This window comes from Accipiter gentilis, chromosome 6 (assembly GCF_929443795.1).
Source record: "Accipiter gentilis chromosome 6, bAccGen1.1, whole genome shotgun sequence".
Lineage (NCBI taxonomy): Eukaryota > Metazoa > Chordata > Aves > Accipitriformes > Accipitridae > Astur > Astur gentilis.
The window spans coordinates 39,424,306-39,660,125 of record NC_064885.1 but is presented as its reverse complement, the minus strand read 5'-3'; the positions used below and the strand labels follow the sequence as shown (position 1 = coordinate 39,660,125).

General features: G+C 43.3%; 1 protein-coding gene and 1 long non-coding RNA gene across 11 annotated transcripts; one reads left to right on the top strand and one right to left on the bottom strand.

Moving 5' to 3' along the window:
* Window positions 1–8,058: 8,058 nt before the first annotated feature.
* Window positions 8,059–38,857, top strand: LOC126039582 (uncharacterized). 4 transcript variants are annotated; one of them, XR_007506351.1, is made up of 12 exons: window positions 8,059–8,133; window positions 11,358–11,459; window positions 13,340–13,442; window positions 24,520–24,647; window positions 25,178–25,215; window positions 28,068–28,231; window positions 28,668–28,907; window positions 31,260–31,407; window positions 32,493–32,630; window positions 33,385–33,543; window positions 34,980–35,191; window positions 36,729–38,857. It is a non-coding gene; the product is annotated as an uncharacterized LOC126039582 (long non-coding RNA). The 4 variants fall into 4 exon arrangements; XR_007506350.1 differs by having other exon boundaries at window positions 28,068–28,907; window positions 34,980–35,090; XR_007506348.1 differs by having other exon boundaries at window positions 28,068–28,907.
* Window positions 38,858–38,982: 125 nt separating this feature from the next.
* On the bottom strand, window positions 38,983–229,019 carry MECOM (MDS1 and EVI1 complex locus). Of its 7 annotated transcripts, none has more exons than XM_049802916.1 (16): window positions 228,946–229,019; window positions 86,193–86,327; window positions 75,541–75,643; window positions 73,089–73,305; window positions 69,756–69,903; window positions 68,554–68,710; window positions 61,339–62,701; window positions 59,273–59,360; window positions 56,430–56,456; window positions 48,993–49,159; window positions 47,546–47,623; window positions 45,645–45,814; window positions 44,394–44,538; window positions 41,412–41,648; window positions 40,668–40,854; window positions 38,983–39,727 (listed from the first exon to the last, which is right to left on the bottom strand). In XM_049802916.1, the coding sequence occupies exons 3-16, from the start codon at window positions 75,587–75,589 to the stop codon at window positions 39,593–39,595; spliced, it is 3,168 nt and encodes a 1,055-aa protein (XP_049658873.1). In that variant the 5' UTR covers window positions 75,590–75,643; window positions 86,193–86,327; window positions 228,946–229,019; the 3' UTR covers window positions 38,983–39,592. The 7 variants fall into 7 exon arrangements, with proteins under 7 accessions (XP_049658873.1, XP_049658874.1, XP_049658879.1 ...); XM_049802917.1 differs by having other exon boundaries at window positions 68,554–68,707; XM_049802922.1 differs by lacking the exon at window positions 228,946–229,019 and adding an exon at window positions 88,096–88,174.
* Between the last annotated feature and the right edge of the window lie 6,801 nt (window positions 229,020–235,820).

Below are 235,820 nucleotides of genomic sequence, written 5' to 3'. Positions count from 1 at the left end.
TGACCGCAGAGCCAAACTACAGGAGTAATCCAAGGGTCACATTATATTCAAGATTTTTCATAGAATCATGGAGTAAGTTAAGTCGTAAGAGACCTCTCAAAGTCCAGGCTTCTCTTCAAAGCCTGGTCAACTTCAAAGTTAAATGGCGTTGCTCAGAGATTCTTCCAGTTGAGTTCTGAATATCTCCAAGGATGGAGATCCCACCACCTCTTTGAGCTCTTGTCCCAGTGAAAATGTCATGCTCGCTTTTTTTTTTTCCTGGTTTCTAATCAGAATTTCCTAAGTTTCAACTTTGGTCCGCTGCTTCTCATCCTTTCAGTGTGCATCTCTGAGAAGTGTTTGGCTTCATCTCATCTACAGCCCCCATGGGGTAGTTGAAGACAGCAGCAATACCTCCCCTCGGTCTTCTCTTCTGAAGACTGAGCAAACCCTGCTCCCTCAGCCCCAACTGTGTCAGCCCCCACTATCTCGGTGACCCTCCACTCTCCCTGTTCCAGTACATCGGACATTTCAGTTTAGGGAAAGACGCCCGATGACTGGTATGGTTACTCAGCAGCTAATACATAAAACCCAAGAACTTATATTTTGCTGTTTGACAGCACTTTATAAAATGTACTGGTTTTTTCTTATCTCTGTATACTGATAGGTGATTAGAGCAGCTAATCAAAGGGGAAGCCTTTCTCAAGCCATATTATTTACACCTATGTATACTTGTTTACATTTTCCACAGTACCTTGGTAATAGAATTGTAAATATGTAGTATAAAGGAAATAAAAGATTTTTGTATTAAGTAATTTTAAAGAATGTCACAATTTTAGGTACATGATGAAACACATATTTTAAGTGACTGATACTGAGCCTGTGCCAATGAATTAGAGGCCCAAGTAGATCTGCCTGGGAAATATTTCAGCAAACTTTTTTTTTTAAATCCAAAAATGCCACTTCATACAAAACCGTTCACATGCAATAGTCTTTTTTATGCATTCCTCCTTCAGAATACTTCTTAGCTTCTTTAGGCTATTGCCTTGGGGAAAGAAGTTCACTTCAGTGCCACTAAACAGATCATATGACCTTGTTCCAAAACAAAGTACCATCATATAAAGGTAAAAAGTGAAATATTTCATATTAAAAGATTACTTTAGATGGGGTGGTTTTGAGTGTCTTTTCTTGATTCTCTACTTGTGAAGGTTTTCACTTTTTTCACAAGGCAGGGAAAATGTTTACAGGATGTTGTTTTCTAGAAGAAGGGCCAAAACTTTATGTCATTAGCTATTAATTAAGGAAGTTTACTTGCTTGTGATGCCATTAATATGTTTTGATGCTGCTCCTTACTGCAGATTAACAAATTTACCTAATTCTGTGCCTACAAAATGGTCTTTATTAGACAGCATGTACTTTTTAATGGAAAAGCTACTAACTTAGTTTTCCCGGAGACTGATTTTGTGGCAAGTGAGTTTAATTACTACTAAAATAATATAACTCTGCTTACTTGCTTTGTCTGATTCCAGTGAAAAACTGTCAGTCCTGAACATAGCACTGGAGCTTGTTGAAAATGAAAGTGAAAACTTCAGTGAAAATGGCTTTTATATTTAAATTTATGTCCATCTTCCACTTGGTAAATGCCTCTCTTGGCTCTCCATTTCCCAGAAGACTGAAGTTAATTATGCTTTCTTGAAAAGAGTGCTCTGTGTATTCCACTGCAACACACTTGCGTGCACAGATAACTCCTTTCAGAAAGACATTTAAATTACTTTGGCCATGCAGTTTCTGTGCCAAATCCCACTCTCTTACCTTGTTGTATATTCCAGATAACTTCAGTTTGAGAAGAGTGGAAATGAGTTGAGTGTAACTCAGTGGGTCCAGCAGAATCTTACTCAATGTGAGTTCACGAAACCAGAACATGTTTTAAGTTAGACTTCAGTATTTATAACACTATCCTCATAGGAAAACAATCAGAATTTTAAAAATTCCCTGCTTTCCCTGCCAAAAATTATTATTCTACTTTTATCCTTTTTATGTTGAAGAACTATAGCTATTAAAGTTTGCCCAGATTTCTTGCCAACCATATTATTTTGATTGGCTGCAGGTTTCTGTTTGTGTAAGTAATAACCATCATAGTATTAGGAGCTGCCAACGGGACAAACATGGAAATTATACCTTTATGTCCTTCCCAGAAGAGCCAAAGACACTTTTTGGAGCCATGGTGGCTTCATACTGTTGATCTAACAGTGACAAATGACATTTCTGTTAGAATTTAGCTTCTTATCAGAGCAAAGAAAAGCTTAGGAAGAGTCCTTGAGAGAACTGGTGAACGAAGAAACCTCCATCCTCCCATCCTTGTGTTAATTTTTTTTCTAGTTAGGCTAGAAACCTTCTCAGTCCCCGGTTCTTGAAGGACTTTTCCTGCACGTCAACCTGTGGCTGACTGCAGCAGCTCTGTGCATGAGCTGCGACTGCCCAATAATTCTTTTGTGGAGTCAAAGCTTTAAATTCTAACACTGTGTAAAGCAATTTCTAGGAGTAAACACCATATCTCAGACTTGTAGAGCATAAATTGTTTATTCTGTTCTTTTTATTGCTTTTAATAAGCACTTGCATAGCAATATTATGTCTTTGTGAATTTGTAATCCCTCTTCAAAGAATATGTGGGATGTATCTCAAAACTGTACTGTACTTTCTGTTGTACACGTATCATAGCAAAAGGATGCTGACTTTTTTATATAAACATATTATTAAAACTTGTTCTTGTTTTCTCCTCATTGATAGCCTTGAAGCAGTAGGCTCGTGTTGCGGATGAAACTTTATTCTGTTGAACTAATTCGCATTCAGAGCAAACACGTGAGTTCACACCTGCTTTTAGTAGTTTGTATAGAATAAATAATGGCCTATACGTAAATGGGTTTATATACAATCCCTGACCAGAGCAACTTGTCCAGTGACCAAGCCTGATAAATAGAGGTTTCTGGCACTCAGACTCCAGAGTATTAGAAATATTCAAAACACAGCATAAATCTTGCTGGAAGAGGATGGTTATGAAGTGTAACGTTTCTGGAAGACTTGGGCATGAAGCACTTTGAAAGCATTCGAAACTGCACACCTGCGGGCTTCCATCAGCCTTCTTGGATGCTTCCCAGAGCCTAATACTTGCCGAATAAATAGCTCGGTTCACCTTAAGGGTATTGTCTTCTCACATTGGCAGGAGCTAAAGGAACACGTGTGCCTGTTTAATGCCAAATAATGCAATAAGTGTGTGCTGGTTAATTGGAAGTAGCATGCTAAATTGAATTCAAAATGTGTAACAAAGGGGGGATAGTATATCAAGCTGTCAGAGAAAAAGAAGACAGATATGGCTAGCTAGCTTCTGGGAGAACAGCTCTACAGGCTTGGACTTATTTTTAAGTTTTAGAGCAAACATTTTAAATTAAGCTCTGTAGTACTGCAGGATTTTGTCGTGTGTGATTTACTTCACTTTTCATAGAGTTTTCAACAAGGAGTAGAATAATTAAGTTCATTTGGTTTGTCATCTTTTTAACATATGTTATAAAGATAGTTCTATAATCATTGCAACCTATTCAATAATTTCTTTGTTAGAAGCAATATTTAAACTATTCAAAGAAATTGTTGATGTTATTGCACTAACCTTTCAGTCCCTATGATTGCTATTAATAGCTGATCAAAAGGTAGACATGGGAATATTAAACCATAATATTCTCTATTTACGCAGAGTTAGCGTTGATCTATGTCTTAAACCTGTAAAACAGCCACATCTCTGCACCACTCGAAATGTTCATGTATGCCTGCAATAGATATATGGCACCAGAAAAAGCGTGATCTTGTGACTGTGATCCAGAAAGCACTGCTCCATGGTATGGTGCCCTCAGCATCCTCAGACGCTGTTAAACCAGGCTGAGGCCAGCACTGCTTATCTCTTCTTTTAGTCAGCACTAAAAGTTCACAGGGTGCTAATATTCTGTATACACACAGTAAAAGAACCAAACCTGTCCAAAGCCCATGAATGGTTTAAAAATGACCTAAAAATTCTATATGATAAGCTGCTGTTTTGTTGATTCCTTCAAGCATGGTGGTTAAAAAAAATACAACTCAGTCGTGTTGTTTTATATATGAATAAAGATGTCAGCAACTAGTCATCTAACTGTCCATGCCATTTGGCAGTATCTAGCTTCCTTTTCAGTAATAGCTCAATAAATCTTTATCTTTTAGTAAGCTGATGACAGCAAAACGTCTTGAGAAGCTGCATGTGGTGTAGATATTATAGTTAATGTTTAAAATGCTTCGTGCCATCATCTACTGGGTGTTTTTTCCAGTCCAGATGTAACATCTTGGCTTAAGGCATGTGCTCACATCTCCCTCTAGTGACTCCAAGACCCTAGTGATAATTAAACTAATTAATTAATTATTTTAGGGGCTGTGATTTCTTGGTGTAAGTGATCAAAGAGTTAGGCTTGCTGCTCCTCAGATGTCAAATCTTGGCTAATTAATTAATATGGTAAAGTGTGACCTACTAGCATCAGTCGTAGACCGTGGTCCACCTGAGCAAAGGCTGCACAAATGTAGCGAGGTGACGGTCCTGCCCTGAGACCACCATGTTTGTCCACAGCAACGGAGATCCATCTCTCTCAGGTGGTCTTAGCGCTCACACTGACCTCTTACCAAAAATAATACAAAATTCACAGTTTTCCATTTTGCAGAAGTTTCTGTACTTTGCATCGACTTCTTTTTTATTATTATTTTTTTCCTACCTACAAGTGTTTCTTAGTTCATCCAGAAAGATGAAGGAAACCTCTTGTGAAATTCAAGGGTTGTCTCATCTCTGTCCCCTGCTTGGAATTTGGCGTGGAGGTTTTCCAGCGTGGGAGCACCGGAGTTAACTGAGCGCACATTGCTTGGTTAAGTGGAGCCATATTTGGGGTGGAAATGCGCCATGTTCCCACTGACTCTGCCCTGTTGTTCCAGTTCTCATTAACAAGAAGCTGGCCTGTCATTTCTTTGTTATTTTGTAAGTCTTAGCATGCTATAAATTACTTACAAAGTGACTTAATGAAATTTCTCTGGTTTTCACAGCTGGAGGGTTTTTTTTCAACCAGAAATCCACTTTTAAATGATTTATATATCCTGTAAGATACACGGTAGGATTCCTTGCTGTATGTCATCAGCAAAGAATAAGATCGGTGCGCGCGGAGGCTATTGGGGGTAATTCCTGCCTGTCTGTTTGCTTTTTTCCCTTTTTCTATTTGACATTTATGTTGCGGTAGCCATTGTGGATCTTGGCCTTGCACTGCCAGGGACATGAAAAGGCTGCTTTTAATTATTCCTTTAACCTTTAGGGTGTATAAGAAGTATAGAATAGCAAGTGTAATAGCATCACGTTAAATACGGGCCGTATTCCTGGGTTATGAGGGACGGGAGTGCTGCAGGAACGGCCTCACAGCGAACTGCTCTGGCCAGGGCACTGCCCTGCTCGAGCCTTTTGCGGAACCCTCCTCCACCCTCTCAAAAGCAAGAGGCTTGAACAGACACCTTGAAGGAGTATTCAAACTGTTCACAGTCTTATATAGCATGTTCAAATTTTTTACAAGCACTAGCGAATTTGATCAGAAAATAGTTATTTTTGGCTGCCAATGTGGCAAAACCACTTAAAATACAAACTCAAGAATGTGTTGAAAGGAGACGGTTTGCCAGCACGGCTATTGTTGCAGCAAAGTCTCCCCTCGGATCCAATGGGAATGCTCTCTCCCAGATATATTACTTAAAAAGTTAAGGTGGGTGTCAAACACCTGGAAAATCTTTACATTTTTGAAAAGCGTGTTGGCGGGGTTGTTTTGGTTTGGTTTCTTGTTGCAAAGCCTTTTGCTGTGGCGTGGTAGCTGGAGTTTTTCCTTCCCTTGGAAGCTTTACAGATTAATTCAGTAGTCCGGTGTCACTGGTTTGATAATGTGCTACCTAAGAAGGGTAACAGAGGTGTGTGACTTGGGGAAGTGCAACCAGCCCTTTAAGTCCCATTTTTTTACTCTAAAAAAGTAAGTATAGTGTCATGATGAACTTGCAGTGAATTTTCTCTCGTTTCTGATTTCTAGCTCAAAAAAAACGCCTTTTAGCTGATTTTTTTTTTTCTTTTTTTTTTAATATATAAAATAACAGTGCCACTCCCAGGAGTGCAGTCCCCCCTGACTACCCCACAGGGCCCTCTGGAGAGCCAGGGCTGCCTCCCCTGGGAAAAATCAAAAAAGGTCTCTAAGGGTTTGGGATAGAATGATTTTCACGTAAGCACAGCAGCAGTAAAAATCCATTTTAATGCATATCTCGGTGAGTGCTTGTGCAAGCAGAAAACAGCCCCTGAACACTTCAGGAACTGAAAAAGGGACGAATCCACCGCGCCTGTTATCTTGAGTACATAAATGGTGCTTCAGTGCCCTGCGCTACAGCTATCACATCATAAGCGTGTGCCAAGTCACGGGAGAGGTGAAAAACATTACGGCCGATAAATGAATGTTTTGAGTAGGCATGAAGGAGGATGTTGAAAACCAGGTTTCTTCCTGACTGCTGCCAGGAGTAGAAAGCACCACACAAGAGACTTTGAAGGTCCCTCTGGGAAAAATGCCATTACCAGCTCAACTGTGGTGCGTTGTCCAAGTTGCCCTGAAGGAATCTCTGCCAGAAACACCTGTTAACAATAAGGACTTGTTAATGTTTCACAATTATTTTCCCAAGCATGTTATTGCTACACCGGTCCCCGACACAAGAAATTTTGGCAAACATTGAATACACATGATACCTGTGAAACCTCTGGTCTGTCTGCATCTGCAAAGACCAAGATAAAGCTGCATCTGCAGGTCTGGTGGGGACTCCGTGGAGCTATGCTTACACTTAGCAGGGAGGGATTAATGGGGTGTGTTGGGCACACACTTGGGATCCTTTGGGAACCAGCACTAGGGAAGAGAAAACAGTCCATAAATGAAAACTGACCTATTCCAGTGCCTCCTTACCATAGTGTTAGAAGTCATATTTGTCATTAGTTGTTTGCCCAAGCCTTGTGATTCTTCATTTTTAATCTATCCTTTTCTAGTCCCAAAGCTGACTTATTTCATTAGAGATGAAAAAATCTCAGACTTGTGCTTTTCATGCCATTCCCCTGACATGAGGCACATCTGCCATCATGTAGCTTCTCCCCCCTGTGCTGTATGCAATCAGGAAGAATAAAAAGCTGTGGCTCTATAGTCATGACTAAAGCTTTCTCAAAAAAAATCAACATGAGTATGTCATCTTTTGTGGAAGAAAGTTAAGCAACAAACTATTCATGGCACATCCTAACTTTTCAGTAGAGGCTGCAAGAGGGAATGGAGGAGAGCTTGCACCGGTGGGCAGTCAGGAGGGATTTCTTGTATTTTCCCCATTCCTCCAATGATGTTGGTTCATCACCGGCGTCAGTTCAGACCAGATACAAACTCTTGATTTATCAGAGATGTAAGCCTCCTGCTTCAAGGTGTATTTACAGTGCTCTTGATAGGCATGGGAGACTTCCCCTTGTGGAAGTCAGGGCTGACCAGGCTGTGTACCTCAACTAAAGAACCACAAATGGTGGCTTCTGTGCCTGATATCAAGGCGACATTGAGGTTTATTTTGATAGTTTATGCTCCCCCAGTGAGGAAACTGCAGCACTAGCACAACACTTTCAATATACCCACCTCACACTGCTGGACCTTAAAAGTAGGGCTGTATGTACCTTGATGGATGTCGAAAAGGGACGTTGGCTTTTGAAATTGTGCTGAGAGCCTTTCTTGAGCCCTGATACAACTTTTCAGTGGGTTTGTAAATTTAGATAGCAGCTTAAATCTCATCTGCTTGATATGGTTTATGTGCGAGCTATTTGACAGCATACATTTCCAATTAGTGACAGATTGCTAAATGACGTGGGTCCCGAGGAACGGTTCGTGTCGATGGTGCAATGCATCTAGATTCTCATGTGTTGAGTGTCACATCCATTGCTTGCAAAAGATATTTTTGGACTGTAATGACAGAGACTGATTCATTTTGCTTGGCTTTTCCAGAGGAATAGGTGGATTCAACGCTGCTGAGATACAAGAGGGAGCTGGAGCTGGGGTCTCCTACACCCTGGTAAGTGCTCTGGTCACCGAGTGGTTTGATAAGGAAAACACGATCTATGGCTATCTTTCCACAGGTTTATAAATACAGCTTTAAGATTTGTTTATTTTTAACTGGAACGAGCACATTGGTAATTTGCACGATTTTTCGGCCTCCAAAAATGTCCGAGTGACTCAGTAGGTGGCACCCTTTCTATTCCTTTATTTTCCACCAAATGTCAAAAAAAAAGTTGGAGCTGGAGCTTGTGTGTGTGTGAAACAAGTTCAGCAAAAATGTAAATGCATATTTGTCTCCTTAATTGAATATAGTATATTGTGAAATCATTACTGTCAGGGCACACTTAGGTTTATACAAACGCTTAAGTAAAGAAAATATATAAACCTAGATTGACTTGAACAATTTGAATGTGATAGCGGACATCTGTGTTCAATAACGTTACTTTGGTAAGCAGTGTTTAATATTTCATGTCAAAGCAAGGAGAGTAATAGAACAGGGTATTTTCTGAATTCTTAGATTGCTGAAGTTTATGGCACGGCGTAATATATAATCTGTCCTTTGTCAAGCTCACCAGAAAGAGCCCTATTGCAGCTGAAGATGTAAAGTGCTCTAATATATATGTTTCTAGACCTCTCCCTGCTTGAGGAATTAATCTTGGGAGGTGCTGAGTGCCCTGAAGTGCCAGTGAAGTCAGCGGGATCTGAAGTTTCTTGCAGTTCGGTGGACGGGGATCCTTACAGGGGCTAATTACCCTCCTCCAGTCCCCAGCCCGGAAAGCCCTTAAGCACTGCTTAATTTTATTATGTGAGGAGTCCTCCCGAAACTGGCTTTAGTAACGCTGCTGAGATAGTGTCCAGAGGTCCAGCTCATGCCTCCATCCTCTTATTATTTCCCTGACCTCGGGAAGTTGAAATCTGAATGTGAAGAGGTGAAAAAGAGGGAGAAAGCTCCTCGCCCAGGGGTAGATCTGCCACCAAGGGCTGAGCCCAGAGTGCCCCAAAATGGGCCAGGGTCTTACCTGCTGGGCTGCGGGTGGTGGAGGAGGAGGGAAAGGGCACGTCTTTGCTCCAAGTGAAGTCTATGCACAAGCACATCGCCAGCTCGAGGACTCTGTTCGCCTTCAGAAAGTTCAAAGGAAGAGAAATATTTCTAAGTATCTTCCAAGTCTATTATTAATGAACAATTACATTGATGTTTTTGGATGGATTTGCACAGAGTAATTCATCTACAAACAGAGCTTTCTTTTGTATTTCCCCGCCTCCAACCCCAATCTTTTGTATTTCATTTTTAGGTGAAATTCTGTAGTGGAAGTAGCCAAAAGAAACATGCTTTCCCGAGCTTCATGCTGAATGTCTGTCTGGATATTTTCATTTTAACTGCAGCTTGGGAAAAAAAAATGTAAACATGGTGCTAGTGTCATTTTTAAGCTGAAACTGTTCTTCCCCTATGTTCAAATAGCATTATAAATGTTTGCTCAAAAGAAGCATATTTATTCATCTAGCCTCTGAGAGAACACTGTGTGCATAGGTAGTAATAAAAATGTATTAAGGAGTGAGAGAGATTCCCCTGGTAAATGGCTTTTCTCTTGACCTCCTCTTAAGCATCTTAGCGGGGCTCTGCTGCTGCCTCTCTAAGGAAGTATGTTTGCACTGGGGAGGAAGAATTTTTAAAGTTGCAGAGTGTTACAAACAGTGAGCAAATAAGTGTGGGTTTGTCTTTTCTTTTTTATAAAATGCTGGGAAAAAAACTCTTATGAAAAAGACATGGCAAGCAAAGCAGTCACACACAATAAACGTTGTTCCCAACATGCTAAATAATTTCTTACAATGTAGATGATCTATTTAATTGTTATTCCATAACATTTTTTTTTTCTCACTAATTTCTCAGCAAATCGTTTTTTGGTGTGACTATTCGCTAGTCCTGCGTTTGATACATAGATGTTGATCAGATACCCAACATCTGACCACGTGGCATATCCGGCACAGGACATTATTGTCCCCTGATTACCAGCACAAGTGCAAAAATGATTTCCAGTAACTCTTTTGCATGAGACCATGGAATTGCTTTTCCATTAATTTGATTCATTCAAATGTTTGTGGAAAGGAAACACAAAACAGGAGGGACTGTAGCAGGAAGAAATTCAGCAGGCTATTTGTATGACTAAGGGCAGGACTTCCCTGCTTTGCTCACCCAACTATCTCTCCTATCCAATTAAACATGCGCTAGGCAGTCATCAAACCGAGTGTCTCGGTTCACCGTAGAAGCTGGAGATGGAAAACACCTGCTCAGCCCATCTTCCATCCAGTGCAGAGCCATTTCCCTGCAGGACATAGGTCATCCCTAAATTCTGCAGCTGACATGCTATATACAGCCTCAACTGGCAACATCCTGTCCAGCGCTGCACTTCATAAATCAGGGTTAGGCCCAGTAAATCGCCAAGGAAGAGCAGTTACCAACGGCGTATCTCCCTTCCCAATGGCTTTCTTATGTTTGAAGGAATCAGTGGCATGTCAGAAATGATACTCTTACTCAAACACTAAATAGTATCTTGATAGTGCCATATCTTGCCAAGCAAGAACATAAGCAAACACTCAGGTCTTCACTGGGGACTTGAGCAATCGCCCTCTGTGGCCAACATTCCTCCCAGCTGTTTACGCGTCTGTCATAGGGTCGTTGCTGTTCTTATCAATAGATGATGTTATTACTGCTATATTACTATGTCATTTTATCATTCCTGGGTGGGAGGATGAGTTAAATGATGAATCTGCACATATTTGTCACGATGGGAGCCTCCGGATCTCCATGTTTCTGTGGAAACCTGGCCCTGGTTTAGCTGAACTGGCTTTAAAATCTGGCCCCATTGTGGGTGCTGAGCACTCAGAAAAGGAAAAAAAGCTGGCGTTAAGCTCCGCTTGGATATCTGCTCCCAGATGTATGGATGTTTGTTTATTTTTACATTTAAGAGATCTAGAAAGCTGCACCAAGATGCAAAACAGCACAACAAAAATAGTCTTTGCAAATACTAATCTTCACCGATTGGCTTAAAGCAGATATGTATTCTTTCCATAAATTTTTGGGTAAGCTTAAGTTACAGAAGGCCAAAAAGGAAAGATCAAAAAAGCCTATCTCGGCCAAGATCATTAGTTTAGAATATATGTAGTGCCAAAACAACACAAGTTGCACAATTTCACCACACATACCCATTTCTTAACTCATTCTGGCTTGATCAAACTCAACAGAAGTCAATGACTCCAGTAGACCGCGAAGGACTTTACACCGGGCTGTGGCAGCTGATATCCTACTCCTGGTTATGGTCCAGTGGCCTGTTGACATCAATGCAGGTAATATTGGACAATGTAGTGTTATTTCTGCCTTACCTGGTGAAGCAGTGAGTATTTTGAGCAGAAGTCCCTTGAGTACTAATCAGAAATGGTGCACCCTCTGTTCCGTTAGAGACAGGTTGGAAGCAAGCTTTGATGAAGGGCTGCTGCTTCACTTTCTGAAAAAGACCACAGTGCTATATTATTGTGTGTGTCTTCCTGGGCCTCGAGATGAAGTTTTTCAAAGTGGTCTTGAGATACCTGTAACATATGGTGACATTTTCAAATATTTGCCATGCTGGAGAGTCTGTGCTGTAATGTAGGCAACTGCCACGCTGCAGTGACGCTGGGGAAATAGCAGAAGTCTGGCTTACAGAGCAAAGATTAAATAACATTGTCCAAATTTTAACAAGGTTATCACAGTGGGCCTGGGAAAAAATCAGCCATGTGGTTCTCTAAAGACTTTGAGGTATTGTTAATTAAATGACTGCTGTGTTTTTACCTCCCATAAAATACTTTACCTCCCATAAAAGCTTTTTAGCTTGACAATGCATTAGGCAGAAATCCTGCCCAGTGTCTGCCTGCTCTTGAGCAAATGCCTCATGTTGCTCTCGGGGCTGCGCGAGCAGACGCAGCTCCGGTGCCAGCACCCCAACCCAACCTGCGTCTGCCTGGAAGGGCCCCGAAACACCCACCACCACCCCCCCACCACGTTTGGGCACGAATGAGACAATGGCAATAACCTCCTGGCTGATGAACTCCGCCAGGCAAGATGGGAAGGGCATGAAAACGTTCAGATTGCCATGAGTGAGAAGCAACACAACATCCGTATTGCCTCTCTTGTTCTTGGCATTGCAACAATGCATAGTTTTCTGTTGTCTCTGGAACCACTCAGGCCTGTAATGAATGGAGTACCAGTGATTGGAAACGTTCCTTTTAAGCGGATGTTTCCATTACTTTGTTTTCCTCCTTAAGCCTTGTAATGGTTTTTTCAAGTGTCAGCAGAAGGGCTGAAGCATCTCTTGATCTTGCAGTTTGCATGTCCATGTGGACCAGTCCAGGCACTGTGTGGAATTTTCAACACAATATTCACTTGTTCTCCAAACTGTCAATGTTTTGATTATTTCATGTCACTGGTGCTAAGATGGAAGGACTTCCGAGGTCTATATTTTTAAAAGTGATTGCAGACAGTAATTCTGTTTGCAAACATGATACGTAAAGCTGATTTTCAGAAAAGCTGAGGTCACCTTCTTCTCCATGACTCTAGGCAAAATTATGGGAGTTTGATGTCTCTGAAGAACTGAAAAAAAGAGTGGCCACCCTTTAAAACATCAGTTGAACGTTTAGAGTTGGTTGGGACGCTTCAATTAAAATAAAATTTTAGAAAATAATTTGTCAACACCAAAGCTCTGTGGAGGATCAGATGAACTTAGAGTGTACCTTCCACTGTCTCTGCTTCTTAGTCTGTGATTTACCCAAATCACAAGAATGCTGCTGCTTTAAATAACCCAGTGGTCAGGATAGCTCACATGTGTGAGAACTGGGATTACAACCCTCAGCTGAATGCATCTGAGCAGAGATTTGGTCTTGAATTTCCCACACCCAAAGACCTAAATTCCAGGATATTAGCAAGATAGAAACAGTTGTCAGGCGTCTATCTTGTTCTGTTGGAGAAATGAAAAAAAAAAAAAAAGAGAGAAAGAGAAAGGGAGAGAAAAAAACCTTGGCTTCATCCCAGTGTGGAAACCTTTTCCCATCTCAATTTAGCTGAAAAAAGAGCCAAGACTAGCAGCCAATGCCTTAGTAACTTAGGGACCCTATTCAGCAAACTGCTTAATCCCATACTTAAGCGTACCTATGGATATGGTTTATGTTCAAACTTGCATGTTTTGCTGGATTAGGTTGGCTTTAGATGGAAACTTGAAGATCTGGAGAAGCAAGTCTATATTTCTGATCCTTCGGTCTTTACTCAAGCGGATTGCTTACTGGTCAATAAAAACTCAGGTAAGTACTGTAAGCGGAGACCAGCTCCCCCCCCAGCAGTGATAACTGGGAGACGTTTGGGCTCAGTATCTGCTTACCCATGTTTTTTTCTTATGTCTGTAAGATGTGCTACAGATTGGATCACAAGTACTCCAGTTTCTGAACACCTCACACCAACCCCAAAAAGAGTGGCCGTGCTCTGAAAAAGCCCCTAATACCACACCTAGTGTCAGCAGCAAACGCGGATGCTCAGTATACGTGTCACCTCATGTTGAACCTGTTCCACTTCAGCAGAAGTGTGTGGACCAAAGTAAATTAGGAAGTCCAGAAAAGGGACCATGGAAGTTTGCGTGTTGGTTAGGTTGGTAGCCTGGAGAAGAGGGGTATAAAAGAGGGATATCCTGAATCTGCGTCGATGCAGTAGAAAAGCCCCATGCTCCTGTGCTTCCAGACGTGCTAGATGCGTTTTCATGAGCTCACAGAAATGTGGGGTTGGCTGGGACCTTGGGAGGTCACATAGTCAAGCTGCTGCACTGATGCCAAGACCATCCCTGACATGTGTTTGCCTGTGCAGTTATTGAAAACCTCTTCTTCAGGGACTCGCTAACTTCATTCTTTTCATTAAGTGCTTCACGACCTTTGCAGTTGGGAAGCTTCGCCTAACATCCGAGCGCACCACCTCTGCTGCAAACACAGGCAATTTCTTTCCCCACAGGATACAGAGTTGTTCATTGCCCTTTTCATAACCACACTTTGTGCACTGGGAGATAGCCAGCACATCTCCTATATGAAAACAAGCACTGTTTCAATTCTTCTCCAGCTTACATATATGTGTGCGTGTATATATATATTTTTTTTTTTTTAAATATAGATATATATAAAGGCACTTCAGTCCCATTGCTCTCCTGAGCGTGGCTGTTCCTGAGGGTGCAGCACACTCATTTCTCTCCAGTGATGCCCTCCCTGGAGCTGTGTCCCTCTTCCAGACCTCTGTCCCACCCACTGCTCAGCTCCTGTCCATCATCCTCATGGCTACGCGTCAAATGGCCCTGAGCTCCTTCCCTCAGGTCATTTTTCTAGGCTTTGTCAGGCAACGTTGAACGGGGGCTCTCAAAGTCCTCCCCGAATCCCCCGGGTCCAATGTTGGGAGGTGCTGGAGGACCCACAAATCCTGGTGGCCACGCGAGGTGACCCATTATCTGGCGGCTCCCGCGCTGATATAACGACAGTGTTGTTCGTAAAAGAAATGTGTTGGCATTCAGGCATGACTCTGCCCCACAGGATCATAGAAGTGATTTAATATTTTAAACTATGAAACATGGCTTTTAACAGTTTCTGCAGGGTGCAAGTGCACTTACAAGATAGCACTGTATTAGTCACTACCATGGGCCACCTTCTGAATATTATAAACCTTAATTTACTTTTTTTATAATCTGAATGGACTTTTTAAGTATATCTAAGGGAATTGGAGTGAGGAGAAACATTGCTTAATTCAGCCATTGCATCCTTAAAGCCAGATTGGAAACATGGAAACCATATGTGAGCTTTTAGCTAATAAAATAAAATGCCAAAATGTGGCGGCTGAAGCTATTGCACCCAAAATATAATTGCACATATGCTCATTTACTCACTTATAATCAAAACATTAAAAAATAAAAAAAAAAATCTTTGATACTCAGACTAGGTGTAACTGTTGGACTAAGTTATTTTACAAAATTATTTTACATGGAAAGAATGTGCATGGGTTTTTCTAATGGCAATATGAAAAGCAAACTGTATAAATACAGCCACACACAGCACCAATTGATAATGTTTCACCTGAACACAAAAAAGTCCTCAAAATCCTTTAGCGGGCCAGATTTATATTCCTTTTACTATAAAGTAATCTTACTTTTAGATGTCTCTAGACTACATATTAATGGTAAATACGTTTTTTATGCTGAGCATTGGTTTTCTTAGCAGTAGATTCATTTTTTTCATTATTAAGAGTCCTAAAGAGATATTTACCACTGCCAAAGGTGCCAGAACTGAAATCCTCTCTTTACTTGAACACTTCATCCCTCATGTCCTGACTGTCTCTAAAACATTAGTTTTAGCTGGTTTTAGTCTCTCTTCAATCCAAGCCTTACCGTTCCAGAACTGATGGGAAGCTTCATGGGGATGTTGAAAATGAGCTGCTTAAAAATCAGTCAGAGAAGATCCCGCTCCTTATTCAGAGGTTAAGGACCATACAGTCCTCTTTCTCCTCCTATTTTTCCCTGTGATATCGGTTGCATGAATTCAAGGAATCTCGGCTTGGCTTGGGCAGCTGAAAAGGATTTTGCAGCATGCGGTCCCTCGGGCGACGTTTGCCGAAAGCCACGCAGGTTTGGAGCAAAGAACATTTATCACATCAATCTTGAGCGCCAAGGTCTAGTGCAAGGCTGAACCACCGATAGAGCCACAATAAATTCACTTTTTTCTGTGGATTAGCTGTCAAGAGTGGGAAGCGAGAGGAGCAGCATTGCTCTCACTGGCCAATAGGCTACACTAAAATTTACGTGAGCGTAAACCTCAACCTAGTGTGCAATGAGAAGCCATTGCCTGGCTGGAAATAATGGGACCAACTCTTTTAGTTTGGAGGCATTGACATTCCTGGTACTGCCCCAGAGTGCCCTTCCCATGGGCAGCCCCTGTGTCTGCCCCAAAGCCTCGCTCCCAAAGCCAACGCAAAGTTCCTTGAAATTAGCCAAGAAGTGACTGAAAGACTTGTGGCATGCCTGAAGAATTAGATTTTTCAGTCACCAGCGCTTTATCTTTTTAGAAACATGAGAGGAAGGGGTAAAGATTATAATGTGTCTTCTAAAAGGATGAGAGAGGAAAGTTAATTAATAGGGAAGCAATTGGATGGGAACGTGGGTTAAGTGCCTGGCTCTGCCACTGGCTTCTTTCGCAACCACGGCCAACATCCATATTTCTTCCTCTCGCCAACCTTTGCGTCTCTCTTGCCCCCATACGCCATCTGTAAAACAGCTCCCATCTGTAAAGTATTTCCATTGTTTGTCTCGAGAGCTTGATGGCTTTTGACTATATGCAGCGCATTGCACAATGGCCTCTGGATGCTATTTTATAAACAGCAAATAGAAATAGAAGCCTTTTAAGGAGACTAATAAAAAAAACTTTAGGAATAATCTGTTTAAAGTGAATTTGAAAGTGAAAAGCTGATGTGCAGATGCAGTGCCGGGATATCTTTGAGGCGGGCTAGCCAAGAAATCGGCCCTTGTTTATTTTCTTATGTGATAAGTTAGATAGGGAAAATGTTTTTATAATTTTTTTTTTTTTAAATTAAAAAATCAGATGGAGCAGCCAAAGGAACGAGTGAAGTCAGATCAAAGATGATAAATTGAGTCTGATGAGATGAAGAGTTTACCTATTTCAAATACTCAACTGAAAAGTCCAATTTTATAGAAAATTCTTTCTTTTTAAAAAAAAAGAGAGAGAGAGAGGAAGAAAAAAAAAACACATAAGAGAAATGAAAAGAAAAACATGCCATAGCCAATAAGTTGTGAAAAACTGTGGAGACTGGCACTTTCAAATGCTTGGCAGGTTATTAAGCCAATTTTTATTTAGTCCACTATAACTGTTGGAGGGTCTGTGATTCCCAACTGTTTCACATCAGAGAATGAAAACAACTATAGCCCAGCCAAGACCACATTGGTGACTGCCAGCCCCTTTATGTGCCAAACATGAAAGCAACAAGTCCAGATGCTTTGATCCCAGCATTTTTGGATTTAGCCCAGAATGTTTTTAACTCATGTTAGGACAACATACATTATAACTGGAAATCAATCAATAGCACTGTGACCTTCAAACGCAGTAAATGTTTGGAGTTAGTTTCTGAGCATGTAATCTAAATTGGGGATTGGAAGTTGGAAGCGTTCCTAACCTAACAGAAAAAAAAAAAAAGTATAGTTTTAAAATCTGGAGTCGCAAGGAAGCAACAAATGAAGGTTTAATTATCTAGGGAAAGAGTATCAGGCTTTGGAGATGCATCTGATGTGGAGGGCTCCAAAAGCCCAAGAAGCAAAGCAACACCATCGAGCCACCCTCCCCAGCATAATGGGGAAAAAAAAATTAGTGAGATGATACAGGAGAAATCCATAAGGACCAGCCCTCTCCCACTCTGGACTGGGTATCGTGAGCCCGCTTCGGAGGTGAGACGGTCCCTGGGTTGCTGCCACATCGAACGGCCACAGATGCTTCCTCGGTCACCGGTGGGAGCCCGTTGCCTTCAGCAAAGCTGTTGGTGGGCTTCACTCCGTGCTGTGGGTCTGCAGGGCAGGGTGGCACGTGGGGGCGAGGAGATGCCCATGGGGAACAGGCAGGGAAAACTCATCCATGCATCCCGGGAAGGTTTATGCCCAGTGTCTGCATCCCGGGCATTTCACCTCAGGTCCTGAGTCACCCCCAGTGCTATGGGACTCCTTTGGCAAAGGTTGTAGGAGATAAAAAAAAAAAAAAAAAAAAAAAAAAACCCCTTAATTTATTGCAAATACAGCTGTACCATAGACAAGGCTTTAGCTAGTCTTATAGTCCGACATTGTGATCCCTTTAACCTTTACACTGCTGCTACACCAGTGGAGTAACACCTGATGTGCACCGATTTAAATCAGATCAAGGTCTGACCTCTACAGGGGAGAAGCGGCTTCAGAAGGTAATTAAAAGAATTTAATCTCTTGGGTTTTTTTTTTTTTCCTCTTTCTTTTGCAGTATGATTTAATTGTATTGCCACTAAATACCAGTCTAGACAAGGTCTTGTTAAAAGCTTTAAAATCCCGGAGTAGTTTTACCTATTAGTGATCGTGAATAGCTGTTGGCATGCTGCGGACTGAGCTCACACAAAAGCTCTCTTACAGTAACGCTCCTAAAGTTAAAAACCCCTATCACAAGGAATAAAAAACTAGATAAAAAAATTCTAAAAAGCTTTTCTCCAGCTAGAAAACCAAGTCCTTTTTAGCAAATATGAGATCCATACTGTCACGAATCGCAAATTGGCAAGTCGCTGTCACTATAATACCAACTTTGTGCCCGACCTGGTCGTCACCAGCAGTTGCAGGGACACAGGGCCAGCGGCGATGCCGAAAAGGCAGCGGCGGCCCACCGCGCTGCCTCGCCTGGCGGGGATTTGCCGTCCGACCTGAAGACAAGGCTCAGCAGTTACGGTGATTCGTAGCGCAAATAAAGTCCCTCGAGGTGCTGCAATGAGGGGAAGGGAGACAGCCGTTCCACGGAGGGAAGGAGGGAGCGTCGGGCACACGGGGACCGTAGGGAGAGGAGACACAACCCTCAGCCTCGAGTACCACTCGCCGGTGGGAAAAAACCTCTGTGGCAGTGAACATGACGTGCAGGAGCGGGCTCAGGGAGCGGAGGAGCCCCTGAGAAGTCCTGCTTGGGTGCAGGCTGAGCCTGGGTGTGGGTATGCAAGCACCGAACCCCTGTGAGCTGGGGCTGACGGCAGAAACCCTGCGCTCCTCACGTTGATGCCTGGACCCCTCGCGCCTGGACAGACATCTCACATCTGGACATCTCACATCTGGACTTCTCATGGCTGTACTTCTCACGCCTCTACTCGCTGCAGCCTGTGTCATCTCTCCTTTTCCATTGCACCATATTCTTAGCAGCTCGTTTTTAAGAAAAGGGAAGATGCACCAAATGTCGCAGGGGACCCAAAACTCTTTGCGTGAGCCTCCAGCCCTTCACTGTCAGAAAAAGTGCTTTTTGTCAATACTTAGAGAAAAGAACACGGTGCTAGATAATTGCCGTCGTTTGTCTGTCTGAGCTGATGGCTTTCCCGTTTCATTTCCTCCTGTGTAATGTTATAGGGGACATATATGAGATATTCAGGGAGGACTGAAGCAGGGAAGTCTGCAGGAGTGTTTAGTGGGAGGTCAGGAATTTTTAAGAGGTATTATTACAAGGCGGTGTGGTTTGGGTCATGTTTCTTGTAGACATCTTGTCAGGAAACTTTTTCAATAATAAATTATAATCTCTTTATATATCGTACAAGCTTATTAAACTCAATCTTTAAACATAAAACTGAATTTTAGAATATCATCAGACAGCTTAGAAGCTAAAAACAAAAAATGAAAAGAAATAAAACATATGCTGGCCAGAGTTTTAAAGACAGTAGCCACAGCACACCAGATTTTAATTAGCAGCTACCTGCAGTGGCAGTGGCCTGGGATGAAATGTTTTGATGTGCGTAAATGTTTCTATAAAACAGTTGAAGCTTTCTTAGATCCCATATCTTTTTTTTTCTGAGCATCGTGGTTTTCCAGTACAGACATTTCGTAGACTGGGATCTCGGGAAGATCTAAAGTCTTTGCCCTCTGTCTTTCTTTCTTCAATAGTAAAATGAGGATACTTACTTATATTTACTATAAAAGGCTCTTAGTTCTTCCAAAAAAACAGTATTTAATGACTGGATAGAACTAGCAGTTGTGGTAGCAATAGTTGAAGGCATGATCTGACCATAAATCCTGCTAACACATGGACTAGGAGAATAACGCTGTAGGTAATGATCCAGATGATCGAAATACTTCTGCTGTGCCATCTTCTGTCAAAAATATCCTTGAGTCTAACCTGCACTGGCCTTTTTCAGAAACGTAGAGCACAAAATTCATGTTCTTTCTCCCAAACCCCTCCTGCAAATGGCTGCAAAAGAGCCTCTGCTGACTCGGCCAAGGCACTTCACAAACAAAATCCTTGGAGGTGGAGTGGTGACCCAAGCACCACCTCTGCTGGGAATCCTCCATGGCAGCAGCTCAGCTCTGATTTAAACGTGGGGCTCTTTGCTTTGGCATCGCCCTTTCCCCGTTGGATGGGTTAGGACTGCATGAAATCACAGCAAAAAAAACCCCAGTGATGGAGTCACCGTCATCGCCTTAGAAACAGAATCATTTAGGTTGGAGAGGACCTTTAAGATCATCGAGTCCAACCGCCTTGTGGCCTGGAAAGATGCGAGGTGATGAGGTGGGTCCTGAAGAGCTTTCGGAGTGGGAAGGGGATGCCCAGCGCCACCCTTATCTCTTGTTCACCCATTGGGACTGACCTCGCGGCACAGAAAGAGAAGAAAGGGCAGGACCCAACCCAGTCTGTGAGCCATTTTCAGGATTTTATGGTAAGGGCTGATAATGTCTGATAAGGTCTGGAGAAAATCCTGAGCACAGCCCGATTTGTATGGACTTGGGGGAAAGGGCAAGGGGTCCTCGAAATAAATCCTGCCCCAAGTCAGGCAGGTGGCTGCTGCCCCCGCTTAAAGGAGCGCTTACAAATTACAGAGATATCCCTTAATTCGTGCGCACAGTTGATCTGAATGAGACAGCCAGTACATATAAGTGTGTATACCTATGTGTCCCACCTGCTGTGCCCGTGATGCTCATTTCTGGGCTCATATTTCTGCCTCAAATTCCCTGGAGCCCGAAACGGAGGATGTCGTGTCGCAGCCGACATCTCCACCCGCGTCAGCAGGGACGGCCCCTGCGGAGCTCACCCCGTCACGCCATGCTGTCCCACAGGGACCTGCCCTTCAGGTGGTCTCACCGGCCTCAGGCGCAGAGGACGCACTACGTCCTGCCCTGATTTACACCCTACGCAATCCAGCCTGGCCCAGCGTTGGCAGCTGGCACCTAGTGATGAGATAATATTTACAGAGATATAAATCAGGAAGCCCCTTTCCAATGTAAATAGTACTGAAACGATTTGACCCTAGGTACTAATTTCCTTTCTTAATCTGTAGCCTAACAGAGCATTCTTGTAAAGTGCAGGTTTTCCTCAAAGGTGCTTTTTATCAAACGCTTGATGGAGGTTGGTGGAATGATTGGTCATGAATCGCCGGCCTCACAGTAAGGGTAAATGTGATTAAGGTAATTATGTTGTAGACACTGTTACATATTAGAGATAGCTATAGATTTTTATTATCTGTTGTGTCAGGTTTAATTGGTGGCTATTAGTGTCAGATCTGAAGATACACAAAGCCTTTTAATGGGAAATCTGATTGCACCTTGGGGCATTTTCTCTCCACAGTCAAGATTGCTTTTCTTCTCTGTCATGGGGAATACTTGTATTCATCAGTACCACAGCAGCTCTTCATCAAAAAAAACCCCAAAACAAACCTTCAGTGGTCATTAGAAGGTGTTAGAGGGCCTAGGCTGAATGGGCAGTGTGGACAGGACAGTACGTGGGGTATCAAGGAACTGGGGGTTTATTCCCTGTGTTGTTAATTACCTGTGTTCTGATTATTTCTATTTTGACTGTCAATTCTTCAAGGCATGAAGAATTATACTAGTTTTGTACAAAGCTGAATATAATGGCTCTGGTCTTATTTTTGGACCCGTTGGTCTTCCTATAACCCAAATAATAACTATGGAATAATACCAGACTTTGGGGATTTTTTTATTTTATTTAAACGTGGGGTCCAGGTCCAGGCTTAGAACAAGAATTTCTGGCCCAGTGACAATTTAGAGAATGGGAAAGGGAATTGTCAGATCAGTTAATTAACCATAGACTAGGCAAGATAGATACATTGACAAATTATTATACTCTTGCTGTCAAAGCACATGGAGAAGCTGCTGCTTCCAGCGACGTGCTACATGGGTGCCTTATATTAACCTGGAGGGAGCATCCCTACTGCTGAACCACACAGCTCATCAGCTTCGAATAACATGCTAGATTTATCCTCTGCAAATTCTCATCCACATGTATAGATTCAGCCCAATGTTGTTAAGCTTGTGAAATTTGATGGGCTCACAGCACGAGGTAGTTTAGCTGCTGCTATGTGAGATTCCCATCGATGTTCAGGTTTATTGAAAACGTTATGTCCCATCTGTTTCTAGATGCTCCTTTCATGTTCCTCATCTCTTTAGGCTCTCTTTTCCAAAGAGTTCGCTTGATCCATGTGGAGTTAATAAGCGATTTTGGTGTGTGAGTATATGCATAAGGACCAAGATGTCTTGTTTCATAAAAGTCTGTCGTTGATTTATTCCTCCTTCTGCTGCCTTGCTTCCTGTTCATTTCTCCTCGCACTTTCAGAGCGAGGGACGCTGTTTACATTAAGGATGTTTCTTGTGTTTACAGATGGGGCAGCATTTGTAAATAATTCTGAACAGTTGTTGTTTCCAAGGAGTCTCTCCAGGCTTTCAAGAAGGGGTCTCACCATGTTAGTTCTTCGTGCTTACTCTTTGTTTTAAACTTATTTTATATGTCCTAAAAATGTGTCAGTGGGACTGGTCAGCTCCTGATGCCATTAACCTCCCAACCGTTTTCTGATGGCCGAGCAGCCAGGACACACGTGGACATATCAGCTCTAGCGACGTTTGTCTGCACATGCAGTTCCATTCGCTTCACCTTGTGTGTAAGTGAGTGTGACACACAGTCATGGGGTTTTATTTCAGAAAGTCATCGTTCTACCACCTCTCTCTCTCCCCCCGTGTGATGAGCCCCTATATCATCACTAGGAACATTGGAGTTTTATAATAACGCTGCTTTTTCTTTCAGAAAAACAGCAAAACCACACTAGGTTTGTCTTTTATCGGTATGTGTGCTTTGTCTTTTGGGTCCTACTTTAAAGACACATTTGTGGTTCTAGACATTTTCAGGTTAATTAAAAAGCCAGTTGAGAAATAGATCAGCCGGAGGCATGGCTCCTCACAGAAGTCATTGTGCCACTCATGGTGGATTTTGTGCTTCTCTTGACATCTGAACCACAAAAAAACCACTGGAAATAAATAAGTTTATCAGCTAGATGTGCATGCACTTATCATGGAAGAGTGGACACCAATTTGAATTGACTACCATCCTTTTTATCCTGGGATGTGGGGCAATACATTTTCCCTAGCGTCATGACACAGTTTTTGCATAGCCTAAAATAAAAAGCACATGTGGCATTAAGGTGAAGTGCACCAATATCTAAGCTATCAAAGCGGAAGAGTGACCAAGCCAAATATCTTTGGCTAAATGAGGCAGGAATTCAAAGCTGAGTACTGCGTATGAATAAAATGCCAAATTTGTTGTCATTGCTTGTGGTTTTTTATAGAAGAGGAGCGTCGTAGGCTGGTCTCAGTGGGCAAATCTAACCTGGAGGTTTGCTGAGCCAGCGAGACTTGCAAACACACATGGCAGCTGGCAGAAAGGAGCTGATGGGGTTTGGAAAAATCTCACCTAAGCGGGAGCATTTCTGTGTCTTCTGAGACAGGTTTAAAGGGCGGCTACAAGTCAAGCGTTCAGCTCCTAGTTGTTGAATGTCTCTATTTAAATTGCGCTGGATGCAGTTTCTTGATGAGATGGAAAACTGAGGTCTTAACCTGCTGTTTTAAGGATTATTTTTTTTTAATCCAATTTTGCATTTCATGGTGTCCCAGTGTTCTTTACTAAATTGCTGCCAATTATAAGCAGTCAAATCCTGGGGGAGGACTTTTTTTAACCACTTCTTATCCAAAGTCAATTCCCCTGGGAGAAATTGAACTCAGCAAAAAATATTTGTCTAAACAAGCATATTGGGAAAAGGTTTAAAACACACACTGCGCTTGCTGGTCCTTCTCAGGCTTGTGGGAGCTGTGGAAAGTAACTAAAATCACTAAATAGATATTTGAAACCTCACTTCTGTCAAAAAGCACCCAATCCTGTAAGTTGGAGGTATGTACAGAGGAACTGGTGCAACCTGAAGCACGGAGAAGTTACAGGGTTTCTGTTTAGAAAAGAATTTTGAATTATACACAGAAACCTTCACACGGTATGGGTTTAATATGTGCAATTCCAATTTTAAACATAATCTGTGAGCCAAGTTATAGGTAGAGCTGCTGGTGCTGAAATGTTATACAGAGAAAGGTCTGAAAGAAGCTGATACTTCTGTGATAATGTAGCTTTGGATACTTGAGTATTCTTTCCATTTCTATTTTTACTATGCTCCATTACCAGTAAAATATGCAAGTGTCATTCCAGCTTTACTGTTTTTGAAGTGCTACTTGAGCATTGTAGGAATCTTTTGGCAGGAAAAATGTATCTTTCACAGGAAATTCTATAACTATCAAGATAAGTTTTAAAAATATTTTCTTTTTCAAAGAAATGTGAATCAAGCACTGCTCTGCAAACTGACACTCTAGATGAAGCAATGAGCCTGAGCCGCCTGAGAGCAAAGGGAAGAGGCTACAACTCCTTAAATTTGCTGTTATCCGAGTGCCTTTCCAAAAGGTATTTTAATTAATTTGTATTCTTGGAAATACCATTTTCTGGGTCAACACTGTAGGCTGATGCTGCCAAAAAGCCCCTCATCCTTCTGGGGAGAGTGGCAGCCCTGATGTGGAGATGTGCCTGACCGAAACGAGCTGTTATCCCCCCTTCGGTCTGAGAGCAGCTACCTAGAAGTTGCCAACCTTTGGTATTCAGTTACTGCCGCAGTGGATTTGACCAGGCAGACCTTGGAGACTCAGTGTTTAAACCCCTCGACCATCCACGCCTTGAGTTTTAGTGTTATTCCTACAAGCAACTCTGATGTAAAGCACATCTGATGTAAAGAAGAAGTTGGGTTCTCTCTCGGCCATTATGGGAAATACTATCTTTCAAAGGAAGGGCAGCATTTACATCTTTAAAAAATTAATTCAAGATCAGAAGCAATGACTTCCAATACTATTTTTCTTTCAAGGTTTCAGTATCCCGAACCATCTGATCTCACCTAATAACGCTGCAGCACGTCAACTGATCGGTCTTCTCTTTGTTCCTAGGTAGCCTCCGCCGAGATGTTGAGCTGTATTTGCTTTGGGTAAGGTACCATGCTATGCCAATATTGTTTTGCGGGGGACAATTTTCTGCTGTTTGATTGCCTTGGGTAAGACATTTTTGGTGAATCATTATACCAAAATGCAAAGAAGGTAACTTGAGAAAGATGCTTATGTTTCTGTAGCACTTTGCAGCAGATGTCTCCTATTTACTGCTTTATTTTATTGCTTAATGACTGGATCTCGAGTAATTGAACAATTTGACAGATATTTATTTGTAAAACGTGATTCATTTAGTCAGACATTGTGAAACAGTTTCATGCCAGTTCTGGAGATTTTGGTAGAGCCTTCTAAAGATGCAAACATTCAAGTAAATTGCTCATGTCAATAGCACATCCACTTTTTACTGTTCTTTACTGCACACAAATATTTGAGTTGACAAAAAAGCGCTGGTGAACAGACTACAGGGACTTCTGAACTTTAATCAACCACAAGCACTGGCAGGGTTCAGAAGTAATTTCCTAACTATGAATCACCTGCAGACAATGAATCACATACTGGAGAAGATTGCCAAATAAAACAAGCCATCATGTATAGCTTGCATTGACTGGACTATGGAAAGGCCTTTGATTCACCTAGCTGAAAGAGAAGCTGTGATGAAAGCACTGAAATAAAGGCATAAAAGAATGTAGGAATCCCAAACCACATCTGCTAGCAGTGAATGGCGACATTTAAGTTCGACAAGGAAGATAAAAGAAAGCGAGACTAAGCAAAATAGCAGGCGAGGAGACACTATCTTACTGGAAAAGACTTGCCTGCAGAAGAACTTCACAAAGCATTTCTGGGAAGAAGACCTTAGCTTAACTTCAACCATATGTGTGAGCTCAGATTTCAACTGCGATGGAGCAGTTGTCTTTTCTGAACTGGCCAATGATCTCCGGGTGATTTTTAGGGGAACTGAAACGTGGGGATAGCAGGGAAGACAAATGGTAGGGGAAGGCTGAGGAGGGAAGGCGCTCTCCCAGCCATCGGTCTGGTGCTTGCTGAAGTGAACAGAAAGCTTCTCCAGGGATTTCACAGGCCAAACCCCTTCTGCTGAAGAAGAGGTGTTAGGTTTCCATCTCAAACAGAAAGGGGCCAAGAGTTTGGGTGCTAACAAAGAAAACGGATGGGACGTTGTATAACGTTTTTCAGAGGCAGCGCCGAGTAAAGGGATAATGAAATAGGAGAAGAAACCAAAAACTTCCTGGAGACTGTAAAGAATCATACATGAGAGTAAGTCCTACCACAAGGAAAAGAAATAGAAGAAGGAATAAAATTTACTTTTTTAATATTTTATTTCTTATGAGAGGTATTTGGCCGTGCTTTCCCAAGCAGTGAGACAATAGCTGGTAAAGCAATGACAGCGGAAGCAAAAAAAGCCCTGCAATTATCTAGACTTTGATGATTCCCCTCTGTTTGTGCCAGTATTCAATAAACCCTCAAATTGCATGCTGTAGCAGGAGAGTGAATTTACTGCAGCCAAAATCATATGAGTGCAATGAATCAAGACAGCCTTTCCGCACTGCTCAGGTCTGGCTCATGTATTATGCTGCACATACTAACGTATACTAAAAAAAAAGGTAAAGCAGAATTTCAAAACTGCTATAGAAGCTACCAGCTAACGGAGAGAAACTTGCTGCCAGCACAAGGAGGTCATCACTGGTACCTCTGCCCAGCAAGACCTGGTTTAGCTCCTGCTTTTTTCTTGGCCACTCAAACAGGCAATAATTAGGTAAAAATCTGCATTTGCTCCCCAACACCAGCCCAGCGAGGACCTGCGGTAGCCCAGCGCTTGGGTACTGGGCTGTAAAAAGTCTTCTTACTGGGGACCTTACAGTCATCCAGAGTTACTTCCAGTTGGCGCCGGGCCCTTTTCTTTAATTTGTTTTGAAGAAAGTCTGATCTGAGCTGGAGGAGGGACCGTGAGCACTTCCCCGAGCAGCCACGAGAGAGCACCCGGCAATTAGGACTGGGAAGGCTTTGCACTGCTCTGCGAAGGAAAATAAATCACCGGCAACGTTAAGAGAAACCCTTCGCAGGAGTCCCTCCTCGCCTTACGCTCTTTAAACAAAATTGGAGTCAAGAAAGCAAGCCGGGGTTAACTAAACCCTCGCTACTTGTTCTGAGTCGCAAGTTGCTGCGAGGTTTAGCTATGGGTTGGTGCATCGGGGCAGTAGCTGTGAAATATTGCCCTGATGCAGGGCAAGGGGGAGTTTTCCCCTGGCTTATGATATTTTAGTTCAAAGCCAAAGGCTGCCTAATGACTGCTGGCAACGTCGACAGCCATTTAGCGGCGGCTAGCTCTTTACCTAAGTTGTCCATTTTCCTGTGTGCTGAATAATACTTCAGGCATCGGCTGATCAAAGAGCCTGCCCGTGAAATGCAGCTGAAATAAGTTTTCCACACTTTATTTCTCACATGTTAGATACATTGATACAGACGAGAAAAGTTGTGCGTACAAGTGGGCACGCGGAGGGGGTCTGCAGGGAGGCAGGGACGGTCCGTCCATCGCCCACCACTGTCCCCAGCGGAGAACGTTTCTGATGCTCCTGTGGAGAGTTGCAGCACTCCCAGCAGACATTAAAGCCTTGGTTAAGGTTTTACCTTTGTTTTCAAAGAGCTTATGCCAGTTTTCACTGTAAGGCTTGGGGTGAGCTATAAACATAAATGTAATAAATAATGGAAAATCATTTACATAGAGGCTTCATGTTCCCGGACAGTGCTTTCAAACATGCCAGGTAGTATTAAAAAAATGCAGAAATCTGTACTCCTAAAACCTCAGATCACATATGAATCATGTAGTTCACGAGGCACATGTTTACTTGTGTGGTCACTGGGGTACATATTTTCACAGGCATGTAAGAGCGGCTCTCGGGCTGCAGCGCGAGTGCGGGTCCGAGGCAGCGTGCCCAGCTGAGATCTGTGATCTCCCCAGCTTGATCCCATCCCGCTGCCGGAGCTCCTGGTGACTTGAAGACCTCTAGAAGCGTGTCCCGGCCATGCTGCAGCAAGTCTGGGGTTGGTGTCCTCTCTGGCGGGCAGGGGCACGGGCGATGCTCTGTGTGGTGCAGTAAATACCCTCAGCAAAAGTGCTTTGGCTCTTTGGTTTCAGCTGTGGGGTGTCTCTGAGCCAGGGCTCCATCCCTTTGGGGAGAGACATTTTGCTCCCAGGACTGGGTTTGGGAAAGCTTTCAGCTGGGAGGAGGAGGAGGAGGAGGAGGAGGGAGAAGGTGCCTAAGGCTGAAGGGTTTGTAAAGGGACTTTGGTGCTTTGCCCCGTGACCTCAAAGGCACCTAGGTCCCAGTGAGGAGCCTCTGGCAACACCAGCCCAGCTCCCTAGTACTGTCGAGTTGGAGCCTTTCAACAGGGATAAAAAAACATTTTTAAAAACAACAAAGTAATTAAACACCGATACAGCCCTGTGTGCTTTTTTGTATTTGGCTGCCTGTTGCAGAGACGCTCTGGCTCCAGCCATTCAAGCGGTTTCCTATGACTTGACTTCAAAACCAACCAACAACAACAACAACCACCAGCTCTGCCACGCGTTGGCCGGTGCCGAGGCCAGCGCAGGAGACGCACACCCCAGCTGGGCGCCGGCGCGTGGACCCCCACACCTTTCAGCCAGGGGTAATTTGAAGTCGTCTCCTTATTCCCGGGGTTAATCATAGCCAGTGCCGTTGCTGCCATCCCTCTGGTGAGCAATAAATGCGATCATCTCCAAATTGCCTAAGTATATATGCAATTATATGCAATACTTGTATATAAGTACTTATTATTATATGCAATACTGGCACATTAAGTATTGTAAGTATATAAAATCAGGGAGTGAAAAGCAGCAAAATGTGCAAGGCCATGTTTGAAACCATGTCAAGTCCAGGAGTATTTCCAGTCCCGCCTTTGGGAGAATCAGCCTCTAATTTAGCTGGTGCTTTGTTCAGGTTACTGTGTGGAGTAATACCGCTAATTAAATATATACTTAAATATTAGAGAAAGGATAAGAAAACAAAATCTTGCTTAATACTTAATAAATTCTTAATATTTAATACTTAATAAATAGGTTTATGTAAATATATTCAGCTGGCAGAGATCAGACAGTTAGTTCAATACCAGGTGCCACAAAGTGTACCAGAAGGTGCTTTGAAGGACTCCCATAGTATTTAGTGGGGAAAGGGAAAAAAAAAAAAAATCTCCAAGTGAAGTACAGAACAGGTCTATGTCTCCAAATAAATTTGGGTTATATTGATGGACAGTAACAAGCACCGTGTGGTGGTGCCGCGGGAAAACAGTGCCAAGTGGCCAGCGCTCAAGTCAGATTTTCACAGTGTTTCCTCACTCCATTCATTTGATCATCCTAAACTGTTTTCAGAAGTTAAAATTCTTCCTTCTGATATATCTTGTACCAAGTAAATGCTGTTTATATTGATGGCAAACAAATCTTAACTGAATCTATACAACTAATGTCTACGTTCAGAGAACAAAAATAATCATTCCAAAAAGTGTTTAAGGTGAAATCAAGCTAGGATTGCAAAAGGCTGGTGGAAAATATATTTTGTTGGTGTGGGCTGACAGTCAGGCTGCTAAAGACACCTTCTGGATCTGTTTTAGGAATTGCTTATTAACCACTTCAATAATAAACAGAGAGATTAAGAGCATGCAATAAAAGAAAATCCAGTGGATATTTCACTCGATATCCTCAAGCACGACACATTTATTTCATTCAAAAATTCTCTGTTGTTGACTCTGTAATGTGATTCAATGTTTACTTCAGTTAATGGTTTTTAGGGATCTTTCATTGGCCTTTCAATGCTATGAATGCAGTGAAGATCTCTGTGACATATAAGGGTGTTTTCATTGCTTTTGAAATGTAAACAATATCAAAGGCATTACAATTATTATTTAATCTTCACCAATGAGTTTCTGGATGGCCATACACACCGAAAGCGTTGTACAATAACACAGTAATGAAACATAGCTACGGGCCTGATGCTGCAAAGCGAGCGAAGGATTTTACTCCATACGTGGCTTCATTTGTGTGCTTCAGCGTTAGCAGAAAAGGCCTCGAAGGTGGGTGCTGCTCTTGGAAGGTGCTACGTAATTAATTACGTTCAGGGCTCTTCTGTAGTAGACACTGACTACTAAGTGGTTGCCAGCTCAACCTCTAAAGGGTGGGTTTAGCAGTAAATATGCCTATTTCAACTTTCCTTCTGAGGGCAATGTCACGGCATATTTAAAGTTCACTTTAATTGCATTTTAACCCTTTCTTAAAGTCATGTAAAACTGGGGACTCTGGCTGCTGGGGAGAGATTAACCAGGAAAGTGCTCACGTGTCATCTGGAGAACTCGCCCAACCCTGCAGAGACCAGGGACTTAACAAGAAACAGTTGGTCTTTAAAAAGGTTCTCATTTCTGTTCTGAGCTAAAAATTATTTCTCACAGCTGAATTTCTAAGCAAGTGAATAAAATGCAAGGGTAGTTAATTCTTTCTTTAGTCTTAAGAAAATAAGTTAGAGTGGGTCCTTGCAGTTTGCAGATACTTAATGCTTCCAGGATTGTTTTAGGATACAATTGTTAGGCATGTTTAAAAAAGAAAAAAGATCTTTCAAGAGCTCATTTCCCAGAACATTACCAGCCAACAGCCCTAATGGGCTCACACCACACAACAATTGTTGACTAATACTATGTGCTTTGCAAAAAAAAAAAAAAAAAAAAAAAAAAAAAAAAAAAGAAGAAACAAACTGTTATATGTTTTTTGTTGAGATATATTTAGAGAGCTTTCTTATTGTTAAGCACTTTAGGAACAATAATCAGTGGTATGTCATTCTGGTATTGTTAGCAAAGTCCTTTCTATTGAATTTTCAAGATGTTGTAAAGCGAGATTATGTGAGTAGCACCTCTGGACACTTTTTCCCATCATTGTGTTGGTATCAATCGCTGACTTCCACTGTTTCTCCTGGTATTAAATGAAAATGCTGTTTCCCACTACACTGATTGGAGGCTGTATAATGCATGACATAACTGATAACCTTGCTGAGATTACACATTGTAGGATTCGAACTGCACGAGAAATTTGGACAACAAAGTAGGTGGCCACTTGGACTGGGAGACAAAGTTTAAAAGAAAATGTGCCGGGATCATTGTTTCAGCTGAAACGAAGAAACATTATAAATGGATAATTTACAAGGCCGGTTCCCCAGGTTTGGGAAAAAATGCTTTTTTGTTGTTGCTGTCTCTTGTTTTTCTGTGGGGAGAGTAACTAAAATATATTTTCCGAGGGCAAAGTGTTGCCCTAAGACACCCCAGCCTCGCTCACCCCCGGCAGAGCTGTATTAGAGCAGAAACCCACACCCTGCTGAGACTCCTGACATTTTCCAAAGAGGAAATATTAAAAATTCAGTGGCAGAGTGGAGGAGGAGGAAGTTATGCTTTGGAACTGGCGGTGAGCTGAGAAAGCCAGATTTTTCGACTCTATAATAAAAAAAAGTTAAAATAATGAGAGGCTTTGAGCTAGCTTCTGTATTACACACACCACCAGTATCTGAGCAACGTAAAGAGCGACATAGGGAGTTCCCTTATAGAAGTTTTTGGCCGATGCCATTTCCATTACACCATGTCAGGTTGTTTTGGTTTTGCACTCGTGCTTCAGAGGGGGTTTTTTTGGAGGGCTGACTTAGCTGGTCCAACGCCAGCGTGCCATCTTACTGATTACCCATGCATGCTGCTTTTCCCGCAGCACCATGCCAGATTTAGGCTGGTTCAAGATTGTTGTTGGGTTTTTCTTGAGGGATTTACCCCAGTCCCTCTTCCTGCTCTCCTTAGTTCTTTGCACAGTGACTTTCCTTCCAACTTCGCTCCTTCCTAAGCTAACAGAGGGTGGCATGTGCAGAGCTCGGCTTATGACTGACACACGGGGGGAGGAGAGGTCACTGTGGCTTCCCACTCTCTGTCCTTCCTTACAAGCAGTGAAGAAAAGCATGGGGAAAATCTAGTAACAAGTCATGCTCCTGCCCTTCAGCATCTCTTCAGCTGTAGGCTCAGCCGGGACAGGGACAAATTCAGACCTGATTCTGGCATTCCTCAGCTAACGGGGTATTAGGTCCAAAAAGTAGTTCTTGATCTCCCATTCAAAGTTTTTATGGACGAGTGTAAAGCTGGAGTGAGTTGCTCCATGCAGTGGTTAAGGTTTTAATAGCTCTTAAGTAATAAAAACAGCAGAACTGCTTCCAAAAAGAGTACCAGGGAATCAAGTCTAAATGTAATAAAGGTCTTTACTTTGTTGCAGTGGATTGCAAAGTGTTTTGCGGCTTGTGGTTACACAGAGCAGAGGGGCTGTGGATCCTTCTGAACTAAATTTTTATTACACGGTTATGATTGCAGCCGACTGGACTTCACATCTCCGGCAGTCCCCTCCTGAGAAAGGGTAGGCACGTGTCAGCATGCAGGGACTTCACGTTGGTCCAAGGATGGCAAAGATTATCCTCCTTTAAAACATGAGCCAGGAGAGGCTGGATGCTAGAAAAGATCCCTGGCCACGCTCAGACCACAGATGAATTCAAGAGAAGACATACCAGATGGGTGCCCAACAGGCCTAGCAGCAACAGGGGAAAGAGGACAGACGTTTTCATAGGGCCTGTTGCAGGAGGACAGGGGGTAATGGTTTTAAACTTAAAGAGGGTAGATTCAGAGTAGATATAAGGAAGAAATTTCTTATGAGGAGGGTGGTGAAACTCTGGCACAGGTTTCCCCGAGAGGTGGTCGATGCCCCATCCCTGGAAACATTCAAGGTCAGGTTGGACGGGGCTCTGAGCAACCTGATCTGGTAGAAGGTGTCCCTGCTCATTGCAGGGGGCTTGGACTAGATGACCTTTAAAGGTCCCTTCCAACCCAAACCATTCTATGATTCTATGAAAGACTTGGGGACAGTAAAACACCTAGTTCCGTAATTAGGAAGATCTAAATCGTTAAAATGTCTGTAAGAATCGGTTTTGTGTGAAGACCCTTAGTCTCTGTCCTCCAATGTTTCGCTTTCATTTAGATTATGGATGACCTGAAACTGAGGCTATCGCTGGGATTTTCACACAAATCCCGCTGAAATTCAGGAGGGGTTGAATGCTTAAATTCATCTCCACATCTCAGCTCACGCCTTTGGGGTTTTTTTTTTTTCTCTATTCTAGTGCATTAGAACTTCAGATGTAAGAAAAAAAACCCTCTCTATTTTGGGAGTGGAGGAAGACCTGCGGATGAGACAAGAGAGCATCCTTGGAGAATGCTGATGTCGTGGCTTGTGTTACGTGGGCGAAGGATGCAGCTCACCACCTTTGTCTCCCGTGATGGTAATTTTAATGCAGGAGGCCACGTGGTGAGCTGCTGGCAGAGCACCCTGAGCTGTTTTATCCACCGCTACTAAAACCTCTCACTGCACTTGTTAACTTTTTCTAGGCAATTTTCTAGCAGGAGTTTCTCCACTGGCCGCCCTCGGGAAGAGAGGCGGGCTGGTGCGAGGGCGGGCGCTGGCCTGGACAAAGGCGCTGCTTTGCTAAATGGCCATGTTACGCCGCTGCATACCTCAACCCAATTAACGTGGGGCTGCCTGGACCTTAATTGGGCCTGACACGCGCCTGTTGAAAGAGATTCCCCGGGAATTAAAGCGCTACTTCTCTAGTTTGAGTTGGCTGGTGATGCGAAACATGACACTATTTTTGAGAAGTTTCTGCGCTTACCATGAAACAAATATGCCACAGGTATCAAGCAAGCTTTGTTTGGGGGCTATAATCATATTACAAATTGAACATTTCCACATGTGCGTGCTGGCACATCTACCCTCGGCTATCTCACATGTATCTGCCCCAAGGTACAGATGCTGAGGTCTTGACATAGCATAATATAGATCTAAATATATTTTCCAGATTGCCTTAGCACATGCTAATGAAAATGAGGAGTAAAGGCCTGAAAGAAGCAGCTGTTTAAAATTTTCTTCAATCCCCGAAAATCAACCTCTTAATTACTGATAATTTAAGCATCAAAATGACCACTAACTCTCTTCTCCCACTAGACCCTCCCAAGCTGGGAGGCCTGCTTTAAGACTCTCAGGCAAAACTTTTTCTTAGAAGTGTAGCATTTCATCACATTTCTTTAGCCTTTCTGGAATTAATTAGTATTAAAATAAAGCAGGGAAAAGGAGGGTGCTTTCTGGAGGTGCTTTCTTTCAGACCCTCTGCTCAGACAGACGGAGCTGATACTGCTAAAGTTCCTACCCAGCATGTTATACGAGACTACTTTTATATTTCCACAGCACCTTTCATAATAAAAGGTTCCCCAAACTTTCCTGAATGGATTTATGGATATAAATAGCTTCAATTTCCATTAAAATAGGGACACTCCTGGATCAAAAAAAAGGGAGGCTCTGCTTCCAGCACACGGTGGCGAAGGGATCTGTGTTCAGTCTGGTTTATGGTCATACCCAGGGGGGCAACCGGTCCCAAGCAAAATTTAGATGGTAGTTTTGGGAAAAAGGCTTCAGTCTTGCAAGACATACCATGAGTTCCTGAATCACGGCGTGGCAGTGAGGCCTCTTTCCAGGGATTATTTAAATGTTAGCCTGATTATAATCTGAATTCTGGGAAAACAGTAAATTTTGCTGAAAAATATTTTCCTCTAGCAGCAAATGAATCTGAGTTGGGGGAAAAAAGTACAGGAAAAGAAAAGGAATACAGTTGTTTTGGGTTTTTTTACTTTTTATTTGATGTTCTCTCCTTCACCTTCTCCCCAGACTTCATGAAGCAACTCTGAATTATAAAGCTGAGTCTTTCCTGAAGCTGGCACCATTTTCGGTATAGAAACAAAAGATGATTTAATTGGGCTATTGGAAGCCACAGACCAGGTATACGCACAAGCCTACACAGCTGTTCAATGAGATGGGAAAGAGGATGGTTTTGGCCAGGCTGCAGAATTCATTTTTCTTATAACTGGAGTCTTGGCAAGGTATACTGTCTTTGACATGGAGAAAGGGTCTTCTGTTTGGTGCTGGATGCCCTTGTTTTGTTTAAATCATTACTGGAAGCATCTTTAAAATGAACTAGCTTTTCTATATGACTGACCAGCAAAACCACAAATGAGACTTAATATAGCTGGAAGGCAGCACGGTGCAGCGAATCGATCCAGGAGTTTCCAGCAATTCTCCATACGTTTGAGCAAGAGAGACCCGACAAAAAGTTTTAAAGTTCAAGACACGCATGGAGCAACGGTCCAAACTGAATCGCTGAGCAAAAGTGGCCTCACAAATGTTTTTATAATAACTTCCCCTCCCATTACTCCACAAATGTGGCTATTAATGCAGTAAAACAGCAGGGCTGACACGGGAACAGTGACTCGGACCTGCAGTGGTATTAAGGATGTGGGCCAGGGTGAAATATTGATTAATCATCTTGTCATGCTGGTGCTTTGTTAGATTCTGTAGATAGGAATTGAGGCAGTAATACACAGCTCCTTCATCTAGTAAGGCTGCTGTGTCACATGGGAATGATTTGTTGACTTATGGAAAACTACTACAGTGGGGTGAACAGTAGGATGATGCTGAAATAAGCTGAAGGTTTTTTCTTTTAAAAAGTATTGATTTTTATTTATTTTTTTTTTAAGAAAAAAAAAATCACTGTAGCAGAAAGCCAGAAACATTGGTCCTCACTTAGTGATCTGTTTGCATCTAAGCAAGTGCATCTCTGTGGTTCATCAGGGAGGGTATGACACAAAGACAAAAATTATCCAGTTTTCTTTATTTGGGGGATGAGATGGCTAATCAAATCTGGGTTTGCTTTTCAGCTCTTCCTCTGGCTGAATAACTCTGCTGCTGAGAAAAGGCAGTGAAAATCAAGGTCATGATAGGGTATCTACATGGAGTTGAAGGACCCCGGTGATATGTTTCAGCCCCCCCCCCCCCCCAGCTCATCGCACCCCGTAGGCATGCTGCTGGGTGGGATACTTTGACATGAAAGTACAAAGCTCAAGGCTCTCCATGGGAACATCAGCCCGGGGATTCCATGAGGCTGTGGCAGCCGCTCCCTGATGGTCAATAGACCTGGTCAGGCACAGGTTAAACTAACCCTGTGGCTCAGCTCAAGGAGTACTTTCCCTGACAGTTATATGATGGGAGTGTGCTATTGTAACCCAGAACATTAAACCCAGGGGAAACCGTCCCGCCCTTTCTCTACCTCCTAAAACCCCTTTCATCTAGGGCAGGTGAGGGTAGAGCTGATAAGAACTGTCATTGCATCAAATTAAAGGGGAAAACAATCTGGAAAGGTGTTTGCAGATAAAACTTGACTTGATTAATCTATTTGTTCTCTTTATTTGGCAGAAACCTAAACCCAAGTTTCACGGTGACTTTAACTGTACTAAAAATAATAGCCTATTTATGCAATTATCAGCATGTACCTGACCATTGGCTCAGGCCAGTGAAGTGAGTACAAGAACATGCACACAGGCTATTTTTTTTAATATAATTTTTTTTTTTTCTTTCCCCCAGGTGTGGTTTAGGCTTCCTGCATGAAAACCATCGGCCCGTAGGCCTCAGTTTGCCAGCAACCTGAGCGTGAGGCCCCGGAGCTGTCAGCGCACACCAAAGGCAGCCCAGGCCTCTCCTTGCTGGGTTTGGATTCAGGCCTACTGATGCCCCTGTTGCTACGTGATGGTTATAAAACAAGTCAAACCGTAGGCTGAAGACAAGAATGACACATATAGATTATTCTGAAATGTAACTTAAGGATCTGGTGGGCTACAAGAGGTCTTTGTGTACTGAAAGAGGCCGAGAGAGGAGCACCCCTTGCCTTTGGCCTGGACACAAGGCCTCCATCTTTGGAGGCCCTTTTTTTGGCATCAGCGGAGACAGATTTAACAAAACCTCCTGCCAAACATATTTCCCAAATGTGCCTTTCCCACTGGGACAGTGCTGGATTTAATATGCAGTTTGTTACTAACTACCCTGGGTTACTGAAACCCAGCGCTGCGCTCCCTCACTGCTTGCTCATGCCAGCTCGCTTGCATGTGGTGATAGCAACTCTTGGTCCCACTGCAAGAAAAGACTCCGCAGTATGGCACATCCACTCTTTCGAGCCACTTAAACTCGAAGGACAGCCCTGTGCAGTAGCCACAAAGACCAAGCTTGGCTGAGGGTGGCAGTCAGGGACATCCTGACGGTCCCCTTTGGAGCTCTCAGTCCTCCCATCTCTGCTGATGGGAAGAGCAGTAAAATGTGCATTGCCTGGGCCAACGCCAGCTTTTCCTGGACATCCCACCTCCCACCGCTCTGCAGGTTGTCCGGAAGAAGCAGGGTTTTGGATCTGATTTCAAAGAGAATGCTCAAACTAAAATATTCTTCTTTTTTTCCTCCCTTTAGACCCTAAAGGCTCATTGCATGCAGTTGGATGTCCATTTAGCTTCTCAACTATGGATTTTTATCATTCTGGTGAGACAATTTTTTGCCATTAGCCAGCCAAGCCACTGCTTCCCAACGTCATCCCCATGATCAGCGGGCAGGTGCACCACCAGCCCGAGCTCAAGGCTCCACAACAGCGTTCAAAGGTGACCTTGCACCAATCTCTCTTGTGAAATGAAACAGTTCTCTTTCCCAAGGTAGTGTTTTGAACCTTAAAGGACTGATCTAAAAGCCTCCAATGGTCTATTGAGAGACTCTGGATCGGGTCCTAAATTGCATGACCAAGTCCAAGATGCTTCACAGTGCCCCATCCTCTGGTTCCCCCTATCCTCATGACCCCACAGACACAGTCTTTGCTCCCCAGACTGCAGACGAACTATGCCATTTTTGCCCTGACCCAGAGAAAAACAAGACAATAAGGAAAAAGATCCCTTCCGTTTTGTAGTCCTTTATTTTTTTTTTAAGTTGATCCTCCCATAGTAATGTACTGAAATGCGTAACAGTTACATTGTACAAAGCATTTAAAGAAAGTACCTCAACTTGCCGATTATTTCAAAATGAGATTATAAACAAAAGGAAAAATAAGTCTGGTCCCTCACTAAAGGCCAAAAAAAACCCCAAAAAATAACTGAATACCTTCCGTCATTTATTTATTTTTTTAAAACATAAATTTGGAACACTTCATCTTACAAATAGGATTAACATGAACATAACATCACACAAGCTCGCAGACAACCAGCATAAAATATTGGGTACAGTTTTTTAATCAGAAGAATCATGCTTTCATGAAGAAATTATAACTGTTTATACAATCGAATCAATTTACTGTATTACAAAAAAAACCTAAGTCGCATCTATTAGTTATTTAGTTCATTAAAAGGCAAAAATAAAATAAAAGAGGAATGTAAGAAAATTTCAAACACTGTTTTGCACTCCCATATACACAGATCAGTTCACCTCACTTTTTTTGAAGTACATGGGTGCCTTACATCGTAACGCAGTGGGGGACTGGAGCAGTGCTGTTTGTTATAGGAACAGTGCTATTTTAATCAACAAACAATCGTTTGCCAACAAATAAATACATGGTACACACAACACAAAGAAGAAATTAGAGGGTAGGGGGGAAAGGAAACAATACAACAAAATAGTGACATGATTGTCGAAAATTAAAATCTCCTTACAATGATTTGAACTAGTGGTGCTGTCGATGAACGCGGTGCTTTCACGGAATTATCTGGATGATTTAGCTTCTTGGAGTAGTGAACATTCATAGTTTACAATATACACAAGCCTCTTATGTATTGTTTCTCAGAGTTCTTTTTTTTCTTTCTTTTTTTTTTCCTTGTTTTTCCTTTTTTTTTTTAACAATGCAGTTGAGAAGGCAAAAGAATTACGGAGAGAACAAAATATTCCCTGTTACTTCTTTCTACATTTACGATGGATAGTGCGCATTTGATAGAACTAGTTTCTTTCTTTGAAGGGCTAAAATGCATAAAGCTTTAATGAAGAGATTTGTACATAAAAGCAACTGTTCCCAATCCTGTGTCAAACTATCTTATACAAAAAGAAAATCAATTCAGTTCCTACTTTAAAGGAGTGCCCATGTGTGTATCAATGCAGTCTTAACCCTTTTGCCCCTGCCCCTCAAAGCCGGGTGAACTGGAAGACACTTTTTCCTGGCCCCGGTTTACATAATCCACTGAAACTTTTTTTTTTTTTTTAAGTCGCATTGATCCTCCAGAAGTCAGCAGCTGCCTTTGCTGTGCAAAACAAAATATTGAGAATAAATAGTTTCTTTCTTTTTAAAATTATTCAGTTTAAGGTCACTGGACTTTAAATGAGTGACCCTGCAGATTTATAAGGCATTCTGCTCAGCAGTCTTTTAAATAGTCATATATGAAAGAGCCATGCTACTGGTTTGGACTTGGTCCCATCCTCGGTAAGACTTCACACTGTCATACGTGACTGATGGATTGAATGGCGCTGGATTCTGCAGCGGCTCTCGCCATACTGTGCCACATATTGGGAGAACTGTGGGATGCAGAATGAAGGGAGTCCTTGTCGGAGAGAGAGAGCATCATCGCATACGCCTGGACGGGGAAAGAAAAAGGACGAAGAGGTCATGATCCTGCGGCACAGATCTGAGCTTGGACCCGTGCCACCCCTACGCGGTTAGGGCATCATTTAGGCTACAGCTGCTGTTCTCAACTTATTTAAAAAAAATCAAAACGCATTAGGTAAAACCACTGTCAACCTTTTCACTGACACTTTTGACTCACTAATAGTAATAATAATTTCTGCTTTCATCTGGCTTCACGAAGCTCTGAGAAACCTTTCATAGTAGACAAGCACCCCGAGTCTCCTGTGCCTTTAGATTCTTGGCACAGGAGGCTCTTTTCAAGAGCCTGAGGAATCACATTATCCCTTGGCTGGTCCTGTATTTCACCAAATACCACAGTCTCCTTTGGTGACCTTTTCTGCAGGCATATGCTGAAGCTTTTAAAACAGGAGTCTTTTAAAGGGGCTAAAGAGACCCATTTTAATTAATGTTTAAAAAATTTTCAAGAAATAGCACTAGGATATGAGTTTAGTTATTGCCGTTTTAAAAACATGCTGAGGACCTAGAGGCAGTAACATCCAACAGACTATTAGAAAACAAACACCAAAAAGCCAGCCAGCCAGAAGATCCGAGTCACACCCCTGCAAGGCTGCAGCTCAACTCCAGGGCATCAGTGTGACCACGCTGGCTGTCTGAAAGCAGAGTGGGACTGTTTCTTAACATGGCATTTCTGCGGATGGCAGAAATAGCAAAAAAGTAAGAAAATCCTGCATTATACAGGGACCAGAGCACCCTGCCGTGTCTCCCTGGTGCGGTGGGAGCGCAGGGGGAGGTCGGGGCAGGCTGAGGTTTGTGGACATGGAGCACAGCCCTGTCTGACGAAGCTGAAACGACCTTGCCTGCCACACACTAACAGTTTAATCCTTCGGGTATTTGGCGACAATAACATTTTAACTGAGTTAAGCTTTTACCTGGGATTTGGATTTCCTGTACAATGGTTGTTTTAGGTCCTCTGGCAGCTGGGAAGTATTGAAAGCTGCCAATTCAGCTTCACTATATTGATTTTCTTCCATTTTCCTCATTTTGAGGCTATCTGTGAAGTGCCTTATGTGGTCCAAAGCCGAAAGTCCAGTCTTATTATACTCCTCCTCTTTATACCTACAAAAACACCACGGAGGTTTTAATGTCAATTAAACAATCCTCTCTGCATTCCCTCATTCTCTCAGATTTACACATCTGAGCCATTTCTCCCTTTTTTACATTCATAAACCACCTTGCCCTGTGGAACTGTGATCCTGAAATAAAAGAAATTCCCCTTTCTTTTCTAAAAAGATGAGGGTGGGCAGCAGGGGCAGGGGAGAGAGGTCAGCTCTCTCTCCTAGTGTCTCCTCAGCCTTTCACAAGACCATTATAGGAGACCCAGATCAGTTTACGGAGCAGATAACGTCCCTCCCATGAATGTTTCCTGTCTCACCCAGAACCTGACAATAGTTCCCTGAGCACAGCTATTTTTCCTCTTAAGGGCTACAGATTGCAAGAAGAGACTGAAAACAGGGCTGGTATTGACCCCAACACAGACGCACGTTGCTATCGTAACTGGGAAGCTGGCTACCACGGACCGGTTCCCACAGCACACAGTTTGGTGCTGGCACTCTTGTATGGTTTATTGTTTTTATTTCATGTATCAGGCACACCAATACTCGGAAGGAACCAACCTGCCAGGGGAAGCTTTGCAGTTCATGTCCAAAGTACTTGTTTCCTCGTAATCCTCCTCTGGAGTCCCCTCGTGCATGTCACTCGTAACAGGCTCTTTGACTGCTTTCCCTGCAATTTCATTCTCTTCATCTTCTTCGTCCATCATTACTTCATCTTCTGCCTCTTCATCATCCAGCAAATCTGAGTTCTGGCTGGCTACCATGGCTTTTTCATCCTTAAAGTGGCTGCCATTCATTCTGAAAGTACCAGAACAAACCCAGGCAATAATCACAAATGAGTTATGAAAGCTCCTCACCAGCAGATTGTCAGAAGCAGATCTGAAAAGGATCTGTCCCAGTAGAATAAAGTGATTTCTGTATTTAATATCTTGTTTAGCTTCAGACGTTTAGGCAGTATTGGAGAAAATACCACTCAAAAATCAGTGGGAGGTTATAGTACCATCAGCATGGGATTTTCCTGTTATCCTGCTAAAACTACCGTTCAAGCGGAGGTATGTTCAGATATCCATTCCAAATTTTCTCACGCATTATTTCATCTCATGTTTCCAATCATATATGTAGTCTGGGCAAAACAACTCATTGCCTTTTAACAGAAGCTGTAGGGGCCAAGAAACTCTGAAAATCAGATCCAGCATTTTCAAAAATGACATCCAATACCGCATTCAGAGTTTTAAAGTCAAAATTACATGCATAATTAATTTTGCACACTACCACCCATTTGGAAGCCATACTACTTCACTGAAGTATGGATTACATACATGGGAACCTAAGGGACTTCAGCTGAAGACCTGAAGAGCGGTCTGCAATATTGCCTCCAGGCTGAACTACATTATCGACTGATTTGAAGGGTAAGAAGTAATGAAAAGAAAGGCCGTATAGCATTTTAAGTGCATTTATTCTTATTAAACGAGTAATTATAGCAATACGCACATGGAAAACCATTTGGTCTACCCGCTGTTATTACGTTGTCCTTTGCTTTCAGACAATGACTTCTCTTAACTACTTCCTACGGGATTTTATCAAGGACGTAATACCCATGCTGAAGTAGGGGCTCGTTTGCTAACGGCCTCAACCCTGTAGGATTCCGAGCATCCGCAGCTGCATTGTGTCCACTGCATTAAATGAGAGCTAAAGAAATTCAGCACCGCCATGTCGACAAATGCACGGCCAGAGGTACTAGTGGTGTAAAAGGGCTGCACTTGGTGGAGCCACACAATTCACGCTACTGGCATATCTGCTCCACTGCGTTATGTAGCACGGAGGCCTTGATTCATCTATTGTTCTCATTGTGCAAAAGGTCCTTACTCTTCCAGGAATACAGTTATAAAAATGGAAACTTTATTGTCCGCCCGCAGTTTGCTTTAGACTCCGTCTGCTTCAAACTGTGCGGGACAATATGGAATATATCAAAAGTTTGAGCAAGATAAGGATGAACCCTAGCAATTTATTTGGTATTTAACATTTGACTTGCTGTTGTAACAGACGTACTTTCTTATGGAGCATACACAAGTGAAAGTTGGTTTCTTATACAACAATAGCATCGTTTTCCTAAACATAATAGAGTTTCATCTATTTCCCAAGCAAATTCCAGCTGATTGTCATGAGTTCAGGATTGCATTAAAAAAAAAAAAAGCCAGGGAATGGTCTGTTTATATCACACTATCAAAAAATCTGAGGCTGTGCAGAGTCGGGAGAGCTGAAGCAGCCACCCCCTTCTAAGATAATCAGAGGAATATCTCTTTATCATCTTTTATTTAAATAGGCAGAAATAAGAAATCGTTGAGCACAGTTTGGGCTGCCAACTTGCTTGTTATGCTCAATTGAGGCTGCTAGAAATGAAAGGGAGATGGACTACAACCAAAGTAACAAAAACCATGTGATTAAGAAAACAGATTCTCTAATTATGCTTTCAAATGCAGCAATTTGCCAGGGATAAAATATCCATCAAGAGCAGTCTGAAGTGCCAAATTTAGAAAGGAAACACTGCACAACCCAGCAACCTTTCCACTTTGCTGACTTCCTGTCAGAGGACATGTTGAGACCAGATGTGCAAGGAAAAAATCCCAAGCCCTCATTGCCAATCAAGATGGAATGAAATTTGAATATGCATGTAATCACTTAATCCAATACTTCTGTGGAAATTGTGTTATGTCCACCATTTTTCTCCCTTCAGAAAGGCATCTGGAAATTGAGAAGACAGTGAAGTTTGTCACCAACAGTAAGAAATTTTTGATGCTGATAACGTAATGCCAATTCAAAAGCGCAAATAACGCATAATGCAAAACCAATCTCAAAGAAATACGTACAGCTGATGTGCATATCCATGCTACAGCCCTTTCTGCTTAGCTGTGTTTTTATTAGCTGAAAATATTTAGAAGTGGTCTCTCTTCTGTTAGTTCAGAAGAATTGAAACACCCATATACTTAATAAATCTTGGTAGGAAAAAGTGTCTCACATGCTAGAGCACTGTCGACTACCAACGCCTACCCACAGCCTCACAGGGTTTTTGCTAGTCAGCATCTTTCTTGGGATTGAGTTACTTACAGGAAAGGACTTTCAGTTATAATATTCCATTCGATCCAAGAATTTAGCTTAGTCTACTTTATTAATTACACATTTAAATCGCATTGAAATCTCTACGTTTAGCCACAGGATGTAGAATTCACCTGTTCTGATGTGAATGTAAAATGAGGGAATTTTTCAACAGACTTATTTATGGGAACTTGAAACTGAGAGCTCCTGATACGAGGAGAAATGTGTTCATAGATGGAACCTTCTGTCCAGCATCTGTCACCGGGAACATGTTCGCGCAGGATGGGGAGGGAATCAACACATTTCTTTTCGTAAGACACCGAGGTGAAAGCTGAAGCAACCAGATTGCTAAATAACTCTGGCTCCAGACATCATCACAAGTGAAAAATCCGGTTTAATAAGTGAGCAAACCTGGGAAAGGAAGAGTAGCAAAAGGAAGGTGCAACTCACCTCTCTTCTGAGTTTCGGGGGGACTGATTGTTGTGGTTGCTGTTTCCAATAAAATTCCTAATTTCTGTGAAGTAAGAGTCTTCCTTGTCATCTAGGATTGCCCCTGTGCTTTCCAGTTCTGAGTGAGGTGAAGATGTTGCAGTACCTTAAAGCAAAATGGAGGACTTCTGTTGTTACTCCTTCCCATTTTCTATATTTAACCATTTAAATCAAACTGAAATTGAAGCAATGGTTAAAATGGGTGAAACCCAGGAAAGCTGGTCATAGTGATCTATTGGCTGTAAAACCAGTAATGAGAAAGGAAGTATTATTATCCATGGGTGAAAGTGGTTTCCAGCCAAAACGACTGCTTGCATGCTGGGTGCCATTTCCATGCTTTAATAATTGCTTTTGTCAAGTATCTATTTCAACATCCCCTTCCTGTTCCCTTGCGACTCCAAGCCTGTCAGTCAATAACTGTATTAGACCAATGGTTGAACTGAGCAAATGGAATTTCATTTTAGTTACTAATTATGCAGATTTGCTTAAAATATGGAGCAGCCGTTGGCATAATCACCCAGGTTCATTAGCACTGAGAGACCAGTGACAGACGTCTTTCTCTGAGCATCGGGGAAAAGACAGCTCTGCATTCCCTGCATGTACCTGGTTATTTCCAGTGGAGCAAAACGTAGACTGAAAAGACTGCAGACAGGGTTTTCATTAAACCCTGCAGATACCTAAACCAGACCAATGATATCCACTACCTGCCGCTGCCACTGCTGCTGTTGTACAGTGACCGATTTGCTTGGGGGCTTGGGAGGCACCATCACCTCCATAATAGCGAGTGCTTTTCAGCTCCTGACAGTGGGAATATTTTAGAAGGTGCCAAGAAAATCCTTCAGAGTGCCCCCTGAGACTCTAAATCTAGGACTCCTATTGAGAGCCAAGTGATTGCGGAGATGGGATTAAACCAATTTTCCCAGTCTGTTCTCAAAATGCTATGGTTGGCTTAATTAAAACCAAAAGAAAGGACATCATCCAGTGGTATTAAGTTGTACAAGGGTAGAGTTTATGCTGGGATTTTCAAAGCACTTTAAATGTCAGCAGAGCTTAGGCACTTACATATTTTCCAAAACCCCACTCATCGGAGCAGACGGCACAGAGCAACGTGTGCCTATTGACACTCAGCAGCATTGAAAGTGAACGTGCAGTCCCTGTATGTGAACGCTGGCGGTACGTAGGGCACGCCGGAGAGGGAAAAGGCGTACATACCAGACATGTTCCCGTTCTCGTGCTTTTTTAGATGTCTGTCAAGATTGGTTTGTTGACCAAAACACCTGTCACACAAGTGACACTTGAATGGCTTCTCTTTATTGTGGATGTTACGGACATGCCTCTGCAGGTTAGAAGATATGCTAAAGGATCTGTCACAGTATTTGCATCTAAAAAAAACCAAAACAAGTAGGTAGAAAAGGGGTTGTTAGTAGCTGGGAATGTAATATTTGTTCTAAGAGACATGAAGCACCTTCTGGGCTCAGTGTCAGTACCCAACTGCAGTTCCTTGGTCCCTATTGAGGCAAAACTCTACCTGAAATAAAGACAAGTTTTGGCTGAATAACTGGAGAGCCGTGCTCTTGGAATGGAGACGTCACTTCTACAGTGGGGTTTTTTAGCTTTAATTCACATTAGGCTTTCTATTTTAAATACTGCCTTTAGGAATAAGCATAATATTTCGAGTTAACGGCATCAAATTAGCTAGGGTAATTGATTCCCATGTTTTTAGAACTGTTGCACGCAAAGTTGGGAAGTTTGAAAACAGTAGAGCAATAACTCTATTGTTTCATGTGCTGCCAATACAATACAATTAAACACTTTTGGAAAAAACATGAAACAGATCTCTTCTAATGCTCAAATAAGGTAAAAAAGGGCTATTTCTTTTCCTATTCTAAATTATACTGTGTGATTAAATCTTTTCTTGAGGAATTAGCTTGCTCGATTGCTAATCCCAGAGGAAATTTGGTTATCTTGCAAAAACCAGCAATAAACAATCCCAACCTTTAATACTGTGCCAATGTGAGTAGTTTAGTCTATCACTCTGGTACCAGAGGCATCAATTTTCATACTCTGTAGCGATTTGGAGTCCCTAAAGCCTTTACTGTATTGCTCTTTAAGCCATTACTAAGTCATACTATAACTATTCCAAATTCTCTGGCTGGCAACTAGCCAACAGTCTTCACCACTTTAGTTTTTCAATCTTTTACTTCTCCCGTGCTTCTCTTATGCTTGTCAATGATGTCAAATTTTTTTTACTTTTTTTTTGGTGCTGAAATCGTCCATTATGCTACTAATCGCTTGTGGCTTTTATGTAGTGGACGGGTATAACATGCATCAAGACCCTCCTTCAATAAAATTAGATGTGAATCTCATTTCCTAAAGAGACTAAAGGCAAAAAACATATTGTTTCCTCACAAACAATGAGCTTACTCTGCTCTTTACAGCTCATAAAATGCAGAAATTGGTGCATTTGTTTTACTGGAACATGAACTGGCTTCTTTCCAGTTGATTTAAACTGGTCTTTCATTTTCAATAAGGTGAAGCTTCTATACACATTTCTGCATGTGACTGTCCTGGATACAATATCACATACGTATTCTTATCAACAAGAGAGTACACCCACATGGGTTTTGGTTAAGCAGACCTCAGAAAGGATCCAGATTCAGCAGGAAACAAATAAATACAGTAACGCCTTTGCATCCAAGACCTTTCAGAAAACATATGATTGACGAAACACCCAGCTGTAGGCTGCAAATAACACTGCAGAGCTCTTACAAAAAAAACCCCAACATTTTTGCAAGGGAAAATGTGGCCATAAGCCCTATTGAAAACCACTTCAACCATGCTGGTGTAGAAACACCAGCTATCCCGCGAGGCAAAGGCAGGACTTGTGGATGGCGCCTGGGCTAGCTAGGACCAAAACCTTCCCCTATCTCTGCAGCTCCAATGCTGAATATCAGCATCGAATACAAAAAGCCCTGTCAGAGAGCAAAACGCGACGGTGGGTCATCAATGCTAAGGAGCGAGCGCCGGAGTTGGCCAAGTAAGGCTGTTGGACACTCATTCCCTTGCTTTATTCACTCGACCACACCACAGACACGGGGAAGGGGTCGCAGTACCTATAGGGCTGCTCTCCAGTGTGCGTCCTCAGGTGGCGTGTTAGGTTTGCAGATCTCGGGAAAATCTTGCCGCAGTATCTGTGATAAGAAAAGGTTTGATAAGACAATGCAACCTTCATTGGCTACATCCCAATTTGAGCTGCACTGGATGCGTAGCCCAAATTGAGTCATTAGTCTACGGTATTATTAGCATCGCTTTGGTGTAACGACATTTCAATAAAAGCATTCAGCAAATGCAAGTGACTGAGACACACACGCACAAGAATGGGACTGGAATTGCTGGCACCGACCAGCTCTTCTTGTGCATAAGCAAGGGATATAGGAAAACATACCAGTTTTAAAGATCACCCCAAATTTCTAAGCTCACTAGGTGATTATGGGTCACATTCAGATTTGGAATCAAGAAAATCTGTTATTAAAGCCTGGGATTTCTGCCTCCATGTAGGCAAATTTCAAACCTTTCAACCAATTCTACGTGTCAGCAAACGTGACATCATTCTGTGCATTGAATAGGATCAGAGCAGACAAGACTCAAAGACCTAATCCATCAAGGTATGTTTCTATAACAACATGTCTTGAAAGAAGGTGACATGTTTTCAAAAAGATCAGATAAACCGATATGCCAGTGTCAAACGCCTGCGCATTCTGGAGATTATATAGAGACCTAAATAATGCAATTTAAAAAGCATTCTCCAAACTCGATAATATGTCACGGGAAAAATAATGGCAAGAAAAAAAAATTCTTGTGAACCCTCCCCCTTCGTTCAAGTAACATATTAATATTCCGTTTATAATTGGCCCAGTTCTATTAATGACATTCAGCCCATTTCCGTATGGGGACAGAGCACACAGCACTCTTTTAAGTGAATGAGGGTGATGGTTGCTCCACATGATGACTTTGAAGATTGCATCCCTTCACTTTTAACATCCCATTTATTTTTTCACAACGTGATGTATAAGCCTTCAAAATACCCACACAGCTAATTCTACTCTCCTCGACAAAGCTCCCATTCATTTTGGTTACGTGTACAATGACTATCTTCATTGTATTTTTTTTTAAGTCTGTACACATAAGTCCTAATAAGTCATGTATTTTATCACTTATCCCTTTGGATATTATAGCCAGAAGCCTGAGAAAAAACACGTCTGTAGTTTATGATCAAAAAAATCAATAATAAAAGCACACTTATGCATGTGAAAGTGACGAGAAAATTTGGAAAAAAAGAATTGTTTATATAATAGTTTCCACCTCATTTATCACACTGGTATGACACAGGGCAAACTTGTTATTTAATAACACCAGTAATTGAATAAATAAGAACCCCAAAGCAAAACGCTTTCCATGTTTCGTTGGGCACATGAAAGACCCACTGCAGTTGCCATCAACCACCCGAGCAGGGGCAATTTTGGGAGCCTGGGAGGGTACCACGGGGCAGTTTTGGGCTACCTGCAGGTGTAGCGCTCCTTGCCCTTCCGCAGCAGGGTCTCGGGCAAGGCGCTCGGTGGCGCGCGGAAGTTGAACATGGACGGCACCGACTGGATCAGCTCGTTGGCCTCCGGTTTCAGGGCATTAAAGCTCTCCAGCTTCTCGGCCATGTTTTCTATAGCTGACATCTGCAACAGAAGATAGCACAGAACCCGTCACGGTGAATACGGCTTCAGCTTTCTGCCCTCACCGGAAACCCAAAATACAAAGAGCATACACTGCCAAGAGGAAAAAAAAAAAAAAAAAAAAAAAGGAAAAAGAAAAAAAAAAGCAAATGTAGAGTTGCAGTCTCAAAAATGATGGGACACATTAGGTAAGGTGGTGGCCGTGATGTTGTCCCACTTGGAATAACACCCGTAACTGCAACAACAGGGTGCTGTTTCTCTGCAAGCCCAGCATACAGCAGAACTCCTGTCCTGATTGCTATAATGGAAAGCTGCTTCCACACAAAATCTAAATTAGCCAGTGTTCATTTCTTCCTATTTTTAAGCCTCAGCTTCTATAAAATTCCAGTCTATACAGTCATGCTGTGTGGGCGTGTGCCTATGAGTCTATGCATCCCATCTACTGCAACTATCGGCCGCCTTTGACCAAATCAACAGAAAAAATAGGTACACCAACAATAACTGAATTCCTACAGTTTGTTTGTTTTTTTTTTTTAAAGGACTTGCAGAGGACAAATACTGCAGAGGAAACCTTATGAACACTCCAGCTCAACCAAGGGCTTCAACAAGCCAGATCCAGAGAGGCTCCGTCAATGTTCCAGCCACATCCAACCATTCAGTCCAGTCTTCTTGCCCATCACAGTCAAAGACCATGAGATAAATCCATAAGAAAAGAAGCTTTGATGGGTTTGGTGCTATGTGTTTACATTACCTGTTAGATGCCTATCCTATTTTTCTACAACCTCTTAATATTCCCGCTCTACCTTTAGTCGCTTGTAAACACTAGGTACTTTGGGATGTCTCCACTCTTGGTTTGCTGTCTCTAATTTTCAGGCAGTGGGGACTAAATAATTTCTGAAGAATGGTTTCCTTTAAGGTGTCTGGAACTGATCATGAAATACTGCTCCAAAACCTCAAACATTGTCACTTGGAGAGTTCAAGACTGCTGCTGAGCCTACTGACAGCTGAGAGTAACCATCTGCCTCTTCATAACACCACAAACAAATGAAAAAACCAGAAAGCCAAGATCTCACCTACCGAGCATAAAAACCACAGCATGAGCCCTGTGCAATACCTTGCTTGTCACGACGGAGGAAATTATATGAAAGACAAGATGCTGAACGCTCCTCAGCTGAGAACACCTTCACAGCCCATTCTTCAAAATCCTAAGACACTGCTCTGAATGTTGGGATTTTAAAATTTTATTTCAATGGGAAGAGTTGCGCATTTGTTGGGTTTTTTAAAATTTTATCTGAATGGGCAGAATTGCACTGCGTTTGTCTCCTGGAATTGCTATTCACAGGCTGGTTAGCTCTGGCTTTGGGTTGTGGGTTTTTTTCCCTTTAGCCTGTAGCCTGCCCTCTCATTTCATGCTCAGATTCCTAATGCTGAGTACAAATTGCAATGTACAGGGTACCACTGCCAATTTGCCAAATGTCTTTCATCAAACACGGTGCAAAAAAAAAAAAAAAAAAAAAATCTCAGAGGGAAGTCAAGATACATTTACTTGTCAGGCAACAAATGTGAAAGCATTGCGAGGCAGTAGGGGCCGTAAGCCTGGGGTTTGATTCATAATCACTCAGCTGCTAAAACATTCTCCACAGATGCAAGTGGACAGCACATTTGTCAATATGAAGGATTTTGACGTGTACTGATCACAGGCGTGAGATATGTAATGATGATGCTGCTGGGAGAGGAGGTAATTCTATCTCGGCACCGAGATGTCATTATCAACCCATACAACTCAACATTACCGTATATTTCTTTTTACAAGACTTAATCTTTTTCTTTAGTCAGAATTGATTCTTAAAGCTTTTACAATAGTCTTTCCACTGCCTTTAATTCCTTCTAATTGCTCCCCGCAAGAATTCATTTGTCTATTTTGCAGTTGTGGAAAATAAATGGTTTGAATGAAAAATGACCTTTGGCCTTCCGGCTGATTAGCAGTGACAAGACAGTGCATGGGTTATGATAGCACATATTTGTGGTGAAGAATAATAAGGGCATTGCGAAGTATAATAAATGTTTTATTTATGTATATTTAATATTCAAGTCAGTTTCATTATCTAGTGGTTTTAAATCATTTTTGGATCACCATTTCTCATGTACATGGTCCCCTACAGTAATATATTAAAGCAACTATTTTCCCCTTTACATTTAAAATGGCTTAGTCATGCTTATTCGTTTTAGTTCTTATTTCCAGGATTTTCCAGAGGAGAAATTGAGACTAATTCTTCTCTAATGTACGGCGATGCAGATCAGTGGTACCTCCAACACGGCCTCCAGGATTACATCAGTCCCAAAATAGGTATGAAATCAGCATCTAATCTTAAATCCCTCATTCAGAGGAAACGCAAGCACTTCCAATTATTTTAAAGTATTACTCGCTTTCCAAAAATATGTTTCTCACCGTAGGAATGACTATTGTGTTTGTTGTTTGGTTTTTTTTTTAAAGACTGATCTATGTAGTTACCTGGTATGATTTATATTTTTCAAGAAATGCACCAGCAACAACGGGAAGTGCTCGGCTCCAAGCCTTTGCTAATACGAGGCGGTTGCACTCCACCGCTGTCAGGATAATTCGAGCTGTTACCATCTGCTGGAGATAGGGCTCACAAGAACCAAAACTGGGGCACTTTCTTAAGAAGTCCTGGAGCTCGGGGCGTTCAGGATGCAATTCCCTATCGCGAGACGGGCACCTGGGCTGCGTGGACCTGTTACAGCCCATAAAATCCTGCCAGCCCAGACTCACAACAAACTCTCCTGCGGACTTTATATGCAGATAGGCAGCCCCCGCTCATCAGTCTACTTGCAAAATATTAACTGAGTAACATGAAATCCGGGGTTTGTCCACTGACCGCAGGAATTATAAACCTGCAACACACGCTTTTGGGAAGCCGGTACCCTGGTTTGAAGCAGTGGCCCCAGGGGATGTGCAGGAGGGCGGGCAAGGGACAGACCTTGTCCCCAGTGCCTTCTGTCACGCACCAGCAATGAAAGATGCAAGAGCCTTAACTGGAGGTTGGATCTCGACTGTGGTGTTGAACAGCCAGTGGTGGCTGCTGCTCCCATTCATTTGGCTAAACCCTTTTCAAATCCATTTATGTTTTTGTCAAGGAGAGTTCGCCAATTTAATTAGGTGCATCTGAAAAGATACTGGCTTTTGTTCCTTCTAAGCCTTTTGCTTGATAATTCAGCTAGGTGCCCCTCTTTTTTTTTTTTTTTTTTCTGTATTGTTAAAACTAATGAATAACCATTTGTCATTCAGGTTCTGCTCACCATTCATGGTCTCATAGAGCTGGGGCACAGCTCCCTCAGGCATTTCTTTCCCAAGCTGAAAAAATCAAAATCTACTTAGTCTCTTTTTGTATGGAAGCTGTTCCCTACCTCTGACCATCATTGTTGCACTTTTCTGTGTCTTTTCTAATCTACTATGTCCTTTTTGAGAGAGACTTCGCTGTATTCAAGATCTGAAGGCACTATAATATAATGATGTTTTCAATTCCTTTCTGCTAAGCACTTGGATGATATTTTCATAAAACTATCAACCTCAAGATCTTTTTCCTGAATGACACAAGTTAAGAGTCACACTTTCCCCTCAGCGTTACTGGGTACTTACTGACATTGAGTTTTATTGCTATTTTAATCCCCGGTGACTCAGCTTTCTGTGAATCTTCTGCATAATCTTCACAGTCAAGCTTTGGATTTAGCTGTTCTCGATAAACAGTCACAAACTTTGCTCTTTGCCTGGTCACGCTTCTTCCCATACCATTTACAGATATACGCCACAGTTCAGATCCCAGTGACACCCCTAGGTGGACTCACCGATAGATAACCTTCAATGATTGTAAAAATCACTAATTTATTCTTACCCTTTTTTCCCAAGGGTTTTTCTTTTTTTTTTTTTTTTTTTTTGACTAATTATTAACCCAGGGGATGACTTTCCCTCTTCCATAATGAAACTCCCTCTTCCAGCTGAAACACAACCGAAGTAGCTCTTACTCCTCCAAAGCACCGTTAGGGCTGACTGCAAATGACAACTTGCCTCCGCAGGAGCCGCGTTGACCATGGAGATGCTACCGGTCAGCAATCCACCCAACTCCTGGAGCAAGCTGTTAGCGATAGCATCTGTCCTGGCAGGTTAGGGGGGTGCTCGTGGCCACCTTGCCTCTCCGGGGATGGTCCCGGAGGACCACCATGGAGGCAGGCGTGCAGCTCGAGCCGCCCGGCAGCGCTTTCAGGAGGGGTCTGCATCCCAGCCGACTGCCCAAGGACTGCGGCGATCCCTGAACGGGACACGGGGAGGAAGGCACCGCTTGACCCCAAGGATGGGATTAGTGTAATTGCCATGTCCATGGCGAAAGCCCTCCGAGGAGGTAGGAGAGCGAGAAGATCCGATTACATATTTTACATACAGCTATTGCCTTATGGACAAGTCATGTCTGCTCCTAATCTGAGATCAGTGAATGACAGTATTTTATATAGAACAGTAACTTTTGATTTACATATAGAAGAGTTGTTGATTCTATCTGCGTCCAGATGTCTGGAAAAGGAAGCAGCTTTCCCCCACCTCCCTCCCGCTCCCTGAGAGGCTATTAACCTCCTACTGACGCAAACTAATATGCAGTCGCAATTCCCCAGCTCCGACTCAAAAATGCAGACATTACCATAATCGGCTAAAACAAGTATTTATAAACATTTCAACCGGCAAGATATGATCAGCAGGGGCCTTGAACATTTGTCTTAAAATTTATTAACCAACAGAAGAAAAAGTGGCATAAATAAAGCAAAGGGGTTTTGCTGCTGCTTTTTAAGAATAACCTGATGATATGAAATAATCTAGCAGACAATGTCATGAATTACATGACCTCATGTTTTACAAACGCGACTCCTTCATCGCTATTATCGCAAAAACAACTGACTTTATGGCTGTAACTCATGGGAAAAAAAAATGTTCAATGTTCGCGTTCTATTTTTACTAGTGTTATTTAGAGAAATCTTGAAAAAACCCAACTATTAAAGCTCAGGATTTCTTCTTCCCTGGTTCAAGTTGTAATGCTTTTTTTCTAAAAACTACGACTTGTGAATTTGTTGTCTTGAAACTGTGTGTCTTTGGACATCCAGCCATGGAACTTGGCTGAGCTATATTCACGTTCAAGAGACTTATCACACGTGGCTGAGTTTTATGAAGCAGTAGTGAGAAACTCCTGCTGATCTGCAGTATAGTTCCAGAATGACTCTATTTGTATTAATGCAGTTGGTGGAGATTTGGCTGATCTAACAGAATGGATAGAGTCCTAAAATAAGCCCAATAAAATAAAAGCTTTGTTAATGCACTTACCAAATTTCATTTATTTGTAAAATTATGTTAATTATTTACAATGATTCTCCATAAAGCTTTTGCAAATAAAGTCTGAACCTCTTTAGAGCACCTTCTCTTGATGGGATCAGAAGGTGCTGAAAGAGTCTAGGGACTAAATAAATCATGATCCCTTCAAGAGGGGGCGTTGCCCATTGATTTGCACTATAGGGTTCCTGCCAAACAATGAAAAACAATCTGAAATAATCTTGAAATATATGGCACGTGCAACTGTGAACTGAGATAGAAAGGCTTGTGTGACATATTCAAATCTCTCAAGATGAAGATTCATCCAGGAACCAGAATCCTGCTCTAGGCACTTCATGTTTTAAATACCTATTTCTGCTGCAGCTGCTCAAAGCACTAGCATGGCCAGGAGACATACGCTCACAAAAAAAAAAAGCAGGATGATGGAAAGTTGAGGACCAAGCCAATGTCAAGGGAAGCAGACAGAAGAAACAGACCGCACTGGGTTTTTTGCCTTCCCAAATATGCCCAAACAGAGCCACTTTTCTGAGAGCAGAGGATCCAGGCTGCCTGGGCCAAATCACAAATCCTACCAGGGCCCCTTCATGTGCTACGCTGAATTCCCTCTACTGCAGAGAAAATGTTTGGGAACCACCTCTTGTGCTCTGGCATCTAACCCTACCTCCTATCTGTTGAGCTCGTTCGGGGCCTACGGGTGCTCGCAGGAGTCCTTCGGTGCCTGCTTAGCTCCTTTCACCTCTGGATCCTAGCGCATCTTTTGCAGATGCCTAAACCATCGCTTTACAGGAAGAAAGTGAGATTAAAAGCCACGCGTACGCAAAGCAGAGGCCCATCGCTGCTTTTGCAGCGTGCCGTGCACGGCAGGCAGGAGAGCAGGGCTATGTGCCCATCTGCAAGGGCAGCACCTCTGAGGGCTCCTGCACTAGCCCCGTACGGAGACGCACGTGGGAAAGAGTACATGAAGATCTCGGCTCTCATTTTGCGAAATTCTGGCTTCGTCTTGTGAAATTAGTCCACGTCGCACTGCGAGTGATGAGCGAGAGTGAGTCAGGACCCGAGCCGCAGCCGGCTGGCTCCAGCTCTCCCCTCCGAAGCCCAAAGGTTGGGAAAAATCTGGGACAAGTATTTATGGGTTCAGCGCTGCAGCTGAGGAGCCAGCAATGTAAGAGCAAAACACGGTCTTATTTGAGTTGCATCTGCAAAAGCAGTTGCTGTAGCTTTTTTATATTCATGAACAATTTAGATGTATTATAAATAACGTTTTATAAAAATAGAAGAGCAAGCTCAAATTTATCCCATAGTACTAAAAGCACAATTCCTGTTCACATAAGGGGGACGATGTAAGTATACACAGAGGACAAATTTGACCCAACCATGGCAAATAAATGGGTGTTTTATTTCTGCTTTAAGTACAGCAATGAGCAATTAAGCTCAAAACTTCAAAGCTATTAAAGTGACTAACTCCCACTGAAGTCAATGCAAGATAGAAACGTGAAGTCCTCTGAGGCTCTGTATTTTAATGTCTTGAATGCAGATTAAATATTTATAACTATTGCAATCTAACAAGATTTCAGCCTGAAAATTTCACTGCAATCTCTGAAGGAAATGGCTTGGAACAATTTCACTTAAATATAAACAAAGACTGCATTTTGAAACCCTCACTCAGGTAAAGCTCCCATTGCCTTCACCAAATAAAAACGGCAAGATGAGGTAGGCAAAAATAAAGCCAATTTGACATAAGAGGATATTTATCCACTACAGCTACAACACTCTGTAGGAAAGCGCGGCATGCTCCATAATTGAGTGGTAAGTTATCTTTCATATTATATTTTTCTTATGCAATTTATTTCACAATGATTAAATCAAAAATATAAGCAATGAACTTACCCAAATTCTTTGATCAGGCAATTGGAACTGGGAGCAAAATTGAAACAAAAACAACACATTATTCCTGCGTTGGAACCCTCATTGCAATCAATCTACTAATTAAGATTTTATTTAAAGATACTAATTAAGATGTTATTCTGAATGATTTGTTGCATCGGGGTATTCTCTCCCTAAAAATGCAATCCTTGTAATGGCAGATTACTGTAAAATACCGTTAAATGATCTAATTTTCATAGCTTTTGGGCCACTGCCACTGGGAAGGATTTTGCCCAGGCAGGGACAGGGTAAGGACTAGGGTTTATGTCTTTAATTTCTACTTCAGAAGCCTATTTTAAAGATCCGTCTGTTAGCTGTCATATTATCCAGTTAAAAAAATCAATTCTTGCTTCATCAGATAGCAAGTTTCAGAAATAAATTCACCTACAGAAATACAAACTTGTAGGACACAAACAACAATTTTTTTCATATTTAACACAGATAAATCCTGCCAGCAGAAAACGAAAACTTGCAGTGCACTCCACACCTGTACTTTTACAGGGGTGAACAGGACTATAAAGGAAAAACAGCTTTTCTGCAAGTCGTTCCCCAGTCCTCTATAAATACTGAGCCAAATGCTGCCTTTGCAAACAGGAGACTCCTTTCTATTAAAGTCTGCAAGAAAGCAGATTTTGGCATTTACTCTTTTGACAGGACACGTGACGGTGGTTTAGGGGTTTTTTTACAATACGTTAAGAGTGCATGTTACACTCGTGACCTTTGTATCCATCCATCTCACACCAAGTTAAAGACGTTATCCCTAGCAGCTAGGCAAGCGATAAAACGAAAGCCAGTCTTTACCATGGATATATTTTTTTTTTCCTATTGCACAATGAGGAATGTGGAGGAATGGGCAAAAAGGTAGAACAGGCATGCATATTTGTGCGCTCCCGTGCACGTGTTCAGCAACGCAGGTGCACAATAACCCTCCCTCCTGCCAGAGGGTGCTCGGCTGGCACCGCAGCGGGGAGGTGGCTTCCGACACCTCCTGCTCACGCTGACGGACTCGGTGACCACGCCGGGACCTTCCTTGGGCACCAACAACAGGTTTAACCAACCCCCCGGGAAAAAAACCACGAAGGGTGAAATCCCGACCTCCTGCCCGCTAATGGCAAAACGCCCAACGTCCCCATTTCACCTGCACGCCTACGCCATCCCCACCTAACTCCCATTAACCCTCCTCCCGCTCCCCAGGTAACTCAGCCTCGTACAACGCTACGCAGAAGAGCATCCAACTCCTTCCCTGCCCACCACAGCCAAACTTCTAACAGTGCATTTTACCCAAACGGCCTCCCTTCCCACCCACTGACCACGCTACCTACCACCGTCATCAGACGAACCTGCAGCATTTAAATAATTTACTATTAATTTACAGCCCCTTAGCTGCTCTAATAGAATCACTCACTTGATGGAGAGGAACCAGCCTGGTTTTACACCAGGGGACACAAAGAGGACTGAGCTCCTGTTTGCATATTTGTGCATTAGTACTATCTGCTGTGAAATGGGAATTTTTACTTGTTGCTTTGCAACTTGGGCAAATAAGGTAGCTCTTCAAGAGGTGCTGAGCTGCTATTAAATCTTGTACATAAATTCTCAGTAATTTTTACACTTAATAGACCCGATACTTCCTTCAGGCATTGGAACTGGAACGGGGTGTTTTTCGGCACTCTCCACCCATGCAATAGCTTTATGTTCGTGCATCTGCAACTATATATGCCATCAGCTGCTCTTCCCAGTTCTCCAGAAGTCCCATCTTTCAGAACATAATCCATACAACTTAGGTCATAACAACTGTTGACTTCATTGTGTGTGGGGCAGGCGGGGGAAGGCAAGTGGTGGCAGATTAGTGGCATGGTTTGCCCAGGAATTAGAGGAAGCTGAACCAGAGACAGCAGCTCCTGGTTGTGTGCTTAAAATACAAGACATATATGGGGTGTCATTATTGGGATGAAACAGCCCGTAGCCAGCAATGGGTTCAAATTTGCAAATACCACAGAGCATTTTATTTCAGGCATAAGATTTAACCTAAATTTTTAGCAAAAGCTCCTTAAGCAAGGAGGAGGAGGACAAAATGAGGGTGCCGTGTTGTTGAAGAAAAGCAACGTATAGTTGGCGTACAGGTCCTCTTTCTATACTACGTACACATTGCAGCTGTTACCCATTTTAGGGACACCCTCCTACATTTTTGTTATCCAGCAAATAAGCAGCAGGATTATGGCCTATGAACAAGACAGCAGCCCTCTCATGCAGCATGTCCTCAGGTACGGAGGAGCAGGGATCCTACAAAGTCACTGCACACGCTATAGCTAGCCCACAGCGACAACCTAAAAGAGATGGAGCATTTGCTTCTAAGACTTGAAAAAATTGGGTGGAAGGTTTTCTCTCTTTTCTGGGAGTCCTTAAATATTGACAACTGGGATGCTCAGCTTTGCTGGCCCGACTTTGAATCTACATTGCCTCCTTGTAGTCAATATTGACTCTACCGCAAAGGCCCAGAGCATGGGAGAGTGCTGAAGAAGACATGGGTAGCTGCAAGAGTTGGTAGCTACACTACGGTTTTGGAGGAACACAGTTCTAAAAAATACATGTAGTTTGAATCTGGCTTCCTCTATAATCAAAACATGTTGTTTCATCTGCAAAACATCAAGAAGCTCAGAACAATGCTTATGCTTTTCCACCACAATGGTGCAGCAAAAACTGTGTGTTTTAGGAAATCCAAAAATGACTAAGACTGCATTCATTTCTCTGCACCTGCTTTGAAGCATCAACAGGCTTGTTTACAACATCAAAATTCCCAAAATACTTACTTGTGGATGAAACAAGAATCCCGGGGAAGGTCTCAAGTATTTCTCTTTTAAAGCTTCCAGTGGGTCAGTTAATTTTCTTTTCTCTACTCTGTAAATGTTAAAATTAGATTTGCTTGTGATGAATCAGTCTCAGATATTAATAATTATACAGCTACTCATGTTTAAAATAGTCAATTATACATCAAGTAATTTGTTTCTCAGAGATAACGGTAACAGATAAGGAAGTATAGTCAACTCGCGATTCCCGCATACAACTCATTACTGCAGGTGGGGGCTGTGGATTAAAGGGAGATGACACCATTTACATAGGAAATAATCCCATTTCAAAAGACTGGTAATAATTATAACAGGAACCAATGACTAACTACCGGGCACTTTTATGAAGAAATAAGGCAACTGAGTGTGCTCCCCACTCAGAGGAGAGGAATTCAAGGCAAGAGGAGCCTTCAGCAATGGGTCCCTTCTCATCTGCCCGTGCGAGACATCCCAGCCACCACCCTGGAACCCTCTCCTCGTGCACGGCCGCGCACAAGCAGGGCGAGAAAGGCGGCCTTGTAGGAATGCACTGAATCTGATGTGCCAGCAACAAAGGCTGTTGGGCATTTAGGCAGTGAAACACAGCACGGATAATTCTGCAGCAGCGTGGAAATTTGAGGTTTTTGCTTTTTTTTCTGTTACTGATGTGTACGGTTTAAGGGACAGATCCTGTTGTCTATACGTAGATGTAACTCACGGCAAAGGAAGGCTCGGTAACCACTGGCCTCGTGCTACGCTGCCAGGATTTGTACAGATTTCATTAGTTTGTAATGCAGGACCATAAAACACGGATCATTATTTCCACTGCTTCAGGCATTTAAAATTAATATGACGCAAAGAAAACCTATGGTCTAATACAGATATCAATCTGGCATGAATAAAACCATCTCAGTAAATAGCATCACATCCTGTTTCTTCATAATGCATACCTGTCGTCTTATGTGGGAGCATTCTTGAAAAACTTTGCCCATAGCATTTCTTTTTTAGATAGAGTAATAAATTAACATCATTTACATGGCAGTAACTTTTTTTTTTTTTTTTTAACAAAAGGCTGTAAAATCAGTCATTTATATTACAGACAAATATTTTTATGGCTAATATTTCTCTAAACTAATTTAGATGCATGACTTTGGCTGGTTACAGATATACAAGCGGAAAGGCGAAGGGCAAAGAGGGGCTGACGTACACAGGATGCAGGTGAAATCCAGATCCCAGTGAGATCCATCTCAGCACTACTGGGAATCACCGAGGGCTCAGGATCTTACCACTGGTTTTTAAAACCTCAGCGCACTGCCAGCGTGTGCTTGTGCACCCATCAAAGCCAACGACAAGGCTCCCATTGATTTCACAGGGTAGATCAGGTTAACTAGCCCACTGGTTAGGCTTTGTACACACAAGGACACTGCGCCTTCAATTACATTAATGAAATGCCCAGATAAACCAACCCCTTGCTCAAATCGGTGCAAAAACCGGCTGAAATCACTCTCAATTTCCTTACTTTCTATACACCTTAGGGCAAATTTGCTTCTTTTTTGGACTTATGAGATACTCTACTTAATTCAGGTGGTGTACAACTGGCACCCTGGTGAGATGCTCTCTACTTTCCAGGGGAAGGCAGAGGGCAGTAAAGGTGAGTGGGCAGCATTTTGGAAGCAAAAGAATTTGGGGCAACCGGCGATGTCCAATACACGGTAAACATACAAATATTCAATACCGATGCCAATTGGTTTCTGGGTAAGAGAATACATTCAACTTCTGCATGCCAAGCTGCGCAGGTTAAACGAATGACTCACTGCAACGAGGGCAGTCGTGAAGACTTGCTAATTGCAGCAGTACCGGACCCGGGGTTTGCTTTGAGCAGCTCGGATTTGAGGTGGGGTGCGCAGGTCACCCCGTGCCCGGGCGGTGGGATGACGCCTCCAGGGACGGTGGGAAGGGGACGGGGTTGTCCTGCATCTGCGGGCAGGTGGTCCTGGCAGACCTAAGTGCCTGTACCCAAGGATGCTAGGAGGCAGCAGATAGTCCGTTACCTGTAAATGGGATCCATAAAGAACGGGGTGGGCCTGGCGTGCTGCAAGGAGGACTCCGAAGCTTTCCTTTGCTCGAGGTCGCCTCCTTTCTTTTCTCCAAAGACGTGGTTTTTCCGAGGCTCGGCTTGTTTTGTGCCGCTGGCTCGACTTCTGCTGCCCATGCTGAGATCTAGAGGCTGGTCCTGGCTTGCCGCAGAGGGGGCTGCTGGCTTTGAGGGTATGGGAGTAAGTGGCTTCTCCTCCTTACGCTTTATGGTGAGGTCAAAGGGAGACTCAGAGCTTCCCTTTGGGATCTTCTTTATTTCACTGGGTGATTGGGGCTCCACTTTCAAGGGTAACGGTCTCAAGTCTCTATCAGGAAATGGATACATTGATTGAGAGAATGCTGGAAAAAACGGGAGGGGAAACATGGAAGGGTAAGGTAAGGCTCCGACTTTTTTGTCTTGCAGCCCCACAAGTCCTGTTGAACCAAAGTACTTTTCAGCAATAGAAGCAATAGCCTTTATAGAATCATTCACCGCTCCTGACACCGCAGTCTGCTCCTCTAAGGATGGTGAGAAAATGGAATGATTGCTGTGGTCTTTCTTATTATTTATTGAAGCCAGGCTCTGCAGAGAGCTTACTTTGTCTTTGAACATTTTACCATTTTCTTTAAATTTCTCTTTCTCACTTTCAATGTCACTTTCCAGATCAGAGCCCGAGGTGGTTTCCAGGTCACTGCCACTGGGGGTACTGACATCGTCAAGGTCAAGGTCACTACTCTCTGACTGGTCACTGAGTTTCTCATGCGGCCTCTCTTCAGAGGACCTCTCTGGTTGAAGCTCCACTGGCTTATTCTCCCCTACTGATGGTTGCTTATTTAGTGCCTTCAAAATATCCTGGGTGGCTGGCAGTATCTGAGGATTGGTCATGAGGGGACTTTGACTTTTGTTTGTCTGATCTGCGCTCGGTAGTCCTTTAACAGGAGAACTAGTAGGTAGCAAAGGTGGCCTGTGGTACAAGCCTGAAGGAAACAGACCAGGGAAGCTAAAAGAAAATCCAGGAGCTGTTGGAAAGGTAAGACCAGCAGGATGCCTATTGGCTCCAAAATAGTCAGCAAGGCCCGGATTTGCATGATTCATATTAACCATGGACGTTTTATCCATAGCTGGGGTTCCAGGAAGTGAAATGCCTTGGCCAAAAAATCCTCCTGCTGCAAAATGGTTCTTGCCCTCACAAAATCTCCTGTGTTTATTTAAGGAAGACGTAGTGCTGAACATTTGTCCACAGTCTTTGCACTTGATTTGGGTTCTGCAATCAGCATGCATGCGCTTATGACGACAAAGGTTTGAAAACTGAGTATAGGATTTATGGCAGACCTCACCTGTATGTAAACAACAACAACAACACATCTCAGGCTTTATGGTAATTGCCCCCACCCTCAAAATTTTGCAAATAACACCATTTTTTTTACCCGCCAAATGTCAATTAGGAAGCCGTAAGGAGAAGGCTGGGTGCACAAAGGTACGAAAAGCTACCGTACTCTTCCAAAGCAAGGCATCCAAGCAGACAAATGTCTAAAGACAGCACCAAAACCCGCTCCGAGAAACAGAAAAGGTCTAAAATCACTAAAAGACAAAGTTCCCGTGTTTGCTCTTTGCATTGCACACTGTTGCATATTCGGTACCATTATTCCATATTGCATTAGCACCCAGAGCCCCGCCGAGAGCCACGGCTCGGTGCTGTAACACCGTATGAACCCATGGTGCTCCTGCGCAAGCGAGCACTTTTGTCTTCAAATGACATCCATTTATGTCACTATTCACATGTGGAAAGTCAGTCATTAAAATAAATATTTGCAGGACCAGACAGGAGATAGACAGAGCTGCCTCACAGAGCTTTCAGTCTGCAAGACCACAAGGATATGAAAGAGGTGAAGGAGGAGACAACCGGGTATTTCCAAGTGCATAACCTTATGAACAAACACCATTTTTTTCCACTTACAGTTAAGAATTTAATCTCATGGAAGTCCAGGCTAGAGCCTGAGTAACCTCAATCTAGTACGCTTACATGTCCAAAGCACTTCTATTCGTGTAATGCATACATGTAGGGACCTACAGGTGCCTGGGATGCTGTAACTCTAAATTCCACATCTTAATAAATTTACTAGTTTTAATATTGCTTATTTGTCTCCTGCACATGAAAAAATTACTCTCTACTCCAACAACAATTTCCTTTCAGAATGCAGCTGTATTTATTTGCATGTCTGATGCTCAAAACAGCTCGATGGATTTCCTTTCAAACTCCTCTGGGATGAGAACAGCTTCAGCCTCACAAAAGCAGCACTTGGAGAAAGCTTGAAACCACAGAGGGGAGATCTACCTTGAGCTCAGGGGCCTGACCTAGCCTGCGACACCTGGCACGTCGGAGCCCAGCTTCCCCCGACCATTTTCAGTAGCAGGAGGCTGAAAGCGGTCCCGGTGGTGCAGACGGAGATGCTATGAAGACTGAATCACGTCATTGAAGCAAACGGGATTTTGCAGGTCCCTGATTTTCTGGCTGCTACAAACCTTAGGGAGCAAACTGGGGCAGCAACCAGGTTATAGGTCTGTAAGTTAAAATGTGATTTGGAAGAGGGTAACGCTCAGCTCCCCATCCTTTGGAAGAGCAGGGGCATCAGGCAAGGCGCAAGGCTGCACTATGTCTTGCACTCTTCATTCTGCTAAAATTTGTCTGTACCTCTGCGCTACCTTGTTCCTAACAGTATCAGCTCCAGCCTTGTTGAAAAACAAGGCAGCCGCATTATCAGTAAGCAGTGTTATCCCTCTGTAATAAATCCTTTTTTTTTTTTTTCCCAAGCCAGGAAAAAGCATGTGGCCACTTTATTTTTATTTAATTTGTGTTATATCATAAGCTCTCATCTTTCACACATCAAAGCCGCACAACAATACACATTGTGTATTCTGAGGCCTTTTTAACAATCATTTTCATGATTTGAGACAGACTGACATAATTTACAATGGCTCTATTTTAAGCCTGCAAAGGAAACTGAATTGAATGTATCCCATCCTGCACTCTTGGTTCCCATGAACTGCAATCACGTCCTCTAACTTCCACTCGCACCGGGGCCTGCGCTAACCTTCCTGCTCCTCTAAATCTCTGCCCTTGAGAAACTTGACCACTTGTTGTCATCTCTTAACTGTTTACCTCTTCAGCAGGCTGCTTCATATCTCAGCAACAATGCCGCTATTGTTCGAGGGCCTGATCCTGCCTCATCCACCCGTTTTCCCTGTTCACGTCCCGTTGACATCCCCGGGACAATTCATGGGGTAAAGAGTCCAGAATTGGGCCCAAACACAGGAAATTTGCAATGCGGTAATTCAGGAAGAACGTTTGTTGCTGTGTATCAGTTACTGTTCCTGCTGGAAATCTTCATTCACAAGGAAAGACAAGAAAGAAAAGAGAGAAAATAAAAAATAAAATTAAAAAGTAAGAAGAAAAGAGATGGAAGAGAAAGGGAAAAGAGAGACAAGAAGGAAGAGAAAAACAGAAGGGAAGGGGAGGAGGAGAGAAGAGGAGAAGAGAGGAGAAGAGGAGAAGAGAGGAGAGGAGAGGAGAGGAGAGGAGAGGAGAGGAGAGGAGAGGAGAGGACAAAGGAAAAAAGAAAAGAAATTATTCTAGTTCCTTGAAAATGCTTGATTTTCTCTGGAGAAGTACTTTCTGTTTCTTTTTTTTTTTTTTTTTTGAAAATATTTTATTTGCCTATTTAACATAGAACTATTTTTTTATTTAATATAGAACTATTTGTCATTTATTTGTTGCAGTACGAAGCTCCGATTTTTCTGCTATTTTCTCCTGGTTTTAGCCTAATCACAAGCATAAGGTTTCTGCTCCCACAATGAAAGTCACCTCCATTCTTCATGGTACCGAATCAGGCCCCTTACCTTCACTGGTGAGGCCTTACATAAAAAGCTTCCCATGCTCCCATCAGGCTGATCACAGAAACCAAAATTAAACTGACCAAAATGGTGACTCAGGTGACATATCCATAGGTTTGCACAAGCATCATCTTGGATATTATGGGCCAACTCTTCTCCTTGTGTAGAGCAGGATAACTCCATCAACACCAATAGAGTTATGCTTAACAGAGAGCAGCAGAGCATCAGACCATGCATATTTTTCCAGAAAAAAGTAATCTCCAATGCATACATTTACAAGACGAGGCTAACGTATAATTCAAAACAAATCATGTTTTGTGAACTTTTGATCTTCTACCAGGTTGTGTTGAGGGCCTGCTTCTTATTCACACGACTGTATTAAATATAACACTCAGGTATGCTACAGAGGCAAGTGGGTGAAAAGGGGTGTATTGGCACAAATTTGGTCTTCCTAAAGTTTGGGAAGTTCTCCCCTAAAGAACATCGATACATTATTAAATTATTCTTCTACATTAATATAATCAAAAGCCAACAGAACCAAGAAATACCCTACTCTGGAGAAAAGCAAAAATACACACTTACAATTGAGAGATATCCTTCCAAACTATTGAGGGAGATGCAAATTAATTATTTGACTGAATGTATTTTATCTCAGTGTTAAAACTAAATTAACCCAATAATGGCAACACCATTAAAATATGTAAATATTTATTATTATAAACTCAATCAAACAATTAACGGTTGTACTGAGGACTTTACCTTTCTGAGCATAAAAGATATTTAAAACTATTTAACGAGGTGCTGCTTGCTCAAGGTGCCTCTTGCATTTAACAGGCAGTCTATTCAATCCATGGGATCTCAAGGCTGGCAAAGAAATTTTGGGCCCAGGTCCGAAGCTGTTACTCCCCAGAGCAGTCTTACTCTTGGGGACCGTCGCCTGAAGCCTGGGTGTAACATGGCATCAGTGAAGCGCACAGCCAGTGCTCCGCTGATTTTGGAGGAGACTGTGTCTAAATCGATTATGCCACCTTGACCTCCGTGGATATTCCCAGGAGCCAGGACTCCTCAGATAAGTTCGTGTTACAAGATCTACCTCTTTTTCAGCGCAGGACTTATTTCCAAGTAAAGCTTTGCTTAAACTTTAGTAGATGGGGGATGGTTATCAACTTTAATTGCTTCCACATATCAAAGCAACAGAAGCTGGGTTTGATTTCTCCTATTACACCTTATTACACCCTTTAAATCTCAGCGCCATACTTTTAAGCAACTAACTTGTAAGGGAAGCTTCCCTCCTTGCAGCTTTTATTACTCTACAGACCCCAGGTTTAACGCAAACTCTCAATCTGGCTCCCAAATTGCAAAAATTCATCTCAGGCCTATGCACGCTCTGTACTGCGATTGTCTCTGGACCCCAAATTAGCCAGCAGTTAAGTTTGCATATTTTCTGCTTATTAAAAAAAATTACCGTAAGCACTATTTTGAATATGTTCAGTCTATTATGGCATGTGGTTTCTATTTGGAGAGGCTGGAGATCTTGCGAAGGCAGTGAGTAATTACCTTAGTGTTGGTGAGTTTTCACTCAAGCTTGGGTGGTGTACTGTAATAAGAGACAGTTGCCATAAACAGACTGGTACGAGTAAATCATGGTGTGTGGCCTTTCTGGTGGAAAACAGATATCTCCTTTAGGTGACCCTACCTCCCTCCCATCGCTCAGCAAAGCCTACCAAACATGTGGTCTCCAAACCCTTTTGTTCTGCAATTACATGGCTGTTATTCATAGGTTGCTCAATGGGTTTTCATCCCTCACACTGTACATAACGAAGAATACCGGTTGCTGTTTTGATTTATCAGAATAAATAGTAACAAAGAGCATTTGAGCGATCATTTCTTTTATGAGAGGGGACACTTAAGACTTTTATGTAGAGCATTGCAACAGGACCCATCTGAAAACTCCCTACCTCTCCAGAAGTTACTGTTTTCTAGTAACTATAATCTTTAAGTATAATTACTTAACCTGTAATCAGGTTTAAAATTATTAGTGATATTTATTATTGGATCTAGTTACACATTTACTCATTGAAGAAGCCCAAACCGAAAGTATTATCTAAGCCAATGGCAGGTATACAGAGTTTGCACAAATGAGTCTTTCAAGCCAATACTCCTCCTCTTGAGGAACTACGTTAGCGTGCGGCTGCCGCTTTGTCCGGGTGTGGTGTTGGTATTTTAGTAAATTATTGTTGAGAGCAGCAAAAGATTAAGAGGTTTAGCGGACAAGTAGGGGAGGTGGTCACAAGGTGCCTTTTGAGATATAGCAGGTGCCTGAAAAGACTGTGGTGAAGATTAGCACTACCAGGAACATTATTCTTAAATATTTTCTGCCTCTGCTTCCCTGGTGAGAGAAAGCAACCGGCAACATTACTGTGCACCCAGCTTCCCCATCTCCTAGCAGGATTTGGCTCAGCAGTAAACACAACCCGTGAGACTTTGAGGATCCATTTTATAGCCCAGTACAGAGTCAGGCCCACATATGAGACAAGTTTTATTGCCGGAGCAGCTGTTGGCAAAGATCTAATAGCTCAACTCAATACTTAAAATCTGGGGCATGCAAAGGAGCCTCAAGGAGGGTGGCAAGCTCCTCCAACTGCAATTCACTGCCTCCGAGGTTTATTTTCCAACTCTAGCAAAAGTCATGGCATCTGCTGTGGAGACTCTGTGGCCCAAAATTAACTCCTAAATCACAGCAACCTTCCAGGTACTGCTGGCTCTGCCTAATTCCCAGCATGTCCTGACTGTGGTGGCAGCGACCGCCACCCTTCCCTGCCCACCCTGGCACTGTCACCTCCTCCCCTGCACCAGCACTAACGCTGCCCTGTGCTGTGGGGCCGGATCCGGCACGGGGCACAGCACAGGGAGCTGCTGCTCGTGCGGAGGAGAAGGAAGGAGAGGAGCCACCTCAGCGCAGTGCAAAGCAATGAGGCTGCAGCTGCCGAGCCTGGAGCGGCTCCTTCTTGCTAAATCTCGCTCCCCACTTGCTCTTCGCATCTGTGCGTGGAAAAATATCCCCGAGACAACAGGTACATTTATACAGCATACAGTGTCTGTCTCAAAAGGAAAATTGTATGAAAATAACGCTTTGCGTTGGACTACGAATCACCCAGAACTCATTTAATAACTCACAGTCCCCGCGAAACCAGTGAGAAATTCAACGGGAGTGCAATGCAACCTCCTGCTTCCAGATTACGGTGCTTTACAACAAATGAAATAACACTTAACCAAAGATGTTTAGTTGAAGACTTACATATAAAAGGTTTGACACTGCTGTGGATGTGTTTATGCTGTTTGAGGCCTGAAGAAGTGGCAAAGGTTTTGCCACACTCTGGACAAGCGTGAGCACGAGCCCCAACATGCTGGGAACGAATATGCCTCTGAAGGTTGCTGGGGTCCGTGAAAACCTGCTAGGAAATGAGTACTGATTAACCAAGAAACTTGACTGCGGAAGAAGCCAGTTATTACAAGAGTCTTTTAAAATTCAAACCTTGGAGCTATTTGGGGAGTATTTAAGATTAAAAACCTCGCTAATGGGCATCAATGGGAGCTGTGCCTGCAGGATAGGGCCTCAGTTTCCCAGGATCAGCCAAGTATTTGGAGGAGCTGTTAACCCCTTTGCAGCTGCTGCAGCAGATGCATTTGACCCTGCCATTAGAAATTGTGCTTTTGAGGTCAGGGACTTTGCAGAAAACGAGACAAAATGTGGCTGCTTGAAACCTCTAAGCATTACTGCAATAGAAATACTTTATAGCCACAACTGAGTGCGTGACGGTGAGAAACCCTGTACATGACATAGTCCTAGCACTCAGGGCTTGGCTGCGTCTTACGAGTGTCAGCTCAACATAAAATTCTCATTGCTGCAGCAAACCTACTTAAAAACAAGAAAGTCCTCATGCAAAAGGCCCAAGCTTTGGGAATCTGATAAAAAGCAATGCAGAGCACCACATCCTGTACAAATAACCGACACAGCAAGCCCGGTGCTAGGACGTGACGGAGATGCTCTAGAGATGAAATAGTTGCGCTTACTTAGTGCGGCCGGGGCCCATCGCTATTTCTTATCTGAATTTATATTGCAGTAGTGTCCTGAAGTTTCTGGTCCCGAGGGCTGGCACACAGCCTAGGGAACCCACTCGCGTTGCATTTCCCTGAGGTTTCTTGCCCCTGAGTGATCCTCTTACACCCCACCAGTCCTCGCAAGGCACCAAGCCCTGAGCTCGGGGATGCTCAGCATCCTGCATCAGCGCTCATTTCAGACGCCACAGCCATTTCCAAATCAAAAGGGGTAAAAACCCAACATATTTATCAAGGAGAAGTGTAAACCCTTGAGAAACTGTCTGGAGCATGGTAGAAGCCCTACGCTCTCCTGCATCCCGGCCCCAGGCATCCCCACTTCCATGCTCCCGTGTATCCAGCAGTATAAGAAGCGCCAGGCAGCCTATAAATTCACTGTACCTTGGCACAGTTTTCACACTCGTAGTGCTTCCCGCTGTCGTGAGACATTTGGTGCCGTATCAAGTTGGACTTCCAGTTAAAAGCTTTGGGGCACTGGTCACACTTGTACTCCCTCTCCTCGCTGTGCGACAGCATGTGCTTCTCCAGGCTGTGGAAACAGAAACAGGTCTCAGTGAGGTCCCCCCCACACAGGGGTTTATCAGTGGTTTATAGGAAAAGGACACAGCAGAACACATAATTACAGAAAAAAAAAAAAAGAAAAAAAAAAAAGCCTCAAAGGCCCAACCCTGACAGACCCAAGTCCTTTGAGTACAGGCTCATCCCAGCCAGGAGGCAGAACGTCCTCCTCCGTACCAGAATAACACATCGTCTCATGTTTTGCCAGACCACTTGCAAATGCTCCAGGAGATGCTGCTGCCATCGCTCCCTAAGGAGATTATTTCATACACCTCTCAGTATTTCACTCTGGTAAGTCTTCCCTGCAGTCTAAATTATTTTCATCTTACGACTTTCCCTCTAAACACACCTTGGATCCCACCACCTGACCTAACTCCATTCCTTTGATGGGAATCAATTTTTCTTTCAGCAGGAATAGATGAGGAATAACTCCACTGGAGTAGGACAGGATTAAGCATAAGAAGTCTCTAAATAGGGTACACTATGACTGAAGTTATACTTGATTATTATTAACTGTGTTCAACTGCATAGCTGCTTATTCATTCATTTCTTAGTAATTTATTCAGTCTGTTAGTGAGGTATTCAATATCCACCTAATTTCTGTTGCACATCTTTGAATTCATTTTCGTCTCTGAATTTGCTGAATTCCTGTTTTATTATTCATTTGTAGCAAATACATATTTTTAAACACCTGTATTGCTTGGTCACATACATAGTTGCAACTCAGACTACTGCTTGAGGAAAGATCACTACATAATGTAAGAGTGGATTCAGAGAAAAGGCACTGGAAACTGGGATTTATAGTCTGGGATGCCAAACCGGATAAATCTTTCCTCACGTGAAGCTCCCACTGATCTCTTCTGAAGCAGTGGACAAAACCTGCTGGGTTTACAGTCTCATTTGGGTTGTGCAGCCCAAATAGCAACCCCCATTCTCAGCCACAGGTAATGGAAATGCTTTCACCCTGCGGATGCTCTTTACTTCTACCCCTCTCGGTCTCCTTCCCTCAGGGAAAAAAACTAATTCTGGCTTCCCCTCCTAGTACTTCTGTAACAACTGACTCTCCATCGTGCAATGGGAAACAAATTTGCCGTAAGACCAAGAAAATCTTGTCCCCGGCTCTGTCTCCGGCTCCTGGACGCCTGCTGCAGCTACGTGATCCACCATCAGCACTGGGCAGTCCTGCCCGCCCAGATCTCCATCTTCCCGCTCGGCTCTTTCTCCATGTAATTACACACACCCTCAAGCATGGCTCATTCGAGCCTTTTGTTTTATATAATCTGGATATAGCACGCTTCGGTACTTTTTTGCTGCGAACTGTCTTTGTGGTGTATTAGCCTTTCAATAATTCAAGAGTTCGGAGAATGACTGCATTCTCTCTCATTTTTCACTCTTTCTCACAGTACTGACCATCTATTTATGATGACTCGTTCTTTGTTTTCTGCCCTTTCTCTTCAATATTTAATATTTTAAGCTAAATTTACATTTCCTCAATGATTCCCATATGTTAGGTATCGTCCTCTGGTTCACAGGCAGAAAAGAACTTTAACACCAAACAACTCACAATGTGGAAAAACGTTACAGTCCAGACTCCCACCTCACCCACACTGCTGCAACCCTTTCAACTTGATCTACCTACATCAGCGCTTTCAAATCAATCACTCAGATTGGAAATTAGACGTGAGGAGCCGCCTACTGCTCAACATCAGCTGGTAAATAAAACCTTGCGCCTGCACAAATTCCCACTCAGCGGGGTTGACCTACTATGCGGGCAACAATGTTTGGCACATCATGTTTTAATTTTGGTGTCATTAATTTTGCGGAAGCGTAAGGATCAGGTCATACGATACACTGATCTGAGACCCCCTGCGTGATGCTGAGACACCTCCACTCCGTCAAGAGGAGCCAAGGAGCGTCTGTGTTTTGGGAGAGAGGGTTCCACCTTGCAGAACCTGAAGCATCCAGGACCAGTTGTCCAAAGGGGCTGCACAAATCCGTGCTGACCTCCGACAGACACCACAACATTCTGAATCATGGACTAGTAAAGATTTCTATGAAAAATATGAGCGCACAAAACACTTTACATTGACAAGTCAATATTTAAGGGGCACCGGATTATTAAGCAACGCAAATAAACACGCTGCTGTCCCTAAGAGGGCAGTTAATAGTCACTTAGGTTGTGCCCACATAACATGGAGAGGAAAGAAGACAGTGTGGGAGCTGTGTTACAGACTCCGCCCGAAAGCAAGAGACACTGGACCATGTCTGCTGCTGCTATAAACCAGCTTCCTAAGAAATACAGTGCCACATCCCAGTGGAGGATCTGGCCCAGGACTTTGCTGTTGAGATATCTCAGCATTATTATCAAAGGTTGGCTGAGGTCAACCTTCTCCTGGCCCTGAAAGCATTAAGATGTGAACCTGCGAGGGATGTGCTGCAGAAGCTCCTGTGTAGTCTCAGTATCTTTCAGTAAATTTCAAAATTTGCTGTAATCTGCAGCACCACACGGTATTTAAATAGCTACAAAAACTATAGTGACAGGAAATATGTAAATGCTTTTCAGCATATAAAAGTCATACTTTCTATTTACATTCTATGCATATTTCAGGTACATATGCACACAGGCCTATCTGTTTAAACAGACAGACGTATATATAAGAAAAAGGTGAACCCCAGTGTTTCAAGACAGTATGGCTATAAATCTGTATTAACATATAAACACATAAATATTAAGATCTAGAACCTGCCTCTAACCAGCATGCTTTTTTTACAAAGATAAAATTGGTAACATCAGCAAATACCCCTTGGAGATGCTCAAAGTTATTTCTACCTAAAAATAAGGACCCCAGACCTTAGCTGATCTGAACTATAATCACTTCTCTGATTTTACTGCAACCAACCCAATGCATGACAGCTAAAGATCTGATTTTCTTAATTTAAGGTCCCCACTAAGGACTTCAGTACAAGGACCAAATTTCAGATTTATTGAGATTCCATCACTTTCTATGCCATAAAACACCAACCGGCACAGAAGTCTTATTCATGTTCATCTTTGGTTTGTTTAGAAGATGATTCTGCCCTGGCTGATGCCCTGCATGATCTGAAGCCATTACAGAACTTGCCTCACTGAATCACATTTTAAGCATCTACTCCTACCTTTGTAAGTCTGGGAAGACTTGATCACACTCTTTACACTCCTGGATTTCATGCACGTCCTGAAGGTCATTCTCATTCTCAAGCTTCTTCTGGAAGTCCTCCTCCACCATGGAGAAGGCGGAGTGAGGTGTGCTGCAGGGGAACTTCTGGTGGTCTACAAGCTCAGCCTTGGACTCAAAGAGCTGGTCACAGTCCTCGCAGCGATACTGGCGCTCCTCTGGAAGACAAAGGGGTTGGGCACAGGGAGACCACATCAGTTTTAAGTCATTTTTAACTACCATCCCATCAGGAGTTCGATGACAGTGTGGTTAAATAAATAGCTATTTGGTGAAAAAGAGAAGAACCTCAAAAGAAACAAGGGTGCCTTAGAATGCTTTATAATAGTGCTTTAATTCTACAATATATGACAATGCAATACTACCTGTTAATTGCTTGGGTGACATCCAATAGGGATCCCTAACACTGGCTTAGGACAAAAGTCAGTATGTCAGTATATATTATCCTAAATGGGGATATACAGGTTCTAAGGTGGATATCCAGTGGAAGCTGCCAGTTTCTGCGTTTCTGAATACAGGAGACTGACTTAGATAGGAACATCAGCACCTAACATAGCCAAAAGGGTGTTTATTGAGTTTTCAGAAGCCTCTTCATTTCCATTAGAGTCCTTCTGCAGCACCCAACCCTGTTCAAAGTAAGCCAGAGACATGTGACGTTGGGGTAATGAACACAGGGGGCCTTGCTTTAAATTCCATAAAATCGGTCACAACGTGTTTCTTACTGAAAACAAGTGCAGGAGATCACTAGAGAGTCACTTTGAAGTCAATATTGCATTCCATTAATGAGTAATTCCTGCAAAAGAATAGATTAGCTGAAAAGAATCCCAAAAAGCAAACTTGGAGAAGAGCATCCCATGATTTTTTTTTCTGCTGGATTTTCTACTGATGGTCTATACGAGGATCCAGACGCCCTGGTTTGGTTCCAGCGTTACCTGCCCTGCAGGTATAAGTGTCCAGGGGCTCTGAGTCAGAACAGAAACGCACAGTGGAGTCTGGCCGAAATCTCAAATATATGTAGCTGGTTGCTACTTGACAGCTGAAAGCATCATAGGGCTCTGCTGTCCTCTGTTCATGAGCGATACTTTGGCTCAGTCTGCTTCTAAATTACCCCTGTGGGACATATTCCTGCGTGCGACTGCAGAGATGTCCTCTGGTGTCATTTATACAACAGCTACTGGACCATAGGGACTAGGCATGGAAAACGCTATGTTCGAAAAGGGGGACATCCTTAGCGATAACTAAACAAAGTTACTACTATGGAAAAAACCCCAAATGCAAAACCAAATTAGAATTAATTAATAATCCCCACCTTTTTCTTAAGAGAACAAAAGATACTGGTCTAAATGTACAGGCAGTTATAAGAAAGTGCACCCCTTGATACCTCCTGCCCTGGGAAAACCCCTGTCTACTGCCCCTGAATCCCTGAGAATTTGTAAAATGTCCACATTGGCATAAACTGCAACCTAATGGGCATCAAGCAGATATCCTACACCCAGTCCCCTCTGTGCCCGTATAATCCACTGCCCGACGGGCGGCAGAGCAAAAGGAGCTTTTGGAGGTGGGGGACAAATCTGAGCAACAGCTCAGGAGTTTCAGACGCAGAATATGTGTGTCGGATGAGTAATGAATGAGCACGAGGAGGAAGAATGGCTCAAATGTTCTCACAAGTGACAGCAACATTAACAACCTGAGGTTTTCTCTTTTCAAGATGACAGAACAACAGTTGTTTGGCTAAGTGACAAAAAAATGACCTATAATCAGGGTCCATACAGGTCCTGCAGGAGCAGCACAGCCTAGAGATAAGGACATGGACTCTTGCTCTCCTTTTGCAATACCCACAAAATGATCAAGTTTCAATCCTGAAGCCTTACTACTGCCCTCAGTTACATCTGCAGACCTCTGCTTCTGCCAGGGAGGGTAAAGCGAGGGTAAAACCTGAATGACATTGATTGTTGCAGTGATTCAATGCTGAGAAATTGTGCAAACTAGAGCTCGCCACATTAGCAGGTAGAAAATGCAACATTGAATGAAGCAACATTCAGTTGCATTCAAATGCAACACTGAATGAAGCTACACTCCTAGTTGGACCAGGTTGGAGTGATGGAGTGATGAAGAAAAACAGAGAAATCCCAATGCCAGTGACGGCATTGCTTTTGAGAGCAGACTCACCCTTCAGAGGAACTGAAGGATTTGTGATAATATTAGAGTAGTTTATTCACCAAACAGCTTTCAGAGAAACAGAAGGACAGAAGATAGAGGAATAGAACTGTGGTCCAGCTCTCCTCCCTGACTGCAGTGAAGCCATCCCAGATTTCAAAAGGATTCCAACGGAGGAGAATTTTTTGCTTAATTCCAATGATACTTTCCATTAGATTAGACAGTAAGAAGCCACTAACCGTGAATGTCCGGAGCCATTGTTTCATGTGAATAATCTTCACTCTTCATGAACAGTAAGAGCTCCTCTCCTGGTTCAATATCTGCTACCACTCTGTAGAATATCTGCAAAAAAAAAAAAAAAAAAAAGAGAGAAAGCAGTGTGACTACCACAACAAGCAAAGAGGCATAAACCACTGCCGGTAACTATTACAGGGTCAAAACTGTATGGCAGCCGTTTGCTGGAGAGGTGCCGACTTTGACTACGGCAGGTCTGCTCCTTCTAGCCCCAAAGCTGTTGGGGCTTTGGGCTCTGTGAGGATAAAAAGGACGATTCCTTTCAACAGCCTCTGCTGCAAAATGAGCTGCGCGATGACTGTAAATATCACCAGCAATTTGCGTGCTTAGTTATACCAAATCCATGTTACAAAGTAGCTGTAAAATGCATCCCTGAGTGATCCACATAAGGGAGATAACTCCTGTTGCACTGGGAAAAGGTACTAAAGCAGACCTAAGAAGATGTTGCCGATTAAACTACAGGCATCCAAGCCCCCGTTTCAATCCTCTACGCAGTCCGGGAAGCTGTGAGGTGAGAGACTTACACGAACCAGCCTGCCTGGTTATCCCTTAGCTTCAAATGGGAATCAAAGGAAAGAAATCAGTCCCGGGTGAAGAAACACCGTGAGCAGCCAAAGGCGCTGGTGGTGACCCCGGCCGGTGGCACCTGGTCCACCTGTATAGGTGACATCGGGCTCCGGGCTCTGGGAAGAAGCCCGTCGGGGAAGCGGGAGGCTGTAGGGGGGGCGAAGGGGCCACGGTCCCTTGGGTGCCTGCACCCAGAGCAAGCGCACGGCGGCACTGCCAGGCTTTGCCGAAAGGAAATTCCCAAAATCCATCTGGCCGCTTTCCGTCTCAGCAGGAAACGTGAAGAGCACTAAAAAGCTCCATGAAGCAGCTCAAATAAATATTAGTAACTTCCTTAGGCCTTGTTAAACAAAAACACATGACAGCTACGTTTCCTATACTAAAAGAAACGATGCCTTTGCGTTTTCTCGGACCAATGTATTTTTAAAGGTTTCGCTCTCAAACTCTTAACTCTCAAGACTCATTCCAGCGCATTGGGAGAAAGGCAGAAAATCACCTCCACTGTTTAAAGGCAGACAGATGCGTTTGTCACAAGGTAGGTACGGGTATCTAGAGGTGCGTGGGTATTTTCCTTGTTCGGTCACACGTGAACCGTCACCCATCGGGTGGCCCCGGCAGCTGAGCACATACCGATGTCCTCCAGGAGGTGGCCGTATAGCCTAATCGTTTCTTTCTGCACAAGCGGCCTTTGCCCACAGATATGGGCTAAAGACCTAAAAATAACGAAATAAGACGCGTTTCCTCAGATTTGTTTTTTTTTTCTTCGCCTTGTCCCCAAAACCGCTCTAAAGGAGGCATGCGGGGGAGCTCGTCCCTCTCCCGGTGCCAGAAGCACTGGCAAAACACCTCAGGCACAAGGTCCCCGTGCCACAACCCCCTGCTTATGGCCAATTTGCCCCCCAAAAGCCAGGAGAAGGAGTTTATGGGCAGCCTGATCTGCCCAGGCTGCGCTTTGCTCCTCTTCCACGCCGCCCTGGTCAAACCGTCGGCTGGATCTGCTTGGACTTGCCATTTTTACCCTTTATCGAGGGGATTTCAAACTCCACCAGGTATTTCAGAGGGCACAAAGGGCCAAGAGAGCTGTGGCAGGGTCTCGAGCGTGTCTCTTCGTGCAGCCGGGCGAATGCCTGGTACCACAATCCCCTCCGGAGCCGATGCCATCATCGGTGCCGAAGGACGCGGGGCTGCTGCGTGGGCTTTGGCGTGCCGGGGATGCGGCTGGGGCAACACAAGTCATTTGATCAAAGGCCAAAACACATTTAAATAAAGCCAGCTTTTAACTCCCACAAATAAATCTGATGTCAGCGCCGCATCCAGTGAATATTTGCTTTAAGTGATGCTTGTTTTTCCATTTATGAAGATAAATGTATTGAAAACTAGCTTTTTTTTTTCCAGAGTATAATGGCCTCCACACGTCTGAAAGGGAAGCTGCAGGTCGATCTGTGGAAGATAAGCCTGGTTGCCGGCTGGCTTTGGGTGGAAATAATATGTATATGGCATTACACACTGACCGGAGAGAGTTCTGTAGACCTCCCTGCTGCAACAGCACCCACCTCCCCCTTGGGGTGGGAGCAGGATCAGGCCCACCCCTCAGCCAGGTGGGACCTCCACCACCTCCAGGGGACCGTGCCAAAGCTCCTGCTCTGCCCAGGACAGCTTTGCCCAGACCTTGCCTCGGTGCTCCTGGGTTTTGTGTCACAGTCGGGTAAACTCAGCTGTTCCTCTGAGGTCAGCGACGCATCCACGCCAAGGAGCGAACAAAAACCACCGCGAAGCCTTCTCCAGTATTTTTCCTGTCCCGTCAGAGGTGTTTTGATAGACCTTTTCACCTCTCGTCACAAAGCGAGGACATATGGACCGTACGTAGGCATAAAGAGGGTCTTGTCCATGAAGCGCTGTGCTGGGGTGCATCACTTCTCTTTGGGAAGCCCCGGGTTGATGCAGCATCTTTCTTGCAGCTGTGGGACAAATCCCTAACTAGGGTGTAAACTCTGCAGCCAGTTGTCCTGTCTGCACTGGTATTCAAAAATATCAGAGATGGTTAAGCTACCCATCAGAAACTACCTGGCCAGCCTCTCTGTACCTCAGCGGGGAGACAAGGCGGAGTATGCCGAAAAACTCCATGGTTTAGGTTGAGTGATGTTTCTTTATTTTGCATCTCAGAACTAACGCCCTCCAAAACAAGGTCCAAGTGACAGATTTCCAGCTCTGGCATTTTCACATTATTATTATTAAAATACTAACTCTAAGTATTATTAAAAATATTTTTTAAAATTTCTGTACGTATAAAAAGCCCCCACCTGCACTAACGGTTTATATACCAGCTTGTGTTCCAGTGAGGAACTAAAATAAAACATACTGAACTTTAAACCAAAATGATCGTGCAGGTAAATTTAATGTGATTTTAAGAGCTGTCCGTACTGTTTCACATAAAAAGCTTTTTTCTCACTCTTCCTACCTAAAATCTCCTGGAATTACCCTGTCTGAGAAAAAGTGAGAAGCTAACCGTGGAAATGAACCACATTGCCTGAGTTTTTAGGTGGCAGCAGCCTTCTGGGGCAGACGGCACAGGGGTCCTGCAAGCCCCCGGATGAGAAAGCTCATAAATTACCCCCAAGCCCCGCAGGTCCCCTCCTGGCTGCCCTTATTTTGCAACAACAGCAACCTCTACCGCAGGCAGTATTTTTTGCCTTAGGAAACACTAATGTAGAATAAATGGACTTTTCTATTGCAAAGCTTGAAGATTTCTTGGGCACAGTCCTGACTCTACTGTAACGAACGAAAGGTTTTAATTTTCTGACTATCACCTCTTCAGCCTACCAAAATCCCGTTTCGTTACCTGACTTTCCCTGGTTAACCCGCGCCCACGACTCGCAAGCGCGCACCCATCTGCCTCGAGAAGTACTGGAAGAGCTGCTGCACGGTAGAGGAACGACCAGAGGAGGAGGGGGAGTGAAAAATAAAAGCAAAGTCCAGATGCACATTTCACATGCCCTGGGATCAGCGGTGTGTGACTGCAGTTTATATAGGAAGAGCAAAATCGGATCCAGATCTGGAAACACTTTCAAAGTTCAGGGGGTCTGAGGTGGGGAGAAGTTGGGGGAGGCCTAACTCATCAGTCCTCTGTGCCTGCCTACACCGCAGGTCATATATTTATGCTACCGAGCAGAAATAAAAGCTCCCAAACTGCAAAGCCGTAAAGGGAAAGGGAAGGGGGGGAAAAAAAAAAAAGGAACACACACAATTTACTTTTAAATGGATGAATAAGGCCTCATTGTTATGAATCCCAGTTTACTTTTCCTGGTCAGGCACTTGAAATTTTATTTATGCTTAATAGACTGCATTTGGCATGTGTAAAGATGACAGAAGCGTGAATTATGAATGACCTTCAACCTATTCAGGAAGTTGTAATAATTGAAATAATAGCGAAAACGCACTCCCCGCGAGCTCGGCCCGGGGCTGCGCGCTCGGCCGCCGCCGCCCGCGCGCTTTGAAGTCCCCCTGCCATCCCGCCTGCCCGGCGAGACCCGCACCACTCTGCCTCAGCCCTCCCTCCGCTCCCATCCAGCATGGCCTCCGGCCCCCGGGAAGGTTTAACCGAAGGATGTCGGCTTGGGGGGGGGGGGAAATCGACTTCAGCCCATGAGCGTGAGCAAAGGCACCAGCTGGTACACGTGCATCTGTCGCGTTCGGCCCTGGAGAGGAGTTGTATTCCGTTGCATCCAACTAAACCCTTTATTCCTGTGTATACGAGAGCTTTGGAAAACAGTGCACGTGCTCCGGCGCTGCCTGGGAAATTCAGATTTTAGGGCGGGTGAGAGACGGTGCTCAGAGTCGGTGCTGTTTGTACATTAACCCTCCAGGTGATGTACTGAACTTACAGCTAGCACCACGGGGGAAGGCACCGAGGGACTTTGTCCTGCACCACATTGGTGCAGGACCCGCTCCGCATGTGATGGTGGGAAGGAACTGAAGACCCCCGGCAAAAGCCTGGTGAAGCCCACCAGCATCCGCAGAACCCTGCGCTGCTGCTCCTGCGCCAACATTCAGAGCCCGACGGGTTCCCAACCTCCGCCACATGGGTACGTCTACCCCGAGCAAGGCACCGGTCCCCTCTCCCACCCACTTTTGGAGGGTCTGGTGCACCGGGGGGGGAGCGTGCCCCACGCTGGGGCAGGAAAGCGAGCGCCTGGAGAGGCGGTGTGCACACTACCAACTGGCATTCGCCTCCACGCTGCTTCAGAGCAAGAGTGGAACTTGCCTGAAAAGCAAAGCAAATTAAATGTCCGAAACTAATAGTAAGCGTTATGTTCAAGGAGCTCGATCAAAATCAGGATTTACGCCCACCAGAAAAATGAGGACGATGAATGGATACAGAACCTCACTCTGAGCCGTAATTAAGCATTTGAGGGGGAAAAAAGGACAGAAAAGGGTCTAAATGGCGAAGCTTCAATTTTAGTTCCTACGATGAACAACTTCTGCAGCTGAAGAACTGTGTGATGAAACTCGAGGCAGGCTCTTCTTGCCATACTCAGGCAAATAATAAATTCAAGCAAACTGGAGTTTTTTGCAAGGGCTAACGTTGAGGAGTCCTTCCTGAGCACTGCACTGGGCCCAAAGAAAACTTCAGCAAAAATCCCCAGGCAAAACTCAGCAAGTGCCTGCGTGTGAGCGGCTGAGGGGGCACGGGTGGGAGCCCGGCGGGGAGGAGAGGACCCTCCCCTTCACCCTGCCGAGATGGTGGGGAAGCACCGCGGCGTCTCGGCACTGGCACTGCAAACCCTTCCCTTCCTCCTTTCCAAAATGCCCCAAAACTGCCAAAGCGGATCAAGCACGAAGGGCTGGAGCAAGGATGCGCTCCTGAAATGGCACCGGGAATCCCCATTTTTCCACCTTCTGAGGTAAAAGGTGCCTCCGGCTCCCCCAAAGAAAAGAGGGAGCTGCAGGATGTCCCTCCGCAGGGCACCCTCTTCGGCTTTTCGGAAGCTGCGGGCCACCTCCCCAGTGATACTCATGTCTTCTTCCATCATAGGTGAATTTTAGCCTCTGTGAAAGCCCTGGGTCCTGGTGAGGGACTGCCACATCCAGCCAAGCAAAATCTCCTGCTCAGAGATCGCTGACCACCGACACCAGACCACAACTTCTGTGCATCCGCCTGTTCTCCTGAGGTGACCTTCCCACGCAGTTGTCTTCTAACATCCCACCTTCGTTCATGACGCACACAAAGCGCTCGGTGAGTTACAGCCTTGTCCTGGCTCTGTGGACATCTATAATCCTCTGTACTCTTTCTGGCGAGCACCCAGGTGTGGTTTGACAGCTCTCATCACAAAAAAAAGGTATTTTTGCTTAGAGACAACATGCCTTACTGCTTTTATTAAACCTGAATCGTCAATAAAAAGCTTATCGCTTTGCAGAAATGGCAACAATTAGTCGCCATTTTTGGTTCTAACCAATTTCTTTTAGGTCACGCCAGGACAGGCCAACGCCGAGAGCAGTAACACCCCCAGTGCATTAAACTCCAGCTAACATCGGCGGATGCAGAGACCGAGCAGGAGTTTCACGCAAAGCCTCAGCTCTACCTGCAGCAAGTGGAAAATCACCACCGATGAGCCCCTCGTTCCACCAGCCCTAAGCTAACACAACCCCGCTCCACTGGAGACAGATTTGCAGTGGGAGCTGGATTAAGCTTGATTTGCTTAATAAACTCATAATTCCTAGGAAGAATCATGGCAGAATAGGGCCCCGTCTGAGCTCAGCGTGCGCGTGCCCTCCTGACCCACAACAGCCAAAACCTTAATTTCACTCTCTGACAACAAAGCCTCAAAACTTTTCCTTAAATACGCAACTTTTGCAGGTGGTTGCGCGTCCAGGGCTGCTGGAAGAGGCTCTGCCGTTTTCTGCCTGCGAGCTGCCGGCCGCAGAGGGGGGGGCAGCGGCTGTAAAATCTGAAACATGAAGCTGTGTCTGCGGATTAAAAAAGTTTGTAAAACGTGTAAGATGTGATCAGATCTGGTGAAACCTACAGTAGTAGGTTCGCTCGTGTAAGTTTATATCGCTGACATCGGGCACGTTGTTAAGAGTGGTAGTACTACTGGTTTTTCTCCCGTCGCAGTGGCATATACTTGAGTATAAGGAAACAAAACAAAACGCACACCAAAAAGAACCACAAAAACCTATTTCAGCACACGCAGCGACCCAAAACCTCAGTAAACTGATCTTGAGGCACGTCGAGTTTTCCATGGATAAACGAAAGGGACTCTTCAGGAGCTGCTTTGTTGAGGGGGAAGAGACCTGGAAGCTCAGAGCAGTTTCACAGCATTATACAGCTGTATCACTGTCAGAGCTCTGCAAGCAATAAGTAAGAGAAAAACAATATTCAGGAGTTCTAGCTTCAACTGCTACCAACTACGTTTCTTAAAAGAAAAAAAAAGAAAAAAATGGTTTTTTTATAGCTTGAAGGTGACCGTGATCCCAGCCTGAAAACGTGCCTGGAACATGTGACAGCCCCTGACATGCCATTGCTATAGTCGCTGCCGTATGTGCAACTGCACTTTCATTAACATATATATTTAAAAATAATGCTTTTGCTGGGATGACAGCCCTGCCAGAAAGCCTAACAGGGCTAATCATTGTGAAGTCATTAAAAAGTTGAACTAATGTTATCATGTTTAATGATAACAGAGGGGAGACGTCCAAGTTAGAGTCAGTTAGGATTCAATACCCGTTTCTGCTGAGCTGAAGAAACGCATTCCAGGGCAGTAACAGTGACAAGACTCTCTACAGCTCTGCACACACTGTAGTCGCTTTGGGGAAAGGAAAAAATGAGAGTGCCCTGTTTGTGGAATTTTATTATTCATATACATCTTGAATTACAATACGCTCAGGTTAGATTGGGTATGACAGGAGATAATAGGAAGACAGCAAAGAGAAATCCTAGATTGACCTTGTTTGAAATAGAAAAAACAACCCCCAAAAATGCAGCTTTTAAACCCTACTCCACCTCCAATCAAATGAAACATGAGTTGCATCCAGCGTGCATGTTTTGACTGCATCCCACCATTATCGAGCTGTTCATCTTAGCAAAGCTCATTTATACAGTCATAAGAAAGAGCCCAGGCCTTTTGTAAAGTTGATCCTAAGTGATGAAACCTAACCTCAACCGTGAGTCGGGGGGTGGGGTGGTATGTCTCCGAAAAAACTCTAAGAGAGAAAACAACAAAAAATGTTTTTCTTTCGCTCTTTTTGTTAAATACAGAAAGCAGAGCTTAGCAGAGCAACTAGATTACACATCGCCCTGAGATTCATCCAAATCCTGCCTCAAGCAGTCTGGGAATCATACCTGTCTGTCAGTCAAGCTTGAATTTAGTCGCATAAACTTGTGGGCAGCATGAGGCTGGGAGCGCTGGCGGGATCTTTTACCTTTTCAGGTACAGCCCAATGTTTGCTTGTGAATTTTACAGATGAGTTGAAGCAATTAGAGGTGAACAATTACTGCTGATCGAGTGTCTGCGCCTCGGGAGCGAGCAGCGTCTCCCGCAGCGGAGATGCTCCCCACGCAACCAGGGCTGCTGAGGTGCTTCTTATTCCGGGGGGGGAAGCGGGGTGCCCCCCCCCCCCAGCACCCAGTACTGGCTGCGGCTCCAGTTGAGCTGGGGCCTCCTGTCCCAGCTGGGCTGCATCGCCTCTGCCCTCCAGCTCTAGCTGCAACCACCTCAGGCTTCGCCTTTTTTTTCCCCTTCTTTTTTTTTTCCTTCCCTTTTTTCCCCCCTTCTTTTTTTTTTCCTTCCCTTTTTTCCCCCCTTTTTTCTCAGAGCTACAGAGGCAGAGTGACCCGAAGGCAGCCCCACGCAGTCTGTACACAGGCACATGTGCACGCTCAGTCCTGACTTACATTTGTCACTCCTTGTACACGCACACGTTTGGCCATGTAATGTCCATTTCCCAGTTTGCCTTCCTATTATATTTTATATTACCTCTGGTGAGCTTGTGCCAGAAGAAAGCAGAAGGAGGAGCTGTTAGAAAGGCTTTTTCGCTTTAAGATTCGAGAGCACATTTTTAGCATTAACTTTTTAGGCTCTGGTCATAAAACGTTGGAGTACGCGTACGATTTCGTGGGTAAACGTGCAGCGTTTCCAGAGGGCCAAATGAACAACAATCTCTTGCTGACAGTACCCAGCTCACAACACGCTACTTGAAAGACAACCCATTCTTAATTTGCAAATCTCAGCAACAATAAGCTATAAAAATATGGAATTATGAACAGCACGATACTGTGCAAAATAAATAACAAGTCTCCAGTGAATGAAAGAAATTATTGGCAGCAGTACAGCCACCATTACCAAATGTCAGAAATGTAAACACTAAAAAAAGAGAAAGTTAAAAGCGCCATAACTTTCCTTCCAAAAACGTCAAAACGCGGGTGCGTGTCTGCGTCGCAGAGGTGGATGCTGAGGTTTCAGCCTAGCGTGTATTTTCAGTTGCAGATCCCCAACACCGACACAAAGACAGTAAGTTGCTTTGGCCAATGCACGTGATTCCTCTTCTAATCTTTCCTATCTATGCCAGCTCTTATTAAACATAAAGTATTTGAATTTGCTGTTTCAATTAATCTATACAGTTTCCTTTCCGCATCCCTGTTCCATAAATGCTCTGCACTGAGAGAATTTATCGTTTTTCAGCGTAAAGCATATTTCAACTTGGAAAGTGTATTTTGCATTTACTAATAGTCTTTATGGTTTCTTTAGTTGAACCAGCTGCTATATAAAAAAGAAATTATATCTCAGTCGGCTGGCTCATTCTGTGTTACATGTGCTCAAGGTTGAACTCTAAAAGTTGAAAATTAAAAAAAAAAACAACAACTTCTCTCATAGTTTCTGAAAAAGTTATTTAAACCGGTTTTCATCAACCATCTCACATGAGCGAAATAACATAATGCTGTCCTGGAAATAGCAAGCTGTCTCATATTCATTTCCTATAAGTAAGGAATTTGATTAGAAAGAATGATTTCTAATTGAAGCTTTGTGTCTGGTTGTGATTCTTCTTTCAATACTGTCAAGGCAATTAAATCAGCTAAAGATAATCTTTAACATTCACCTGATGCAGTTAATTAAGTGGTGAAAAACGAAACACTGATTAAATTAATCGAATCCTATGCTGCAGGTAGCAAAGTTTAAATTGGAAACGAGAATTCACAATCAGTTGTTGCTTTGCTATTTGAGATATTTTACTTTAAAGAATATAGCTTTCTTAACCTAACTTCACCCATTAAAATATTTCGTAACGGCATGCATTATCTGCAGACTGAAGCGAACCTTGATTTAAGAAACACCTAATAACTCATCAGCATAATTGAAAACAAAATGCTTCACTGCGTCCTTCCTCTGCCTATCCCAGCCTTTTTCCCAACACACGAGGATAAATAACGTTTCGGCGCAACAAAGAGTGGAGTTAAGTGCAATAAATGAGAAGAAAAAGAAAACCACTGAAGCTCCTGATTCAGCACACAAGTATTACGAGTTCCAGCAAAGTGTATGGGAAGGCACAATCATATTCACGCACGTGTGCATTCAAATCCAAAGCCCCATACACGCAGCTACACTGGTAGCGTTATCAGCTTTGCGTCTTCCCCTCCACTCTCTCCATTAATTTCACATTACAGCTTCTGATCAACTCAACAGTTTAATGTAGCGATCCAAGTGGACTGGAACAGGAGCCAGAAAACGCTGCTGATTCAAAAGCAGCAAATATGGGCTTTGTACTCCTAGGCAAGCTGTCCCGATTTTTATCAAGTATAAGATTAAAAAAATAAAAATATTTACGAATTGAACACCAGTGTGAATAAATAGAAAATTTGTACTATCTACAGCCCGTAATCAAAATTATTCTATCCTGCACTTCACGTCTGTGCCTTATCTTTTGCCACAACAGCAAACAGGCCAAAATCTGTTGTGAATTGTTGTTGGGTTTTTTTTTCCCATTGACACCTTCGTGTTCCTTAAAAAAATAAGTCCAGAAAGTGAACACCACATACCTGATCACTTATCTGACATGCAACGAGGTTGTGCTGATTGTAGCATCCAGCAAACTTGATATATTTGAGCCAGTTTCCTACATCTGGTTGACTGGCATCTATGCAGAACTTCACATTGCAAAACTCATCCAAGATCTAAAAGGAAGAATATGAAAGAGTAAATCTTTCTGCCGCTGTCTGGGCACACTAATCAAAAGATAAATCACATGTTTCCAGATAAACAAACGGATAATAATAATAATAACAATAACACAGGCATGTTTATTCAGAAATATGCTTCTCTAGTGAGATTTTTTTTTTTTTTTAGGAACGGTAGGAATACATACATAACGATAAAAGGACAATAAATGTATTGAAAAATGTCTTGACAAACATTTACGTGCAATCGAGACGTTACCTAATTATTGCTAAGAAACACTATGCTAATTTAAGAGGGATCTGCTTTTCTACGCATTCATCACTGACTATGTTCGAAATTATGATTTTAATTAAATATGATTCTCTCAGGGAATAGAACAATAATTATTAAAACAAGTGGTCTTGGCTTCATTTGAGGTTTCTGGTTTGTTTGGGGATTTACGTTGTTTGCAGCACCCACTTAATCTTTTCGTATTTGTTGCTCTGAACCAAACTTTATTTGGTAGGCAGAGTTATTTATCTCGTTTTAATATTACGCTTCCCAAAGAGCCCTTCTGTGCGACACTTAAATCACTCCCCTTAATTGAAGCAAATAATAGAACTCCCTATGCCAAACTGCAGAAAAATAAATGAAAAACAATGTAAACACTCATGCAAAACATGGCAGTATTCAATACATACCAATAAATGGTTCCAATTATGCAGACAATAAACAAATATAACGAGACTGCTTGTGGACAAGCTAAAGAGGATGTTCTATTCTAATATTATGACAAATTACTAATCATTACATATGACCGAATGTCATTATTTATTTGCAAGCGTTACCACCGGCCTATCCTAAACTTTCCACAGCATCCCAGTGAGCTCACTGCTACATTTGTAACTTCTCCGGCTTGGCACCGGCAGCAAACCACCCGATTTTCGCAGAGAAAAAAAAAAAAAAAAAACCCACCCAAACTTTAACGCACACGCCCCAAACGAAAAGCAAAGGCAGAGGGAGGTTGTTTCCCCGATGGGAACCGTTTGTATTCCCGTCCAGCCCCAGAGCACTTTTGGCCTCCGAGCTGAATGGACGGCAGCCCCGGCATTGTGTATCATTTAGTTAATGAAAACCCACGGAAGTTTCCTATCAAGGCTTCACAATATCGCCTCGACCCGCTCCCGTTCATTAATTAAACGAGCCCCGCGGAAAAAAAAAAAAAAAAAAAAAAAAAAAATATAACCAACAAACGTTCTCCCCGCGGGGGCGGCCGGCTCCGGGGGGGGCAGCCCCAGGTACAGGCTGGTGCTACCCGGGTGTGTGTGTCCCCCCCCCGGGTGCCAGGATCGGGCCCATCCGTGGTGATGGTGGGGTGGGGTGGGGGGGAGTCGAGTGCGTGCCTGCCCCCCCCGGGTTCCTCCCCTAAAAAAAAGAAGGGGAAAAACCCCCTAACCCCCCCCCCACCCTAAATCCCAGGGGGGGAGGGGGTTCCCAGCGGAGCCGCGAGGTTCCATTTATTATTATTATTTTTTTTTTTTTTTTTGGAAAAGGGGCATTTAATTTTCTTTTTCAAAGCAAAGCCCGCTCTGCTCCGAGGAGGAGGAGGAAAGGGGGGGGCTCACCCTCACACACATCACCACCACCCTCACACACACACACACACCCCCCCCCACGGAGGAGGGTCTGCCCGGGGGCCGACAGCACGGCGGGCACCGACGGGGCAGGGCGGCCCCGTCCCGCGGGGCCGTGGGGCAGCGCAGCCTCCGCGCTCGCCGCTCTTACCTTGTGTCGCCGGGAGCCCTGCGGGGGCGAAAAGGGGAGGGAGAAGGGGGGGGGGGGGGATGGAGGAAGGAGGGAGAGGGGGGGGGGAAGAGAGAAAAATATCCTTCAGGCGGCTGGAAGCAACATCTTGGCGTTAAAGGCGGGTGGAGGCCGCGGCCGTCGGGGTCCCGGGTGGCGGTGGGCGCTGCGCGGGTGCGGTGCGTTTCAGCATTGGGAGGGGGGGAAGAGGTCGGGGAGGGGGGTTGGCGGTCCCGGAGGGTTCAGCGGTGGTGGTGGGGTTCGGTGGGTTTGTGCCGGTTCGCCATCACCTTCCCCTTTTTTCGGCCCCTGCTGGTCTTATCGGCTGGCTTGGGGGGTGGGTGGGTGTGTGTGCGTGTGTGTGTGTGCAAAGAAAAGTTATCGGGAGAAAGGGGGAGGAAAAAGGGGGGTGGGGGGAAACGAAAAAAAATAAAAAAAAACCAACAAAAAACCACACCCAAAAAACCAACCCCAAAACCACACAACCCTCTTTAAGGGGGAGGGAAAAAAAAAAAAAAAAAAAAAAAAAAGAAAAAAAAAAAAAAACCAACCAACAAAAAACCCCCCAAACCCAAAACAACCCCACCGCACACCGCTCAACAAAACAAACTTCTTTCACTTCTCCGCCGGGGATGGGAGAAAAGTGTGCGTGCGTGGGCGGGCGGGCGGCTCTCCCCCCCCCCCCCCCCCCCCCTCCTTTACCCCCCCTTCCCCACCCCCGCAGCCTGCCCGCGGCGCTTCTTCCCCGGGGCAGCGCCCGGCCCCGGTGTCCCCCCCCCCCACCCCCCCCCACCCCCCCCCACCCCTCCCCGCCCACCCCGTCGGGTCCTGCCAGCCCGCCGCTCCCCTTTTCGGGCACTGTCTCTTTAAAGCGGGGCAGCCCCGGTCGCGACGGCGGCCGCCCCCCCCCCCCCACTTCTACACACACACACACCCCCCCCTCCCCGTCCCGGGCGGCGGCGGCGGCGGCGCTCCCGGCGCGCTTAAAGCGACAGCGGCCCCGCGGCCGGGGGGTCACCGCCAGGTCGCGGAGGAGCGGCCCCGCCGCGGGGGTGATTGGGGGGGGGGGGAGTTCACCGGCAGCCCACCACCACCCCCCGCCCGGGGCCGGTGCCCCCCAGCCCGGGCGGCTCAGCTTCTTCTTTAGGAACGGCGGCCGTTCGCCCTCCGCTCCCCGCAGCCGGGAGTGCGGAGAAGCGGAGCCGCGCTCGCCCCGACGGCTTCTCCCGCCGCCTATAGCCGAGTTATTCTCGTCATCGCCCTCACTGGGGTTATTAGTAATAATTTTTAATGAAACGCAACTTTTTTCTTCCCCCCCCCCTCCCCGTTTGCCGGCGCTTCCTAAACGATTTTGAATTTCTTTTTTCCCTTTATTTATTTGGTAACGAATCCCGTGAAAGCAGTCGGCGGGAGGCTGGGCTCTGCCTGCCGGTGGGGGCAGCGGCCGGGCCCGCTCCCACCCGCGGGGCAACCGCAACCCACCCCCCCACCCCCCCGGCGGCTCCGGGGCTCCTCCCGGCTTCGCTAAACGGCCCCAAAATCCCACCGCCACGCAAAAGCCGCAAACGGGCCCGCAAAGTTTGGCACCGTCCGGGCTAACTCCGGCAAGATACACGTATATATGGGTGTATTTTGGGGAAGAGAGCAGGAGGAAGAAAAAAAAAGGGAAAAAAAAAAAGAGGGCTGAACTGTATCTTTTATTGCACGATCCAGAAGTGCCACCCACTTTTTTTTTTTTTTTTTTTAAGTGCAGATATATTTCTCAGACTAAAAGTCGATTTTTTTTTCCCGGGGGGCCGGGGAAGGAGGGCAGGGGGAGGGCGAGAAGCGGGGTGACAAGAGATGATGATTAATTCGTCTCAGCGGCCTGTTATCTGTGACATTGAACTGTTATTTCAGATAATAGCTATTGTTCGAGGCGGGGAGGGGAGAGAGAAGGGGGGGGGGGGGGGAGAAGCCAAAACAACAAACCCGCACGCAGTGGTGGTAGGTAGGACAGGAAAAAAAAAAAAAAAAATTGGGAAAAAAAGAAAAAAAAAAATCCTTTGTCAATAACCTCAAAAAACCTGGTGGAAGATTCCCATAGCACCGGGCCTGAGAACCGCGCCGCCCGCCCGGTTTGCCGGACCATTGATTTCCTGCCCTCCCTCCGCTCGCCCATTGTTGGAGCTTTTTTTTTTTTTTTTTTGCCTTATTATTATTTTTTTTTCTCTCTCTCTCTCTTTTTTTTTTTTTTTTTTTTTTTTTAATTTAGCCATAAATTGGACCGGCTCGAGCTATGAGCTGTTCTATTTTCTTCCTGTCAGGATGAGGGATTTGTTTTATGATGCATTGTGTATTAAATACAAGTAATCTGGGAAACTGATTGCTCGAGCCCATAGGCCTGATCAGAGGCCCCGATAGGAGCCGGAGGCCCCCCCTACACCCCCCCACTCCCCCCCCCCCCTCCGTCTCCCTTCTTATACCACAAAAGGAGGAAACGCCGGTGGATAAACAAAAGGGGCCTCCCCGGTACCGGCAAAGCGGAGCCGGCCGGCACCGGGGCTCCGGGCCTCGGCCGAGGCTCCGCAGCGCGGCCGCTAGGTGGCGCTCGCTACCGGGACACGGCCCGGGGCCGGAGTGAGGGACGCGGGCGGTGCGCAGCTGCCCCGGGGAGGGGGTGGAAAACACACACAGCCCACCCCCCCCCCCAAACCCATTTTTTGGTAAGTCCCGGTCGGGCATCGCTGCCGGAGGTTCTGTTCTACCCCAGCCGGGCGGAGGGGAGCGCGGCCGGAGGAGGAGGAGGAGGAGGAGGAGGAGGAAGGCGCATGCCCCCTCCCCTTCCCAAGCCGGAGGGGTTCGTGGCGTGGGGGGGGGGGGGGTGGGGGGGTGTCGAGTAAGGGGACGTTGGAGTTCCGCACACGTTTTGGGTTTTTTTTTTTTCTTCTTTCGAGCAAGAATCTTTTAAACGTGTCTGCGGCCTTTTTTTTCTCTCTCCCCTCGGACGGTTTGGTAGGCGCTTCAAGAGGCCCAAATATTTCCACAGGGTCCCTTTTGCAATTGTTTATTTAAAATAAGTCGCTATATTAGCGGAGGCAGCAAGGAGTTAGTACTGGAGTCTGCTAGTAATTCCCACCAGGCTGTAAACTGATGCCTCTTTTAAGCCTTTAACTTCATGGTCGTCCCAGAAGTAAAAGTTCTCATAATGGAGACCCTATGGGCATCGTGCATTCCAGCACATCATTAAAGCAAAGCAAAGCAGCTCAGCCAAAGCCAGATGAAATAACTGCACTGTCCACTTTTAATGGGCTTCCTGTGGACAAACGCTGCGGAGGACAACGGTGAAAAATCAGACGAGTCGCTGGCGATTTTTTAAAATACCGTAAATGTTCATATTAGGCTTAATATTATCCTTACGTTTATAGAGCAAGCCACTTCATAACCGCATTTTTAAGTGGGGTTTAATGTTATATTTCTCAAGGTGACTAAACACAACATTGAGCATCCTGACTAACACTGCGGTGAGTGTTTAAAACACCGGGCAAGTGTATCAGGCGGGGAGGGAGAAAGGAAAAGCAAAGCAAAACAAACGCGCAGAAAACAACTGCCCTCCGACATATCCAAACACGCTGGGACGGACCCGGGAAAACAGCGACAAGCAGGAAAGGCGACACAATTTCTGCATGTTAATTCCTCCCGCTCTGCGTTGCGGATATCGACTTAAAAAAATAATAATAATAAAAAAAAATCAAGCAAAAACACAGAGGTGTTGCAGCTTATTTCAGGGGGGAAGAGCGGGACCTCTTCCAGCCCTCGCCCGAAGAGGCGGCGGCGGTGGGCACCGCCGTGCTGCCGCGGCCCCCCGCACCGGTGCCCCGTCCCGGCCGCCCCTCCTGCCCTCACACGCTGCCGGGCTCGTCCCTCCCGGCCAAAAGGCAGTTTTTGAGTGAGGGAGAGGAGGAGGAAATTAAAGGTAAAAAAATGTAAATAAAAAATTTCCCTTGGTCTGGAAATGGGCCCAACTGAAAGCATGTTAATCTCCACCTCAGTAATTTGGTTCTTCTGGAGAAGACAGAAGCCCTGCTGCTGTGCCCTGCACTTCATAAATCACGTCTTTATGTGGACAAGGTCAGGGCACCTAACAGCTCAGACATGGGCCTTTGCAGTGGCTCGGAGGGCTCCGGCATGTTTATTCTCTCGCACAGATCTCCGAGGAGCAGTCCAGCACGCTTCTAATTACTTTTGATTATTTTCATTTGCTCGGGTCAGGCTGGCTTTGCCGGCACTGCTGGAGGGTGGGTTTCCTCTCTCCCTCCCCCCCCCCCCCGGCCCGGCTGTGGGACGCGGGGGGGATCAACGCTCTGCTTCGCCCAGCACCCCCTTTCCCAGGGTGGCGGGGGGCTCCGGGGACCCCCCGGGGCTCACCCCACCGGTGCAGGGGGTCGGTCCCCTTTCGGCAGCTGCAGGGAGCGAAGCCCAAAATCTCCAGCTGCGGTGGGGACACCCAGCTGGGCTGTCCCCCCCCCCCCCATAGCCAGGCAGCGAGGGGCATTTACCGCTCCGAAATGAGGAGCGTGCAGAAAAGACACCCCCCCCCCCCACCGAAAATACCGATTGCCTTCGGGGAAAAAAAAAATAAACGGCCCCACATCCTTACAAAAAAAACGAGCGCGGTGCATGTGCAGGCAATAAAAAAGTTGAAGGACCTCTGCGACTCCTGCGCTCGGGGAACTGCAAAGCACACGCAGCCCCCAGCCGTGCACAGAGGCAGCGCGTGTTTAGGTCCGTTCTCCTCCTCCTGCTGCTGCGTGACCCCCCGTCCCGGCCCGGCGCTTTATTGCTGGCCTAACTAACTAAGTACAGCGAATGCGCGGTGCCCACGCGGAGCAGATACACGGCAGGCGCACGCGACTGGTGTCCCGGCGCTGGTAGGGCTCACGGGTGGGCGAAGTCGTCCCCGAGTTCCCCACGGGTGCTGGTGCCTGCTTTGCACCCCCTCTTACGGTCTGGAGCAGCCGCGATGCTGCTACTGGCAGAAACCAAACAACTACCCAAGTATGGAGCAGAAACCACCGCCGCGTCCGGGCACCCGCGTTTGCCAGTGGCTCCATCACATCCCACCGGTGAGGGTGTCCCTGCGGGTGGGGGTGCCGTCCCAGCTGACTGATAAGGGGAAACTGCCTGAGCAGGGGCTGCCTGGTGGGAAGGAGTTTTCTGGCCGCTGGGGTTCGAGCCTGAATTTTGGGGGATCTCGGGTGTTACTGCATATCAGGAGAAGGGAAATCGCGGCAGATGTACCTTCTCCGTCAATAAGGAAGATGTAAAAAACGGGTCAGTGACTAGTATCCAGCTGCCTGGGTGAATCTGCTCCTGCCTGGGGGAGGAAGGCTTGGAAAACCTGTAGAAACTGCCCTTCCTCGCGGCAGGAAGGGATGTTATAACCCCTTATTGCAAACAAACCACGGCCCTCGCAGCCAACCCCAAACCGCAGCGCCAGGGGATGCGGTGCTCCTTGTCCACCCCCCGCTCCTTGCACAGGCAGCAGAAAAGGAGCTCCACCGGGAGAAATCTCCTCGTTTTCCTCCTCCAAATCTTCCCCCAGGTTTCCCTGCCAAGGCGCGTGCTCTGGCAATGGATGCTGAGGACTGTTGCTGTTTTCCTTCGTAGTGTTCATTACTTCCATTACAGAAGAGTCTGGAAGCCTCCGAATCCAGCCCGGGCCCTTCTCGCGCTCAGGGTTACTGCACCCGCAGGGCGAGACAGTCTCCGCCGGGCGAGTTTGGCACGTGTGTGCACTAAGATAAAAGTCGGGGGAGAAACCCGCATTAGCTAGCTCGTTTTAACACCTACTAGAGACAGGGCAATTTAAGGCAGCGGCTGACTGATGTGGGTGCTGGCCTCCTGTCCACCCCAAAGCTGTGTGTTTTCCTGTGCTTTACCTTTCTCGTGTTTTGAAAGAAAGCCAAAATTCTGGAGAATCTGGGAAACTCCATTGGCAATGCCCTTAGTCTGCATCTCCCCCTGTGTGCTGGGCAGCCTGGAAGGGCTCTTTTCCCTCTTAACCACCCAAAGAGTAAAAGAGCTCGAGCGTGGCCTTCTAAAACCTGCCAACATGACCGAAAAAAAAGGCTGATTTGGGTTTTTTGAGCGCACTCTCATTCACCCTTGCCGAAATACAACTGAATAAATCTGTACCAGGTCTGTACCCACTCCTGCTTCCCACAATTTGCACACCCAGAGATCGAGCAGCGGGACCCCGCAGACAGAGGCTGTACGTGGGGTGCCCAGAGGCTCCCACCTGACGTAGCCGCTGCTTCACTGCCTGGCAACACAACTTTTTGCAGAACCTGCTCTAAAAATGGAAGAACTCTAAAAAACGCTCCCTGAGAAGGCACCGTACCCGGGAGGTAGAAAGCACAGTAAAAGGATTTTGCAGACTTCCTTTGTACATACGTGCGTAAGAATCCAACGGGGATCCATTAATTCTTCACTTTTTCCAAATTTTTAATTTTCAAGCCTTCTCATTTACCAAATAGCCTGCTTTGGAAGACCTTTTCCAGCCCCAGAGCCCCTCGTGGCATCGGAAAGAGGAAGGGCGTGTGGCAGCAAGCCCTGGGGCACCATTCGGGTCTCGGCACTATCCGGAGTCTGACAACAGAATTTGCAAACCAAAAGGATGGAAAAGAAAATACCAAAGCAGGGAAAAAAACCAGGCCAAAAGGGATTGGAAGGGTTAAGCAACAGAACTTTACACTACAAGAATTATTGTGATGCATAACAGGTAATTCTATTTTAATAATCAATTTTAGGAGTGACTGGCTATTTTCAAAGCATTCCTATTGTAGCCAAACTTTTAACTAGGCGTACAAGAGTGGACATAAACACCTGCGGACTTTATAAGAGTAAGAAGCAATTTATCACCCAATAAAAAGTCAAACACTCATTTTAAAATTTTCAGGTTTGCATTTGCTATTTTAAATGTACATGTGTGGATGGTTCTAGCGGAGGTTGAGAAGAGGCGGATACATATCCTACATGCAGAAACACACGTGCAGACAGCAAACAAAACCAGCTCTTGCAGCGGGGAAGAAAAACCTGCCCGAAAGCATCGATGTTACAGTTTCATCCCACCTGCGTTTCGTATTAAACCTGTTGTGATCATCGACCGGAGTTGTCTAAAACCTGAACTAAACGGGCAGTAAGTCAGCTGGCATATGAAATTACTGCAATTCGATTTTCAGATAAACCACAAAACTTGATGAACTAACATTGTTCCAGCTGAATTAACTCATCATCCCTGGGAAGGGACGGTTGCGGAGGAAAGCAAGGGCTCTGATAGCGGCTATTAATCCTCCTCTTATGGCAAGGCGCTTGCTTCCAAGTGGAAAGATACCCTGCTAAAGGCAGGCTAAGGATCCCCACTGCCTCAGAAACATCGCTGCCCTGCCAAGCCCCGAGCGTAGCGTTAGATTTTATTTACACGGGGGTAGGAGAGACAGAATTCTTCGTTACGGGCTTGTTATGAAACTATAAATAGCTTAAAATCCCCGTCAACAGTTTGAGTCATGCTCGGTAGATAAATCCGAGGACTGAAATTCAGGAATGCTAATTTATTCAGCCGGTGGAGGAGCATGCAAGGTTGATCCTTATCCTGTGCTGGGGCAATCTCCCTGGGATTAAGTCGTAAAGTATTTGGACCACAGGTGCCATGTGAGTGGGTCAGGTTCCCCACCGTTGGCGGGCAGAGCTATTCGTGTGCACCCACCCTGGGCGTGCAAACCGGGGTCCTGACCAGTAAATGCTTAACTAGCCCCGTGCGTGCACAGCAGCCCGCCTGGGCGTGCATTTTGAAGTGCTGCTCCACATAAATTAGTCACACATGGGTAAAGGTGCCTGATTAATTTTGAAAAACCTTACTCCGAGAGCTACCTGGTTTGCACTAAAGATATTTTGCACAACAAGGAGATTTTGCTAGCCAGGAAAATCTCTAGGGGCGGGGGAGCGGAATATATTTGATACAGGTGTCAAAATAAACCTGTCCTATAACCCATTGATCACAATGGGTTATTAATGAAATAGCTGTGAACATCAGCATATCCTTGTGGCAGATTTCTTTCATAAATGAGTTGAACATTTTCCAATTTCGAGAAAGTGCTGCTACCTATAAACTTGGAAATTAAGGGCTTTTTCCCCTAAGACTCAGATCCCTCAGGGCACTTGTGTTCTGGCATGCATCCCTTATTTGCTGAAGAAATTTCAAACTTGGTAATTTAGCACCATACTGATAAAACAAAGCGGGGGAAAAAAAAAGGCAGTTAGGCATGTGTGGATGTGAAGGAGGAGGGAGGTAAGTAGTACAGCTTGAGGCATTTTTTTCCTGTGGCTTTTTTCACCCACAAGTCATGCTGCAGATTTCGTGTGAGATTCATAGAGAAAACATTCCCTAGATACAATATATAAGATGCATATTAAAATCCATGAACTGAGTTTTGCAGATGCAAACTGACCTGCAGAATTTGAAGGAGGATGGAGACTGTTTTACAACCATTTTATAACTTAAGCCTAAGATGTTGGGCTAAATTTGCCACTAGCAGGATTATAAGTATTATTAGTATTAGTACTACAGCAGCACCTAGAGGCCCCAGTGGAAACTGGGACCCTTTGTGGGCAGCCCTGAAAAGCTTACAATTGGCATGGATGGGATAAAAAAGTGTGCCGATGGGAAGACTATCATTTTGTTTTGACAGATGGAATATGGAGATTTGCTCATGGAGAAAATCAGTGGTGGGCTGGGAAGGAACCTCGTCCAATATTTTCCCTTAACTTTCATTCACCGAGAAGTTGCTTTTTACTTCTTTCTTTTGACTGCAATGAACAGAAACTCCTATCTGCCCGCTGGTATTCACAGCTTCTCACGGATAAAGAGGGGGAGTCTGCTTGGTCTCTGCCAGTTAAAACAGCTCTGCATGCTTTAATATGGCTCATCTGTAGCAGAAATTGTACTTTATCACCCTTTTTTAGCTAGGAAAATATTTGAGCTTTGGAAATGAACAGTTGATGCTTCGGAACAGATCTTTAAACATAAGCACGTTGTGCTGATTGGTACCATAAATGAAAGCTCCTCCTACAGAAGCAGTTTTGGGGAGGATACATAAAACTCTGCCTTCAACTTTTGCGGGAGAAATGTGAAACGGAGTTCATGATGTCAAGTCTTGTTGCTAGGAGTCACCTAGCAATCATGCCAGCACAGAACACGAGATGGATCACGATCCCCACCAGGCAGAGCCGGGGAGAGACTGTCCCGACCACGACGCCGGCCGCTGCTTAACCTCACTAAGTGACCGCGAAAAGCAGCAGGGCATGGGCACGTGCTCAAGATAGGTTGCAATTTTGGGGGTCTGTACGAGCAAAATGAGGCAATGTGTTAAGAATAGGTATCTTTCCACCAGGAAGGATTTCAGAGACTGTATGAGCCGTATTGCTGAGCATCCAGTATAGTAAATATGGCGCTCAAGATCATTTCTTGCCCTTTACAAAACTCTTCCCTGTGCATCCTTCAGGCCAGATCCTCACGTGGGGCAAAGGAGGAGATTCGCTGAGGTTAAGGAAGCTATCGTCAGATGCACGGACTGAGGAAGGTAGTCATCTCCGTTGGCTTTTCAAGGATTTACAGTGAGATTGGGGCCAGGGGAGGTGGTCACGTATTCCCCAGGGAAGCACCAGCAGCTCAAAATGCTGAAGACAGCACTGACATAAGACAGCTGGCTACCTTGGAGCTGAACCGGCGACCGAAAGTATTGATCAAGCCCAGAAACGGAGTGCAATTTCCACCCCAAATTACTCTATAGTCCCGGGATCAGACAGGACGCTCAGACCAGACCTGAGCTGCCCCAGGGCTGTAGATGGAGGAACTGTTCCATCTCCAGATGAAAGCCAGTCCTAGATCGCCCCACTGCCTTCAGCTCCAGGACCGGCGTGCTGGAACACATCAGGGCTGTGGCCTCGGACAAGGTCTGGATGAAACCAAAGCACGGCACCTCTGGGAACGTGCAGGAATCGCAGGATAGGCCAGCTCTTTGTGCATCCTGTCATTTTAATGTTATATTTGTGACACCTCCAGAAAGAAACTGAAGATAGAAGCTCTCCTGCCAGGCACTGTGAACAGGAGCTCAAACCAGTCGTGTACCGCACGAAGGAAATCTGTCAGCTTGGGCGATAAAGTGCGACTATATGTCACAATGTGAATGACCACAATTTTCCCTAGTGCTTATGGTATATTTAACAATGCTATAAAAGATGAAAGTGGGATTAGCACTTCAGAATTACTTAATTCTTATTTAAATCTCTAATTAATGAATTTTGTCTCAAACAGAAAACAGTAGGTTTAGATTGAGGTTGCTGTGGACCAGGAAATACTTCTGTAGAAAGAAGAAACTGAACTGGCTTGAATGATTTATAAAATGTGAGGGTTTCATTCCAAAATATCATTTATATGCCCAGAAATCTACTCAGCAAATCTAATCCAGCCAAGGAAAATGAACATTATCAATCCATGAATAAAGATGGGAAGTAATTCTGCAGCAGTTTCAGACTATGCTTGCCCATGTATGACAAGTAACCCATCTGAAGCCTTTTTCACACGTCTATTAGGTTTGCATTTACCCTGAGTTTGCCAGGCAAAACGTGGGGACAAAGAACACCATGATAATCTTGAAGAAACCAGTAATAATGACAGCTACTCGCCACACTGAGAGTTAAGCACATCCTTCCTCCGTTAACACAGCTACTGATGGGAAAGAGGGAGGAAGGTCGACGCCAGATGCAAAGACTGACCAGAAACCCCAAAACTCAAGTAAATCCTTGTTCCTTTTGATACAGTACAGCTCGACCAGTTTAAGGGATACAAAAAGAATAAGATAGAGAGGGGTTATATATGAATGGGATATTACAAAGACTTTGTTGTCCTGATTTCCAACCAGCCGCTGGAAGGGTTTGGTGACCGCGGATGATGATGTTCCAGGTGATTCATCGCAACTCCTGTCAGTAGCCGAGCGGCCAGCAGACACCTCTGAAATGCGGTGACCTTGGCTTACGTAAGCGAGGCCAGTAGTAAAAGCAAATGGAAGTTAAAATGAAAAGTGTATATTTTTAGAAGAATTTGTAGTGTTTGGGCTCCAGTTTTGGATGGCTCAAGACTATTTTGTAAGCCAAAAATCTGTTCTTTAGTTTTGGTCTGTTGATTAAATATACTTGTTACCAACAACTTCTAGCAGGAAAAAATGTAGAAGAGACTTCAACTAAGATGTTATCAGCTTCAGCTGCAGCACTGAACGACTAAAATGTAATAGCTCATCAGATCTCAAGTTATTTCTACTGACTGCCGTATAATCAGCATGTTAAACCTGGGCACCTCTTCAGGCACAGTTATTTGTGTGATATATACAGATCGATACCTATTGATTTTATAATTTTGATTCATCTCTATGCAGTGATTCAGTTTCACATCATCTTATTTATCAAGCTCTTCTCTGTACCTTTGCTTCCAAGCTTACTGGTGCTCCCAGGCCACTGGAGCAGGGTCCCACCGCAACCACCCCCCTTTGGCCCCGGCACACAATTGCAGTGGGCACACGCTTGGTCGCCTCCTGAGGAATTTTGTGTGCAAAGAGCTGCCACGGGACACCCAGGGTCATTACTACATGAGGATAAAGTTCATAAACCTCCTTCGTTAAGGCCACGACCCTCCTGTCCCTGCTGGAGCTGGAGCCACGCCAATGGACTGAAGGCAAACAGCGCAGCCGGGTATTTCTCACCCAGTGGACGTGCCTTCAAACTTCCCTCTCTGCTGGCTTATGAAGATAGGGCGTGGGCAAAATTTCACAGTGAATATTAAAATTTGTTCTTTTTACCCCTGGAGTTCTCTGGGACCCGTGCTGGCACCCAAAGACCTTCCCCGCTGCAGCAGCTCCCGCACACAGGAGCAGAACGAGCAGAGTAGCTGGCACGAAAAGCCCGACAGCGACTGATTAACAGCGACCTGCCTGACACACCAGAGGAAACCAATGCCATTGCTACTGCTGGCAAGCGCGTCAGGGAAATCCTGTTAACTTCACTGGATTTCATATATGCAAATGATAGCGGATTAGAGAGCGTTAGCGAAGCCGCCGTTCCCGCCGAGCTCACACCAGTTTGCATCAGAATAAGTTCTGTCTGGACGCTCTGGAGATGCCCCCAAATAGACTAAATCATGATTTAGCAATTCAGTTCTGCCTCAAGCTCCAGCTAGACGAGTCAAAGCCGGTCTCTACCGATGTGCCTGCCGCTGGCGTGCTGCGTTCGCGCTGACAGCCCTTACGCAGCACCGCTGCGGCCCGCGGTAACAGGATGTGGAGCAAGAGTGGTTACAACCCAGCAGCCGAAATTTGTGCGATGAATGAATTTAAGGCAAACAGGAAAACTTCTTTATATTGAAAATGCCCCACAAAAAGAACTGAACTCTGTTCCAATGCAACGATTTCAAAATGTTTTTGCAGAAGGTGCCGAAGGGAGCTAGGATGTGCTGCATCCGTGAAATGGAAGTTATTAGGGTGAATGCCTTCTGGAAGGAAAACAAAAAGGGTTGATGAAGACTAAACAACATTTCAGGGGGGCTCACACACTCCAGCAAGATGGAAAGCATGGGCTAATTAGAAAATAAGATCTATCACCATGCAAAAATAAATGACTTCATAAATAGCTTTAGATATCATGTTAAAAGCACCTTTAGGAACAAAAAAAGATGCTATGCTAAAAACAAGAGATCTAAAGAGCTGTTCTTACACATCCATTACATTTTCTGAGCTGTCTCATTTACTTTTTGAAGTTCTGTACACATGATACAGCAAGGCAAAACATTTTATGTACCGTAAGAAATTTGAAACAATGTTGAATGTTGGGAAGATAAAGTTAACAAAACTACACTTCAGTGGCTTTTTTATTTCTCTATTTTATGACCTTTCAAGAACTTGGAGCAAAAGGAAACAAGAAGGAAGGATAAGCAACCATACGCTCCTGCTCGCTTTTTTCTACATTGCTGATCAGAGCCCAAGGCAGAAATCATAATAAAAAATGTCTTCTTTTTAATGTCTAAGTAGGAGCTGTTGAAACACTGATGGTACAATGTGTTTTGGGATGGAAAGCATTTGTTCCTCTTGCAGTTATCAACAGTCACATGTTATGTGATTTTCCGATGTTTCTCCCTGAAAATACGGAAGCCCATCACATCTTCACAACTGTTCAGAACAGCTTTTCTGCTCTTTCTGCTTCTTCTAAAACAAAACCAGCTACAACTACGACTCCCAATAACTATTTCTATAAGCATCAGGCAACTGAGATTTTCTCTCCATTTCTTTGAAATATCCTTAGTCATATCATTACAGACCTCTCAATGACATTGATAGCAATAATTACTGAATGTACTAGGCGGTGACACCCCCACAAGTTTCCATCCTACTGGATGCCAAAATGCTCGTGATGCAGCTGCTATGGGGCATCAGTGCTGTAGTGCACACGTACACACAAAATCCACTTTCCCGCCTGAATAAGCACTCCAAATTTAAACAAGATCTATGCATCGGTTTGTGTTGGAAAGAGAAAAAAGCAATGTATGAAGAGTTGCTCATTTCTCTTGGAAGGAGAAGGCAACTACAACAAAAAGAGTAAACGTGATGGGAGACTGATGCAAATTTTAGAGCATGGTGTGGTTTGCTAATATATTGGCCTAATGAAGAAAAAATTGACATCTGAGTGGCATAAGCTACATTGAAGCTAGCATCTTGCCAAATCTACATTAGATGGAAACAGGTGCTTAGTTTAAACTGTCATATTGCTACAGTAAAAATCTTCTGCAGTTGTACATCTATGCTACTGGTCTGGTAGAAATTTAGCAGTTATTTCTGCTGATTTCGGGAGGAAGATGCAAGAGAAATGGCAAGAATATAAGCAATGTTTTATAAAATATATGTCACAAAATATCACGAATGAGTAATCATTGAACTTTTAAAAATCCCAGGTTTTTTCTGTAGCTATAACAACTATATTCAAATATATTTTGAACATTTCTTAATGTGTTTTTATGATGTCTGTTTTTACTCTCAATTGACGGATTTTTTTTCTTTAAAATAGAAGTTTCAGTGGGCTGTCTTCTATTACAGTCCTGCAGGTTTAATATCTGTAATTCAGAGGTAAGTCTAAGCAAATCTGAAGGGATTTTAGGTGATAGAGTACATACCTGCAATCCAAGTTCATGTGGTCAAATTCATTCCTGGTATGGCTTCACTGAACTTTTCAGTGCTTTTTTACTTCGAAAGTATTTGCACTTGGATGGATTTATTCCTGGCACTGATCTCAACGCCAGAATAAAAATCAGATACAGCTACTTAGAGTGACACTCCCTGACTGAAATAAAATGTATGGGGAAAAAAGGTAGGTGAGCAGCTGAGGGGTAGCCTGGTGGTGTTTTGAAGGGTGTTATTCGTGGAGGACAGATCTAGGGCATCTCCTTAGCTAATATGGCTTGCTACACTATGGTAAAGCGTACAATAAATCGGAAGGTGCCTATAGCAGGGCAGCAAGATGCAGCTCCCCTCTCCTACGTTTAAAGCAAAGGGTGTGATGGCAAAAGCAGCGACGAACAGAGAAAAAAGCCTGCTTCTTCAGGAGCTAATTCATGACGGTCAGTCATCTTCTACTCATTTCGTCGAAAAAATATTCCAAACGCTTTCAATATTAAACTCTACAGGGAGCTCACGTCCTTCGTGACTGACCAGGCAAACAGCAGGGGACGGAGCAGGGAGCCAGTGAAGTGAGGAGCACCACCTCCAGCTGGGAACGCGTTGGCCATGTAACGCAGTTGGTTATTGCGTTAGCATTTCGGGTGAATGTGGAGTTAACATCTGAGCCTTTCAGAAAAGATCTTTAATGACCCACTAGCCGTCTGAAATTTCCCAAATCTGAAAGAACACCTCCATAGATGTAACAGCTACACAGGTTCAACATAGACTCGGGGAAAGTGTCACCTTCTGAATCACAAGGGATGCTTCCAGTAACATCAATATTTTCCCGGGAGGTCCCCAGCCAAAGCCTGCCTTGGCCCAGCCCTGCTTGGAAGATCTTCCAGGGCTGTAGCACAAGGTGGTATGGCTGGAGACCAAGTCAAGGCATTATTTTATTTTGTTTTGGTTAGCAGAGTTGATATTTGGTCAAAGGCTCCTAGCTGTGAAATGATGAGGAGCTGCCAATTTCTAAGCTAAACGTTGTACATTCATATCCTGCTACCACTAACTCCATTATGATTAGTCAGGAGTGAACTTAGAATGTTCAGAAATAAGGTTTGGATAAACATCCCCAAATTTTGGATGCTTATCTGAGCCTGACCCAAACCCCCTGAGTATGCAGAATTGAGCTGGAAATCTGGCAAGAATGTTAATTTCCACACTTTTCATTTCTCTCTTGAAGGCTATATTTGCAGTTTAAGAAATTTCCTTTAATTGGAATTAGCATAATACATTATTTCCCTGTGGTGAGAACAGCTTTTCTGTAGTTACTCTGCCTGTTTGGATTTTGTCCAAGGAAGTACAAAAGGGGATGAAAGTGAACACAAAAATCCAAAGTAAATAAGTGAATCAAACTCTTTAAACCCCACAAATGGGCAGATTCTGCTTAAGACTTCCCCCAAAATAAACAACTTGGTTCAGTCCTAAAATGATGCCTGTTGGTTTTAATGGTGCCTCTGCATGAATGCCAGCTGTACCGCTTTCACGTGTGTTTGGTAATAATTAATGCTTTGGGGCATTCTGTAGCCCTTCTTTTACTGCTTCCGATAGCATCTTATTCGTTTAATTTCATTAATTTAATATTATCAACACCTACAAAAATACTGGCCCAAGACATGTCAAATCTTTGGGGAGCTTGGAGTTACCATCAGTGGATATTTGATGCTCCAAAATTCAAGGGTTATGAGATGCTGACTCCATTCATATACTAAATTCTGTGATATTTGCTGTGAAAACAAAGTATTTGAGCAACCAACGGCGCCTTCAGATGAGGGGAACCTTAAGCCCGGTATGCACATAAGAGGCCCAACCTGCCACCGAAAAGACCCAGCCTATGCAGGTGTAAATCCAGCTGCTAGATCTGACCTTGCTGCAGACCTCAGATTCAGCCGGGGTGAAGACTGTCAAGTGAAAACCTTGCAATTACCTGAAGCGCTATTCTTTTCGAATTAGCCTCTTTGCAAATCAGCTGGCGATACAAGGTGTGTTCGGAAGGACGTAAGTGACTTTCTTAAACCCTTTTCGGACGCTGGGCTGGGGGGGGGTCACGGCAGCACCCAGCTGCTCGCCCTTCCTCCTGCCTCTCTTGTCAAGCACTCCTGGCTCCCAAGTAGCAAACTAAATACAGAGCGTGTGTGTGTAGTTATAAGCACAGCACATGTATATATCAACGCACATCCATGAACCTGAAAGGTTTGCTCGCATTTAACAATGAGTCAAATAAACAAAAATGAGTATTGACAGAAATGCCTGTTACCCAACGCTCCCAGGGAAGAAAAGCAAAGCCAAGCGCTATTCCATAAACAGAACACTCGGTACTGAAAAATAATCCCTTTCAAGCTCAAATCCAGAACATCGCACCTACACAGCCAGCTCGGGCACCGAAAGAGAAAACCAGCCTGGAGTTTCCCAGCTCCCTGCTACTTATCAGGGGAAGATCTGGGCAAGATGCCGGGCAGTGGCAGAGGGCTGTGCCGCTCCTCCCTGCCAGCCGGGACGGGGCCGTGCTGCCTGCCACTTGGGAAAGAAGAAAATGTCATCCAGCCCAAACACAAAGGGCAAGATGGTATCTCGCTGCTGGTGTGGTGAAGTCATATACTAGGAAAAATATTTTTAGCTGTTTCTGGGCAGAGAGTCCTCAGGAGGCTGCAGAGCTGGTCCGATACCGACATCGCCTTGTTCGCTTCCCCAAAGCGCTGTGCAAGACCCTCATGGCAGCATCCCGAAAAGGCTCGGAGCGAGGCAGGACGGGGGGCTGACGCTGTTTGCAGAGCTGGGGACATGCCAAACACTGCTGGCCAGCCCCTCCCTTCAAAACACAACAGATTTGGTGGGGAGACGGCCACAACCTGCTCCCCCGGCCAATCCCGCAACCAATGCAGGGCAGCTACTGATGGCCGCTGTTTGGTTTGGGACTTGGGGGTGTTTGGGGGGCTGCAGGGGACAGCACGGCCCCCTGAACCCCAGAGCTACTGTTGTGCCCAATTATTTTCTTGGTGTAAAAGGAAAAGCTGTGTTCAGGGAAGAGAGTGGGAGTTGGGAAGGGGGCAGACCCCGTCGCGGGGGCCTGGGGATCACCCCTGGGATGGGAGCGCTGCGTGGTCCTACACTCACAGCATTCCCTGGGACCTCCTCCCTCCTCCAGGTCTGCTTCTCTCACCCTCCTTTTTTACCTATACATTGGCATATATTAGGAGAGTAGGTTTTTTCCAGCTTCTCATTTAGAAAATAATTGCTAAAAAGAAGTACTCTAACAATAGTTTAAATGTTACAGTCAAATCTGCTTCTCTGAAGCCTCCTGGATTCAGGAATAGGTATTGGGATTACTGTTGGCTGATGCCATTTCACTGCAAGCAGTGGAGCAACGCTGCTGTAAACCCAGCGTGGCCACGGTCATCAACTCCACATGGACTTTGCATCCTGTTCTCTAGGAGTCCAACCTTAGAAACATAAACTGCCATCATTATATTTTTCTTTGAAAGATTTGGGTTGAAACATCTTTTCAGAGCAGCACTCAAGAGAAAACCAGCCAATTAATTGAAAATTGTACTTTTCTGGATACATCATATTTTGATGTGCAGTTGGAAGAACAGGACACAAAGCGTAAGTCCATATTCAGGGTTCAGCCGAGCACACGCTTTTACTGGGGGACCCATTGGCTAAGCATTGGAGGGCTTGGTTCCTTGGGGTCAGTAGGACCTCTTTCATTGCTTCAGGAAAGGGGATTCTGTGACATATATTTTTTTTCTCTGTAAAGCTGTGTCACAGGGACAAGCACACTAATAGATGTGAAATAGAGAGAGAGAGAGAGACACCTGGAAGAGGGTTTGAGGCACAGAGACAACGGCTGTGTCTTGATGCTAAATTCTCAAGGGGAAACCGAGAGCTGATGTGTGGAATACAGCACTTTAAAGAGAGGGAAAATGAAGGGCATTTCAGAAGGATGCAATATAAAAATTGAGGTTTTGAACTTTGATGAATTTTCATTCTGAGATGTCGTTACCCAAAATTAAAGGCAGCCAGCACTGATAAGAATAAACTACTAAGGGATATGTCTGGTAAGTGTTTGGAAGTAGAGGAGGTACCTCTAGCATATTGGAGATGTCAGAGTTTGACCGAAGAAGACAGCTGGGTTCGTACAGACAGAGAGATCCACTGTAAAGTCACCAGAAAAAAATGCTCAAAGTGCAGAGCGGAGGTGTAAAATATTCCCATCATGAAATCCTGACCCCATTGAGGGCAATAGAAAACCCCTGATCGCTTTTAGACAGAGAGGGCAACAATTCAAGTGTTTGCTCAGCAGTCAGAGAAGGAACATTACCTGGTGTACAGCCCACACTGCTTTGTGATAAACATGTTATAAACCAGATATTTGCACAGAACTCCTATTGCTTACAATGGGAAAATTGTGGGGCAAGGTGGGGTTTTTTATACACCACAGAAGAGTACAGGCTGGAAGATAGTGGCAGTTCTGCTCTCCTGGCTCAGCACCCTGAATTTTGCTGTCTCTTCTGCTTTTTCTTCTCTCACATTACCATAATTTTACAGTTGAACTCATCAGTTGGCATTAGTCAGCGTCGCCTTCTTTAATAGCGCAGTAAAACAAACAACCCAGAAGAGTTTGCCACCGCAGCCATGTACTTTATAAGGCACAAGTCTGAATAAATATGTAACTGTTCACACCCTTTCAAAAGCACTGGAACAGGAACACACTGAACCAAAAGCACTGATTTATATCTAAAGCAGCACTGACTCCAAAGTAAGGGTGAAAATGCAGGTTAAATGGATCGTGGGTGCTACCAAGAGTTATTGCTCTGTCATTTTACATCTCAGAGTGCTGTGTGGGGTGGGCAAGAGCAGAGAGCGAGACAAGCTAGAAAACAGCCACCTTGAATGCGTGGACTGGAAACAAAGGACAGTCACCGCTCATCCTACCTGATTGAAAATACTGTTTAAAATCATAATTTGCAGTATAAATCAAGACAAAGGGTGGAAGGGTTGTCTCTCAGAAGCATCTCTCTACTTTGCTGGAAATACATGGAGCCCTTCCAAAAATACACCACGGAGCACCAGCTCTGTGCAAACACCTGAGTGGCTACGTGGGACTGCATGGTTACTTTCAACACATGAATGAAATCAGCTGAAAGGACCCATTGAATTTAGTTGTGTTAATAAAAAGAAAGTTATGCATCCACACTGACCACAGTGTGGTCAAATGTGGCAAATGCTTTGAGATCCCATCTTCTGGATTTCTCCTGCACAGGCTGGGAGAGCAGAGGGGATTTCTTCTGGGCAGCCCTCTTGGGCCCAGCAAGCTGAGTTTTAATAACTGAGCAAATGAACAGGCTGTCTGTGTAATTTTTGTTCAGATACAGAAGTAACAGTATCAGTAGATTTACTGTAATTTACTTTGTGGAATTCATATGAAAAATAATAATTAGGCATTGCACTATAAAGCCTCATTTCCCAAAGCCAAGCACCAAACCGAAGCACCCACATGTTTAAAGGACTTTGATTCTATTCTTAATGTCAAAATGCTAAAAAAAGAGGTAATTTCAGTAGGGAATTATTACGGTCAGGTTGCGTGAGATGCACTCTGATGCAGTCTAAATGATGTGTTAAATGATGATTTCCAACACAGCCTGTAGCAGAGAGTTTGTTTGGAATGACGTTTGTTGTGGCACCAGTGGCCACTACGAAGATGAATTTATATATACACTTAGAGCACCTGCCTGTGGAGGTGTTGCAGATAAGTTCTGCATGAGCAGATGACAACAGAAATTTTGCAAGCAGTCACCAACTGAATTTATGCTCCAAAATAGCAGTGAAAAGGTTGTCTGCAGCACTTTCTCGACTGCTTTCATGAAATGTATGCAGCCAGACTGTCAGCTGTTGTTATTAAACATTACATGGTGATTTCTTCAGCAAGTAACTATCCTTTAGCAAACGAACCCACATTGCTGTGGTCGCTTGCAACTTGCTTAACTTTTAGTCATGCAGGTTTTGCAGAACCTCTTCTCTTTGCTACGTGATTGCGACCAGTGACATTTATAAATGAATATAATGTTTAAAATTGTATTCAGACCTATTTAAGCACCAACATCTACACAAACAAAGCTCTGATACTCAGAGATTAGCAGAATACTGATAGAAAGATAACCTACATGAAGGCTGAGTAAGGAGCAATGATGGATTTGCCCACTATTCTTTCAGCTTTGTTAAGGAAGCCTCCCCAATGAAGTCACTTCTTTAACCTACAAACATTTAGCTCTGGCTTTACAGCTGTGTGTTTTTATATAAATATGACAACAATCAGTCCTGGAGACCGATGCCACCTCCCCTGAGGACAGTGGTCACAGTGGGAGCTCCTCTTCTGAGGATCCTTCTGTTGCTTTGCCACTAGGTCTCAGGACCTTTGTTTTTTGCAGGTGTTTGTTCTTCTCTGGGGTACTGTATGGAGTGTATAAAACTCTTATCCTCCCAGGTGAGAGAAGCTTTCCTTGTTTGCAGTGCATTTTCCTTCCTTACCTGCAGACTCACCACCCTCTGGGGTGACCTGGGACCTGCTGAGGCTCTTTGAGAGGTCGGGGCAGGAGGAGTAGGGTGAGCTCTCCTGGCCTCTCCGTGGGGCCAGCTCGCTGCTTATCTCGAGCCCTGGGAAGCCAGCTCAGGAAGCTAATTTCCCAGGAAACTCTTAACTTTTTTAAGGTTTGAGAGTTCCTCTGCCTGAGTCGGCTTCTCGCAAGAGCCCGGGCAAGGGCAAGCTGCGCCCAGGGAGCAGGAAGGGAACACGGCAGCACCTTCCCTTGTGGACCCATCCACGCACCCATCTCGTTTGGCCGTATCGTACAGCTACGTGACCTGCCGCCCCCTTGCCCACCTTTCTAAGTCTTTCTAAGCCTGCTCGCAAGAGTTTGGGCCCTTGTCGTTCCAAATCTTACTTGGTCTGGTGCCAACTGCCTTTGCAGGTGAAGGAGAGAAGAGGCCAAGTCTCCTAATGGACATGGTCCTGGCATTGCCCCCTAATGGGACCAAATCTCTGCCAAAAGAGTAGCTCATCTTCTGCCACGCTTTCCCTTCCCTCTCATGCATCTCAGACGCGCCTGCCACCCTCCTGCCTAAATAACCTGGGGAGTTTTTCAGCCTGTCATAATGACCTGGACCCCAGCGGGATGCTTCCTGCCAGACTTGCACCATTTTCTAAAGCCTGAGAAGATGCGCTAAGTGGGAAGACAGCATTTTGCTTGTACGCTTAGACAGCCCTCCTAAAATGCCGACGGTGGCTGCCAGTTCCTGGTGATTCCAGTAGGTTTTGTGTGGTGAGAGCAGCTTCCACCAGTTGCGCAACATCAAAGTGGTTTCACAAACAACACCCAGCAGTGGCCTTTATGCTAAAACCAGTTGTGTCTGAAGAGCCTGCTGAGTTTAGCTGATATACAAGCCAAAAAGCAAGAAAGTCTAACTTCCCAAGTGCTTTCTTTGCTTTCAGATGCTTTTTTCTTTTTCTTTACTGCTTTTCCATTGTCTGGCATTTACAGTATACCCGCAGAGGTAGAAAGGCATATATTTACCTCTCTTTCCTATCAAAGCTACTTTAAACTTAAGGCGCAGTGCTGTTTCCATTTGGAAAATTTTTTGTACAAGCCATTTACAAGGCCTTTACAAGCCATGGTATGCCAAGACCTCTCCGATTTCCAATTTACTGCAATGGAGTCTAGCTGGCATGGAGAAGGGAGGAACTCAACTATCCCACCCAAACCCCAGCTGGAGGGTACAGCCACCGCTACGTACGGACAGCAAAGCTGCAGATAGAAAGAGGGGAAGCCCGGGAAGTGGTGGAGGCAGCGAACCGGTCTGCAAAGAGGACCAAAACTGAAAAAGTTTGCTACACTCCAGAAGTCATCTCGCTGGGACGCGCACGCAGCCTGGCTTCTGCTGAGATGGGTTGTGAGCCACTGACAATTTCTTCAAGCCGTTTGGATGGGATTGATGGCAGAATGAACAAGTATACTCATTACGTCCTAAATACATCTGAAAAGATATACAAACATATATCTCTCTGTAAATAATGGTGTAAATCTCTTCAAACTTTGGTACAATTTATTTCTTAACTTGCTACCGCTCTCCCTACTACTGGTCCCATCATCTGACACATAAATGACCTTGTACTGTAGCGCTGGTCCGGGGAGGTTCGATGCCAGCTTTGCGGCAAGAAATCATCATCTAATGGCTTCAACAGGGACTGAAAGCCAGAATTTGCTGCCATTTACTGTTGGCCTGATGTGGTTGCTTGTCCCGTGAGCATCCCACGCTGCCAAGCAGAGGCAGCACCAAGCACACAGGTGCTTTGTGGGAGAGTGGAGAGGAATTGGGTACTCAGTCCAGTGGTTCTTTGAAAATGAAAGAATTAATATCATTTGGAAAGAACTTAAACTAAAATAATGCTACATGGGGGACAATGAAAAGGGAGTAGGAGGCGGGAGGGCATTAGGAGCGGGAGAAAGGCCAAGGAGGGCACATGGAGAGAGCAAACAGGGCTTCCCTCGGGCCAGGACAGGCTCGGGGCCACTCCTGGCTGCACTCGACGGCTTCACAAACACCCCGGCACAATACATGAGTGTAATATAAGCCTCGACTCCTCGAGATTAGCGATGGCTGGGAAATAATGTTATCGCTCCCCATTACGCTTCAGGAGCCCTTCAGAAAAAGTCCCCCAAATTCCCACAGGCTTTAAATGAGGGTGAGATTTTCTCCTGGTGTTCGTCCTCTTTTTCTAGGAGATCTTACGTCCTGCACGCACCACGTCTTCTTAGTCCTTGCCCAACCGTGCAAGAGCTCAGCCTTTTGCCCAGTAGTTTCACTCTCTGTGGAGATGCTGCTTCTTTTTCTCTACCTCTCGCTCACTTCTCTGCTGAAATCAAGGGATCCGGGATTTTCCTGCTGGGTCAAAACCCAACCTCCTTCCTCACAGGGGTCAGTTTAACTACACATCACTGTGCCAGACGGTGACTGTTAGCACCACCCAGTTTCATTAGTTATCAAGGGCTAAAGTTGCGCTTCGAACATTCATCAATCGGTAGGAAAAAATACGCATCAAATTAAAACTCCCAGCAAACTCCAACACCTTAGGGCTTTTTCCTTTTACAAGTGATATTTTCTTCCACTGAAAACAGAACTACTTGTGCAGGTGGTATTTAAACACAAACAGCTGCTCCATGGAAATGCAGTCGGGGAAAATAATTCAGAAAAAAAAGCAAAAGACAAAGCCATGGGTGTGGAGCAAGAATCTATACTGCCCCAATTTCCAGGGAAATATAGGAAGGGAAGAGAAACCTCACATATAAACAGTAAGTGGAATTTCCATTGCATTGGTCCCAATAAACGCACTGGGTTTAGGGGAAGAAAAATGGGATCAAGGGACCAGAGCAAGCCAGTCGGTATTGCGAGCAAAAGCGTGGCTGAAGGGTACGGCAAGTAAAAAGCTGCTTCATCTTTCAGTGTCAGAACAATGCCCGGGTGTATGTTAAACTGTGTTATCAGTGAGGGAAGCAGAGCAAGGCTGGGATAAACAGCACTAGATAGCCAGGGGTTTGTGGTCACAATTTACTGTTGCCTTTCCAGATAGTTCCTCCTTTCTTTTTGCTTTGTTTCAATCTGTCCGTCTTTTTTAAAAGGTCCTACAGGAAGTAACTGTTTTTAGCACTGTCATCATCATTTTAATTACCAGTACAACATTCTTTGGCTATACAGTATTAAAAAAAAGCCTGAGTAGTTGTACTGTGGCCAGACTGTGAGGTGAACTACCCACGATCACAGATGAGTATTGCTGCTCTTTCCTTACTCCAGCACTTTGCCCTGCAATGTCTCTGAATCCCTCCATCGCTTCTCTCTTCTGTGCCTCCCCTGAATCAAAACCTGCTGTCTTCACTTTCAGGGCACTTTGTGCTTTTTAGCACACGGTGCGTGCCATCACTGTGTAGAAACGTAACGTCAAGCGTCAAGAGCCCTTCCAGTAACAGGCCGCAGAGGTAACTCTTGAAATGCTGCATTTTCTCCAGCCCTGCCCTCCAGACGGAGGAGGCTCTCCCTGCAAACACCCCCAAAGCTATTTCACCGGGCTCCTCCCAACTCTCCTTCAAATTCCTCTTTGAATTCAGAAGGATTAATCTCATGGTATGCTACAGCTGCTGTCAAGATGACAAGTCTTGGTTTCCTCTCATGTGCGTCCATTAATGCTTTCTGTGACTGTAAGGTCCTAAAGGCAAGAACCATCCCTGTGCCCCTTAATGCCCACCTATCGCATAGGTCTCCTGGCTTCTGCTGTCCTGGTGGTGAAGCCCCCAAATTATTTTGAGTAAAGACTGAAAAAAAAAATTCATTAACCATTTGCACACGTAGGAGGGTTATGATCTCAGCTAACATGAGCGGGCCCGGTGCCACCTTCCTATCTGAGCAAGTGTAACGCTATTGTAATAAGAAGCCTCGAGTGTTACCCATTACTTTTCCTGGTGCTGACAGTGTATAAAATACTTCGTGTACAGACATGAAGACGGAGTCTTCACCTTGGGAACTGCATTCCAAGAAAATGACATGAGCAGAGAAGAGGTGCAATGAAAGCCAATCTGATGCTGCTGAAGGCACATGTGTAACTTGTTAGTTCCACTGTTATTTTTCCCTTTCTCTATACTCCTATTGTGTTAATGCTCTTTGGAGGCAAGCACTTTGCAACAGGATAAGCTCTTTTATCGGACCGAATCAGACCAGTAGTATCCCAACCTGGGAAGGACCGAGTGCCAGATAGCTCTGGAAGGTGTGCAATCCTTGTAGCAGACAAATCAATAGCAAAACCTTAAACATTCAGGAACACAGAATAATCAATTGCAATATTAACGTGCTGGTAAAATGATTAAAGTTTGGCGTTACACATATTTTCAAATGTACTGACACTTCATTCTCATAAAGGCCAGCTCAGTTATGTTTGATTTGTATTCATATCCTATAATGTGAATATATTTGCTCAAAATTGCTTAGTAGTAAATCACCATCACAGAAATAAGCTTATATTTATTTTTAGTATTCATGAATTGCATGGTATTGGACCACCATATATTTAACACCTCTGAAGAAATCCAACCGTAACTTTTGAAAGCAACACCTTTATATATCATTATGGACATTGTTTCCTTAACAGTTAATCACACACTCTCTAATCATGTGACTTTTACCTTAAGAGAGAAAAATGAATGACTCTTTAGCTTGAAATGAAAAGCCCTCTACTTGACCTTTCAATGTGAAAAACCACATCGGGCTGGGTCCTGAGGGTGCTGAGCACTCTCGGCCGCACGCTGAGGACCCTTGGCTTCCACCGAAGCCAACAGAAGTTGAAGGCATTCTACAACTTGCCGGATCAAGCCTGTAATCACTAAAAGCTCTCTCTAGAGTGATATAAATATGGACAGTCACTTCACAGATTTAGTCCAGCATTAGGGTTACTTTAAAACCAAAGCTGTCGGAGAAAATGTTGGATCTATGATATGACTTTGAACCCAGGTCACTAAAATCTTTCCCGACGCAGCATCTTCTTTGGGATTCTTAAGAAAGCTAAACCTGCAAAGACAAATATTATGGCAACAAAAATAAATGCACAAGTTTTTAACCTTTTCAGGGAAAGTAATTCCTTTATTGGCTGCAGCTAAAACTTCCTACCTTTCTTTCCCTTTTTGTTGTATCTGTGAGTAATTTCTTCAGTCACATTGTTTATAAGAAGTGAAGTTATTCGTAATCATGCCTTAAGAGTATGTACACAAACTGGACATCCTAATAGAGCACTATGTATTAAATTCCTGATTGTTTGACATAAATTCTCTCTCTTTCTTCTACTCAGACAGGAAGCTTCCCATTTATTTACGAATAGGTTAAGACCCTAGTCATGTTCCTAACCATGTTCCTAAGTGCTAACATATATTAAGTAAATTTAGAGCCTCTTCTGCATAGGAAACAAATTAAACTGGTTAAACATGGAGAAAGACTAAATGTAATCTATCTTTTGTCATGTTTATGATATCGGAACGCATCTTATATGAATGTTCCAATTTGGCTGTTACAGCAGATGGGTTGCTTATGATAAACCACAACTACAGACAGAGAATGTGATAATATAAATCATAAAGAAGATAAATAATGAAATTCTTTGAAATAACATTGGTTAAATATTTAGACATTTGGTTTCTAAGCTTGCTTGCACATACAAAATAGTATTCTCTACTGATGGAAAGAAATGCTCTCAACAATAATCATATTGGGGCAACAAAGTCTACAGGGCTTATTTGCATTTACAGACCTCTTTGGATTTATATAAAATGTGTGTACACAGGGAAGATATTTGCTCTCAGGGAAATAGTCCAGTAAGGAAACCTGCATTAAAAAGTAAGGACAACCCATGACTGAGTGATTCTTCCTTAGGTCAGGGCACACCGGAGCACTGCTGTTTTCTCATCTGTGCTTCTTTGTGTAAAGTACACAAGCCCGGGCAAAAAGTGAAGTCTTGACTTTATCCTCCCTAATTTATAGCTGGCCTAGCTGAGGTAGGTACCAAACCTCAAAATTATTACCAGGCAGAACTTCAATTTTCCAATTCACAAAAGTCCTAGAAACCTGATTTCTACCAGTAACTTAAGAAGGAAGATTAGTGTGCAAATCCGATGAGGGAGACATGCAACTGAGCTTATGACTGCACTGAAGAAAGTAATCCACTTCTCACAGATTTTATTTTTACTGGAAGCTTTACACATTTCAAAAGTAGGTGCAGAGTCCAAGCTCCCCTTGGAGAGAGATTAGACTTCTTGAATGCAACCCCCATCATCCTCACCTAGGTGTTTATAGGAAAATGGGTGAATTGCCCCAAGAGGTGCCTCTCTTTAAACTGATGATCAGTTTAAATTGCTCAACAATAGATGGCTGATGTAGGCTAGATGTCTAAGGACGGCATTTTACATGGCTAAGGATGGAGATGTTTAACGACTGTCTTGGTGTCTCAATTTCAAATACCACTTGTGTATTTTGCTCGCTGAGGGCCCAAAAGACAAAGCTTGAGCATTCAGGAGTTAAACTAAAAATAATTTATGTACTGGGTTAGAAAATGGAGCTAAACCTGTGCCTCCTGAAATACAGAAGATACCTGCCCTAACTTTATTCAGACTAGGACCAAGACTTCTCTTTTTCTGAGTTTTCCCTGAGAAACACATCATTTCACGTGATTCTCGGTTGGTTCCATTTAATCCCTACACCAATGAAAGCAACTGAGGTATTCATTTAGCAAAGATATTGGTATATTTGCAACGGCATCATTCCTCTGCCCAAATCCTGCCACGATTTATGTGCTGGGGATCAAAGGGCTGCGAGGGCAGCCCACAGCCAAGTGCACGCAGCCAATATTCTCCTCCCAGGAACTGACGCATGATTAAACGCACAGAAACTGGAGCTCACGTAGTGCCCCTTCCTTCTAAATTAAGGCTCTTGCCTTTTTAAATGAAGTGATTATGATGAGGGCAGCGGGATTAAGAGAGGACCGGGGCCTTTTGTGCAGGTGGTTTCCCTAATAGGAGACTTTCTAGCAAGAGAGCACTATATATTCTTCAGGCTCAAAGCTAAACTTCTATTAAAACCAATTAATTCATTGAACAGGCTTGTATCGCTTTACAGTGCCTAGGCTTCTGCTTAAAAGAAATCAATTGTATGAGTACAGCTGAGAAATAACCACTATAATAGATGTTTTAGCTCTTGCTTTTACTTTTCTCTGATAGCCCTTAAGGTGGTCAGAGGTAAAAGCTAAAGATGCATTGTAGCCTAAGGGATGATTGAATGAAAAAATGGGGGATGGGAGTAGAGCTATGCTGATAGACCAATTTCCCACCACTGCAAGCCAGCGCAATTGATTGATGAATCCTTGCTCTGTCAAGAGGCAGCCCTTCAGATTTGATCACATAAATACTCATTCAACTCAAATTCTGCTTGACAAGCCTCAGACAGCTTTGTTCTGTCACAGATATCATTGGAAGGAAAATGCTCCATTAATCATCCTTAATTAACTTTACCATAGTCTGCTGGAACCAATATGTTCCCTGGCTAAATCCCTAAGACTTAGCTAGATTTCTGTAGTTATCAAATAGAGAGTTGTTTTTAAAGTTCCTCTCCCTTATTGCTGTTAACTACAGGAAATCTTTCCCTGCCTGTTTTCTAGGAAGTCACTTCCATTGATCAGGATGTGGCTTAATCCTTTGACAGCTAAGCTGCTTTGCCAAAGACACACAATTATACCTATTTCTGATTATAAAAGATTACTGTTACATCCGCAATAAGAGCTAAGGTGTTTTGCTTCCAAAACATCCAGTTGTTTTCGAGCTGTGATAAAGCTTTGCAAACATAACTCTAAAAAAAAAAAAAAAAAAAGAGAAACAACTTATAAAAGGGGAATAGGAAGAAACAGAATGGATGAGCTGGATTTGGGGGACAACTAGAAGTAATAGATAATATTTCAGGTGCAAAGCGAGTGGAAAGCATGAAGACATGCTCGTTAGCCTGAGATGCCACTCTCTTTTCTCACTCAGCAGTTTTGTTCTGCCAAGGAGCCGGAGGAAGCCCTGGGACCATCGTATTAACATTTTACCACCACAAGAAAAGATCCTTAGATGGCTCCTGCTTTTGATGGGTGTCTTCCCTTCACGGGGATGGTCCTGAAGCACACAGAAATGCATTTACCCCACGGAGTTCCCCCCATCCTTCTGTATTGTCACACTGATAATATCTTTTTCTGACACCTTTCTGATGTTTTCCTTTAGTGCGGGGAAACCCCTTTATTCCTCAGGGATTTTAAATGGGACTTGAGGGGTCTAACACCTTGCTGGATTGGGCCTGGCTGCTCTAGGTGCAGCAACAGACTATGCAAATAAATTCCTTACTCATTCACTCCCATTGACTGGAATACATCCCTGTGAAAGGATTCACTGAAGATGAGGAAAGAAAATAACACAGAAGCCATTTGACTAAAAAGAACCAAGTGTGGGAACCATTTCTTTAATGAAGCAAAACCTTATATTTGTTAATCCTACAAAGCCTTACTCACATGAACAGACTTCTTCCTGAAAACTGTATTACTGAAAGCTTAGGAGGACATGGGCTATCTATATTGCTAAACATTTACGTGTGAAGCTGGGTACAAGCAATGAAATAGAACCTGAACTGTTGAGCAAATTTAATGGCAAAAGCTAATGCTTCTTTTATTAAGGAAACATAGCATTTTAAAGTAAACACTGCAGCACGGGGCGGGGGGGAGGGGAAGATCATACTCTATCCTAGCGTACATCAGAAATCTTCTGCTCGCTCCGGGGAGAAGTCGCTTTCTGTTATGCTCTCTACCAGCCTTGGACTGTGGTCAATTTAATCAACGCTCCTCCCGACGGCAGCGCTGCTCAGCTGAAAATGGAAGTGACCATTTCAAGCTGTGCACTCCAAGCAGCCAGCTGGCCTATTTTAAAGTCTCTGGAAACTTGACATACTAATGTTTTCTTTACAGCACTGAATATACTAGTTATAAAGGCATCTTCTCAGGTTATACAAGACAAAAAGGCAGATGCATAAATCAGGGCTACCGAGCCTTTGCACACCAAAGGACCAAACCAGAGAGGCATCGGCTGGCAGCCGGTTGACAATGAATTGGCTCCAGAAAGGAGAGTCATCTAGATAAAAAGTGGAAACAACTTCTGTTTTCTTGTCTTGTACTCAGGAAGAGCTGGAGCCTGAAGAAATAGCCAAAGTTGGGACTAGCATAAAACTTTCTGTACGGTTGGGTCCGCTTTGCCATCAATGCTCCTTTCCTCTTCCTTTCCCTCTCGGTTTCTTCTCCTTTTCCCACTTACTTGTCTCTGCCGCTCACTCTCTTTTCTGCTTTATTTTCTCCCTCTTTAACCAATATTTTGTATAAATTTCTCTCCCCATTGAGCAGGAAACTAATCTGCCTTTAGCTGCCGTCCCCCAGCTCACAGGGTTGTGGGTTAGATTTCCCCCCTCACCTCAACACAAAGATGCTCAGCGAGAGGAAAAGGGGAAGATAATTAAGGTCTCAGGGGGAAGGAGTCTTCCAGCCATAATGCCTGCCTAATTCTGCCTGGAAAACAACGATAAAGCAGGTTTATCAGCACTAACCTGGGTTTTGCTCTTAAAGCAGGTTGTAGGGAGGTGGCAGCCCTGGTGATCCTGCTCCTTCCAGCACTGGGATCTGTGGTTGTCTTTCTTATTCAATCTTGCCTCAAAATACAGCCATGATATAAACTGATGGACAAAATGAGTAACTGAAAGAATATTTAGATGCAGGAAACCTCAAAAAAAAAATTATATTATCTAGACCTCTATGAGAACGTCCAGTCCATCTTTAAATCACAAAATTAAATAAACAGGATCAGATGTATAGTGAAAAACCTGTAAATGTCCTTTCTCATTACGGAGGTCAAAGAATACATTAGTTATTTTTAACTAATGTCTTATTCGACCCCATGCAAACTTAAATCAGTTTGGGTCTGACTGATTCAAAGCTGTTCTCTGGTTCCCTGCTCTGCTGTAATAATTGACTAGGCTAGACTTTAGAAAGGTCAAAAAAGCAGCCCCGCTTCATATTATTTCAGCTAATAACTCAGTTCTTAAATCAAAATTTAAGAACTAATCTCTCAAAGCACTATTTCCTCCCCCTCCATTAAATCCATATGTAATTTCAAATTAAATGATAGATGTTGAAAATCGTTACTTTTTGCTTAATTACTTTTAAGTTACTGGGGGACACAGCATGAGGGTTTTTAGAAGATCTAGGATTCTCCAAAAAAATTGGAATTAAGAAAATCTAAGAAAATCTCAGAAAATACAGCAGTGACTAAAGAACCTCAGGAAAACACAGCAGGCTACGGACAATATAAAGGAAAAAATAGGCAGACACATTGCAGCATCTAATGCAGGCTCAGAAATGGCTGGGAAGCAGATCTTTAGGGTAGGTGCAGTAGGGCTGATAGGAAGCTTGACAGCACAGATGAGACGTGTTAGTCACGACAAACATGCTGGGGGCTTCCTTTGAGTGACAGACAAAAAAGGTTTCAAATTAAGCTATCACCGCTCTCTGCTTTAAATATATACATTCCAGGAGTATACCAGCACATGGCTTATTAAGTGCAAATCTAAAGATTGAGTCATGTCAACTGTTTAACATAAAAGTTAACTTGTAACTAACTCATTTTTACAAAAGATTCTGATATTAATTCATAAAAACCAAAAATCCAAGTGCTTCAATTTTGTTACATTAGTTTGCAATGTTATATTCACTCACAAAAAATGAATTCTGCATTCAGCATATTTTTATTTCATTCTGCTGTCCTTATCTGACTCCCTTCAACAGAAAATTGGCCTTAATCCCAATGTAGGAATGCAAGATGAAGATCATTAGGAAGTATGGCAGTGTTAACAAGGGCTGTCATTCCTCCAAGGTCATTGTGGTCATATTTAAGAAAAAAGGAAGAGAAAAGTAACCCCATTTGCACTTGTAAGAGGGGTACCGCTTTGCCCTTTTGGAAGTCAGCAATAAACCTCTCCTGATTCCCAAGGATGAGTATGGGAGGACATTTGGCCAAGCACATCCGCACACACATCTAGGGGACCCTTTAGTACATGCATGGTTGCCACACACATCTCTGACTTTTGCCTCAGTGTCACAAAAACAGAGATTTCAAATTGGGCTTGGCATGATTAAGCATCTGTTGTAGTCAAACAGTTGACATAGCAGTGTTTTCTCTCCCTCCAGCTCTCCCCGTACCTCCCCCAAAATGCCTTCTCTTTTTCCACTTTCAAAGACATTTTTTTGTTTTTCAAGATGCTAAACACTGGGCTTTGACTGCTGTTTATGGGATACTTATTTGGGGCTCCAATAAACTGCGAGTGGTTTGAGGTTGGCTCTTCAAACTGTAACCGCTGTTGGGTTTTGTGTTGTTTTTTTCTGCCGAGGGAGCTTTTTCTTTCCCGCTTCCCCGCGGTCACTCTGCCCTGGGCTTTTGTTTTGCCTCTCGGCACAGCGTTGTTTATTTGCACTAACAGCGCCGGCCGTGCTCCCCGTGGACTGTTTGTCCAGTGGCCTGTGGAGCCTCCATGACTTTATTGTTGACAAGTGGTAGGTGGGATCCAAGTTTTTGTGGTTAAATTGTTTATTGATAATTACCTGTTAATTACTACTGCTGCCAGCTTCCTATAATTTATCATAATCACTGATTTTGCTTGCTCTTAGAAATACATGTGAAAGAGGAGGGATAACAAAGAAGGCAAAAGAAGCAAGAGGGCCCAACTGTGATCTTTCTTTCCTGAGTTTTAAAATTGCATGATTTGATTAATTTAACATCTGGCCAGCTCTTGTCAGTGCAACCCGTTGGTACGACAAGGGCTTCCCCTCCCCAGGAGCTGCAAGCCGGGGACAGCTCTTCTGTGTTCGGACAGGGGATGGATTCGGTGTAAGAGCTCAACCCAGCCATGCTCTCCCTGAACTTTGGAAAAGCGTGAACACTTCAGAAAGTAATGTTTTGCTTATAAAGGGCACAAAATGGTTCCCCAGCATGTCTGAAGAAGGAACATTTTTTAAGGATTTGGGGTTTTGGTGCACTGTTTTAAAGATGACTTACTCTGTTCACCAAGACCTCACCGTAGGACATCTGCAGAAAGATCAAGCGATACCCTCAGTGGGACCACTCTAAACCTATTGCTCCAAACCAGGACAAGCCAGGGAGCCGTGTTCCCCATCTGTGGGATGGCTGCCCGGTAAATCAGGGAGGGAAGGAGCCTGCCTGGGAAGAGACTCGCTCCTTGAGCATGGACCACCCTGGCCACTGGTTCTGCCTCCCACGTCTGGTGAGGCTGCAGCCGGCCGACTCTTCAAGAGGGCTTCTGGTGGCCACAGGATTTCTCTTTAATGACTGAAACTAAAACTAAGTCCGTGTATTTATCTCCTTAAGTGCATTTCCATGCCTACGAACTCTGGCATGTCTTAACCCCATGGTTAAAGCCACAATGTTTGGTGCAAATGCATTTTTAAGGGGTCATATTGATAAAGCAGTATCCCTTCTGAGATCCTGCCCAACTATCAGATTAAGCCTGTTTAATAATACGGAGCACAAAACCCAGCACCATCAGCAGCCCTGGAAGGTAGATGGAAAACCAAAAGCAGCCCAAGGCCAAGGGGTACCTACAGATACATTTTCATGAACACGTTACTGCAAACCATTAAAATTGCTGTAGATACAAAACAAACGATCGTGTTTCCATGTTTTGACAAGTTTACACTGTTCCCCCTTTTAGAAGCGTTACAGCTGGGAAGGAACTATATCTTCATTTCGATGCATTTATAGAATTTTTATTCTAGGTGCCTATTTACACATTTCCTGGCCTAAACAATAGCCCCCGCCGCCCGCCGTGCCACGTGCGCATCGCTCACTGCCCGGCACCATCCCTCCGCGTGACTCAGGCTGTGTACAATTGTCCAGGCAACTCACAACAGTTTATCATCATTGTTTGGTATAATTGGAAGCAGAAGTATTTATACGCACCCATGTACACTACAAGTAAATTTATAAAGGCAACTGTCTCTTTTAATCTATAGCATGGCCAGTGTAAACAGTAATTTGAAGGAATATTCAGATTTATTACATTACTTGCTTAAAGATCAATGTTTAAAATGGATATATATTGCATTAATCCAAACACACAACAAATCATAAAGCTATTTACACAATAAATTTACAATTCCCACAGACACTTTAATCCTGTTTCTGCTTCCAAGGAGTGCTCTTGTCCGCTCATACACATACCCACCCTCAAACACACACGCACCCTCACAAAGTACTATTGTAATGTTAATTAACCTAATTTATAAACCACCAACTAGACCCGTAACCTCAGCACAATATACATTTAACCATAAAGATGTGAATTAAAGTCACATTAAGGAGAACAGACAAAAGCAAAGAAATTTGGCGTTGGGGCTGACGGGTGATCCCAACCTCAGCCCCGTGGCACCGCTGGTGTCACCCGTCCGCGAGTCAACAGCATCGCTTTGGGCTTCAATCCCGCTCGTCTCACCTTCTTATGGCTAAGTCATACCCCAAGTTATTTCAACTTCTTTTCTGTGGTTTAAAATAATATCCCATTGACGTGGGATCCAAAACTCCTTCAGAGCTAATAAAATGTCACCCTGCCAAACTGAGACGATACGTGCCAACCTTTAGCCTAGTGTGAAATTTTATAACTGAGTTATAAACCCCTCAAAAAACAGGGCTTATAATGGAAAGGCTGACAGATTCTTAACTATACAGTTTCCAGTGGGTTTCTGCTTAATATACTGTATTTCTTCTCCTTGAAGATATTAATTTACTTTTTGAAATGTTCATTGCTAAGATTAAGCGTAGGGTTTTGAAATGTGTTCACAGGCAATTTATGCAGGCACACAAATGTACTCTTCTCCAGATGTACAGAATACTAATTTGAAAATGATTTATATGCCATGCTGTACTGTACATCCATCCCCTGCTCAGAAGGTTTTCCTCTGACACAACACTGGGATCATCTCATATATTAACCCTCCGATAGCATTAGAAATTCATTGAAAAATTGATGAGGATTTTGGTTGATGGCATGGGCTGGAATGAATTTTGTGGATTTCAGCAAAATTGCCAAGAAGGGCAGAATTGACACAGAATAGACTCATCAACAAGTGAGTACACTGGAAAATAAATGTCTATACATAGAAAATATATACTGCTATGGGAGGACAAGTGACAGGGAGGTTCAGAAAGACTGTGAAAAGATAGCAAAGTTACTAAATCCTTAAAATAACCAGTCCTTAACCCGATGAGTTAGTATTTGGCTCTGCACATGTACCATGCAGACCACCGTATTTCCACAGCAGCCCCTGGCTGCTGATTGCACAGAAGGGAGGAAGGATCCAGCCAAAATGCAGTAACAGGCCTCACAGCCAACATTAAAATGAGCTTCTTACAGACTTACACATCACTCGGCATTTGAATATTTAGCAACAAATACCTCTTCAGCAATTAAAAATATTTGTAAAATACATTTCCACTGTTACACCTCCATCAGGAGCTTGCTTTTCCTTTCCTCACTTGGTCCCCAGCTCCTCCACACGTAGATGTCGGGGTCTTGCTTGAATGTATGCTATGTACACATCAATGGTTTGCCTGCCCAATATGACCAAAAAAAAAGGCATATGCTTGAAAACAACCTATCTCAACCTTTTCAAAAGAAAACTCTTTTCTTTGAAGTGACATGAATTTCTATATTCACTATAAATACAGGAGTATAAAATGCATCAGTGATGAGAAAACACACTTGCCTTTGAAGGGTGAAGTCATGGGAGAGGCAAGCAGGATTTTCTTTATTTTTGACCATAGTAAAATTTTCTGGGCTTTGCAGCCCCTGCTCAATCTCATGTGGCCTCTTGGAGCACCATAAGAGAAATAGCGCCGGACACCTGAAGGCTCATTCAACACTCGCAGGAGATGAGAGAGAGAATTTATAGATACGGTGGGTGAGATTTCTCATAGAATATAGTCTGCTTCATCTCTACCTCAATTTTATCAAAAATATACTGACAGTCAAGGTGAGTGGTTCCCACATGAGATAGAGAAAGCCAAATATGTGTACCATAAACACATGACCCTAAACTGCCCTGAAGTAAAAGGGACAGAGAAAAGCTCTGAACTCCCCAGGAATCCTTCTGTCGTTTGAATTGCATGTTATGCCACGGACCTTAATAAAATCAGTCCCCCGCTATGGACACCAAGGCTAAACCAACCAATTCATTTGGGGAATTTGCTCATCAGGGTTCCCTCCAGGGGACTGCTGGAAGCGACGCTTTTGTTAATGATGCGAAGGGAGCGGCCCTCCTTATTCCCCAGGGCCCGGACCAAAATACCCCTCAGAAATCAGTGTCTCGGGGAGCCCGGGGAGGTGGTACCCACCGTGCCAGACTCACGTAGCCGGCAGCTCCCACAGGCGTGTGGGCATCCCACAGATCTTGCGGGTCGCATAGTCCCAGCGCTGCAGCCCCGTGCCGAGGCCATGCAGACCTGGATCCTCCCAGGGCTGGAAACAGCTCTGCAGTCACGAGTGACAAAACCCAAAGCTTTTCAGCTGTGCACAAGACCACTAATAGTTTCTGTTTAATATACTTGATTTTAGGGAATATCTTCAATTTCTGCAAAAGTATTTTAATGCCTTTTTGCTCTTTTATATATTGTCTTCATTATTTAAGCCCAGCTTGGCTGCTACCTGTACAGTTGGTGGAGCATAGATATAGGAGTTTTTTTCCCTGATATTATTTAAACCAGATTGGAATGATCCTGGAAAATTACTTTTAAAATTACTTCTTGTTTAATAAAGCTGGCCTAGGTTTCAGTGGACGGTAGTAAAGAACAAACAGTGGGCCTGGCCCTGCTCCCACTGAGCTCAAAGGGGTTTTGCTACACTGATGAAGCCTCATCCTGTATCAGCGACTATAGCTCCACCGAGGCCATGAAGATCATTATTAAATCCATGAGGTATCTGGTAAAGATCTGATTCACAGTATTTAATAGTAGCTGGGTCACAAGCTACCTTTATCTTTCACAAAGAAGATTTCTAGGCATCGCTAAACAGCTTACTGCAAACACAGAATTAGGTGTCTTTGCCAGAGAGTTGAATGTAATTATGATTTTAGAAAAGATACTTAATATATCCAGTGGAGGAAATTTGGTAATTTTTTCTGTCAACTGGGAGAACAACTTCAGTAGAAAACTATTTCATCTGCCCCTGCTTGAGATGATATATTTTATTTGAAATAATTTCCTCGGCCTGTGTCTGGAGGGTGAAAACTGACTTGTTCTTATTTATCTTTCTTTTGGGGCTGTATGAATTTCAGACTCATGAAAGTGAGCGACTGATAGCAGTTAAGCTAGGCAGAGCATTGGCAGGTGAGTTCAGAGCTTCCACACTGCTGCCAATGTGCCTCCGCTGCAGCCCCAAATACCTCTATATTCTAGGGAATAGCCAGCCTTTAACAGGCACTGCCACTTTTAAAATACCAATAACCGTGATCTATGACTTGGATTTCCTATGGAATGGCAACTAGATTGGTTTCAAAACTACCTCTCCCCTACCTGCATTAAGGGTTTGTCGAACACCCTTTGCTGCAATATCCAAATGTTAATTCAGACCATTAATCCCCAAGCATGGGCACTGAAACGCTGGGTGCCCACGTGGTGGTAGGGCTCCGAGGGACAGCGGGGGAGTCAGAGATGTGCCTTGATTTAAACGACAGCGGGGAGCAACGCAGCACCCCCAGACAACAGCAGCGACGACCAGCAATGGAAGGAATGGCTCGTTTAATGCTGATAAATTGCACCTTTCATAGCTTAATGAGAAACCAAAACATGCCTAAACCAGAGATGGAAACTTGGCTTTCCAAAACTACCTTTTGTGGCGGGCACATCTGTAGGTCCTGCAACGCATTTTGGCTTAATTCTGCCCTATAGTTTCTCCAGAAAGAGCTGGCAAAAAGGTTGAGCTTGGTTTTGTGCTGGGACAGCCTCACAGGTGCTGCTGAGATGGATGTTGGGGACCATTTTCCAGTAGCCACTGGATTTGGCCTTACATGGTATGCTATAGCTCAAACAAAACGTTACGGTACAGTTAACAAATCTACAAAAGTTTCAACTGCACGGGGAACACCAACATGACTTTATAGTAGCAACCCAAAGACACCGCTACAGCTCGTGGTCAGGAAACACAGCCCCGTGTTACAAGAGACCTGAATACCATTTGTTCACGTTAGTTCTGGTTTCACAGGTTTAGGTTCTCCCTGCACTGAATAGTCATGCCATGCTGTTCCTCACAGCCCAGGTTCCCAGAGAATAAGGAACAAATAAGATAATGTTTATGCCCTATGAATCATAAACTATCAGTTTTCAGTGCAACCAATTGCCTTTCATCCATGCTTTCCTAAGAAGAGATTTTATACTGTATGTGAAACCAAAGGTTGTTACGAATCATAAGGCAGAGATGAATCAGTTAGGAAGAACCCATTAAACATGAATCCATGGAAATCCTCCTTTTTTGTTGTTAAATATGCCTACAATAAATGCTACAGTGTGACTTGCAATTTCCTCAAGTTCCTTTTCTCAGAACAATGATGGTTGGCAGCTGCTCAAACTGCTTCAGTAAACTTTGCAAGATAGAAAGAAATTTAGTTTCCCTTTAAGGCTTCATTGCTAAAGTTATGCTCATTGATTTCCAGCCTCATAATTAAAATTCCTCGTTAAACATGCTTGACAGCTGAATGTGATTCCTTTTACCTGCTACTGCTACCTTTTTTCTTCCCTTGTGATACCATTTCATTACAAAAGAACAATAGATTTCCTTTCAGGGTAATATAAGGGCACAGTGAGTAATGTACTTTCTATCCTACAGAAGGCCTAATATTGTTAATTTGCTAAATCAATTAAAAGAAACCACTTTGGAGAACGACGCAAGTCTTGCATATGGATCACATCAGCCATAATGTGCAGGAGTTCAAAGGCTGGCATTTCGCCCCAGTTGGCACCTAACGGTTTACTCCGATCCAGGGAATTTGGCTCTTGATTTCAAACAAATGCATCCTGAAGGCTTAAGGCCAGGAGTAGCTCTGCGTGATTTATGTTTCATACTTTCTCATAACACAAAACCTAAAGAGCTAAAAAAAATAAAAGTTGTTATTATGAGGCATTCACTGCAACGTACATGTAAATATAGAATTATTCAGTTGCCCTGTGCACCTTGTGTTGTTTAATACAAGCTTTTCCTCTGTGTGGTGGTTTGATTCCCTAAAATTTCTCCTCCTCCTCCTGCCAGCTCTGACAACACAAGATGGCAATGACCCATTTGTAAACAGTTTTGCTTTCCAGGCCAGGCTCGCACCTGAACACAAAACCCACCTTTCCCAGCAGGAGATACTTGCCCCAAAATGTGCAGCCAGGAGAAGGTACTGGCTGTGCTGGAAACGTCCTGCGGAGCCCCAGCTGTGGTACAGCTGCAGGACTGGCGGAACCTCACGTTGTCAGCTCACAGCCCAACATCAGCCCCATCGTCTGCTGACCACTGCGGGAGGGGGGAAGGCTGGTGGTGAAATGGATGGATTGCCCCAAGAGCTGAGGGATATTTATGGGGTTAGTGGACCTAACCTTGGCAATAGCTGACTTCAAGTGCCTTCAGAGCACCCCAGGATTTCATAGGCTCAAGCACTTAGCAGAGGAGGAGAAATTCCCTTCCCAATCATAAAATTAGCAATGGGAGAAGTTTAAAATGACAGATTTAAAGTTACAGGCATTGTTAGAACTTTAAGTGCTGCCTAATATGCCAGGTTCCTGGTGCAAAACACATCACCAGAGCTGATTTAGAAATGAAAATGAGGAATAGAACAGTGCTTATGGAACAATTAATTGTTCAGCAGTTTAAGAGAGCAATTAAATCACGTCCATGGCTTTCCAAATTCCAATTTACCAATCTAGGCACACAGCGAGCCAGTTGCCATATCAGCGAAGCACTAGGTAATTAGCAACATATTGCGATGCAGTACTGCAATCCAGTGCCTTTTTGTGAAAAACCAATAAATAAGTTGTATAAGTGTGCGCTGCTGGTCCCCAAAGTTGGTAAAGCCCAGCGCTGCATGGGTTTGCTCTCATGCACATAAACATAACACTTGTTTATAGCAGTGCCCAGTGACAGTTAAGGTGCTGTCAGCATTTTCATTACAAACCCTATTTTTCTACAGTTTATAACCTGGATATTTTTTTCCCCAAAAAAATGTGGATGTAATGCTTATGGACCTGATAGTGTGAATATTTTAAGTCACACTAAGATGAAATTTGGTACCACAGGCTGTGAACGTGAAAGTGAAGGATAATCATTCTGCAGAAATAAAAGCTTAAAAAGAAACGACAAATGACCATTCAAATACACCGATTTTATGACAGATATTGCTAATTTTTTCAGGTCACAGATATGTGGTCTGTGGGGAGGCAGCGACTACTGCTGCCACTTGTGCTTTCTCTGAAAACTTCTGCCCACTAAAAAGATTTCAGGAATGCCTAAGTGAAGAGATACTATTGTTCTCACTACTGGAGAAGTACAGACATCGTGTACCAGATAGAAAAAATATTTCAAGGGTTTCTAGCATAAATACTATAAAAATTCTGATTGACTTTAGAAAGGCTGGGACTACACTCATGGATCGAGATTTAGTCATTACACACCATGGATGACAGACAGAATTAAGTGTTGGCAGCATTTGCACTGCAGACCCGCTAGAACAATACAGTATATGACTGTTCGGGACCGGTTGTGGGTAGGATCAAGGTAAAAGAACACGAGGACCTGGACCTCTCCCTGGGATGTTCATTTCCAGCACACGTACCGTAACTTTTGGACCTTCTGGAGGTAGAGGCAGCAGCCTCCAGGCAGGTGATGAGGAGTGAACATGAAAAGCAGACACTAAGAGCTGCGCAGGAGCTGTTGGGACAGCAGACAGAAGAGACAAAGGGATGGGATTGCTACAGGGATGCTGAATCAGAGCCACCCCAAAGGGTGTCAGAGAAGGGAGCGTTGTCCCTTCTTCCACAACAACCCAGAGACCATCAGGTCTCTTATTTTGGAGTGCATGTGTCTTGCTGAAGAGCTATTTGGCTATGTCTAACGTGGGTGATCCTGCAGTATATCAGGGAAGACACAGGACATATCCCATGTCTCCGCTCTTTGTTTTTTCTGGAAGGGAAATCCGGCTGCCTGGGCCCCTGGGAGCCATGGGACGCTCAACTGGAGACCTGATAACCGCGGGACGAGGACCTTAGCCATTCAGTGATGTTGGCTAAAAGTAAAGCCAGCCTTATGGGAGGCACCTTAAGCTGCATGAGCAGCAAGCCATTTATTCTGACATCCGTGATGGATGAATTCACAAGCAGCCCCAGCACATGCTGGTGGAATGAGCCTGGGTTTATGTCTCTGAAAGGACATGGAAGGTTGCAAGTGACCAGGAGAAGGCTTAGCACATCAAAAAGAAATTGCCTCTTCCAAGCAGTGTGTTTGCTAAATAACCACCCAAATTGGCACAGCTTTTGGGGAAAGGTGGTGCAGAAGCCCCCAGGTCAGAGTGCTTGAGATCTGGAATCAGCCCTCCTTTGGACCTGCAGTGCATCAGTTGTGCACCCACCCACATAAGTAGGAAACAACAAAGCGCAAAGTAAAAGTGAGAATGCTCAGAGGGCCTCAGAAATCATCCCACTCCCCAGGCTCCAAACTCTTCAGATGGTTTTTTCCCATAGAAAAACATACTTGAGAAGAACAAATGCAAAGTGGAGGAGGAGAAGTAGAGGAGTGAAGGAGGTGGGTGAATCTTTGCAGGCTCATCTCTGACAGTTCCTCAGCATTATTCATTTCCTGGAGCCGCATCCATGGGAAACGATACAGTCAGTGCTCTTCAAAATATCCAAATGTACGACACATGAGGGAGTTCTCTCTGTTACGACATCATTCGCATTTTTGAACTCTATATCATCCTTATGCTTTAGGAGACTCTGCTCCCAAAGTAAACAAATTTTGGTGGGGCTTAGTGGAAATCTTTTGTGGCAGACAAACTGGTTTAGAAAAATGGACATTTGGGAAGAAAAACCCACACTTTGGAACAGGCCCACAACAATCAAATGAACATAATACATTTAAAATGTCCGCGATCTCAATATCTTGTCATTGGCAGGAGGGAAACACAATTTTTGAAGGTGAGCCTTGGCACCCAAATCCCTCATTAAAATCTGTCAGTTCTTGAAAACATCTGGATGTATTTTATGCAACTGAACCGTGCACACAAGAGCGAACCTGAGTCTGCATTTATCTGCACCAAATCAGGACTCACAGCAGTTCTCAACAGGGTCTTCAGACCTCCTCTCTCTCCACGAGATGCTCTGACCTCCTGTCTCTCTCCAGGATGCTCTCAGTACCCTCTAGCTGCCATTTTTCTATTTGTTTCCCACCTATCCACTTACCTGTTTCATTTCCCTCTTGCTTTCAGAGCCCATGTACATCCCAGAAGACATTAAATGCCTCTACCAGTGCAAGCATGCCTTTACTAGTGGGAAGCATCGAGGCCTTTAAGAGGTGTTACCATAGTAGTACATGGGACATACGCTGGTCTGGGGGCAGAAAATAGAGTACAAGGAGCACGGCAAACCTCTGCACTGGGACAGACACGGGAATACACAGACTTTGGGAAAATCCTCCTTTTCTGATCCATTTCTGCACCTTAAGCACAAAGACACATTTGTTCATAGTCCTGAGGCATAAATAAATTAAACAGCACAGATTATCTCTAGAGAGAATCAAAGGTGAATTTGATACACAAGCGTATACTAAGGAAAATCTGAGGGAGGTGGCAAAAACAACCATCGGCAAAGATTTTAAATTAATTTCCAAGCAGCTCTGTCCTAGAAAGTAATTGAAAACATACCCAGCTCTTACAGCCACATAGGAGCCTTGCTGTTCCTACACGAGACAACCCCAAAACACTCCCTATGGGATCCTGACCAGTCACGTGACTTTTAATACCCACACGATGGCACTAAAATGGCCTATTAGATTTACAGTGTCATTAACCTTCCAAAATAAAATGAGAGTCTGCTCTGGTGAAAAAAAAAAAAAAAAAAAAAAAAAGAAAAAAAGAAAAAGTAAAAAAGAAAAAAAGGAAAAAAAGGTAAAAAAGAAAAAAAAGAAACAAAAAAAGAAAAAAGAAGTAGTCTAACTGCTGCTGGGTTTCGGGTAACCAGTCCATGAGGAAATGCTGACAGGGGTCACTGTGGCATAATCTTTCATTCAGCCCCAAAGCTGTCACATCCTCCCCAGATGTCTGAAACATAGATATAAATTTTCATTATCCAGCAGAATAGGGGCAGAGGTACACAAAATGATTTTTTTACCAATCAAATTATAGCTCATTGCCAGATTATGTCTAAACACTAATTTTGTGAAGTTTTTGTGTGGTCATTTATCTACACCCACATTTAGTAGCACCGCTGAAGCTGGAAAAAAAAAGGAAGGTTTTTCAAATTAAATTATTGTCTTCATAATCAAGTTTAGAACACATAGAAACTGAATAAAAAATTAATGCTATTATGGAGGAACTGTGTCTTACCCAACTAAGCAGTGAGATCACAACACCTTTTTAATGAAAGCAGAAAGGATATGCCCCGCTAAAAGGACCAGAAAAACATTGTTGGCACTGTATAAGACTAAAATGAGGTCTCTCATAGAATTCTTTAAAATCTCAGTATTTTCCCCAGGTTGACCATTACTTAATCTCCAGCACAGGATCACTCCAGGGTGCAGCCGAGCAGGTTCTCAGGAGCTCTGCAGCTGATGCACAGCGGTAGCAGAGCCTGGGCACCACTAGCCAAGGGCTCCAGCGGACAGCCCAAGCCTTGCCAAGAGCAAAATGAGATCTCTGCTACCTGAATGGAGACAAACAGTTTAGAAGTGAAGATGGAAATATATTTATTATGGAAAGAAAAAAAGGGTTGTGTCGTAGTATTTTATGATACTTCAAGGTGAATTCAACTACGTATTAGAAATACCCAGCGCTCCTAGCTCCTAGGTGGTTAAGACCAACATCTTACTTCATGACCACCCCTGGTGATAATAACCACTGGCTAACTTGATAGTCTGAACAGGTAAAATATTCCTTACAGGTGATTGCTTTGCAGTAGTGTAGAAACACACTTTGCTCTCTCGACTTGCGCTCTCTTCAAAAAAGCTGAAGAAATAGTTCTGCTGGTGGCTTAGGGAGGGAAAGTCACAAAAATACCGTTTCCTTTCTCCTTGCACGCAAGACAACGATATTCAGATTTCTGCACGCAAGACAACGACACTAAGACTTCTTTATGTCACGTGGAAGTTGTGAGGCAGGATCCCTGAAACGTCTTTGTAAAAAGCTGGCGTGCTCAGAAACGCAAAGTCTACAGTATTATCTTGTTCATTATCTTGCTTTGGGACTGTACCAAATGCTCTGCAAGTCTGGATCACTGTCACCCTGTTACGATGAAAGAAGTGCCTTCGGTTATGAACCACTCAGGAGACACCAGATTAGAGTTCAAAGGCTATTTCTTGCATTAGCAGTAAATGCAGGAATTCTGAAGCAAAGTGATATACTTAGTGTGAGCTTTTGCATATCACTTTGCTATTTTGCTCTATAACTGCTTTGCAGTAGTCAGAGCTACTGTTTGAAGCTAAGCTCCCTATGAGTTGAAAGTTTGGGGCTTGTTTATTGGATAACCCAGATTCTTTTCTATTAACCGTCAGCAAACACTTTGTATATGTCACAAGCCTCCCACTCCCTTCCAAGAGACTGGGATTTGGTGGAAGGAGGAAGAAAAACATGACTATTATAGATTTAATACATCCCCCGGAAGAAGTGAAGCCTGCCCAACTCCAATTTCAAACAAGGGATACTGAGAAAACTCAATATTCTCATTTAATCTGGGAAATTCCACTTGGAGAGGGAGTTTTATGGATGTCGAGAGCCAGATTTCCCGCTATAACACTCTGGCAGTGGATTTCTCCTATCTTGGACTCAGGCAAAGCTGACAGAGCCAGCTTGGCCACCTCCCTAAAATGGTGCTCCCCACTCTCCCACAAGAAAGTACCACATCAAAAGCTGCCCCAGCCGGAGAACATCAGGAAACGCGTTTGGGCAAGAGGCGTCTAAGGAACCCCACCCCCAGATCACACTCCCTGTGTCCAGGGACCTCTGTCTTGGGCCTACAATTTTATTAAAAAATCCCACAACAAATTCCTGCCTTTGGTACTATGCAACCGGCGCGCACACACAAAAAAAAGATGCCGGGTCTGCTTTAAATTAAAACAAAAGTTGTAGCAGATAGGATCTCTGATACATATTGAGTTGCTTTTCTCATCTGAGATTCTTCCTCAAGCAGCTAAAAACAATTAGGATAAATGAGCAGATATAAAGGTCAGCAGTACAAACAATTCTGGGAAAACCAGATAGCTCACTGGATAGTTCCTTTACTTCCGTCACCGCAGAATGAATAGATACAAGTCCAAACGCACTCCCAGCAATCTGATTAGAAAGATATTCAGAGCTCTTAAATAGCTTTTGTGGTTTTGCCTTTTTTTTTTTTCCCCCTAGCTGAATTGCCTCTGTGCTGCCGATCTGCCACAGAATTGGCGAGGCGGAGGATTTGCTGTAGCAGAAGTGCTGAGGGTGTTTTTGCCATCTTATGGCGGACGGTGCCGGAGCCCGTACAGGAACACCGACATGTGGCATTCTGGCACGTGAATGTCATTCCTTAGGACTATTAGTCATCCACGTAATGTCTAATGACATCACTCTGGAAGGAAATAGAACAAGAGAAAAATCAATGGACAGTAGATACCTACCTATTATGAACTATAATTGTGCATTTACCAGTCTGCCAAGCCATAAATCTAGTAGTTTAAAACCCATTTTAGCATACATTCATATATGTTAGGAGGCTATTAACACAGGGGTGAATTATAGCAAACAGGCTTCTACGCAGAGTCAGGATATGTATTTTTTTTAAATAATTATAGCGTTCAGCACTGTAGTTAAGACTCAGAAGGGTTTTGTATTCCACCAGCTTTTATCCCTAACCAATCACAATGGCAACGAATAAATCATCTCAGATTGCAACTTTCCATCCCTGAAGTCGTTCTTCGTTGCAAGTACTGACCATGGGGGGCAACCTGCAAGGCCCTTGCTAGGAAAAACTTGGAAATAATTATTGTATGGGGTTAGGGCCAGACTCAGTTCTCAGTGAAATGAGTGCAAGCCCTTTCGCTGCTTTTATTTTGTGTTGGATTAAACCACTTAAAATTCTCAACTCCAAAACGGAGAGGTTAGAAAAGCCTGCACTAGGCCTCCACAGATGTTTGGAAGAGTGTTTCCCTTGGCCAACAGGCAGTATTAATAATTCAGGCTGATGGAGGAAAGAGCCGCTGCAAATGGCAGATTACACACCAACAGATTATGAACAATTGTGCAAATACTTCTGCTGTGGTAGCTCAGGAAAAAACTTTCTTCTCATAACAGTGGTCTGTCATGTAAGGAATCCTTAATAGGTTTTGTATGAGCAAATAATAATGATTTTTGGTCAAAAAGATTCAGTTTTTAAAATACTCATTATGATGAGGAATTCATGGGAAATGGGGTTTAAAACTCCAGAAAGACTTACTAATGATAGAGAACAGATACCCATGGAAATTAGTACATGGTCACAATACCAACCAGAAAAGAAAAAGTAGTAGTAGTGCAGGAAAACTCAACTTTAAATTTAATATTGCATCCCTCATTCACCCGGTTGAGTCTACCATAAATAGCCAAGAGCTTTGGACAGCACATAGGGAGGGCTGTTTATGTGCACGGCTCTTGCTTCTTGTTGTACTGGTCAGCTTGGGTTCAGCCCTAACACTTCCATCAAACCTAGGTTGCAATCCCTAAATACGTCAGTATTGATACATACGGGGAAATACAAAACTGTCCTCTTCCATTTTCCTCAGACTGCAGCCCATAGCCACCATCTTTAAAATCCCTTAAACAATAAATGCATACTCTACCTAGCCTTCTGCCAAAATGGCACTTTTTTTTCTGGATAACATAATAAATTGCTTTAACTCAGAACAAAGGTAATTTAGCACTTCAGGGATACAGTTTTGGCTTCTGCAAAACCGTAACCTCTGATTTAATCAATTTTGAGTCAAGTCCCTAAAAATTACAAAGAAACTCCAAAAGTTCAAGGTGATTTTAGTACAATTCTTTCACTTTTTTTTTTGTTTTATGTCTGCACTCATTGATTTTGCCAGTGGTATCGGTTCCTCCAGCTGCTCATAAAAAGGTGGTAATCAACAGTCTCACAGTCAGATGAAATGACTTCAAAAACTCTATTATGCTTTTAAAGACATCGATAATACATATGTGAAGCTTATCAATTAATGATGGAACTAAAAGAATATCTCATAAGTATGGAATAATGAGGGAAAAAGCGGTGAGGAAATAACTGAACTTTTAGCAGATGTTGCTCCAGTCCTTCAGAGGAGCACGTACACTTTAAAGTGTTATGGTGGGTGCTATGAAAGCAGATACTAGTACAAAACATAATATTTATCTTTACTACAGCATTCCTTTCATGTGGGGTAGAAAAAGAAGAGAAACTTTACTAGAAATTTCACTGCTGCTGGAGGTAAGTGGCTTGTTTTTCATGACACCCACTCTATTTTTCTGTTATTACATGATCTTCCCCTTCACACCGCGGGACTGAGCGCACAGCGTCCCCACACACCCAGCCTCTTCCTCCCAAATACTTATCGCAGATTAATGATGTGGTGCAGGGTCCATGGCTGACAACATGTGCATGAACTCAGTTTCCACATGGTTAGCCAGAATATGAATGCTTGCTTTTGGGGCCAACCATTTAACAGCAATAAATATTTACTTGCAGTATGTGAATTCCTAAGGTCATTTTGCAGCTCTAGCAGTTGCATTGCTGAGTAAGTCTTTCTCTTATGGATGTTTCTTTGTGAAAGACATCACCTAGTTTTTAAGTTTTGCTTTTTCATTAAAATGTAGTGGGAAGAGTTCTTAACTGGTCATGTTGATCCCAGCGTCGGTGTTTTTTAAATCAGACCAAACTTCTTCAGAACCATAAATACAGGTGTAGGAGGCTAACTTTAGGCATCCTTTTTTAAAACTTTTGGTCCGTTCCTTAACAGTTCTCATTGTCTTTTTCCCAAAAGTGAATCCCACCCTGAACCTTTTCATACGTTTTCTGTTCCTGAAGCAAACATGAAAATCTCCAGGATTACTCCAGCATCTGCTCATATCAGCAACCATATCTGCATCCTAGCGAGGTGGCACCTCTTCTGTCGTGCCATGTCAAGACTGTTTCACAGCTGTGAGATATTTGGAAAGTATAACTGGTATTTTTGTAATACACCAGCTCAAGTCCTCAAGTCTGCTATCTGCTCTCTTTCCAAAGCATGCTATGAGCAAACCACGACTGTTTTCTTGGGAGCCAGTTTTAGCAGCTGGGAGACTGATGCTGCAGGACCTGGAGATGTCGGACAACCTAAACACTGCAGGATGAAGCAAAATGCCAAAAGTGGAGCTGGGACTGGAGGGAGAAATATCATCTGTAAATAGGCAGTAGAAAGGATTTATGAAAACCTTGGCTTGTGCTCTTCCAGTATTGAACTGCTCTCAAGGAAGAGTTTTATAATTATGTAAACAAAGAACTAAAGAGTTTGATCCAAATCCCTCTGAAAGACTCCTGTTGACTCCAGTGGCCCTTAGATTAGCCCCAAAAACTAAGAGACAGCAAATTCTTGGGCTATGAGCAGCATCACCTCCAGTGTGCAGGCATTCCCAGCTTGTGGGATACTACTGCCATTCTTGCGTTACTGAAATTAGAAAATAAACATACCAATGTGATATCTAATATTTCCAGTAGATAAAAAATACAAATTCCAGCTTACTCCAGTCTTTTCCAATTGCCAAGATGGGAAATGGTTTTATATTTTAACTCCCCCAAACTGATTCCAATCCTCTCTAGATTTTCTATGAAGCCCTTAAGTGCAGGTCAATTTTTAACAAGCTCTCAACCTTTTGGCACCTTCTGTTCCTTTTCAGATCATGTTGATATTTTAGCTATTTCCTGGCCAGCTTTCAGTAGTGGTGTGCAGGTTTTCATATTCTGAGTTGTAAATAATTATGCTCCGCAGTCCCAGATTCGTCTTCCACATTCCAGCCAGGATGAGATGGGCCAAATCATTTCCTGTTTTCTAAATACAAATGATAAATGCCCATATTTGACATAGCTTTCGGTAGTTTTCATGCTGGAAACTTTCCTGATGCTTCTCTCAGTGCGTGATATATAAGGTGTCACGTTTTATTGTGTGAATATCTCAGTGTTCTGTTTCAAGGGACAGCATCTTTTTTTAATTTTTTTTTTTTTATTCTAGAGAGTCAAAATGGCTTGCCAGTTGGAGGATTTAATATGTTAATAGAGGGTAGGAAGCAAGTAAAGCTATGTGACAGAGCAGACAGACACTGCTTGCAGTCTAAGCGCGGTGAAGGACAATAATTATCACTCCGCAGGGAGTGATTAGACCCACTGAAGCTTGAGTGATTACCCTTTCCTTTGCTGACCCTATAATCAGACCTGGAGCTCTAAAGTTACGTGCAATTTTTAGAAGACAAAATCTTAAGGAAAGCACAAGTAGTTTTCACAGACCAGATGCACAATCAGAAAATTCCAGAGGCAAAAGCAGCAAGAGCAGGTACCTGTTATAGAGGCTTCTTCATATTGTATGTCTACCATTTAATTGCTGCTATCTGTGCAATAACCTCTAAATAATTAGTAGGAGGAAAATAGAGAGAGTAACGCAATAGGACAGAGCAGCAGTCAATACTAATAAAAAGTCATTATTTACCAGCAATGACACAGGTTGCACGGGTTTTTCTCACGAGGTACGTGCAAAAGAAGAGAATGGCACTATCTTAGGCGGTGGTCTCGCCAAAATATTTAACAAATGCTAGGGTTTTTCACTAGCGATCAGTGAACAAGCCAAAGCATACTAGTAAGAATAAGAAAAGTAATCAAAATAGCGTTTCAAGTTACAAGAAACCATAAGACAAGCCAGTTTGTTTTCAGGGTCTTTTGTTCCTGTAATATCAATTATTTATTCAACAACCTAAGACAAGAATTGAGAACACAATTGTTCAGGGGAAGTCAAAATGTTCCCATTCACCAATTTCTTTAGTCAACGCATTGAGGGAAAACTGTAGCCCGCATCACAGATAAACTGCATTGCATTTACCACTTGCCCTTACCTCACTTCCTTCTGACAACAAATCTAGGGCGAGCAGATAAGATTATAACCCATCTGCTCCATTTTAGAGTGACAGGTGTATACCTTTCCAAAGCCAAAATGCAAAAGCTCTCACTCAGCTCAAAGGCTGGCAGGGCTATGTTTATGATAACTTCCCCCCCAAAGGATACAGAGAGCATTTTAGCTGCCCTGTAAACTCTTCGTTTTTAACCCTAAAAGAGCATAATGAGATAAAGATGAAAGTATACGAGGCATTGCACACACTTGGGAGATAAGCCAGTCGATTATCTGTAACATCAGAACAGGCTCTACGCAGCCTGTAAGCATCGTCCTCCAGTCTTTCGGTACCTGCTTGAAACACGCTGAAATCATGATCTTAGAGCCCGTTAGTCTGCAAGTCTGGGCTCAAATACTCCTCTGCCAAGATTAGAAGAGTTGGTAGGGAACATAATATTTGGTCAATTTAAAACACTTGACAAGTTAGACCTGGGCAGGGGGGGTGTTTCAGATTGGGATGTCATTGCCAGTATTTCTACGGACTCCGGAGGGACTCAGATCATGGCTTTCAACCCCAATTTCTGAGAGATCCTCCAGCAAATAATCACATTCTCTAGTCTCAGTCAAATACGTGTAGGAAGGTAGACAAGAAGCATTTGTCTGACGCCTTGACTGAGGACCTTAGCAATAGCCAGAGAGAATGAGAAACAAAATCTGTTTGGATGAGAAAATCTTAGCTCTGTTTAGGTGAGGAACAAATTGTGCTACTGTTTCAGTCTTCTTTTGCCATTAACTCGGTTATCATATTGCTGGCAGTATTTCTCATTTCAACCTGCTCACCATATGTGCGTGTGCTTTCTGTGCTACTAATTGCTTCTTTTTGACAATATCATCCATACGTGCACACCATATTGCCATTTTTATCACTCTGAGCCTATTAATGGCCAGACTTATAGTTCCCAGAGGAATTAATATTAACCAGCTCTCTAAATATTGTTCATGTCTTTCAAAAACTCCTGTCTTTTAGAGCCTGACTCTGGTTGTGTGTAATTGGGCTGCTGTATTTCATCCTCTGGGGTCTGGAGTCTTAACTTTTGAAAGTGTAGCTCAACAAAATTTATGAGAGTAATATTAATACCCAGGAAAGGCAAAAACTTAGGAAAAGTAAACAAATCTTTGGTCGTAGCTGTTTGCTTACCTAGGGTCAAAATCTGCCCTCAGATATACATGTGCAAGTTCAGCGGGTCCCATACATACAGATTTCTGTGGAAAGAATTTGGCCTTAGATGACTTCAGAGGTTTCTTTGTCAATCCCATTTCCCAGAGAACACTGAACACTCCTACGTGTACACTTTTCTGTATTCGAGTTTTTTTCGAGTGTATTTCAAGTTACACTTTTCTGCTAGAAAGAAAACAGTTGTAAGGAGATACTCATTTACCAGTGCTCAGAGAAGGTGACAGAATTTTGGCTAGGAATTTTATACCCCTAGTTAGGCTCAAAATAATAGATGGTATTAACTAACTGTCCCCCCACTGCTAGGAGCCATGCAAGGCAGATAACAAATGTGCAGCAAATGAGAAGAGTGATGTGATTCACTGTAATTCCTAACAAGACAGCCACTGTTAAGAATAAATACCACTCCACGTAATTTGGAGTGGGAGAATACCAGCCAGCAGATGACCATGTTCACCAGGGAAGAAACATGAAATTAATGTAATCAAAGTGTTTTAAACCAATTTCATCCTATACCTCTGTATTGGGAGGCAGAGGAGAGGGATTTAAGATGTCATGCATGTCATCGCGGCCCCTGATGGTGAATGTAGATAGGTATAACATGTTGGCTTTACAAAACCGAACTTGGGGCACCTAGGAGGGTCTGGAGGAGGTGGGCCACTTTGCTCAAAGGAGTAGATTATTCCTACATAGCTCCAGGAAAGCTATTGCTGAAGCCAGATGCTTAATGATTAGATGTTGAAGACCTCAGCGCTGCAGCATCTAAATCATTCTGTGGAGCTGGGTTTAAATCAAAAACCAGTTGGTGGCGTTTTGCAATTTTTAACTTCTTTTTGATAGAATCGTAGAATGGTTTGAGTTGGAAGGGACCTTTAAAGGTCATCTAGTCCAACCCTTTCTGCGATTGCTCTCAATCAGCATAAAGGTCAGTTTTCTAGGAAGCCTGAGAGTAGACATGGGTTGGCATCAAGATCTCGATCTCTCTCAGCAAGAACACAGTGTCTCACTCCACGTCCCACTTTTTCTGAGGGGGGTTGGAAAGCTGGACAAACACTGGAAGGTTGAAGTTTAATCTAGAAAGGATGCAAGTGGTGTAGGCAAGATAAAGCATTTTGAGGACTATCAACTCTAGGAACTAAACCACTGATTTGTGTTCCCCTACCGTCCCAATTAACAGTTGGTTTTCCTCTCTTTTTCTGACCAGGAGCTGAGTACCCGTCTCAGAGGCTGAACTCAACAGAAGACAACTGGAAGACAAATTCCAGGACTCACATCACTGGGGACCGTGGCTTATCATGAGAGCAAGGAATCAATTTAGGAAGGGAAAGAAGGCCTCTCATTTTTTTTAATACTGAGCCTAATTATTGTAATGGTCCTTTACACCATTACGAGTTGTGCCAATACTACCTTTGTTCCACTAATTGGTTAATGTCCTGCATTAAAAACCAGACTTCATTGTTTTGTTTGCAGTCTTTCTGAAGAAAGGGATGACTGGAGGAAAGGAAGGGTGACATCATTTTTCCTTGTATTTGTTCTTTCTCTCAGCTCATGAGGTTACTACAAATTTCTCGACTCTTTGAAACTCAAACAGGACAAAAGTAATCTCAAAACAGCGGCAAGGCTAAAAGTAGCTATTTTAGTTGAACTGATGTCTTGACCAGCATTGAATTTTGTTCTGGTTTTTATTTAAAAAACCAAAACAGATAGGAAAGCTTTGCACGTACAATTACAGATCCCTAAGGGACAAACCAGGAGCCTGAAGTGAGCATGTGCCCTGCTGGCTCGAGCTGCTGTTAGGAAAGCAGGCTGAAAGGAGAATCACATGGAAATTATTGTTCTCTGATGCAACGGTGTTCAAATGCGGAACAGTCCTCTTGATTGATCTTGTTTACATGTACACAAGACTGATTTTGCATACAAATACAGCGGAAGAGGTGGGGAGGACAAAAAAACACTGACTCATACTAGAGAAATAAAACTAGAACTATTGGCGAGAGGAGAGGATCTGACCCTGACTCGTCCCGTCCTGGTGGAAATTTTGTGAGAAAAGCTCAAAATTCATCACTTTCAATACCTATCCAAGCCCGAGATTGAATCAACCTCAATTAACCTCAGACTGCACCACCTCAGCCAGCGCTGGAGCCTGATCTGAGCGATGCCTGCTCAACCCATCTCCTGTCCTGGGTCTATGCCAGGAAATGAAATTTCAGCCGCATTTTGATGCTGAGGACGTCGGTACGGGTCCACTTGGGTGTGTGGTCCGGCCGGCGTGCAGGCTGCTCACTTTCATCCACACTGAACCTTTCACTTGACTTTTGACCTTTCACTTGGCACTGTCCTGTCATTTCCTTGGTTTCACAAATTTTAGCCTCTCACTTGACCTGTGAACTGTGACCTTTCACTTGACCTCTGATCTCATAAATTCTGGAAGCTCATACACGTAATCGCGGAACAAATAAACAAAGCGGCCGCGAGACGCTGCTGCTGAATGAAGCCCAAGGGGCCGGGGAGCAGGAGCCCAGCCCCGGCATCCCGCCTCACCCCGTGGACACGTCCCTTTGTTCCAGCCAGGACCGGCATCTAATCAGCGTGAAGCTCATTGTACTCTGCCGCGACCATACATCAGCGCTGGTGCGTTGTGTTGTGGCAGTGGAAAGGGACGTGGGATCCCACAGCCTCCAACTTTGCTATGGATGAGAAATACATCTCAGCAGATCCTCATCCACAAACGCGTGCAAATTAACTGTGACCTCTAAAGTCCTGTGAGGGTCTTATCAAATAAAATCACCAAAATGAGTAGAAGCCTATTGCCGTAGGCGTTGGATCCTCACCACGAGAGGAATCAAACAAACCTCCCCTGAGCCCTTTTCCCCCTCCTTGTCAATGCTAATCCGAAAGGCTTCAAATGCAAAGCAACGTTCAGCCTTCAATGCAGCGTGACAGAGTATGATAAGGAAACTCATGGTAAGTCAGCTGGGTGAGATAATGTTCTCAGCTGTGAACAGGTCTGTCTTTACCGAATCCATAGCAGGGTTTGCACACAGGATGGCAGAAACAGTGGCAAAGATTACAGCTGAATGAAGTTAACAACTTTTTGCAAAATAGATGAATTTCATGTACAAAGCCATAGCAAAGGTGAAATCTCAGAGTCAGTGGTAGTTTTACATAAGGGTACTGTCTGCAGAGAAAGTTCAAACACATACATCTTCGTACATAAGGAACCTAAAAGCGTGCAGATATTTTAATGGTCTAGTCATTTGTTTTGTCTCACACTCCCAATTCTTTTCGGCAATCCTCAGATGAAAAATGCAGATGTTGTATGAACAACTCATAACATTGCTAACCCAGAGCAAACCCTAAACTACATGTTTTCTCCTCTTCCTCTTCTTGGTAGAGGGAAAGACAAAGATCAGAAGCAAGCTGCAAAAGAGATTCAAGGATACATCCGTGGCTGGTGCCCTGAAAACAAAGCAGCTTCTCTTTGGTATTTCAGGGACCTAAACCAGAGCAAGTGGCAAAAGCAGCTCATATGTAGAGTGTAATTGTACATGAGTAGGAAGCAAGGTGACATGGGAGATAGACAGAAGCAGTGCCAATCTGCCAAGCTATCGCAGAGGAGTTCTCTAACAAAAAGGAGCTGGGGGACCACTGATTTACTCTGACACATAATGTAATGAACCAGTGCATGCTGTCACTTTACTTGAATTCACTGTGATCTTACATTTTGGAAGCGAACTATTTTAGATTCATGGGAAGAAGGACTATGCAGAGAAAGCCAGTGGATGGTCAAATCTTTGTGTTCCTTCAGTTATAGGAAAAGATTTCAAAGTTTAAGGTGAAATTTTGCATGCCACATGGAAAAAAAAAGTCTCATTGCACAAAAAGAGAAGTGCTCACTTGTAGGTGAACGGGTTTTTTGTGACTTTAATAAAATCACTTTGCAAAGTAATAAAGTATATGTGGTGCATTTCCAGCAAAGCAGTTTCTGCTTCATTAGCCTCTTTAGGGAAACCTCAAGGCTTTTTTGTTTGTTCAGGAAGACTGTCAGATCTGGTGGGGCTTTTCTCACTTACAAAAGCTTGCAGTATAAGCTTACTGTACACTTGGCTCTGCAAACCAATGCTGAAGACTATGCAACACTTGCATTTATTCCAGGTCTGCTGTTACATGATTTTCAGTTATCTTCCAGCTTGTCTGGAAGTGTAAAGAAGAAGTTATTGTAAGGAAAAGGCAAGTGGTATGGGCTGAAGGAAGATTATTAATGGACTTTCCTATAGGGCAATCTTCCCACTGTGCTTGTTAAATGCTTTCATTAGCGATTTTATCACCGAAAGTAAGGGTGTGTAAACAAAAAGGGTAGCAATTGTTTGACATTTAATAATACAAATAGCAAGTTATCTGTTACAAACCCGAAACTCGTCCTTCACCCTTTAGGATTGAGAAAGGCTGGTGGAGTGGTGATTAGGGATGACTACATGGTATCAATGGGGCACACCTTGATATGGGCCAAAGTGTATCTCAGATAAATTAAGCCAAGAGATTATTGACTCTATTACACAACGCATTGCTGGGATCTCAGGGACGCTACGCGCAATTGAGTCACCCATGTTGAATAAAATTCAGACTGGGACAGGTTCACAATAGGGTTACTTGGACAGACCGTCTATGAGAGGGAACCAAAGGAGTCTGGATTGTTTAGTTTAAGAAAACAGAAGAACCTGGTAATTCTTACACAGCTCTGCTTCCCACCAGCCTCAGTGGGAATAAAGGCTGTTGGTTTCCTGACATTACTGGAGGTTTTGTCCTTGAATACAATGGGAGCAGAATCAGATCTTGAAGAAGAAAAGCAGAATTGGACCCAGAGGAGCCAGGGCTGGGAAAGCCTCAGCACGTTCTGGTTTGAATTGAGCGGGGCTATAAAAAGCCAATAAAACTCATATTGAAATATAAGCTAAAAGAAGCGCGTATCGCTGAATTATATTGGTCAAGACAATTAATTGAGTTTAAGTGCTGGATATATATAATTTTTAAAACATGCTTTAATTTAGCTCAAGTAGGTCTATGTTGGTTTCTTGTGATTAAATCTGTTTGTTAAAAATCATCTTGCCTACAGAAACAGAGTAATAAAGAGCCGAAGCAACTTTTTCCCACGCTTTGGATTCAGAAGCTCTTTCACTGCAGTGTCAAAAGACTGGAATCCCGTTTCCTGCCCCTAATTTCAATGACCAGCTTAGCAGTATTTTACTGTCTATATATTTATCAAGCAGAAAGTAAATTATTTCGTTAGACATGTCATTCTATTTCCAAGATAAATCTCAGGAGTTAACTTTTATGGAAATCAAGAGGAGAGTCCAAGGAGGCCCATTTAAAGCCTGTAAGCACCTGAGTCCTGTTTGCCTTTTTAAAACTTCCTGAATATGCTCAAAATCCACTTTCATCCAAAAACAAATAAAGCACCATTGGCTGGTCCTCCTATGCTCAGAGCAATTACTATCTAACAGCTTTGATACACGTATGAATTCCTCTTGCTCCCCGTATTTAAAAGAAAGAACTAATTCTTGTTGCATAAACAGTCCTGTACACCTCTCGCGGCCGGACTATGAAGATGTTACGTTCAGATCCTCTGCAGCAGTATTTCACGCAGAATGGACAATTGCAGCTTTTTGGCACAGTACACAAAGCCACAGTCCGGAGGAGCATTGGGAAGCCAGTGACTAAGACCCAATGGGAATGTTGGTTGGCAGAAGATAACCATGAGATTTAGCAAACACATCCATTTCCTTACACCCCACCGAGGTAACGTGGCTCCCCTTAGGAGGGAGGGGGACACTAATTCCCTGGCTATCAACAGAGGAAGGCAGACGACTTCCTGAAGCACGAACGGTGGCAGGAGCAGGCCAGAGGTCTGGGCGTGCAGGGAGCAGCCAAAACTCAGATAACACATTCTCGATTCAATTTAAGCAGCAATATCTGAGATTGAAAACCCTGATCATCTCTTTTATAGCAAGCAGGAACACAAAGTGATTCAACTAGGGAAGTTTAATCATTCAAGGATATTTCCTGGGACAATCTGAATACACAGATACCTACCAATTTTCTATCGTCTGCTGTGCTTTTAACTCCACTTTCCCCTCCGCTTAGAGCTCCAGCTGTAAGCAGAGCCATGCCAGGAGACAGCGAGGTCCTGGGCGTGGGTGTGCGGATGCAGTGAAGCATCCACAGTGTGGGGACCAGCCTGGACACTCGGGGTGGGCACGCACAGGGACCCCACTCATGGCTGGTAGGTCACACAAGCGATCGCTCCCCCGTGGCACGTGGGATTTGGGGTCATGCCTGCATCCTCCCAGCAGTCCCGCACAGGACCCCTGTTTGCCGGGTCCCATCCACCGCACGCCAGCTCTGCTCCCCGGCCTCCCCCCGCAAGCCTGGTCCCTGCAAGCCCAACCCTCGCTACAGCACTGACATAAAGTACAAATAAGTTAATGAAACTGCAGTATTTTTTTTCTGCGTAGACCTGGACTATTTCAGCCACGAGCAATGTGAGCAGCCACAGGTGTTGCACTAAATAAAGTAATAGAAAATGTCTCCATTGTAACAGTGGAAGTCCTGTTTCAAAACCCCTCTCTGCTTTTTATTAATAGTTGGATTCCTTTCTATCAGCAGTCGCAACTGCATTTACCTTATTTTTCAGCAAAAATGTTTTGCTAAGAAAAGATCTACTAAAAATTACTACTGCTTTTTGGTCAGTTTGTACTTGAGCAAGCTTTCAATCTTTTCACAGAAGGGGAGAACATAAACTTGTGATTCAGAGAAGAGAGGAAACCAGGGGTTACAAAGGTTGGGAGGCCAAGTAGTATGAAACAGACCCCCTCCGTCAAGTAAAAAACTTGGCAGGATAACTAGAAACAGACCAACCCTAAATCCAAGGGTTCATGAGCAGTAACATAATTAGCTGGAATAAAACTAATATTCTAGTGTTAAATTTCACCTCAACACAGAGCAGCAGTTATTAGGGAGAGACCGGTGAGAATGAGGAAAGATGTGTTTCATTTCAGAAATTTACACCGAGTGGGAAAGCACACACGGGGTTATTTCCTAAAAAGCCCATTTGGATGCTCCAAGCGACTGCGGTCGCATCAGCTGCCCTGCTCCGAGGTGGAGGCGTTTATCAGCTTTGCCTGAAGTGTCTGGTAAAGCCCAGTCCACCAAAATCCTGAAACATTTGTTCCTGGGAAAAGAACCACAAATACATTGGAAAAAATGTTGAACAGGAAATGTTTGACCACTGCTACATCACAAGATATCAAAAGAATTTCGCATTGGCTACTTCCTTCGCTGGGGGAGGCAGGGGGTGCTCAGCTCGAAAATAAAATGGCCCCAGAGGCCCTGCCACCCCCCCGTCCCCCTCCAAAAAAAAAAAAAAAAAGCTGAGGTTTCAGCAATAGTAAACACACTTTCTCTCTTCCTTAATTAGCGAAATAGGAGCAACACCTTCGACGACAACGCACACGGCAAATTTCAGCGCTGAGAGAGGAGATAAACAACGTTAGCGATCTGCGGATAGCGCGCAGGAAATTCCATCCATCTGATGAGCTGTTGGCTTAATAAGCAGCCCTTCACATGTCAGCGGCCAGCAAAAGGCTATTTTCTCTTTTACAGCTTTCCTGGAAAGGCAGGAGGAAAGGCAAGGCAGGGGCAAAGGAAAAGCAAGGCAAGGCGTTGGGAAAGGCAAGGCAGGGAAGGCAAGGCTGCCCTCGGGCACGGCAGAAGACGGTTCGGCGCAGAAGCGAGCGGCAAACCTGTTGCTTTCTTGAGACAGACGGGTGTGTGTCTGCCTCTCGAGACATAAAGCATTACAAATTCCTAGCTGCTTGCAACCTTGTCGCGGCCTCGCCTCGGGCAAGCCGCGTATGGTTTCTTTTTGAACAAGCTATCTTTTAACACTCGCAACCGGGATGACTTAACAGAAAGAGAGCGTCTCAATTTTTGCGAGCGACATCCCCCCTAGACTCTACCCAAACAAAGCTACTAATGTGTGGTCATTTTCTTGGCAGCGCGGCTGCATGCTGATAACACCGCTGCCTGCTATTCTCCCAGGAGCTGGGCTGCTGGAAGACTGCTCCCTACCTCATCCCCTGATGCTTCTGATGCGGGTGATCCTCCGACTGCACGGCGCCAACCACAACATGCTACCCACCGTGAGAGAGCAGGACACAGGCTGCTCTAGTCAGGAGTTATCGTCTATCATACTGATTGACGAAACCAAGAGTGAGCAGAAAAAATAAACACGAACAGAGGCTGCAGTGTATGGGGCAGTCAGCTGGGAGTTTTAGTATTTGGCCTTGGTGATCCTACTCTCATGGTAGGTTATCTTTTCCTTGTGCTATCATTTATCATAACTTTGAGGGCCAGGGGGAGAAACAAACCTACAATTTTTCTATTGGTTACATTCATTAAACTCTTCTTTTTTTAGCACTACTTCCTTTGCCCCTAATAACAATCCCACCCCCTCGATCTGTATTCCCTAAAGAACAGTGAAATCAAATCTAAGTACAGTCCTCCCCTTTTACTCCTATTACAGCAATAGACCATTGCAAGCAATTAACCTCTGTTATTCCATCAGGCCCGGGACTCAGCCGCACGCTCGCCCGGCAGTGCCTCGCTGCAGCCCGCATTAACTCCCGGCTCAGCTCAGCTCCTTCCTGGCCCCTAACGTTATTTGGGCATAGATGTTGGTTTTGTCACTACCATCTCCTTTTTAAATAACGCCGGTTGACTTTTGCAGTTCTGTATTGGGCTTGACAGTCACCGTAAAGCGCTCCCCAAAGTGTCAGTAACAAAGATGATTTGTATGGGGCTTGCAGTCGTCCCGTCTTCTAATAGCTTTCTCATTCCAGCCCAGAAACACCGAGCAGAGAGCAGCTGCTTAAAGCTGATACAAGCATTTCTTCTCTCAGCAGGCCATTCTTGCATAACCATTTATTTTGCAGAGTTTTAAAGTGCCTGAAGGATTTAATTATGTACATAGACAACCCCTATAAACTCTATTCTAGGCTTTTTATTGACTTTTGTGCCGGGCAGCTCTTAGGCATTTCAATTAAGTGTTTTTATAAGAAAAGCAACAATATAGTAAAAGAAATATATTCTTTATAGATAGTTCCAAACAGTTTGTGCCGATCGAATAAAGTTTATTTCATTGACGAGGATTTAGAATATCTTACACTACAGCTTGGAATACACGTCCGTTTGGACCGTGGGTCTGTTTAAAGAGGCCTGCCAGGACCACTTAGGTACCAGGGGAAAACAGCTTGGATCTGATTACTTAATCCTAATAACGTGTTGTGAAACTTTAGGAGACTACCTGTCATTTAGCGGCGTGGTCAAAATTGAAGTGGTAAATAGCTGAGAGTCGAAGTTTGGCTTTGTCTCGGTCAGGGCTCTAGGAAGCCCAGAGTGGGACAGAAGAAATGTTCCCAAATTTTCCGGAAAGGCCAGCATCGCCTCTATCTGCTTTCTAAACTATTTACAAGGCTTCTGCAAACCTGCCTTCATTACGGCGTAGGATATTTCAGTCCCAGCAGGTGGCCAACAGGAGAGCAGGCCTGTTTGCAAAATATGTAATAGTCTTTTCATATACTTTAACCAGAAATGTGCACCTCAACAGCCCTCCTAACCCTTCTAATTTCCCTTTCTCCTCTTAATCTGCTCTGCGAGCCATGAGCATGCATTAAAATCTCCCTAAAACATTTCACCCAGAGGCAATGTAATTCCGCAACAAGCAACCAACATTTCACAGCTCTGGAGTAATAGATTAATTTGAACCTAATGTTGCCCGTCGTTTACTGCTCCAAATGTTCTGGTGTAGACATAGCCCCGAGGCGCAGCGCTGTGGCATGCGCGGCTCCTGGAACCAAAGCTACAGTTGGCTTCACATCTGTGCATCACATTTGCCATGTGCCTCATTATCCCGCGCCCCACTGTGCCTACCTGTCCCAATCAGCTTCTCAGCCACAGGCTATCCAATTTTTTTTCCCCAACTAAGGATCTTTGTTCTCCTTCTCACTTACTAAATTTTTGCGAGACCTCTGCACCCAAGCAGTAGGGATTCTGCGCATGTGAACCTCCGAGCTTCTCTAGGTTCTTAATTCTCCATTAGGAACAGGAAAATTACAACATTAAGTCTCCGACATGTCACTGCATAAATTGTACCATTTGCAGAATCTAATATAAAGTCGGTGACTAAGCACATAAGCATGTAATAAAGAACCAAGTTGTTTGTTTTGACTTTAACAAGTTCGGTCTGCATCAATTATCTGTAAGTAAAGAAAGAGTAATTTCCAATTCCAGATAAAAACGCTTGTCACAGAAAGAAAAGATTATTACATCCAAAATCAAAACCAACTGTTCCCAAAAGTTTAAAGAGCCAGCCTTTTAAAATTCATTGATACAAGAACAAAAATACATATATTTGTGTGTTCGTATGAAAATAAAATCAACCTTTAACAGCAAAGTGTGCCTGTTTTAGCATTTAAAGCTCTGCGTTTAATTCTCTATTTATAGCAACATGTGCGAAAAAGGCACAGTGCCTTTATCTCAAGCCACTACAGAGTAAAGAAGAGAAAGTAAAATGCACTCTCGAGCAGGAGCAGGGAATTATCGCAAACCAAACATATCAGTCTCTGAAACCCAGCAGCTCATCACTGCGTTAAAAGGTTACATTGTTTTTGCTTCAGCCTAGGAAGCACTTGAGTTTGCTTTAAGTTTATACCCTTTGGACTTATTCCAGCGAGAAGAAATTAAAAATGCTTTTGGTCTAACAGCACAATGTTCATCCTCTTCAGAAGATGCAGAGTGAACTGGAGCCTAATGGACATTATGGTCCGTTTACTTCATTAGTGTGAAGAGGCCTTCATATAGGCAAAACCCCCATTTCTACCTACTTACTGCTCCCTCATGCTGGAAGGGGACCTGACACGACTGAAAGCCCTACATCCAAGCGCTATCAAATAGAATAAACACTTGTGGCACAACTGAACGTCTCTTCCTATGAGATCCCGAGGTTCTTGCTGCAAACTTCTCCTACCATCATTTTTAATAGCAATTTTTAGCTGCCCTTCCCTGAGTAGCTGTCAAGTCTGCCACTAGTCTTACCTGCTGCAGTTCATGAACTATATTAGGTTTCTACACACAATTCCAACACACACACACACACACTCCTAGCACATTTCATTACATGCTTGAATTAATTTATTCTATATGGGATTTGTTACCTTTACAATAAAAAAAAAAAAGTAACTATTCATTATTGAGAGCAGACAGATGGAACATGTTCAATTTAAGACATCAATAAGAAGGGAGGAGGGGGGGAAATCTTATAATCCGTGTGGCACAACCTATTCCATCTGGTACTTCCAACTTGTCTGCCAAGACTTTTTTCCTATATAAAAAAGTGAACGTTTCTCTTTAGAGTTAACGGAACATTCTTGGGCATTAAGACTCTGCATCTGATTTATAGATAACAAGCAACAACACACACTTAACATACAATATTTTGAAAGCATAATCTGTTTCATAAGGTAGAGGTTCTGGGCTTGACCTAGGAGAAAACAAAACAAAAAACCCCACAAAAAAGCACAAACTCCAGGAAATTGTGTTTATCTGAAAATGTTATCTAGGCAGTCAGAACAGAAGCTGCAGCTTTTGCTTTAATGAGCCATGAAAGTGATTCAGCAAACTGTTTTGGTCTCTTAAAAACAAATATTAAGGAACATCAATACTAAATTATACAACAAAAAAATGTTAGCGATCTCTCAACAGGAAGAAAGGCCTTTTTTAGCACATTCCCACCAACATCCAGCATCTAGAAGATAATGCCAAAACTGCCAGGTTTTGGCATGTGTCAAAATCAATTTTAACTGTTGGTTTAAAGGCTACTCAATTAATTGCAATTTATTTCCAATGAACGTTAAGATAATGGAGCTAAAGTAATCATTTTTCGTAATACAACTACATTCTGAGAGCATTTAATCAAAAAGGTGGGTTTTTTCTAGTGTCTTTTTGACAGAGCACTAAATGCACATTTTCCATATGCTTTATTTCCATTCTTGAAGCGTGTCTCCCAGTTCCTGCGGTACTTTGCATTAAGCTGTCTCATTATACCAAACACATTATGTCACTTCTCTGTTTATGAGCACACTGGCCCTCGGCCCTAGCAATAACACCCAGCCACAAACACCCACTTCTGGCAACCAGCCTAATGATGAAAAAGATTGTTTCAAACCAAAAATGAAGAGGAATTCAATTATCCACCTAAACCTTACAGGCACGGAGGAACAAGTTAATTTGGTATAATGATGTACCAAGGGTTCACATTTGTCTTTTAAATCTTGGAGAGAGATTACGTGAGTTCAGCTTGGCGGCCACGGAAATGACTGGTCACGCTGGAGGGCTGCCGGGTCTCACGTGGGTGCGCTTGGTATGGAAAAGTAAAACAACGAGCATCTGCCTCGTGTATCCGATGACTACCTATCACCTACCCTATCTCTAGGACAGAAAGAAAAGTGTTTTCATTGCTAATTTTATGGGATTTGGTTGCAAATGTGTAATATTTGCTTTCTCGGAATCCCACCGACTGTTCTTGTGTCTGAAGGAGAAAATTTGCTGCAGAACAATGTGTTCCTCTGTGCGTGGACCACGCAGGGACGTGGGCTGTGCCAGCTGTAGGATCTCCTATCCCACCTCAGTCAGAGGGCTAAACCACTTCTATCCATATAAAACTGGACTAGCTGTGATTATTTCAGTGAAGATATTGAGGGTTTATGTAAATATAAAAGAGTTCAGCCTCACGGGGGTTGCGTGGGGTGTTGGTGAGAGAAGCGATCCTACCCAGGTGCTGGGATACAGTGGCCGGGCACCAGGGTCCTCACCTTTTTGAAAAGTAATAATAAATAAATAATACATTTCTTTTTTTCCTTTGGTCACAGCTTTTTTTTTTTTATAATTTCTGACTTTCGGTCAGAGTTTACTTTAAGGCCAAAACCACCACGGGATCTTTTTCCCTCGCTGAAGTTATTGCACGCGGGAAGACATTTCATTCCTCCCGATGTACACAACCTGCACATGATTAAAGCTGAGCTGGGGCAGAATTAACCGTTCCGCTAACAAAACCCTATCTGTTATGGGGGGGGCACGGGACCGGGAGCGCGGAGGAGCAGGAGGGCCGCGGCCCCGCAGCCCGCTCCCCTGGGTCAGGGCATGCTGGGAGGGGAAATAAGCTACAGAGCAGACAATTTTCAGCTTGACTGGTTTTACTTTCTCTACCAGGCCTCACAAAAACAAACTGACAAAACAAAGGACACAAAATTAATGACCCATGCCTTCTGTCAATTGACTCTTAGTAACAGTGGCTAGTTCACCTTAATTTTATTTTATTTATTATTTTTTTTTCTTCACTTTGAGCAAGTCGCCGTAGGCAGCGGTTAAGGTTCATTTAAAAATTCTTCAAAGGCATCACTTGGTTTTCATTAATTTGTTAACTGTAGTTTCTGCTGCTGACTAACAAACAATGCAAAAGAGTTTATTCAAATTAGAAAAAAACACAACCGACCCCTCTTAGCCACTGCACATGTTTTTCCGGTAATGTTCATAAATAATGGCATATCTATATTCCGGCGAAAGACACGCTATTCAGGCTTTCGCCATCTCCTCAAAACATTTTACCCTCTTGATTTCCTTTTGAAACGCCATTATTTATAAGGCTGAAGTTTCACTTGACAGCTCACCAGAAAGTGAAGTTACAACAACCTTTTTATTATTAAGCAACTACATTATTTCTGAGCTGGTTTTACTCACATTTTCAGCAGAGGTGTGTTTATGCCCTAATGAATATCACTTCCAAAACGCTAATATCTAGATCCTTCTTGCATGGCACCATGTTTCCCAAACCTTGCTACAGTCACACGGTTTCCCTTTTATAACTCCTGGCACCTGGGGAAAAGGTGCTGACGCTCCAGCCAGCAACGTTCACGTCCTTTAGCCCTGCATAGCTAAAGCGCTGCACTTTTTAAATATTTACCCCGTTATATAAATGTCCATTGAAGGGCACTTACATAAACGATAAGCACTTACAGCAAACACTTTTAGAGAGCAGGATCTGTGGTATGCAGAAGAGATAAGGCCATTTCCTGCAAATCCTTATTCACAGAATTAGTCCTTAATCAGGCAAATAGACTCCCTGATATCAATAGGATTTCTCATATGGGCAAGGGTGGCAGGATTGGGCTCTTAATGGGGCATTTTAAAAATTCATATCTCCTTCCACTGAAACCTATGAGACCTGCTATTGATTTTAGTAGGAGCAAAAGCATCCCGCTGCACATGCCCTAACCGGCAATGTCAATACTGTACAACCCAGTATCCTCCCCTCTAAATATTTAGTTACATGTGTATGTAGATTAGCCCCAATACTCACCAAGACACTCTTTTTGGTTTATAAAATGCTGTGCTCAGTGATAATCCATATACAAAGTAATTAACAGGTATGTCACATGCTAAAATGTATCCAACATAAAAGAGAATATTCAATCAAGGAAAATAAAGAGCATGAAGATGTTTCTTGCCGTGGAAGGAAACCTCATGAAAGAAAACAATATATTAAACAACATCATCAGAAAGTTTTTGCTATCTGGTGTAAAAGCTAGAATACTATGGTAGCTCTGTTCACCTTTGCAATAACCCAGTGAGAGACACAGAAATATTGACCTGATTTTACAGGTCAGGGGAGCGAGCCGGAGCGGTGGCTTGTCTCGGAGCTGCTGGTCCCAGCCACCAGCAAAGCCACCCCAGCAGTGACAGCACCAGCCTGGGGATGGGGCCAACCTCCGCGCTGGGGCAGGACCACAGCTCCTGCTCTTACCTTTGAACTTGAAATTATACCCATGCACCAAAGGGCTACGGGATCTGGCATTGCTAAAAGTCTATTTCCAGCCAGCCTAACTCACTAGCCGCTATCTATAAACTTCCTAGAAAGTTGCAAATACTATAGTGCTGCTCATTTAGTGCCACTTTTCATGCCGCTTGTCAGCATTTCCATTACAAACCTTTTTAAAGGGTTTATAACACAGCCACAAAAAGCCACTTCAGACCGAAAGCTGGCGTACAGCTTCCCAGTACGGGAGCAAATCACTTGGTCAAACTAAACAAAACGTGGTGTATGTCGCTTTATGTTCTAGCAAAGGAAAGGGCCTGGGAAGTTTGCAAAATTAGCAGGAGCTTCTACTTATACAGAGCTGTACGTTCTTGTCCTGTTTTCTAGAGCCTTAACATATAAGTTAAAAATTGCTGAAGAAATTTTTTTTTTTCAACTGAAATTACAAACACACACAAATGTGATCCCCCTCTGGCTATTTTGGATGAATCAGGGAAATTTTGCCAACCTCCTTCCATTAGGGACTCAGCTGTTGGTGACAAGTAGAGGGGGGGGGGGAAAGCCAAAAAAGCCTCTTTTTTTTTTTTTTTTTTTTTTTTTTTTTTAATAATCTACCTGTTTCAGCCAAGTTCTGTGAATCACAAAGACTTGGTAGCCAAGTATCGACTGATCAGTTCAATAAACAAACAATAACACACGGTAGCTTCCTTTCATCTGTAAGTCCCAAAGCACTTGAGAAAGGGGCACATCTATAAGTGACTTTATTTTACAAGAAGACTCAGATCCCTTGAGGCTGCTTTACCCTCTGCATGGCAGGGTGAGAGGAGGTTTAGAAGAAGGAGATAAGCACCAATGCCCTGGTTGCTGGTGTGCTGCTCTGGCACAGCGACGGACCTGGCACCGCTCACAACAAATACATTAGGGTTAGCAATTGCAGCTATGGGGTACAGGAGGGCACAGCGTGAAGTTTCGGTAGAAATTGTTTAAGAGGCACTATTAGACAAGTTAATGGACACAAAGTCCACCCAAGGCTGAAATGAAAGAAATCACCTCTGTCTTGGATCACTGGAAACCAAAATAGTATCTCAAAAGGAAGGGTCGCACCATCCTCACCTAATCCCCGAGTCGTTTGCCTCGGCATCTGCTACTGGTGTTACCTGAGATATGGGAATGGATGGGTTTTTAGCTGGACATAAGTTGAGCCTTTTTTTATGGCTTTGTGCTGGTGCTGACACGGGGACCCATGTGCAGGGGCCCCACAGCTGCCCGGGGTTGCACAAGGGGCTGGCAGGGAGGTGCAGAGGCACTTGGTGCACAGGACCGGTCCCCAGGCTCAGGGCTGCTGGTAGGGCTATGGGATGGAGGAGAAGGCAGCAGCCATCAGGAAGGAAAAACTATGTGCATCTGTTAAAAAAATCCCCAGGTCACAAAAAACAAGACTCAAGAACTGCCCAGCAAACTAAAATCCCCACACGTGCCTGCTGCAGCCCCCAGGCAGGTGGAGGAGCTTGGCTTTGCATGGAGGCAGAGGTGGCCGTGAGGGTTTTCTTCTCCTTTTTTTTCCAGTTGGAAAGTCACCTGCTTCAGCTAGAGTTGTCAGTAAACCACACACCATGAGACATCCGCAGGGCTAACAAACAGTTTCTTCCACAGCGAGACAGGTTTTTTATTAAACAGAGCTGAGAGGAGCTCGGATGCTGTGTGTAGGAATGCAGAGGCCACGCGGAGTAAGATAAACCAGAAAAACTGAAAAAAGATACTAGGATATTACTACTATAGAAAAAAAAAAAATAATGACACTGCCTGTCCATTTAAAAATGGCTTGAGCAGAATTCTTAAAATTAAAAGGGTTTTGCATATAAAGGGCTCCTTGTCAACAAAACAGGGAGACACATCTGCCTCTTTTTTTCGTTTATCTACAGTACTCCTACGATGAATGGACACACACAGCAGCCACTGAAATAATGTGATATTGGTTTAAATGATCACTGGATTAGGCCTTATGGTCTCCATTCAGCAAAGCATTTAAGCATATGTTTAAGGTTAAATACATACTTTTCATGCTTAACTCTACAGGGATAAACTTAAGCATATGCATCAATTTAAGCAGATACTTAAGAGCTCTGCAAAATCAGGATGGACACGCTCAGACATGTGTTAAGTGCACAGTGTTATTTAACTGTTGCCTCGTGTAAAATCTCTGTTGAATATGCTGAATAATGGAAAGTGCCTGTATCCCCTGCACAAACTCTGACCTGGGCGAATTTCAGCTGATACCTGTGGGTGCACGCAGGTGGGTGCCCTGGGAGCGCAGGGAGCTGCGTGCACAGTAAAATCTGAAGCTGAGAAGTTGCTACCCAAATGCTGGGTGGTCTCCGGTCATGCTGGAGAAGTGGTTATTTAATACCATTTGTAATGGTTACTTGGGGCAGGTGGTCGCTTACTAAAGATGGGCTGTAGCACAAATGTTGCTGTACGTTATGCTGGCGATGCAGGGAGCACACGGTGCAGGATTAGTAATGATTTGGTACCAGAGAAGAACTGCACCTTCCGACCCACTTGGAGAACCAATTTTGCTCTAAATTTAAGTTCTTGTTATTTTTAATGATGTATAATGATGTAAAAAAGAATCAGCAATTATGTTACTCAAAGAGGTTTGGGGGATTTTTTTTTTTTACCTGTTGTGTCTAAGGTATAAGGAGAAAATTCTTGATGGTAGAATTTGGTAAATCCCAAATATTTAGCCTAAAGTATTTCTAGAGTTGTATGAAATAAAGTTTTTGCAGAATGTTGAACCTTATCTAATTTCACCAGATTATTTTAAAGCTCAAATCAAACCAGTATAAATATTGGGTAGAATTACTAACCTGCAGGGAATGTCATCACAAATTTCCTGGAGTTTGCCATGTAACTATAAGCATGACTGGTCTATTTACTGAAAGTAGTATATACTGTATAATGTTCACTGAAAACTCATGTAACTAATGCAATATGATAACCACTAGGGTGCTACTGTGACGTAAAGGATATATTACAATTTTATCCAATTCAAACAGGGAAAAAAATGGTTTTAACTGTCCTGCCCTCTAAACAAATATTTTGTCTCTTCCACTGAACTTGAAATTCAAGGTTATGTATAAGTCACCCTGCAATAAAAATAATGTTATGGAATAAACAAGTCTGCACTGCAGTATGATTTGAGTCTTCAATCACTGAATTTTTTGGAAATATTTATATGAAGTGAACGTGTTATGCGTGCCAGGATTTTTTATGATTCTTATAACGCAGTTGCAATGCATCGTACTGTTATGTGCAAAAGCTCCGGTGACAAGCACATAGATTCAAAGTGCCGGGGCTGGCTTTGGCAGGAGGAGATGTTTCATCGAGACGATAGGTATAGCTCTGCAAAGAGCAGCCTAGCTGCAGTGCTGTCTCAGCATAGCACGGGGATGCTGGCGGAGGCATCTCCCACCCATCCGCAGATGGGGGGACTGAGCTGCCCGTTCTCCTCCCAGAGATAAGCTGGTTGAGCTGGGAGTGATGGCTGCTCTGGAAGAGGCAGAGCAAACCACCTTTGGCAAGTTGGGGGCATCAAAGCTTGTGCACAAACACCGCGACAGAAGTAGAACGTGCAGTAAAAGCAAAATCGTTTTTCTGCTGTCACACAGCAAAATTTGTGGAGGTCGCCTGTCCTGCAAAGGTGGAATCTTGCATTGTTTGCGCTGGACTTAGACATGATTCAAAGGGCACCGCGTGGAGGGCATGACATTCCCAGCGCTGCACTAGCCTTCGAGGAGGCAGGATTACACGCCGCCTTCGGTGCCTTTAATAATAACGATAAAATAAGTAAGATGAGAGACAGAAGTTTGTATTCAGCTCGTCCCCTCTAACATTTCACCCTCTTTCCAGACAGAGACCACGCAACATGGCCAACTCCAGCCAAAGCCACGGCCACCTCTAGTGATGGGGATACCCATCCTGCGTCTGCAAGCTACCACCTACCGGGAGTTTCAGCAGTGCTGCCCTCCCGGGACCGTCACTGCGAGGGGAGGCTTTTGTTCCCTCACAAATTACTGCCCTGGACAGTCCCCTGCATTTAAAATCATTCTAAGGTTTTTGGACAGTACATAAAGTTAAGGAGGAACCTGAGGTTTAGACAGGGAAAGCAGATATCTCCTCTAATTTTCTTTTTTTAATGGGGTCTACGATTTCAATGGAAATGCGACATATTTCTAGCACCCCATATCAAGTTAGGGTCACCCCAATTTCTGTTCACATTTTTTTAAGCGTGTGATATGAGTAGTAACTCCCCTATTGCTGGGGAGAGGCAGCACCCACTTGGCACCCCCAGCACCTCCCTTTGCTGAGGGTTTGTGAGCCTCCCTGTACCAAAATGCCAATGAAGCCAAAGTGTTCTGCAGAAAAAGCTCCTTTTCATTCAAAATTTTGGGAGCCTGGAAGGACTCAGATCATTAGGGAGGACTGCTGCCATCTCCCTACTAAGAAACCCATCCACGGCAAGGGACGTGTTCCCTATGGCCATTTCATCATCCCTTTCTTACTTTCCACAAGGGTTTGTGAAGAAAACCAGAAAAGTGACTTAGTAAAGGGGCACCTTTGAGCAGATGTACGACCCCTCCATGTAGCTACACGGCGATGGGCACCAGGTTAAAAGAAAGTGTATCGTCAGTAAATGGGGGGGGGGTTCCCCTTCAGACACACGGGGGACACTCACCCTTCACCTAACTTCATCCTAAACGCACAGGAGAGTATCAAATAGCACAAAAATAACATGTTTTTGTTCTCTAGGGCATAAAAGCATCATCCCTCACTGCTAGTCCACTACTGGAAGCGATGCGTTGCCACCAGCCACTGAAATCAACGTGAGAGCAAGCAATGCCTGGCACAGCAATCTCGCACCGCCCGCAGACACGTGCAACGCTCAGCAGCAGGTGACGGGGTTTTGCCAGGGCAGGATTGTATTTTCCCTTGGCTCCTAACCACACGACTCCCACTGCCGACACGGGTTTATGGATGTAAATCCCTGTTAACATCTCTGGGAGGAGTCAGATTTGGGTTGCAAACGCTGCTAAGGCCCAACCCCTGCTCTGCCCCCCTCCCCTTGCTGTCTCCTCTTTCCCCATCCCTGCGCGAGATCCAGGGACGCGCTTTCTCCCCGAGTCTTATCACAGCACACGAAGAAACAAGCCAAGCCAAAACCTTAAGATTTACTACCAGAAGCCCTCATCAGAATATACTATGTATCTCATAAAATAAACATGGTAATGAAAACCGTTTTTACCGTAGCCCTCAAACCTATGAGCATTAGCAGCTGCTTTCTGTAAAGCCGGTGTTGATATTAGGGGGAGATAGACATCAGCCTGGGAGATGCTGTGCTCAGCTCTTGCAGGGTTAACCCACCTTGACTGGAATTTAGCTGTGCTTCGTAACTCTGCACCGATAATGCGTGTGTACAGACAAGTCGAAAGCTCTAAATAACTAACTTTGAAACCCAAATCTGAGTTTTAATTAGATGCCCCTTTGTCATAAACAAAATCAGACTGTCTTGTGCTTGCTTTAGAAATTGGACTAATCTTTGACAGGTTGTTCTCATTTTCCTATTACCCACTAGGGAACACGCATTGGCACTCCGGCAAATAATTTTTGGCTGTGCCCCTTGGTTGCAAATAGTGTCATTGTTCTTGGTTAAATCTGTGAAAATTATACCTCCACTCTTCTCATTGCTGGCTGCCTGCTAGAGCATCCTGCATGGCTTGGAGACTGATTATCAGGCTCCATATGCTTCCTTAGCTAAAGGCTATAAACAGGGCAGAAAACTGCCGTTTTAAGGAGCTGCTGACTATCCGCGCTGAGCTACAGCAGCGACAGCCCCAACCCGAATCTGCTTTTTGAATTCCCCTGAATCTACGTGAACAGATTTGCCTATAAAGCCAACATTGTGCATCTGCACTGCTGCCACAGGCAGCGGCTGGGTGAATCCATGGCTGCGGACAGGTCTTGGCACACTTTTTTGGCTATCGTTTCCCCAATTATATCTGGCTGATTTGGAACAGGTGAAACGTTTCAACGCTGCAGATGGAGGCTGGTGCATGAGAAGACAAACCCAAAAGGTACATAAGTATGCAATTGATTTAAACCAGCACAAGAGACTGGGAGTGGGGCTGGAAATTTTTCTTCTTGTCTCTGTTCAAATATGCAACATCAGAGGAAAGTCAGGGTGATGCTTTTTCACCGCATCTTCGTTTTCTTTTCCCATAGTATGCCTTTCCTGAGAATGAAGTCAATAATATTCTGCACACAAATCTTTTGAACTTACTTTAAAAAGAGGCACAGCAGAATTGGTAAACTCCAAGGGCATTGGATTTTGTACAGTAACCAACAAGCTGAGCCTTCGTTTCTGCCTGGGGTGTGCAGATGCTTCCACCGCACAAGCAGCGACCAGCAGTGGCACAAACTCAAGCTGCTGGTGCTGGCACCTGGCTTGGACTCAGTTCAACCGAGCCCTGCTCTCTCCCAGGCGGTATCCTAAAGCTCCAGAGACAAAGGAGCAATATTAGCAATATTAGTCACAGCTGAAGTAAAATTACATTTATGGATTAGCATAATCTATTCATTGGTTCTGTATTCTACAACTTCGGAGGCTTTTTGTAAGCTCGCATGATGCTCCTGAGCACCAGATCTTGTATTTAGGGATATGCTGAGCTGAAAAACAAGGGGGAAAGGCAAAAAAAAAAAGGAAGGGGGGGGGGGGGAGAAGAATCAATCCTGAACAAAAAGTAGAAAAGCAACTTCCTGTTGGCTAAATATCCGAAGCAACTACAGGTGTGCATTCAGCCTTCAAATGCCAAAATATGTTCAAAATCCATTTGTTTCAGTATCATCTTACACCCAATTAACTACTCAAAGCTGAAGGAGAGAGGCTGCTGGGAGCTGTAGTCATGCTGGGAAATCGATGCTCCCTAACGTATCGGTGATCCCACAGATTAACAAGCAGAGAAAGGATGGAAAAAGGCATCAGTGTGAAGGATGCAGGAGGAAGGGCTTGTCTGCATCATCCACCCTCTGTTGCTTTCGTTGTTTTCTATGATTATACTGTGTCACGTCATCAGTGCCTAGGAAGGTAAGAGGCATGTCGATGCCTCCAGCTACCTCCTGGGAGGGCCCACAGGGGACCAGGATGCTTCTCTGCGCTGCCCAGCAGTGGGCAAGAGGCTACAGATACAGGTTATCTCGCCAGCAAGTAGATATTTGGAGAAATGTTTTCAAAACAGGGGTGGCCAGACCCTGGGGACGATCTCCAATCCTTGGAGATACTCCAACCTCAAGCAGGCAAGGCCCTGAGGAACCCAAACTGTGTTGCACCTGCTTTGAGTGAGGGTTGGCCCAAAGGGCTCCAGAGGTCCCTTCGGCCTCAGCTATGTGGTGATGCCACGACTCTGCCACATATTGTTCCTGGTACCAGGAGCAGTGATGTCATTTGTTCTTCATTGGACATAAAAGTCTGAATGTTTAGATATTACTTTGCTGAGCATCCTGGATGGTGAATTATACCCAAAGAAAGAACAGGAGTCCTACCAAATCATTGCCGTAATGCCTGTTTATGCCAAAAAAAAAAAAAAAACAAAAATTCTACCTTGACTTGAAATGGTCTAGATTAGACCATGTACGCTAATATTTATGGAGCCAAAAGCAAGAAATAAAAATAGTAAATTGATTTAAAGTGAAAAATAAAACCTTAATGCACTTTACAGTCATAGATGCCCCTAGCCATGCATCTCTATATAGATAAATAGATGTACATAGGTAGACGCGCACACACATTTGTAACACCGGGATCCCTCTAACCTGCCAAACAATCTTACGAGGTTTTCTTCAGTCAAAATGAATTAGAGGAATTAATTGAACAAATCAAACTAAACTTAGTCACAGCAGCGCTTATTGCCTAAAGAGCCTCATAAATCTGATGAATGATGGGATGATGGCAAATACATCCTCATTACCATGCTAAACTCAGTTTGCTAAATAAATTAGTCATGTCATCAATGTCGTCACTACATTCCTCTGCCACAGCCGCTGCACAGCCGCCGCTGCTCTCTCTTCTGCTCCCCCAATAGTACCTGCCAACTTCAAAGGGGCACTCGGGGGAATTAATGACTCAATGTTTGCAAAGCACCTTGAGATCCCCCAGATGAAAGGTGTTTTATAATCCCCTCTTGGCTTGCCCAGCCTGTGTCAACAAAGAAGTGCGAGAAGCCAGCGGTGCTGGACCTGGAGGGGCTTTCTCACGGCCTGAGCTCCTCGGAGGTGCCCGTGTAGCACGTGCTGGCATGTTGGAGGTGTGGGACAACCCTGCACTCTACTGATGGGAGCCAGGGTCAAACATTAACTGGGCTGCAGGGTGCTAGCGCACCTGCACTGGACCACCGCGCTGTGAGTTGACTTCGCCACCGCGAATGAACGTGGCAAGGTTTTCCAGGCACTCGTGGGCTTGGTGGAGGACTCTGCAAATGAGGTCCTTGGTGGTGTTTGCAGATCTGGCCCATCCTGCCTCTGAGCCCAGCGCTTGTGCCTCCCCTCGCTATTTCTCTCAAGGATACACAGTTTTTCCCTAAAACTGCTGAAGAAAGTTCTGTTGGGTTTAACATGAGAAATACTAGATTTTTCCCTTTGCTTTCTCTGCTTAGGGATTTTTATTTTTATTTTTCATTTCTGGAGAGCAGAGAGACACAAAGCAGTAACGTTCCCTGTTGCTGAGCGCTTCCACCCTCCAGCTGAGCATCCTGTTCCGTTCCCAGTAGTGACAGGCAGCCAGAGCTCATGTCACTGTCCTGCACATCGCCCATCACTACTCATGTTCTCCAGAGATCTTGCCAATGCCTCTGAGCAACAAGTGACAGTGATGCCCTGGTATTTCAAGAGCTTTAAAAGAAGACTAATGGGAAAATAATTCAAAGCAGCTATTGGTATTAATGTTCTTCTCAAGTAACTGCCAAATTTCAAGCCAAATAGTTGGAGTTTCCTCTCGCAGTCTGGGAAAGGGGAAAAAAAAAAAGGCTTAATTATTTTTAGGTAACTTTGAATAGAATGAGTTAGGCCATCTTTGGTCCTTGGTCTGGCAAAAATCCCAGGTAATATTCCAGGAAGCTGCTTTTATAAGCCATAAGCATCTGTCTCAGCTTGCCATGTGTATGTGCGCGTGTCTCATGGACTTCGGGGGATGTTGCATACATGCATTCTGCAACTAAACTTCTCTTCCAGGTGTAAATTGAACAAAAATATCCCTGAGGAATCTACCTATAAGCACCGGGATTTACCTTTGCACTTGGCCACATTTGTATTCCTCAGTGCAATTTTCAGCTGTATGTTGCAGAAGGGAAGGTATTACTCAGCCTGCTCTATTTTCATATGAATGAGGGTTACTGTAAGAGGGAACATCGTTTTTAATATTGGCCGTGAAAAGTACAAGCCAGCAGATGGCAGTTTAAACCACAGTCAGTCAAAACAACATAATATTTTAGCCAGGGCCATTATTGTCAGATCATTTCAACACATATATTTGAAGATTTGACTGTGAGGACGGTAACGAGACTAAAAAGACTGGCTGGGATTGCTGGCAGGATTGCTGCACCCCTCTGTAAGAAGTCTGCATATAGGCTGTTTCTGCTGGTAAGTTCTGCAAGGTTGCGGACGCGTCCTCAGATTTGGGTGAGAAGAGAGGGGATGATCGTGCCAGAGGTGCACAATTTTATCTGTGCGCACATGTGGATGCAGGTGGGTGCTGGCCATGCCTTCTCCATCTCACGCTACCATATGCACCTCTGTATTTGTGGCTGGACCACCAGCATCGTGCCTGGACACATATGTGACTGCCCATATCTAGACGACAGCGTGCTGAGCCATTTGCAGGCTCTAGGGTGCTTTGTGAATATTAATTTTATATCCTCTTTACAGGAGAGAAGGTGTTATCCTATAAATGGGGTTTGCAGAATGCCCTAAAAATGACCAGACTTTTGCCTAGTCTCATTTTCCCCAATGCATCAGTGAATCTCCCTCAGCCAAGAACATCACCAGTGCATAGTTTCACTGGGTCCAAGCAGTTAGCTAACTGACACCAACTAATTTTCCTAATTCCCCCTATTTAACTATGGATAGAAAATTAGGGAGAAGGAGATTGCAAAATATAAGCCAAAGCACCTGTGTTCTTCATTGGGTTTCGGTGCACGAGCGCAGGAGGGAGCACCTTGCAGCCTCCGTGCGTGGATGGGCATGCAGCTCCCTGTGCATTCCAGGATGATAAACCTTTGATATGCCTTACACTTCACTGCCCTGAAAATGCAACTTTCCACATTTATGAATACAAACAACACTATTATCTCTACCTTTCTAATATTTAACTAATCTAAACACTCAGGTAAAATGTTATCTGAAATGGTACTCCTATAAATGCATTAACTTTGTCTTCCTTTGACTTTTAAGATATCTTTCCTTACTAATACATCTGAAAAGACTGTTTGGAAAGCCTTCGTAAAGTGGCAGAGCAAACAGATGAAGGGCGTTCTTTAGTAGTTCTTTATTATTGGCTTTCCAATGATACTATCTTCTTGTACTTTTCTTAACGAGAAAATAAATAGAATTTGTCTCACACACAGCTGTGTTTTTCTTTAGCTAAGGAATGCACAAAAGGAAATTTAAAAATCATGCATTATCAGTGAACAAGCTAGTTAAAGTAAATAGATTCCAGCCAACTTGCTTCTAAAAGATTAAAGGTTAATGATGGAACTTACCTTGCTCAACAGATTTATGAATTATCAAAGTCTAGAAAAGGTACATCCAATTTTCTGGCATTACCTACCAAGCAAACTTCGAGAGCAGACACACATCCTCTCTCAACCGAGCAGCTACGTTTTCTATCACATCATTTAGTTCTGTTTACTGACTAATTGGCATTTCGAGACCATTTATTAAAATACTTAATTGACCCCAGCTAGTTCTTTTAAGAAATTCAATGGTTGACGTAGGGTGCTAGTTTAAACAAACAGTATGATGTCAAAGATCCTCCTCATTACACCAAAGATTACATAGCAAAGCACTGAACTGAGGACATGCATAGAACACTGGTACCTTCTCAGCAGTACTCACTTATTGGCATATTTATGCTAAATAAATATATATGGATTTGCTAAGTAACCCATAAAACAATTACCTAGCTTTGAATTATGTCTGAGGAACTCTAAGACAGCTATCAGAAACAGCATGAGCTTTCTAAAGTTAGCTTGCGATCCTCCTCTGGGACAAACAGTACCAAGGTAAAGCTGTGTCTTTTGAAGTGTTTGGAAGGTTTGCGACAATCAACCCCGTAAAAACACAGGCAAACACACCAGCACAGGCTGCTCCCGCTGCCGGGAGCCGGGGCGGTTGGAAATCCACAGTGGCTGGCCCACTGCAGGAAAGATAAAGTGATTGTGCTTTGGTCTGGCATTTAGTTCTTACATTTCTTCTTATACAAAACTTAAACGTTGAAAAAAGTTTTCACCCCGACTCAGCTTCCGCTGGAGCACCAACCTCTTTCAGGATACGTATTTCTAATGGAGAACAGTTTAATCAAGTCTGGACACGTTAGTGTGGAGACATTACTGAGATTATTTATTTGTTTATTTATGAAATCTATTTTAATCCCTGTTTCTCTGTTGAGAAGCCTAAAGCCATCAAAGGCTTAATGTCTTTGTGTGCCATTCATGGGCAAATGAATATTTTAACTCCGCTCTTTAATGATCCTTATAGATTTTTAAAGCCTGGTCCATATATCCTAGTTGTCCCTTTGAATGTATGTTTTAATGACATCAGTGAGACTTGTAAGCAAAATGAGAGTGGAATTGGGTCCTTCATGAATTGACCTATTCTGAAGAAGAAATTGTGCCATCAGGTCAGAGAAGTATTTTTGCCCTTTGGAAATTCAACTCACTTCAATCTTCAACACCACTCTCTCTGTTCCCTCCTCTGCTCCCTAACCAGATAAAAACCATCTCCAGCTCCCCACCCTTCTGCCCCGATAATAAAGTAAATAGCACGATACAGGGCATCGATTTGTTTTAAAGCAGAAGTACATGACTCACTTGTTTACCTCTGCCCTAAAACCAGTGCCACAAAATGCTATAAAACATTGGAAAATGTCTCAAAGACATAACTCAGGGCCACTAGTGTCCAAACTTTCAGCCAAATTCCAAAGAAACAGAGGAAGCAAAGGTAGGCACGTGAGAGCCTGAGGATTTAGTGTGCCTGCTGGTGGACTGCAGCTATTTGATAGGAGTATCTTAATTATCTGGTGAATTCCAAAGAAATTTCCAATTGCTCTTAATTGCATATTCCCCTATCAGGCCAATATGAAGGGAAAAAAGAAAAATCCATTAGAGCATTCATTTTCTGCTGTATATATGCCATGTGAACAGTGCTATTAAAAGAGCGCTGGCAATTATAATAGCATTATGGCATACGCAGTATGTTAGTATTTAATTGCAGTTAGGTGTATGACCCTTTCAGAGATTATATCATTCTAGGATATAACACAAGCTCTGGATATCACACCAGCTTTGGGGCTGAGGTCCCACAGCATGGGATAACATCAAGTCCATTGTCACACAACATTGCTCTAGTGAAATTTGCCCTCCAGCCACTCCAAACCTTGTCCTTGCATAAACTGTAACATGTCAATTTGCAGGAGCCCGTGGAAAAAAAAATAATTCAGCACTGTATCACAGAGGATTTGATTGCCTCAGCTCAAGGAGCGAAACCCTTGAGAGGCCACCGGATCTCACCTGCAATCACATGAAATCCCACCTGGCTTTGATTTAAAATGATAAATCAGGCCAGGTTTTACTGGAAACTGAGCCTAGATATATGCAAAAAGTTTGCAAACCTCAGCCTAGCCAGCTGCCTTCAAGGGGCAGTGCTTTCCATGTGTCTTCAGGTTTTCTGGCAAATATTTTGCAGCACGCTGGTTTCTCATTCCTATTGCTCCTGGCCTTCTCCATTATGGAGTTACATGTCAAGACGAGACAAAGTAGAAACCTCAAGACATTCTCTGCCTCTTTCAAATGTCATTGAAAAAGGCTTATTTTGATGCCAGATTGTGCCATACTTATTCTCGCTGAGTAAAACTTTATGCAAGAAATCGTCCCATAGGTTTCCAAGAAGGTGCCCGCAAAATAGGCGACTGTGGAGAGAGGTGGCCAAAGGAACATTTCATTTCTTCTTTGGTAGCAAACAGTCAAAACTGAAACACATTGAGCATAAAAATAAGCAACACCAAGCAATTTATTTTTTGCAGTACTTTGACACACTGCAGTGAGGGAGAATCCACACCTCCTAGGCATGAACTGGGTATGTTTATTCCCCACACTCAGCTTTATTCACCTATGGATCCTGCGGGCATGAAGCCCAGGTAACTGTAGATTTCCAAAATGCAACAGGAGAACAGAGAGACCGAATGCCCTCTTCATGGCAAGTTACAAGCATTGATCTTCTCTTATTTTAGCCAATTTGCACTTAACTTTTTTCTATTAGCCCTTTGATTCTGTAGTTTTACAATGTTAAGATCTGAGGTAGCTGCATAAGCCCATGCTATTAGGTACAGCCTTTGGAAATCCCTCAGCTCATTTCATCTTCAGCTTCCTCCCCCAAAATTACACCTATAAAAAAGACACTTGAATGCAGAGTTACCAACTTTTAGTATTTTATCTTAAATTTCAAAACATTTGATATTTTGCTTGCTGTTGAAGAGAAACTCTCTAATGAGTCTAGAGATCTAAACAGACAGAAAAATTAGTAATTTTGAATGCTATGATTGGAAGTGGGGAGGGGGCCGATGGGGCTCGTTCTTGGGTGACAGTAGTGAAAAAGCAACAGTGAGCTGACTGATATGAATGCTACTTTTAAAAGAACCAAAAGCATCTATTCAGTGAGAAAATAGGGCTACTCTATAAAAGAGATGGGAATCAATTACAGCCTTTCATGAATACAAGGCGTGAGCACTAGTAAAAGCAACAGCTCTTGACCCACGAGCATAACCTATTTCTGAAACACAGATCACTTCATAAGAAAACATATGTCAAAACACACATCTGAGATGCTGAAGCTCCTTTCTTCACCAGTATTGAAAAAAATAAGTCAACGCAAGAATAAAAATTACTTTATGCAAAAATAATCGTAGAATCGTACCGTTGTCCTAATGGAAGAAGTGTGTAGTAAATGGAATGTTAACCACCTTTGCCCTGTGAAACAAGGCTATAGCTGGAACATGACTACTAGGCAAGAAGCAAAACAACTGGAAAAAACAAAAATAAACTCAAAAAGCCATTAGGTCAGAAGTAAAGGAGATAATTTAAGATCTGATTTGGTAAATTGGGATGACATTATAAAAGAAGTGGTTGCAAGAAAAATCTAGGATTTGAGAACCCATCAGTCCAGCCAAATTCACACAGCTGTTTCTTCATAAGCAATGGGGTTTGTCCCATTTAATTTCATTTGGATCAATTTACCATTAGCCAATTCTAAGCACAGACTTGAGTAAATCAAGCTGAGGGAGAGGATGTTAAAACAAATAGCAAAGGGATTGTACCACACTGAAGAGGAAGTGGTCCAGCTTACTAGCAACACGGACACTGCTTCAAAATCTAACACACAAATTGCTGCTGTGTTCAGCAAAGACAGTGGTATCAGCCTGCAGGAGAATGGGGTAATGCTCAGTTTGTATTAACTTCATAAACTAAGAAGTGGGGATTTGGAAATTACTGAAGTTGTTACAGTAACTGTTTACTTTGTATAAGCAAACAGTGGGTTAAGCCTTTACAAGAGTAGCTCCTAGAAATCATCGAACAACTTACGGTCCTGAGAAAAAAATGCGTCAATATTGGATTTGAAACCCATCATGAGAGAGTGATCAAATACGAAATCAGTCCTAGAGAGCACACTTAAGTACAATGCCTGAACTCTTAGCTAACCCCCAACATGTTGAGGTCGCCTTTTCCCCCCTCAAGGGGAAGAAGAGAAGAAGTAGGGAAGAAGAGAAACCCGAAGGGCTAAATCCTGCGCTCTGAACATGCCAATCGATTCAGCAAACCAGATGCCTAATTTGTAAGCATGCAAGTAGATGGGACACCCTTCAGCATACTCAATGGCTTGTACTGCAAATCCCGCACTGGGACTAAGTTCATTGCTCTTGCTTTTAATAATTTTATGACTAGTAATAATCATAATAAGTATTCTAACATTTACAAAATTCATTAATTAAAATTATTATATACCCCTTAGAATACTTAATACACATTTTGGCCACATTCAAATCTGTTCAACCCCATATGAGTTTGGAAGGAGTTTGAATCAAAGTCTTTTTGAGAGCGAGCACCATTCTTTGGTCCACAAAACTCATCAGTCCCACTGAGAGGCTGGGGAAGACAAGAATTGCAGTGTAATCTTTTTTGGCTTTGATTTGAGCTGACTGAATGTTTATGGTCCTGAAGACACCTGAGGTGACAAAGTCAGAAGTATTTGTAGTCCAGAGTAGAAGGAATTACACACATGAGATCCAAGAGGAATAATTTTCAGAATTTGAAGAGAAATCTGCCACAAATGTCAATCTCCTGGAGCTTTTGCAGGGTACGCCACCCGTTATTGATGCCAATGTAAATCAAAAGAACATCTTAATGATTTCCTCCTGAAATAGAACACTGAAGTTACCAAAACCAGCACTTACACATAATTTGGGGATAGTTTCTGAAGTCTTCATTCCTTTACTATTAGTTGTCACTGCTCACAGCTTGCAATTAAATAAAACGAGAAGCTATTAAAATTCAGTGTCAACTGTGAGCAACATCATCTACCAGTGGCAAAAAGAGCACTGGGGAAAATTAAACCAGCTGGTCTCTGATTACAGTAAAAGTCTATCGGACCAGGCATGGCTGCTTCTGTGTGCACCTTGCTAGGGATCACATCCAGCTCTGGCTGCAGGGCAATACACGGGTGTCTTCCTAGTAAATCCATAGGAATGGGCTATGAAAATAATACTGCCATTTGCAGGTGGTATTTTTTTGAAAACAAAGAACAAAAACACAAATCAAAATCCCTACACTTCATGCAGTGATTTCTCATGCTGATAATTAAGTCCATTTTGCATATTGCAAAATCCCACCGACTGTCACTGTAAATTTTCTTCCGTTATTGACAAACTGCAGATCCAGAGAAGAGTGGGCCTTTTTCTAAATCCATGATTATGTATATATCACCTACATCACTGACATCATCCAATAAACTTAATTGACGGTGGTTTGTCTTAACTAACGTACGTTTTCAAGGTGTTGTCACGCAGAATGAAATGTGTGTGCATTTAAAATCTGCACCCCCTGGGATAGCTGGCATATGTACAAATTCCCAGTTATAAAGTTGAGTTATAACGTAACCCTCCCAAGACACGCTGATGACATTGGTGGTGTGATTTCTGATCGGATCCCCAAGCCTTCCTTCCCTTTGTCCTACCTGCAAACCGGTATGTGTGGGTTTCCCAGCCACCTCCAGTGATGGTTAATTACAAAGAAGCCAGTGATGCATTTCTATCCCTGGGCATACAGACTGGTCCGGCAGGCACTGCATGTACAACGGTCCCTGGAATATCGTATCACTCTGCCTCTGCAGTTTCACCACGTGAACTTTATTTTCCGTGGGATTCTCTGATGAAAAATAACGAAGAAATTTCTCATATTCCACAGACAGGGACGCACCACGACAAGACTCATACCAGACTCATGTTATGATTCAAACGAATCGTACGGCTCTGCCTCACCAGAAACCACTTGGAACAGGCGTCGTTGCTTTGGACGCACACAAGCCAGCCGTGGAACAAATGAGCATGCCAAAATATAGCGAAGCTTAAGACACTTTTGAGTTTTTAGTACGTTATTAGAGATGAGCAAACGTGTACGAGAACAAAATGCACAACAAGCTGGTCTTATTCCAGACTCTTTTGAAATCTGTGCCGTGAAGTATCTCTTCCCCTCCTTCCCACTGAACCCCAAAAGACACATTATCTTTGAAAATATACTGCAAAATTCACAGGGTCAGCAGGTCTGGCATCGTCTGCTGGGCTGGCTGCAGACTTCAAATCCCGTGCGCACTGGGGCTTCCTCGGGGGAAGCAGCGCTCGCTGCATTCCACTTTCTTAATGGGGTGTAATCAGGAACACGTTTGCTTCAAACCTATTAGTGAACTTCCCACTTTGAACCCAAACTCTTTTTTAAAGTAGTTTTTATTAAACCTAAATATCAAATACACTTCATTTGGCTAACAATGGTACCTGGCATTCTTTTTGATGAGATTTCAGCCCCTCAGAGTTATGAGTTATCAGTGCGTGTCTCTGCTGTCCACATGAGAAAGGAAACAAGGGGGCATGCTACATTCTCATTGCCATTCACTACTTCTTTTCCTCCTTTTTTTTTTTTTTAATCTGTACAAAGTAATGGGATGTTACATTTGTCTGATACTAAATCTGAAACAGAGTCACAACTTGGAGTTAAAAAAGCCTGTCTTAATTTTTGGCTAGAAAAGCTATATTTGGAATTGGGTCGCTCCATAAATGGGTTAAGATTAGTACTTCCTTGGTTTAAAACACACGCCGTATAAATTTGCCCGATTCAAATGCTAAACCTGTGAGTTGTCAGTTTAAAACAGTAGTATGTTTCTATCTCTTTGCCATTATCCAAAAGAAAAACAAATGATAGGTCCTCCCTCCCAACTACATTTAAAAGGCCTATCATTAAAAAAATGACTGTGTTTGTAACTGTACCCACACGTTTTGCCCAAGTATCAAAATTGCCCAGTTTTAATACTGGGGCATTCCCATCAGGCAGAGATGCAGACGGCCAGCCCAGCTTAAAAACTACTGTTGGCTACACAAATACGTAACTGAAATAACCGCTAACACTAAATTAGATTTATTATTGCATTCACAAGACAAAAGGGCAGAAGCAGCTATCCCATTTGACTGCATAACTCAGGCTACTACGTTTTACTCAGACACCCTTGAAAGCAGCTGAGAAACCTGGATTTGGCTCAAACACGCCCAAAAAGTACACAGATCCAGAGGGACGAGGAATGTGCCCATTACCCGGCAGGTTTACTGTAGTGGTTCGTCACCTTTGTTAACCACAGCCGCTGCAGACAGCTCCCTGCAGCCAGGGCTCCCACAAGTGCACATGAAGCAGCGGGGGAACCCTCCCCAAAATCTGCCCCACGATGCCTTCACATTTCCCTGTTAGCTCAGTTGAGCATTCGAGCTCTCGCCTGCTCTGACTTTAAAGGACCTGGAAGAAGTCCTCCAGTTTTGGCTGTACTCTGTGCGGAGTTCCTCCCTGGATTGCATCCAGTGAGCGCGGGTTTCCCATCGCAACCTCCCAGCCTGCAAGCACGACCGAAAAAAGCTTAATAGAGTCCACCCGCGTCAGCCTGGCAGGGAGCACGGCTCAGAATTTATGTTTTATTAAAGCAACATTAGTAACACACTTCAGTGTGCATGAGCATCTATTCTTACACTCGGTAAAAGCTTTCATCCAGCTCTTGGCACTATCTTTGATCACAAGGAGCAGAAATGTTAAAATCCTTCTGTTTAAGTCACTGGACTGACATTAAGATAAATTTAGATTCAGTTCTTAACTATATCACAATATTTCTGTGCGTCTCAGCTGCCTATGCAACTCTTTCACACCCTGGAAATCCCAGTTTATAGATTGCCAGAGCTGAGCAGAATTGGGAAGTTTCAATTTTCAGGTAATTCTGAAATATCGTCGGGGGGGGGGGGGGGGGGAAATCTAAATTGGAACTGAAAGTAAAAGGCCAATGCTACCCTTGAAACAAATACTCAGGAAAAAATCCTGGATTCAGAGTCACTTAAGTCAATATTTCATTTAATATTTAAACTTGGCTAGGTTAATTCCATTCATTTTTAATTTGTGATTTAAAGCCTGAAATATGTTACGAGAAAATATGTTGTATTACAAAGTTGCATTTAATATAAACAGATGATTCAAATATATATATATATCTCAAAACAAGAAATATGCTGACACTGGCAAAACAAAATGGGAAAGCTGAAAACAAATGATAAATTTTAAAAAAGTCACTTCAACTTTTCCCATAAAAAGTGGGGAAATATAGACACTCTCCCCCCAAACACTGATGCTGTGACAGAAGACCTTTCAATAATTTTCCCAATGGCTAAACAATATCGTTATCAGGTGCTATGGGGATGAAGATGCCAGGTGTTCCTTGGTATATGCATATTCATCTTCTTTCAGCAGACGACTGATAAATAGCACACTACTGTATATTTTGGTTCTCATGACCTGAAAGGCCTGCAAGGCAGGTGAAACCACCTTGTCTTCTGATGTCTTTAGTGACTCAGGTGGCTGTGAAACCACATCGCAAAGGGAAAGATGCTGTGCTCATTTTTTTTGGCTATCAAGTTTTGAAATTTCTTGTTATTCCTGATGCCTCTTCCAGATGAGGCCAAGACCACAAGGAGAGAGTCAGTGTCTTCAAGCAGTGGTGGTTAGGCTTAGGAACCAGCTATTTATCAGCTGCTCCCAGTGCCCTGGGCCAAGAACGACCATCCCACTGCTGGGAACGCTCTGCCCACGCTCCCTGGGCTCTGCACTTCGCCTGCTGCGTGCAACGAGCATCCTGCTTCTGGAAAAAGTCTTCTCTCTTCACCCGTGGTGCTTTACAAGCTCCTGGAGGATTGATTTTAAACACAGCCGATGGCAGATGTGGAGACGCTCACCCGAGCCTTCCCCAGAGATGTGGTAGTTTAAAGAGTTTATGGCCAAACTTCAGCAGAGCTACTCCGGCTCCTGGGGAGAAATGCTCACACGGCGCTTCTGTTTCTCCTCACTCATTCGGGCCCCATATGTGAAAAACCAAGGCGTAAAAAAACAGAGCCTGATTTAAATATTGCATGTCCAAGCCCAGCAGCTAAGCCATCATTAGGTGTTGACTTGACAAATTTTCTGGGGTCGATACCTGCATAGTCTTTTTCTATAAAGCAAGCCAGCTTGTTTCTCTCTTCTTGCTGTTGCAGGCCAATTTTAAACCTCCCTGAAGACTTTATTTGTAGGATGTGCCTTTGCTTATGGAAAAGTAACATGTGCAGACAAAATAACTGTTCTTCAGGTTTGATACTGAAGTCCAGCTGAAACTAATCAAAATTCTGAGATCTTTGGACCCCGGTAGGGCAAAACTCCTGATGAAGACAGATGTAGGACAACAGAGGGAATGAAAGGGTATCTGATCTCATCTACTCCACAGGGTGGATTTCTACGCAAGAGAATAAAAATGATTGAGTTGTGTCCTTTTTTAAATATTATCCTTCTATCTCTTCCACTTACGTCATCTCACCCATGTGCTTTTTCCTGCTTCTTTCAAGCCCTGCAAAAGATACTTTTTGCTAGTTTGCTTCAAGAGCTGTAACTGGGAAATGAGTGAATTAGTCTCTTCTCTTGCACCAAAACAGTTATTTATCATTAACTAGCTTCCAGGATTTACTCGATGACTTGGCTACCTCAGCCAAGTCCCACCTATGCACCCATCTACTGTCTGCATAGACAAGCTCAGCTCCCGCTCAGGAACCTAAAGGAAAAGCGTCATTTCTCTGCAGTGAGAAGCACCCACCAGTTTTTGTCATGGAGAATGTGTTAAAATGAGAAAACCAGCCGAGTGCTGAAAATAGCACATCATGGAGCTGTCTAAGTGGGACCAGAGTTCTTCTGAATATCACATATATCATTAAATATGGTGTCCCATATCTGGCCTAGCTTATAGCTAATGATTTAGAAAAAATTTGTGTGCCATTGAGATGTGGGCATGGCAGTGGCATCTCCTCTTCCACCCCAACTCTTGAATCCACTCATGCCCTGAAACATGTCATTTCATTACACTTCTCATTATCTCAGCTTTTATTGCTACACATTTTATTGGCCGTGCAATTATCCAAACCTTTAAAAAAAAAAAAAGTGCAAACCATGCAAATTGTCTCAATCTCTGAAGGATACCTAGTTATTTCGTGAATTTTACCAGCAGAACTTTAATAAACAAAGGCCCTTCTCCCTCCCCTGCCTTGCCATTTGTAGTTTCCCGGTTTCCTCAACGCTTAATCTTCAGTCGCTGTGAAACCAGATGGTTAAACAATTAGATAAATCGCGGGCATTGCTTACTTTGTCTCTTCTGTAAGCACTAAACAATAAATCTCACAACTTTCTTGCCACGAATGCGACGGTGAATGCCAAATCCCAGTTCAGCAACCACACTCCTATTTCCTGGGCCCGCAGAAGATAGAAAATATCACATTTCTACCTCATTCGACCCTTTCAATATCCCTGTCACGCTTCATTGCTTTACAAGGCACCATTTCACTGTTGCAACAAAGATTACAGGGAATCTAACAGGTAAGGCCCCAAGCAAACACAGAGCGGAGCAGACCCGAACAGGAGGCACAAGGACTTCATGTCTTATCTGCTCCCCATCTCGGCATTTCTAACCACAAGGACTGCCCCGCTGACAGCCCTGCCTGTCCTCAGGCAATGAATCTGTAATAAGATATATACGCACAACAAATAATAGAGGTGGTTTGTTGTGTTTGGGGTTTTTTTTGCTGAAAAAATATATACCGAGGTAATTAAATTGCTAACATGATGGATGGCCTCATTTTATATTTGAATTCAAAGTGACTTGCTATAGCATATAAAAAAGTGACTTACTGCAAAAAAGGATAATGCTATAACTTGCACTGAAATAGAAATATGGATATTTGCCTTGAATTCTGAAGAATCAAGCTTTGTTGGTCTCAATGACAATGTATAGCATTGGGATGTTTGACCCCAAATCCTAAAATATTTTGGCGGCATTAGGTAAAAATTTATCTCCCATATGCAAGGAGAGAAACTGAGGCACTGTGAGGTTGCAGCGTATTTCAGATGACTTATTAAAAAAAAAAGAAATCATAATAAGCCTGGGAAAGGAGACTAGTTATTTAAGTACTAGACCTTATACAAGCCCTGTACAATAATATATTGCGTGTGGCATTGGCAGCATCACCTGTAGTCAAGGTTGTACAAACTCCCATTTACAGATCCTGTTTTCAGCTGTATTGACCTAAAGAGACCTGAAGAATATCATATCAATACCACTGTCGCAGAGTCGCAATACAGGAAAATTGTCTGATTTCCTCCTCCCCACTTCCTCCCATCGTGCAGGAAAATAGGAGCAGCACTGACGAACCACTAAAAATATTTCAGAATAGCTCCAGGACTTCCATGGAGCCATTAAACAAACTAAGGATTTGATGTCATGTTTGAAGGCCTATGTTAATGTGAAGTTTGGGTTGTAATGCATTATAATTTAGGAGATCTAATTTTGCATTTGTTCTCTTTCTATGAGAAATTTGTGATCCATACCGCAAGCTGCGGAAGCTATTGGCCAGCAGCCATAAAAGTATTAAATGTAAATGGCTTGTTCCATTGGCAGTTATTTGCTGTGCAGCAACGCTGTTTTTAAAAATCCACTCAAAACCCCTATAAATCCTGGTATATATTTTCTTGCTTTTGTCTGACACTCATAGAGTTAACAGGCAAAACATTTCAATAAAACTTCCATACAAAAGAGCTAAGATGTTAAAAACTCACTGTTAACATCTGTTCATCATTTCATTGTGCGGCCACACATTAGATAAACGTGCTTACTCATAAGAGCACAATACCTAACCGTGACCTCAGCTGTGACATCAAACAAGCACATGGGGGAATTATTCCACGCTTTTGGCATCGGCGCGGTTGACTTTCACAAAGGGGGGAACAGAAAAACTGTGCCTGACAAGTGGTGAAACTGCAGGATTAACAACCAACTTTTACCAGTCCTTTGCTGTCGGTTGCTTTGCAATAGGAAAATGTGTGCGTGTAAATAGGTCCATCCCCTGAAATTAGGCAAATGTCGTAACGGGCCGGTTAACTAACCTGTAATTACACTGTCACTTGTATTAACTCCATCACCCGCTAATAGAGTAAGTTATAGTGGAAGCAGCCAATGTTGTTAGGAGGGTTATTTATTTTATGCCCTAATTAATCAGTACTGACACTGAACCACATCCTTCCTCCTTCCTCATTATTTAAATCACCCATTTATATGGATGAGCCTCTTTGCTTTGTGCATTTCATTAATGCCTTAGCATGCTCCCACAAGGAGAGCGGCGGGCACTGTTCCGCCGAGAGGGGGATGACAGAAATGCCGGCGGGCTGCTCCTGCTCTCCCAACCTTTTTTCCCTGGGAAGGGCAGCGGGGAGGTCAATGGGATCGAGTCTTTGGGCTCTCACGAGTCTGGTCCTCCACGGTGCCGGGGAAAAAGTGACTTCCCGGGGTCGGCCCAATTTCAGGCATTAGGTACTTGAGGAGACTGAGGAGGACGTCTCTATTTGGGAGGGCACCACCACACAAGGAAACCTTTGCTTCAAGTCAGGCACATGCTTAAGTGATTTCCCGAATCTGGGTCCTGATCCTAAAATTGGAAGCGACAGGCAGAAGTTTCCCTGCCCGCCGATCGCCCATCCTGAGGCTGTGAGTGAAATAGAAACGCAAGACTACTCGGTCTGCAGAATGGACATCAAAGCGTGGTGGGTTTAAATTGAATATGAGGCAATTTGGAAAACTGAATTTCAGAATATCTTGTGCAGGGCTTTACGTAGGGGTATACAATCTCTTACAGTTCAGCTGAGGTATTTTTATTTACCCCCATGTTTTGAAGGGGCTAACTCTGCAGTATTTTGTAACAGAACAGCCAAAACACAGTCTAAATCAAAGTAATTTTGATGGAATATTTTAAAGAAACTTTTTTCCCCAGTCCTTTCTTTTACATTGTCCTTTTCCCAATTTTTTGCTGAACACACACGTCCTAGGTAAGTACTTGCTGTTGCATGTGTGTAGACTCTGCAGAGCAGCCTGAAGAGGCTAGCAGAATTTTTTAAGTGACTACTAACTTCTTTAAACAAAGTGCACAGCTGGCCTCACATTACCAACTCTCATTTAATGCAAGAAGCCTCTCTGCGGTTCTCCCGGAGGGTCAGCACGGGGATGGGGATGCCTGGCTGAGCACAATGGCAGCAGGGCAGACCCCAGTCCGGGCCCCTGGGAGACACCCACTCACACTTTCCATGCTGTGCTGCCCTCCCTGGCATCACAGTTGAAGAAGTTTAACCTTAAAAAAACACCCCAAACCTCTTTAAGTTGTTATTCTGCTTCCTGCCTTCAACACAGGCAGCTCCTGCAACACTTCAATCACCTCTAAAGTGGGGCTGAGCTCTGAAAATTCAAAACTCACAAGGGATGGGGAGGAGGATGCACAGCCAGGACTGGGAAAGCTTTAACGGTGTAATACAGGAGCACATGTGCGTTGCCCAAAACCAGCTTAGCAGGAGGATGGGGAAGGCACAGCAGGTCTTGCACCCCACACGCACGCCCACCCCTCAGGACCAAAATCTGAAACCAGCCCATTCAGGACTCCCCATGTCCCCTTCGGGTTGTCCAAGAGCCTCTGACACCTCTTTACATCCATCCCACGCTGCCCGAGGCACGTACACCTGGAAACGCACATTCGTAGGTCAAACTGGTTATTGACAAGCTCTTTGGATAAAGGAAGACAAATGGCACAAGGCTGTGCATACTTTACTTGAGTAAAGCTTGAGTAAAGCTCAAACACAGCTTTGGTGAGCTTTTGGAGGACAAAAAAACAGTTGCACGATTTAATTCAAAGCTGATAAACAAGATCCTACTCGCAACAGCTGCAAAGGGATTTTTAAAACATCAGGAATTTTTAACCTGGAATAAGCTGAGACACTTTAGTTCAAGGAAAGACTTTTAAATATTTTAAACTGTATTATTAATTTGAATAAGATTCTTTTTTTAGACAAAACATGTCCACTTTTACCAGTACAGCTTTCAGGCAGCAACTCCCATGCCAATGCAGATAGCTGCAAACCAATGCAGCTTTCAAAAACGAGGAAACATTATCCAGTGCTACATTTTGAAACCAAAGGCTATGTGCAACTCCATTAATTTGTGGTTCAAGGCCAATAATTAAACCATCCAGGTTCCATCCAAATATTTTTCTGACTCCCCAAACATTTTGCCAAACCATGAACTAATTTTCACCACGAAGGCTTTCTCGTATTTAGCACATTTTTGGAGACAGTTGCTCACTCGGCAGAGCTCCAGGGGCACTTGAAACCTCGCGGTGCAAACCGGTCAAAAGTTGCCAAGTGCGTATTGTCCAATGAAACCTGGTGTGTCAGAAACCATATAAACCAAACCAAAGCTGTACAACTTTTCCATGGACTTCATACCCAAAGCCGTACAAGGGTGCGGTTAGGGCCAGTTGCCCACACTGTGAAGTGTTCCTCTGAAAGTTTGCAGCTACAGGAGGTCTTTCCAGACTAGATTTTGGCCAACCTTCTGTGTTACCTTTTGTGTGTGAAGGGGGCCTTGGCCGCGATGCAAGCCGCCAGCTATTGCGTGTTTATTAGTGAAGAGAAAGGTGATGAGCCTCTAGTGGGTGTCATGAGGTTGATCCTTCTGGCCAAAGCCCAAGGGTTTGGAAAGTGCGCCATCACACCGCATGGTTGAATACCCTTCTTTCCTGTCCTATTACTCTGAGCAATTGAGGTGTATTACTATTACAACACCCAAATCTCATACGTGACTGTCCACTTAAACCACCTGACAAGAAAAGCTTTTAAGGTCCGACATCTTTGCAGCAGAGCAAAAGTCAAAAACTCTCGGACCAACAAAATGCCCCGTCCTGCCCCCATTTAAGTCAACAGCAAAGCACTGGTCCCCATGGCTCCGCGCTGACACGTATGAGAATTGCCAAAGAAATCCACATTAATTATCATTACTATGTCTGTTATTGTATAACAGACTGTGATTCTGTACTTTATCTCCTGGACCATTATCTCCTGCCATGTGATCTAAGTGTTGATACTGCTAATGTAAAGGAACACAGAACAGTAGTTATTTATCCTGCAAAAGACCTCGTGCTTTTCTTGTTCTATCAATCATTAAACAAGTAATGTCTTTTGTGTTATTGCCTTGACATTCATTAACACTCACGTCACAGGAAATCTTTGCAATTAAAAACCTTATTGACGATCTGTGGTTGTTTCTCATTGGCGTGTAACAAGCAAGATAATAAAAAATGAAAACAATAGTGTTATCATAGATAACTGAGGAGGTTTTTCCTTTTTCTTTTTGTACCTCAACTATTCTAATGTTGCTGGTCTCTACTTTTTTTAATTTCAACATGGACTCGAGGGCTCTGAATGCTGGCAAACCACTTTTTTATCAGCCCTGAACATCTGAACACCCCTTTGACATTAATCCCGTATGACCAGCCTTTGTGGAAACACTCAGTCTTGGAAAAGTCAGGCTATATGAGGACAAGACAAATGTTTCTCTCTCCATGTTATTCTGCCCCTCTGCGATGCATAAGGACCACGCGTGCAAACCAGTGACATAAGAACACCGTGCTTTGCCCACTGTCCAAAACATGCATTGGACTGGTTTCCATATATTGTTGGTGCTGCCCCAGGGCCAACACCCTCCAGGAGGTGGAGGGAAGTTTGCAGGGAAGGTGAAGCCCTGGGATGAGACACACAGAGCTGGGATGGAGGGGGACCCTGTGAGGTGGCAGATCCCTGGCTGACCAGCAGCTCGGGTCTGGTGGGAAGCAAAACGGGGGGAAACCTCTTGAACATGGCTTATGGCCAGTTTACCCATGCCTTCTGCTGTGTCCGAAACCACCTCCTCTTTTTACAGTTGCATGGAGTCTCAAAAATTTAGGCTGGTTAATACGAATGCTACCTTCTGCTGGGACAAAGGGCCAAAAGCTTCTAACCTTACAGCTGATAGCTGGGACGCATCAGTGTATTCTTTCTTCTTGCAGAAGAGGCTGAATTTTGCATGTGCTATGAGCATTATCTGTGCCACCCTTCGCTGTGGGACACAGCAGACTAAAGCGCTTGCGTTAAAGTGCTGGTCTCTGACTGGGGCTCTGGAATTAAGTCTGTGCTTCTTGCAAACCCAGACTCCTGTCCGACTTGGGCCACGCTGTCTGAAGGTGCCTTCTGGAAGATAATAAGCACAACCCCAATTCCCACAGACATTGACATAATTGAAAAATTAGACCATTAGGCTCTTACATTCTTACAGGCTGTTTTAATTGCAGTCCATGTATCTTGAGCATATTTACTGAATGCTCCGTGTACACAGAGGTAGCTGAGGAGTGGGGGCAAATCTGCAAGCTTGCTACAGAATTGAGACAGAAAAAAAAATAATTAAATCAGACTCATCTTTGCCTTACTTACTGTTACATTACAGTGCTGGAACTCTTAAATGCAGAGATGTTAAGGCCAGAAGGGACCATTATAATAATTTCACCTGATATTCTGCTTAACATCATACAATTTTTGCATTTCTGCTCGGTGACCATACTTCAAATTTACACCACTGTAATAGAGAAAGAATCAGAGCCATTCACTTCAGAAGCACTATGGCCACAAAGAACATTTGGAACAAGCTCCTATGTACATCCATCTCTCTTGATAATTAGCAAAAGTAGGAGCAAAACTCTGAAAACGACGCTACAGTAAATTGTGTATTTTCAGTTCTCAGATATGGTAGCCTCTATTTGAAGCCTAAAACTGCATTTATGATCAGCCAGAGTGCTGGAGAGTACACAGTGTATTCGACATAGTAGCAGACTGCCTTTTGTTGTGCACCACAGTAGTTAATTTTCCTTTTTCTGGTAATTTAAGAACTAGTAGTGTTGATACCAAATCTGGTCTGCCTATGGCTTTTCTTTTGACATCAACAGTAATGACCTTAGAAAGAATCACACTTATAAAACAATCCAACAAAAAAAGTATGTAACAAAACATGACAAGTATATTTGTCTGAAATGTAAGTAGAAAAAAATATCGATTTAATGTTATAGGTATTTAGATTATTCATATTTTATGCCACTGATTAAATTCTTTTTCACACCCTGTAACAAATACAGTCAAGTGATAAAATTAACATTTTCATATTAAAAATAAGCTATTTCTACCTTTGGTATTCACCTTCATTCATCGAGCTTCGTAAAAGAATAGATTTTGCAGAACTGAGACCAACACCAACATTCAGTAAATTAATCCGACAGCAAACCCCACTCCCCTTGGTGCCTCCACAGTTTACTAGACTACTGTGCAGGCCGGAACGCCACCATTTTTACCACAGACTTTCAAGGCTATCTAAACTTTTTCAAGGCAAAACAGCATTACAGTCGTGAAATCTGAAACAAGTCTCAGGAGATATTCTCACCACAAAAAAAAAAAAAAAAAAAAAAAAAAAAAAAACCAACAAAAAAACCCACCAAACTACTTTAGGTATCCTATATGAGATAAAAAGTAGAACTTCATATAGAAAAATGTTCACCGGCTCCCACTGCCAGTGAGGGACTGGGTTTCTATTCAAAACATAGATGCTGCAGGGAGACTCCCATGTATCTTCTGAGGAATGAGTCTTCTCCACCAGTCCAAGAGAAATCAACTTTTTAAAGGGTGAAGCGATACGTTCAGTAGCACAGATATTACAGAGCTATTGCTTCTACCTCCCATCTCCTCCTACAGTTTGGTGACAGCCACTCCCCAGTGTACAGGTGTACCTGTACTAGTTCTCTACAGCTTACCTGACCTTGGTTTGGTACCCGTCTACAAGTGTAGCACCGGGATGAAACCATCCTGCGAGGGCTCCAGGCATCCTCGTGCCTGGTGGGACAGTTTCATACATAGTAAAAGTTGTTTCATCTGAAATCACTGCAAATTTATGGACACGGTAAACCCATACCACAAAACAAAACCCTGCCTTTGTGTAACTTTATTGGGAAGGAGAGTTTGCCTGTTAAATCCTGGTTAAACCACAGAGACTGGGCTCAAACAGCCTATTTTCTCTTCTGGCTACTCTGTAGATCCATGCACCACCTACTGTAAGTCTTTTTATCTCGCTGCTCATCAGTTCGCTATGAGTAATGCGATGAGCACGTTGGACAGAAATAAGAGACCTCAGGTATTTGGGCATTAAATGGATGAGCATTGTGGAAAAGTGTATTGTGAGGGGAAAGTATAATGCAAACAGGGATGAGATAAGAGATATCTGATTCACAACGATTATGTCTTTTGTGCCCAATATATGGGTGGCTAGCAGGTCACTGTGCAGGAATTACAAGTAATATAAACGGGCATGAGGAAGCAATATTTTAACTTGAAAGGACTTGTAGAAGGATGAGAGAGAATTTGCATAAAACCAACACAGAGTAGATGGGAATGGACAAGCCTGCTGGTATCAAACACACGCCAAAGGAAAATTACAGGAGAACAAGGAAGTTATTGTAGACACCACTTCGATATCCTAACCATATATGAAACCAAGGAAAACTCTAAATCCACCAGAACAATCGCCTAAAGGGTTTAGCAAAAAGCCCCAAGTTTCTGCTAGAAAAATATCACATTACTGGTGACAAAAAAGCCTTATCACATTTTCCCGCCTTTAATTGCTTTAGAAGGCGAAATACCTATGCATGCATGCAAAAAAAGTTGAGGGTAAATACAAAAGTTACTGCTGTATTAATGTGTTATCTGCCCCCTAACTCTTTTAGCACTGTTTTGCGAACATGAAAAAAGGTAGTCAATGCCAGAAGTATCTTTTCTGACAGCAAATATTTGGGAAAGTTTATTGTCTTTAGCCATATACCAGACCTTTTTTTTTTTTTTAAAAAAAAAAAAAAAAAAAAAGAAAGAAAGGAAAAGAAAACTGGCTCTGGATTCAAAGAAGGTTGCAGAAAATAAATGTTATGTTGATAAGTATCAGTGTTCTAGAATTACAAGTCCAAGATGTTTTTAGAGGCATGTGTCAGAGACGATGGTAAAAGGCAGAGAAATATGTAGGCAGTAGTGTGAAAGAAGTCTAGGCAGAGGTGTGAAAATAGTTTATAGTTCATTAAAAAGAGGCAAGAATGCAGAAACTTTCCCAAGCTGCAGCTGCCCAACTCTGCACTCGCTTTGAAGATCTTCTGCCGAGGTCGTTCTGGGAAGCTAATGCCCCTCAAGTGCCGCAGTATCCTTTCGTGGGACTCTCTGGCAGGAGGGATGGAGGGGTGTGGATCTATTAAAACTACTGTGTTTGGAGGAGAAACATGTGAGGCACTTCCTCTTCTGCAATGGCAGGCTAATTTTATTCTGTCTATACTCTAGAGGAATCAAATGCTTGATGGACAGCGCCTAAGAAAATCCCAATTCAGGCAGAGAATCGTAACGCAAGAATAATTTGTTATATAGTGACCGGATGCCAGCATGTGCTAGGAGGAGAGAAGGCAGCAGAAGTTAGCAATGGGCTAAAAGACAGGCTGTGTTCCGACAAGCCCTGAGGAGCAGTTTTGACCGTATCAGCTCGACGATGCCACGTTGACAGACCTCTTCTGCCATTGCACCCATGAAGGAAGAGAGGTCTGTGAAGCCCCAGGCCTTATGATGTTCTTATTATTTTTCTAGTAATCCAGAACTATGAAATAAAACTTCAAACAAACAAAGAAGACAACAGAGATGCCCATGGTGGACTTAGGTAAGAAAAGAAAAGATTTGGTGCTCGTGTGACTTGAGAACCGATTTCTGAGGAACATTCCTCCATCCTTCCTTCCCCTCCCCTTCCTGCCCCTCCCCCATGACAGGATTATACACAGAAATTAGAGTGAAACCAAAACCTTTTAAAACCGACGTGGTAAGCTGAGACACTACTTGACAGTGCCGAGTTTCAGCCTGGCTGGACACAATGGAAGAACATACCTCTGCGACTCAGTACCCGAAATCCAGAATTACATTTCTGCTGGATGACACTTCAGTGGTGACACACATTAACAGCCCCGTTAAGCATAGATAACCCAACGCCGCTTTGGTGTCTCGCTACGAGCCCTTGCCAGTAATGAGCTTTAAAGAAACAATGACTCACGGTAATACGAACTGTCACAAGATCTCACAGAAAAGGATATGAGATAGCTCAAGGACAGTGGCACACAGCCTGGCCCTGCGGTCTGCAGCACACCTCTTCCCACGGCCAGATGAAGGTACAAATAATACGACCAGATGAATAGACAACTGTGTTTAAGTCCTATGAATCACACGAAGCCTTTCATCCCTCTTCCTAAACAACCCTGCTTCACTACCAATAAAGTTTCAACTGTTTTTCGGTACTGCCTCTCCTTCCAGCAACTGCCTGCCTGAATTTCTTCCCTGCTTCCTCCCAGCTGCTGCGATGAGACCCGGCGCTGCCGTGTGCCCGCAAGGCCCCCGTCATCAGCCACGTGCCGCTGATGGGACCTGATTCTCCAAGGTGGGAACTAATGGGAGATAAAAGCTCTCCTGGAGGTGAGACCGATAAAGAGCAGCACTTTGGCTAGGAAAACGGCCTTTGGAAAGCCCTTTTCTCATACGCTTCCAACTATTTCTGCCCAAAAGGTTGTATTTTTTAATTAAAGCCAGGCATTTTCTTACCTGCAGCACTGAACACCTCGGATCTGGAAACCCGACCTGTTGTTGTGCAATCAGGGCTTAAGCCACCACATCCACGTGTGGAGCAGAGAGCAGGGCGGACTCCGGCTCTATGCATCAGCTCCACCGTGCAATCAGATGAAAAAACTCAAATCCTTACAAAAGAAGAAAATGCCAGCAGCTTTTCTAAGGAATATTTGTAATGGACCTGGCTGGGTGAACAGCAGCTTGGGAGCAATGTTTGTGGCAGAGCTATAAACTAATGAACAAATTAAAAGGATTTACAAGAGTAATTTAAGTCTCGAGCCAAACCTACTGAACGTCAGGAGATGATTCTCCCAGGGTCAGGAAGAAATAATTAGCACTATAGTTGTAGAAGAGGGTTTAGTATCATTTCTTGCCCTACCAACTGAAATAAAAAAAAAAAAAAAAAAAGGTTATCCTTTCAGTTATGGCAGTACATGTACCGGAAGATTGTTCCTTATCTCTTCAGTGCTTCACCTGGCTCTTTTTATAGACCCTTTGTTCTTGTTTCAACCCACCTGTTACAAGAGGGTGCTTTTTTTCCCCCCATTTTAATGACCCAACACTTCAGACTCCGGATTTTAACTCTATCTCCAACATCTGAATTCAAAGCCTCCAGCCAAATTGTTTAAGGCTCAATGGGCTTGCATACATATTTTAAGCTGGAGTTGGCACTTTTTTATACCCCGACGTTCCCTGTCCATATTATCACACTAGTTTCATCACTGGTGAATGTGGACAAAAACCTGAACAACTAACCTGAGATCTGCAAAGATCTGCATTTGAGTGTTTGGCTTTTACAGGGATGCCCAAACGCCTGCTGATATCAGCAGGAGCAATTCCAAAAGGCTCTGACCTCTGCACGTAACTGAAGAATAACTTTATTTGCGGAGATGCTCAGTACTATGCTGTTAAGTGGCGATCAGTGAGAGCTTGTAACTATAAAAAGTTTTCATTACAATGTGCAAATTAAGAAAATAGTAAAGGTAGGATGTAAGTGAGGAACAGAGAGGTGTCTGAACGCGCTGCTGAAGGTGGTGGCATCAGCGTCCGCTGGTCTAAGTCAAAGTGCCCTGAGGATGTTGTATTTCTTCCCCAGGGGCTGAGCTAGGAGAATGGAAAAGTTCTCTACAATTCAATAGCAATGAAATCAGGAAGAAGGAGCTACCTAACAGAGGTCCATGAAAAATGTTTGGAGCCCCTAAAATTATAGAAAATAATACAGAAGGATATAAAAGATGACAAGTATCCTTTCTATGAATTTTTAAACTCCCAGGTAGTTATTATATTGGTCCCAATTAAATCCCAGAGGATCACTCGAAGCCCTTTTCAGAACCTGCAGTATCTCAGGCATCACTATGTGGTATTTAAATCACAGGGGCTTTTATCTGAATGTACACAGAAAGCCAAGGTACACGCTAGAGCTATTCTGAGCACGCGAACTACGCAAGGCTTACTTTCTACAAACTGCGAGGAAAGGTACCGACACACAGAGATTGTCCGCGTTATATTTTTCACAGGATCTTTTCATTGAAAAGCCCCTGCAATCCCTTCCCACTAATCCAGGCTGGCTGGTACATGGAGAAGGATCTTTCCAGATACTTTCCCTTTAGATTACAAAAGGAAACATTAATCAAGCAAAAGATGGGAAATTATGACACCTAGCTGCTAAAGTTCAGCCCCAGTGGCCAAGTCAGAGTTGATCACAGGTGACTATCCATCAAAAGACCTATCATAACACACATTAAAATGTCTGGGTTAATCAGGACAGTAGCCAAGAACAATATTTTTCTGCTAACTTTCATAACAGCAGGTACAAAAGCAATCCCTTTGAAACACTGCTCTGGAAGCACTCGAGACAAAATTTGATTAACTAAACAAAATTCCAAATACCATTTAAACCAAATTATGCCATCTCCTCACTGCACACCTAATAGAGGACCAAGGATGTTTTAGGTGAAGTTGGGGATGTATTAGATCTGCAGAGTTTTACGTGTGAGCTGGAAAACGCATCGAAACCTGAGCTTAACTTCTGGGTTGCTACCTGTGATCACATTAAAACAAAGAAAGTGAGATTGAGGGTTACTGTACCACCTGATAGTGAAGTGAGATCAGTTGTGAGTATCGTTATGATTACTCTGCAAAATACTTTAATGTGGATGAGGAAGAATATCTTTATGAGGTTATTATAAATTGCACCCTGTAGTCGTTAGAAAAATACCAGTGTGACTTTGTGCTCTGCCTTTTTCACACTGGGCACGAGGAAATGATAAAACGGTTTTATTGTTACCAGTAAAGACACTTCACATCTGTGAGATTACTTCCTCCTGAGGATCTCCGAGCCATTTCTCCCAGCCTTGGTGATTAGAGAGTTGCTCAACGGGGCAGGTGTTTATCCCCAGTGCCGCAAGCGAGGAGTCAAGGCACAGCAGAGCTGCGTGACTCAGGCACACACCGGACGTCGTTAATCGGGGGAAGATGAATCAGGTCCCAGCCCCAGGGTGTTAATCAGAGCTCTGCACTTGCCGCCTTTTCTCCCCAGCCCTGCACCAGGGGCTCCTCCTCACTGTCACATCCAGAAATGTCAGCTGGGAGCAGGTCCCTGTCACGCATCGGGTGGACCTGTGCCTGTCGGTGGACAGTTTCCAGGGGGAAAATGCAGGTTTTTTTCATGGATGACAGTTTGCAGGCGAGTGGGCAGCACTGCTATGGAGGAAGGAGACGAGACTGGTGTCACCAGCTCGCAAACGATTCACAGACACTGGCCCAGAGCTGGCACCATCAGGCTGGCTCAGCACCCAGAGCAGTCTTAAAGGAAGGGATTTTATTAATATTTACTTTTTCTGGAGGGAAACCTAGTAGTCTGGAGGGAAATTGTGCCTGCGGCAGTGCAAGTCAGTGGGAATATTGAGGGTGAACCTGGGCTCAGCGCTGAACTCGGTCACTGGAGCAGGTTGTTAAGGCACGCACTTAAAAGTTTTACTGGAATAATCCTAAAAGTACCCTGTTTGAGTGAAGCATATTTTTAAGCATCTGACTGGTAAGGATTTTTTTCTGCCAACACGTGAACTAATTTATGATCTATAAAAGTAACAACTACAAACACAAATAATTTATTCTAAAAAAAAAAAAAAACCAACCAAACTCTTTATCAATGACAAATGTCATTGCCACTGCTGTATGTATTACTACTGCTCATCACTTGGAGTGGTTTGGTGGAAAGGATCATCATATTATTAAATGGCTATAGACAGACATGTGCGCTCAGTGCATTGGCAAGCTTTGGCAGAGGGACAGTACATTTAGTTATGTCAGTGCAAGCAAATTTCCCAGCTTTGCCCCAGGAAAGTAAAAAAATCCTTTGTCAGGCAAATGATGGATGCTTATAACATTATACAATGAAAGAAGAGCTCAGGATATGTATACAATGGCTTCAGTTCAAAAGAGTCTGCAGCAACAAGCTCAATAATGGAACTTTTAAGTTATATATCTGTAAACCAAACAGAAAGCTGAGAAACCTTCCGTCTTAGATGGATAAACTGTTTACCTAAACAGAAAGAAACACCATTAATTCTCATAAATGACAATGCAAAGATGCACAGACTGATAATCCAGGTTGGGTCTGTTGGGTGATGTCAAAAGCACACGCTTGCACCGCCCTTGCGCCTCAGATGCAGCTCACGCAGCCCCGAGCGAGGAGCTGGGGACGGCTCCTGCTCTTTCCAAGCCCAGCTATAATAACTAAAACACAGACTAACTTCCATGTTTGTGATTTCCGTTCGCAGTAACAGGATATAGGTATGATTCATAACGAGATGTCCAAAGCGATTTTAGAAGATGCTTCAGATGGCACGCGCTGGAGCCGAGACCGTGGGGCTGTCCAAGCGGGGAGAACCGCAGGAGGGAAACATGACACACGCAACCCCAGACACGTCCCTGTGCCAGCTCACCCCACGGCGGGGCCGGATCCTGTCCCCTGGCTCCACGTTGGAGCCACGCATCCGTGACCCGGTGCTCCCCAGGGCACCACAGTCCCGCTCCCAAAGGGGAAATTCTGCTCACACTAGGGCTGGGAAGGAAGAAACCATGTCCTGCGGTTAACTGGGAGGAGTGGAGGGTGGTGGTTTTCTTTCCAGTTTCTCTGGAAGTGTCTGTATGGCATTAAGTAAGTTCGTTTCTGTAGCGTAGTTTTCGCATCTGGAAAATGGGAAGGGGGGATAAGGCTTAACTTTGCGAATGTGTTAGAAAACATAACACTTTAATGTGTATCCAGTAATTTGAGATCCCGGGATAATAGTGCGGAGAATTATTATTATTATGACAGAAGGCATTTTTCTTTCTAATGCACAAAGAAAATAAATAGCAAGAGAGGGAGGTTCGAAGATCTAACATTCATTTTCTTTTTATTTTTGAGCTTTCTAATTTTTCAATAATTGAGACCACAGATGTTCAGTTCCATATGTGCAACGACCCAGTTCCAACCCCTCCTGAAAACCGGTTGCCAGCTATGGAGGCAAGTAAGAATATACTAAGCAAAAACAAAGAAAAAAAATATTTAAATTAAAAAAAAAAATGTTGATACTTCTGTAATTCGCAATGATTTTCTCAAACCAGCCAGAATCTGCAGAAGCATTTGACAGTGTCTGGGCTTGCAGCCATGGACAGTATCCACTGCTTAGTGTTGTATAATTTACAAACTCCTGTTCTTTCAACAACTACTCAGAAAATGAAATTGTTAAGTAAATATATAGCAGAAAAACAACTCAGAAGAACAGAGCAACTCCTTTATATCATTCAAAAGGTGATGGCCTCTGTGAGAGAAAACAATTTTCTGCAGTCTGCCAGAGCTAGAAGAACATCAAACAAACCAAACAACATGAAAGATATGAAAAAAATTCGCGTGCTTTTTTCGCCGTAACCTCTTCTGCAGTGGTATGCGACATGGAGATGGGTCCTTACACGCATCTGCCATCCAGGGAAACAGTTTTCATGTGACTCTGCTGGGCTCTGATACTATCAGATTACAAAAGTGACAGTAGTTGAGAAACACATTGCAGAAAAGTACATCTGTGCTGCTGAGGCTGCTCGTACTACTGGGCTACGGCTTGCTTATTATTTTGGAGACTCTTTATTCGTCACTCCCCAGAGAAAGGAAAGCGCTCCCAAATGAGTTGTCCAGGGAGAAGGCCTGAGCCAAAACCTGGCTCCCAGGGACTTCAGGCCAACAGTGGTTACATCCCACCGTGCCCAGGGAACACGATCATTCCGGAGCAGACCGACGGGACGAGTGCATTACCTTTCCCACAGCTGGGTCAGGAAACTTAAGAAATTGCTCCTTTATTAAACATATTAGAGACTCAGCCTTGTTTGCCTACTGATATCCTTGAAGGAAGGGAATACAAAGATGAGGGTGTGAATGCTATCTGCTATATCACCACTTTCAGGCTGCTAGGACAGTTTTATTTGCTTTATAGTAATTCATTGCCAACTTCACACATAAAAGTTAAACACACTTTTTAAATGATAACACTCAAAAGACAGTTTTCAGAAGAAAAAAACCACCAGAATGCAAATCTCTACTTAAAAGGGGTTAGGTGGAGGTTACCGAAAAGTGTTCCCAGGTTTGTCTCTCCTCGCTGTTCCAGTAAACGTGGTGACCCCAGCCACCCGAGGGACGTAATGACCTGCGTGGCTTTGCCTTAGCAGAGCCTGGGGTGGGATAAGCGCCCAAAAGCACGTGCCCCGTGTGGGCTAGGACCATGCAGGAGCTCGGTGTCCCCCTCTCCATGGGGCGACTGTGTCCTCCATGCCCTGCGAGCCGTTCCTGTGCTCATCCCGACCTCCTCGTGCTCCTCCCCGCTCCCCACTTCACCCCACCCAAGCACAAGCACATGGTGAGACCCTCAACGTCAGTGGGCTTTGGACCAGCCATTAAACACTCTGTTTTCTCTAGCGGTGGCAAGAACAGCTTAAAAAAGCTTTGCTTAAATGGAGTTATGAAAATATCAGCCACTGATCCAGAAGTTCTCAACAATTCAGTGATGCAAGGTCACTCCTAATTGCCTCCATCTTTCCTATTCTCTCTCCAGAGAATAATTACTTCAAGAAACAAAGTCCTGGTTTATTTTACTAAGATCCAGAAATTCCCTGCTTTTATAACAACAAGCAACTCCCCTCTTCTTCCGCTTTGGACTAAAGAGAATATTACCACTGTCAGTTATATGCTGGGGAACTGTTAACCCTTAACTTCCATGTGGTGAAAAAAATAAACTGCAGAAATAATCGCCTTATGTTTAGAATTACTCAATACTGTTAAAATGATCTTTTTTCTTGCTTGTTTGTAAATGGGAAGAGCAAGACCATGCCTGAAAAGCATTTATTCTGTACATTACCCAGAATAAAAATTCCCCTGGAATTGCTGTCCTGGAGCGAGGCACAGCATTTCAAAACTTCCCTTTTGATTTTTCAAATTCAAAAGCAAAAGGGATTATGTTAAAGCAGCCTAAATGCTCAGGTTTAGACAGCAGAGCTGTGCAATTCGATCTCTGTGCTGTGCTCATAAAAAAAACCAAGTCAGGGTGGTAATTGTAAGTGAAAAGTGGAATTTTAGAGTTGGTCTTATAGTAGCTGTTACCTGTCAGAGGAAAACAGAGTGGCCCGCTCAAGTGACTTCTCACTATTATTGCTGTAGTAACAATATTACTATTGTATTGCAGTACTATAGTATTAACTATTCAACTAAACTTTATACAAGGCAAAAACAACCCTCACGTAACCTTTTTAGGAACAGCTTAGGAACAACCTGCAAAGACAACTGCTCCCAGGAGATGATGGAGCCCATCCCACACCTTCTTAAAGCCTTCTAAGAAGGCTGAAACCTCTTCAGTCATCTCTGTCATTCAGTATTTCTCACAGCCATTTTCTGCAGCTACTCTGAGGTCTGTAGATCTCTCACAGACACTTTGGTGAAATCACCTGATACTCTGAATTTAAACTGTTTACATTCTCTCTGGCTGGATGCTGGAAGTGGTGTGGACACACGGTGCAGGCAGCACTCCAGAGAGTGTCTGCTCAGAATCCAGCTTCAGCAATATTCTGCAAAACTCAAAAAAAAAAAAAAAAAAAAAATCATCCTGACCAGGCTGTGCCAGGTCCCAGAGAGGCTACCTCGAGTGAGAAAAACTCTCCTATGACCATGAACCTTCAGCAGCTTTTTGATCCGTTGAACTGTGGTTCTGTGTTCTTCTAGCCATTGTAGTAAGTGGTTTTGCACCTCCAGCTCCAGCCTAGATTTGGACAGAAAGTGCCAGAAAGCTATAAAAAAGTTTTATAAGCATGTCTGACAGGGCCAGGAAATCCCAAAATCTCATGAGAAAGCCTGTTGCTTCTCATCTTCTTTTGCTTCAATATCACAGTGCTGAACCAGGACCTAACATACAGGTACCAAAAAATCCTGAAATACTGGGAAAACCAAAGGGAGGAGTTTAACTACAAGAGAATTCTCTTGTTCTTTTGAATAGGCTCAGTTGCAAATAAATTTATTAAATTCTTTCTCTAAGTTACTCAATTTACAATGCAATTTTGCAGATTCGGTAAGTTATTTCAGGGTAAGCCATCATGCTCTTAGCGGTCTGCCAGAAGAGAACCCAAACTGAATCTTTGAAGCTTGTTCATCACCTGGACAGGTTTCCTGGTCATAAAAGTCCCATGAGAGGCTTCAAACATGAGGACATGAACAGATGCACTCTGATCAAACCACAAGGATCTTGAGGAAATCTTATTTTTATAGATAAAACAATAATAAAAAGCAAATATTAAATTTCTCAAGCATAAATAAAAATGAAAACTGTTGTGTTCCAGTCTTAGAGTATATATTAACCAGTAGACTATCTGCTTCTCATCTTAACATGTGTTGAGATAAATTTTGTTTTGCAAGAGAAAAGGTAACAGTTGCTTTAAGAAAAAAAGATGAAGCAATGCAACCCCCTCTCTCTGGTGTTTAGTGCCTTTTTGGCCAGTCCCTCTCCTTTCTTAAGTGGAATTAACAGACCAGGAAAAAAAAACGGTTACCCTGAATCTTCAGTGTTGTCTGGAAGATTTTGTAAACCAAACACTGGTCTTATTTCCATATGAAGTTCTCCTTTGACATTACAAGCCTTTCTTCTCCTCAAGGCAGCTGTCTAGTTTCTGGACTATAATGTTTTCTTGCATTCTTTTCTCAATCCGCTTAATATCATCCCATCTCTAAATCCACTTGGCAAATCTGAAGCATAATCGTCGTGGTATAAAGATACTTTTAAGGGTCAGTCCTCTATCACCTGCCTTCAGAGCAGACTATATTCTGTTTAATGCCTAAATGCTGCCTCACTACCTCTGTGCTGTGCCCCTCTCCAGGGCCATCACCGCTCCTGAGAGACTAACAGCACAACACAGCAGCACTGATATCACAAATTAGCTTTTTCCCAGGTGAGGAAGAAGAGAGGAGTTTGTTATGTTGGTCATCAACCACTACAGCCAGCATTTCATGACAGCTTTTATTAACAGTAGCCTTCTATATTCTCTTGCTTATGACTTTCTGACAATGCCTCTTTCCAGGATAACACCTTCCATGTGTAGCCTGAAGCCAGAGAAATATTTTTTCAAATAAATTTGATAACAAATCCCATCAACTGATTTGCAGGTTGGACAAGTATTTTAAAAACCCTTTACATCATGTGTCTGGAAAAAATGATCTAAGCTTAAGGTTTGGAAGGTGAGGTTGTGTACGTTCCTACAATGGGAGATCAGAGAAATTAAGATTTTACATGAGCAGGACAGTGAACATGAAAATTTCAGAGCTCTATAGAGATACTAGTGATTTTAGCAATGCAGCATCAAGTAAGACAGGTAAGAATTATGTTCTTCATTTAGACTGGGAGACGGTAGAGCACACACATGCATAGAAAATCCAACAAGTACAGGAACCTGCAGGAAGGAGGGAACTTAGTGCCTTGAATCAGCCTCCTTTCCATCCTCAAAAACCCCTGCAAGTCCACAATGATGAATCCCTCCAAAAAGAAATCAAGAGGATAGGCTGGAGAAACAATGAGCTTTTTCAACAATTCCTAAAATCTAACCTTGCACAAATGTATATGTGTAGTGTCTCCATGGAGAAACCCCTGGAAAAAAAATTGGGTTTGATAAAACTGTAAGTGTATTTCAAAATGTTTTTATGCATTATAAAGTGCTACAACTCCAGGAGTGTCCCTGATTCAGCTACACATTTCTATGCAAAATTACTGGGGGAAAACACGCAATCATACATTATCAGTATTCATCTATTGAACTAGCTGCAGTATTTTCTATAGATTTCATGCTCTTTTTTGATAATGTTTTTTCTTCCCACAACTAGATGTACCTTTCTGTCCTTTTGATATCACTGAGAATATTTCTACTGCCTGTGTTAGGAGCAAGACACCTTTGTTGGAAGAAAATATCTAATGCACTTTAACCACCTCTACCTTGATGTCCAGTGGCAGATTTTCAAGGGCAGATATGGGTGGTGACGTCTCAGTTGTTTTGCAGAGTAGGGTACCCATCTGTCTAAACACGCTGTGAAATTACTATACACAGAACATATGTAGCAACACCACAAAAACTGTACTTGCAGAGAATATACTTTTCTAAGTATTAAAGCAAGATTATGACCCAAGACGAGTCAGCATATGGAAGTCTGCATAGAGACGCTCCCAAGGACGCCCCAGAGTCAAAGCAAAGGTTAGTGGAACAGACCTACATGGCCGTTTTCATCTGAGACAAAGGTTTTATCTGTGTAAACAACATCTTATTGCTCCACGTTAACAGCATCGCCACTTTAGCTGGAAAACATTGTGCACCATCTACAGATAAACCAAATATTGGCCTACCTATCCCAGGAACATCACCTTCCTGGAGGTGACTCTGCATTTTCTCTGCCAGAAGAGCAAATTCAGTGTGCCCGCTGCACCGCTGATTGCCTGCATGCAAATAATCCTGACCAAGTGTTGTCCAATCTGCCCTTGAAAATTATTATTTTATTATTAACAAACATTCAGGTTGAAAAGTTTGTTTAGGTAAGTGTGCCTTTCTGGGTCAGTCAGTCTTCAAGCCAAGAAACGCCATCACTGGTGTAATGGTCTTTATGATTTCCTGGAAGAGCGTCTTATCATTTATAGTTTGTGAAAGACAGTGGACTTTCTACCTTCTGATAGAAAAAGGAAAATATGTACTCAGTACAAACTTCAGTCTGTTTACACTAGGTAAAAGTAGCACATCATCTGTCCACCTACTTTTGTCCCATCATTTCAATTTTGGAAGCATGTATTAAGCTTTTCTCAATGAATATGAGAAAGTTTCTGCACTTTGTTTGACCCTGCTGAACTTTGCAACACTGACTTCTCAACACCCCTGCTGAAAAAAACCACTAAATCTTACAAACTATCTCTTTGTTGTCTCTTGCTTTTTCCCAGCCCCTCCTTCCAATCTTACTGAGCCAGTTGAGCTGCACTTTTCACCTCCTCTGTTGACATGAAATGAAGTAATCACATTTATTTGAATATTCACTACAGATCTTGTCATCATCTCAGTTTATTAGCCAAGAAGATAGTGTTTCAAGAGCAAGTCTTAAAACTTTACAGCATGGATCCACTCACTCGCTAAAAGCAAAATAAGTGAATTAAAACCTCAATTCATAAAGCAAATAAATGTCATGTAGACACAACACTGAAATCAAGCCATGAAAGCTAATGAGCCTGCAAAACAGAAGTACAAAGCCTGAAAATGGTCTTAAAGCCATCTTCAAAAAACCCCAGGTAACTCTGTTAGGATGCTGCCACAGCCTGTCCCTCTGCAGAGCACAGACTCCGAGATTCACTCACTCACCACGGGGAAACGGGGAAATCCATGGGCGTGAGCGCGAGCACTTCCAGTCATGCACAAATGGGTGTGTGAAATATATACTACCTATGTACTTAAGTGTGCATGCACGTATTAAAAACAAACACAAAGGAAGAAACAGCTACAGCCTTTGGGATGCAGTGGATGCTTCTATCTGCTATGTGACGGTTTACAACTCTTTTTAACCATTTGCCCTGCCATATCGCTGATCTTGGGATGTAAAAATCACCATCTTTGCCTAAATACACAAAAAAGAGAGACAGATACCAAACGTTAATGTCCCTCGATCTACAGGCAAGATGCTTAATGTATGCATTATATATAATATACTCTGAAACTGTGGACTTTAATTTCTGCAAATTTAATTTACGCTCTATATGGGAAATGATGGATGTTATCTTTGGGTGAAATGTTGCTAACTTTCTCTGCCAGTCCCATTTAGTCCATCTCAGTAGCATATCTGCACTGAATGAAGACTGAAGACTACCCCTTCTTAGAGAAGATGTGATTTAAAGCGAGCAAAAGGAAACCAAATTTTAAGCACCTTTGGTAGAGCACAAGAGAAAGGGCATGACCTTGATTTGTATCTGTTCTGCAGACAGAGGATTCAGTCTTTAAGTCTGTCACTAAAGCACTTTCCTCAATTTCTAAATTTACTGGGGAGCTGTTAAGATAAGGACAGGGAACATGATGAGAGGCAGGGCTTTTTCCTCTCATAAAAGAAGTGAGAGTGCCTTTCCAGCTGCTGTCTCTAATATTGCACAGAAGACCTGAGCAGAATTTGTATCTACAAGATAATTTCTGGAGTTCCTAGGGGGTTCTGAGGCCAAAACACCTCTTTTGAGTAGAGACTGGTAGAATTGAGCCTCCGGGATCCAGTCACTAGCGGAGTTCAAGGATGCTGTGCACCTTCCCAGAAAGAGGATGAAAAGTTAAAAGCCTGTTGACAGAAGACTTTGGGAAGAAGGGATTGTTTTGCTTCTAGAAAGATGCATTGAGAACAGAATTAATTTTTTAAGTGTTTTGACTGCAAAAACCTGCTGAGGACTACAGTCCCTGATGAAACTCCGGTTCTCTCTTATTATGCTGAAAATCTGCTCTAACAAGGCTGGGCTGAAAATGCACATGATGGACCACATAAATTGTCTCCTATAAAAACTCTAAAGGCTTTCCAGTTTCATCTTTTGGGGTTTTAATCTTTTAAAAGCATGTTCAGATTATATTCACTTGATTTTAGTGAGATTGTGCTCTAAAGTAAATGGCCTGTGCGCGCACACACTAGCACATGTGGAATTCCTTTTCGGTAATCCTCAAAGAGGCTTTTGATTTTACTTCTGATTCACCAGAAAAAAAGCACCAGTGAGCAAGTGAGATGTGCACAGGGATTTAAATGGCTCCAAGGTCACCACATACATTTACATAGGAAACATATGGCTATGGGAAAACTCTCCCCTTGGCTGTAAATGGGTTCCTTGAGGTGTTTTCACAGATCTGATTCTCAAATGGATAAAAATCCTGCGAATCAAAGGCCAATTGGAGGGAAATGGTACCTGAGTTAATAAGGCAGCCCATCAGCAGCTTAGCTACACCATCCCAGAGGCAAATCTAAAGTCCGCAGCTGCGGGGACTGATCCCACCAGGGTCAGTGGGGGCTTGGTGGCACCCAAGGGAAAATCCTCATCCACCTTCCAGCACTGTGGTCGTCCTTGAGGCTGCAAAGGAGGCAAAATGCGTCGCATGGGCAGCAACCACCAAGTTGCAGGGCAGGTCTGTGTCCTCTGACAGTGGGGGAAACCTTTAGCAGATGCAAAGGGCAGGCAGGTAGGGGAGGAGCTGGAGGAGAGCTGTCTGCTCCTGCACAAGTCTCCATCTGGCCTGGCACCATGAGAATGGCCACGCACCGAGCATGGGGCCGAGGACATCTCTCATCCCACGGGGCTGGGAAAGCAGGACGTCTCCTGTGCCCTATCGCAGAGCTGCGCCCTGCCCGGCACTGCCATTCGCCCCCCAAGAATAAGGGGAAAGCTCCAGCTATTGTCCAGGTCCTGAAAGTCTATTATTAGAGAAGAATAAGCCTGAAATGCAACAGCTTTTTGGTGAAGGAAGCTTCACGTGACTCATCCATCACAAGCTTTATTATTGCTTCAGACCCTACTGCAGGTTTACAACCAGATGTTTTAGGGACCTTGCATTTTCCCTGTGAAATATTCCCTCCACTGTGTTTAAAGCTGACAGGCAGGTAGTTGTAAAGTCAGCCATAACAGTCAAAGCTGGCAAGTTTTGCCTCAATACGATAAAAAAGTCCGTTATTAGTACTTTGTGATTAATGATTGTATATTACAAATGTACATTAATAAGTATAATATACTCTCAGTATTTTATTGCTGCTTTTATGATATGACAGGCAAACCTATGAAAGCATATTTAATGTATTCGCACACCCATATTGTGCGTGTTATTTACACAAACTGTAGAGGTGGCTTAAAATGCATCTAAAAAGGACACCATCAAGGTTGGTAGGACTCCAGTGTAACCCATATTTTTATTACGGTTGTATCTCCTATGGGAAGATTTCTGCACTCTTCCTAATCTCTACATTTCTGCAATTTAGGGCAAACGAGGAAGGGAGAACTAGAAAAAAAATCGGTGTTGCAAGTGTAGCCTTGTGAGAAACAACCCAAAAGTGAAGAGGTTACTGCAGTCTGAGGCAGGGGAGAAAGGGCAATGGAAATGCTGTAAAGGAGCAATATTAGTGTCTAGTGCCCAAGAGCAGAACAAGCAGAATTAAAAATTACTTCCAGTTCCTTTATGCGCTGTTGTTTTGCTGAGCTCACACACAGACGCAATGTTCGGCAACCTGCGCTTTCTTGACCGGCCACCACTCGCAGCCAAGGCTTGTAGATAGCGTAAAGCAGCAGATAAAGCTCTATTGCATCACCCAAAACCTTTATATTAATTATCAACTTTACTGGCTCTAAGTCAGGTTTCCAGGCAGCTGCAGCAGCTCCTGCAGAAGGGAAGATGCTCTGACGGTCTCCGGAGGACGTTGGCTGGTGCAGAGGCTCCTGCAGCCCCTAGGAGGAGTATTCTGCAAGCCAGCTCCTTCTGCTTTCACAACACCTTTTCATTTCCAGAGCAAGGACCAGCTCCAAAGCAGGCTCCTCCAACTATTTCTTCCAGCATTTACTTCGTATTGCTTTATCCGGGTACACGATCGTCTGCCAGCATTCCCAGCAGGTGCTGTTCAAGTCTCTGTAATTTCTTTTCCCCTTTCTCGCATGGAAATAAAAGTCCAAAGAATCTGGGGTTTGGCCTCAGTTTCTTGCCTAATTTCTTCCTGCCCTGTTTACATAGTCATCATCCCTTCGGTGCCGTACGGGCTGAGCTCTGCTGTTGAGAAAGTAGTGCAGTAGGATCTTTTGGGGGCAGGGGTATCTGAGCAGAGGAGGGTCTGAATCTCCACCTTGGCTGCACTGCCAGCACATCCAGAAATGGAGAGTAAATGCACAAATCCATTCCTCCAGTGAGTTCCAGGAAATCAGTGGAACAATCCCAAGCTCAGCAGTAGCTAGCTGATGGCAAAGATCCTGAAGGCAGCAGGGTGTTTTTTTCCCCTCCCAATTGTTTCACATGAGAAACAATTCCCCTTCCCCGGTATGTCAAAATACATCATAATAATTCATTGACACGCTGTTAAAAGAAAAATGTGTTTCGGACATCTGGATAAATGCATATGCGTGTGCAAAAGGGGCACCCTGGGCAACTGCATTTGTTAGCACCAATTTGCCAGGGCAAATTCCTGACTGTAGGAGCAGCAGATATGAATAGACTTGTCCACAGATAAATAAGCTTCTGGGTCAAATACCTCAAGCTGCAGAAATCTTTGTTGTCAGTTTATCTGTGTCCTATTGGGGTTCCTCCTAATCAAAGATATGTGTATAGTTAAGAAGCCAAGAGAACAAAAGAAACTTGAGGGCAAACTAAACAATAAAAGAAAAGGTGCCATGAAACCCCTTACTCAGATTAGGGCTAAGTAATTTAGAGAGATTTTCATTTAGAGATATCCTACCCGAGAACAAAGATGGATGTGAGCTCAACAGAGGCCACAACCTATATGCTACAATAAAACAGACAATGTGGTCTACTAATAAATGCTGACAAAGGCAACTTTTTTTTCACGTTGGGAGTTTCAGGGCTTTGCTGTCTTTTAAAGGCAGAGTTTTTCAATGAATGGAGCAGAGCAGTTAACACATGCCCGGCTCCAGCATCTGTCAATGCTGTACAAGATGTGTCCTGCATTCAACAGGGCTCGTGCCAGCAGCAGCTCCCAAGCTCAGCCCTAGTGTGGTAAACTCACCTTCGCTGGAAATTTGGAGCATTCCGAATGATGAAAAAGGCATTCGTTTAAACTGAAGTGATTGCTGAGACATTTGTCTTCAAAGGGAGGAATAAACCCTGTTCTTGCATGGGATGTTCTCTAAGAATTTCAATTTCAATCAATTTCTACATCATTAATTCAGTCAATCACACCAACACCCCAAGCACCCAATGCATCCTCTGATTACAGGTGAAAAAACATATGTACAAGAGCCACATTTTTTAGAAGTACCTTCCTTTTGTGGGCTTTCTGCCTCTAGTCAGCACGAGATGATTTTGCCAGTGATCTGACCCCAGCAGTTCTTGGTTACAGTCCCTGCAGGAGTCGGATGCTTGGCTCTGCTAGAAAACAGTTCGCATGGAAAAACTTGGTGGCAACTTCTGAAAACTTGAGCTCAAGGGACTTGTGCTATAGCATGCAAAGGAGCCAGGCAATAGGGTGTTTTACTCTTAAAAACTGTTGTAAAATCCATTTATAACCTCACAGGAGCAGCTCATTTGTTTCCAAAGGAGGTGGTTATCCAGGCCAGCGGAGGATTTCAGTGTTCAGCTAGTAAGGATGAGCTTGCATAAACTATACCCAACTTTGATACAAACCCGAATAAGCTTTTGGTCTTTGGGGTTTTTTTTCCTTTAACATTTAGGTAACTGGTCTCTATTCCAATCCACTTGGAATAAAATGAATGGGGTAATTTTTCTACCTATTTTGGTCATATTCAACAGAACTGCCTTGTTAGTGACTAGAGAAAAACCTAGTAATAATTAGATGATAATTAATACATCTCAGAGGCAAGACTAAGATCCTTGGGACCAGGACGCTTTGGTGTTGCAGGTTTGGCCACATCCTTGCAAACTCTGCGGATGCTCCCCAGAGGGACTGCGGTCCACATGAGCAACAACAGCCTCTGGATGAAGGTGTATGCCTGTGTTTCTTTCCGACACAACCAGCATACATCTAACATTATAAAATCCCAAATAACAACAAGCAGCCTCCTTCTTCATCCAGTTCACCTCAGAGACATGTCAGCTTCAAAGCACAGATGGGTCATTAACATATGACTGTTGTTGGGCATAAATAACCCAAAAAATACCTAACACAGCTGGAGTCGAGCACATTCTGAAACACTGAAAACAAAAGAGGCAAACTTATCCACCCCATAATTTCTGCAGTCAATGGAGGCTGCTGAGCAGCACTGCGAATTGGGCTGCCTGCTTAGACACAGAAAAATAGAGTTTATAAACCTAACCCTTAGGTAGTGAGTTTGAAAATGGTCATTTGAATCTCCCTGTCCTTCTGTTTGTCTCCCTGTAAAAGACCAACTACACGGTTAAATACATCAAATGCTACTGCATGACATTTTGATGTTGAGAAATATAATATCTGTAAAGTGCCTTGGAAATGTCAGCTGGAAGATGTTGGAAGAGAGCAAAGCCCTACCCTCATTTTCCAAGGAGAAAATTCCAAACTCTAGGCAATTTGCCCAGTCACGACATTTTAGGAAAATTGCCACTGGAAAACATTTTGTGCCATCCCAAATCAGTTTTCCCTGCGATGGCTTTAACACAACGCCAGTCGTAAGGTTCCATGAAATGAAGGCTTGCCTTGTTCCCTCCGTAATGTCTGTGATCCACCCAGTTGTCCAACCTTATTTTAGCAGTTTGCTGTTACCCTGTGGATGACAATTAGCTATAAGGGAGCAGCCGTGCCGCCGGCTGTTGAAGGGCGGTTGAAATTCCAGTGCAATCAGCCCTGCTCTCGGCCAGGTGCCTGAACCCATCCTTTCACAAAATACGGCAGAAAGTCTTGTAATAACATTTCCTGAGTACAACCTGGGGACCATTTGGGAAGAACAGTGTGAAGTCATAGAGGTAATATTACCTATAAAATGTGTGAAATATTAATAAGGGCAATATTTCTTCATCACATAAAAAAAAGACATCCCACCAAGAGGTACATCACTATTTAACTGGATAACCACATTCCTAGGTACAAAGTGTAAATCTCAGAAAACCCCACCATTTTCTATAGATCAGCAGAAGGACGTGTATACGCCTATATAACATCACACATTGATTTGTCATGGCTTAGAAGCAGCTCCATCACACATACATTTTTTTGGTTAGCAGTTTGTTGACATTGACTATTTCTGTCTCGGCTAAATGACTGACCAGGCAGTTTTGCCATATAGATGGGCAGTGGATGAGAATGAACTCTGACCCATTTAAATTAAGTCTAATATTTATTGTTCCAGGCCAACAATGGTCTTGGGAAGCACTGCCTTTGACCTGCTGTGTACGTACACTCATATACATAAAGGAACTATACAAAATAGAGCCTGGAATGTTAAAAAGATAAGCCAGTTCCTCTGAGGATGGGAATTCATATCGCAGATTATATACAAATAAACTTACAGAAGAATTTTATAAATTAGCCAAGATTAGGATAATTATGATGCTACATGTGTTTTCTATCAGTTGTTCAGTAGAGAAAATTAACTTAAGAAACAAATAACAGTCAGTATTAGCCTGCCAATCACTCTGATTTTGCTAATGAACAGATAATATTGGACTAATTCTCACCTCAAAACATCAGTATATTTTTAGTAATCAGTTTATGGCCTATGTGGATACTACAGGGAAAGAAAAAATATTTCAATCATTCTCTCTCCCCTTATTCTGCTTTTTAATTTTGGGTGATTCACATGACTTTTAATACAGTTTCTGTGTATCATCAGTCTTGGTTTTCAGTCTCTGATGCTGGTTTCTGTAGTGTCTGGGGTTAGTAATTTCAATGGACTGACAAGTGCAGGGCATATTACATTCCTACACACGTATCCATCATCTTTACATCTTTTTGATTTAAGGAAGACAACCTGAACATCTCATTTTTTTTTTCCCACAAATCTTATTACAAAAATGGAATGAAACATTCATTTGGGGTATAAACTACCTACTAAAAAGTAAAATAAGCAAAAAATATTTGAGAGCTTAAGCAAGCTAATGTGATCCTTCATATAACGTAGAAACTATCCTTCCATATTTCTTCTGTCAGTTTTTTCTGCTAGCTTTTTTATCAACACATTGCCTTAACATACTATAAGAAACTTGTACAAAATTAGCAACCAAAATATTACTTAATGTGTAGTTCCATGGTAATAATAGAAACAACCTTAATTCCCACACGAGCTCTGCAGCTGGGCCAAGCCCGACACTGCCGTCACCCAACCTTGGTTGGGTCATCACTGTCTTTCTGGGAGAGATCTCCCACACCCCTCATCCGACTCCTCTCCCAAGCGCCCACCCAGTGCCTGCACGCAGGAAAGCACCAGCCCCGCGATGGCATTAGAGGAGGCAGCAACAAGACCCCTTGCTCTGGGGCTGGCCATGAGCTCACTTTCATTTTATTATCCATCTCCCACCAAAAGCATATATAAGAAAAGAATGGTTTCTTGCCCTTTTTTTTTTTTTTTTTGTTAAACATTCCACAAAATTGGCATTTGCACGCTTGCACGCTGGACCCGGTGTAGGGGTATTTCTCTATTTCAGCAGTCTTTGCTTGCTACTAAAACACTCTAATTGCTGGATGCAAGCAGTTAATGCTGGACACATACAGCAGATTCCCAAGTCTGATAATGGTCTGTAAGGGGTTTTTTTCTCCTCTTCTTTGACCTGCACCAATGCATTGTGAGCCATAAGGCTTACTGCAGAGAACATGTAACATTATATTAAATCTCTGCAACACTGCATTTCTCATGGTCGCAATAAGTGTGATGAGATTAGAAAATAAATCGGACTGTAGTACATGTTCACCATCAAAGAACATAAAATGGCTTTACTGTACATTGGTAGTAAAAAATATTAAATAAATTCTGCTGACCTAATTTTTTAATGTTCTCATAGTTGGCATTATATATGTATACGCACACAGGCACATTTTTCATATATTTAACCAGTAATAACTTTTATCACCACAATTTTGCTATTGATTGCTTCTTTAACAGCAAAATGCATCACAAACAGAAATGAATGAAGCTGTCGGGAAAAAAGTTCTATAGTAGCTTTACTGTCAATTCCCATCATAAATAACCATGACATCATATGAGTCTTATCTACGGGTTGCTGTTACTGATCAATGGCATCACTCTAGTAGTGTAAATAGCTTCTAATGTCCCATCTTCCACCTTCAAATAGGTTCTGATTATTTATGATAGCTGTTAGGTTACAAGTCTGAGCTGCGGTTTGGATTTATTTTCTACTTACAGCTGCTGTGGATTTCAAGTTAGATAGGATTATTTTTTAGTTAAGATGATGAAATGGGATAGAACTGTCATGGAGCCTAGAAAAACCTTCATCTCATTTACTCTCTGTAGCAATTTGACTGTGAATTCAAAAACCTTAAAGGCTTTTCATTAAATAATTCAAAATGTTAAAACAGAGAGTCCTGGTTACTTTTGCTAGGTTCAGCGCAGCCTAATCAATTCACAGTTAAAAAGAAGAGGAATAATATTTTCCCTTGTTACTAAACTATGAAGGAGTTTCATTATATGCAGAACCGTATAACATAGCCTTACAAAATTGTCATGAAAATATACCAGCCAACAGAAAAATCTACTTGTCAGCTTTTCCCATGGTGATCATGAAAAAACTAATGATGTTTTACTCACTCACTCAAACAAAAACTATTCACCCCCAGGCTAGTCGATATTTGGAAGGATGATATAATCTCTATATTTCTTATGATAATGAAAAGCATGTCTGCCTGACTATGGAGCTCCAGACATTTTTTTTTAATATCTATTGCAGTCTCATACCCCAAAATGGTTCTTATAATTGAGAACGGGGGCAGTGGACATACAGAACGACAGCACATTGGGAAACAAATGCACATAGGTTTCCACTTACCACGACAGAATAGAGGAGTCAATGGCACGTTAACTAATTCATTATTTAAATTTCCAGACTCAAGTTCCTCTTTTGCATTACATTTAGCAAGTGCACTAAGTTCTGGAGAGAACAGGTCATTTTTCCCAGCATCAACAATAATTAATAAATGGTTAGTGTTCTCTAGCTCGTTTGTCTAAAGGAAACACCCTAATGACACTGAGGGGAAAATCAATAAGGCTAAAAATGCAGCAGTGATAAATATTCTGCTACTCTTATCCTTTGGTGACCTTCTGAGAGGTTTCAGATTTAAAGACTCATCCCACTACAGTCTTTTATTCCTCTCTTTACCATAATTCATCAGTTAATATGTAACTCCAAGCCGATTACAACTTATCTATAAACGTCTTTTCTGCAGTAGCAGTGCACAAGCCTCTCCGTGGAACAAGCCTGATGCATTTTTTTAGCTTCCTTTACGGCAACTTAGTTGTGAATGATAAAAACCTCACGATGGTATTTGGTGTGATAACTTGACAATGCAAAGATCTTTGAGTTTGGCCTGAAAGAATCCAAAACACGCTCCAATCTTTGTATCTGGGTGACAAGCACTTATTTTTCCGTCCAGTATTTCCTCCTTAAGATTGTTCTGTTTGGTGAAGAGCTGTTGTGCTTATAACAGCGCACACCTCCTAGCACTGCCTTGCCTCGGTTAAAGAGTAACCACAGCACCAGGGGTCACCTGGAAATGGAAAGTCTTAAAAACACGCCAACAAAATCACCGTCTGAGCTGGAGGGTTTCAAAAGACATTTTAGTAATTACCAATAAAAACCCGATGGCACTTCTCCAGTTGCTACTATTGTTTGGACTTAAAACTACATGATGATAGTATCATTCTCGCACGTCCCTTCTCCTACCCGCGGCGGACTTTCCCCCCCCTTTTTTTTTTCTTTCCTGATGCTATAATCTGTGTTTCTTATGCCTTAGGTAAACTTAAAACCTCGGCGGGGAGAAGGAGGGAATGTGGCTGCTGGGCGCTGACAATAGCTGTTTTGTCACCGCCAGGCACTGGTGGCCATCGGGAAGTGGGGACTAGTCCAGCCACTTGATGCCAGGGTGGATGATTTATTGCCTAGTGTCTTCGGTGGCAATTGGACCCCTTCCCGCTGTCACTCATGCCTTGCAAAGATTCAGTGCTAAAGAAGAGGTTCCCCCCTGGTCTAAAGAGATTACAATGCTTGTCATAAAGTGTCTTTTAGCGGAGGGAAATGGGTATGAAAATGGGTAAAGAAAGGAAACAATCGGAAGAGGAGAGAAGATGGATGTTCTGTAACCTTTTCTCAGAGACCCATTTCTTCTACTTTTTCTCCTGTCTTTAGCAGGTTTTTGTTTTGGCTGATGACAATGCGTAATAGCCTGATAAATTGATTTTGTGAGTCCCCTTTCTCATCTCTTGAGAAGACACTAACTCGTTGGGACTTCAGAGGGCTCTCGGAGGCAGGAGACAACAATTAGTTTGTTGGGGATGTCAGAAAGGAGCTTCAAAGTTTTGCCAGAAAAAATCCTTTCTGACAGATCAGTGCTGACAATGTTGGCAGCTGCTAGGAAAAGTGGAGCTGGAAACTCCCTCCGACTCTCAGGAGCAGGGAAAGATTGCAGGACATTAACTCTGTACAGTGGGTCGGGTACTGGTGCTGTTGCTTTTCACTGAAGCATATATGGCAACAACTAAAGCTCTCCACCGGATGAAAGAAGGGTAAGAAACATTTAAAATCAAAAGGTTTCAAGTTTTTTTAGTGAACCTTAATACATGATCTTTAAAAATTTCCACAAAATCAAGAAAGCACATCATAGCAAGATATGCTTCTCCAGAGTCAAAATGGGTGGCCTTGATCCTTTTTTTAAGAATCATCACAGGAATGTGGTTTTATGTGTTAAGACTGAAACTTCAAAGTGGTCAATTATTCTCTCCCCACCCCCCCCAAAAAAAACCCCAGGAAAATCCTTCATGACTCTCTGACAGCAGTTACACGTCAAAAACAACTGCATCGAGGCATGTCTGTGTGCATCCCATTACAGGAAGCCCTGTGGAAGAGCTCTGTGTATAAAACCTCCCTATTTTAACAATCTGTCTCGATTTCCTTAACCTGAAAACAAAAAGATCAGCCATTTCCTTAAGGTAAAAGCACTGGTCCAGGCTTGCTGAAAATAAGCAGCTAGTACCATTTTATTGACAGATCACAGATCCAAAGAGAAGCTGTGTTTTCCTCTAATCACAGGTTTTTGGAAGGAGGATCTGACAATGAAACCTGGCAAAGGCTTTGTGAACTTCCAGAAAAGAATCTCAAGACAATTAGTCTCCATTAAAATGATACGTAAATGTTACACAAAACAATTGCATTCCTGTAGAAGTGTATTGCACGTGTTGATATGAGTTCTGGCACAATTATTGGTTTCTTTATATATGTTATGAAAAATAAAGATACATGTTTTATTTTGCTATGGTTAATATGCATTTTTGCTGTTAGGTGGAAGATGCTTAATATCGTGCTTATCGGTAAACAGTAACATATACACACGCAGTCTCCAGACTCTTCTGTGCTGGAGATCTCAGAGAAGCAGAAGGAGCTTTTACTTAAAAATTTCTAGAAAAGAGAAACTCCTTGCGCCAATATTCCTGCGTGATAGTGTGAGAAATCAGTAAAAATGTATTTAGAAAACTTTAGAAATGTTTTATCTTTCTCATCCTACTCCCCAGTACGCATATTTGACACAGGATGGTACCTACATGTGTTATTCCTTCCTCTGTTTATTTCCTTGATAAACTGCAGTGAGCTGGGAATAAATCACGTCATGTCGGTACTGATTCTGCACAAAGAAATCTTCCACTGAACAGCAGTTATTTTAAAAGGAAGAGGAGGGATGAAGTGTATCGATAAGGAACAAAACCAGACTTTTTAAATTCAGGGAGAAAAGGAAATGTTGTACATTCAGTAGTTACAGCCAATTTCACCAGAGTATAAATTGCTTTGCCAAAAATCTCTTTGGATGCATTAATACTGTGGTAAAGACACAGCACTAGAGTAATAATTGCACAGTCATTTGCTAGCTTTTAAAATCGCATCACTCCAAATAATAGCACCCTGAGTTATATCGTGTTAGAACCCATTAATATCACACACAACAAACGTACAGCAGATCCCAAATAAATCCCAGATTATTGTGAAGGTGAGATACCTGGAATGTAAAACCCAGCTTGAGAGCTGTAGACTAAAAGTTAGGCCCAGAAGACATTTCTCAGTCTATTGGCTGGTTTGAGTTGCTGTTACTGGGTGGGAGAGGAGAATGGGTGCATGTGGGAAAAAATGCTGTTCGAGTGGGAGAGAAAATATGTTTTTTTCTTTCAAAGATACACTAGAACTCAATCAGGCTATTAATCAAATAGATAAAACTGGCACTTCAGTGCCTGCCGCTAGCAGAACTCCGTGCAGTAACAAAACCTTCTCAGCACACCAGGAGACTCTTAAAATTCAAGCACTCTCAAACTTAGCAGCACCCCTGAGAGCCACAAATTGAGAGAAATTAATTCTGTGCCCCTGCACCCCTCATTACTAGGAGAGCTGAAGTAGGTCAAATGCAAGTTAATCTCTTAAATTCCACTTTTGTACACGGATGTTAAAGCAGCCATTACTTTTGCACTGGCAAATGTCTCCAGGCTAAAGTGCAGAACTTTAATAAACCATAACAGGTCGGTATTGAATATAATTCCAGCTAAATGCCTGAAACTTTTTTTTCTTACATTTTAGCATTGTCCCCTGAAATGACCACCCCATGCATCACTATAACAAGCATGTCTGAAGAGTGTAAGCTGCACCTAAATGACCATTTGTAATAAACACCTCATTCTTTTGGAATTCGTAAACGTTCACGAACGTTAAAACAACTTAATATTTATCTCAAACACGAAACATCAATGCCAAAGAGAATAGTGTGTTAAAGATGCTGCTGAATTTGTCATCTCGGGAGAGAAGCAAACACATTTTAAAGGAAACAAGCCTGCCCCTGCTGAATGAAGCAATAACCTCCTTCCTATAGAAACACCTATGTCAAGAGATGTCTAGCAAAATTTAAATGTTCTAGCCCTCATTTCAGTCCGCATTATGCAAAGGTGGATCAGGTGTGGGTTTACAAAGCGAACGGAGTCCTTTGAAATCCAGTCTGGACTCTTTACTGACAAAAGATTCCTTCTACCGATACATCAGTCCTAAGCGCCCAACTTTTAAATTGCTTTCCTATGGAATGTCATCATGCGTAGGAATACAAGAGGCTGGCATTACTCCTGTTAAAAGCAGCGGTAACACTCTGCCTTGGTCCAGTCGCAGTCTTAACCTGTGTAAATCCACCCATAAGGTATAAGAAGTGCCACATTCATCTCAGGCAATAAGTCTAATGTAATTGTGAGGGTTTGGGTCATATACCTTCATCAGACCTCACAGAAAACTCCTGTTGATGCCAGAGGGACTTGTATGCACGGGAAGAGCGTGTTAGACTTCCCACAGTGGCTTCCCTTCTCCTGCTAATTCATTCATGGGTGACATTCCTACGGACAGTAGCAATTTCATGAAAAAGAATATATTCCTGCCCTAAACATACCAGATTTACGTTAAAAACCTAGCAGAAAGTCACATAACTTTAGGTCAAAACCATACCTTAGTATGAGCTTGCCATTACACATTTCTCCCTGCTCCTAATGTATCTTCAGAAAACACACCATGTGTCAGAAATTTCAGCTAACAATCTCCATTTCTAGTGTCAACCTAAGTTCAGTAGCCATTTACAGATGGTGTAGCACCTACAAGAAGAATAATCACCAGGAAAACTTCTTTAAAATATTTGTTTTGAAGAAAAGAAACAAGTCCAATGCTAACAAAAAAAAAACCCCAATGAAATAAAAATAAACTGCAAAAGAGGATTTTTATATTGCAATAAATACTGGTGACTTTTTGAAATATTGTTTAGGTGACTGTAATAACATAACGCTGAAACTCTGCTTCTACATGTACAGCCTGCACATGCACAGGTAGTCATAGATTTATTGCTATGATCATGCGTTAGACAGTTGTGTTGATTCTTCCATATCTTTAGAAGCAAGTAATAATGACAATTTTTGGAGGTAATAAAATTTCACGTGTCTCTCGTATTAATGCGTTTCTATCACTAGCTTCTTAGACGCATTTGGAAACAATCAAGTTCTTATTTTAAGGAGCCTTAAGATAAGGTATCTGTGAGCTCTACACTTGGGGTAATTGATCACATTTGTTTCCTGTACGTAGGTTCGACTCCTCTTTCCCTTAAACTTGGCATGTTTCTCATTACCCTATGCCTTGTTAGCCTAGTAGAAATGTTCTACCGTGGTGAGTGAAAACAGGACGATACTATTACAAACCACATCTAATCGGGGATGGCAGCCCTTCTCCATCTCCGGGAACTTTAGCACCAGCAAAGCCTTTCTGCAGAGCCCTCCTAGGGCTGGAGGTATGCGCTGCTCTTCTGCCCACGGGTTCAGCAGTGCTTCTGGCCTCCAGGCTGGAGTCCTACAAAGTGGTTCTGCTTCAGCATGGGATCGCAAGCACCAGAAAAAGATAAGAAATATACTGTGTTTGGCTTTGTTTCTGATGATGGGAAAGTGTTAGCTCTTCTAGGTAGATTCAGGAAGCATCTTTTGCCTTATTTGTCAAACTCCACATGGTAGCGTTTGTCTGCAAAGGGTTTTTTAATTTCAGAATACAACAGTATTTAATTAAAAACAGTCTTGTTATTCATAGCATTTTAAAAAAGCTATTAAACTTTCCCATAGCAAAAGAAAAAATACAGGCTTTTTCACGGTCTGTCCTTACATTGGGTTTATAAAGGTACTGTTGGAGTAGATCATACCCTGCTTACATTTAAGGAAAGTCATGGTGCTACATCCATATTTTACCAGCAGAGAATTTGTCCTCATTTATTTTGATTGAAAAACTGCTGTTATGTTATATTGTAAATGGACTGGTCCTGTTGCATGAAAAATATGCAGTGCTGTATTTTTAATTTCCTCTTCTTTCTTCTTTGCATTCCTTCTCCCCCTTCCCTACCAACAGTCACAACAAGAAAACTGGAGCATTTACCAGGAAGACAGAGGAGCAACTCTACCTCTAAACTCAAACCCATGCTTGTACGTGAACCAGCAGGGAGGATTTTAATCAGGCCTTGCTGGCTCTGAGAAATCACCTACGTACGGCGCAGAACTGCTGCAGGAAGAGAGGCTGGGAGGAGGCAGGCTTTAGAGGTATTTCATTTGACTTGCTATAGACTTGTTCCTTGTAATATCTCATTTAAAGAGCCAGGGAGTTTTTACCTACTGAGAAAATAGCCTATAACAGCCTTTAAAACTCTTGCAGCTGGCCAGGTTTGGTATTCCAAGGTAAAAGTCTCTTGCCACTAAGGGAGCTGCAATCCTTTCACTATGTGATGCAGAAAGTGTTTCTTATATACAAAACCTAATGTTGAAGCTATTATTAGCACTGCTGTCTTCATCTCGCTGAAGTTAATATTCAGAATTGGCTACCACTGAAATGTTTCAGTTTAGCAGAAAGCAAATACTTCATTAGAGGAATGTTATACCCAGTGATGGATCATGACTGAGTTTAGTTGATAGAACAAAAAAATAAAATTACTAAGTGGGAAAGAAAATCCTGTACTTTTACTGGAAAGAGATCTCATCAAATAATGAAACATTTCTGGCTATTTCTACCCTGAATTCCTCTCTTTACTAAATACGCTTTCCATGCTGCATTTATGCAGTTCACTGTAATCTACCTAATTTGTTCCCATGCTCTTTCTGGGCTGTCTTTCCTCTCTGACCATCTAGAGAACTTCACACATTGTCAACCTATCATAGGTGAAAGCTTTTGAAGATCTACTACTTTTCTCCTAGCCTAATAAGGTCAGTGACCTTTCAAGCTCTACTATTTCCTTTTCTATCATTAGCCTGATACGTGCATCAGCTACCTCTCAATTTTCTTCATCTCTTCAATGCCTCACTTCTTCCTTTGGACACTGTCTAATTAGGAACTTAATTTCCTCTTCCCTGATGGAGTTTTTGATAATAGAGAGATCCTATTCACCCCTGAATCACAGAGCAGCACTATGATTTCCTGCTCAGGGATGGCTTCAGGTATGTTAATTAATTTTCATGGTGGCGGCTCGGCCACAAAACCACAATAGACTGACAAGCTTATCTCTCCTGTAGAAAATCCAGCGGTGGGGAACAGTCCTGCCGAAATTCAATCAGCTTCACTTTGGAGCGAAGGAGAACTGCAGTTGTGGAAGTGGCTAAGGATGAGGATATGATGCCCTGCAGAGCCCGCGTTGCCTTGAAATCCTTTCTGGAGCCAGCACTGGCTTCTCTGCCAAAAGGGCACTGGATTTTGGGAGACTTTGTCACATCCCCGTTCCCCGAACCCCCTGTGCTACAGGAGAGGAACTGCCCCTGCCCCAGGGCCACGACCATGCCCTCTCTGCTTTTCCTACACATAAGTGAGAACCTCAGTCGCATGGGGGTAAAAGAGGCTGGGAGAGACCCAATCCTTTTTTTCAGGACTGAGATTTTTAAAGTAATTCCAAATAGCGCCCAATTTTTGCATGAACAATTGTGGGCACGGGAAATACATTCTGTGGGAAAACCTTCACGTTAATTTAAAAACAAAATGCTGTCCAAATTCAGTTGCTTTACACTATTAAGGAAATTTATGATTTGCTCAGTTTTCTTTACCACTTTCACTGCATTTTTCTTTCCACAGAGTCCCTGGCTGTTCTGCAACAAACCATGCCCTTCCTCCCCAGCAAGAAAGTATGCCAGGGCTCCTCTGCCATCTTTAAGGTGCTGAGAAGTTTTTGGTAGGATCCCCATAATTACTACTTTGCCTATGCCCATCTCTGTTGGCTTGCATAGCAAGTGCTGGGAGCAGACTTGTGCGTGCTGAAGTTGCTGGCGTTACATCAGGAAGCGATTTGGCAGCGTCTATCATGTCTGTCTGGGAAATTTGGGCTCTGCTGCTCAGTCTCTGATGGAAGACGTGCCAGGGCTGCCCTGGGGGTGCAGGGCTGGCAGAAGCAAGGACGCACCCCAGGGCAGATGCTCCCAAACCCCCCACCCTGCAACAAGGTGGCAAGAGACAGGAGAAATCACTGGCAGTCCTCTACCCCTCCCCATCACTGCCTCTTTTCTCAGTTTTTTTGTGGTTGGTGGCAAACATAAGTTCATCTATTAAAAAAAAAAAAACAACCACAAAACAAAAAAATCACACAAACAAACAAAAAAAACCAAACAAAAAAAAACCCAAAAAACCAACAGCAAAGCCTGCAGCGTGCTTGTCTTGCGTCAGGGACAGTTCTGAGGCCAAACCATGCAATATTGGGGTAGAGGCAAACATGAGGCTTCTATTCCCCTTGCACTCGTCCTCTCTTGATCTTTCCCAAGCAGTTGTCCCCGATAACCCAGGATAAGACCCGAAGTCTCCAGCAGAAAGCATCACCTCCTGCCATCAGCACAGCCCCTCCACGCTGGGAGGAAGGGGCTGCCGCGGGGTTTAGGCACTGGGGCAGGACTGGGGCAGCCCTGGCTCCCTGCCTCGCTTGCCGGAGGATTTTCTGGGGTGCTTGGGGCTGGCTCAACATACCCTGGTGAAAAGCTTGCTAAAGACCACCACTGGCACATGCGGAGAGGATTTGTTATCTAAATAATGCATTTTCTTGGGGTTTTGTTAGTCTTTTGAAAGCCTCCAAAATTTAAAGGCAAGCCTCGCCCGAAACCCCTCACCAGCACCACAGCATCTGTTTCCCTTTTGCACACCTATGTCTCAAAATGACCACATTCTTATTTAAATTTTAAAAGTGATCTACAAAGTTTCTTATTTATCTTTTGCCACTGAACTAAAGCATTCCCTTCCCCAAATGGTGTCAAAATAGAAACAAATTTGAGACCGAGTAGTGCACCTAGAGACCATGCGTGCTCCTATATGCCTGCGTTTGTGCATTTTCTCTTCCTTTCTTAAGCCGGGTTTTGAGATTTCAGTTATTCTGCAAACAAGACCCAAGAGAGACACAATTAGACTCCCCTGGAGACTGACCCCTTATAGTGCCCACCTGTAGCCGGACCCAGATAGCATCCCAGTGCAATGAATTAGCACTCTAAGCTGATTAGAGCAGCTCTGCACAACTCTATTTTATTGACACAATGAAGAGAGGACAGAAAAGGGCCTGAAATGAGAAAATCATTTCCATGCTGACTGAATTAAAAGAACAAAAGAGCTCCTTGCAGTTGCAGCATTCAATTTGTCGGAAAAAAAGGAAGCCACTTAATGGATCACAATAGATCTGAGCAGACAGATGAAATTTAAAACTTCAGCATGAGTGCGATTACCAGCTAAACATATTCTCAATCATTTCCTCCATATGCATAATTTAGTTGGATTGTTTACTTCGGGGGTTTTTACAAAAACACTGTGCGAGATGTTATCTCCTAAGCGTCTTTGCATCCCATTTTTCAGAATCGGGGAAGGTTGCTGTGTTGTTTGGTAATACATTTTGTTATAACAGAAATTATACTAAATTGTGGCTGGGTACGTTTCCCTTTCTCCCCTGCTTCTAGAAGTAAATTAATATTTTCAATATATGGAAACAAATAATGCAAGATCATCTTATTCAAAAGGAGATCTAAATTGATTATAAATCACATGCATTATTCTGCTCTGCTTAGAAGAGAATGAACGTACTGCAACTCGTATTCTAGCAAAATATATTAGTTTGTGCCACTATAAACAGCCTTCTCATTAAATTTAGGTTTAAGCTAACAGTAATAAGACAAGAATACAGACTATTAAAGGGGCTCCTGTGAATGATATATATAATTACTTACAAAACAGATATGCAATTTACTTTGGCATTTTCAAATCAAAATCTACTTGCCTGTATAAGGAAATATACCTTTAAAATAAACCTGTGAAAGAAATTGAAAACACCAGTATTTTAGGCTCCCTGTCCTCTAATTATGTAAAAGCTTGAATCTGACTCAGCCCTAATTCAAAAGTGAAAATCAGTTGCATGTGTAAAAATATTCAAGTTTCCCAGTATATATGTATGTTTTTTAAGTAATGAAGTATTAAAACAAGAAAATACTGAGCACCGTCCTGGGAGTGTGTTGGCACATAAATAACATCACTTTGCTGCAGATTCCTTGAGAGTTAAATATTTAAGATTATGCAGAACAGGACCCTTATTTTTCTACTCAAAATTTAAGAAGCTTAGATCTTCTTACAATATTTACAAATCAAATATCTCTTGCAGACCCAAATTTCAAAACAAAAGTCATTTTCTGAGCCTCACTATGACTTCAGAGCATCTGAATTCAGATCATTTGCATTGATTTACCCTGCCATATATTTTTATTTGCTGAGCATGTTTTAACCAGTTCACTTTACATCCTTTTAGCCATTAGGTTTGCAATTTTACCAGTGCATTTGCGCCTGTTTCTGAGGTTAAAAAAAAATAAAAATAAAAATTAAAAAAAACAGTAAAGGAATTACAATTGCTTATAAACCCCCTATTTTGAAGCTGATACCCTGCTAAAGAGAAAGCTGAGTACTGGTAGGATTCACTTTTGCTGGCTGCTATTACTGATTTGACTAAGCATTTCACAGGGGTAAATACCCAAATCATTCGGGGAATGACTGACACAGTATGACATGTGGTTAACAGCCTTACTGTGCATGCGCTTTGCTTTCAGAAGTTTTACTGATGCCAACGTAACCTTCCAAATATTTCATATTATAATTTTTCCCCACTCTTAAAAAACTTTTACAGCCATGTCTGAACCATTCAAAGGATTCTTAACTGGAAAGGTTACTGTAACCCTCTCTTTTTTCTCCCCCCCCCAACCCCCATTTTTTTTCCTCAATTGATTGAGCTAAAAGTTTTCTATATAAAAAAAGCAGCACCATGTATAAAGCTTTAGGATATTTTAGCAAACTCAACGTAGTGTAACTTTGCTGACAGCTTGTCACATTTCACTGACTGTCTGTCTGGGATCCTGCGATAACATCTGCATTCACTCAGGGCGAGAGCTTACCCTAAGACAAAAAAGTGGGTCCTGCCACATAATGCTCCATCATTCTGTCAGTTCTGACATGGCATCTGAATTTTTTTGAATCACTAAACACTTTTGGGACTCTGGTCCTTATTATCTTTCCTTAGTTTCTATACTCGCTCGGCAATGCTGAAAAATGTAAAATGTGCAAACAAGGTAGTGGACGGCCCGGGCTTTTTGTCGTCTAATCCTCAGCCCCTCATTCATGCTCACTGTTAATCTCTTAAGACATTATAAAACTGTTAGACAAAGAAATGTGAATACCTCTGCTTCTCAGCAGAATGGGAGGAAACCAAGGAAAATCTGGATCATGCTAAGCTTTTCTTTTCACCACAAAAATGGTAACTTAAACCTGTTGCATCAAATTATTTATAATTCCCAACACTAAGGCTTTTTTTTTTTTTTTCCTTCTTCAGCGTTACAGAGCAAGCCTGGCAATATCACAGGAGGAGGAACGCTACTGCTGAATTTTCCAAACACATCAAATGCGTCTGTCGCGCATAAAAAATTATACAAAGCCCATCAGAATACAGGCAAATTGGGTTTTAATCCCTCCGCTGTTTCATGTTCGGAATGGCACACAGCTCATCGTCCTGTCAGGGCTGCTGGAGACCCACTTTGGAGAATTTCTTTGCTGCGGAAAGACCGGGGGCTCGGTGGTGGTGGTGGGTTTGATGGGGAAGGTTTGGGGGGGGGATCCTGGATGGGGTACGGCACGGGTGCCCCCAGGCTGGCTGGAGGCTTCGTGGCTGGATAGGATGAGGGCCCCATTTCACATTAATCCAGCTCTGTTTGGAGCCGTCTGCTATTTCAGGTCATCATTTCACTCCTCCCGACTCCCACTGCTGCGGGGGCATTAGCATGGGGACAAAAGCCGCTCAAGCACCTATTCTAAACCCATTCAAACTCAAACCCACTAAAAATCACACCCGAAATGATACTGTTGCAATCAGCTAAATTTTATTCAGGAATGCTGGGGCTGAAAACCAGAATTTTCATCTTCTGCTGGTGCATTGTTGTCATGGGTGGCGGGAGCAGATAGTCAAGTCTTAAAAATGCTCCAGAAGCACAAAAGTATTTGAATGCAAATGCCAAACAAGTCACACGAGCTGAATCCCTACCACGAGGGTTTCTTTACACACACAGCAGCTTCTGTTAAAGTCGTAATTTTCAAATAACTACTTAAACTAGTGTGAAAACAGGGCATCATTATTTCTGCTTAAAACACATGTTTTATTCAGCTTCGCTTGCATCGGTGGGAGGGAACAGGTTTTGAGGACAGCCCTTGAGATGTTGCCTTTTTCGCAACAATGAGAGCCATCAAATTTGGGAGATGATTTGAGAAAATCAACTTTTGAAAGGAAATAGCGGGGCCCCGTACTGGTAGGGGTTGAGCTGCTTTGCCAAGAGTGGAAGTGGTGATATTTCAAGCAGAGGAAAGAGTTTGTGGGAGGTTCGGGCAGACTGTGTCCCCAAGAACGGTGAAGCACTGAGCCTAGATGGACTGAGGGACACTGAAATGTTGATATGAGGACAGCCAAGGCAGGAAAGGATACAGCAGAAAACTAAAACATATGCAGGCACTAAAAGGCAACCAGAGCCTGGTTAGCAAACTGTGTGGCCAGTCAATGCCAGAGGCAAAGATGACCATTATGGCGGCGACCTGCTGAAAACTAAAGTAAGGAGGATGAAGGCCAGATAGAAGGGGCAGAGGTGAATGGGACTTGCAAAGCATTCAGAAAAGGCCAGGCAGAGGGAAATTACAGGGTTCTTCATGAGGTTGAACAAGGAACCCAGCTGACTGCAAGGTTTTGGGACAACGTGGAGGACAGTAGCACCAGCTATGGGAGGAGGAAGGAAACAGTGATGAAGGAAGAAAAAAAGAGAAGTGTACTGCCTGGGGTCAGCAGGTCAAGGGATATGCGTTTTGAGACCACAGATCTTCAAACAAATAAGAAAAAAGGCCTCTTCGCATAGTCTTAACTAGGGGAAAATGTAAGATAAAGTCCTCTGTGCAAAAGAGAAGGCGTATTTCAAAGGGCATGGCAAGGCACTGCAGCACATCGCTGCTCTCCCTGGACATCAGCACCATCTCCCTCTGCAGACACAGAAGGTTTGGTAGGATAATTTCTGGTTTTAGCATTAAAGGAAGACAGAAAAACTGGTTTCTCTCCTCCTTGGATTCCTCCGTCGCTCTCGTTTGGGTGCCTACACATGTAGGTATTCCAAATAGGTAGACACCAAGTTAATGCTAGCAAGAAAAATTACTTTTTCCATATTCACATGCAAAGTTTGGCTTATGCAGAGGTTATCACTACATGACTGCTTAAAATTGGCTTTAAAGAATATTTTCTGTAAATGCGGTAATGCTGAAGCTTTCTCATACCCAAACTTCCATTTTCCCATCCCAGAGAGATTTCCGTTTTTGTACAAAACCAACATTACTGCCATGGTTTTGAAATACCCACTGCTGTAAGCAACAGAAATACTGTGACCGCAAATCTCTTAGAAAACATGAATATTCAGATTTAATTTTGCAAAAAATACCCATATAGTCACAGCTACACTTTTTTTTTTTTGAAAGCCAATTTACCACTTGAGACCATTTCGAGAAGATAGGAGAGCATTGAAAGTTACTCTCGGAAATCCTGAATGGCTATGCACCAGGTCTCCAAAACAGCATGTAAAAAGCCCGCTCCGTGCATGTTGCCAATACACTTCATCAAGTTAAGACTAAGAACAACACTTTGGGAAACCCACTATACACAAGAGCCCCTTTACGCCGTAGGCTTCACCTGATGAAATGTTATGCCTTTTGTGGGATCTTTTACATCTTTCCACGCTAAATGCTAGGACCGTACTTGAGAAGAAAGGCCTACTTAACATTTGTATTTTTTTTTTCCAAATTAATACTTATTGTATGCGCCAAAGTTAACGCGATCCCATAAAATCAGGCTGGATTATGACAACCTGTCTTCACTCCTGCATGTGCCACCTACCGTTCAGCCAGGAAACATGAGGGATGTCACGTCAATAAAACGCCGTATTAATACTCTCTGGGGTGGAAATACCCTATTAGCCAACTAATGTTCTCTATTCTTTATTTCCAAATAAGTATATTTTTGTACCATTCTGACGAACACACCCCAGTCTGCAGGCTCTAGCAAGCAGGAGTTGGGGGTTTTGTTTTGGTTTTAAAGTTTAGTGATGTCTTTATTAGACCAAATGCCCAGATTTCAATGGTACTGTTAAATCACACGGTGGTTTAAATGCCAAACCTCAGTGCTATAGCCTCTGAAGGGCATGTGTTCATTTGGGTTAATAAGCATTTTGCTGTACACTAACTCCTGTCTTCATTTGCTTCTGTTTAATGATGACCGCCTCCTCCTGCCCACATGTATGCTCGTCTCTCCACTGCTTGTTGAGCCATCAAGACACACCTTTGTTTCATTTAGTATGCAATTTTCACCTCTGACCCAAGAAACTAGTCTTAGGCTTCCTGAACTTTATTGCCTGTTAATAGACTGCTGGCTCTCTTTTCAGCAGTCATAGAAATGGTGGAGAGACATTTAATTGAAAAGAGGGACAAAGCTAGAGCCTGAAAGGCAAAGTCAGTAGGGCTTAAAAAAAAAAAAAAAAATCCAGAAATAATATGTTTGAGGAGCTTTAGATATTCTTTACAAGTTTGTGCCTCTTTACACAAATAAGACAGACCATTGATTTAATTATCTTGCCAGGGAACAATGGTGTAATACTCTGAATGGTGCTAAATGATTGATCTGGTAATTCATCTTCTGCTAACAACTATCTATGCATTTTGTTTCTCTCCAGTCCTCAGACCGATAACATTAGCAGCAATGTCACAGAGCAGTCCTGGGCTTTCATAAAACACCCACAGATGCTCTTTCCTGCCAGTATTTAGGGACACATGGTTATAATTTTGTCTGTATTTCTTTGTCATAGATTACTTTTAACTACATCTGTTCAATTAAAATAAAAAAGAAAGACACAGCTAGAGCCCATCAGCTTTATATCAAAAGTAGCCTTTTAATGAAATAGGGAGATTTAATTTTGCAAGTGTTCTGATGAGTGAGATACCTTTCTGTTTTTTCAGAAGTTCTCTGTTTGGTGAATAGTTAGGAAAGGACATTATTACAACATAAGGATATTATTGTACACGGAAAGGCATTATTAAAAGTGATTTATTCTTCTGTGTTAGGAAACTTATAGGAAAAGTCTGATAATATATTAAACTTGTTTATTATGGACTTCATATAATTTTTGAATAATGCAGCTTTTTCTTCTGACAAGAGCAATAAACTCTGCTGGTATAGACATACGTTGATTATCCCGAGTCAACTGTGTTGCTTAAAGAAACATGCCCAAACAATCAGCTTTTGACAGCTGCATCTCTTGTTATTTACAATAGCCATCACAGTAATAACTCACCATTTCTATATTAATAAGGCAGTGAAATTTATTATGATGGTATTGAAAAGTTATTAAGTACTGCATCCCAAGTGACAAAGTACCACAGCACTGTCACTATCCAAAAGCAGTTGCCCATCCATCACAAAGCTTTCCAGATGGTCCTGCATCTTTATCGCTCCCAGGTTGGTGACATCACCTGTTCACCCACTCAAAATTGATGATGAAAGCAAACAGATCTATCTTACTTACATTTACCAAATCAATTTAATTTTACAGGCCGTGGCTTAGTGACATATTGACTGTTTTCCTTAATGGCATCTACTGTACTTAATGCAAAGAACTCATCTTTGAATCCTGGCTTGCATAATGTGGCATTTCATAATAAATTTTTTATAACGTATTTATTTAATGGGAAGAATTATGGTTGTTTGTCAATTCTATTAGATGCAATTATTATTCTCTTCAGTTCTATCTTTTATATTTTTCATTCTGATGTTGTCTTTTTTAATGGCTAAATTCAATTTACAGGTTTTGTCTTCTAAAGGGACATCTGGCATACCTCACAATTATTTTTCTTCATATTTTCATAATCTCACAGTTCTACTCCAGTGACAGCTTTTCTCTCAGTTTATTTAGTGCTATTACTTGCTTGGACAAAGTGCTACTGAACTCAAATAAAATCTACCTGGGTCACGTTTCAGTAAATAACCACCACCTTATTTTGAAGAGAAATACAAACTCCTGAAACATCCCCCAGTTCTGCACTGAAGAAGGTAACAAGACTTCCTCCTCCCCTTCCTACTTCTGAGTCTACTTGACCTTTATGGTTTCACTCTGCTTCCCTCAGGAGTTAATGCTCCTCCTGATTAAATTAAAACCTCAGTGGCTTTGAGGGGAATACATACACAGACCTACAGAGAGGTTTCTGTGGCTTTAGACCGTGCCACAAAATGGGTGACTTCCTGCCCCCAGGGTTAAGGACATGGTGGACCATCCACCACGGATGGAGAAATAGTCAATTCTACACAAACCATTTCAGGTTTAATCGAGACAAAGGTTTTATGTGAGATTTCACAGCCGTGCCACACCAGCACCCGCTCAGCCTCCTGCACCAGCCAAAAAACTCTTCCTGATGCTGTCGCCACGTTGACTTTGGGTTGGCTCAGCGATGTATCAGCCCCGTGAGCAGCAGTGCCAGGGCTGGCTCAGGACAGGGGCAAGCGGCACCTCCCTTCTGGCAGCCACTACAGCCTCTCGGCTACCTTGTGCGATACAGTTTTGAGCATTTTTTGAGAATAGCTCCATCGTAGAGCCAAAGAGGGAGCTTTGCAGATCTTGTTCATGCTTCCCTTCCAGTGAGCAGCTTTGCCTGAGCAAGGCAAGGCTGTGGTCGTCATCCAAAAAACCAGCATCGTGTCCCACCGACCTCACAATGTGAGACTCTGCTTAATCATGTTAATCAAAGAATTCGGAGAATTGAAGAGTGGAAATAAGGAACAGTAGAGAAAGACAACAGCAGACTACTCTGTGCTGTCCCCACGTCCTAACACTCTTCCATCCACATGAAACAACCGAAAGGACCAACAGCTCCCCTTTGCTGTTAGTATATTTCATTCAAATGGAACGACAAGTCCTCCTGCTCCTATCTTGCTGTTCGAGGACCTGTTGTTTGCTCATTTGTAATTATAAACCGTCTGTCATCGGAGCAGGGAGAAAGCTGGTGTTAACAGCCAGGTAGCTGGTTGGGGTATACAGCTCACATCGCCTCTGAGAGCTACACTGTGCTCCTGAAGCATCTGTCTGCCTTGCTACAGGACTCCTATAGCTGCGGTAGCACCGGACTTAGTCACAGCCTCACCACAAGACACAGATGCAAACAACAGAAGAATTCAGGCTGGTAACATTAGCAGCACCATAAGTAATGTTGGTTTTGTACACAACTTTCGAGGGGCTGTCTTAAGCACCCTCGTACATACTCACCCCAGGCAAGATATACGGTATGAACTCCATCCTATGTGGCACTGAACACTATGTCCCTAACAGAGAGCTTAACACAACAGCTAAGCACATGCTTAACTCAAACACCTGGGTAATCCCGTTGATGATAAGGCCATGCCTAAGTGCTTTGCTGGAGCTCAGCCAGAGTGCTCTATGCCTTGCAAAGCTGAGCTCCAAATGGGATAAAACATCACCTATGTATTGAAGAAAAGGTAAGGATGTCACCCCCACCTGCAGCTGTCAGAAGTGGATGGTCTGTTGACCTGGGGGGGGGAATACGCTATCTGCAAAACTAGGTTGGTCTTGTATTGATCAAAAAGCATCCACGCCCCCCAACAATAAAACAAGTTATTCTTTTTTAATTCCAAATAACTGAATAACCCACATTCTTATTCCTGCTTTTGTTTCAATAATAATTTTGCAAAGCTTCCTGGAATCCCTATACTGCTGAAATCCATACGCAAGGAGAAAATGTAGGCAAGGAATCTGCATTATACTTCCCCACTTTCCGACCACCTGGTTGAGTGCTGGAGTTGCTTTGAATGTTAATGCTCTTAAAAACAATTCAAGGAAAGGTCAAGATTTGGTCTGTAAAAGTCAGTGCAGTGTGAAGGTGTCAGACAACAGCAGAAAATTAAGGGGGTAAGGGATAACTTCTATACACAGGGAGGAATCAGCTGGTAAGTAACTCCCATTGATTACAGTGGAAGTCTTTCGATGCTAAGAGCAAGAAAACCAAGCTATCAGTTTAGGTGCTACAACCTGAGTTTGGGAGCATATACATTAGATTCCAACTCTAAAAGCCTATACCTTTACATTTTGTAACTTATTATTTAATTTTCATAAAAGACAGATGGTACACCTAGAACCCAGAATCTCAAATAAACCTAAATTTACATTTCAAAAATGCCAAAAGAAAGCCAAAGAGTGCAGAATTGAAAGTTAAAATTGCAACTGTTCCAGTCCCTCTAGACCAGTGGGAAGCCTGTACTCCAGAACAATTTTTAGGAAGCTGTGCAGATTTCCCCAAAAACTCACATCAAAATTGTGAGAGAAGTAAACAAATAGCCAAATGGCCTCCTAATTTCCATTTAGAAGTAATAGCATCAGCTCAAGCATACTCTACCAAATCTGAGATGTTTTTCAGCCTCACTGTCATGACAGGAAAATATACTCTGCTCTATAAACAGATTATATGCTGCTTTATAAAGCTCTAAAATATTTTTTACTTCTGTGACAAGTTTGATTTATTAGAGTTTATTGCTCCTAGTTTTGCCTCCCTAGTAAAGAAATAAAAGTTTAAGATAAAAAGACCTGTGAAGAAATTGTCCCTATGAATGAGACTTTGAGTTTGCTATAGCAGTAAAAGACCTGAATTTGAATATTCGATGTACTCCAGAAGATGCCGGTTGAAGATAGGTGCATGTGCTTTGGTGACCTGTTCAAAGGCTTTCTTTGAAATATTTTCCCAGTTGTTTTTCATAGCAGGGCATGAACCATGATGAAATCACTAAATTTCTGTTCCCTTGCTTTTGTTTAAAAAAAATTACTGCCATCCCTTAAAAGCTTGTTTTCTTTGTTGATTAAGAAGCAGTCAATTTTCCCTTTTCAAACAACCACTGAGCAACAGCCTCCCGACCCCCTCGGATATTCGGGCTGCCGGCAAATACTAAAACCTTGGTGACAAACTGCAAAAAAGCTCGACCTTTCCCCTTGTCCGGTGACCCCCTGTTCGATTTGTACTTTAGCTAACCAATACCTGATTAGATAATGCTCGACTCTAGACCTACAAAATGAGATAAAATTCAAATTTATGGCTTTTCATTTAAACTGGTCTACAGCACTCTAATCATGACCCAAGCACAACTATATCACAACAAATTCTCTTTGTCCCAGAGTGTGTTTTATGGCTGAAGTATATAAATGGACACAATAGACATTGTTTTCTTGGACTTGCTCTGACAAAACTCTGCGTCGATGCCATAGGGAGTCCTGCTATAGGGGAATGCAAGAACAGGCCTCATGAAATTCCTCAGTCTTCTGCATCAAATTTTTCTTTATCATCAACTGCCTGGCTGCAAAATTTAACAGCAGCATTTCCTCCAACTTCCACTTCTCTCCCGACCACTACAGGCTAATCCTAGTATCAACTCAGATGGACATCAGTCACAAAAACTGGAAGTCAGAAGTATCCCGCAGCTGGAAATACCCAAAAACTATTACAACCTTTTGCAAGGGAACAAAAACATCCTTTCCAAAAATTTAGTTACAATCCAAATTTGTGTGTAGTTATAAACTCTTCCCTGCAACATGCGTGTAGGGGTTTTGTTTGAAAATTTCTATTTTAAGACTCTAGGCTACCTAGCAATCCTAAACAATTGCAAAAAAGGAGCAAATCTTTCATAGCAAAATCAGTAATATATGTAGAATCAGAAAACTGCTAAGGAAGATGTTACGTTTTCCTTCCAAAAATATTTTAATATGTTTATGCTAATTATTTTCTTGACAAGAGATTCTTCCTTCATCATCTTTGAAAGTCAAGCACCATTGTACATTCAGTGTTTCACCTTAAACTCAGAAAAATGCTGATAAAATGGAAAGATTGGCTTTTCCAATAACTTAATCACCGTCCCTGTAGTCACAGGGGAGTCTATTCAAGAGAATTAAATAAGTACCCAAGCATTAGCAATGTTACAACCCCACTGACACCAAAAAAGCTTAAATTCCCAAGACCGTACTTAAACCCGAGTAAATGATACCCTTCCCTCACCATCCCACGCTTCCTTTGACACTGCCTAAGCCCACACACCAGTAATAGCTTCTTTCTCCCTTTTTTATCCCAAGGCACAGGTCCAAGAAAGTGGTGGCTTCCAGAGCAGCGCCATGATGAGCATCTGGGCTGGGCTGGGCACTGGTAAGTTCTTCTCCAGCACTACCATGTCGCCCCACATCTGTCCTTTAGCCTCAACCTTCACTATGTGACATTTTACTCATTGTGTAAACTCTGGTAACCAACATTTCTTTGTCTCCCTTCAATTACAATAAATGTGCTTAACCCATTTGTTGGAAGAATAATCTGTTTCAAGCTCCCCTGAGCACCGCAGAGTACTTCTAGATGAGTGGTCAAATTGCAGAGGGACTCGACCGTTGATTTTGTGTGATTTTGCTCCAAGAGTTTTCAATAGCTTCTCCCCAGCTGTCCCAAATACATAACACTGTTCAAATGGCACGAGTCCTGCAGCTTGAAAGGGATTCAATCTGCCAGCTGGGCTTCCAGCACTATCAAGATATGCATTTTTTGTCTGGATTTTGTAGACCCCAAAACCCTAAATATTTTAAGCAGGAAAACTAGTCTCTAATATTGCAGCATATTATCAGCATCTAAGGTTGTGAAAATCAAGATGGTTTTTTCTTCAATTTTAATGGGGCTATCCTGCACTGTGCTACCTGAGGGTCCAGTCTAAAATACCCTAATTTTGGAATATGTTAAACCAGCAAGTACAGCCACGTATCAGCAGTTTTGCTCCAGTTTCTGTTATCAATATCTGAGCTTAATTGTGGTGTGGTTAAAGGTCAGATTTTATGGTTTCCTGGTGCCTCTTTCAAATAATGAAGATTTCTCACCAGCAATTATATTGCATCAGGGTCTGTTAACTCGATAGAGTGCTGCCAAGTCTATAATTTCTCCTGACACTATTCTGTCATATTGTCACAGGTCTCACAAGATTTTAAACAACTACATGGAAAGTTTGGAATGAACTCACTGAGTATTTATGGACAGTTAAGAGCAAATCAAACCTCTATTTTCCACCATATCTGCAAGGCTCTGCTCCACAGTGAAACTGCATTTTTCCTGGGAAAATGAACCTCCCGTCTCTCCAGAGGTCAGTCGTGGCCCTGGAGAGCCGTGCAAACTCTGCACTTCTCCCCTTATCAGAAACCAAAGGAAACGTACAGATGGAAAGCTGAGATTGCACTCTGTTTCTACAGCACATTGTTAAAGCGATGAATAAAACCGTGCAAGAACTTTTGTTACACCATAACACAACTGGCAACGTGCACCACTTGAGGTCTAAAGCCCTGACCTGACCACGGACCTGCAGCTCAGCCAAGTCCACGGTGATAGGTGATATCACAGCGAGGAAAACACCTTGCCCCCGAAGGCACAAAAAAGCAAGAAGCAACCACTGTACTTGCAAAGGAGGCCTTAGAGCTCCTTCAGGAAAAGCAACATTTCTCAGAGCATCCGCAGAAGTAACATGAGCCACATCATCCCCACGTGTGCTAGGTTTGACACCAGCATCCAAATGATCCATCATTCAGAAAATGAATGGCAAAATTCCCATTAAATTAAATGGAAGCAGGATCAAACCCCCAGCTTTCAAAGTCCCCGAGTAGCACAACGTTCTGCAATAGCAATTTTAGCCACACAATACTGGATTTTAGGGCTATTCTAATCATTGTCAACAGAAAGTGGTGAGTCACAACCCTGAAAGCAGCACGCAGTTTCTTTTCAAACAGATAGCACAGTGTCGTTTGCAAATGCCTCGCCCACGGATGTACTGCAGGACTGCCCAAGAGCAGACTAAAAATGATAAAGAAACATTCCAAACAAGGCAACTTCTTCCTCTCTTTCCCCAAAAGAGGCATCACTTGCCAATATCCACCCAGACAAATTTCAGGCATGAAGAGCAACGATAATTCCTGCCTTTTTTCTTTTTTAATTTACACTTGTTTCCATCCAGAAAGCCCCGAAAGGCCACAAAGCAGTCTTCCTGTACACAAATATCCCCTGGCTGCTGCAGGATAGGACTCAAATTCTGCAAATACTTCTGTGTTTATAGACATGCAAGAGTTCAACAGACCGAAATAATGTACAGTGTCTTACCTCCCAACCGTAACTGGGATCTTTAAGGTGTGACCGCTGCTCTCCTACAAAAGGGCCAAATTTTTCCCCTGCTTCAATCTTCCTTTTGGTCCATATCCCTAATCCTGCTCCAGGAACGTTGGATTCTCTGAGCTCAAACTCTGAAGGAATGGGAATGTCATCAGGAATGTATATCGGAGCCTTGTAAGGGGAGCTCTCCTTTGGTGTGAAAGCTTCACTGGAGCTTGCTGGAGAAGATGGCTCCTGAATGCCGACGGATGTTGGACACTGGACGTTTGCAGCCTCTCCATCAGCTTCTGGCACTTCCTCCAAAGGAAGTTCGGGAAAGCTTTCGTACAGACATTCATCACCTGGAAAATAAAGCCAAACAGTAGGATTTGAAATATTCTGACAGATTTTGCATATGAAACCCTTTCAGCCTGCACATGAAACGGAGAGGACAGTTTGGTAGGCAGGCGGCACCTTCATCCATCACTAGTCCTGCAGCAGGGCCTCACCCTGGAAGGAGCTGAGCCTTTTCCCTATTGCAGGCCTGGGGGTACACAGTGTTTCTTAATATTCCTGACATCAAAAGTGGTTTACATCATTGAACACAAGCGAGGGAATTACATACAGATGTATATGCAGGCACACCCTATTGTCCAATCTGGTCCGGATATAGCGCTTTGCATTGCATACTCTTTGAAATTACAATTGAAAGCCAGCATTATACGTTACAACTGAAATCTAAGTGAAGTGAGAAGCAGGAAAGCTTTACTGGTCTTTCAGAGAGACAGATTGAACTTAAAGTAGCCAAAATTAAGTTTGATGGCCTCCAATTAGTCTTTGGAGGAAAGGATCCAGCCTACCACACAACTCCTGGCAAGAACTTCAGCTGATGTAAATCAGTGTCTTACCATTGACCTCCAAGAAATGCAATGGTCTAAAATAAGTTCAGGATCCAAACAGCACCTTATAGAGAACATGAACCTTCTCCTCTTACAGTTGCAAAAAAACCTGGGGCAGATCCAAAACACATTTAAAAAAAAAAAAACAACAAACAAACAACAACCAAAAAAAAACCAAACCAAAAAAACCCAAAACAAAACAAACCTTCATCTTTGGGACTTAGCCAGCAAACAAGAAGAAAAAAAAAAAAAAAAATAGAAAAGAAAAACTCACTTTTTTTGACAGCTCAAAATGTAAGGCTGATTGTAAATTCCTTTTACTCAAAAAACTGAGTGACTTCAGCAGGGGCTTTAGCTGCACCAGCAATACAGTACTCAACCCAATAATACATGCAAAAGGAGCGAAAAGACAAACTAACCAAAAAACTTCTTAATTATTTACATTCATTTAACTTTATTAGCGTTACTGTACTTTTCCTACACACCAGAACACATTCCACTTAATTCTAACCTAAATAGGAGGTGAGAATACTATTCTGCAAGGAATTAAGTTGAGGGATCGGGTATTCAAGATCTGAGCATGAGGATATTTGCATAATATGGTTGGCCCAGAAATTAAACTGTTACGCTGGGCTTGGCATTCAGAATGACTCAGTTTCAGTGAAGAAACAGGAAACTTTAAAATGTTCTTTCAATTTCTTGCTCATTTAAGAAACTATCCATGGTAGATTAGCACCGTATGCCTTTTCCACTGGAAACTGGTCATAGCCCATTATCTCTCACATCTTTGTTACATATTATCTCACAGTTTTATATCTGTACTTTCATGCTTCTGGTACTGCCTAAGACAAACACTGGGACATAACAAATCATTTGAATAGATTGCTCCCATCACATGACTGGCAAACTGGATTCTTCATCTGTGAGCAATTTATTCACAGCCATGAACTGTTTTTCTTTCTTTTATGTGGCACTGGCTATGACCTCATACATGTCACAAGAAAGTTCAGCTACCCGTTGCCTCGGCCTCTGGTTTGGCAGACTCTCCCTGCGCTTTAACAATCGAACCCAATATCGATTAGTTTGTCACTTTTCTAATACCTGGCGCTCTGAGTAGAAAATCTTGACTGACTCTACCATTTAGCTGAGAAGGACACACAGAGGGATTTTCCATCACTTACGTTTCAGAAGTACTGCCTGTCATAGCTCAGCGGTGCCAAGTTTGGCAAAGATGCTCAAGGGTTCGTGAAAGCGCCGGTGCAGACAGCATACTCTGTGCCTAGCACCTATGAGCCCATGCCCGTACTTTCCCACCCACAGCAAAACTCAACCTCGACTCCAAGGGACAGGAAAGAAGACGTGAAAAGGGTAGAGACACAGCTCCACCTGGATGCCACCACCCTGCCCTGAGATGACCCCCTTAGCAGCCACCTCTGTTACACCACGGCATTGCTGCTGCCCCCAAACACAGCTTTGCTCTAGCCTGGTAGGATGGGTGAGAGAGACTGGTCCGTGCCTCCTGAGCATCCCCAAAATTCCGATGTGCTTCCTGACTTCATGGGCCAGCAGCGATGCTGCATCCACCCAGGGCAGGCTCACTCCGGTTCAGATGTCTTCCCCCAGCTGTTTAGATTGCGGTCCTGCCTAAAAGACTTCAGCTGGTTTTGAAACAGGAAAAAACCCGTAACCCATGTATACACACAGGGTGCAGGAAGAGAAATCACATGAGGAAAGTGATCTGGATGATGATAAGCACATGGCTCACTGGGAGGGGAAGGGTAAAAACTTCAGGCATCTAAATCCTACTGATTTTCCATGACGGCTGGGTGCCGGACACTCAAACTCCTTAAAAAGCCCATCTCGCACAGTCACTCCCATTGTCCCCATCCCACCAAGCAGCGCCCCATAAAACCAAGGCTCTCCCTGTGTCCCTCGGCCGTGCTCGCCTCTCCTCCACCAAACAACGAAGCAGCTCAGCCAAATTGTTTAAGTCACAGCAAGCAATGGCCTGCTCTGTGCCTTTCCCCAAAAGGCCACCTTCCTCAGCCCCACTCGCCAGCAGCGCCTGCCCGTGAGCCAGCACAAGCTAAGCCTTAAACATTTAGCAAGCACGGCTTTACAGATGTTTCTTCTCCCCCAGGGACAGTCCAGTTTAATTTCTCTCTCGCAGACTCAAAAGCCTCGGTTATACTTATCTCAGTCATTCTGGCTACACTCGTTTTTAGCCATATAGGGTCAAACCTGCAGCTGATAAATTGGCCTCTGGAAGCCTGGCAGGGAGACAAGTCCATTTGCTGGGTCTATTGTGCCTCCTTTGATTTCCAGCAGCCACACCCGATGTCGTCGTTAAACACGGGCTTTCAGTTTGAAAGCTCTGGAAAATATAATATGCCTATATGCCCCAAAGCCCTAACAGTGTGGGTAAAACGGATTACTGAAATATTATTCTGCCTGAAATAGCAACGTGTTCTAGCAAAAATATATTTTAAAACCTCAAAATAAACAAGAAGTTGAATTACAACTGACCAAGAGACAGGAAGGCCATTAAGACATATTTGTGAAATTAATGATAGACGGAGCTATGTTAAAATCAATGTACATGAACCAAGGATCTGGTCTTCATTTTCAAAGGGTGTGGGACTATTTCCCTTAAAATTTACACCCACATGGATCAGAGGGACTTCCAGCAAAACTGTGGGATATTGACTGATAGAAAATCTTTGTAAGGTTAGAATTAGACACAGGGACTGTGCTGATAAGCATCGTTTTCCCAGTGAACTGCAAATCGTTTGCACAGATAGCACTGCAGTTTTGAAATTCAAGATGGCTTCTTTAAAGCCCAATAATTATCCCCACTAGAAATAGGATGAAATAAAAATTGGGGCCCCTGATAAGGGAACAGATGAGATTAGGTAATGTGGAAGCTTAGATATTAGCCTCCATAAAATTCTTCACTGTTATTTTTACAATAAAAACATGAGCAAGCTTCAAAGGAAACCCAGGAGAAAAGGTTAATTGCTACTAAAAGACCAGGGTGGACACCTGCGTTTGCACTTTTGACACAACCTTGCATGCCAGCAGGAAAGAATCCACGTGGCTTCTTGCTGGGGATGTGCCTGATGAGGCCGGGAGAGCAACGTGCCAAAGCTACTGCCGTAACTCCAGGACCTGGGGTCATTTTGAGACCGAGACGGTTTCTCTGCATGGCTGGGAGGAGGAGAGGACTTCCTTCCATTCGGATGTTTCTTAGCAGTTCAGCACGCTCTTCGTCTCCAAGTGCAATTAGGTAGGAGGCCCTAATGACTGAGGGAGGCAGAGGTTGCTGAACGCAACCCAAACCGCTTTCCGCTGGCTGTGATTGCTAGCGAGGCAAAGGTGTGCTGTTTTCAAAAGCACGCTGGGCCACGCACTCAATGAAACCATGCCTTTTTGCAGCTGGAATGCCACACAATGGCATCTCACATCAAGGGGATGCACTAGCCTGTTACACGTATCAGCATTTCTGGGTGGTCTTGGACTCAAAGTTCACACAAGTCCTCCAGGGATCAGGTCTGCATCCAGATCTCCAGACCCAAAGCCACCCCTAACAAATAGAAATGTATCCATACAGACTATCCATTCTCCCTTTCTTCAGGCAATTTGTGCCTGAGAATATGCATTCCCAAAGCAACTATTGACTGATAAACCCTCTAGCACATAAATCTGGTTATCTGCGCTTGGAGTCATGCACGTGGCCACTAGTGACTTAATCATAAACTGGATGGCTGATTAATCTGGATGAAAAAGGTAGGCTGGAAGCAAAAGCATCTAGAGAGCCTACTTCAGAAGTGTTTCTAATGCCCTCATCTTCTGCGCAGGATAAAGTAAGAGCTGAGATAAACGTGGAAGTGGCTCTGCAATGAGAAGATACACACAGGTTCACACTTGCGACTTCTTGAAGGTGAGAAAGGTAACCCCTAGCCCCAAAGACTAGACATCGGAAAGACCTGGGTCTGTTCAATCGAAGTCCATCACATGTCAGGAACTTTGAGCTCCACAACTTCTGTTGACCGTGCCTGATACGAGCCTCTGGCGAAGATTCATTAATGAAGGCTTTGGGGGAATGTAGCAGAAGCGGGTGAATTAGTCCCTTCTCCCGTGTAAGGCGAGGGTGGACCTGAACGTACCACAAAGCCCTGAATCGGATCCTTGAATGAGACCAGGGATCATTTATGTTTGTTTGACTTAGCATTTCTATTCAGCGCTGAGGAAATCAGCATGGAGTATTTGCAAGGATATCTGAAAAGGAGGCAGGCATTTCCTCTTGCATACAAATGGGACACCTTTATCTGAATTTCTGTTTGAACAAGTATTAAAGAAAAAAACTGTAACAGGCAGGGACTGATTGATTACAAAATATATCCACATCAGTCTAGAACACAGGAGGTCAGGAAAAGCAGAAAATTAAGAGAAGAAAACCCATTAGCTTCAAAAGGAGCATATAACCAGTGGTGAACTAAATGAGAGCCACCTGACAGTACCACACCAGGTAGGCATGGCTCAGAGGGGGCCGCTTTTACGTCCTCTAGAGGAGAAACAGAGAAGGATCCTTAGCTTTAGAAACATGCAGAGATTGGATTACTATCTCCAGGCACAGAAGGGACTCTAGCCAAAAGCTACATTACTCTACTTGAACATTTTATCAGTTAACGTACCTGAAACTGGTTTGTGCCACTCCTTGTTCACAGAACTGTTCTGTGGAGCTGGCCCTAATGATGATTATTTTTTATTATTTGTATCGTAACACAGTCTGGGGGCCCCAGACAGACCTATTCAAATGAGATTAGATTCGAAACAGAATAGAGCCAGTAATTCCCAGTTAGGTAAAAATCATAAAACTAACAGGAGAAAAAAACTGGTTTACAAACAAAAAGTTTGGTTGTACAGCAAAAGAGATTACAAGCAAGGCAAGATAAGCATGGTGCTCAAAGCAATTTTGAATCATTACATCAATTACCAAGGAAAAATACTTTCACAAACATTAGCCTTCAAATGCACGGGTATTTTGCATACTTGTTATTACTTGACCCTGACACAAGCATGAGAAAACGAAAGCTGTCCTCAATACACTCAAAACGTCCAACCCTGAAAACCACGCTCATGGACCACGCAACAAGAGCAAGGGGGACCAAAGCACCCATGTGGTGGCCCCAGAGGCCAGATTCTGATTTCTCTTATGCAACTCTTAAATCCAAAGTAATTACTTTAGACTTCCACCAACGAATAAAGGAGATCAGTGTCTGTCCTGGAGTTAGCCAAAGTTGCTCGAATTTCTTCAGATTGACACTAATGTAACAAAATGAGACGGAAATGTGGTGCCCAGATTTCAGTTTTCCCTTTGTGCTCATGACGCTGCAGATCGCAAAGGGCATTCGTACGCTCGGCAAAGTCTCGCCGAGCCGCACCGAGCAAACCCTTCTGCGGTGCCGGCAGAAGAGGGAGTTGTAGGAAAAGCTGCACAGACAAAGGCAGGAGAAAAAGGCAGCCAGAGGCAGCCTGAGCACAGCGTGCTTTGGGGCTGGAGTATAAAAATCACCAACTTTGCACGGTGCTGCGCTGTGGGCTGCAGTATCTACGTGAAATGGAAAGGGAGCTCAGTTTGGATCACCGCTGGAGCGCCCTGTGCGAAGGGCCTAGGGCTGCTGGTAGCTTCTGTCTGTGCCTCATAGCAAGGTGCACATCAGTAACAACAGTGCAGATAATTCACAAGACAAATTAAACCCCTTCCTTGCACCAGAAGCAGCTTTCGCTTCTTAAAATTATTGTGTCTGCAGAAAATAACCCTGAAACAAAAGGAGCAGAAGTGAACTCCTGATGGTAGGATGAGCACCAAGTACTGGAGAGAAACCTGTCCGCAGGCGAGCAAGAAGCAAAGTTACACACGCTCAGGAGCATCAGGGCTTTGCAAGAGGATAATTTCAGCATTGCCAAGTGTTGGTACTAGACCAG

Coding starts and splice junctions, on each gene's coding strand:
- MECOM (XM_049802916.1), bottom strand. CDS start 75,589: ATGAAGAGTGAAGATTATTCACATGAAACAATGGCTCCGGACATTCAC. Junction 68,711..69,755: donor AGTGTGAAAACTGTGCCAAG/GTACAGTGAATT, acceptor CTCATTTCCTAG/CAGGTTTTCACGGACCCCAG. Junction 49,160..56,429: donor TGCCTGATCAAAGAATTTGG/GTAAGTTCATTG, acceptor CTTCTGTTGCAG/ATGTCAGCTATAGAAAACAT.